The following is a 258854-nucleotide window of genomic DNA, read 5'->3' as shown; positions in this document are numbered from 1 at the left end:
CTAGTTTTGTCGGACTGTGCATGAATCCATGAACTTAATAAAACACAAAATACTGGCACTGGTTGACTCTTGTCATAACACATGACACACACATTCTTCTCGGATGCTAATGAACAGTTGAGTGACTCAGTGTTATGGTTATGGCTCCACTAAAGCCAGTAGCTATGAGAAGATTAAGGAGGACTTCAGATGCACCCAAAACAAGCTCAAGGAATCTTATTTGGCCTTTTAGCAGAGGGAGATTAAGTCTGACCACGAGTCCTTCTGCATGCTTAATATTTCAATTATTATGATTGCAGATACCAAAGTGAAGGACAACTGTGTGTGTGTGTGTGTGTGTGTGTGTGTGTGTGTGTGTGTGTGTGTGTGTGTGTGTGTGTGTGTGTGTGTGTGTGTGTGTGTGTGTGTGTGTGTGTGTGTGTGTGTGTGTGTGTGTGTGTGTGTGTGTGTGTGTGTGTGTGTGTGCAAGTTTCTGTATTTATGTGCACACGCCAAGTATTGACCAAGTGCATGTAATGTGTGGATGTGGTTTTATTTTTGACAAGTAAAGCACATCTGTCTCTTGCTTTACGATAACAGTGCCTCTTAATCTTTGTCGTGACTCCCTGATTCATGGTAAGGATGTTTGTCTTCTTAATGGTGGAGGTGGGAAACGCAGAGCAGAGCTGGAGAACAGGAGCTGATGTTGGACGAAGAACCGTCACATTTCCCCTATGAATTGCCAGTAAGCCTCGGTCTCGTGTGATAGGTGATTCATCAATTAACTATTTTATGGCCTCAACCTGGCTTTTCTTCCATTTTTCTTATCTCTAATTCCATCCAAATGTTATCTCTTTCCCTTCATCTTGCACTACTCAAAGTCCCTGGCTTAGCATTAGTCTAAAAAGGTCACAAGACAGAGATTCATAGTGTTTCATTAAAGTCCTCTATCACCTAAGAAGCCAAGACTGAGCATGAGGGGAGGAGTAGGCAGACAGAGATGGATGAACAGGGGTTGTTCGTGTCAAGAGCAGGTGTGGATGTTGTGTCTATGCATATGTGTTTGGGTGTGTGTATCCAACAGACAGCCATGTGAGGTAATATGCATGTGAGGGGCCAGGCCACAGGCCAGGGGAAATAACTTTTGGAGATCAGTTATGCTTTAAACTGGCCTGTTTTATAACCAAAGGTGTGCTGTCGTCCGCTTGAGCAAAACAAATTGCTTAACCTGCATGTGTTTCTGTTTACCTGTGACATCTGTTGTAAGGAATTAGTCATGCAAAGCCCTTGAAACATTTACTGGGCTGCCATTATGCTTAGTAACAAAGCACAAATAATCATAACAGTTTACATTTTTGGACAAAATGTTAAAACAATTATTAAATGAAAGCAAGTGAACCATGCAATTAATGGTTTTTTAATGTTTCCAGGAAAATGTGGATCATTTATTAAATGGATGATATAATAAATTGAAACAACTTTTCATTACTCAAGGCTAAAATCTGTAGCTTTCTTTTTTGATTGTGAAAGGTAATTGTAATGACTTTTAAAGCCAATTGGGTAGAGGTGTTGTTCCAGGTTGGGTGGAAATCTGCTGTCAGCCATTGCAACAACTGAAATGCACCAATTTAATTCCAGTGTGCTGGCTCTGTTTTGACCCACGTTTATTGGCGTTATTATCAACCACGACAGGTGTAATTAGTAGCAGAGTGTGCATCATTTTAACCTTTAGAAGAGTCTGAACTGCTGTCTTTTTGCCATGCTTTTTCCATTAGCAGGATATTGTGCCAGTTTGTGAGTAGATAACATGCTGAAGGGATGAACACATTGAATAAACAGCCCCGGCCGAATGAAGGGATAGCATGAGTTTACAGATTAGTCCTCCCCACAGGGTGGAGGGGTCTGTTTCACAATGTGCTTCCACTCAGCCCATATCTTGAGTTGCGTGAGAGATTTCCATATCTCACACACTCTTGTAAATCACAATTGAACAGTAGTAACTCAAAGAATGAACTCCAAACACATCTGTTTTCAATTTGGGCCCAGGGGTTCTGCCAATCGGGCAGACTCAGAGACCACCCCTCAGCGCAGATTTACTGGCCTCATCACCTCACAGGACTGCAGGAACGCCTCCCGTCACACTGAAACACAGCTCACACTTACCCAGCTGCAGGTGGGTGAGGTACAGGAAGGTGTGTGCAGTTGGAGGGCTTCACATTGGGGGAATATTTAGACCCCAACACACATTGATGTAAACAGAAACAGAAACTGCTCACCTAAAATAAATAAGAATGTAAAACAAATAATGTGTTACTTTACAATACACATTTAGTAGACTAGAAGTTGTATTAAATGGAATTTAAAACATATTATTAAGCTATATATCACTTGTCAGTCGCTCTGTGCGTGCTCAAAAATGCTGGCCAAATGATCTTTAACATTTTCATAATTCGTGCAAAACCGAGAGTTTCTCTGGCCAGAGCGCTGCTGGCCTTACTCAGCGATTGGACACACCAGTTCACATTCTGGAGATGAAATACTCCCCAGTTTCTATCCAGATCCTGCAACATGGAATGCGTGCTTGAATCAGTTTCAGAGTTCATCAATATAGTTTCTGCTGTGTGACATCTCTGTGGACACACCACTCACCAGCTCCACAGTGCTCGAGGGTCAGAAGATTACAGTGACGTCTCAAACCTGCAGAGGTTAATTCCAGCTCACGGGGGTGCTTTGCATGTTCTTGAAACAGACAGTGTGGGTTGCAATATCCCCTGAGGGTGGTGTTGCAGTGTTGGGCACAGAGCTCTTTAAGGGCCTCTTTAAAATAGACTGAGGAAAGTGTGGGTGAGAAGTGCATGCAGTTGAGAGTGTGGCAAAAGGGTTTCTGGATGTCAGCAAGACATTTTGAAGAAAACAACCGAAGAGCCATTTATTGTGTTACTGCCGTCAAATCCAATCAATCACAGTACTGTCAAAGATCATACAAACTTTTGGACATTTCTAGGAGAGTCGCAATAATATTCTGACCAATCTCCTTTGATGTGAAAGTGTGAAATATGTCAACAATGCATCTTTATCACAACATCCTTAATATATTAAATTAACCCTATTTAAGTCATCATTATGGCCTGAGATCTCAGCCATCGCCCAGACATCCACAATTTGGCACAAAGGAAGTAGCTGTTTGGCGATTCCCCTTCAGGACCTCCCAGTCGTAATGTGTCATTGATCAAAGTGAGTCATTGGCTGTTACCATAGCAAATTCCAAGTCATTAAAATATTTAATTTCACTTTTTCGGTTGTTCAGTAGCAACGCCAAGGAGGAATCATGGCTTGCTAAACGAGATCTTGGGCAGAAACCACAACGTTTGTAAAACTAGGGGAAACAAGAAGCTGGTAGGGTAAACACAGTTCTGTGGTTTGGATGAACCACACACCGAGGCCATGTGGGATGTGAGGAGGGTTTGTTAAAGCACCCGGGATAATGCATGTGAGATTATGGACACCGCTGTGTTTACTCGTCCAGAGGTAACCTGTAAAAGCTAACTTCATCCTACAGACCTGGCTCACACATGCAGAGGTTTCACAAGGGTGTATGTTAACACATTTCTTGGAGCATTTCCCTCTCATAACTAATCACCGATTCCTCCATAGTTGACTATATTACATAAAGACAGGCAGTAATAAAACAAACTCAAGGCCTGTGTGGCCACTGAGGGATGGGAGTCTCAGATGAAAAAGCATGACAGAATTTTCAAAAAACCTGAATAATCAGCTTACATTGGAGCTAAGTAGGAACAGAGGGTGGTGGACTCGTGTTTGCTTTCCATTTTCAGCTCTGGCACAGATTCAGGCCACCTTGAAGAATCTGAAAACCATTATCCAGTTGGTCAAAAGTGCAGACTGTATAGGATATCACAGCGCTGTGCCTCACAGAGAGACAGAGTGATGAGGATGAAGATGGAGGGGAGCGAGAGGAGTATGGGGAAGGGAGGTATCATGGATGAGATATCGTGCGAGAAGGGGAGAAATTGAGAACAGAAGTTCAGGACGCCTTCCTGCGTAGACATCTCAATTACAGCCAGCTCTCCATGCCATTCATGTGAATGTGTTTGGTTTCACAGACACAAAGGCATCCTCACAAAGTGATGTAATTCAGAGCGGTCGTTTGTCCATCTGAAGTTACCTTCATGGTTGAGTGACACACCACCTTTTGCGTGCAACAAGAGATTAGGTATAGACAGGTCTGAAGACAGGCCTTCCCCCCCTATTGTCTCTTCCACACGCACCCACTTGACAAGCATAAAGAGGGGTCACGCACATGAAGACAACATCAATCCCCCTCTCGTGTAGCTCTGAAGTGAGCTGCTGACTGATGGCTCTTAAAGGGCGCTAGTAATAAAGATGTTTGTAAAAGGCGGCCTGTGAGTGTGACCTGATGTGTGTTGTAGTTGGTTTGGCTTCATGAATGTGTTTTTCTAGATGTGCGTGTGACTGTATCTGGGAAAAGAGGTCAAAGGATGACATTATGACCATGTCCTTCAGCTGATCTGTTTGCTGTGGAGTTATTTTTTATTTGTTGGATGTTACAGCGTGATAATAGTGGTAATTAGAAATACAAGTGGGTGTGAAATGGATGAACTTTATGATAATATTACTGCTTTAGAAACGTTTTTATGTGTTTGATTGAAAGGTTGTTTTTTACGGTACCTGTTTTTTTAAGGGCTCAGTCAGAAAAAGAAGGCCTAATGGTGAGTAAAAAGCAAATTAGATTAGTCTGAGAGAATGACTCACAACGAAGCACTCAACTTTCATGAGTCTTTCTTTTATTTGGATCCCCATTAGCCTCCGCCAAGTGGTTGCTATTGTTCTTTAGACCAACACAAAACAAACTCTAATTTAAACAAATTTAAACAAGTAAAAACATATGTCAGAACATAAGTAGTCTGATGCAATGATAATGAAATAGATTGCATATTAAAAGCAAAACATACTGTGGATATGATCACTAAAACCATGTTATCTACATTAATTTCACCTTTTGTGTTTCAGTCTCTATTTTTGATCTGTTGTTTTTTTAGACGGACAAACCTTTTTAAACTTTTGATCACATTATTCGTTTGTGCACATTAACAAACAACCCTTGACAAGTACTATGTCTTTAACCAAGTCAAAGTTCAGTAATTGTATTTTAAAAGAGCAACAAGTATAATTATGGAATAATGATAACGTAAATATCTACACATTTACAGCAGAGATATATATATATTTTTAAATAAATACTTTACATCACAAGAGAGGTATGCCATTTAAAGAGTAAATCTTACAGTTCAATACTGGTCGGTATATTCTTGTCTCCTAACTTTAACAATTAATTATATCTAAATGTTTCCTATTCTCGGAAAATCATTGATAGGCAAGGATATTGTCCAAGTGTTCTCTTAGGAGGAGGAAAGGAGCCCAAGTTGATTTTAAGAAGCAAATTATCCCCCTTTAATGACAGGAGAGTGGGGCGATATCTTGTAAAATATTAGATCATTAAATGAGATCATCTTAAAGTAATCATCGCATGACAGCAATCATGACAGATCCTCAGCAGTCTACCTCCGACTCTCACGCTAACATGCTGATGTCATTTAAAGCCTCCTCTTCTGAAAGGATGGGTGTTGTTGTGAAGACTTTGAAAAATATAGACTTTCATCATGTAATGTGGTATAAGAAAAACCTACAGGTATACAAATAAAAATATGGTGTTACTTCATCAAGCGATGCAATGCCGTAGATAAGAAACTTCACATCACATTTAATAAGTGATGATTCCCGCCCTCCCAAATGAAGCAAGTGCGAAGCCGTATCCAATATATTTTCGTTTTTTCATCATCTTACCACCTGCAACTCGCATGTTAGTGCCAGTTAAGGCATAAAGTAAATGAAAGCCAGGCCTGTGCTTTGGGGTCTAGCAAGTTGTAAGGGGGAAGTGAAATGGTAAAACAGCACACTCGCTCTGCACTACACAACAGTCATTAGACATACCATCTGCTCAATGCTTGCATGCTAAGCTGTAATTTTCAGGCTCTGGTGTGTGTGTGTGTGTGTGTGTGTGTGTGTGTGTGTGTGTGTGTGTGTGTGTGTGTGTGTGTGTGTGTGTGTGTGTGTGTGTGTGTGTGTGTGTGTGTGTGTGTGTGTGTGTGTGTGTGTGTGTGTGTGTGTGTGTGTGTGTGTGTGTGTGTGTGTGTGTGTGTGTGTGTGTGTGTGTGTGTGTGTATCTGCAATTATCTGGATGTCATCATAACCACAGAAATCAGGGCCAGATAGTATCTTCCCACCCCCCCTGCTCCTATTCCCAGCCAGAGTCACGAGAGCCGAGGGTCTCCTTTGACCACACACACAGATGCACGCACACACTGACACTTACACGTAGACACTGCATCATGCTCCCAAATTGTGTAGGTAAACATCTCCAGATTGGTAAAGCAGGATGGAATTCCCGCCTTTGAGGGAAATGTGCCCAGAACCATTTCTAAACCCTGTTCTCCGCTGCCTCCTAACTCTTTACAGATTGTAAAACACACAATTTGTATCATAGGTTACTCTGTTGAGGTTCTCGACCCTTCTTTCTGTGGGTCATAACAGATCCAAAACAAATCCAGTCACACAAAACCCCCCAATTTATATTTGTATGTATTAATTTGCATGGTATTTTGAGAACACGCACACTTCCCAAAGCCTGTTGCTTCTGTGTAAATATGCGGTTAGCAGATTTCAACATAACATAGACAGTTTACATGTAGACAACACTGTGAATGATATCGTTTTACTATATTGGGTTGTATGTTACACATTACGCCCCAGACTTTACTTAGGGGGGGTAATGGGTTCCCCTTTACAAGCAAAATAGTCTACGATCACTTTGATGTGCTGACAGTCAGCCAACCTTCACTGTGGACACGGATAAACCTGAGCCATATGCTTCAACCAAAAATGCGAAATGTTGTAGCAACGAAGTTTGAGTTCATAACAAGCGTGTGCACGCAAAGTGTCCTCCTACTCTGTGCTGGCTCCAATAACTTCAACTTGAGCAATAGGTCTTTATCAGTTCTTTAGCCTTATCTCAGGGTAAGCCAGACCTCACTTCCTGGGAAAACAGAAGAAGAAACACTGAATGATGAACTTCTCTCTCATTGCCCTCCTAATTTGAGTGCGCAAATGTGTTTTTGTTGTTGATGTAATCTGCACTCTTTTTAAATGTCTTTGTTTACGGGGAGCAGTGACAGTTGGATTTATTTCTGAGTTAATATTTCCCAGAGTTTTGACAGCTATGTTTGTCAGCTCCTTATCGTGTATCAGCAGCGATTTCATCAAGTGAGGGAAATGGAAGATCCCAGTGGCTCTTGCATCTCTGGGGACGTTGTGCTACAGGGCCCGACTCAAAATCCAAGCACTGATACATCAACTAACAGTTGGGAAGACATGGACAGTTGCTGTCTAAAATGTAAACAAGGCTAAAGCCAATGGTTGGCCATTCATCATATGATCAAAACGTTTTCCTCCCACTTAAATGCCCTCTGCCTTTCCTAGAACTGTAATTTGTTGGCAATTAACATTGAGGGCACTCAGAGACAGATAAGGTACTTCGAAGTCCCAGCAAGGACCCCGCTTATATGCAATGGAAAGTTACTATTTGTGACGGTCTGGAAAATCTCACATGAATCCCTTGCGGTAGACAACCAGTCTCAGGTCACAATATGAGCGACTCACCAGAAGAGGAATAAACAAAGTAGACCCTAATGGATGAATGTGAGGGCCTTTATTTGATCCCGGGATGCTCATATACTTGAGCCTTAGACATAACAAGGTCAGACACAAAGGGCTGCAACAGACTCTGCCTTATATACAATGTACATTCTGTCACTATAATGACTGTATTATTGCAAGTTGACTGCATGCAACTGTGGGCTTTGGCTCTTATTCTTGCCAACAACATTTTGGGACTTTCTATAGCGTTTTCCTTTTTAAGATCCTTTCCTCTTTCAGCCTAGAAAATCCAAAAAAAGTTTGCAATGTGCAGCTTTGTTTACAGTTATGTTCAAGAAAGAAAAGCTTGCCTAATCTCTTGCAAAACTAACTGAGGTTAAGATGTTATGTCTGATGATTTCTGAAATAGCTGATCTATGTTTTATTGATATTTAGTGGTTTACATGTTTTGGTATTGTATCATCTTGTCACTGTTGAGAATACAAATATTGAAAATGTAAAATATGTAAGGGCATATAAATATAGCGGTCTATTGATTTGATTTCCTAAAGCAAAAATGTGCAAAATGTATTGCACAGGGAAGAAGCTCCTGAAAAAATGTCCAACAACAGAACAGTACAGGAAAGTCTGATTATTTTGTAAAAGCGAACTCTAAGTCGTAATTGCACCTATAGTATATGCGACAATCTTTCTAATCCGGTTGACACTTTCCAGTAACAATTTGGGCAGGTGGCATAATAAAGATGATGGCTGCAAACCAGAAGGAAATTTGCATGAAGGGAAAGAGACCCCGAGGAAGACAATAATCCACTGATACTAGGCATGGTGAGAGCTTCCAGAAATAGATATGGCAATTGATCCATATTTATGGTATGTAGACGCTGAAGAGTATGACTCATGCAAACCTTTCAATAGGACCAGAGTTATGTGCAAGTAGAGGTTTTATTACTCCACTTCTGACAAGCACTTTCACAGCTGTGGCTCCTCGGAGCTTGGCTGTCAGCTAAGGACATAAATCACTGTTTTATTTGCCTGGTCAAAACTGTGACAACATAAGGCAGGGGTGGCTAACCATTCAGAGGTTAAGAGCCACATTTGTTCTATGTTACTGCAAAGAGCCACATCAAACACACAGTCACTGATACCGCTTGTTTCAGTTTTTTGTTTTCTGGAGACAAGCCAATGGAACGGAGGAATCGTAACGTTTTTAACGGCAGGGTATCGCGGTATACCTTTCAAGTATTGGTACACCGTGCAACACTAGTCAGGAGTCAGTGTCTCTCCCCCAAACTTACACATATACAATTCGATATGAACTGCAGAGCCGCATGAAACTAGGCAAAGAGTCGCATGCGGCTCGAGAGCCGCGGGTTGGCCACCCCTGACATAAGGTAATTGCACAGTCTCATTCTGTATGAACTAGCTTCCTGTTTATCAAGAGATTTGACAGGGTCTCATGTTAATGAATGCACTGAAGCGTCAGACACCTTCTGTCATACTGATACTGGTTTTCAATGTAGTCCTTTTGCTTTGCATAAACACATGAAGTTGGTAACCACCCAATTGCCTTAGTCCTGACATTTAAAATATGTTTTGTTGTTGTATTAAATGTTTTGGTATTGTATCATCTTGTCACTGTTGAGAATACAAATATTGAAAATGTAAAATATGTAAGGGGATCTAAATATAGCGATCTATTGGTTTGATTTCCTAAAGCAAACTCACAGGGATAAGTGCAACAGGATAGTAGAGTTCACAAGGAGAAGCAAAGAAGGAGCAAGGGGAAGACAGGGAGGATGATGGGTATTTCAGAGTCCCATCCTGCACTCTGCATCACGGACCTGGGGCCTCATTTATAAAGGGATATACGCTCAAAAAATGATTGACGCAATGTTTGCGATTTCTAAAATTTGACGGGAAAACGTGCGGTCCTCCACGCAAACTCTAACCCATGCGTATACTATGCACTAAGCACAAAAACGGGAGAGACGAGAAACTGCGACACCGTTGGCAGAAGGAAGAATGGAGAGAAATATGTGGAAATAATACCATAAATAAAATGTTACCTCTCCTTTATCATGTATGAAGAATTCATTTTCAAACATTGATTAAAGCCAATCTTAAAATGATTTAACAAACGCCTGTTTGAGACTCCTCAGTGCACACAAAAACATAACTGGGAGAAATAAATAAATACGGATGTTATTTAAAACCACCTCGAATATGTTGTGTTAATGTTATGAAATGTTTTCTCATAAATTATGCGTTAAGCAGGAGGACATAATTACGTCTAAACTGACGCCGTTTTGCATTTCTATAGGTTATAGATACGAGCATGGTTTTATATATGTTTAATACATGTTTAATCGTGTTTTATGCCGTTTGCCAAGACTTGATAAGTCGATCGTAAAACACAGGAGGTATGGAAACAAAGAGCACCATATGTGGTAAATTGTATAGCTAATATAACACAACACATTAGTTGTATTTCCTAAAGTTTAACTGACAGATATAGAGTTGCTGCGGAGGGGGGGTTGAGATGCACAGGCTGCAGTGGAGACGCTGCGCACATCTGATCGACAGCTGGGACACAAACCACCAAATACAAAAACATAATTCCGATCCAGTCGTCATGACTCCACTCCGGAGGGATTCCCCGATCATTTATTACAGTTTCTCATCAAGAGGGGGTCTGCTGTCCCCGGTACAAACACACTGCCTGAGGAAGGCTGTGTATTTTTTTGTCATTAACCTTTTTCGGACCACTTATTTATTTATTTTGGTGACGATCCGACCTCCATGCTGCTACTCTGGTTCAAACTGCATCCACCAAACAATATGATTTATCTCGACCTCCCCAAAATAATCAAAATCTGACACGGTGCGTGTGAGATGTTTTTTTTAGCTGTTCTGTCGTCATTTCCTGCGATCTTCTCCATGCACTCAGTCAAAATGAATGAATGAAAGGGCGTTTCTTTGACTATGTATAGGCAAATATGGGCGTTACGTGAAGCCCGCAAAAGCTGCACCGCATTTCGAGCCGGTTGTGATTTATAAAGGGAAACCGGCGTAGGAAGTGCCATACGCACTTTCCTCGCTGGTACGCAATGTTTGGTGAATCGGAAAGTGGCGGAAAATGTATGGACCTATTTTTCGGATTTCTACTACAAAGCACCTTCCCACGTGAATCCTACGCACGGCGTTATAAATGAGGCCCCTGGACTTGCTTTTTGTCAAATCTGTTTTTAATTGTATCTGCTGTAAGAATAATGAAAACAGGGCAACCTAGAGCCTGCCATCCAAAAGTCGTGTGTGTGTAGGGAGGGGGGGCTCTGCAAGCGTGGGTGGCTCTGGTGCGCTGCAGGGAGCTTTGGCCTCGCTGGACTTCGTAACATATTGTCATGAAATAACAAAAAACTCTTTCCAGCTTCCCCTGTAAGTAGGGTTGCCAACCATCCCGGACTCCCGTGTAAAGGGAAAAATAAAAAATATTTTTCTGTTTGCGCGCAATGCAGTGTGTCTGGCTGCGTGCCTGTGTCTTTGTGTGCTGTATCCGAAGGGCTCTAGGACCGCTCAGTTGACAGGGCAGGCACAATGCTCGCACGTGTGTGCGTGTGTGCGTGTGTGCGTGTGTGCGTGTGTGTGTGTGTTTGTGTGTTTGTGAAAATTTCTCCGGTGGGCCGCGGGCGCGGCATCATTTATTGTGTGGCATGTCAGCCTGTTCCCCCTGACATATATTATAATGTATATTATCCCTCTCCTAGTTCAACACAATGGTTTTATATTTAATAATTCCATAATGAATAAACCTATAATACTATAATAATACCCTAAAATACTATAATAACAATAACTATAGTACTAACTATTATCAACTTCAAAAATGCAGAGTCTGAGAAGAGTTTCAAATCCGGGTCTCCCGTACCGAAGAGCAACGCTTATTTATTTATTTTAATCTTTTATTATGAAAATCACATATTTACACTTTATCACATTTTCTTTTTACAACAAGGGTCCCCTTTTACAGGGATCCAGCAGGCCACTTGGAGCATTATGAGAATAAGTCTAATTTATAGACTCCTCAATAGAGTGACGGGAGATTTGCGCGGGGGACGTGTCCCGTTTCTCCATTTCTGGAAGTTGGCAACCCTACCTGTAAGGCAAGGCAAGGCAAGTTTATTTATATAGCACCTTTCAACACAAGCCAATGCAAGGTGCTTTACAAAAATGAAAGACATTCAGACAAAGGCATTTAAAAACAGTCATTAAAAAGAAAAGATAATAAAAGAAACATTAAAAGAAAAAATACATGAATAAAAAGTTACAGTGCAGTTTAAGATATGAATAGTTCACACAGAAGTTCCACTTTATGATGAACACAACGGCTCAGTTTCAATTAAAAGCAGCGGCAAAAAGGACAATTTATATCATTAACTCTGTAAATATGTAGAGATATGCTCTAGGCTACTATTCCAAAAGTTTAAGGAACGTCTTCACTGACAGAAACTAGTCATATGTCTCATAATTCACACAAATTCAAAACCTCCTAGACATTCATTTGAGGCTAATATCTTATAGAGGGATGTCGTTACAAAAAATATGTATACTTCCTTTGGAGTGTTTCATAATCTGAAGATGAGTTGGTATCGACTTATAATAAACAACCATGCAGTGACTCAGATGAACTCAGACCAGATCAACCATGTCAAACTTATAGTTATGTCAGAAATTATGTTCACCGGATAGTATTTTTCTAACCTCCCTAAGTACGATTTATCCAAACTCTTCCCCAACATCCTCAATCTCCAGCCAATATACCCCACTCAAAGCATACCACAATATGCTAGCGTGTGATGCAGAGGGGGTGCGTGTGGACTTGGCTGCAGTTGATGTTTCAGCCCTTGGAAGTTGGATTTCATCTGTAATAACAACCCCACTTGATGGAAGTTGTTGCATAAAATTGAGACACGCTTCTACATACCTTGTAAAAATGAAAACAGCAACAAAAAAAGAGAAAAACAAACACGCTAGTCACGCATCTTGCACAAGTTGAGAAGTGAAAGCAGCTATGATGACCTAAGGGTAGGTTGTACAAGGTTGGCAACTGCAGATTCTCAGGGCATTTAACAGTCTGTGCATGCAGAGGTTCACATGATTAAGCAGGTGTGTGTATTAGACCACATACATATATATATACACTATGTGTGTGCCTATGCGTGCATTGGTGTGCAAATATGAGTAATGATCTACAAGGGAGTTGGCAGCACTACAACAAGAGTAAGCACCCTTGTGTTAGCACTTTGTGGTGAGAGCCTGTGTGTAGAGTATACAAGCAGGCAGCCTGCTGAGAGAGGTACTCTGGACTTTGCTGCCAGATGCCATGCTGGAGATATATTAAAGAAAGGTATTGTGTTTAAGGCACTGTCAAGAATGAGATTATATAAACTGTATTAAGGGTATTAGGTTAAAACAGTTTTTGGCAAGCACAAATTAAACGGCTTATAAAACCCAGTCTACACATAAACGCTAATATCAGTGTACTAATTTGATCAAGTGTATCATCAAAGATAGTCTGAAAGGAAAAGGGCTGCTCAGAAGTGTTTATAAGGCTTACATGGTAAGGTTAAACATGATGAACTTGTGTTTATCACGACACCCCTCTGACTCAGTCAGATAAAAAAAGTATTTGGTGCTAAATTGGTGCCTAAGCTTGGGCAGGAAGGGTTCTCTATACTGTAGTATTTTCCCAACACTGCGGGGGAATGCCTTTTTAGAGATTGTAAACATGGTGATTGATCAGTCAGTCTGTGGTGATAACAGTGTATTTCAGGTATGTGAAGAAGCCTCATGCCATATCATTTCAGAACGTTGTGTAGGCGTTGTCATGACAAATCAGGGTTTATCAACACCCACTTGTCGATGGTGTCAGACCCACAGAAGGACTACTGATTTGTTCGTCTTTGTATCGAGGCAACCCCAGAGCAATTAATGAAATGCTGGCAGACACTACACACGCAACATTGCTGCATCTCATGCAAGCAACAAATACCATCATGTCAGTAAATCAGGGCTGCCCAAAGTTGGTCTGCAATGAGGTTTGACTTGGCCAACAAGTTATTCCAGCAAAGCTAAAAATGCTCTAAACTATATTGGTTCTCTTTTGTTTTGTTAGAAAACCAATTCAGTTAAGATACGCGGAAACTCTGGCAGATGATAGATAACATGGCTTAGGAACATTCACTGATAAATATGAATACTTGCACAAGTAATATTAGACTGGAAATTCATAATGCTTTTAAAGTTATAATCATAGACTGGTTATAACCCAGTATGTGAATACATTTTCCGTCTTGTATTATTGTTAGTGTTTCATGACTGGATTTTCTAAATATTATGGCCAAATTGACTGCTCAGAATGTTGGACTTGAGCTTTCCAACCACACTCATCCATTTTTTTTTTTTAAATAAACGTATGACGCATAAGTTGATGACACACAAGCTGATAGCATGAATTTTCGGAAGAGGAACGTCAGCTCAGTTCTAAAAAATATTTTACAGGGTTCAATGTGGATGACTTCATGAGTGAGGCAGAAAAGCTGGAGAGGGATTTGACGATGCCAATGGTCTCTGTGTGGCAGCCAACTCTGTTGAAAGAACAGTCACAAAATCCTCTTGCCATGAACCTGATTCATGGATCTAACTGAAAACCCTGACACGCACAACTGGAGTTCATGTGAAATGGATGATGGAAATGTACAAAATACATTTACTCACGTATTGAATACTAAGTACAATTTATGTTACTAAAAATTGAATTTTCCGTATATTTAACATGTTTAGCAAGTACTTTTCCGATAAAAGGTTTCTCATGCAAAACATGCTGGTATGCTGGTTTGGTATGCTTGGTATTAAAATGCCCTACAGAAGGCTACAGTATATGATGTAATTAAAAATAAGCTCCACTCAATCAATTAATCATAATGACACTTTTATTTTCAATTACACTTAGCTGATAACATATTGTATGTTTACTTAAGTAAGAGATCTGAGTGCTTCCTTCACATTTTCTCTTGAACCTTAGAACCTGCAACACTTTGATACATTTCTTGTGGTGGTTGTTATCTGTGTTTGTGTGTGAGCAATTACTTCTGTTGACTACACGATGTAAGGCTACTAAGACAAAACAAAGTAATAAAATATATGCCTTTAGTGATCTTTAGAGTTGAAATTAAATTGTTTCAGTAGCACAAAGACTAGCTAATAGAGAACTAATCTAGTACTAGTATAAGAGTAGAAACTATTTAAGAATGAACTATTTAAGGGCAATAAGAGACCTTACAAGGTAAGTCTTGTGTATGTAAACACTGTACTCCAGAATAATATATACAAAAGAAAAAGATATTGGGAATAGTACGTGTTAAAACTGTACATATTAACAAAGTCAGAAACACATAAACAAATAGCTGTAGCTATCCATGGTTCCGATTGAGCGGGGGGGGGGGGGGGGGGGGGAAACACAGACACTCCTCACCGAGGTCACAATATCAATCGATCGAGCAGAGCAATAGCCTATAGGCAAAACACAGAAGATCAACAAAAGATATGACATAAAATGAACTTGCCAAAGCTGACGTAGTTGGTCAACTTCATTCATTGTCTTTCCGTTTTACTGATTTTAATCGCTATACGCTGCTCTCTCTTGTCTCCTCTTCACCACAGGGTGAAAACTACACTTTTCGCGGCACACGTACTTACAGCCAATCAGCTCTGAATTATGAGATGACGTTTGGTGGGTATGCCAGCACACTGCTCCTAGGTGATTATTTTTTTGCCGCACACATTGAATAGAAAAAGACTCTGAGCATGCGCAGGGTAGTTTTTACAGCACCCATTCACTTAGACAGAGAGAGGGGCTAGATCGGGGCTAGATCGGGGCTTGACCCACGTCGCTCAACACGGCACACTGTAGACACTAATTAGAAGTACACAGACTAAAACAGCAATGTATAGACGAATCAGATGATCAAACATGATCTTAAAATATATTTTAACATGTTTTTTTTTTGCACTTATTTGCATTTTTTTGGAATCCTTATTGAATTACTTTCTGCTGACACTGGGTGGGGCTGTGCTCCTAATGACCAGTCGCCACTGGATAAAGTCCAGGAATATAGGCCTTATACAGTATAGTATACGGTGCAATGCATTTAAAGTAATAGTAGGCCTACATACATTTAACAATAATAAAAATATAAAGTAGGTAGGCATGCAGCAGTATAACTAAATATCAAATGTTATGTTGTGCATTGTAAGTTAGACTAGAATAGGCCCATAGTGAAGTACAATATAATAAAACATGGTAGGCCTACAGTTTAATACAATACATGATACAAGTAACAATAATATTGCAGTAATGTTTAAATGTCAATATGTTACTACAGCCATGTCATGCTACAACATGCTGAGCTGCAGCTGGTGAAACATAATCCCAGTGTCGTTGTTTCTGAGGCGATCCAGCAGCACCATCTATGGACGGAGCCCGGACCTGCTGCTCCCTGCCACCCCGAAACACACCACATCACCATCGCTGCAAAACACAGCACAGGCCGGGCTACTCTCTGTCCCCTGAACAAGAGCGAGGAAGACCATCAAGATGTCTGACATGGAAGACGATTTCATGTGCGACGATGAAGAAGATTACGACCTGGTATCTGTAACTGAAATTATTGACTTTGCGCTTTAATTTAAACTGTTTGTCCGTTGAGCGCTAAGAGTGCAGGGCCGGTAGTTGTGTGCTAGCTACGTGTTAGCTGTTTAGTTAGCTGTTTAGTTAGCTTGTTGGCTAATACCAAGCTGACAGCGGATGACTAATGTTAGCGTCCTGGCTTGCTAACTACAGTTGGGCTAAGCTTATATTCACGTGTCTTAATAAACATTAACCATGCTAGATTACCAATTTAGCGTACGTGCGTTGAAGATGTTAGTTAATTTAAATTGCAGACAGGAAAGGCAAACCAACCGCCTAGTTGGCAAGCCGTGGCGTTGGCTAACTTTACGTTAGCTCAAGGCTCATACTTGCAGCATTGTATTTAGGGACAATTTTCTATCCCTAGCTTCGTGTTAGCTAGCTACGAGTTTCTGGTGTGTAATGTTAGCAACCGTGCAACTTAAATGTTTACACTGGATATTCTGATTTGAACTTTGACATGATAATGTGCTTACATTTAGGAATACTCAGAGGACAGTAATTCAGAGCCAAATGTGGACCTGGAGAACCAGTACTACAACTCCAAAGCCTTGAAGGAGGATGATCCCAAAGCAGCACTCAGCAGTTTCCAGAAGGTGGAGTGGTTCTCTGTGAAAAAAACAACCTGTTCTTATCTCAGTTTTTTTAAAGCACACCATTTACACACACCTCTTGGTTTAATTGTGTTCAGGTATTGGAACTTGAAGGAGAGAAAGGAGAATGGGGATTCAAAGCACTGAAACAGATGATCAAAATCAACTTCAAGTTGGTAGGCTAAGCAAAACATGTGATGAGTTGTTTAAACCTATCTAATCATAAATTATTAAGTAGATGTTTAATTTGTGTCTCATCCCTGTAGACAAACTTTCCAGAGATGATGAACAGGTACAAACAGCTCCTCACATACATCAGAAGTGCTGTCACCAGGAACTACTCTGAGAAGTCCATCAACTCCATCCTGGACTATATCTCTACCTCCAAACAGGTAGGGATAGACAAAGTGAGACAGAACTATCCAGCTGGCCATTACATGTTTTTTCATTGAACCTTGCCATTTTGGATGTTTTAAATCTGTCCTCCTAAAAGTTTTTTATTTATTGCTAGATGGACTTACTACAGGAGTTCTACGAAACCACTTTGGATGCTTTGAAAGATGCAAAAAATGACAGACTGTGGTTTAAAACTAACACAAAGGTATACACAGCTTCTCCACTGATTTGTCTGATGTCCAACCATTATTTCCTAGTAAAACCGGTGCAAATAAATGCTCTTTCTCTGTCCTTCCCCTGTAGTTGGGGAAACTGTACTTGGAGAGAGAAGAGTATGGAAAACTGCAAAAGATCCTAAGGCAACTGCACCAGTCATGTCAGGTATAAGATGCATTTTGTATTCTTGTTTGTCAGTATAATGCAATAATACTTTTCCTAGGTTCAAATAAAATTAGGTTTAACCTGGCAGATGTCATAAAATATGTTGTGGCTACTGTTTTAATTGCTTGCTTATTTATTCCTGTATTATCAGTAAATAATATATATTTTCCAGGCAAGTGTAAAGCATGTGGAGATTTGACTCGGATTATGAGCTTTATAAGACATTAATTCATATGTTTGTCTTCTACAGACCGATGATGGGGAGGACGACCTGAAGAAAGGCACACAGCTATTGGAGATTTACGCACTGGAGATCCAGATGTACACAGCACAAAAAAACAACAAGAAATTGAAAGCCCTGTATGAGCAGTCACTTCACATTAAATCTGCCATTCCTCACCCGCTCATAATGGGAGTCATCAGAGGTATCTTCCTTATTCATAGCACAGTTGTTTAACTTTGTTCAGTGCTATCTTTACTGTCTGCTGATTGACTTGTCCTTGTTTGCTCCTGACCAGAATGTGGTGGTAAGATGCATTTGAGAGAGGGTGAGTTTGAGAAAGCTCACACAGACTTCTTTGAGGCCTTTAAAAACTACGATGAGTCCGGCAGCCCAAGAAGGACGACATGCCTGAAGTACCTGGTCCTCGCCAACATGCTGATGAAATCAGGAATAAACCCTTTTGACTCACAGGAGGTATACAATTATTTCTTAATGATCAACAACTATGCATATACTGTAAAATTATGAAATATAAGAGACAAACTACTCTAGAAAGACTCTGTGCCACATACGTTTTTGAGTTTGCAGTTGAAGTAAAAGAAAAACAGCACATCTAAAAAGCATCTAATCAGAAGAAATGCTGAAATTATTTTTGGTGTTTTCTGCCTAATTAGTTATCTCTCAAGTGAAATTGCCATACCTAACTTTTTGTATTTTTGTCCAAAGGCCAAACCATACAAAAATGACCCGGAGATCCTAGCAATGACGAACTTAGTAAGGTAAGCATACATTAATGCATTCAAGGATCAGCTCTTCGTCCTGTTATTTACAATAAAAGCCTTGCAATTGTATTATAGGCTTTTATTTCTACCAGTTGTAACATTATAGTCACCAATTTTATTTTGAAATCTGTTTGGTGCGGCTACAGCTTCACCAAGCTGCAAAATATGGCTAAAAATGAATAGTGAAACTGTGTTGGAATTGACGTTTGTTTAACCCAGTGTTTCTCAAACTTTTTCATACCAAGGACCACTTAACCAATAAAAAAACACTCGCGGACCACCTAACTCCACAAATATCCCAAATCACATCGTTTTTCTAGAACAAATGACAAATCGCCTGAAAATGGTACAAACAAGTGCCAACATATGTGATGAAGGTGTTGCACTGGGCTATATCATGCAATTGAGAGTGAAACTTAAGCTCGCTCCATTGCGGAGATATTTCTGCAAAACTCAAATTTATTTATTTATTTCAAATGTGAAATGTTACCAATATACTCACGGACCACGAGGGGGTGCTCACGGACCAACAGGGGTCCGCAGACCACTATTTGAGAAGCACTGGTTTAACCTGACAGTCTTATATATGTGTAAGCGAGAATTAAAGTGAATGCATCTAAACATGTCATTAACAGATCTTCTCTGTAAAGACTTAAGTAATAATTATGTGCGAACCACTTTGTTCGCATTCAGTTGTAAATGATGCATGTTCCTGTATGAATGCCTCTTCATACAACATGCTTGTTGAAAATGTTACTGTTGGTGGCCAAAACTATGAAAATAGACCCAAAATGCCAGTAAAGTTTTCCACATTGTTGTGAATGTATTCTTATCTACTGGAGGCAGACGTTTTTACTGTTTGACCTTTGGTCATATTTCAGTTTGTCATTCCTTATGGCCCAGTTTCATACTAGCTGTTACAGTTTGGTGCAGATGCAATTAACATGTTTCAATGGATCACTTATTTCATTTACTCTTAGTCACGAATATAAAATTGACAGCATTAATGGTACTAATATAGTTTATAACTTGCCAAACAGTGCTTGGTCGGTGCTAACAATGGTGTGTATTTCACAGTGTTTGTATAAAGAAATTAACATTGCTATTGTCTTTCCAAGCCCTTGGTTGTCTTCTGCTTCCTTGTTTGCTCTCCTTTGTTCTCATGTTTCATACATAACGGTCTGTTATTATAACTAACTGGTCTGAGATTGCTCCCTTTCCAAGTATATATCTAAGATTTTTAATACATAAACAAGAAACCAATAAAGCACACCCAAAACTGTTGTAAGAATAGTGTTTGCAAAAATGATAATATTTAGAAATGTTTGACAGCTATCAGGATGAGAGTTTTTGCGTGGGTCACAGAGACACAATGTACATAGTTTAACAACACTCACTGTTTTTTCATTCCAGCTCCTACCAGAACAATGACATCACTGAATTTGAGAAAATCTTGAAAACAAATCACAGTAACATAATGGACGACCCCTTCATTAGAGAGCACATAGAGGGTGAGTGGTGAATGTGACTTCAGTCCACATGCGGGATAAATCTGTTGAATATTTTGTTTTCAAGCGTAGCTAATCACTCATGTTGTGTTGCAGAGCTCCTGAGAAACATTAGAACTCAAGTACTTATCAAACTCATCAAACCGTACACGAGAATACACATCCCTTTCATTTCTAAGGTAAGTCCATGTGTTTAAAACATGTCCTGTACAGTGAATGTATCTGATATATTTAGAATATTATTAGAAAATAATTTGCACTGATTGCCATGTGACTTTGTCTTGATATGTTTAGCATGTATTGAAGCCAATCAGTCATAGGATTGAAGAGAAAGGTTTACTTGGAGAAAGCACACGTTTTAAAGCAGAAGCTAATGTCGCATCATTTGCTGTGGCTTTGCAGCTAGCAACCTTTTAGTTGCGGCAGTGCTATTCACATTCCTGAAATGGCAGAAAATGTAAATTGGTTTCCGAAATTATCATAAAAAATACATAATGAAATCCACACATGAAAAAGCAACACTTGTATACTTAAAATAAATATACCTACATTATACAAGTCTGTACTTTGTCATTTAAATGGCTCCTTGTTTTGTGACTTTAGTTTTCTTCTAAAGTTATTGTTAAATAACTTTATAGTTTCATAAAACATAGTTCAAGGTGTTCATTCATCCTTGTAAGAAGATTACACCATATGTCAAACCCTTTTTTACGAATGAGTTCACATACTTACATATACCTTTGAAACACATCTGACACAATATTTACAACAATAGCTGTGTGTTTAATCCTCTATTGTGAAATGGTGACTTGTTTTACGTTTGTGCTGATAAGTCTTGTCCTCTTCTCTTGATTTCCAGGAGCTGAACATTGATGTGTGCGATGTGGAGAGTTTGCTGGTGCAGTGCATCTTGGATAAGTACGTTTCTGTATCACGTGGATGCTGAGAAGTCGAATAGAAAATAACTCTCTTCCTGTAAATAGTTCCTCATAGTTTGCCTCCTTTGGCCCTTAAGAGTGTCAGGAGGTAGGAATTGACAGATTCAGTTACATCGTATTGTTATTGTGATCTGCTATTTACAGCCTCACATCCCCGCTGAACTGGTTCTCTGACGTAAATCAAAAAAAGAGATTGATCTGATAAACTCCACACTGTTGAGTACTTTTTCATTGTTGCCATCATCATCTTGAATGTTAAATGAATGGCACTCATGTTAAAACAATAAATAAATCGCGAAAAGAAAAGTATTTTCTTTAAATATAGGGTTACACAGTACCATGCGTTCTCAATAAATCATGCAAAATGGTATTGTTTTTATTTGCTGTCTTTATCTGAAAAATGAAAAGCCAGAACAAATATACAATTGTAAATATGAGTAGGCTAAAAACTGTGGCTTAGTATTTCAAGACTCAATTATCAGAGCTCAACTAAAATGTGTGGAAAATTAGTTCTAGAGATATTACAACATGTGTAGTTATGCTTACTTCGGTTTTTCCCCTTTTTCTTTTTCACAGCACAATCCACGGCCGAATTGACCAAGTCAACCAGCTACTAGAACTGGACTACCAGAAGAGAGGAGGGGCTCGCTACACAGCTTTAGATAAATGGACAAATCAGCTGAACTCTCTCAACCAAGCCATTGTCAGCAAGCTCACATGATGGCATGTAAAATTAAGAGACAAGAAAAATGGCATGTTTGAATACATCCATAAAGTATGCTACTGTGCTTCTTCAAGTAAATACTCTTGAGACGAGATACACAGCACAGGTTTTGAGAATGCCACCAATTTCAAGGAGACTCCAGGAACCACAAGAACGTGTTCAAAGTGTGTTGTTTTGTGGCGATGCGCCAAAATCACCAACACTTATTTGTGTTTTTCATGTTCCTGATTGGCAGATTCTTCCATGTGCAACACACAAATGCTTCAGTTGTTTAAAAAAAGTCCAAATGTGTATGAAAACGTGTACACAGTATTTTAATGTATACTGTTGCCTGTTGGTAATAAACAGATTTCTCTCAGCACTAAAAGGATTCAGCTGCCTTTGACTAGCTAACGTTTTAACTCTGTGACCGGCGAGTTGGAGTCAAATAAAATGTTTTTAACTGTCACTAATGAGACATATTTTTTTTCCACACATTTTGAATCACTCTTCGAAAGTATTTTTCTATGCATACTCCTGACATGTTGATCTGCCAGTAAAAGCTTTTTGAGCCTCGACGGCTTCCACTCCAGATGACTCCCATTTCCACAGTGACACCAGCCGTTAGCTCGCTCGCACCAGAGCTAGCAGCTAGTCGGTGGAGAGACAGCCAGCTGACGCAGCAGCAGCAGCTAGCGGTCCTTAGGAACTGGGTGTGAGCCTTCAGTGATACTTATTATTATTCACAATGAAGAAATTAAAAGAGCCCACATCCTGACGTCTACATTTTGGCCAATGACCGTATGTCGCGGTGTCGTTGACTGACATGGACGCTAGTGACAACAAGGTACAGTTTATTCTGAAATGATCAGTGTTTTTGTATGGAGCTGTAGCCTGTGGAAGAAGAAGGAGCATAACGCTAGTTTACGCTGTCGAGGCCCAGCATCGCACTGTTAACGTCATCATTAAAAACATAAGCCGCTATTACCTTATTGTAATTATTACCAGTTGAGAGGTTTAAATCGGATATTTGTGTCTGTAACCATACAAACGGCACACTATGTTTCGGTGCTTTTCACGAGGCAGCATTGCAAACAGTTATCCAGTTTGGCTAGCAAGCTAAGACAGCTAACGGTGACCGCAGTTTATTACAAAGCGGATAAAGCATTCCTGTCTTTTGTCACAGTTCATGTATTTTTGGGCCATTTTACAAAATGACATATCTATTTGCATGACAATAATCCCGTATGATAAAACCCGAAAGACAGTTTGTGTTTAGCATTTAGCCTGGAGAGCTAGCTAGTCTTTAAGCTAAACATATCAGCTGTCATTTGACGGAGCTGGTCATGTTAATCGACACATACAGCTAGCAGTGTTTTTTGTCAAATGTGTGGTTTGGTCCGAATTTGGAGAGGTGACCAAAAGGTTTCACCTGAGTGAATGTCAGGAATGTGTGCACGATGAGAGCTTTGTTATTGTCAGAAGAGGCGGAGAGGTTTCGTGCATCGTGAGTAGAGGAATATCTGGTTCTGCTGCATGCATAGCATTCTTCTGACGATGTTTGCAATGGAGAGAGTTCGGTTTTGTCGCTGTTTGGTTGTTTATTGTCCCAACGAGTATTGACAATACCTGAGATTACACTCCTTTAGCTGGTACATCTCATGATGCAGTTTTCTGACACTATAGGGGATCCTAAACTCATGTGAGATTGAATGCATCTGAAAATGTGTATTCAAGTTGCTAATCATCACTTCTGGTCTCACAAACAGACACCTTTTAAAACAATTCTGGAAACTCCTCTCAGCCACAGGAATGAAGTTTATATCTGTATTTACTTGCACATCTCACAACATTCTCTTGCACTATTTTATTTCTATTTTTTATTTTTATTGGTTTAATTTGTTTTATGTCATATATATATATATATATATGACACCCCTTTAAAAGTTGTATGCATATGCAATGCTTTAGTTTCTAAACACAACCATCCGGCTCTCAGTACAGAAACAGAAACTGTCTGTTGGTGTTTGAAAGCAACTGGTGTGAGAATAAGTGCTTACACAAACAGAGGCTTGTGAGATTAGAAGCTCCCACTCTAATCACTCTGAAATCTCTCATCCCCAATGAATGCACATCTGGGTCTGACCTCATAGCCTGTTCCACAATCACATCTATTCTCACTAACACAGAGATACTACAAAGACACACTTGGGTCTCAAGAGATGGATCTGCTGGCCAGCTCTGTTTTACCTCAAAACGTACACAGATTCTTTCTGTATACGGTAATTAGCTTATCCTACCTTATCCTCTCAAACTTAATCCTATAATAACACCCGATCAGCTATACTGTACCATCGCACAAGTTCAGACAAACTACTGCAGTACTAAACCCCTCCAGACATATTTGTCTGGGCATGGAAGCTGTAACTACCTGGAGGTTTGTAAATATCTTTCCTCAAGACTATAGGTTGATTTTCTTCACCACGCACCATTTACAATGATTTTATTTAGTTCGGATGTTATCTATAGATTATTTAAGTCAAGTGAGGGCACCACCCACGGACAGTAGCATGGGAGACAATAGCTGTCTGTGTGACATCCACTGGCTACACTGATGACTATTCATGCATCCCGACCACTGTTTCAGAGAAGTGTGGATGCCTTTGTCCTCTGAACCCTGTCACCTCTCCTCATCCTTTGCAAAAAATAGTAGATTATTTTAATGAGACCTCTTCGGCAGAGCTGCCACCTCGGGTCAAGCCGATGCCTCCATGATGTTAAGTTAGGAGCAGTCCGAGGTGTGAAAGATGCTCCCAGACAGCAGTGAATAACACAGCTGCCCTTCCTGTACTTAAATAAGTGGGAAAATGTTGTTTTTAGTTGGCAATTTTAAAGGCATTTTAACAATAATTAAATAACATAATAATCCAGTTTATTCATGGAGTTTATCAAAAGCAACGTTAAAAAGTGCTTCACCACAAACACTTTAATCAAAACAATAGGTTACACTAAAGTATTTGCCCTACTGGGAGAGCAAAAGCATTAGATAAATAAACATAAAACATTTAATGATGACACTTTTCTTTATTCTATATGTCAAGAACAATTCGCAGTGTAAATCAACTTTTACGATTAAACATTGACTTCAAAATGGAACAAAGAAGGCATTTGATATCTCTTCAAAGTGATTTTAAAAGAAGCAAAATGGAGTTCCTCAGGCACACGCTCAGTTCCCTTTTACCGTTCACAGTGTTTGTGTTTTTAAGGAGGACTCCTTGATAAGTTACTTGGTTTGACAAGCGTCAAAGGAAATGGAAGCTATTACATTTATTCTGACATTAAAAAACATAATATTATATTTATTTATATTTAAGTTCAAAGTTATTTATTTTTCATAAAGAGGAACGTTCAATATATAAAAATCATTTTAAAATTCACAATAATTAACACTATGACTTTAAAATAAGGATCTGTTTAAAGGTGTATAATAAAATCTAGGATACTCTGTTGAATAGCACATCTAATATTCAGTTTTATACATGAAAACAATGGCATGCTTTCGGATAGATTATCTATTTATGACTAAGCATTATTTTTCGCAGCTGTGTTTCTCTCTTTTTAGAAAAAATGTCTTTGGTGGCTAATTAAGATTTGAAGTACTTTAGTGTTTCCGTCCCAAGCCTGCCTTGGAGTGCCCGGCCCTCTAATCTTCAGCCTTTCTGGAGCCCGCTGTACCACTTCTACTGCACGGCTGCTGTTGGGCCATAAATCCAGAGAGCCATAAAACCAGAAGAAGTGACTTGGAGAGGACATTCTTGTGGCTTTGCCTGTCACAAATGTCCCACTTTTAAAACAAATGTGCCTTATTGATTTATTCCTAAAGCTTTTAGTTTTATGTTTGTTTCCAGAACTTGGATGTTGTTGTTTTTTTTTTTAATTGTTCTCATACGTTTAGAACTGTTTAGTTATTTGTATGTTACTCATAATCTGGCAGCTGTCCCTGGGACGTCTCAATGCATACTATTAACTTGGGTGTGTTTTGAATATATTTAGCCATACATGGCAGCCTTTAAAAAAAAAGAAGTTATTTTTGGCTTTGAGCTAAAGAGACTAACCTAATTTGACCATATTAACAAGAAGCTGCTCATTGTTTATATCCTTCACCAGTGTTTATCTAGCTGCAGATGTCTTAGTCACTTGAGAAATTGACTGTCAAAAATAGCTGGAGCCCTTTTTGATATGTTGTGTACATTGCAGTTGTATCACGTCACGTCTTTAACCTTTTAAAGGTTTTATCTCTGATACGTTTTTATTGATGATGGTACACACTTAAGACTGTAAACCAACTGGAACCGTATGAGGAGTCAGTGTTTAGCTGGGATGAACACTAACCAAATGAAAGATTGTTTAGTAAACCATCTACAGCCCTCTCTGTCAAACTTTATCAAGTTAATAACCTTTAAATGCCTTGGTATAGATCTTTCTCTTTTTGTTTGCAGGATTGGTCCTATTCTTGTAAATGTAATGTCTTAGCAAGATGACTTAACAAACTACACAAACCTACCCTTACAATAAAGCAAATAGTTGGATAAATGTTGGTGAATTTCCATTACTATGTTGATTCCACTCTAAAACAATCACTTTCCATCCAATGGAATTAGAAATAATGAAATAAATAGATCCCCAGTACCGTGTCAATACAGAGAATGTGCTGCTAACTGACTTGGGCAATCTTGTTTGACAGATATCTCTGCTTTTTGGAGTAAACCTAACTTCTCAGTCAATGAACCATGTAGTCATTAATGAGTAACAACTGTTTTTTTGTGTCATGGGTGCAGGATGTGAAGCTTTCAGCCGAAGTGGAACCGTTCATCCCACAGAAGAAAGATCTTGAAGGATCCCTTGCCAGAATGAGTCTTTCTGGAGAGGCAGGTGGAGGAGGAGGAGGAGGAGGAGGAGGGGGCGGCGGAGGTTTAGGAGGAAATGGAGGAGGCGTGGAAACCACTCCCATACCCAGCTACCTCATCACCTGCTACCCTTTCGTCCAGGAAAATCAACCCAACAGGTACTGTCTCACTTTCATAAGGGCGTTTTAGCAATGGGAGATATTTTGAAGCATTCATTTGAACCCATTAAACTCAGATTTAAATGGCTCCAGTGGTTCTCGTCTATGATAGTTATGTATTTTGCAGATGCTTTGGCTAAAGTGTAGCCATTCCATGTGGTATTGTGGGACGCCTGGTGTCCCCATTTCAAACTGGAACTTTCTATTTTAAGAAAAACCCATTCCCTGCGCTGCCTTCTACAATAATATTGAAAAGAAGATTTAAACACAGCACGCCTAGTGAGATCACAATCACATCCTTTAAAAAGTGCATTGGTTTAGATCTGTTAGATTGCTCACTATTTTAGGGCAGCTTGATTATGAATGGAAACCTCCAAAGAGTTTACATGGAACCACAATCTATGTTTCCAGTGGCTCTTTCTTTGTCTGGAGTGATCTGCTGTATCCTTGCACACATCCGTTCCTTTGTTTCCTTTCCCCCTATTTGAATGCGAGGAAATGGCCGGTATAGTAGGCTGGCTGTGGAAATGTCATTTGGATCCTTATCAACATTTCTGCATACCGTGAACACACCCCCTAACAATTTGACCATCATGCAAATCACTGCAGCATCAAAAATGTGAACCAGTGGAATGTCAGTCTTACAAAAAGCAACTTTACATTTATATTTAAATCCTTTTTTTAAAATTTGTAAGTATGACCATTTATGTTTTAATTAGGGATACTTCTTTAAAGGCCATTTTGGATTAAAACCCCTCCTGCACAATGTGCAAACATTTCCTTATTTTACAAAACACATGGATGTGGTGGATGTCCTAGAGACAATACAAACTGAGAATGTTTAAAATACAGGACACAAAGATGAGTGTGTGAGATTCTTAACAATGAATTACAGCTAATCAAGCTAAAATCTCTTCCTTACCAACATAATAGTGCATACTTAAAATTGACGAACAACAAACATTTGACAGCTAAAAACCTTAGTATTCATATTTTGTAAAGTGTCCTGCAGTATTACTATGGGAGTGTCCATGCTAATATAATATGATTCCTCTCTTCCCCTTCACAGGCAACATCCTATGTATAATGGAGGGGAGCTGCGCTGGCAGCAGCCTAACCCCAGCCCCGGAGGGTCATACCTGGCTTACCCCATCATGTCTTCACCCCAGCCTCCTGTCTCCAATGACTACGCTTACTACCAGATTATGCCTACTCCCTGCCCTCCTGTGATGGGCTTCTACCAGCCCTTCCATGGAACCTATGGTGGTCCTGTGCAAGCTGGAGTGGTCAACCCTGTCTCTGCAGATGTTGCTGAAAGACCACTCTCTCTGGGGCCTGCATACGGGATGGGCAGGGGGAGAGGCATGGCCCGACCGAATGTTATCCCAAAGGTAAAGAAGGTCACCATCCATGTTTTATTGCTGTGACAATGACGCCATTGTATTTGTAATACTAACAAGTGTACCTCTTTATGCACCACCTCTTAATCTTTCTCATACAGCAACAGTTAGGTATGTGCCTGCCTCCAAGAGGTCGCCGGCCTCCGACCAGGAGTGTGGCCGTGCAGAAGGAGGTGTGCACTTTGGGGCCTGATGGGAGGACCAAGACAGTCATGTTGGTGGATGCAGCACAGCAAACCGGTAAGAATACCAAGGCAATAAATAAAGGTGCAGAACATTCCGTTTTATTTTAATAATAAAAAACGCTGCCAACTTTAGATAAAGATCTGTTTATTGTTTGTAGCAGTGGGAATATTCTGAGCGTGAGTTTCCAGCTAAGTGAACAGCCAACGTCAGTGATGTTCTCAGTCATTCAATTAATTCAATGCGAGGCTTTATTGTCATGTGCACAGTAGCTACAGTGTAGATATGGCAATGCAAAGCTTAAGTCCTAGGCTCCTCCAACAATGCAACATGAATATATATATATATATATATATATATATATATATATATATAGGACAGAAAACAAATTAAACAAATACAAATAGCAATAGAAATAAAATAGTGCAAGAGAATGTTGTGAGAGTAAATACAGATCTAAACTTCATTCCTGTGGCTGAGAGGAGTTAGAGGCTTAAAACATTCCAGACTTTTTTAAAGGTGTCTGTTTGTTTGTGAACAAAGAATTGTTCCAGTCAGAGAGGAAGCATGACACAGTGCCAGTAAGAGAGGTGTCTTATCCTACACTGATGATGCTCATGCTTCACTTCTGAAAGAGAGGGAATGCAGAGTTTCCAGTTGGAGAGCTTAAAATGTTTGCAGCTCATGATGTCAACAGTGATGTCTCTGTTCTAATGAACATGTGTCACAAATATGACTTGGCTTGTTTTTAGGTAACACATAAATCATCTCCAATCGTCACCTGTTTACAGCTTGGTCTATATATCCCTATACAAATCTACATCTGATTCGTCCCTTTTTAAATTTGGCTTTATGAATGAATTGATTCATTTCTATTTCTATTCAAATATATATTTGTTCATTTTCTAAGAAAAAAAGTATTAGTATGTATTTTATACCTATTTCACTATTTATATCTAGGATCCATTTCTTACGTTAGTTATTTCCTTCTGTACATATCTAATGAGCTTTGTTGCAGCGAGACGAATGCCAACAACTGCATCTCTGTGATTGTTGTGCACAAGGCAATAGGGAACTTGAAACCTGATCTACTATATTTAAAGTCCTTTTGTTATCTAGTATATTGACGATTATAGCAGTTGTATTCTTTTGTATCAGTTCTAATCTTCTCTGACTGTGTCCTCAGATTTCCAAGTTGAGTTGTCTGGGCGTTGTGCTGCTGAGCAAGCCAGTCCCCTGCTCTGGAAAAACCGAACCAAGAGAAGAAGGGCGTCCCATCCCTCTGAGAGCTACGAGCAGGGAGCCAGCGAGGCAGATATAGACAGCGACAGCGGCTACTGCAGCCCCAAACACAACCAGGCTGCCGGGGTAACACAGCGAACAGCAGAGAGCTCAGCAGCTCCAGCAGTAAGTTGGCTACTTACCATCGGTAACAGGGTAACAGACACACTCTAGAAACGGTTTAAACTCATAATCCCATAATTATTTAGCTTGTGGATATCATACAAAAGCATTGACCTGAAACACGTCTAGAGCAGCGGTTCCCAACCTGGGGGGCGCCAGGCCTCAGATGATTTGAGGCCAAATATCATATTTAGATTTTTTTTTTTTTTGTACATATACCGGTAATTGTAACGCAATACATGATTGTCACTAAAAGCCTTGTCAATACATTACAATAAAAAATAATTGATTAATTAATTTGAATACAAATTCAAGTTAGTAGCTATTATAGGCATAAAAAGACAGAAATGTATAATTTCTTTCTTTAATATAAATGTTTCTTCTGCCCGTTAAGTGTCCAAACCAGGCTTGTCTGGATAAGCGCATTTTTAAAACATTGCCATTGTCCATGCCGGTTTCAGTTGGATTATTTGTCACAGTTGCTCCAATCAGATCGGTCTCCTCCATTTTGTAGATTATTTACGACTTTTGAATCCACATAAATACATCGGCAAAATCCGGTCTACTTTGAGCATGTGTTTTAAACAGTTTAATGCCTTTGTGAATTGGGGGGGGGGGGCGCCGCCGCCGCAACAACTTCCAACTGGAGTCATTTGGGGGGGCTTTTGGGGAAAAAAGGTTGGAAACCACTGGTCTAGAGTGTATCTTTAAAGGGCTACTTACTATTAGAGTCATGGCAGTTTTTAAAGGTGATTCTGTCTGGGAGCCCTGTAAACAAACAGCATATAGCTTCAATAAAAATGGTATCTTCAAAAGAAACAAAGGTCAGAGATTTGAGAGATAACATGTCACCACATAAATACTCCTCTTGTGTCACAGCACTGTACAGGGCAAATACCAATCAGGGAAATGTAATATAATAATGTAATGACTTCTCTCTGTGTTATTACAACATTTCACATACTCATGATTTCTCAATTTGTCTTCTTTTCCTCTACCTTCTCCACATGTCTGTGTTGTATAGGGAGTGGAGGCTGGTGTAATGAAAGGCAAGTTTGACAACACAAAGTGTATTTCCCTTCCTTCCCCCGCCATGTTCACACAAGGCTTTGACATAATATATTACAAATGAATGGAGATAATAATTCCTAATCATTGTTTTCATTAGCAGGTACATGGGTTAATGCAGCCTCTCAGGCTACCCAGAAGTCCTGGGGAGACAGGAACGGACACTTTCACAGAGCAGACCAGAGGAAACATCCTGAACAGAGAAACTTCTCACAGGTACATGTGTATATGTACTGTATGTCAGAAGAACAACTGTGGTATTTTGAGAAGGGTTGAAATGCAATCATTTTGGTCCTAAGTGGCAGTGAAACTTACTGAGCAGCAGATTAGAAATGAATGTACAGTGACTCTCTATTCCAATTGTCTGTTGCCCACGTGTTCATAATGGTCTTAGTTTTTATGATTGCAATTGAAGATATCATTTATAAGAATTTGTGCTACTGGATATCCAATTACATAACTTTTAGATGTGAGTAGAGGGCTGAATCTAAACACATCTCGCACATAATTATATCTGTACTGTCCATCACACATACTAGTGTAAAAAGTATTATTATTAGTATTAAAAGTCTCTCCAGAGTCTGTCGTGATGCAGAGCCACTCACACTGTCTGTAGGAATTGGCCTGCAAACTGTGCTCTCTCTTTTACCAACACGTTTTCTTCACTTGACACAGGATAATAAACACATGAAACACCAGTGATACCCTTTTTAACTCCCGTGTTATCTCCTCTCTGACTTTTTCAGGATTTCCACAGTGGTTATCAAGGGCGTTTGCCGCTGAACCAATCAGAACACAGGATGCAGCCAGCAGCTGTTACAGAGCTCACACCAGAGCCCCTCTACTTTGAGGTGAGCACTTTCATTAACACAGTTTAATATAGATTTATTTTAGGCTTTTTTGATTGTTTTGCTCAAATGTAATCTACATGTTTGTCAGGATGAAGATGAGTTCCCAGATCTGGCTACTGCAGGGGCGGCCCAACGCAGCAGCAAACCAGAGTCTGCTGCAGCGCAGACACACATGCATCCTAAGCTGCACAAAAACCTGGTGAGGGAAAGCTTTCTGTAGGCCTCTGTCAATCTCTGCCTCTCAGATGATAGATTGCTATAATAGAGAGTATTGTAATTTATTGTATATATTTGATAGTGTGTGGATACTCTAAATATATGTATTTTCTACTGAGAATATGTATATTTAGTTTTCTTATTGTTTATTTTTTATTGTGTTTATATTATATTCTATTTTTAAGACATTTTGTGATTCTTATACATGCTGCTATAACCAAACTATTCCCCAACTTGGGATAAATAATAATTGTATACATAATAAGATACACATTTATACGGTATAAATATATAATGTTTTAAAGTTATTCAATGAAGAAGAAGATAACAATACAAATAGATTTAGCTGCGCATAGGATTTGATGTTTTACTTTTTTTATTGCCTGACATAAATCAATTGTTATTAACTCTCAGTTTATAGGAAACTCTCATTTGGAAATACCCAGAAAGTAGTAAACATGACCAGTGATATAGAAAGTCTGCTGGGTATTGTTCATCTCTGCTCTGGGTCTGTTTCATCCCTCTCAATTTGGTATTAGTAATAATTCAGTTTGGGAGCATGTCCCTGTAAACAAACAACACATAGCTTCAATAAAAATGTTATCTTTAAAAGTAAAATGGTATCTTCAAACGTAACTTTAGCTGCATTACCAAAAGACATTGGGAATCCGGCCAAATGTCTCGACTGTTATCTGTTCATCTTTACCAACATATTAAAAACGGTTTGTGTTTTTACATGCATCACAGCTGGATAACCTGCCAGAAAACTCCCCTATCAGCATTGTGCAGACCCCCATCCCGATCACCACCTCTGTTCCTAAGAGGGCCAAAAGCCAGAGGAAGAAGGCTCTGGCTGCTGCCTTGGCCACTGCACAGGAGTACTCTGAAATCAGCATGGAACAGAAGAAACTGCAGGTATCAACACACACTTTGTCCTCTGGGCATGTAGGCCGTGTTTAGACTGAAAAGCTTTAATGTTCTGGCTTATCGCTGGGTTTCTATTTCTTCTCTCTATTTCTGGCTTGTGATTACCATTCTGATCTTTAGTTGTAGTTGACTGGTTCAATGGAGTGACCTTGTTGTGCCTTTTATTTTCTTGCCCTGCAGGAGAAATTCACTAAAGCAGCAGGGAAGAAGAGTAAAACCTCTGTGGAGCTGGACCTGGGAGACATGCTGGCAGCTTTGGAGAAACACCAGCAGGCTATGAAGGCCAGACAGCTCAACAACACCAAGCCACTGTCTTTTACAGGTACTCATGAACTCAATCAAGTGGTATAAGGGAATAAACAAACATATGACAATATAACAGCCCTGCCATACATTACAATATTGGGATAAAAGCTTAATGAGTTGGTTCATTTCCATAGAGTACAATTTTGTATATCTAACATTTGTTGATGGTGAATTGTTCTTTATGGGGTTTTTTTAAATCCTCTTGTCCCACTGCGTAATGTTTGTGTATTTAGCTAATACTGCATATATTCTGACATTTTTGTACCTTTTTGCAAATGTTCTTTCACTCCAATGAAAACATGTTTTAAAAAAAAATATGTGCACATATTACAATACAAAATGAGTTTTGTCACATTTAGCATGTAAACTAATGTTGTGCTCCTTCTCTCCAGTTGGAACAACCACTCCATTCCACAGTTCAGGCTCCACCAACATGCCGTCCATGTTGAAGGTCCATCAGCAGACGTACACAGCCCCACACAACTCCCTGGACTCCACCGCGCCCCGTATGAAGAGGGGAAAGGAGAGGGAGGTCCCCAAAGTTAAACGACCAACAGCCCTGAAAAAGGTTAATAATATAAGAGGAATTTATCATTGAGTAGTGGAATACATCTTTTTTGTCTTCATGAACATTTGTAAAATGAATAGAGATTTCTGAACCTGCAAATCTTTTGTGTGCCCTTCTTTTTGACATTTGTGTTGTGCCTTCTGATAGATTATCTTAAAGGAACGTGAAGGGAAAAAAGGGAAACAGAGTGTAGAGCAAGAGACTTCAGGCCACGAGGAGCAGGGGGATGAGTCTCTACATTTTACTGATGACATTGCACGAGAGCCCGCCTCCCAAGAAGGTGAGTGTTATTTATCATCAAGACGTGAAAGCTATTCAATTTCATATTTTTTCATCCCTGATACAATTGTCTAATTCTTATTTCTGGTGTGCTTTTCTGTTTAACCCACAGAAAATGGTCTCAGTATGCCCAGCGATGCCTCCCTCTCCCCGGCCAGTCAGAACTCTCCTTACAGCATCACCCCGGTGTCCCAGGGGTCTCCAGCCAGCTCCGGCATCGGGAGTCCCATGGCCTCGAACGCCATCACCAAGATCCACAGCCGACGTTTCAGAGAGTAAGAACACACTTTCACCCCATGTTAAGTAAAACAAAGAACATTGAACAGGGCAGGACTTTTGTAGGAATCCCTGGCATCAAATCGTCTCAGAAATGCTCCATGTGGAAGTAAAAAAATGTGAGCAAAGCAAATACTTCTCCCACTCAAAAGCCAGAGCCTTGGCTGTGAAACGATCTGAAAGTTGAAGGCTGTTTTAAGGATGGAGCTGTACAATAAAGACTTGTATAGCACAGACGCCAAGCACATTGTTCTTTCTCAGCGAAAAACCGATGCCAGTGGTCACAAACACATCTTTGTCCTCCGTGTCCTCTGCTGTAGGCCTATTGTACGAGCCCACCCTTTCCTAACAGATTTTTACAGACCTCTGTAGCCAAGCTCCTCCTCTCAGCGCTGACCCGCAGGACGCTGGACCCTCAGGCCACACGACGTCGATCTTTCGATAAATATCTCCACAATGCCTCTGAGAGAATGCATAACACCTAATGGATCTGCTTTACTTGGAGAGGCTCATCCAGATTCAGAAAATGGCTCTGATAACAGAAAAAGCCAACAGGAAGAAGTTAAAGACAATTTGAATGAGCAGCAGTCAACATTTTTGAATCATTTTAAGAAGAACACATGTTGAACAATTAATATTATTCTAAACTAGAGGTAATAGAGGATGCTTGTTTTTGACACCTTCTAATAGCTTGTATTGTTGGACCAACACCCCATGACCAAAAGCTTTTCAGTTAACCTTTGCATCAGATAAAGAAAGGTTGTGTATTACTGCAATTAAGAGGCTAAGACCAAATAAAGTTCATGATCCACATTGTGCAGATATTTATTTTTATATTGATGAACTTATCTAATTATAAGCTAATAGTTAAAGTTCCAAAGTTGGACAATCGTTTGCTATTTAGCCTAGTTGCCACTTATTCATTAACCTCAATTATTTTTCCTCCGCAGGTACTGTAACCAGGTGCTGAGTAAGGAGATCGACGAGGGTGTGACGATGCTTCTACAGGAGCTAGTTCGCTTCCAGGAGCGCGTCTACCAGAAGGATCCCACCAAAGCCAAATCCAAACGCCGCCTGGTCATGGGTCTCAGAGAGGTCACCAAGCACATGAAGTTAAATAAGATTAAGTGCGTCATCATCTCTCCCAACTGTGAGAAGATCCAGGCCAAAGGTGAATCATTTTGTTTGACTGTTTCCAGCCTGAGATCTGACCACCACCAGAGCTGTGTTACATTTTTAAAACAGGATTTAAATTATTTTGTATCAATGTATTAAAAGACAATGTGAAAGGGGTCACATGTGGAGAATTATCACTTTTACAGAGTTTTACATATAGTTTCAGCTAATTGTTTAACTGTCCAGCCCTTTCAGAGTGCTGATAGTGAACCAAACAAGTTGACTGATAAATAAGGTTGCTCCATAAGGGCTAAATGTTAAATAAGTGACTATTTGCTGAATAGTTTGCTGTACCAACCTAAAAGTGATGCTGCTTGTTTACGCTGCCCCCAAGTGGGCAAAAACTCAGTTATTGCACCTTTTTAAAAGTTCATGATTTATTGTCAGCTGAGGGTTTACACTGTACAAACCCAGCTTGGTAGTGTAGATCCCTCATGCTGACTTTAATATTCTCATCATAAAAAACAGCATGTTTCTTGATCAAGTTGTTAGTGTTTATTTTCTGTAGATTTTGCCAATCATTTTCTCAAATTGTGTACATTTTATTGAGTGTCTTTTTGTTGCAGGTGGTTTGGATGAAGCTCTATACAACGTAATTGCCATGGCTCGGGACCAGGAGATCCCGTTTGTGTTTGCCTTGGGCAGAAAAGCTCTCGGACGCTGCGTCAACAAACTAGTGCCTGTCAGTGTGGTTGGGATTTTCAACTATTCAGGAGCTGAGGTAAGTTACTCCCATCCTACCTTTAAGTTATTATAAATTGCTGAAGACCTCTTACTAACTTGGTTAAACTTCCTTCAGGGTCTCTTTAACAGTTTAGTGTCTCTGACCGAAGAGGCAAGGAAAGCCTACAAGGAGATGGTGTCCGCTCTGGAGCAGGAGCAGGCCGAGGAGGCTCTGAAAAATGACAAGAAGGTCCCTCACCACATGGGGCATTCCCGCAACCACTCTGCTGCTTCTGCCATCTCCTTCTGCTCCATTTTCTCTGAGCCCATCTCAGAGGTCAATGAAAAGGAGTATGGTAAGCCCCCTAATTTATTGTGATACATTTGTGTGTAGTATATGTAATCAGTGGTGAAAGAATTATTCAGATATTTGCTTGATTAAAAAATAGTAATGGAGCATAACAGTAGACTGTATATATATAAAGAGCATAACACATACACAAAATAAAATAAAAAGTCAGGCAGTGGGACTTGGACTCTGAGTGGTAGGGTCGCTGGTTCAAGTCCCCGTACAGACTTAACATATGGAGTGTGGACTGGTACTTTGAGAGGTCCCAGTTCACCTCTCCACGCCTTGCCGTGATGCCCTTGAGCAAGGTACCAGACACCACCACCCCCCCCACTCCCATTGCTCCCCGGGCGCTGTACAATAGCTGCCCACTGCTCCTAGTACTAGGATGGGTTAAAAGCAGAGAACACATGTCACTGTGTGTGCTGTGTGCATGAACATGTGTGACCAATAAAGAGGGTTTCATCCTCCAATTCTATCTTTCTATACATTCCTTCAGAGACCAACTGGAGGAGTATAGTGGAGACTTCCGACGCCCTGGAGCCTATTGAGGCTGCGCCCAGTCGTCCTGTGCCCCCAACAGCCGCACCCAAAGTCATTGTGAACTCCACAGCCTCCACCAGCACTGCCCACCCACCCACCACCGCCCCCCAGTCCAGGACCGCACCTTCATCACTGACACAGGGTCCGAGTGAGAGGGACGAGGTGCGGGTGGACGACCGCTTGGAGCTGGCCTCTCAGCAGAGCACAGAGACGGGCTCATTGGACGGGAGCTGCAGGGGCCCCTTGAACTCCTCCATCACCTCCACCACCTCCACCCTGGTCCCCGGAATGTTGGAGGAGGCGGACGAGGAGGAAGAGGAGGAGGACGACTACACCCCCGAACCTATTTCTGTAGAAGTGCCCACCCTCAGCAGCCGCATCGAATCCTGGGTGTCAAAGACGCTGGAAAACCTGCAGCTGGGGAAGAGCCAGGAAAGTACGGAGGAGGATGAGGAGGAGGAGGAAGATGAAGAAGAGGAGAAAGCGCAGAGTGAAGAAGAGGACATCGATTCGGCGGACATCGCAGACGAGAGGACGGAGGACAAAGAGGCAGTGGAGGTTAAGAAAGTCAGCGGTTGATCTCCCCCCTCTGTTCATACTCTCATTTCCTCTGTCCCTCTCTCGTCCCTCTTCACAACAACCAGCAGCTTTTCCTCTCTCTCTCTCTCTCTCTCTCTCTCTCTCTCTCTCTCTCTCTCTCTCTCTCTCTCTCTCTCTCTAACCCCTGACACCAGACATAATCTCAGGTATCCAACCAACTGACCCACACTCACAAGCATTACACAGACACTGATCGACTCACCGCATCGCAGACCAAACAACAGCTAACACAGTCTGAGGGATAGTAGTTCACCAACACTCCTCTCGTAGTTTAAAAGGATGCCCTCACTTCTTCGGCCCATAACCTGCTACACTTGAATCCAGAGGGAAGTTTTTCACTTTCCCCCTCCAAAGCTGAACTCTTTTTAGAGTCGGGGACGTTTCTAGGAGCAAGTGATGAGTGCTATCTGTGAGTGCTGTCTGAAGCTCACAGAGGAGGAAGGTTGGAACCTCTCAGCTCCCATCTTCATACAGAGCTCACACGGTTTACACCTCTTCAAGTATTTGTGTGCGCGTGTGTGTGTGTGTGTGTTTACAGGCACATAGTTAGCATTTATTTTCGCTATGTTGTTGAGCTTTATCTTTGTAAATAATGTGTGTGTTTTCCACCTGCTCCATGTGGGAAGGAGAGACATGCTTTTCTTTATTAATTTTTTGTGGGTGTTTTGCGTTGCTTACAGAATATGGAAGTGTCGGGGGGGTTTATGTCTTTCTACCTAAAACCACTCCCACCCATTAGTCTTCAGAGTGTTTTTTAATGTTCAAATAATAAGTGTACCATTCTGTATTCAGACAATTCAGATGATTAACTTCTAAGAAGCAAAACAAGCTTTGTGTATATAACTTTGTCTATGTGGTTCTACTACATTATATAATGGTTTGTCATATTGATCTTGCCGAGTGTGAAACTATTTGGGTTGTTTGCCTCTGACTGGAATCGTCTTGAGTTCCCAGATGCTGTCTGTGCTTCATAAAACAAAATGCCCCTGATGGGGTTTCTTCTCTGATGGGTGGGCGCTCTCAAGCTGTCTTTTAAAGACTGAACCACATCTTAGAAGCCCAAACTCCCAAAAGTCCTTTCATCCAGAGAGACATGTTGCAATTTAGACACTGAATTAAAAAAGTAAAGGTTTGGACCTGACTGTGTAGTTTATGACATTATGAAAGAATCAGGGCACAGGACATTTGCTCAAATACATTTTCCAAGTATATTTTCTTTAGTAAATTCCACTTAAATCAAATTAACCTAGAGGAAAAGCAGGGGTTTACTGGTATTCATCAAGGTTTAGAATCCCAAAATTGAACATTTGGATAGGGTTGCTTGCAAATGAATCTTTTTTTTAGGGTTCTTCTAGATTTCAGAGACAGATTTGTCTTTATTTAAAGTCAGTTCCCCGAAGCTGAGAAAGCTCTGGCATCAGGCAGGCACCACCAGAAGTCAAACAAGTCCTCACAAAGTCATACAAATACTAATGATAAACCCTTGTAAATACAAGTGTACAAAAGATATTTTGATTTTTCCATTGTATTGAAAAATACAATCATCCTGTTCTTAAAGCCATTTGATAGTTTTAACTTTTAAACAGTTGGAATCCAGTTTGATAATGGCATTTGATAGTGAATCATGGTGAGATTTCAGCAAGCCAATGACGATGCGGTGTGTGTAAACGCAGTATGCCCCGCTGTATGCAATGTGAAGCCCTGAGATGGGATGTGACGTGACAGTATACTGAATATCATACTTGGGACTATGAAAGTATTTCTAGTTTGATTGCAGGTACCCTCTGTGTAGGCCTTTTGTTGCTATGACTTCCATCAAAGTGTTTGAAGTATGTTTGATTGACAGCAAGTGTGTTTCTTTGCACCATGTAAATACAGTACTGGTAAAGGTCTTGTAACTAATGTGAACAAAAAACAAAAAAACGGTTCAATGAAGTAATTTTTTCAGCGTGTTCCTCGTCTTTATATGGATATTTAAGACCGTCTCCTGCAGACTCATCACTAGCAACATTGTTATAGGCTGTTTCTCATAATCCTGTTATCACTCTTAACCTATAACTGATGATTAACATCATTAAAATGTTGTTTAAGTAAACCATTTAAATAATGCCTTGTGTTTTGTCCACTGTTGACTATTTAATGAGCATGACAGTTATATTAGTTCAGAGCTGTAAACAACTCGTGTTTCTTAATAGTTATTAGAAGCAGCATATAGTTTGAGTTTGGCGTCGAGGCTCGTGCCTCATCACTCCACAGTTTTACAAAGAACATTGAGTGATGATTAGATAACTATCCCCCGAGCCTACGGGTGGAAGCTGGGGTGGTGGTGGGGTAGGCAAGCAGCAGCAACATGAAACACAGCAGGAACATGAACGCAGCAATAGCAAGTGAACCCAGCAGTGGCAGCAGCAGCATAGCGAGGCAGAGGCAGGAAGACCTGGCAGCTTAAATAGAGCGGCATGTTTAGGAGAATGTGCTTGGTTGGTTGTAAGAGGGACGAGGTGCGTCACGTGTTAATGTATGATTGGTGCTCGAGTTGACTGCCTGAACTAGCTCGCAGGCTTCGCCCCATTTGAGCTAATACAGAAAGAGACTCTGCAACTAGCTTGAAAACCGATACATCTTTTCAGTTTCTTTTCAAGCAAAAGTGCCAAATGTTCTGTGTTTCCAGGTGCTCAAATGGGAGAGGTAAGGCTTTTTCTTTGTTGTATGACGGTAAATAGTTTGCCACACATTCATGCCCACTCCTCCATACTTTTCCAATATTTTTTCGATTCAAATATAAAATCTCTTTTAAAATAATAATAATTCACGTAAACCTGGATTGCAATTTGCTAAACAACCACTAGGAAGGGACAAAACGCTGTTATACACTATTTTATGCACTCAGACATGAAACCTTGTCATTTTCATGTATCACATCCAGTTTATTCACAACAAGTATGCCGTTTTCAAGTTATCAAGAAAAATCTGCAAGTCATTAATACTTATTACGCTTATATTTAGTTAAATGAAATCTCTGATCTAAATAAGGAAGCGTTTTTCCACACTCACACTGTTGTTGTTGTTGTTGTTGTTGTTGTTAGATATTCACCTTCTCTGCCGGCACCTGTCTTGCATATTGCTCTGAATAGAAACTGAAAATGCAAATAATTCTGTTAAATCTCCTTCCTCTTGTGATTCATGCCGGCCATTTGAATAATACTTGCACTAATCTTAATATATGGCATACTATAAATCAAATCAATGTGATCTATTTCTACAAAAACTATTAATCCCTATGCTATTCTATTAAGAAAAACATTTCTATGGAGATAGTGTTTTAATATCACACATTAACAGCATCACTGAAGTGCAAAGGATGCTAGAAAAGAGGAATAGAGCACTTGTGTGTGTGTGTGTGTGTGTGTGTGTGTGTGTGTGGGGCATGAGTCACCCTACCCGCCTGTGATTGGATGGTAGTTTATGGGTGAGGGAGGGGCAAAGAGCCTTAGGGGCCGTCTGTCAATCTGTTCACCGCTCCATTCACATATTCATCTGCATGCACCGTCATAGAGAGAGACAGAGGAAGTGAGCGAGAGCCTCTCATTCATAAAAAAAAGAGAAAAGTTCATTCATAAAAGCTGCACAATTCTGCTGCTCCTCGGGAAGAAAAATACAGAGGGGAGGAAAGTTGATGTACAGGTGAAGCAGGGCTGGAAGTGTGGGTCATGATGATGGGACGGTACTCAGCATGACTATAGCAGAGCAGACTGGACTCTAGACTACACAGGACATCCCTAGTCTGGTGAGTTGAATCTTCCGTAACGTACAGTATTTATCCGAGGACAGAGAACGCCAGTGGCTAAAAACCTTTTTCAACCAAGAAAATCAACCTTTTACTTTTTGCTGCTTGTCAAATCTAAGTTATCAGGTCAATCCTATGTGTGTTATTCTACTGTATTGATTTTGTATCTAATTCTTGGCAGGATTTCTATTTGTCCTAGTGCTCTCCTTTTTCCAGTTTCCTGAGTATGAGAGAGCAAAGCTTACCCAGGTTCAAATCACAGAAAGAACTTTTACCAGGTAGCTCCTCACTTTTATCACTAAATGTATACAATGAGAATCACTGTGCTTCATACCTTATTGTCACAATTTCTTTTTCATCTTTTACAGGCATGCTGAAGCGCACCAAATACACTCGTCTGCGCAACGATTCACTGACGTCTCTCGAGGACCGGCCCCAAAGAATGATCCCCCAAAAGAGGGACATTTGCTTAGACTCTGACTTTGCCCAGCTGGATCCTGGGACGCCTATACACCACGGCCCGTCCACACTGAGGGACTTCATCCCCCGTGTGGCTAACATCCGATTGCAGAGTCCTATTTCCCTGCAAGGCCTGAGGGGACAGACAAACAGAGCCCGGGGCAGAACCACTGATGACACACCCTTGTCCAGAGCAGAGTGGGGCTCAGGGCCTAACCAGAGATTTTGTTTTCAACATTCAGTCAATGTGCCCCTGTCGGATGGCCAGACTCGCTCTGCCCTCAGCTGCACAAAAAGACCAATCACGCTGCATCAGATGGACAGTCTCTCCTGGACCCCTGGCTGTCCTCCTTGCTCACATCACAGAGACGGTCTGTCCCATATGAAGACATCCTCTGCAGGAGAGGACTGTACAGCGGTGGGGACGGCAAACAGAGTGGTTCACCATCACATCAAGGTACTTATCACATAATAACTATTAACAGTGCATGAATACACTCTGCTCTGGACTAACACAAATCTTATTGTGTAGAAGACTGCAGGAGTGTGTGGGATGTTACTCACCAGACTAATATGCATGTGACTTTAAAATGTGTTATATCTAAAATACAATATAATTTGTGTCAAACTTATCTTTACTGTGCATAAAGTGAAGCTAACCTCTTATCCAGGGTCTCACTGGATGGTTAAGCAGGTACGCAGTTTAATTCCATATAGTGCTAACACAAACACATTCATGTAAGCACAGGACACACACACACACACACAAATAGACGCACTCTGTCTCCCTGTGCTCCATCCACACCATCACACTCACTTTCGTGCGTTCATCCCCTCCCTCTCAGAAAGAGCTTCCTGTGTTGGCAGTAGTGACTCATCCTGGCTCTCTGCTCCTCTCTGGATCTGCTTTGCTACTCTGTGTGTGTGTGTGTGTGTGTGTGTGTGTGTGTGTGTGTGTGTGTGTGTGTGTGTGTGTGTGTGTGTGTGTGTGTGTGTGTGTGTGTGTGTGTGTGTGTGTGTGTGTGTGTGTGTGTGTGTGTGTGTGTGTGTGTGTGTGTGTGTGTGTGTGTGTGTGTGTGTGTGTGTGTGTGTGTGTGTGTGTGTGTGTGTGTGTATCCGTGTGTGTATCCGTGTGTGTATCCGGTATCAGCTGAGCCCAAGCTGTCCTAGAACCGGAGGTGTGTCCGCATGGGTGATTTGGAGCTGACCACTGATGGAAATGAGAATGGACGGTTTGATTGTCCTTTATAAACAAGCACACACACACATTACACACTCCCACTCACCCCAGCCACACATACACACACACGCACGCACACACACACACACACACACACACACACACACACGTATTGATTTAAGTATGGTCTTCATCAGTGGATTTACTCATCCTGCCTCCAGCCTATGGCGTCTGCTCTTCTAGAGCTCATGGCCAATAGAAGTGGGCCTGGCTAAAGTGTATCCAAGCATGTGGCCTAAATGTTGTCTGGTTGTATAAACTAAATGTCAAGATGTCCCAAATGTACAACTTGTGAATTATTTTAGAAATCCCAGGGAAAAGGCCACTCTCATATCTACACACAGAATATACGCAGAATACATCTCTGTAGTCATGCTAGTGACGTCACATGATGGTAGTCTGTCCACCACTTTGGCCCAGAATGAAATATCTCAGAAATATATAAGAAAGATATACAAACAGTAGTGGTCCTCCGAGGATGAGGTCACTGATCCCTCTATTTATTTAGCACCACAAAGGTAACTGTTATGTATTGAAAGATGTTGGATGTATTTGCTGCAGATTAATTGTTCTGAGTCCGGATTCTAAACATTTGTCCTCTATAACAACTAGCATCTCAAAGGTTTCCTTATCCTGTCTTTGGTTGATTTCTGATATATCATAATACCTTGTCATTTTGTGCCATCATAAAGTTTTATGTTAAAGTTCTCCTCAACTATTGGACGGTTTAGCATGAAATGGTTTGACATTTATGTCTCCCTCAGGGGGGATGGTAACTACTTTGGTGACCCCCTTATTTTGTATTGAGCAGCTTTATTAATTTGTCCAATACTTTGATTTATGACCAAATCACAAAAAAACGAATGAAATTCAGTCTCTGCTGTAGTTGTATTTTATTATTGTATTTGTTCTCATGGACAAATGTTAGAATGCTAACGTGATAAATTAGACAGTGAACGTTAAATCATCTAAACATCACTATGTTACCATCGCTCCTGCGAGCGTATGAGCATGCTGATCTTAACACTAAAGTCCTGTACGCTTGTTTTTAGTTTTTTTGATTAATTTATTCTGCATTAAAAAAAAAGAAAACAAATGCATGACATGCCGTACTTTTGCTTACTTTAGTGAGATTGTTTCTATTCCTTAGTTGAAAGTGCAGCCAAAGTGATCCTTAAACCTTTGATCAAAGACTGAAAGTGTATCAGTTAATCAGTTAATCAATTTGGATTGTTGAGGTTATCAGGAAGTTCATAAAAAACAAACATGTGCACTGCTTGAGTTATAGTTATAGCCCAGAATCAAGTGCAGCACCCTATCCATCACAGCAGCTCTAGGATCATAAAGTAGGACCGGAGAGTAGAGTTTGAATGGCAGACAACAGCCTGTCCCACTTCTTCATCTTTACATGTTTTAATGATACTTAAATTGAGGTGAAACAGGACGGAAGCATTGCCCAAATGAGATGTATTTATTGCTGTTACTACGTGTTTTATTTTACATTGTAATCACTGAGTAACTTTGTGTGTTCGGTTATGTTTTCCAGTACATGGGCAGTGTGGAGGTGACCCAGTCCATGAGAACCCTCGACTTTGATACGAGAATGAAAGTCACACGGTAGGAGGTTCTTCCACACACACACACACACACACACACACACACACACACACACACACACACACACACACACACACACACACACACACACACACACACACACACACACACACACACACACACACACACACACACACACACACACACACACACACACACACACACACACACACACACACATTAATGACAATGCACAGTTGCACACGCACATTAATTGCTGACATGATTGATTATGGAGTAAAACTATGCAATAATACAATTTTTTTTTTAAAAGAAGAAGAGGAAACTCTTTTTAGAAATATATTGTGTGGTTAATTTGAAAACATGTTTCAGAGCGGGAAATCTAATTTAATTTTTAATAAACCGGGGCTTTCTCTTCATCATTTAATATTGACATACTTGTGCAAGATGCCAAAACGCCGAAGGACACATCTAGGTCTGTTCACAACAACGCTGCTGAATGATGTGGAAGAAAATCCAATTAGATGAATTTCCTCCTAATGATCTCTCATAGTCTTATTAAGAGAGAGAGGGACGGGGGTAAATACCGTAATCCATTATATACAATTAGCTTTCAAGGCGAAGAAAGGCAATTCCTGGAATGAAAAGTATACTTCCTAGATAACGGGGTGTTACTTCAGAGTGAATGTGGTGTTTGTAATGTATGGTTTGGCCTCGCTGACCCAAGTGTCAGTTCTCTGATAGCTATAGCTTTATTTAAACAGCCAATCTTGCTGATAATACTTGTGTATTTTCAATGCAGGATTAATGGAGTATGCTTATATTAATGTATGTGTTCTCTGATATACTGTAGCTGAGCTTCTTGTGATGCAGTTTTCTTTATCTCATGTTCTCACATGCTAGTCACATGTCAGCCGGTCGCACCGGATAACATATTTACAAAGGTGTGTGTGTGTGTGTGTGTGTGTGTGTGTGTGTGTGTGTGTGTGTGTGTGTGTGTGTGTGTGTGTGTGTGTGTGTGTGTGTGTGTGTGTGTGTGTGTGTGTGTGTGTGTGTGTGTGTGTGTGTGTGTGTGTGTGTGTGTGTGTGTGTGTGCACATGTTTGTTTGTGTGTGTGTGGGTGCAGGGAGGCAATCAGCAGACTGTGTGAGCGGACATCTGCCAAGACAGCAGTGAAAACCAAAAGAGTAAGACACACACACACACACACACACACACACACACACACACACACACACTGCAATCAACACAGGCAGAACTAGAATAACAGATTTCTTTCATCATCAGCCTGTCTGCAAGGGACTGTCTGCTCTTCTGGGTCAGATCAACCTGCAGTTTTCAGGTAGCAGGATCATCCTCACTGTGTCCACAGACAGTGTGACCCTAATTGATGCCTCCTCCTTACAGGTGACTGCTTCAACAAACAAAATGTAAACTTTCACATTCTCTTTTTATTAAGACATAGATTATTAAAATAATAATAATTTTGCCCTGTTTTTTCTCTCTCTTCTCTTTCTTCGAAGATTGCCCACCACCCCATGCAGGCCATTTCATTCGCCTCAGGAGGAGATCCGGTACGGTCCATTTTTCTAATCTTGCACATGTACAAACTTGTTTATGAGCAAAAAAGGAAACAAACACCCATACTGTACAAACACAGTAAATAATTAGATTTGGCTTGATTACCGCTTGGTTTGCTGCCATTTGTATGTGGATTGAATTATTTCCCATCCCCAAGTCTTGAATCTTTTAATCAACTTTTAATTGGTGGTACAAAGCAAGTATTTATCAAGACCCTGGAACTGAAATGTTTGACACAAACTTCAGAATAAAAGTTTTTTATCAAATCCTTACGACTTTAGGATAACCTTAAAGTTTAGAGAGCCTTAAAGGTGTATTAGGAGTACATACTATATGACTGCAATATAAAAACAGGTGTGAGTACATAGTTTTTAAGGCTGGTATTGAAATTATTTTTGCACAAATATAATTGGTCATGATGAATGTGAAACAGCTTAAGCCTTTCATTTGAATTTGATTCAAACAATTGATACACAAATAAATGTAAAAGCTTGTATTGATTTGTTTGCAATCTTTCCATACAACTTCATTGTTTGAACTTGTCAATGTAGCACTAAACTTCCCTTATAATACATTTTCTGTGATGTGGCTCCTCTATAGTGTAGAAGTTTCCCCCATGTTTCATTATGGTTTCATTGTGCTTTGCCTTACAGACATTTTATTGTATATTATAAATAGATTACATTCAATTGACAGCATATCACAGGATGAAATGTAATATTGTTAGGGTGCATATCCATTTCTGATGGATAATAATAATGCTTAGGATTTGGCCTAACTACGCTAACATACTAACATATCAAGAAAGCTCTTCTTAATGCATTTATCAAAACTGGTATGCACTTTCACCATCTTTAAACCTCACCATATCTTTTTTCAAACTAATTTCTCTATCTATTTTCCTTCTCTTTCCCTCCATGCCCAAATGATTTCCATAATACAGAATTAAGGTTATTCCTCCTGAGTGAAAAAAAAATCAATGCAGCAGTGTTGATGTCTGAACAGCCAGCAGTACATGTCAGTTGTTAATGCAGTCTGGGTCAAACCCTGCTTGATAAACTGCTTGACTGACAAAAAACTGTTATTTGTGATTTGGTTCGTGTCCATAAACGAAGCTTTTCATTTTTAAACAAACAGTGAATTAAAAAGTTGGGTACACACTGTAATATTTCATTGCAATTTGCATACTGCGACGTTGCGCTGGGCAATGTTTTTCAGGGAATAGGAAATGCAGTTTCTCTCTCGGAAACACAAGACCAGCAAGGCTACGGAAAGGATTATAGTTCGTAGTTTAATTAATTAGCTAAAATAATCTTGTAGTGTGCTCTAAGCCTCGGCTCCATTGGCTAGGACACATAGAAGATATGAGGGTGAATTAAAATCAATCTGCCACAGAGGCTTTATGGTGAAACATATTCAGCTGACTCTGCTCTTGTATTAGTATCAGAGAACCACTGATGGGGAGTGATTTAATTAAACAGGGAAAACATAGACATGACCATTAACTGAATACGTCTGCTGTTTTCCAATGATTATATAAAGAAGGAATTATGAATCCAAGGGCTGATTACTGATCCAGGCGTAAAGGTTAAACCGTACCACATAATAAGACTGTACGGAGGTTTATGAGTGACCTTGTGCAAATACTGAAAAATACAGCAAATACCTTTAAAGTGAGTTATGTAATTTATGAACCACATTCTTAATGTTACAAATGGAAAGTTCAATTTATGTGCAATCAAAGGAATCCTTACTTAATTCAATGCACTCAGGGGCTGCTGCAGCTTAATTTGTTCTGAACCGTATAGTGACTATAATGTTAGCTAATGTTAGCAAACTTTAAACAGACACTGCTGTGGAATTATTTCATTAGAGTTTGACTTTATTATTATTTGATCTACTTGTGCTATGTTAAAATGTATGTATTCGTTATGTTGATTTTATCATCTCATGGTTGTCATTTGCGGCCACTGTTTGGCAAACGTCACATAGCCTTGCTTTATGTCTCACTTATATTTTTCTCTCTTTTTTTTATGATAGGACATGGCAGATTACATTGCTTATGTGGCCAAAGACCTTGTCAATAAGAGAGGTAAGAGATGGTTTATTTTTCTATAATGATGAGCTTAGCTTCCATTTGACTCTCTGGCTTCTCTGAACTTCTAACATCTCTCCCCCCCCCCCCCCCCACCGTCAGCATGTCACATCCTGGAGTGTCCGCGGGGTCGTGCCGGCGAGGTAATCAACAGCATCGGTCAGGCCTTTGAGGCTCGATTCCGCCAACTTCTCAGCAACGGGCCATCGCTCCTTTGCAACAATCCCAGGTTATCCATTTGTCTATTGTAGCTGTATTATTGGTATGTTAATGTACTTGTTTTATGGAATTACTTTTTTTTTTTTTACCTTGAGGGCCACCTTAGGACCGGACCTCAAAACCCTTCTCTTTCAAACATGCCTTCCTTTTATAGAGGCTGTGATTTTTTTGTGTCTTTTTTTAGATGTATACACACAGAGGAGAAAAATACATAAACTAAGGTGGCCCTCAATGTCAAAACACAAGATCTCACAAAACACCAGAAGATATTCAGAAAGAAGAAACACATACAATTACAAATAAACCACAGTCTGTGTACAGTGAATGCAAGTCGGTATCGATGGATAGAAGGTCGCCTGTGGTGGTTTTGAAGGGTTTTTTGATGCTGTTTATAGACTCAGCACGTCTTCCTGATGTGACATTCTGTGTGCAGGTCAGCAGTGAGGATCTTTTCAAACTGTGCTCCAGAGGACACGATAACAGACCAGAAGGCCAAGCAGGAAAGTGAAGTCAGGGAGCACTCTGACTACTACAATGTGATCCCAGGAAAGACGCCACCCACTGGCGGGATAGAGGACCTGCGCATCACAAGGGAGGAGAATAAACAAGATCCATCCGAAATACAGAGGGTAAGAGTTCAACACGAGGATGGTCTACCCAGTTCTCAGCAGTTCGATCTGATCAAGTCCAACCATATCATATACTGTATTTATTTTAGTATCATTATATTTCACAAGTGGACAGCATAATTCATTTTTTATAGCAAATTAATTAAACCAAGACAATTTCACATTTAAAAATAAATTGCTGAAGCATCTGATTTTAAAAGGCCCTGTTCAAGATCACCTCGGTTGTTGGGAATAACTTCCCAGAATTACTGTGCTATTCTGGCAATTAAGTCAGCGACATTCAGGACATGATCACACGTCTCTAATACGCACGCACGCACGCACGCACGCACGCACGCGTGCACACACACACACACACACACACACACACACACACACACACACACACACACATCTGTCTTGTGTGTGTGACTCATGTATTGCTGTTGCAGGTTTGTTCTGCTAAGCCTGTTTCGCTGTATGAGAACTGCTCCATCACAGGAGGAACTCCAGCTCCACCTGCAGGTAAAACTCTGCCATTCCAAGTTAAATCATATGATGTATGTGAATGTGTGAAAAGACATACATTGGAACTTTGTGCATGCAAAAGTTTATTTTATAATATTTTAAGAAATGTTTATTAATTAATTAAATGTTTGAATGTAATGTTTGTTATGTATCTGATCAAATTCACATCAGCCCATTTCTTTCCCTCATATTTTCATTGTGTTATTGTTAAAAGGTCATAACTGTTTTGTTTATGCACCATTCAAAAAAATGATACATAAAATAAAATTAGGAAACCAGTTATATTAGATTAAACCACAATGTAAAAAGTACAGACCAGAATAAAGGAAGGGGCCAGCAAGCTTTCTTTACTCCCAAGATAGCAGCTCTAACATTGAGACTGCAGTGGTTCAAACATGAAACTCAACTACGTTTCAACCTTTTTTTCCTGAAAGTACTCACTCAGATTAATATCTAAAGGCATCCATTAAAACACATCAACTTCCATTTTGAAGTTGACAAGAAATCAGACTTTAAATTGTTTTAAAAATCTGGAGTTGGGTACTTAATAGTGGTAACACTTATACCAGCAGTATTGAGTCAAATTAGATATAAAGAAAGATCTATTTTCATAACGCTAAATATTTGGTGCAAAATAATTATAAACCAAGATTTAATCCTTGTTCATGCTTTGTAAAACCAACTGATTCTTGTTTGTGTTTTTCCTTGTTATACTCCATCAGACTCACTGGTACATGAGGTCATTGCTGAACAGTGTGCCGCTCTCTCTGGGACACGGATCCAGGACCTGATCCAGGAAGAAGGCTGGTTCCACGGCAGGTGGGTCATCAACTTGCTCCTCCACCAGTGAATTACAACTGAATGTGTCTGTCTGCTAGCGTATACATCTCCCTATTCCTTTCTCAGTAACTCTTCTGTCCTTCATCCCAGGTTAGGCAGAGAGCAGGCGGAGGGGCTTCTCACCTGCAGTGGGGACTTCCTGGTCAGAGAGAGCAGCTCTGCCTCTGGTCAGTATGTCCTCAGCGGGATGGAGGGAGCCACCGTGCGGCACCTGCTGCTGGTCGATCCACACGGACAGGTCAGAGTTGTGATGTTCAAACACACACAGCATGAGGAGAGGCGAGTAGCAGCTGGCCCTAATGTTTGGCCTTGTTGTCTTTGTGTGAGCAGGTGCGGACCCGTGATCAGGTGTTTCTGGGTGTTGGTCACCTGGTGCGTTTCCACATGGAGAACCAGATGCCAATCATCTCTGGAAACAGTGAGCTGTGCCTGAAAGAGCCAATCCTGCAAAGACACTCACATGCACTTTCATAGACAGTCACATGCATACATTAGTAGAAGTTAACGGTTTTGAAGTGGAGGAACATTGGGCCAAAGCCAAAAAAAGAGCTTTCATCACTTTTAGCAACTAAAAAAAGAATCAACATGTGACATCACTTCCCAAAATATTGTATTATTTTGTCATTAAAGTATTGTTTGATTTCCTGAACATTTGAGTAAATTCTTCACTTGTGCACACTGTGCCTCGCCCTGTGTTGTGAACAGCCGCTGGTCTGCAGAACATCCTGTCTCTCTCTCTCTCTCTCTCTCTCAGGCTGAATCTGTTTGTGTTTACTCAAAGTCTAAGCACAATCACTGGTGTCGGGAGGGAATTACCAGAATGTTGGCAGACTTTCTGAATCTTTTTCTGACATGCTGAACTTGTCTTGTCTTAGTTTGTTTTGTATGTGTTATTGCTTTGTGTTCCCATTTCCCATGCTTGACTTTTGATTTAACGTGTTTTTTTTTACATTCTAAATAAAATAGAAATCACTTTGTAACCAGAATGTAAAGAAACCGATTTGCACTTTAGTTGGAGAAGATAAGGCAAATATACAATAAGTAATGCAATGCAAAAATCTGCATGTTTCACGACAGTGTGGTGCTAGCAGTAAAGACATCATACAAAAACTACACAGCAACTTCAGGGTAAGAATCTTAAACTGCCTCAGCAGACTGGTTTTTATACATTTCCTTTCTGATTTAAAACAATTCACATGGTTGTCATCAATACCTGAAAAGACTCGTTCACCAGAGCCCACACCTGGTAACATAATCACTTAGGAAATCAAGTTATAAACCATGTTAGCTTGGATACATTTAGCCACAAGATGGTGCTCTCAGTCTTTACAAGAGTTTATTGCTCTTCAGCCAACAACAAAATATGCTTTTTGGATTAAGCAATTACACTCTAGGCTAGTTTCTTTCATTTCTAAAAAAAATTAATCGTTTTTTTGGTTTTTGAATTCCTCCATAATGATGTGTGTTTATGGTGTAATATAGTAAATACATCTTATCTCAAACCACTGATACAATGACATACTGCTTTTTGTTATGTTTCGGTGTTCTAGAAACATATATGTCAGAAAGAGCGGTGAAAATGACTGGGAGTAAACAGCTTATAATAATTGCTGCAACCCTTCTCCCTCAGTTTTCAGCTGCCTGTCACTTGCAGATTTTGGTGCAGTGAAAGATGACTGTGTGCTGAAAGTATGCAGCTGACTGTTTTCGGGCTGTGGCCCTCAGCGTCCTCTGAGAGGCTTGGAGGGTCTCGCCCACATTAATCACCCTCGGCGCTGCTTGTTGTGATCGGGGAACCTCTGGCAGCTTATGGGGAAATAAGCAGCCCTGCAGAACACTGATAGAGTATCTTAAGAAAAACAACACTTAAAGCCTTTCTGTTCAGATAAGTCAAATGTAATCACAGATCTCACATACATTCCCACAATCCCTAGCTTTTCGGGTGTCAAAAATAGGGCTTATCTCACTTGTTACAAAGAGCAGGAAATGAATTGTCTGACATGTTATCTCTGCTCTTTCCAACACACTTTATGCACAGGTTAATATGATAGTGATATATCCATCATATCTGATTGAGTCAGTAAACAAACACAAACTAAAAGTGTCTCTCCTCTAAACCAAAAGTCAGATAACTTTTATGAAAGCTGTCATAAGTGTTAAATTAAGTGATTTCAACCAAGTGAAGGGATTTTTCTGCTTCCATTACGTCCCCCTAGATTTTCTCTGAGTCACACAGACCTCGCCCAAAAATAACTCACCAAGGACAACAATGACATAGTGTGTGATGCCTGTGAGGCCTGCTGATGGTCAAATGTGACACACCTGTGAGGTCACTGTTTGACCTCTGACCCCTCATTCATGTCAAAGCAGCACCTGTGTGGTGTGACACATGTGTGGAGCAGATACATGTCCATTTTTGAGCAATTATGCTTGAATGGTAATAAAAAAAAACAATAACAACAATGTCTTTAAAGATAGATACAAGATAGATTAACTCTTAGAGCTGAAGAGGATCTTCAATTATTGAGTAGCTGACCAAAAATAGTGTATATTCTTTTAAAGTAATTTCTAAGAGAACTGAAAAAAATATTGTTGTATGTATGGATGTTAGTGTGTTTTCTGTCCTCTTTCAAACACTGCACATGTTTGGTTCTTGGACTGATGATTAGATCAAATCTAAATAAGATAAGTTTAGCCTTACCAACAACATCTATAACAACTCCATTAGGTCTGTCATCAGATTAAGACTTTAATTAATCCCTGAGGGGATAATTTTTACAATTACACACACACATGCACAAACATCTATAGACATGCACTATTAAAGAGGTGGCCGAGCAAAAGGGATACAGGCGTTCCAGCGCTGTGAAGCAGTTGGGGGTTCAGGGCCGTGTTCAAGGAGGTTTAAAGGAGTTGAAATGGCACCTCTAGCTACCAGTCCACAATCAGTATTAGGACTTGAACCGTCAACCCCTTCGTCCCTAGACTCCCTACTACTTCTACCCTCATCACTCTAAAACTAATCCCACTGTATAATGTCCAGTAGCTACCACTGAATGGCCCCTGTGACCCCCTGTAACATCCTTTTCTGATTACCTAATTGAACATATTACCGTTAAAGTAATCAACTCCAGTAATAGATGTAGAAAGTATTAAACAGTACTCACTTTCATTTTCAAGATTAGACATTGAGAGGTTTTAAGCTTCAAGGATTTACATCACTTTGCCGGCAGGATAATTTTTTCGAGGCCCTGATGGTTCAAAGTCTGCATCTGAAACTACAGTAGACACATTATCTTAATCTGTGCAACCACATGCTGTTTGCATTTGTTAGTACATGTGTGTGCATTCCTTGAACCCAGCCACTGACATGACATGACTCTGAAACAGGACATGATAAACATTCAGCATAATCTCCAGGTTCTGTGGCTTTGGTTCAGATCCAGCGCATTAAAAAGCCTGAACTCTTTGAATTCCATTATAAAATAAACTTTAGTGCTGATGAGCTTGAGGGCATTAACTTTACACACACACACACACACACACACACACACACACACACACACACACACACACACACACACACACACACACACACACACACACACACACACACACACACACACACACACACACACACAGATAGATTGCGCATGTGACAAAGCATTCCCAGACCCAAAGCGCCTTAATGGAACAATTAAAGTCATAAAAAGCGCCCAGAGTACGAGAGCATGAAATTGTTCCTCGTTTCAATGTTATCAGAGTCACACAGAGTTCAAATCTGGGAGGAAACAAAACAAGACTTGGCAACTGACTGGGTCGTGTTGCAGCAGTTTCTGGCATGCCAACATCCACACGTATGTTCCTCCGGAGACGACGCATAGGAGGAGACGAGTGAGTCATGTGAGCTTTGCAAACAAATGCTCAGAAACAAAGAGACAGGCTAGTTTTTGCGCCTGGTTCTGTTTCCTGTCGCCACAATTCGGGAACTAGTGAGGGCATGTTGTGCAGAGGAGCGAGCCTGAAGTGTCTCATAAATGGTTACACTGTAAGTTTCTGTTGACCAGAGTCAGTGCAGAATAGATGAGTATGTGTGTAACCCCCACAGTGATCGTCTCACTCCTCAGCACTGCTTTTACCTTCCTTTACTCTCAGGCCTCAGCCCTCTACCCCGGCTTAGGATGACGGCTGGTCTCTGAAGCTCGGATGGGTGTGTGGACTGTTGGCTGCTGGCAGGCCTCTCTGAGCAGGAAAACACACACACGCACATGCACGTCCTCAAGCACAAAATGTTTTTGTGCATGTGTGCATTGGTGTTTGCATGTTCATGTTCAGCAAGCACTAATGCTTATCTGCCATTTGGCTTAAGAACTGCCTCCGAACTGTTTGTTTTCATGCTCTGTGCCGGTGGATTGAAATCGAGTCTGCGTGCGTGCTTGCGTGTGTGTGTGTGTGTGTGTGTGTGTGTGTGTGTGTGTGTGTGTGTGTGTGTGTGTGTGTGTGTGTGTGTGTGTGTGTGTGTGTGTGTGTGTGTGTGTGTGTGTGTGTGTGTGTGTGTGTGTGTGTGTGTGTGTGTGTGTGTGTGTGACGCGATGATGATTAGGGGGTGGGGGATTCCAGGATTCTTGCACGAGGCAGCAGGCAGATGTGGGAGAGTTGAATCAAAACTTTTCTGTTGGCCAACTTCAAAAGGCAACTTTCCCTCCAGTGTAGGTCTCTCTTCGCTCTCCATTCCTCTGCCGTTTCCTCATGCTTTGGCATCGCACACTTCTCATTTGGATTCTAACAAACACCAGGAGGGATAATTCAGTGAATATTTGTCATGCTGAGACTTTCTGTTTGTGGTCTTCCAAGAGAATCTGCGGCCTTTTTAACAGCTCAGAAAAATACTCTATATTGATCATCTTGAATTGTTTTTCAATTTTATGAGAATTTCTTCATAAATTTGTTTTCGAACCAATTACATGTTTCAAAGGCTCCTTAAAATAAGACATTATTATTTAGTGTGGGTCTCTTAGAACCAGTTTTTTTATATGCACAACTCCTCTCTAAAGTGTTTGGATTTCTGGTATTCTATTGTTTATAAAACAGTGTTCGACCCTAAACATTAACATCACTTTGTATGATAACGTACCGTACATTTATTTGACTCTGAATGATTTTTTTTCAAATAAATGGAAAACATAAATATTCATGTAGCCAACAGTGACATATAAAGCCAGACAAATGTTCCTTGTTAGATGTAATAACATTGCTTTATGGCCATTTCCGTCATCGTCATTGAATGTGATAGCTTAGTTTGTGTCAAAGGGAAGGGATGGCATTTTAAAAGTATTGTTAGCCTTCCACTCGATGGCAATGTAGCTCAGTGGACATTTGCTCCAACACTTTGTCCTACACTGATATATCTAGATTATATGATGGATTTGAATTTTGTTGAGACATTCATTTTTTACAGAGGATCGTAATATTACGTACTTAATGATGCCTTTACTTTTCTTATTGCCTCAGCAGGTCAACCTTTTCACTGTTAAAAGTATCTAAAGCATCTTATATATTCACAGCACATTTTGTAGAGACATTCAAGCCACCTTGAAGATCAACTTCAATGATGTTGGTAAACCTCTGACCTGTACCTTTGCACGATCTTCGGGACAACTTTTCAGTTTGTCCAATGCTTAAACAAACACCTGCAAAAACGAATTTCTTTGCCATGAGGTGCACTTTGTGTTTGTTCAGCGAAAGATGGTGACCACGCTAAATATGAAAATATTACCTGTTTAACATCAGTATTGTCCTTGCGAACATGTTATTATGCTGATGTTAATATTTAGCTTGTATCAGTGAATTGAGTTTCTCTCATCCTCCTCCCCACCCCTTCTGTTCTCCACTTTGTTAAACAGAGTGAAAAAGCAAATGTGTGTATTTACATCAGTATTGTTGACCTAAATCAATGACATTGAACCTTAAGTAGGCTGTGTATTAGTATATATTTATATATGTCTATTTGCATGGAGTGTGTTTATAGTTCTCTTTACATGTGCTGAGTCTCTTACAGATGGTGGCGGCGAACCCTCTGCGAGAAAACTCAACAGGGAATGTTTTCCATCCCTAAGATGGTCAGATTTGTGTGGGGGGACACTGACTCTGCATAAATCACATGTGGAGGGGAGATAAGTGGGCGGTAGACCAGTCTGGATGGCTCAAGCCAAAAATACAATCCACTGTGCCCCACAGGGGACAGACCCTGAATACATCTGTGTCGCCTAAATTAAAACAGTGTGTGGACAAAATGACACATAACATTACAATTCAATATAACACATTACAGCCTCAAAAAAGACAAAGGGTTGGATCAACAATTATGTGTAAGAACAAACATTTTGTTCACTAAAATAGTTAGTATTTATTGCAGAGCAAGTGTATTTAAACAAGGAATGACCTCAAGTAGGCTTCATTAAAGAAATAATTAAACATTTTGGGAAATATAGCAGGCTAGGCTTTATATATTCTATATTGCTAAGATTGGGAAAATATTGATACCATTGACAAGATAGCTACCTGTTAAATGTGAAGCTACTGCAGAGAGAGATTAGCTTAGTTCATCTTATTTTAGCATAGCGTGGCATAGCATAGCATAGCATATCATAGCATAATAAGCATAGCATAGCATATCATAGCATAATAAGTATACTCTGATTTGAATCCCTCTGGAAACGCCCCTTTACTATTCTACTATTTGTATGACTCAAGAAGAAGGATACATTTTGAGTGGGAAAATCATCTTCAAGAAGCAGAGTGAATGCCTTCTTCCTTCAACGTTTTTTTTAAACTTAACTGTTGCGGTAAAGCATAACATGTCCACCCTGTTATGCTCATTTTTAGTGGAAACTGATCATTTGTTTTACATTTAGAAAATATGGTGAATATCTCTATCAAATATATGTTTCTGTTGTCACCAAGTGCTAGCTTGATTATCATCACACATGTAGCAACAGCCAAGTTTAGCATTAAATGTCCACCCTGTTACTATTTTTCACAGTAACAGGGTGGACACACAGTAACTTGGGAAGTTACAAAACAATTTTCTAAACATAATATCCTGAGCTTGACCAAAATATTTTTCTTATACTTTAAAAAGCCATCATTCAGATTAAATACAAAAAAACATGGACAATTATGTTTTTTTATTTTTGATTAACCTAGCTGAAATGGCACCAAATGCTAGAAATGACTATTACATTTTGGCCTAAGAAAGTATCACCTTAACCTTCAGCATGGCAGCCTGATGTTGATGCTGAACACAAAGTGAAAAAAGTTATCTCTCTAAACCTTTTGCTCATCACTATTACGGCTCTAGATTGAATGGAGGAGCACAAACACGGCGATAACACCAGCTTCTTACTGTAAGTCACAGCTATGCTATATATTCCAAAGTTAATAGAAGAATGTGAGCACAATTATTGCAAGGAATATAATTAAAGCCCAAACTAGAGATTTTGTCAAGGGGAAATTGTCACAGTGAACTAAAAATCAAGAGTTTGTCACCAATCAATCAATCAATCAACCAATCAATCAATCAATCAATCAATCAATCAATCAATCAATCAATGTTTATTTATATATCCCAATATCACAAATCTTAGATTTGTCTCAGTGGACTTCACAGTTTGTACAGAATATCAGTATGACAATACGACACCCTCTGTCCTTAGACCCTCACATCGTACAAGGAAAAACTTCCAGAGAAAACCCAGAGTTTAAAGGGAAAAATGGGAGAAACCTCAGGGAGAGCAACAGAGGAGGGATCCCTCTCCCAGGACGGACAGATGTGCAATAGATGCCGTGTGTAAACCAATTTTTTGCCTTTCTTTTTTGCTTTGTACAGGGGTTAGCTATGCCCCTGTTTCCATTCGTTATGCTATACTAAGCTGCTGCTGGTGGTAGCTTAGACTGACGTACTTATGAGAGATACACTTAAACATGTGTGCAAACTCCCCTGGGTGTGCACCCAAGCTAATTTAAGAGTGTTTATTGGTGACATTGAGTTTCTGGGATATGATGGGCTTTCTCAATAGTTTTCTCCATTCATGGGGGGTGTTCCAATTCAACATCCTGTTTTCTAGAACAGGAGTGATGCCAGAGAAGTAAGGCCAAAGAACGTTATGGGTGAGTATACCAGCTATTAAACTCTGCTCCCAGGACACTTAGAGATGACTCATACTGTCGGCCCTGCGTGCCTCCTGTCCTCCTCCTCAAAGCTATGGCTTAAAAGAGGCATCCTCACCATGAAAAGGACCTCTTACAAGATTATGTGAACCGGAAAATTCTGTTCTGTTCTTCTGAGGAAACACATTTTGAGGAAAATAAGTTCATGCAGAGCCGAGGTACACCCTAGGAAAATGATCCATTTGGAAGAGAAAAGGGATTCCTGCAAGTTATTTTGTGGTTATATTATTTTGTACTGCAGCAGTGCACTGTATATGTGTAGCGTTTGTTTAAGAGAAGGAGACCATATGGGATAATAGAGGGCCAAGCCCAAACAGTTGATGGAATTATATCACTACATTATCCTCATGACGAAAAAGCAACAGGCCAAACTCCAGTTTCAGAACCCATTACAGAGAGAATGAGAGAGTGAGCAGGGGGAGATGGGGGAACTCATTTCTGCTGCAGCTCATTTTCTTGAAATATTTCACATGAATATTGGCAGCCGTTGTGCTGCAGAAGACAAAAGGAAATGAACCGTGGCCGCTGGAGCCAAAGACAACACACAGTGTGAGAAAGTCTCGCTACAGTTACTGCTCACAGCACAGCGAGAGACAATCTCAATCTAAACTTTAAAAACTGCCTTGGGTATATGAAACACATGAAGACAGAAAACGAGTTGGTGAAAGATGTGACGTAGCCAGAGAAGAATTACCTTCTGTCACGGGGAAGGTTAGAAACAAGGCACACGAGTTGTGTTGTTATTAGAAGATAATAAATTAGTTGCCTCATGTTTGGTATTGAAATACTCCACGGAAAAAAAATCTTACTACACTCTTTGAAAGGTTTATCCAAACTCTGTTTCAGTCTAACTATTTCAGGCTTTTAGTTCAGCCATTTCAGGCAAGAGGAGTAAACATTCCCCAAAATGAAACCCATGCTCAGTTACTAACAGTAAGGGGATTAACCGAGAAAACGATGGAATGAGACGCAGAGGTGGCTGGGGGGAAGAAGAAGGAGGGTGGGTTGGGAGAGGTGGTTTCTTACTGTAAATGACACCTCTTCTGTGTTGAGGAAGAGCAGAGGGTGACCCTGCTCTGCTGGGCATCAGTTTTCTCCCACACTACATCATGTTGACGAGAACCATGACTTAAAGCTTCGCGAGAAACAAACCTGCAGTACACTCATCTCTGACGTCCCTTTCTGTGTGTGTGTGTGTGTGTGTGTGTGTGTGTGTGTGTGTGTGTGTGTGTGTGTGTGTGTGTGTGTGTGTGTGTGTGTGTGTGTGTGTGTGTGTGTGTGTGTGTGTGTGTGTGTGTGTGTGTGTGTGTGTGTGTGTGTGTGTGTGTGTGTGTGAGAGAGAGAGTGAGAGAGTGAGAGTGAGAGAGAGAGTTTTATGTTGAGTACACATGTGTTTGTATTTAGTGGTGTTATCTTTGCCTTGTCATCCAAAGTATTAGGCCTTAAATGATTTGCTTCTTATTACCAATGTGTTGAAGGGATTCCATCCATTTCACAAACACTTACTAGTATGACTCTTATTTGACTCATCAAATGATGCTAGAGACTTCACTGCAGTAATCTCAATTTGAATTTGGAGGCAACACAAATAAGTCTAAGTTCAATGTCGGGGTAAAAAGTCTGACATTTTAGACTGATTAATACAAGGCTGACTATAGCTGTCAGGTAAATGTAAAGGAGCCATATTTCACTCACAAATGTAATGCTAAGGAGAATAAGTAGCATTAAATAATAAGTAATTGTACCTACTGCAAGGAAACAGTTCAACATGAAGACCATCAGTTTAACCAAAAGGCTAGAAAGAGATGGTCTGGATCACTTCAAAGGTTAAAAAAAATCTGACTTCCAGCATGTCTCAAACTCACGGATTAACTTGTTGTATCAAAAACTTGTAAAACTGAAAAATAACATTTTTGGCTGCAGCTTCTTATTAAAGGGACACATCTTCTCATTTATGTATCGGCAAGTAAGCAAATAAATGTCATGTCAATCTTTAACTTCGATAAATCCTACTGATGAGCTAATGGCTTGTTGTTATACTGTATAATTACCATGCAACAAATAAGACCTTTTTTATATTATGAAATTAAACTTTCAATACACATAATGTTGATTCAACCTCATTGCAATTCTTAAGGCTATACTTCGTGTCACTAAATAGCATGACACTAGGTGCATTTCTGCATACATAAAGATGAATTGGCTGCTTTCCTTAGCTTAATATTAAGCATAAAGTCATGATTTTTAACTCAAAGCAAGGCACATACGCATATTTACTAACATGTGAAACTCTTTCTTTAAGTATATTACTTGGATGAATACACTTACTGTATCTGCAAGGCTGCAATAGAAGCAAGTTAATGCCAAACCTCAAGGGTCTGAAATCCAGTGAGCTGTGACTCACTGGACACACCACAAACCACTTTGCACTCTCACCTCAGCCCCTCACGCCCAGGACTCGCTGTGTTTCAGAGGCTGATCCTTTAGAGAGAGAAAAGATGCAGCTCCAACACGACCAGGGAGCGGCTGTTTTACTATCAAAATATCCACTCAACAGTGACCACTTCCCTCCCCCAGACTCTCTCATTCCTCACCTCAAGGCATTTTATAGTTACTGATGTTCTTATCTGACGAGTCCAGTATTAAGATAAGTTCCTGGTCTCATTTACAATCTTCTGACACCAAACTTACTTACCAGTTATTTTATTAATATATTCCTTTAATTATTAAGAGAACAATAATGTGAATCTGAATAATAGCAAGCTGAAACAATATGTGTCATTTGGGGACTTTTTAGAAACTTGTCTGTGACAGAGCATTACCCAAACAAATAAGTCAATATGAGGAGGTTTGACATGAATCATGAATGTTTCTTGTTGACTTATACAAGTCGTTTCTGGTCGAGCCTCTTAAATCACGTAGGTATGAATAGATGTTGGCATTGATGGAAAGTCAAGTCAAATTAGTTGTATAAAGCAAAATATCACAAATCATACATTTTCCTCAAGGGTCATTACAATTGGAAACCAATACAGATAACAGTAACAAGTACTGTGCTTAAGTTAAAGATCATGATTAATAATACAAAGTATGGTTAACATGTTAATTTGGCTTAATAATGTTTTATCTACAGCAAAAATAAAGAAGATAAGAGTTTGTCAGAGGGAAATCTACAACCCTTCATATGTATATACAGTCAATGAAACTAATCCCAAATTAACAATCTGCAACAATAAAATGAGATACACATTGATTTGGCAATAATTATTATAACATTATATAATATACACTATTCTAGAATTGGCCTATCTGCATAATGAGATATTTGTTTTGTTCTACAAAATAGGAAATGATGCATGATATATATAATAAAAGAAAAGTTAAAATACATGCATTGATTGTTTTCAACAATAATAATAAAGTGATTAAGTGATAACTTAGTGATAAAGTTCTGATTAATTTATGTGAGTATTTGGATCTTATAAGTGAAGTTCTTTGTCATCAGCAATTAAATATTTAAATGTAGAAGTGAGGTTGAGGTTGAAATGCAGACAAAGAAATCTACAGTAGTCAGATGAAAATGTGGATTTATTTCCTCCATTATACAGCTAGCAAAAAGATGAATTGCGAACTTGGTAACGCCATAACCGGGAGAGCTGCAGAAATGTTGGACCATGACATGAAGATATGGAAGCAGCAAGCCTCATCATTTCAAATCACTTAAAGAAGGTCATGAGAAAGGAGGGGGACAGGGAGTTTACAGAGGGAGTAAATTGAGAAACCAATGAAACTGAAGATAGGGCGTCCTCCAATATTTTGCTGGTCGTGCTTTGGGAGGGTGTGTAATAAAAAGCTGCAGTAAACAGGACATAACTTTATGAAAATGAGGATACTTTTTAAGGTGACTGTAGAAAATGTAGAATTGGATGGGGGTTATCGAAAGTAAATCTGCAGGATTCAAATGTAGTTGCACTCTGGGTGCTGCCTGACAGTTGGTTGTCTCGAGGCAGACAAAGCCTCTTGGCAGTGGGATCAGGAGTAAACGTGGTCTTGTCAGCAGTGATGGAGAGGCCTTGCAGAGGGCAGGACTTTCCAGGGGAAAAAAAGCAGAGCAGTATTGTTGAGACTAAGTTTGAGGTGGTGGGCAGACATCCAACTGGAGATGTCAGCGAGGCTAGTGGAGATGCCTGCCTCAACCTGAGTGTCAGTGGATGGAAAAGAGAAGTTGTGGCATATAATGATATATATATACTACCCTGTGCACCAGATGAAGTACTACATAAAGTTAGACGCCTGTTAAAGCAGCTCAGGCAGGTCACCGCCATTTTCTTTACAGAAGAGGTGCAGAAAGGGACTGAGTGTTGCGTCTGAAAAGCACAGCGGTGTGGTTCAACGACATGAGAAAATCAATTGTCTCAACTTTGCCAATGCAACATCCTGTGATCATGTTTTGTGTAACGTTTGTCTTGATCAAAACTTGAGAATCTAATGAGCAACATCAACACATATGGTGTGTATAAGTGCAGGTTGAGGCCGTGTTCGGACATGTGTGAGAGGAGAATGTGTATAATAATAAGGGGGGGGGGGGGGGGGAAGGAATGAATCTGATAGTGGAAACGAATGCTGTTGAATATACAGTGTCAAGAGTTTTTGGAGTGATAGCATACTGGAGAGCGCAGCCAGGCTGACTCTATGTTTGCTGGGTGTGGCTGTAGAGATGAAGCAGTGTGTGTGTGAAATCTATCACTGCACTGGACAAAATTCCTCATAATACAGTATACAGTGGACACATGTACATATGTACAGTATGGGACATTATTCAATACTAAATTAACAGGAATCAAACTGTTTAAAACTAATGTATTTATTCAGACAAGACTGAGCTTTTGTGTATCTATTTAAATGTCCCTGACTTCTGGGTTTGACAAGTGTAATGTACATTAGCTATAATCTCCATTTTGGAACCCTCTCTCTACAGTAAACAAGCATTTTATCAAAAACCTTTAGAGATAATGAAGACTCCCATTTGCAGTCTTGCACTCTTCTCCTGCAGCTATATTCTTTTGTAGTTCTCTTATATGATCAGGAAGAACTGATATTTGAGAAATCTATAGAAAGTGATAAACTCACAACCAATTTTTAACTGATATACCAACATTCATAACTAATAAATAGCAAAACCGAAGAATAAAAACCAGCCTAAGCATCAAAACTCGGTATCAGTTATTATTAGTGGCTCATAACTGATATATTGAGTTTGTAAATCATTCATCAATGCTTAAAGGTTATTAGTTACAACCGGTTACAACGTATTCCCTTTCCTTGTTAGCATGTAGGCTACAAGCCACAATATACAGTAAATAGTGAACAGGTGCATTTAAAAAGAAAAAGAAAATGCAACCACTAAAAATATCTCATAGTATTATTTATGACCAAATTTAGACACAGATTCTAGAGGGTTTTATAAACTCTGTCTTATTCTTTCAAACTTCTCTGGGTCTATTCAAATGTTACCGTTAAGATATCAAGCGAAAGATCTACAGCTTTTCTTGTGCAATTTTGTTCTCCAGGTTTTGTATCGCGAGAGCAGGGGAAGAAAGGAGAAAAAAAGTTTTGGGGAAAGTTGATCAGAGCAGGGATGAGGAAAGCGCTGCGAGAGAGCCACAGTGAGTTCTGCCATTCTCATCCTCAGGAATGCATCAGCTCCTCTAACTTATCTGTGCAGAGGCAACACACAACTGGATGCGCAAGAGCAGACACCAAACCTTACGATGCGCATCTATTTATAGCAGTTTAGCGAAAGTTTTGAGTAACTCTTCTTCTTCTCCACAGTTTTCTTCTAAACGTTTATTCAGCAATATCAGCAGGAAAGAGTTAAGAAGTCCTCTGTCGGGTCTGAGGCGAATCTCCTGTTCGGGAGACAAGGTAAAGTAACGACTCTCTCGTGCGCAATTTTGCACGTTTTTCATTTTTTGTTACACTGCATGCTTTTGCGACTATCAGCTTCTTACCTAATAACGGTATAAGTCATAGAATGCGTCATTTTTCTTTTGTGCGCAGCATCTCCTGCACTCCCCTTTGCGTCTTTTCAAGAACTTTTATTGTTTTGCAGCTTTGACTCCAGACTGCAGAGGTCGACGAGACTAGGAAACGAGTTTAGGATACTTTTATTCTACCGAGGGCTGGAGTTGTATACACTTGAGAGTGGATATGCCGGACAGTAAGTGTGGAGGACGTCTGCTGCAGTTGGCCGTGGCTCTGGTGACTTTGCTGTCTCTCGCTGAGCTTGGACACTTTGCAGAGGTGGTGGACACCGAGGACAGCGAGCCGAAGGCCAAGCAGACCGACTCCAGAGCCAGCAGGGCCAAGAGGAGGGGAGGGTCGGACGTCCTCAGAGGGTAATCTGACTATGTTAATCCCACTAAATCCAATTTTTTATTTTTTTTTATTTTTTCCAATGTCCTGCATGCCAGTTTCCCTTCAAGCTTTTTGAATATAAATGAGCGTCTAACAGTTTGTGTACAGTAAGAGCAGGTGTCCATTCTCAAGTAGGACTTGCTGTTCCTTCAAAAATATGTAATAAAGCTTACTAAGACCCATGGGCGACATTGTCGGTGATGGGAAGTTTGGAGCAACGTTTAGTAATTAAATACTGGCAAGAATATCACATTCCTGCTGACTGCAATAATAAATTAAATCCAAACAAAGGAGGCCATTGGTCGTGTGTGGCTGTGGCAGAGAGAGGGAGAGAGAGAGACTAACAGCCTAATCCTCTTTCTGGCCAAAAACACCACACCCCAGTTATGGATAAATCACATCTGCAGCTGTACACAGTGGGTCACTGCTGGAGAGGTTGTGTGTGTGTGTGTGTGTGTGTGTGTGTGTGTGTGTGTGTGTGTGTGTGTGTGTGTGTGTGTGTGTGTGTGTGTGTGTGTGTGTGTGTGTGTGTGTGTGTGTGTGTGTGTGTGTGTGTGTGTGTGTGTGTGTGTGTGTGTGTGTGTGTGTGTGTGTGTGTGTGTGTGTGTGTGTGTGTGTGTGTGTGTGTGTTTGTGTGCGTGTGCAGAAAGCGAGAGAGACAGAGAGAAAGAAGAAGAGAAAGCACGTCTGTGTCCAGTGATGACAGCAAACAGCTGATGAAGGTCACACAGTAGACAGCTCAATGAGCATTCTCCACAGGCATTTTTATTTGACATGCTTTAAGTTAATTTATCAGAACATCTGGGTTTAGAGGCAGGAAGTGCATACAGGCTACATACTGTGTCATGCTGACTTACCAGTAATAAGAATGTTTCAGAGATCCAACAGGCTTCATTATTCTCCACCTAGCTCTGTGTAGAGTTACACTGTACAGTATATACTCTGACCCCCAGGTCAACACATGCTCAGTGGGTGGTTACACATTCACATATGTAGGCCTGTCACAGACCTGTAGGTGGCAGGATGGCCCAGGCGTTCATTTCCATGTCAGATGGAAAGCTTTTTTTCACAGGTGCATCAGGTTTCTTCCAACACCTTGTGCAGCCTAATATTCTCATCCATCAACAAAAAATGTTTTATTGGGAAGTGCCAAGTGCTGCATGCTAGGCCACGTCTGACAGTAGCAGTAGCACTAGCACAACATACTGTAACATGCTTTAATCCACTGGTATCCAACCTAAGGGTCAAGATTCCACAGTGGGATCACAGGAGGAATCTAAGTGGTCACTAGATATTTGAACACTCTTTAGTTTATCTTTCAACTGCTTTATTGTGAAATGCTAGTTAAGATGGAGCAATACCAGTTTCTCATATCCGATGCTAATACTGACTTATGACCTCTTTTGAACAACTAAGATGTTAATAATATGTTTGAATGCTTACATTTTGCCTAGTCTAGACTTATTCTTCTCTGGAATACGATCCAGGAATTTTTGGCAAATTTGTGCCAATAATGATATTGAGTTTCTGTCTGATGCCTCCTAACTAAAAAGGAAGCGAAAAAAATGTTGATGAAGTTTTTCATGACGCCCATGATGAGGGGTCATATGTAGGTTTGGCTTCATACTATGTACCGGTAGTCAAAAGCAAAACACGTTTACTGTAGGATGTTTTCAGAAATGTAATGGGCATTTGTATGCTTTTTTAGAGGGCTGTGAAATCTTAATTTCAGTAACTTGGGGGAAGCTGTGTGTTTGCTTATTATAGAAATTGGACAGAATATTGTCATCTTTCAGTTGGTATATCAGTTATCGAGGTTCTAAGGACAGAGAGTGTTGCATGTTGAACAGAATGTAAAGCCCTCGAAGACAAATATGTGATTATGCTCTGTATGAATAAAATTAACTTGATTTAAATGTGATTTGAACTGTGTGACATTGATTAATTACCCTGCATTTTCCACAGACCTAATGTGTGTGGATCAAGGAACAACGCTTACTGCTGCCCAGGCTGGAAGACTCTGACTGGAGGAAACCAGTGCATTGTTCGTAAGTATCACACATTTCTCTGTTTTAAATTCACTTCAGGTGGAACTTGGAGCTCTTCATCTTTGACACTGGTGGTAGTTTCCAGAGTCCAGCTGTGTTTATTGGTGCAATCCAGTCACAGAGTATTATATAATTGGGATGGAAAGTGAGTGCATGTGTCATTATCTGAAACTATCTTCTTTGTTGCAGAACACATCCAACAGGAATTTGACTTGTGCAAACAAGTCTTGAATATGTATTGATTGACAGCATAAGAAATTAATTTGTCCTTATTCTTGAACAGTATCAAATGACTATATCAGGAAAACAATGCTCTATTATTCCTAGTATTTAATGTTGCCTTTTACTGCACTTATTCAGTGATTTCAAAAACGGACTGCCAACACTTCATAGATTTCTATTCAAATATTGCTATTTAATCACCCAATAAATGTACAGTATGAGTTAAAGTTGCTAACAGAGCTCTTAACATGACATAAAATAATTAGGAATTTGGTTATTAATTTTGGTCCATTTCCCGTAGTATTCTGGCAGTGGTTGTTTCTTTTCTCTCCCTCTCCCCCTCTCTCCCCCTGGTAGACAGGAAAGTCTGAGAGGCTGTAGATTTGTGTGATTGCAGTCTGGCTGGTCGGCTGGACAAATGCCTGTTGCGGCTCTAATGACATTGTTTAGCAGTGGGGTTCAGGGAACAGGGGTCAGTCGCTGGACTCTACCTGATGGGAGAGAGGGGCGGGGGACCATGCCAACATTAGTCAGTGGGAAAGAGAACAACTGAGCGAAAAACCTCTAGCCAACTCAAAACACACACTGGAACATATTAATAGCAACCAAGTGGGCTTCTTTAGCATGGCAATGATGGAGTTTAAAAGGAAGTTTGGGTCATATTTGGACTGTATGAGTTTTAAAATATTATACATTAGAGTTCAGTAAGCAACAGATACACAACATAGAATGTCTCAAGACACACCGTGGCACTATAAAGTGAGCATTGGACTGCTGATTAATATTGTACCTGACAAAAGATGTTTTTTAATGTTTTTTGACCAAGTGACATGTTCCTCTTTGCAGCGATCTGCCGAAGTTCATGTGGAGACGGTTTCTGCTCCAGACCCAACATGTGCACCTGCCCCACCGGCCAGATCTCCCCAGCCTGTGGATCCAAGTCAGGTCATTAATCTGCACGTCCATTTTCCCAAGGAGTGAACTCTTTTGAAGCTTGCTTGATGGGTTTATAATATAGTGTGCATAGACGAGGGAGTTAACTGGTATTTGACTTGGTTGATGATTTATGTAAATAGGAGTGTATGTCAGAAGTAAGCGTTTCTTGGAAAGTACGGCGTTTACTACCTCCCTGGCTTTTTCGCTTTTTTTAAAAAGAGTTTTAATCTGAAGAAAAACATATATTGCAGGAACAATAATGACAAGCACTGACGGATGATGAAAACCATGTAGATGTAGCTTTCCTCTGTAGGATATGAAAAATATTGTTAATTGGCTCAGATTCCTGTAGTTCAAACCGCAGTATGGCTTTTGCATTTTTTTCCTACATTTCCATCTCCTCATCAGGAGTAATGAGCACTATAATGGTATATAAATATGAGATACTAAGCCAAAAACTTCCTGAAAACATAATCTTGAAACTGCTCTAAGCAATCGATATACTTTATGTTGCAATCACATTCTTGAAAATACCGGTCAATTTCGTAGGTTGTTTGTGTGTGAGTCGTTTGGGTGTGTGTGTGCTTTGGAAGAGGTCCATAGTCAACATCTCCTCATTGTTGCTCTTCTTGCAGCTCACACCGCTTCAACCCAATGTGCTCATCTGTTTGCACATTATACATTTCTATGAAATGATATCCCAGTATGACTTTAAGAGTTCAGAGTGGATTGTGTTAATGTTGTAAATCCAATATGCAGCGTATGTTTGTGTACTCTGAATTTAACTCTTAACATAACCCTGTGTGTGTCTGTTTGTGTGTAATTCTGTTGTTGTGCCCACAGTCCAGAACTGTAACATTCGGTGTATGAACGGGGGAACGTGTGCTGAGGACAACTGCCAGTGTCAGAAAGGCTACGTGGGGAACCACTGCGGGCAACGTAAGGATACTTTTTTAGCTTGTTTTTATTGCTAATTAGCAAATGTTAGCATGCTATCAAGCTGAACCCTGAGCCTTTACATGTTCCTGTGAAAGCGCTAGAATTAAACATAGTAAACATTCAGCTCAAGCTGGCCGGCCAAAGATCAGCCCCTCAGAGCTGCTAGCTTGTTGTAGTTTTGGCCATCCTTCCTATAAATTATAATAACTTTGTACTTACCAAGATAATTGATGATGAAAAATACATTGTCTCCAAAATGTCATCACGTCATCATTTTGTACTCATTTCATTTGAGTGAAATTATCATAAATACCATATGAATACTTGAGGAATGGTCTACAATGTGTTTTGTGAGGTCACAGAGATTGTTTTTCTCTCTTTTCTTCTCCAGCGGTTTGTGAGAATGGCTGCCTTAATGGAGGAAGGTGTGTGGCCCCCAACAAATGCGTGTGTACCTATGGCTTCACTGGGGCTCAGTGTGAGAGAGGTAAGGAGCGCCACACTAACATCTTACATCACACATGCAGTCTCTTTACTCTACGTTCACTACTTACAACTATGGAAGTGGTTTTCAAAGTGTATTATGTGCTGCTTCTGTGAAAATATGACTCTGTACTGAATGGCTGTGGTTTTTTGTGACGAAAGACAATTCCTGCTTAGTCATGCCACCGGCTCCATGGATGTGGTTTGTTGTGGAACATTTGCATGTCAAGCTTGGTCTACCAAATGACCAATTTTTCCACATCTGCTCTGAAGCACAGCCCAGGGGAACGTGATGTCTTTGTTAGCTGAAGACCTCCCAACCTCCTGTGGTTGGACTCTGGCACATGTGAACAAAATATTCAAGGTATACAAGCACATGCAAACCGAGAGCAGCCTGCTCTTTGCACTTTCTGAGTGAAACTTGTGCATGTGCAGGCAAATGTGTGTGCAGTTTATGTATGTGCTGGGGGTCTGTGGTGGTGATGACCTGAAAAGGTCAAAGGGGTGACCTTGTAAAGCTAATATTTGGATTAGCAGCAGAGCTCCTAATTAGTAACATCCCTTTTAACAAGGCCATTCTTGAGAGGCCTGTTAGTTTGGTGTGGATTGGTCCTTTTTTTACTTTAGTGCTTTCTTCAATCTTGCAACTAATAGGCCACTATCTGGTTGTCTTGTGGGTTAGCGCCAGCGCTTATCTGCTGAAGCACACTTGTATGCTGTGACTTTGCTTTTCACCCTTTCCTGTGGAAGCTTGGCCTAAGGGTTTGTGTGACTCCTGAGTAATTCAAATCAAGCACACAGTATCTTGTAGATGTTTTCAAGGAACCTATTAAACAAAGCTGTTGGTGTCTTTTGTTTTGGTTTCTGATTAATAAATGTTGAATGGAAAGAAGATTTAACCCCATCTAGTTTTAAAATGTTGATTTACCACTGGTATTTTACTTTTACGTTTGCTGATAAAACAGGCATACCTTTTGTCGTGGCCATAATAATTCACTATAACTCTAGTATCGCAATATCTATAGAATATTGGAACCAAAATGTTTTCAAAAACAATATGTTGGTACTTGGTTAACTCTTATTTAGAAACAATGCCTCATATTGTAATCTTACTAATCGTACAAGTTGGATCAATAATGAGCATTATAATATGTTCTGCCCTGTCAATTGATCAGTTATTTGGTCCTTCATCTTGCATTTGGTTGTACTAATAGAGGTAAGGAAAGTAGGCCAACGTTTACAGTCATGTTTTGGGTTAAGTTACTTTCACTGGAATTTCCTTGGCTAGTATCCATCACCACCTCCCAAGGGAAAGCCATTGTGCTCTCACACAAACATGAGCACATGCACAACCCCGCACTGTTGTTAATGCAATTTACAGAACAGTGCCTCAATTATGGCTTGATCTTATCACTTTAGCAAGAACACAAGGTTTTCGACAAACACATGCTCTGACCAGGGGAGAGGTAGCTGCACTCAGGGCTCAGGTGGTTCTTTGGATGTGGAAAGATCCTGGAGCAATCAGGGCTCGACATTAACACACCACCACTGCAGAGCTGTGTGCTGCCAAGTGGCTGGTGATCTGCTGGCCAGCGGCCCCTCCACCAGGCACAGCTGACTGCAGTGAAAATGCAGCCTGGTATATCAACGCGCTCTTTGTTGGTTGCAAATGTGATTTAGGTTGGAATGTGGGATTGCTGAGATCCAGCCACGCTGCTGCTGATTGCACGCAGGAATTTTTGCTCCTGCTGAACAAATATGTAGCTATGAAGTTGTAAGGTCGAGCCTTCGTTGTGACTCCATTGAAATCACTTGGGATGATGATGAAAGATTTGCACTAAACATGGCAATACGTGATTTACATAGTCAGTAGGCTCTCTTGCCTCTTAATGTATCGGCTAGAAGAGAGTGACTCATCATCACTCTCTTCTAGCCGAGTGCAAACCTCAGAAGATAACTATCCCACAACTTAACTGAGTGTGTGTATGCAAGTGTGTGCATATGTGTGCATGCTCGACTTGTAAGTTCTAAGAGGATGGAGAAATCTGCTGACGGGCCAAGTAGGAACGCCCCACCCAGATATTAGACCCTTTAACCCATGCATGGAACCATGCACAAACGTAAGGGTGCATTTGCACAAATTACGCACATGCTAAGGCATGTAAGCACCATCTGCCAGAAGAAGTGTCCAAACAGTGAATCCAGGAAACCCTTTTGACCCTCTTCCCGACGGCTTCCGTCCTTTTCACATCAAGGCTGTTGTCGTGCACAAACTCACTGGTTATTGAGGAGTCCAGCATTTCACAATTGTGTTTCCAAAAGGGACTGAAGCTCTGCACAGACAAGCCTGCTAATGAGAGTCAAAACAAACTATCCGCCCTCCGTCAGATGCATGTTTTTTGAAGCAGCTACCAGAAAGCAGCAAAAACAAGTGAAGCAAGTTTTGGTCTGTTTTGAGATCATCTCTGGCTAGACTGCTGGTGAGGGGCTGGGACATTGGCTTAAATTCTGTGTGTGTGTGTTAGAGTGCATTTGTGTGTGAACACATGTGATTGCTCCCAGATGTACAGGACATGGGTGGATCCCCCAGCTGTATGCAGTTCACAGAGAGAAAGTAAGATGACAGATGAAATGACACCACTTTCTTCCTACAGCTGTCCGCCTCTCCCTGTTTACGTCAGCTGACTGTTTAAGTGCTGCGCTTGTCTTTGCTCTATTTCATGCTCAGATCTTTTAGTTTTTTAGTGTTTGCGCTCCTCCGTAATGAGCAGGTATTATGTCATATGGATTATGTGTGGCAGCTTGAAAGTAATGACATAATTCAGTGTGCGAAAAAGTACACGTCCCACCGTCCGGGACGTGTTATTTACAATATCGGACAAGTAGATCTTTCAATTGACTTGTCCGGCGGACAAGTGACGTTTTTCGCCCTGATTTATTGAAAAATTATTGATAAATTCAGTTTACAAAAGGCAGAACTCATTCGCAAATTGTACGTGTCCACCATTGTTCGTTTAGAAATGTTAGTTTCGGTTCTGCTTGTCGATTCCTAAGGAAATGCATCTCGCCGCTTTCTGTACAGTAGACGGGGGCGGGGCGGGAAGTGTAGCACAGTGGCAGAGTTGGGAAGCAAAACTCGGTTCCGAGTAGGAACAAGAAATAACAATTGTCCGGTCCCGGGATTGATAAGAGTTGTGAGGACAGGAGGCCGAGCCCCGCGGACCGCAGCTCTCTCTCTCTATGCTCCGTATCAGCTGATCGCTGCACGGTGCGGCTCAGCGTCTCTCTCTCTCTCTCTTTCTACACACAGCGGATCTGATGCCCGTTTAACAGCCTCATCTTTGTCAAACTTTCTTATGTTCTTTCTTTAACGCGTAATGAAGGTTATTAAGCGTTTTAGCTCCTGTGTTGTTAATATTGACTGCCATTTCATTTATGAAGTGTAGCAGCCTCCCTGTGTCCTAGCGCTTTCCTCACATCCCCGGACCCCCAGACTCGGAGGAGCACAGGGATGTCAGTATTGTTTATGAAGCAGGGTATAGAAAGTACATTATTGAAATGAAAATACTATTTATTTACTTTTACAAACAGTGAGCAGCTGGGCAGCTGCAGCATAGTATTGCAGGACATGTGTAAGCGTGCAAGCGTCTTTGAGTTGTAGAAAAGCGCTAGGCCTATAGGCTATAAATATAATATATTATTATTATTATTATTATTATTATAAGGCCTATGCGTTGAACATGTGTGGTTGGACTCTGTCTCACAGGCAGGTTGCAGTGTAACATCAGAGGAGACTGGGCCAATTGTACATTCTCAAACTGCACCACTTAAAACTAAATAAACAATGCAGAGATTATTTTCATATAATTCTATTCAATAACCGTAATAGATTAAACAGTATGAAGTGATTTGTAAATAGGAATACAGATTTGACTTAATGTTTTCATAAATATATTTTTCTCCCAGTTTTTCATGGGACTTATTTTTACCCTCTCAAAGAACCGGAATCGAGAACCGAAAATGACTGGAATCGAAAAGCAGAACCGGAATCGTTCAAATCCAAACGATACCCAACCCTATGTGTGATGCAGTAAAATCTCACCGCTCACTTACGTTAGCGGTGTCGTAAAACCGTGGGAAAATGTAAAATACGATGGAGAAGAAGAAGATTCCAGTCGCCCCAATTTGTGTCCATTCTGGACAAGTGAAAAATGTATTCGGACAAGTAAATTGCCAAACTCACTTGTCCATGGACAAGTACTCTCTAAAAACTTTTTCTCACACTGCATATACACTTTATTCTGATGAAAAGATAAACCTGAGTTATTTACTCTGTCTGCTGTACTCAGCTTATACGGGCGCCATGTAAAAACTTTCCATAGCTCCTGTCATTGCTTTTTCCTATATAAGGTGTACAGCTTTGTTGTTGTCGGTAAGGTACGTAATGTAGGCTTTAATTAGTTACCTGGCAACTGGTTGGGTTTATTTGTCTTAAAGCTGAATGTCGTTTAAAGCAACAGTTGAATAAGTACTTAGGTCCCTTACTTCAGTTAAAATATTCCACTACAGGTCCTGTGTCCAAAAAACGTCCAAGTCCAAGTGAAGTCTAGAGTTATTTGTGTAAAGGGCAGAGTCAAGTTCCAAGTCTTTTTGGATTTTGTCTGGTCTAAAAAATCTAAGAAAAACATGTGGTGTTGTTTTGAGCTCAAGTCGTGTGAGTTCTTTATATATATATGTTACAATGCACCATATTATCAGATTTGATCTTGTGTTTAGCATGTAACTAAATCTTCAAAATAACTCACTTCTAGCTAGCTCTCTAACTAATATAGGTGATTCAGAAGTACAAAGTTTCCATCTGAAATGTTGTAGCGAAGAGGTTTCCCAAAATGGAAACACTTAAATAAATACAAAAAAAACTGTACTTGAATAAATGTCCTTAATTAATTTCTCCCGCTGGGTGGATGGAGACAAAGAATCAACAGCATTTGGTATCCTGTAGAGGCTGAGCAGGAGGGAGTGAGAGAGAGGGAGAGATGACCCAGTTCTGTTTCACACAGCGCTGGAGCCAGAGGCGGAGAGACCGTGGAGGCACGTGACGGGTCTGGGCTGGGCCCCGGTCCGCACGGGAAACGCACAATGTCTCGTTTGTTTTAAACGACTGCGCTGTTGGAACCGGTCTCCCTCTTTCCTCTCGCTGTCTGTTGTCTGCCGTGAAATGTGGAAATGATTTTTGCTTTTGGATCGGGGCCAGATTATTTTGGGAGGGATGAGTTTTTCACCCTTTCTTTCTCTCCGTCCCTATCTCTGTTTCGCCAGCTTACAATTTTTCCCCTGATTAGTTTCAGTGACCTTTTTATATCAGTGGGGAGTATGCAACTAAAGAGTGGTGTTTGGAGAGAGTGGAGTGGAAGGTGGATGCATGCAAGCAGTAAGATCAAGGGAATGAATATGAAACCATTTTGAAGGGGAGGAGAGGTGAAGAAATCTCGAAGGAGGGACTTTCTTCACACTTTTGAGCTCATATTTATTTAAGCTGTTTAGTTTTAACTCTAGGCTGCTGTAGCTGTGGGGAAATCACCTACTGTGTTTCACAGACACGCCCAGCCTCTGCCGGCCTTAGGGGAGATGACCTATTCCATCGATTGTGAATAATAATAAAATATAGAAAACAGCACACAACAAGGTTAATGAGTCATATTACTTTAAAACACAATACATGTTACTGAAGAACCGATGATCATACAATATGTGCACCAGACAGATTTTTTATTGTCTGTGTCTCTTTGCTTATTCTAGCTCGTTTCGATTACTTTCCACAGCCGCCCCCACACAACTTTAAAAGGTTTTCCAGACCCTTTCCCTATCTCTACTTTTCTCTATCACACACACACACACACACACACACACACACACACACACACACACACACACACACACACACACACACACACACACACACACACACACACACACACACACACACACACACACACACACACACACACACACACACACACACACACACACACACACACACACACACACACACACACACACACATAAATGACAATGCACCTGAGAGCCAGACCGATTAAAATGCCAGGAAAAGACAATGCTTTCTTTATGGTGTGTGTTACTGTCCATTCTGGCATCACTCATAACGTGAGTGAGTCGTAGACAAGCTGCATTTCTGTTTGTTTAAGCCTTAAAGTGTTTAACTCACAGAATCAAGTGAATGTTTGAGGTTTTATCAACTTTGGCTTTAGCTTTCTTTTCACAGTTTTGGATACAATGTTTCACAAATGCTTTGTTTAAAACTAGTTTTAAATCTAAAGGACTTCCACCAATACAAGTGATTGATAGGTGCTGGAGCGGCTATCATATTTGCAATTTAGCATTGTGTTTGTACTCAAAATGGAGAAACAAAGTAAAGTTTCCAACACAAACTCCTGCTTTGGCTTTGTAGATTACCGCACCGGGCCGTGCTTCGCCTCGGTGCACAACCAGATGTGCCAGGGCCAGCTCACAGGCATTGTGTGCACAAAGAATTTGTGCTGCGCCACAGTGGGACGGGCGTGGGGTCACCCCTGCGAGATGTGCCCTGCCCAGCCTCACCCCTGTCGAAGAGGGTTCATACCAAATCACCGCACCGGGGCGTGCCAAGGTAAAGTCTGTTCCACAGATTCTCTGTCTTTTTTTCAGTTTTCTGTCTGTGTTTTTCTCTGTCACCCTCCCTCCTCTCTCCTTCAGCGAGAAAAGTGCTGCTTCTATCCTTATATTTGCTCGCTTTAACTCCTTCCCCCTCCTTGTCTGCCTTCACCTCTCTTCCTCTGTCGTTCCCTCATCTCTACCCATCATCCCCTCTCCAGAGGATTAGTTCTAATTGGGTTAAATTGGGGTTGGTGGCAGTGCCTCCCACATGTGTATGGAATGCCCGCAGACACACACTGTGGCGGGACTGTCAGAGTCAGTAACACGGGTCAGTGGCGGTGCCACGTGGGAGAGCTCATTCCTGGTAAGACGGCCCTCTGCCTGTCTGCCTCAGACCCAACAACAGCAGAACCTCTGCAGGGGAGACGGATCGGAGCCAGAACCCAGAGGAACATGCAGCGCTCTGACTGCATCAGGTCACAGCCTCCTGGGGCTTTCTAGCCTGAGACCCACATTTTTAGCTGTCAAATACATTAATTTCATTTAATTTGATCATCAAATCTGTCACAAGTTTTTCCCAAAAGTTCCCAAAACCTAGTCCACAATTCTCTGATGACTACATATCGACCCTCATGAAACAAATCTCCATACACAAACGTCATTGTGTATGATCACGACTGTAACCTTCTGTTTGACGTTAGACCTTTCCTTTCTGTATTTCCATCTCTTCCTTGGTCGACTTGGCTTTCATTTCTGTTCCTCCTGCAGGAGACATTCTTCTCTCTCCCTTTTCTTTTCCCTTGTCACTCTGTTGATCGCAGGAAAGTCCGAGCCAGACTGTTAAAACAGACCCAATTGAAATCCATGCTTATCCAGTCGTGTGCAGATTTCTATGTTAAAGTTGCTCTCTTGCCCCTGCACTGAATTGCATTACCATCTCTGTGTCATTTTCCTTTTTTTGTACATTACAGGAGTCTGTGATCCCATGTGTGTGTGTGTTAGAGTGTGAAATAATTGTATGCTTTGTATGTACAGATGTGGATGAGTGCCAGGCCATCCCTGGCCTCTGTCAAGGAGGAAACTGTATCAACACAGTGGGATCCTTTGAATGTAAATGCCCCGCTGGCCACAAGTTCAACGAGGTCTCACAGAAATGTGATGGTAAGAATTAACCTAACAGCCATCACATTAAACTGTGAAATGTATGACTTTCAGTGTAAACTCGAATTACAGAGTAGGGTGGAATCAATGATTTTAAAAGTTTTTAATTAGAAATATCCATCTATTTAAGGTTAACTTTACCTCAGTTGTGGTATTCTGATTATTACTTTGTGGGGAAAGACCACACATATGCCACTTTGCCCTTCCCTTGAAACAGGTTTAATTAAACCAAAGCAGCACTCAGCTTTCTCCCAGTAATCCTGTTTAATACTTAAATGTGATGCGTATAAGAGGCTTTTCCCTCATGTACATGTGTAAAGAGAGACTATGTTAACTCTGAAAGACACACAAATAGCTGAATTAAGGAGCAGAAAAATGCACAATTACTAAATTCAATGCACTCAGGGGATTTGCTGCTACAACCTTAATTGGTCTGTTATGCCCAGTGGCTTATGGAGGCTAATGTTAGCTAATGCTAGTTCATATAAGTATTGCCGTGTAATACTGAGTTACTTTGTGGTCAGGTATGTACAGAGACAGTAACAAGTTGTTTTGACTCAGTTGTGGATCCTGATTATCAACCTTAGACTGACTTACATAGTTATACAATCATAATTTTATCAATACACTTGGAGGCAAAACTATGCTTTTTAATGTGTCAGGCTCCAAAGAATCTGAAATAACATCTTCCTCTCTGCATCACCTTTGTTCCTTCCCACATAGAGACCCACAGTTAGTGTGTAAAAAATATTGGCTATGAAAACATGAAAATGACAATTTCCAGACGAAGCTTAACTCTTGTGAAACAGACTGAACAGGCTATTGTAGCACTCATTTGCAGACTCGAATGTGCTACTTTATGGCCAGAAATAATTGGTGGAAAACTTCTTGACTTTGTATAAGACATTTTAAACAGGTCTACGTTACAGTTCCTTAACATACTTTGTGCAATGGTGCTAACAGAAGAGCCGCTACAGAGGCCCCTGGATTTAATATCCTGTTACAATGCCTTATTTCCATTGTCATTGCCAACATGTGTTTTAGTCACTCTTGAAGACATTCATATTTCAGTTTAATCGCTTTCCCCAACAGTTATGATTTCTGTGCAGTTTTTAACAAACAGGAAGCAATCTCAAATGTTTGGAAAAAATACTTGATCGTTTTTTGTCTTCTCCTCCGCTCTCTGCAGATCTGGACGAGTGTTCAAACATCCAAGGTCTTTGTGGTGTAGGTGAATGCTCTAACACTGTTGGCAGCTACATCTGCAAGTGTCCCCAGGGATATTACACATCTTTGGATGGATCCAAGTGTATAGGTGAGCCATCTGTCACGCTAGCTGTCACGCCTCTGTAAACTATAATCAACTGCATTGTATTTGCTTTGGTTCATTGTTACTAGGGTAGATGAAATTTGAGACAAAGAAGTTGAGTGAAAAAGGGGCCGCCTCTTTCTTTTTTCCTTTTTCCACCCCATTTTGGTTCTTCTCCCTTCATGCCTGTGACTAAGAGCAGAAAGAGCTGAAAACAATCCAACGTTCCAGCTGGTAGGATTTAGGTCAGTAGTCACTTGTTTCTAGCTTCACAACAATGAGCTATATTATATATTATATATTATATATATACTCTTTAAACTGAGGAGGACACGTGACGAGTGAGGTAAACTCGTCTGACTTTGAATTTTGACAACACAGTTGGAAGAAGTAGAATATGCTTGTGTCTGTCAGACTGTGTGAACAGTGAAGAGTGTGTATCACACACACATGCACACATAATCACCAAAAAAGGCTGCAAAGCTCTCAAGTTCAGCTCAGTTTGACCAAAAACAGACCTACTTTACGGAGGAATTTGAGTCAGAATAGTCCATTAGATATACACGCACAGACTCACATGCGCATGCATACACACTTGGATTCACACACAAACATATTATGCAAACACGCGCTCACATTACCCCCCGAGGAGAGGATGTTTGTGAGGAAGGAATGTCTGAGTCTATTGCTCCAGAAAAGGGTTGTACCAAACATTTTAGTCTGTTTCCCATGCAGCACAGTCCACTCCAACCCTGACAAGGCCCAACTGTTTTTATTCCAGCCACTTTGCTTGCCTGTCATCTTGTCGAAGTTAACCAAGCAATCAGTGGTATAGGCAGTCAGTTTCTCCATGTGAATGCGCTGGATGGGTTGGGTGTTAAACACGACATGATATATTTATGTTAATGGGGAACCTGAGTGTTAGTCATGCAACTGCACAGTGCCAGAAACTGCAAGATGTAGGAAAGGTTCTCATAAATATGAATTGATGACTATTGGAAATGGCTTCCATCGTCCAAATTATGGAAAATCTGAAGCAACCACAACTGCTTTTGATTGTTCTCCTGCCAATTTGCTCAACATGCAGACAACACATGCCATATTCCATACATCATGGTTGGTTTAACTTCATGCTGTGCTGTTTCCCACAGATTCTCGTGGAGGGTACTGCTACGCTAGCGTGCTGAATGGGCGCTGCGCCAACCAAAACTCGCAGCTGTTGACCAAAATGCAGTGCTGCTGTGATAGTGGACGCTGTTGGTCTGACGGATCCTCCCCGGAAATGTGTCCCATTCGTGGATCAGGTGGGGCCATTTACCATCACAATGCTTTAAATATCTTGTTCTCAGCTATCTGTCTCCATGTCTCAACACGGAGCCTACCTCCTATTGGTTTTCGTCATTTTAGAAGAGTACCAGAAACTGTGCATCCAGATACCTGATGGGAACAATGGAGTGATTCCTGGTCGTGTCCCAGGGAGTCCCGACCTCCCTGCCATCTACCCACTTCCATATCCTGGTCAAAATCCTGGCCAGTTACCCCAGTATCCTGGTCAAAATCCTGGCCAGATCCCAAGACAATTCCCATTTCCAGGACAACTACCATTACAACCTCGACCAGGTATGTTCCTGCTGTCTTTTGTTTTATTCACATTCACAGCATGTCTTAAAAGTGTATGTGTGCATAGATAGTTTATTATTCTGGTCCTAATCAATGGATGTGCAATACTCAACCTCAAACTGCTCTTTTGTTATTGTGTGTTCCAGTTTTGAGCATGCACAACACTCTAGCTAACAAGTCTATTTCAATGATGGAAAACATTCACTGCTATTTATAACCTCTTGGTATTGCAGCAAATATATGGATTTAATATGTGCAGAAAAGGATCATTTAAACGTATTGAGTTTATTTTGGTTAATCTTCCACTTTTAATATTTCCTTCAAAACCATTTTGCAAGGCATTTTGGCACAGTTTGGGCGTTTCTTAAGAAGATCAAACAACTCAGAGCTTTCTTGCCCCAATCAGATTGATATTGATTTGCTTATGGGTACCATTAATTTTGATTTGTTATATCATTCTTTAATACTTTTATAATTACCTAAGCCCCTTCAAAATGAATATATGACGAAAAAAAAGCTAAACCAACTAACGCAAACACCTTTTTGTTTGGTAACATTTTTGTGTGAATTATTCTTTCAGGATCCGGGATTATCCTCACGCAGAACATCACCAACATGTGTCAGGCCTTCCGCAACCTCTGCCTGAATGGCAGGTGCATCCCCATGCCGGGCATTGGATATCGTTGTGAGTGCAACATGGGCTTCAGGTTGGATGGAAGAGGAGAGTGCTTGGGTAAGTTCCAGATAGAATAGGGAACACGTTTCTAAACTGGAGGAACATGAAGGTGAAGAAGGTTTATGAGCTTTATGTTTTTTCTCCAGATGATGACGAATGTGAGAGAAGCCCATGTGCACACGGAGAGTGTGTGAACACCCCAGGGTCTTACATCTGTCAGTGTCCTGCTGGATTCCAGACTACTGCAACCAGGACAGAGTGCAGAGGTAACACACACACACACACACACACACACACACACACACACACACACACACACACACACACACACACACACACACACACACACACACACACACACACACACACACACACACACACACACACACACACACACACACACACACACACACACACACATGTGCATGCCAAATCGCGAAGATGTATGTGTTAACTGTACACTCTGTTTGTTTCTGCCAGATCTGGATGAGTGTGTCGCTAACGGTCGCATCTGCAATAACGGCCGCTGTGTGAATACCGTGGGCAGCTTCCATTGTGTCTGCAATGCTGGATTTGAGATTACATCTGACGGCAAAAACTGTCAAGGTCTGTCAAGTACTGACATCACATTTATGGATTTTAGACACGGCTACTTTTCTGTAATTAATACAGTATATGTAATGGTTACATTTAATGGACCGTGGATTTGTTATGGGCAGTTTTAATACCAATGCCTGTTGGAGGCATGGACGTAATAGACAGCATCTTAAATTATCACGGTATTGCTTTTATGTGTTTATGCGAATTAACTACAAAATATGATCATTTTATATTACTATCAACCTTTTTCCATATTATTCATATGTTAGTTTTATTTATTTTTGCTTACCATGCAGGCATCTATTCGTTTCCATTCATTTGAGTTTGCTGTTAATTCTTGCAAACTTGCTTTAGCCATGGATGATCAAATAGCTTAGGAACTTAATTTATAAATTGCTTCCAAAAGCTGAAAATGTATCCCAGATTTCACCAGCTTTCCACTGTGGCTTTAGGAACAGCTATAAACACTAGTCAAATCTCTAGTCAGATTATATTATTTACACTTAGAGATAGGTTATAGGAATAGAGTTTATTCAAAATCATGACTGTTGTTTTTGTCAAGCGTGCTCCAAAATCCATAATTATAGAGCTTGGTGCAAATGTGTTGTGAATAGACCCCACCCCAATTGGGTCTTTAACCACTGCATTTTCATTTGTTTCTATTTATCCACAGACCAGGACGAGTGTCTGATCAGGAACATGTGCCTCAATGGACTGTGTATCAATGATGATGGTAGCTTCAAATGCATCTGCAAACCTGGATTCTTGCTTGACGGCAATGGACGCATGTGTGTAGGTAGGTTGTCAGAAGGAGCCACAGATTATTACCAACACATCTCTAAATTCTAACATACCAGGCTACAACACTAGAAGTTACTTTAAGTTTCTCAACTTTTGACAAGGCTTGCAGATGGCTACCTCTCTTGCATGTTAGTGGCTCTTAGCAAACAAGCCAAAAATCCCCCTACAAGCTTTGGAAAAGTCCCCCAGTGTCCCGGCAGGCCAGTTGGACATGCATTGTTGGGCCCGCCTATTTTTAGATCCGAACAGACAGATCTCCTTAAACTTGTTCAATTCACTTACTGTAACAATTGTTTTGGATTGACCATTTTGTCAAATATTATAATGATGAGTGGAACCTTATGCGACAAAGTTTAAATTAATGAAATGTACAGTAAAACTGCGAAACCATTTCCATTGAAAACAAGTATTTTGCAGCCATTGTGCTCCACATGGCTTCAGATACAGACGTTAGATCTCTGAGACACTGACCTTGTTAAGTCATTGCAGAATAAATAAATAGGAGAGTAGGGAGTGGGTGAAGTGTCCTGATGTATGCAGTCATTAATGAAATGTGTAGTCTAAAGGGGCCCCGGGGCCTCATCATTTATATCTACAGTCTGCAGTCTGTTCCACAACACACCCAGACAGAACACACACTCTTATTCGTGCATGCAATATCATTGTTTACGCTCATTATGATAATGATTGTAATACGCAGATGGGATCAAGGGGAAAGAAAATAATGTTTTCTTAGTTGAGGTCATATAACTGAAACTGTGCAGACGTTCAGGCTCAATCTTTGTTTAAATGAATCAAGCACCTGAGGACTTTAATAATGCTTAAGCAGGAAATTGTGAATTTCCTCTTACCATTTATTTTGTAAAGAGAAGTCATTTTTTCTGCATCTGTTTCTAGACATTGATGAGTGTGAGACTCCAGGCATGTGTATGAACGGCCACTGCATCAACACGGAGGGCTCCTTCCGCTGTGAGTGTATGGCTGGGATGGCAGTGGGCCTGGATGGACGGGTCTGTGTTGGTGAGTAAAGGTTTTGTTTTCAGGAATGTGTTCATTTTTAAGACCATGGCAAACAGTAAACTTACAGGCAAGACAAACAAACTCCCTCTTTCAGTATCCGGCATGTCTGGCAGAAACTTTGGGGAAAGTTCTCTTGTGCTGCACAGAAAATATACAAACTTACTTTTCTGTTTTTTAAAACTATTTCTCTGTTTATAAAACTAATTTCTACTACTGGTCATTAGAACAAGCTTTTGTCAAAATGATCCCTCTTTTTTAAGAAACTGATAGCTCATAGTAGCTCAAAGTTTCCTAATTACAGTATAATCGCGCTATAATTTACTTTACCAACAGCTTATACAACACACACTCACTATCATTAATGAGCGTTGATGTGGTGATAAATATTTTCCTGTTTCCTTGTGCTCCCATTCCCTGGACTGGCACTAGTAGAGTAGACCTGATTATGTTTCTTTCTAAACATTCCTATTTCCCCTCAAATGACACTGTGTATTGTGTTAAATGTTGAAATGCTGTGGTCTGGCCTGGGTGAGTTTTCTTCGTCAGAAAGATTTCAGCAAAGGAGGGTGCGTCAAATCACTGAAGGAGAACAACAGTTTGTTTTGCCAGTGTTGTTGTTTATTAGGGCTGTGGAATCCCGCCTCAATTTCTCTCTGCTTTGCTTTGTTTTAAGCCTCTTTTCAGATCTCTTGCATCATCCTTGTTTGTCACACGCACTTGTCTTTTTCTGTCCGAAACAGATACACATATGCGCAGTTCTTGTTATGGTGGCTACACGCGAGGGCAGTGTGTTAGACCGTTATTTGGAGCTGTTACCAAGTCGGAGTGCTGCTGTGCCAGCATCGAGTACGCCTACGGAGAGCCCTGCCAACCCTGCCCACCACAAAGCTCTGGTACGGATCTTCAAATCACTCCACCCTTTACACATATGGAGCCACCTCCTGGCACCTAACACCCACCTAACACACACATGCACGCACGCACGCACACACACACACACACACACACACACACACACACACACACACACACACACACACACACACACACACACACACACACACACACACACACACACACACACACACACACACACACACACACCCACACACACACACACACACACACACACACACACACACACACACACACACACACACACACCATCCAGTGACTTCTTATTAGTCCTGCCAATTAAAGTTTCTATATCAAAAGACGCCAGAGCTGCACCACATTAAAGAGAAGGCTTTTATATACATCCAGGCTAAATGAGAAAGCGTAGAAATGGATAATGACATGGTATTAGATGTTCTGTTTTGAGAATTCTTGGATTTTGGCAAATTTGACATTTTCTCAAACACTTTTAATTCTTCTTTTTGTCAACCTAACTGTGCTGTTTGTCCGTTTTGTTGCAGCTGATTTCCTGGCTCTGTGCCCCAGTGGCCCTGGCATCAGCGGTGATGGAAGAGGTAACCAACGCAATGGTTACATATATACTTACATTTGGTTATTATTACTCATCTTTGCTTTGATGTTGAACAGTTTATTCTTTGCCTTCTCAGATATTAACGAGTGTGCCCTCGACCCTGATATCTGCCAGAATGGAGTGTGTGAGAATATGTTGAGGACATACAAATGCACCTGCAATGAAGGCTTTGAAATAGACCTGACGGGCAAAAACTGTGTCGGTAGGTTGACTGCTCTGTAATGTCCTTGCCTTCTATAAAATAATACAGCCCTGATATGAAGAGCCAGTGTGATATGTGTCATGATGTCTCTCTGTTTCCTCAGATATTGATGAGTGTCTGATGAACCGTCAGCTGTGTGATAACGGTCAGTGCAGGAACACACCGGGCAGTTTCACCTGCCACTGTCCCAAAGGATTCGTCTTTGATCCCGAAACAGACGTCTGCGAGGGTTAGAGACTCAGTCATTCTGTTGGAACTACATCACTGAAAGTGCTGTGTGTTGTATCAGATTTACAATAATCTGCTGTTGTTGTGTTTCCGACAGATGTGGATGAGTGTCTGTCCAACCCCTGTATTAACGGAGACTGTAAGAACAGCCTGGGGTCCTTTGTGTGTTTGTGTTCAACCAGCAGTTCACTGGACAGCACTGGGATGGAGTGTATAGGTAAGGGTTCAAATTGTATATAATTAGAGGAAAAATGTACTAAAATCTTTATTTATTCAACATTAAAAAAAAATTATGAATGAAACCCCCAGTTTGGTTAATTCAAAGTCAACATTATTTAACAGTATCAAGTATTACAAATAGTTTGATTTGGTTTTAAAATGAAGTATTTCTCTCCCTTTTTTTGCTCAGTGATCAACTGCATACACAATGTGAGTAACTAGAAAGGTTTGTTTCATATAAACAGAGACTACTAAGGGCACCTGCTGGCTTAAAATAGTCAATAATCGCTGTGAGGTCAACATCAACGGGGCCACACTAAAGTCCCACTGCTGCGCCACACTGGGAGAAGCCTGGAACAGCCCGTGTGCCAAATGTGAAAAAGGTGAGGTGACCTTTTTGCACCATTTTGCACATTTTAGTGTACCGCATTGACTGACAATGTGTTGTGCGTCCTTCTTTTTCAGATCCATTCTGTGGTAAAGGCCTTGCTAGGGTCAAAGGAAATATCTGTGAAGGTAAAACTGCTTTGATTGCTACGTAGACCCATCAATTCACTTGAGTAATGAGAAACAGTGAACCTGTTGTTGATGTGGCTCTGTTTTCACTGTCAGATGTGGATGAGTGTCGAGTGTTTCCCGGAGTGTGTATCAATGGAAAGTGCATCAATACACCGGGCTCCTTCTTCTGCCAGTGCCCTCCAGGAATGACTGTGGATATCAGCGGCAGGACATGCATTGGTAGGTTGTGTGTGTGTGTATTTCAGCATAGCCGTGATATGTCATATGAGCAGTAGACACATTGCAGGATGTTCAATGTCAGGCAAGACAAATTAAAATTGCCATGCTACAAATTCCTTGTACTTTATGCAAACAAAAAACGTGTAATGCTCTCATTTTCCATGACAAGGGCGTCTGTTTACTAGAACATTTACTCAGATTTAGGAGATCTTGGTTGCACTTGGTTTGTTGAGTAATATATTGTGAAAGAAAAAACAATATTGGAAAGTCAGGATATTTCAGATTTTGTGCAGACCTTGTCTGCATGTAGGTGTATTGAAATAATTGTACTGTTTCTATGTCATGTGTTTTATTTGATTTGTATTAGTCACTTTATTGAACATGTTAGAAACAAAACAAACAATAATAATTATAATAATGATTATAACAAAGACAAGCAAAATAAAAAAATAAAAAAACCTTCACAATATAAAAAAAACAAGTTTAATAGTTTCCGTCATGTTCAAAAGGGGCAAGAAGAACCTTAAAAACGTTTCTAGTGTACATTGTTCATGAAAATAAAAGTTTAGGTCATCATCATCAGCATCCGTGATATTTGATTCATTGTTTTAAACAAATCATTTATTTCATCATGTGTTAGATGTTTAATGAATACCACTTCGTATTCTTATATGAAATGCATCGAACATGATTTCAGACCTGCGTATGGAGCACTGTTATCTCGCCCATGAGGACGAGCGCTGTGCGGCTCCCATCTCTGGTAAGCAGCGAGTAGACGCCTGCTGCTGCTCCGTGGGTGTAGCCTGGGGCCCTGAGTGTGACGAGTGTCCTGAGAAAGGGACTCCAGAATACAACCAGCTCTGTCCTCGTGGACCAGGCTTCTCGCACAGGGGCGACTTCATCAACGGCAGACCCTTCCTCAAAGGTACTGTACCCTCCACACACTGCACAACTGCCTGTGGTGTCTCATGAATACTCTATAACTTGCCTTTATCTCTCTGCTCTATACTTTAGATTTAAATGAATGCAGAATGATAAACACGCTGTGCTCAAATGGAAGGTGTAGAAACACCATCGGCAGTTTCCGTTGTCGCTGTGATAACGGCTATGCTCTGGACTCTGATGAGAGGAACTGCACTGGTAAGTTGTACTATAGCAATCAGCTGAATACCTATACAGTCAACAACAACAGTTTAATAGTTGATCCAAATGAAAAGGTAAAAAACTGCTGGTTCCAGCATCTAAAACAACTCTGTTCAATACCATTGTAAATGGAATGTAGGACTATTTTACCTACTGTGGTTCTTGAAAATTGTGACGGACCTACTGCGCTATTTTCGGACATTTTAGAAACTAAACATCCTATTGATAGTTTGAAAAAGTATTGATTTATCTTCCTAAAACATCTTAAAATACCGAAAACATCTCTGAATGAATTAGCTCTTCACCTAGAGTCTTGATAATATTTTAAGAGCTGACATTCATGTTCCTGATTTTTTGGCCTAGAATATTTGCTCCACTGTATGCTTGATTCTTCACCAGTCACTCTTTCTGAATCCCTCTGCTAACACTAATTACAGTGAAGTGTTGTAAAGCCATGGCCTACTTTGAGCTCTTTCAGTCTAATGGGAGCCTGGCTTCCTTTGACTTGTTGGAGCGGGTCCTTGTAGTCTGGTTAGCTGCATATGTGCTCTGCTTAAATGTGAACACATCATGTTAGATTTAAACGCCAGTTCATTGGCTTTATTCTTAAATAATTTATAGGCTGTTAGTAAGTAAATTATATCTGGGACCTTTTAACCCCATATGAATGAGATCCCAGTCTTTGTGTTAAGTGTTTCAAAATGTGGATTACATTGGGGGATCATGGTTTTAGTTCTAGAAGAATCTGCTTGAAGAGCTAAGTCTGTCTAAATCATCTTCCCCTTTAATGTCCTTTTATAGCCTTTGTTTCATGTAGTAAATGATGTCCAAATATTTAATGCTTTGTCTGCCTTACATTATAATATGTATTTTAGCCTCAATGATTTTGCTAGGGATCTCATTAGTCCCTCTCTTCTGTGTTAAATTAATTTGTTACTGAGAGTGAAATCTCATGTTTCACGGCAACAATAAGGTTTCTTTAATTGTATCCTTCTATTTAAAAAAATACAGGCGCTCACTGCATGCGTGAATGTTTGTGCTGTTTTAAACAGATGTTTTTTGATCCTTCCTTTCCTTTAGACATCGACGAGTGCCGCATCTCTGTGGACTTGTGTGGGCAGGGCAGGTGTATAAACACAGCCGGAGATTTTGAATGCGAGTGCTTCGAAGGATACGAAAGTGGCTTTATGATGATGAAAAACTGCATGGGTGAGTGTTGAATCCTCACACAACAACACACTTAAATCACATGCATTGAACCTTCAGCATTAGATTATTTGGTACAGTTACATCCAGAGACAGCTCTCTTTAATGAAATAATTTAGTCTTTGAGAGCGTGATTGAAAAAACTTGGTCAACAATTCTTTCACACACTCAGTGGCAGCATCTTAGACCAGAGGTTTGCCGAACTTTAAAGTTCTTAAATTATAGAGCCTCCACACTAACGCTGCTCTACTCACAACCCAGCCCTGTCCTCACTCTCCCTCCTGGGCCGTAAACTCTGGATGAGGTGCTTAGGCTAACATGCCGAACGTGGAACTCACTGTTTAGACGGCTGATGTCATCTGAAATATAATATGAGTGTGTGTGTGTGTGTGTGTGTGTGTGTGTGTGTGTGTGTGTGTGTGTGTGTGTGTGTGTGTGTGTGTGTGTGTGTGTGTGTGTGTGTGTGTGTGTGTGTGTGTGTGTGTGTGTGTGTGTGTTTAAGTTGACCTCAAGTGAGAGAGAATGAGAATAGAAAAACTGCTCCATAAAGTCCTAAAAGATAATTGTTCCTTATGACATGTGAGAGACACCATCAGCTGCCCAGCAATTAGTTTTTTTTATATGCAACTCTAAGTCGTAATGTTCTGCCATCTGTGAAAATCCTTAATGCTCTATTTCTGTTCTTCCTTTGAGACCATTTGATTAATTCTTGGGAAAAATACTACACACAAAATGGAGAGTCTCAATACTTTTGTTGGCCTAAAGCTGCAATTAGACGAAAAATTGGCTGAGAAATTACTTTTAGGCTGTGGCAAAAACTGCAGAGCTGCAGTCAGTGGGTTAGCAAAGCTTTTTGTTTGTAAGTGGCAGTTCTTAACATCACTTCCAGCTTTGAAGCTGCTGCTCGTATTTTTTCACTGTGCAATTTTAGTAAACAGCGATAAAATACTTTCTATGTTCTCCCACAGTCTCTCCTAAATTGGAGTCTCACTATTTTGGAAAATATATCTCCTGGTTGTCATCAGACATTGATGACAATTATTTTTTAACAAAAAATAGCAACTCTTCCAATCTTTTTATGCTGTTCTTCCACAGACATCGATGAGTGTGAGAGGAACCCTCTGCTGTGCCGCGGTGGTGAGTGTCTGAACACGGAGGGCAGCTTCCAGTGTTTGTGCCCCGATGGACATGAGATTGCCCCCGACGGGTCAGCCTGTCTAGGTGAGTGATGATGTCATCAGAGAGGAGATCCGAGCAAACTCTCCAAACTTTTTCCAAATGGTTCTATTTATATCTTAAATAGTCATCTTATTTCCTTAATTGTATTTTGGTACCAGTACCTACAATAATGTAACATTGTGCTTTATTCTGATTTATTTGTTGTGTTTAGCTTGGATGCATTATCCTTCTTTCTTTCATAGGCAGCTTTTTGCACTTTCTATAAAGTTACATTACAATGACTCAGCACTGAATGTGCAGAATAACAAGCAGGCTCCTCCAGTTTCAGTTCAGTTTGGTCAATTAAGCACCTACAGTTGCAAGAAAAAGTATGTGAACCCTTTGGAATTACCTGGATTTCTGCATAAGTTGGTCATAAAATGGAGGAAGCCACTGCTGTCCAGAAAAAACATTGCTGCACGTTTGAAGTTTGCAAAAGAGCACCTGGATGTTCCACTACTGGCAAAAATATTCTGTGGACAGATGAAACCAAAGTTGAGTTGTTTGGAAGGAACACACAACGCTATGTGTGGAGAAAAAAAGGCACAGCACACCAACATCAAAACCTCATCCCAACTGTGAAGTATGGTGGAGGGAGCACCATGGTTTGGGGCTGCTTTGCTGCCTCAGGGCCTCGACAGATTGCCATCATCGACGGAAAAATGAATTCTCAAGTTTATCAAGACATTTTGCTGGAGAACTTAAGGCCATCTGTCCACCAATTGAAGCTCAACAGAAGATGGGTGATGCAACAGGACAACGACCCAAAGCACAGAAGTAAATCAACAACAGAATGGCTTCAACAGAAGAAAATAGGCCTTCTGGAGTGGCCCAGTCAGAGTCCTGACCTCAACCCAATTGAGATGCTGTGGCATGACCTCAAGAGAGCGATTCACACCAGACATCCCAAGAATATTGATGAACTGAAAAAGTTTTGTAAAGAGGAATGGTCCAAAATTCCTCCTGACCGTTGTGCAGGTCTGATATGCAACTATAGGAAACGTTTGGTTGAGGTTATTGCTGCCAAAGGAGGGTCAACCAGTTATTAAATCCAAGGGTTCACATACTTTTTCCACCCTGCATTGTGAATGTTTACATGGTGTGTTCAATAAAAACATAAAAACATAATTGTTTGTGTGGTTTTAGCTTAAGCAGACTGTGTTTGTCTATTGTTGTGACTTAGATGAAGATCAGAACACATTTTATGACCAATTTATGCAGAAATCCAGGTAGTTCCAAAGGGTTCACATACTTTTTCTTGCAACTGTATTTGACTCCAAGTGTGTTTACAGAACTTTCTTCCTACAAGAACAAGACTCTTCCCATGCTTTTTAGTTTCACAGCCCCCATGTTTGGTTTATAGAGTTGAGCTGATCATGCATTATTCACTGTGTGTCATTCTCATGACCTAATGCAGCGTGTGAAGCTTTCAGTCCATGACTTAATACTTAACCACTGCCCTTCACACTCATTTATTTTCTTTATTACCTCCCAAAGTAATAAAAACAATGAAAGCATTACTGAAAACTGCCCTTCTCCCTTCTGAGACAATGGTCTTCATTATCTCTGATGAAGTAACAAGTGCTCAAATGGTGATAATGATAGGGTGGGGCATAGTGTGCTTAATTATGTCAGATTTCTTGTTGGAAATGTCCAATTTATCCCCATAAATCACTGAATCCTCTGAACAAATTCAATTATGAAAATAATTTCTGATAGCAATGGATAGGTGCCTGGCTCAATGGCACTTTAAATGGCACTGGATTGAGATGTAGGAGTATGTGACTTATCTAATTTACTCCAGCTACATCCCTCAGCTTTAAATGTCGGTTATCCTTATTGATTTTAAACGATATGTAAGAAAATTGCAATGTTTTTTCACAGATATCAATGAATGTGACTTGAGCGACAGGCTGTGCAGGAACGGACAATGTGTCAATATGATCGGCCGCTACCAGTGCACCTGTGACACTGGATACAAATCTACCGAGAACAGAGTGGAGTGTGTTGGTGGGTATCGAACATTTCACTGATTATTTCTTTCTGTTGTCATTGTGGTTATCTGACAAATAAATGTTAGCGGTATGTTACAGCCTGTGTTTTTCTGCCTGTCAGACATCGACGAGTGTACGATTGAGAATGGTGGCTGTGAGACGTTCTGCACCAACTCAGAGGGGAGCTATGAGTGCAGCTGCCACAGTGGATACGCCCTGATGCCCGATCTGAGAAGCTGCACTGGTGAGCAGCTTCATATCCGTCTGTCACACTTAAACTTAGTTGACTTTGACATTCAGTTTTACCACATTTTACTAAAGAAAACTGCCTTACAATGATAGGTTTGACTCGTCAGAACATTTTCCAAAGATTGCACATGTGGTAGAAGAGAAGTTATTCAAAGGCTGGGTTCAGAGAGCCCTGATTTAAGAGCAGGAACAATCACTGCTGTGATTTGACTGGCACATGTTCAAAGAAAACAAACGTTGGATGGCAGAGAAAAAAGGTTAGGTTAAATCTGATGATTGATTTGTTTGTTAGGTCCAAAATGCTGTCAAATAATGGTAGATAGTGCTTATTAATCAATTCATGATATTTCCTCCTCGTAGGGTAGTCAAGTTTTATATTTACATTACGCTTTCCTGTATGTATCCTGTGATGCATACTCCTTTAATTACCAGAGATCAATTCAGATATAGATCAAAGCAGCACAAGGGTATTTTCAGTGCAAAAGAAGAGCCTAAAAATACTTTACCATTGTTCTGCATAATGCTCACTTTATCTCTCAAGCTGTGTCCTGAATTCACCCGACTCATTTATGAGTGACAAAGTAAACTTATATTGTATTGTATTGTTCGGTATTCTGCTAAACACTCTCTGCTATATAACATGTGCAATATTAACAATAATGTTCAATAATAACGTGCAATTACGTATCTGCCCCTACTGTTTTGCACTATTCAATACTGCTCGTCAATGTACAGTTCTTTACAATTTTTTATATGATTTTTTTTACCGTTATGTTTCTTGGAGCTATTCAATTAGCTTTTTTTTTGTGCACTGTTAGTGTACGGTTTTATTATTATGCTGCTGTGTTTATTTTATCTTTGTTACTCTGGCACAATCATTTCCTAAATAAAGTCCTAGCATTGTTTTATATAATCGTAATGTGTTCTTTTTGAAATAATTGTATGGTAAATAATACATCAACTTTCAATCCTGGATAAATACTACTAAGAGCTTTTTACTTTTGTCCTCTGCACTTTGTCTGCTCTCATTTCTCTTTACTTTTTTTGCGTCTCCCTTTTCAACCTCCAGATATTGATGAGTGTGAGGAGAGCCCAGACATCTGTGATGGAGGCCAGTGTACCAACACCCCAGGGACGTACCAGTGTCTGTGCTATGACGGGTTCATGTCATCTGAGGATATGAAGACCTGCCTGGGTAATGGATGCACCTTTTTGTTCAAAAGAATGCAGCAGTATACCTGTCTGCAGCTCAGCCCTTATAAGATCCAGAGGGTTTTCTGAGATATACTAAAAAAAAACTCATTCGAAAGGTAGACATGAGTCATGAGAAAAAAGGTAACTAAACAAATTGTAAACAAAATGAACATTGCTTTTTATTTAAATAAAATAAATAATATTTCACATCAAAAGAAACAACATTGTATTAAAAATCGTATTTTACAAATCATATTAAATAATCTGATGACAGAACTGTAAACAGAATAGCTGAAACTTAAACAAAAATAATTAACTCAGTTACATCTAATCATTAACCCATGTTTGTATAATTGAGTTAACTCTGTGTGTTGCTGCTAGCATACATAACACCTGACGTGGAAACGTTACTTGTGGATGGGGCTACAGAGCTACTAGAAAGACAGTCGAACCCGGTGCATTCATGTAGCAGCTGCGTGTGTGTAAAACGCCCCACCCCCTCGCACACAGGCGGCAGAGAGAGATCTCTCGTCTGGATTGGAAAGATCGAAAATACATCATAGACTAATTTTTTTGTCCTTTTGCATGTTAGAAACAGAGTTGGCGACACTAAGAATACAATATAATGTTTATTTAGCAATAATACATATATTTTTTAAATGTCTCCAGTAACGATAAAAAGACCGATAACGTCGGAGCTTAACGGTACCACGGTCTTTAATAATTCAGCCCCGGGGCCCGTTTAATACCGGGGCTCGGTAGCCATCCCTAGTTAGTAGGGTTGAGCAGGGAGGAATTCGTGACATTTAGGCGTCTGTTTCCACTGAGTGAGAAAACAAAAACCTGCCATCTATGATGTAAGGACTTCTAAACGGGTCTGCACAAACACATCCTCTCTTATTGGTGTATTTATTGAAAGTAAATGCATTTTAAAGCCTTAATATATTTCATGATGTACTTCTTTTGTGACTCATGTGCATACATCACAGCTTAACCAAAACCTGTTTGGCAAGCCCGAACCAACAAAAGATAATTCATTGCCATGAACTTTTCCCTTTTTGTTTTTATATTCAGCAATTTAAAATTCTTGCTCTGTCTCTGAACCACTCTTATTTTCCCTCCCCTGTCTAGATGTGGATGAGTGTGAGCTGAATCCAGACATCTGCCTGAGTGGGAACTGTGAGAACGCGAAGGGATCCTTCATCTGCCACTGTGACCCGGGATACTCGGTCCGCAAGGGAACCACAGGCTGCACAGGTTAACGAAACAAACGCACATTTAAGTATTCCTACCCGTGTGTGTGAATTGAAAGCAAGCCAAATAGAAGGGTGAGAAATTAGAGGATGTAAGGTGATTGTCTGGCTAACCACAGCTCTTAAATTAATCATCTTCATTCGAGAGCTCCTGTGTGACTTGACGACAAACATGTTCACGCACACTCACATGCATCAGCTTCAGGAGCAGGAGCAGTGAGATCACTCTCTTGTGTCAGAAGCATCACATTGCATCTTTGTTTATTCTTAAATTGCCCCTTCATTAAGTTCAGTTAAACATTACGTGATTGTTGGAAGAGTTTTGCAGCACGTAATCCCTGGAAAGGGCTCCAGAACACATAAATACAAAGTCCTTACGGCTGGTAGAGTCTTTACTAGTTTGGACTTACTCCTCGTTCAGTTCAGAGTTAAGTCTGATGTACATGCTCAGTTAAAAGTTTGGAGAGCTTGGTCAGTGACCTTATCTAGCCTCGTCTCCGTGATGGAAATGAGTCAGCAGAAGCACGTCTTCCTTCAGACACAAATAAACAGATCTATCTGAAGTATGATTAAAACTTACTCCCTCACTCACACACACTCTTGCTCGTTCTAATCCCATTAAAATCACCATACAGGGTTTTCCTTGTTTTGAGAAAGCTTGTGCTGCAGCTACTTCTGATTCACAGGTTTGGAATTTCAGCCCCAAAATACCAAAGAATCAAGACACTAATTCCTCACAGACAGGCAGGATGTCTTGCTTTAGACAAGGGAACAAACATGCTTCACTCTTTGGGAGAGAATCCCCCTCCGGTATATTCTAACAAAAATGCAAAATGAATTGGTTGACATTGTCAGTATGCCCAATGGCTGGCATGCATCTTCCTGTGTCAGTTTTAATGAGGCCAGTCCTGATCCAGCTGATGATGAGTCTCCCAAAAGAATGGTTTCCCTTTTTGAATCCAAAACACTGAGTGGGCAGGGTGTGGGTATTTGTTTGTACATTTGAGCACTTTAGTGCCTTGCGTGTGTACTGAAATGTTAGCACTGGGTGGAGATGTTCTGGGGGAGTTTACAGGGCTGGAGAGGATCAGGGTTAAGGCTTTAAGCATGTTGACTTTATCATCTTCCTGCTGAATGACAAAACTGTGCAAAAATGTTATCAACTAAAGGAAGGCTATGCAACAAAAAAAAAGGCAATAAAATACAACTTTATTAAACTCAACACAGTCGGGGGTTTTTATTCTACAGTCTTAATTAGTCTGGTATGATCAGTAGCTTATGGTGGCTAATGTTAGCCATCTATATTGTTGTTTAAATGACATTTCTGAGTTAGCTTGCTAACTAAATGAACCTTCTCTACTCGTAATATAGTTACACTGCTTATAAGTTGTACAATTATCTCTTAATTGTGTTGTGGCTACAGATGTATTCAAAAGTGACACAATCTCAGATGATGCTTGTTTATAAAAAGAGAAAAGGAGAAGATGAAAAGTGTCTATTCAGAAAACGTTGGATATTCAAGATGCTTAATATTACTTGGATCAGCAGATATTTAGGTTTGTAGCTATGTCTTGGGGGGCCAAGTTGTCAAGAAGGCACCAATCCTAGCAGGCATATGACATATCCTTGCAAAGAAACTCAATGTGCTTTACATTTGAAAGAAACATGACCACACATGATCTGATATAAAACCTGCCTATCCCATTGCTACTAGCGAGACAGGCAGGCAGACAAAGATACAAACAGACAGGCAATCAGGCAGGTATGCAAACTAGGAGACAGTTGGACAGCCAGGTAGGCAGATGTGTAATTCTCTGCTATCCCTTTTTATCCCTTTTTAATGTGTTGCTCTTCATCTGTCAAACATTAGTCCTAGTTAAATCAAGCCTCCTCTTTGACACCAGCTGTAACAGCTGACATGCTTCTCGCATGCAACAACCTCTGTGCATTTTACATTTCCACAAGAGAACGTGTGTGTGTGTGTTTGGTGCTCTCTCTGTCATCAAAGGCTTGAAGGAAATGGTGTTTAATTCCATCTGTAATTCAGGTAGATTTGTTTGCTCCAAACCCTTACATTAAGGCCTGTCATCATCTATAGAGTAAATATACCGTACCCTCTCCTCAGGAAGACTGTAAACCAGCAGCATTAATCTCTAATTGACAGTGTTTTGAATTACTACCCTCACAAAGACAGACATCCTCACATCTTGATCGAGTTCATAGCATAGATTCCCTTGATGTACAGGAACACACAAACACATGCATACACACACAGTAGTGATAAGCAGACCCACTCTTTCACAGTATGTGAGTTTTTTAGTTGATACATGGAAAACTATAAAAAACGTCATATTTTTTATTATATCACGTCAGTTTCTCTGTGACACTCGATATGATACCTGCTAGCTCTGCCTACTCCATAAAGCGTATCTTAAATGCATTACCGGTCATAATGTACAACTTCAGACATGAGCGACTTCACTAATAGCAGGCATTATAGCAAGTGGGAAAAATTGAGAATGCATAACCCCTCAAACAGGTTCACCTTGTACAGACACTAAAAAGATTTGTTTGAAAATATTTGTTTTTACATTTTTGTACATCACCATACAGTATCAAAGCTGTAACACTCAGTCAGGCTCAGGGCCAGGTATTGTTTGTGTCGGTGTTTCTCAGGATTGTTTTGGCTCTTATGAGCAGTTCTCATTGTTGTAGCAACATACAGGCTTTTTCCATTGGGCCATGTAGCCAATCGAGTCAGAACTGCCTGAGGAACATGAGCCTCATTCACAGCATCTTATCAGTGCCAGCTGCTTCATGGAGATGCTTATTGCTTATACTCTACAGGATGTCAACAGCTTTTTTGGCAGGACATAATTTAATAGTAGCCAATTTAATTGTTCTCATTATTTGTTGTTCATTTATTAGAATCCAAATCCACATACAATGGGTTATCAAATTTGGGGAGGTATTTTTATAATCACATTATCGACTAAGTACCCCGATATTTCCTCCATTGGCAGAGTTTTGATGTCATTATAATGACTTTATCTTGTAAAGTTGGCACATTACTTCATCGCATTTTTATAGAAATTATATTTGGGTAAGATTATATTTCCAAACTTGGGATGGTGAGCAAACCAAACATGAGCATTTAAAGAGGGCTGTTGAAAAAGCCTCATGTGAGAGGTGTGGTGTCTGTGTGCAAAAATGGAAAATGTTGCCTACAAAAACCTCAGAAATGATAGTTTTGACAGAACAAGACCTTGGCGTTGGTATATTGTTCTCCCTCCTGGTCTTTCTCTCTGGACACACTTTCACAATGAAAATCCAGGGACTGGGTGTGCTCATTAAACCTCTGCAGGAAGGCTATTAGTATCAGAGATCATGAGAATGTGCCCAGTGCCTTCTGCTCTGAAATACATGGATGAAGACAGTGACCCGGAAAGACTTAGTCCTGTCGTCTCCTGCTGCTGTCTCTATGTGATTCAAACCAAGCAACTCGCTACACAATGCCAAGAACCCCACTGGAATGAGAATGCAGACCCAAATCATCAGACCATCAGAGCAGTGTCTACAAGAATTTCTCTTTACATGACTTCTCCTTTGTTTCCCCTCAGACGTCAATGAGTGTGAGATCGGAGCCCATAACTGTGACAGACAAGCTACCTGCACCAACACAGCTGGCGGCTTCAAATGCCACTGTGCTCCAGGATGGATTGGTGATGGCGTCAAATGTACAGGTATGGCCGACACTCAATGGGTACATTGAAATCGTTTTTTTATATGTAGTGGTTTCCCTCATGATGCATAATAGATGACAACTCAACAACCCTTTTGAACTATTGTGTAGAAAATTCCACAGTTTCCAAGATGCACGTCTTCTTTATAATCTTTAGTATATCAAGGTGAGGAAAAACTTGTTTGTAAATACATTCATTCAACAAACAAACAAAAGGGGGAAAAATATTGTTTCAGATTTGCTTAAAATTGGTCTGACATAATCAAAACCATAAATGAAGTGATCATATTCACAAGTTGCCAAAGTCTAATTATGAAGTGTGCTACATTTGAATATACATGTGTATTTGTTGTTCCCCCTACAAATGCGCTATTTACCCCTGTCAGGGTTTGTTAAAAACTACAGTGCCCAGCTGTTTTATGAAATATCAAGCTGACAAAAATCTTTATTTCTGAGCTATCTTCTAAGATGTATGTCGTCAGTGGCAATTAATTAGCAATTAATTTATGAGTGCCACACAATGGTTGAGAAGTAATAATGTTCTATAGATGCATTTGTTTTGGGTAATTGAATGGTTTTTGTAAAAAGTAAGAAAATATCCCAATGCTTATCCTTTCCTCAACAATTTGAGTTGTATCTATGTTGATCATGTGATGGGACGTTGTTGTGTTTCAGACCTGGACGAGTGCTCCAACGGGACACACATGTGCAACAACAACGCTGAATGTCTCAACACCATGGGCTCATATCGCTGTGCATGCAAGGAGGGATTCTCTGGAGATGGATTCTACTGCTCAGGTCACACTCAAAACCACATTTTTTGTTTTTTAAAAGATGTGCATTGTGTGTTTACGGACTGTGTGTTTGATCACCACTACAGACAGTGATGAGTGTGCAGAGAACGGCAACCTGTGTGAGAGCGGCCACTGTCTGAACCTCCCCGGAGGATATCGCTGTGAATGTGACATGGGCTTCATACCCACTCCTGACCAGAAGTCCTGCGAGGGTAAGACAAAATGACACTGCTAGACTATCTGAGTTCCAGACATCGCAATTGGTGCTTACATCCTAAATTATGATTTCATCTGGTCTGGTTCAATCAAAGAGATTCTGAAAGTTTCAGGAAAAAAGATTCTCTCACTTTTTGTCCTGATCCATTTATATAAAAACCTGTCTGAAAATGAGATGTTCAGATTTTTTGACACTTTATGATGTCATAATGATGTTTTGGCTTGTGTAACCATTAGCCAATAACAAACCAAGGTAACATCAAACATTTACTATAATTTAAGAAAGTATAGACTTTGTAAAGACTTACATTATTACCATCACTCATAATGGAGTGGAACCAGGTCATGTAGTCTGAATTGTATGAAAATGCCTGTCATTTTCTCAGTTGAAATGATATGTGTTGTGTAGACTGGTCTGTAAACCCATTTTTTTTCTCCAAGTTTTTGTTTGAGACAAAGCTCCAGGCACTTTTCAGGCATTTCTCTTGGTTCATGACCTTGATAATTTGCTTACATTAGATCCAGGTTTGCCTATTTAGGTACATCTTTTCAGGGATATTATAACTGAATAGAATAAAAATATCGAGGTGATTACATGTTCACCAAAATAGCTGAGGAGGGATCTTTTCCAAAATCCTGAGCTGAGCTTCTGTAGAGTCTTTCATGCCAAGTAGCGAGTGTGAGTCATGCTTCCACTGATAAGACATTGCTGGATTCAATTGAACGAGCAGACTGACCTCCTTGTGCTGATGTGTCAAACATCCTGAAATAACCTGTTCTGTCCTCCCTGCCTCAACTCAGGCAGGTCCGGACAGTAATGACTTATGCAGAGTCTAATGATGTGGAAGAGCAGAATTGCATAACCTTGGCTGCTGCTCTGATAGTGTATGTGTGCGTCTGTCTGGATATGTCCGGGCATTTTTCTTGCCCCAGATTTGTCATTCTTTAGCAGAGGTGAGCAGCCTTCACTTCCTATTGCTGGCTGCCAATTTTCCACCATGATCCCATGATCCTCTAATCCCTCACAGCTGGGTCTCTCTCTCTCTCTCTCTCTCTCTCTCTCTCTCTCTCTATCACTTTTTCTTTCTCTGTTTTTTTTTACAGACATAGATGAATGTACCTTTGCTGACATCTGTGTCAATGGACGCTGCCAGAATATTCCAGGACTGTTCAGATGTGATTGTGGTCTTGGTTATGAACTGGACAGGAGTGGAGGCAACTGCACAGGTAGGACACCACTCCCACCGCCTGCACAATGAAGCTCAGTTTATGCCCCAACAAGCTATGGAGATTTGAATGGTTGTAAAATAAGTGGTGCAACACAAGTGAACAGCTCTCATCTCCCATGGTATACAGACTCCTGCTCCTCTTCGTGTTACTGACAGCGATTGAAGGCTCTCAGATATAATTGTTGAAACTGTTTCTTTGTCTTTCTATCTCAGACATCAATGAATGTGCAGACCCGACCATCTGCATTAATGGAGTCTGTGTCAACATCCCTGGAAGTTACCACTGTAACTGTCCTGCAGACTTTGAGCTCAACCCCACCCGGGTGGGTTGTGTAGGTGAGACTCAACAAGTTCTCTCTACACACATTGTTGGTGTTGGATTTCAACGTATCATTCAACTAATTCTAAAGCAGGGCAATACACAATGTCTATTCCTCTGTGTTTGTGTGTGTGTGTGTGTGTGTGTGTGTGTGTGTGTGTGTGTGTGTGTGTGTGTGTGTGTGTGTGTGTGTGTGTGTGTGTGTGTGTGTGTGTGTGTGTGTGTGTGTGTGTGTGTGTGTGTGTGTGTGTGTGTGTGTGTGTGTGTGTGTGTGTGTGTGTGTGTGTGTGTGTGTGTGTGTGTGTGTGTGTCACAGACACTCGTTCTGGAAGCTGCTACCTGGATGTGCGTTCCCGTGGAGATGCTTCAGAGAGCTTGGACTGCTCCAATGAGATTGGAGTTGGTGTTTCCAAAGCGTCCTGCTGCTGCTCTCTGGGTCAGGGCTGGGGGAACCCGTGTGAATCCTGCCCCGCTCTCAACTCAAGTGAGTCATCCCATCATTATTTAGAATTTGCCTGCTTTATGTATGTTCATTTTTATGTTTCAGTTCAAGCCAAGATATACAGAGGTGCCACTGCAAAGATATATATACACTGATCCCTCCCTCCCTGTGGGAACATGATTATCTTATTTGACAGTTTACAAATGAGCCTAAACACCCTAATATAAGGTTTATTGTAATTTCAGACTACATTGATAACTTCAAAAAAGGTCTCTCTTACGGCATGTATTCGTTAATGACTCTCAAAACTACAGTATCTTTGGAATATCTCTTTTATTGTTTGATAACTTGTGCAATATAGACGTGGTTATATTTCAACCAATCCAACTCAACCACGGAACTCTTAATACACTGACTTATATTTAAACAAATGTAATGGTTCTATTGAATGACCAAATTGTTGTTGTTCGATTTTGTTTTTTTTCCCTTGAGACCAACATGTTTTACTCTATGTTGCTAATTTGTCTTTAAATGTTTATTCTCCCAACTTTGTCCTCCATCAATTGATATGTAGAGTTGAGATTAGACCTCCCTAAGTGAGAAGGGATGTAAACGCTAAATGGATTTTAAATGTCAGTATCGGGAAAAGTCATTTAAGGGTTTACTGGATTTAACAATCCTGTCAACTCCTTCTACAAGTTGTTTTGTACCATCGTTCGAGTTAGCTGCGAATATTTGGCTACATGCTGCCTGCTCCTAACATGCAAAGAGTGTGTGTTTGCTGTAATTGTTGTTACTGGTAAAGATGAGACAGCTTTATACAACTTACTAGAAATTACCAACAGATGTTTTAAAACATTACAAGGAATGACTCATCCCTTGCAGCTTGAGGAAATGCTTGCTTCTATGACAAGAACACAACTTTGTCTTTGTGCTTTGTAATTCTAATAAGCTGCAGTCATGTCAGGTCCACTGTGATCTGAGATCGTTGATCAGAAAAAGCACAACAGAGAGAGACTTAACTCAACAACTCACCATCAGCAAAACGTTACTGTCAAGTCCTGAAATGAAACCACCTTGACTGTGGGTTGTCTGTTGTGTTATTGTTGCTTGTTAATGTGTTGTGTTGCTGTGTTACAGCTGAGTACAAGACGCTGTGTCCTGGAGGAGAAGGCTTCAGACCAAACCCCATAACTGTCATCTTGGAAGGTCAGACAGCACACATGCTATCATGGCTGCAGTTGATTAGTCAAAGGAATGACTTCCCATGTCTTTTCTTCATCACTTTTCCTTGGATACGTAATGAGGTCCAGGATTTGTGTTAAATTAAAAAGAAGGAAAACAACAGTGAAAAGAGAATCTGACTCCACATGCCAACTTACCCTAACCCTCTAAACTTGGATGTTTAAGCAACTTGATTTCACAAATAGAAAATGAGCACACTGAAAACGTAATGCTCCACAATTCAAGTAGCAGAAACAGAATCAAGCCTCCCAAGAAGGACGTTTTCTAGTCAACTTAAATGCTACTGTTGTGAGGAGTTGTGAATTTTCTCCTATGTTAAAGGAGATGAGAAAGGAGACATTGTGCACACCTACAGACACTCACACTGATAACACACATCCTCCTACCCACAATGCCCACTGACTTGTACCTTTTTCTCCTCTGGCAGACATCAATGAGTGCCAGGAGCTGCCAGGCTTGTGCCAGGGAGGACAGTGCATCAACACCTTTGGCAGCTTCCAGTGCGAGTGTCAGAGAGGATACAGTCTCAACGCTGACACCAGAGTCTGTGAAGGTATGACACACTAATGTGTTTTTCACTGCAACCCCACCAATACATGAACACACAGGTGACCCACTCATCTCTAGCTCTTGCCTTGGGAGGTTTCATTTGGAAGGAAATTGAGTTCAGCCGTCAAGGCCTTCGTTCAGCGAGGACACATGGAGAGGGAGGAAAAAGCACTGAGAGCAGAAAGACGAGGAAGCGTTGGACCCTCTTGTCCTGCATACGACACAGCAGCTCATTTTGGCTCAATATGTCTCTGCTCTAGTTCCCCGTCTGCTGCTAACCCGGCAAAGCTCAGTGAGGCAGCTGAACGCCTAACTATGTCCAGAGGAGCGAGGCTCTGATGTGGTCAGCCTTCTCCTCAGGGAAGAACACTGAGTCCCCCGAAGTCAGGCCAGAGATGACGGAGGGAGGGAGAGATGAAGCAATAGAAGATAGGGGGAGAAAAAAGATAAATGGGAAGGGTGTTTAGAAAAGGGAAACAGGAACAAAGAGAGGAGAGGAGGGGGCTAAGGGTTAGACAATGACATGTGGCTGGCGGCATTTTAATTAGCGTGTGTTTGTTGGCCATGAGAACAAAAGCGGGCGTCTGCGCTATAAAATCCCAGACTGCACATCCACATGTCCTCAGCTGCTAGCTGGCCAGGGAGGAACAAGAAATGTGTTTTCTGTCTGGCAGAAATGTTATCGGAGAACACATTTAGGATAGAGAAAGTATATTTAGTATTTTGTTTTTAGCTGTAGTGGCTGCGATGTTGGATGTACAGTATTTTCACAAAAGATGATGATTATATTGGGTTTTTGTACAGACAATAAAAACACAAAACATATGATCAGAATATTTTTGCAGGTAAATAGATCATCTATGTATTAAATCAGTATCTTGGAATACTCCTTTTTGCACCTTTCCACCTTAATTTAGATTACATGTCATCTATCAAGCGTATTTATTTTATTTATGCATTTAACATGATTGTATATATGCCACATTTAGGCAGGAGGCTAGTTTACATCTGTCGGCCTGAGCCAGGTGTGACGTTGGCAGCCTAAAATCAAGGAACAAGTTCAAAACAATAAATATGACATAAGGTAAATCCATTACGCTATAAGGGAATCACAGACACACGGTAAGAAGAACATAGACATGGGCAGCAGTAAAAGCAGAGTAAGTGACGGTTCAACAAATCAACAATTACAAAGGAGTCATACATTTTTAATAAGTAACATAGGCACCTCAACTAAACACATTTTCTTCAGACTATGTTCTCCTCAAAACAATTAAATAATTTCTGCTTCTTTCTCTTTTTCTCTGTGTGCAGATGTTGATGAGTGTGAACAACCAGGCATCTGCGGCCCAGGCCTGTGCTACAACACCATCGGGAACTACACCTGTATCTGCCCTGTGGACTACATGCAGGTCAATGGAGGGAACAACTGCATGGGTAGGTCTGCACATGCACTATCATGACGTTATCAATCAGCAAAATGGTGGGGACATGCAATCATGCAGTGACTTTTTCTTTCTTATTGACACACAGACATGAGGAAGAGCTACTGCTACAGGAACTTTTACTCCTACAACGAAACTTGTGATGGAGAGCTGACCTATAACATGACTAAAAAGATGTGCTGCTGCTCCTACAACATTGGCCGCGCATGGAATAAACCCTGTGAACAGTGTCCCGTGCCCAGTACCGGTGAGGTCTCAAATACGTATGTGCAGAAAGTTTAAGCAGGGTTCCCGTGCTAAAAACTTAAAACGTATTTAATTTATTGTTTTAAAATAAGACCTTAATTACTTGACTCCAATCCAATTAAATTGAGTCGCCAAGAGGCTAAACTTGGCTTTAGGCTATGACACGTTTTCTAGAAGAAAGCCCATACTTAAGTCGAAATGTTGACGATGTTTAATAAACAAAATAAAAACAACAATAACTTAGGAAAAAGTATCAGCGCACCCTCACCAACCCCAGCCTGCAACAGGTGACCTAAACAACACACAAACCACACCCATGGGACAATTGCCGGAAGTGCTCAACAAATACAAATACAAGTTATGTAAAGAAATAATAATAATACAAATAATAAAGGACGTTTTGGCTCATAAATTAATATTAAATGTATTTTATTAATGCCACAAAAAATAAAAATAAATAAATAATTTACCGAATGCCTCTCCCCCTTAATGTTACAAAGGTCTGGAAAGTGAAACACATTATTTTTGTTTTCAATAGATCATCTTACTTTTCATTGGATCAAAAAGTCTTGAATTTTATTCTGAATAGTATAAAAATAATTTAGAAAATGTGGCTGTAGGAGCCCTGATAAGATACTTGAAGTGAGCGTTAATAACCTAATTTCTTTTGTCCAATCAGACGCATTTGCGATCCTGTGCGGCAGTGAGAGACCAGGATATTACATCGACATCACCACTGGACGGGTCATTGGTAAGATCTGCCCATCAAAGGTTTTTGTGATGAAAAGGAAGGTTGGTTTTGTTCTCCCCTCATCCCTTGTTTCTCCCTCATTTGCTAGATATTGATGAATGCAGGGAGATCCCAGGAGTGTGTGAGAACGGCGTGTGCATCAACATGATCGGCAGCTTCAGGTGTGAGTGCCCCATCGGCTTCATCTACAACGACAAGCTGTTGATTTGTGAAGGTAAGGCCTTCTTTACATTTAGGTTTGACTGAAAATGATGACAAATGTAAAATCTAGTGAATTCTTCTAAGGTTTTTAATAAAATACAGTGTCTTTATAATTACAGTGATGACAAAGTTCTCAGATCCTTAACCTTAGAAAATGTACTAATACCACAATGGAACTTTTCATTGTTTGGTAAAATATGAAAGTATTATCAGCATAATCTACATACAGTATAGTAAGTAAGCACTTATATAAAGCCGTATGCAGTGAACTGTATCTTGTCATCGTTTTTCTTTTATATATGCTGCATTAATGTGTAGATTGCTTTTTATTGTGGTTGATGACTAAGGTTGTGCTCATTTTACCTTCTTTGTATGCTTTTATGTAGTTTAATCTACAGCAATGCAACATCTAAGATCATTAAATGTTTGTAGCGTTGCTGTCCTGTGAAAACCATATATTTAAAAAAAAAAAACACTCTTCACCAAGAAAACAGCCCTGCTTTTAGCTTTGTGCTGATGCATTTCCCAGCGGATCCAAGAGGCATTTAAAATTGTTTATCTAGCTTATAAAGTGAAGAATTAAGAATAAAGGATAAAGGATTTTCTCAGCACATAAAGAAACACTTCATCCTCCTGTTCATCACAAATATTCAAAATCTGTTAGGGTGTGTGGAAAAATAGGACCCAAATGCAGAATTGAGGAGGAAGCAGGTTTCAAAAGGAAACAAAAAGGCGAGCTTTATTTCCCAAAAGCCGAACAAAACAAGAATACAGGTACGAGGTAGCGTCCAAACAAAGGTGACAGTGACCCATATGAAGGGGAACAGGAATGACAAATAATGAACCAACACTGAACACAGGAAGAGACAAGACTAAATACAGAGAGGGGTAATCACAAGACGAGAAACAGCCGGGCAGGGGAGGAGAAACACAAGGGCGACAGGTGAACACATTCAGACACTCCAGGGAAACTAACGACAGGGGAAAAACACAGGAAGAAGGACCAGACAATATACACGGTAGAAAACACCCATAACCAGACATACAAAACTACAAACGTGACAAAACATGAGAATCCTGACAAAATCATCTGGAGATACATGGTTTTCACTTGACAGGAAGGGGGGGAAAAAAATTGCATCTGATTGGTATCTCGTCAGCTAGCTGTCAGATACATGTGGTGGAATTAAAAAGTAAGATTTAAAATTCTGAGCTGCAGTTCAGTAGAAATGTTACATGAAGTTGAAATACTCCAGTAAAATACAAATTCTTGAATTTTTGAACATCTTGAGTAAATGTATGTATATAGTAACATGAATCTGCCCTCTCCTGCTGTTGTGGTTAGATATCGATGAGTGTCAGAACGGGCCGGTGTGCCAGCAGAACGCGGCCTGCCTGAACCTCCCCGGAAGTTTCCGCTGCGAGTGTAAACCCGGATATCGCTTCACCCCCACTGGGCAATGTCAAGGTAAGGCTGTGGTGGTGATCAACCAAATAAAGGTGAAAGATGTCATCAGATTATACAGTAAATTACTGGTGAAATGCATTGTTGTCACTGTTCACGCAACCCGCAGCCAAACTCCTGAAGGCCTCAGTAGAGATTAAACAGAATAGGTGGAAACATGGAGCAGGATTAGAGAAAAGATTAGAAAAGTCTTCCATGAGGATGAGTCTGACTTCTCTGGATCCTCCTGTGGCCTTACACTCTCTTTTGCCTTTTCAAGCTATTGTATCAAAGTCAGTCACACAAAAGTCTTTAAGCTGCACATTATTGCCAGCCAAAGATAAAGCACCAGAGGCAGTGACAGTCGGGCTGAGGAGGAACTCTTCATGGTGGGCTTGTTATTAGGGAAGTGAGCATGTGAAGCATGTGTTGAGCTGTTGAACATGTGCTGCTGTATATCTGAAACATGTCACTCTCAGACTGGAGAGTATCCTCCCCGATAAGCAAATGTTAAATCCGCATCCTGTTTTTCTTCCTGAAGTCCGAACAACAAACCCCGGTTGGACCCCAGTGAGGGCAAACTGAAGCTGTGGCTGGAAACAATGATGACCACAATCTATTAAAGGCAGTGATTTATAATACAGTCGTTTGAAAAAAAGGAAATAACACAATTAACAAATAAATAATTAAGCATGCTGCAAGGCATACTTTGAAATGGTATTGGTATTAAAAATGAGTTAATGACTGTTTAAAACCATTAATAATTATGATGTTGCTCTTGGATAATGCAACAGAGTTAAGTTTCATGACCTACAGTATATTTATCTAAAAACCTTATCTCTGTAATGTTATCATAACAAATTACTCACAGGATTGAAGTAATGTATACAGTGTGATGCTAGGGTTTGTTTGGATCTCATCAAATGTTATCTGTTTGTAGCCAGACTCTTAAATGAAAAAACTTTCAGTGAATTATTCCATGTCTTTCAACACATTATGTAAACTGCCTTTTAAGTTATAACAGTGTGAAAAGTTAGAAAACATCCAACCTAGACAAATTCACCTGTTGTGTCTCCCCTTTAGTAATTTGACTTATAAATCTTGCTACTTTATAAGGACTCTAAAGATGAACACTGTGATGGTTGTGGTTTGGCTTTGAATTTCACACTGTGTGACACTTGTTTTTCTTCTTTTTTCAGACCGTAATGAATGCAATGAGAACCCTGGTATATGCAATCCTGGTAGTTGCATTGACATGCTGGGGAGTTACCGCTGCCACTGCCCCAACGGCTTCAAAACAACACAGGACCAGTCCATGTGTGTTGGTAAGCTATGATCTCCCTTGTGTTGGACATGTAATGTGAGTGCTGTTCCAGGTCAAACTGTGACGACGCCCTCTGGTTTCAGACGTGGACGAATGTGAGAGGCAGCCCTGTGGCAACGGGACCTGCAAGAACACGGTGGGCTCTTACAACTGCCTGTGCTACCCCGGCTTCCAGAACTCACACAACGGGGACTGCATAGGTACGTGCGGCAAATTTTGAAGTGAGTTAGGCAAAGAGGATAAAGCAAATGACTAATTGTTATGTTTGTGTGTTGATCAGATGTGGATGAGTGTTCCACGCAGAGGGGCATGTGTAGAAACGGGCAGTGTCTGAACTCCTTGGGCTCGTTCCTCTGTGTGTGCAACGACGGCTATGAGCTCACTCAAGACGGCAGACTCTGTACAGGTAAGGAGCCACCATTTTTCATTCTTAATCTAAATGAAATAAGTATACTTTACAGTGTAACCCTTATGTATTCCTTTTTCTCTCAGATATCAATGAATGTGCAGTGAATCCAGGCACATGCGGTGCTGGAACTTGTGTGAATCTGGATGGCTCTTACAGGTGTATCTGCCCATTGGGCTACTATCTCCATGAGGAGACCTGTGAAGGTACAGCAGCCTGAAGTCCTTTCTGCATCACGATCAACAAATATAAGCTTGGACATAAAAAATCCAATATACATTTTTCATGTAATAAAATATCTACATTTGTGGTTGAATCTCACCTCAGGCTATTCAATAACACCAGCTTACATGCACAAACTCTGCTGAGGTGAACAAGAATACAATACTCTTCTTCTCTTCATTTGCCTCGCTGCTAGAAAACACCCATCTTCTCCTTTCACACATGGGAGTGGGCTCAAGCCAGAACACTTTGATTGTTTATACAGTGGGGCTGATGAAGAGATATTCAACACATTCCTGCTTTGTGCCCTGTTCCTGGAAGCAGGGAGGAGCAGCACTAAATTGTCAGCATCAGTAACAGCAGCAGCTAGTTATTAAGATGAGCGAACATCTAACATAAAAGCTCGAATACGACTTTGTCCAACTATCCATTAGTGAGATTACATTCTGTTTCATCACATTTGGTTAGACTATGACCCTCTCGTATAACTTTATGCTTGCAGTATGATGGTAAATTTAACCTACAACATACTGTATTTAATAAAGCGCTGCAGGGTGAGGCTCTTAAATACATTTTAAATGTTCATGAGTTGTTTGATTGCGTCCTTCTTTCTGTACCAGATATTGATGAGTGTTCCATGTCGCCTGAGATCTGTACATTTGGAACCTGCGCCAACAATGAAGGAAGCTTCACCTGCTTGTGTCCCGACGGCTTCCAAGTCTCTGCCTCCGGACGCAGATGTTTAGGTAATTTTGAGTGTGTGTGTGAGAAAGACGGGGAAAAGAGGCTATGAAACTATCTTATGCATCAAGTTCAAAGTGTAAATACTAGTGTATCTGTTTAGTCTGTCTCTAAGTGCTAGTGGAGACAAAGCAGCAGTCAGAGGTTTTTAGACTGCTCCTGCTTTTTCATGATAGCACACTGTGTTCCAGCTGGTTCTGCTGCTGCTGCCTCACCCCGGCCAAGGGTGGCTCTGAACAGTGTGTGTGTGTGTGTGTGTGTGTGTGTGTGTGTGTGTGTGTGTGTGTGTGTGTGTGTGTGTGTGTGTGTGTGTGTGTGTGTGTGTGTGTGTGTGTGTGTGTGTGTGTGTGTGTGTGTGTGTGTGTGTGTGTGTGTGTGTGTGTGTGTGTGTGTGTGTGTGTGTGTGTGTTGCATTGCATCCTCTGTTAGGGAGTTCCCCCTCCAAACACTGAAGTGATGACATCATCAGTTACAGTTTGAATTTCACTTTTCTCTCCAGTGTCAGACGTGCTGGACTGAGGGTGGGGGATAAACAGGAGGGGCTGGGTGGAGAGTGAGCTACATGGGCAGTAAAAGAGACAAACCCTGTCCCACTGAGAAAACCTTTGCTATTTTATTAAAACTGATGATTGACATGAACAAAATGAACAAAAATCCCGATGACATCAACAAATTATTTTATATTAAAAAACATGATGGGAGACAGATACACTTGGAATTAAATTGATGGCCAATTATTGCTTGGTCATAAGTCATAAGAAAAATGAGAATCTTTCACCTCCCTCGTTGCAGTTAAACTAAACCCGTGACTATTAATTACTTTAACATTGGATCTCACATTAACTTGCATATTTTTCTTTTACTACATATTGTAGTAGAGCCTTTAACAAGAACATCAGTGCCAACAACTGATGAACTGTAAATGTTATGCAAAAAACTCGAAGCTCCATTTTAGTGACAGATTAAAAGCCCAAATACATTTAGTCAATATTATTGCTTTCTTTGCCTTCATTGATAGCATATAGTGAAAGAATACAGGGCGAGACAGAGTAACGTTACTCACTGGCTGGAGTCCTGCTTGAGATATTGCATAACAGTATACAGTCAATCAATCAATCAATGTTTATTTATATAGCCCAATATCCCAAATGTTACATTTGTCTCAGTGGACTTCACAGTTTGTACAGAATATCAGTATGACAATACGACACCCTCTGTCCTTAGACCCTCACATCGTACAAGGAAAAACTTCCAGAGAAAACCCCACAGTTTAAAGGGGAAAATGGGAGAAACCTCAGGGAGAGCAACAGAGGAGGGATCCCTCTCCCAGGACGGACAGACGTGCAATAGATGCCGTGTGTAAATCGAAAAGATGATACATTTACAACATAGGTAGACCAAATGTTTGGAAATGCATGTGATTACAGTATAATAAGAAGATGAATCCACGAGGATGTGAAGTATACAGTATGTGTCTAACCACTAGGCCTCCAGTCCCTAATTATATGCTTTAAATTATAATGCTGTATTGGTTGTGCAAATTTCCAAAATCATGACCTCCAAATATCTGTCACCATCCCACCACCAATAGATTTGTGTCATCAATGTCAAACCTTGTTAAGTGTGATTTATTTTAGAGCTTAATTTTCTAATTGTTTATTTGCAATTTTTTATGAAATTCGATTTTTTAAATGTATTGCATAGCACTGACAATTTAGGGGAATCTATCGAGTGATCCCAATTTTTTTGACATCTGTATCATCCAGTGAACAAACTACAAAGTCTGAATGACATGTCCACACATCCAGATGCACATGTGCGTGCACTCACACACACTTGCTCGGCAGCCGTGCACAGAGCACCATAAATCTCTTCCACGGAAAGGCTGACTAATCAGTTTCATGGAGGAAAGTAACATGACACTCTTTGACATTCTCCTCACAGCACCAGGTGCTCATGTATGTGATCTTTGCCTCTTAGCCAGGTGTGTGTGCATGTGTGTGTGATCTATGGTGGTCAGAAAGCTTATTTGTGTTGAGTTCAGTGAAGGCCAGTGCTAGCAGGAGAGCGCAACCATATGCTTCTCATTATGAGTAAGTGCCTCCTCGTTCAGGAGGAATCCGCTGCAGTTCTCTACAGCGTCTCCAGCGCTTTCGAGCGGTCTCATGTGAATGGACACATTTTTGGTGCCTATTGCGTGTGGACGGAAGACGTTTTTGATATCGAATTTGGTTCGTTTGCGTTACCGTTCTCGTGTGGCTCCACACAGATCATTCAGGATTATAGCCAACCTCTGCCCTCACTGTCTATAATTCACCCAAAAAATTAGAAAATTTGGTTCAACAGTAAAATACTTTGTTATTGTCTTGTCTTGTAAAAATGACATGTATTGTAAAATGATGTATGGTGTATTCATTTGTAAATATTTGAAGATGTTTTATTGAGTGTTTATAATTATAACCTAATTATTTGGTAACCTCTAAGAGACCTTCAAGATGTTTGTAAATGATTTGCTTTATAAATATCTATAAAAGATTACATAAATGACGAGAAACCAGCTATTAACCATTGAAAAAGTATTGATTATCCTAATGTCGTTGATACTTAATAAATTATTATTTCCCATTTAGCAATATATTATATTCATATGTTGAAGTTTAATATCCATCCTGATAATGTTTATGGACGTTTATAAACCAACTTTTGTAAGTGTTACTAATATCTGGTGCATATCGAATGTTTTTTTTAAGCTGTTTTATAAATCATTTGGTAATCATTACCTTGTACTTAATGTGGGATATAAAATGTTAAAATGTGTCAAACAACATACAGTTAAAATATTATTATGATATCTTTGCTAATAATAAGTAACCATAATAACCCATACACTTTAAATGTAGCTCTTATTAATCACAGTTATTTAAAAGTTTGACCGGTAAGCATAACACTGTGCACTGTACGACTCAGTAATCTTTCAGTCCCTCTAATTATTCGCTCTTCTTGTCCTCTGTCTTTGAACCCTCAGATATCCGTGTGAACTACTGCTACACCAGGTTTGAAAATGGCCGCTGCCAGGCTCCAAAGCCTCAGAACACTTCCAAGGCGGAGTGCTGCTGCACTATGATGCCAGGTCAAGGCTGGGGAGACCCCTGTGAAATCTGCCCCACCAATGGAGAGGGTGTGTACACTTCTTATCACATATACCCACATATGCAGGGAAACACAAGACCTTGCACAAAATAATGTTTAATGTTATTCATCATGACTCTTATGCTTCCAGAGGGTTATCCTCTTCTCTGTCCCAATGTGGGATACGAACGGGGGAAAGATGACCACCCAAAAGGTTTGTGTGTCTTTGACATTGTCCTACATTTATGGTATAGTGCTGGATGTAATTAAGTTGGTGTTAATGTTTTTGTTATTGTAGATATTGATGAATGCCTCAATGATCCCTGCATCAATGGCGAGTGCATCAACATAGACGGCGCTTTCCGCTGCGAGTGCCCCATGGGATACAATCTGGACATCACTAAAGTCAAGTGTGAAGGCAGGTTCACTGTTTCACTGCTATCATACTTTACTGAGGTACTAAGTAGATGTTCTATGACTCTTATACTTACGCGCTTAATGGAGTTTTTTGTGACTTTCTTGAATACAGACACTAATGAGTGTGCCATCGGCAATCCATGTGGAAACGGCACATGCACTAATGTCATTGGTGGCTTTGAGTGTGCGTGTGATGACGGCTTTGAGCCTGGGTCAATGATGACCTGTGAAGGTATGTACAATTATGTCTGCACTTCCATCATGCAGTCGTTGTGGTCTCTATACTATACTGTAAGATGTTGCCTTCTATCCCTTGACCAGACATCAACGAGTGCTCCCAGAATCCTCTGCTGTGTGCCTTCCGCTGCGTTAACGTTGTGGGCTCGTACGAGTGTAAATGTCCCACAGGCTACGTGCTGCGCGATGACAAGAGGATGTGTAAAGGTAATACACTCATGCACTCCATTTACTGAATAGTGTTGTTAGAAAAGCACCTCATAGAGACATGCTGGCCCCGTCTATAAATTTATTGTACACAATATCTCTGTGAGACCCTCAAGAGTTCTCTGTCTCAGGCAACCTTAAACTCTCTGGAAACTGTAGCCGGCCAAGTCACTGTTTACACCTCCGCTCTCTCAGATAGGCTGGGCACCATAGCAACGGTTGTATTTGGAGGGGAGAGCTGAGACAGGAGGAACTTGTCAGTGTCTGTAGCGTCACTGTTTACATTAAAGCTCCAAACAGACCACCAACCCTCCCAGTGCACGCCTGTTAGCACTTCAGAGAGCCATGTTGGATTGGGCGGTAACAGTAAACTCCTGAGTGCCGCAGTTTGTTTGACCGTCTGTGTTACTTAGATCACTGTTTTGCATTATCTTATTCTGAGTTTACTCTTTGCTCTCTAGATCAGAATGAGTGTGAGGACGGTATAGATGACTGTGCCAGCAGAGGCATGACCTGCAAGAACCTGATTGGTACATACATGTGCATCTGTCCCCCTGGATACATGCGGCAGCCCGGCGGAGATGGTTGCATTGGTAAGAATATCATACTGTCCACCTGTAGGAAATAATTAAACATAATTCATGTTTAATTGGCCTTTAATCCTGGCTTGATGTGCATACAATAAAAACGATGTTGATACACTGTAAGCATGTAAAAAGCCAGTTGTGTATTCTGGATTTAATTCAATTTGAAGTGCTGTTAACCCTGTTTCTCCCTGATTTGTTTGTTCTGCTAGATCTGAATGAGTGTACAGCCAAACCAGGTACCTGTAAGAATGGCCGTTGTGAGAACACAGTGGGAAGCTTCCGCTGCAGATGTGACCCAGGATACGTCGCTAACCCCACACAGACTGAATGTATCGGTACGTATATTATTAGAAATGTATACATCTGCTCATACTGTATGTTTGTTTTCACTTTGCCCCTATACATACGTAACCTACTGTCCTCTAACACAAAGTTTATTTATAAAAGATCCATAAAACTGAAAAGAAAACACTTCTTAGTGGCATGTTGTTTCTGTATTTCAAACACCTCCGAGTGAATAAGATGAAGAAATGGGATATAATTATAGGATGGACAGTTCAGGAGTCTAACCACTGGAATGTGTATGGGTTTAAAGAGAAAACAATAGCTCTCAGATTGACAACACTCAAATAATATTTAAATTTTAAAGACTTAACGTATGTCCTTGTATATTTGGATAAAAAATGATATGCTATTGAATCTTGGCTAACTAGGCATACAAGTAATTGTTTCATGTCAAGTAAATGTAGCTATTCCATGACACTGTCTTGTTAAAAAACATGTGTCTGTTACTGTCAAGATAGTGGAGAGGAAATCCTTTCACAGCCTTACTCCCTAATCCAAATATATACTTCTGGATAGACGTGATGTGTCGAATATGGTGAGAAAACCACCAGGGAGATTTTGTGAGCGCTGTGGTTCTATTGCTATCTTCCTCATTACAGACAGTAGTGATAGAGCAGTGTCTGTTATCGTCTGGTTCTCCGAGGCCAGGTCGTGTCTGGGTGGTTTGGTCTGCTTTCCTCTGGCCCACCTCTTTATTAGTCTTCTGTCTGTTTGTCTCACATTACTTTTTCTGCCTCTTCCACATTCCAGATAACCGAGAAGGCTTCTGCTTCACTGAGGTTTTGACCACCCTGTGTCAGATGACTTCTAGCAACAGGAACTTGGTGACCAAGTCCGAGTGTTGCTGTGACGGAGGCAGAGGCTGGGGCACAAGCTGTGAGCTCTGCCCCCTGCCCGGGACCACTCAGTACAAGAAGATGTGTCCTCTGGGACCCGGGTACACCACCGATGGCAGAGGTATCTTACAGCTGAGGAGACTGGAGTTCAAATTAGATCACTGTTAAAAAACTGAGAATCGATTAACAACTGACTGCACATTTTCCACAGTTGATGAGTGTGGATATTTCCATGACAACATTCTAGTTAAGAAAGTGTGTTATTTAAGATGATTGACCATGCTGGTAGTTTTGCATGATGTAAACCAAAACTACGAGCCACTAGAAGTTTACATGTTTAGTTATTATACAGATTCTGGTTTATATTCAGTTCTGTAACTTGCAGCAGACAGCTGTATTCATTTTGAAAACCTTTCTTTGTTTCAATGGAGTCTACAGCATTCAAGTCTAAAACTCATTTCTAGAAAAATCATTGCATTTATTAGCTATGATATCAGCAAAATAAACCTTGAAGACAATAAACGAAGAATCATAAAAAATCTACCTGTGTCAGCAGGCAGTGTTGCTAAACTCATCAATGATCATAAAGTCTTAAATCTTAACGTAAAATAAAGCAGTGGCATGATCAAGATGATGGATTATCTTAACAAGGTTAGAGTTATGTTCTGCATTCTGGGTTGTAAACCACCAAGGTACATTTGTCAGCTGAATACATTTAGCATGAAACCACTGATATGGTGGGTGTTAAGTTAAAGGTCCCATGGCATGGCCATTTCTACTGATCATAATTCCATTGTTGAGGTCTACTAAAATAGATTTACATTGTTCAATGTTCCAAACTCACATTGGTTTCTCATACAGCATCTCTGTATAGTATGTGTATTCACTCTCTGTCCTAAACGGCTTGTTGGAGCTCCTGCCCCCCCCCCCCTCCCTGTGAGCCCACTGTGCTCTGATTGGTCAGCTCGCCCACTCTGTTCTGATGAGTCAACCACCGTTACACCGGAACATCAGTGATTATGTGTTACAATGGCGTTTTGATAGCAACCAGAACATGACACCAGTAATGACAAACAGATGAGAATGCTGTGTGGGGTCTGGGTGCCGTGTAGGCGGGACGTTGCGGGGCTCGCTGCTCCGCCCTCTGAAGCTCGAGGAGCGGACAGTGTGAGCTGGATCACTGGTGTCGTTTCCTGGTTGCTGCGTGGGGTCTGTGAGACAGCGAGACACCGCGGAACTCAGCCTGAGCACACACACTCACAGCCAGGCTGTTCGCCACACAGTTCGCCACACACTCACAGCCTGAGAAAAGATAAGGCTGAGTGTCTGTGTGCCGGCAAAACTCTGCGGAGTAGCGCGGCTGAGAAAAGGTGTGTGTGTGTGTGTGTGTGTGTGTGTGTGTGTGTGTGTGTGTGTGTGTGTGTGTGTGTGTGTGTGTGTGTGTGTGTGTGTGTGTGTGTGTGTGTGTGTGTGTGTGTGTGTGTGTGTGTGTGTGTGTGTGTGTGTGTGTGTGTGTGTGTGGGGAGCTCCACGGATTGGTCCATTTGGACCTGGGTATGGTCACTGTACTCAGGAAGAGTAGCATAGACAGGACTTTTCTGTGTTAGAGTTTTACTCGCTACAGGGTGTACTTTGAGGGTTTGTGACTTTGCAGACTGTTTACATGAAGAAAAGGCTTCATAACACACAAGGGGACGGGTAATAACCGGAAAAGCATGACATGGGACCTTTAAGATGCCTGTTGTTTGCTGTCTACTGATTTAATCACCTGTAAAGCATTGTTTTTTCTTTGTTGGTAAAAATCTACTTTTATACTTGACACAACACTGATGCACAACTAAATGCGTTTAACAATTAGGTTTGTGTTTTATTTTGGCAAAGAATATTGTCTTAAAGAAACAAAGACATGGACCAAGAATACACTGTTGTTCCTACTCAGGAATATTCCTTGTAATTCAGTTGTGATGAGTTTATCTGGAGCTAACTTTCCTTGTTACCTTACAGATATTGATGAGTGTCGTGTAATGGGCAACTTGTGCAAGAACGGTCAGTGTCTCAACACTCTGGGCTCCTATAGCTGCACCTGCAAAACCGGCTACACTACTGACATCAGCAGCACACAGTGTGTGGGTAAGGCTTAATTTAACCTCCAGCACTTACACTTTATGGACTCTTTTCCTCCCATTCCTACCTCCCATCCTCATTCCTGCTGTCTAGTAAAGAGCCGAAAATACGTGGGTGGACTGCCCACACACTCCTCTAAAAAATGCAGTCTGCGTCTGTCTGTCTCATCATCTCCGCTTATGGAATTTCTGGCTTCAGGATCAAACTCTCACCGTCTCACTATCACCCTCTCTCTCTAGATGTGGATGAATGCATACAAGCACCAAAGCCTTGTAATTTCATCTGTAAGAACACAGAGGGAGCATACCTCTGTTCCTGCCCCCGTGGATACATCCTACAGGAAGATGGAAAGAGCTGCAGAGGTAAGTGACACAAAGCAAAACATATCTAAATATTCAAAAGTAGCCCACATTACTTGAGTTCAGCAGGGTGCTCTTGGAAGGAGGCAGTGAGCAGAACAGTGAATCACTGTGTGAAGACGCTCCTTCACTGACTTGCTAGTGTCAATGTGTTTGTTAGTGAATCTGTACTCTGCATCAAAGCCTGTGACACCGTGCATCTGGCAGGGTCTCTGTTTATCAGGCTTGTTTGTGAGTCTAAATCAAATCAAAGTTTATTTATAGAGCACATTTATAAAGCACATTTATAAAGCACATTTATAAAGCGATTTTTGGTCGGGCCAAAGTGCTGTAAATGTAATAAATACTACAATCATATAAAAATACATTACTACAATCACAATAAATTACAACAGATATATAAAAAACACAGGGAAAAGTCAGGAGTCGTGCTCCGCTCTGACTAAAAGGCCAGGGAGAAGAAGTGTGTTTTAAGAGTAACAAGTAAACAAGTGCATGCTCGTGGTTTTTTTCAGGTCCTCTTTCAACTTTATTTACCATAGCTGTAGTTTCCCCCCCTTCAGTCCCCCTCTTTGTTTCCGGTGTCTGGTTCATTTGCAGGTCATTTGTAGGTCACTGACTGTAGAAGGACAGGAATTTGTACTCACAGCAAATAGCAGCATACAGTATCTTACACTGCTCAAACCACTGTATGTTGATGCAGAAGAGGAAGTAAAAGGACTTTACTAGAAGTACAAGTCCTGCATTTAAAATCTTACCTAATAGTACAAAAGTGTTGTCATCTAAATATACCAAAAGTTACAGTACCTATTATACAGAAAGGCCCTTTTCAGGACACATTATATTATTTAATTTTAATTATTGATGCATTTGATTTGTTCACTGCTTTAATTTGCAGTGAGCAAATGTGGATCTCATTACAATGTCTGCTAGGTAGTTTAACACTAACCTTTCCATTTTATTAAACCATCATTATTAATTGATTTATATTTTGTTTTATTAATCCACAAATTAAAAAGTAACATTAGTTATTAAACGAATATAAAAGTAAGATATTTCTCATTTGTATGAAATAAAGGAAAAGTACCTGAACATTTTACTTATGTACAGTACTTACGTAAATTCCATCACAACTAAAATGTATTATGTGTAAAATGACTTTATTTCAATGTATGGCAGGTTTGATATTGTACAACTCTCTTTTTTACAGATCTGGATGAGTGTTCGACAAAGCAGCATAACTGTCAGTTCTTGTGTGTTAACACTATCGGAGGGTATACCTGCAAATGTCCTCCTGGCTTCACCCAGCATCAAACAGACTGCATAGGTAAATAAACATATGCATATTAGAGATGCACTGCACATCCAAAAAATGTTGTAATAGTCGTTATGCAAATGTCTGTGTATTCCCAGAAGCATCGTGTCAAATACATACAGTATGTTCCCTCACAGTAATTTCTAAAAGTAGTCTAAATCTTCTTGCCAAGCTCATAAAGGAGCCCTGAACCAGCCTTTTGTCCAACCTTTGCTAACTCCCGTTAATGGACTCCGGCTGATATCACACTGATCTTATTAGGCTGCACCAGTTTGGAGTCATGGCAGCTTAGCAATGCTTTGTTATGGAACGTTGCAGCAGATCGCCATGACTACCACAAGCTTTTTTTTTCCAGACCATAAAGCAGCTCCCATGACCTCACATGAAATCAGGGACAGGGAAACCTCAGTTTTGACTAAAGGAGCAACAGCAGACTAATGACATACAGCAGACGTGTTATTCATTTCAGAGTAAGGAGGTTGGAGAAACATGGGTGTGACATTAGGAAAACTTCAGTAAATACTGCTGATGGGCTTTAGTGTAGGAAACCAAACCCAAACTCCTCCCGGACAGGTGCTCAAGGGCCAAGACTTATTATAAAGACATTTTATTCTTTCTAATACACCTTTTCCTTATCACTGCCACTGTAAATAAGTGTAAATCCTTCTTTAATATAATGTTATTTAAGGTAGCTGTATTCATTAAAACTGACTGACAATAATGCCTTCTTAAAATTGAGGCGTAAATCCATGTGAACAATAAGTCCATATTATCTATCAAACACACCGTCCCAAAATGGCTATCTAAAAAGTTACAACAAATTCCCATCTCTCTCATTGTCGCTTGCACTTCAGACTCAACTCGATGTTAATTGGCAGTTAGTAACCAACAGTGGTCAAGCTGTAAAACAAAAGGTATTTTGATACTACACTCACTATGTTCTGCATTTGAAAGAAACATTTCCAGATTGTGTTGACGGACTGATCTAATCTTGGGTCTGTGTTAGTAAATAGTTTGAATTTCCTAATTAGGTTCAGATTTTCCGTCACTTCAGCCAAACATGTTTGTGATTAAATGTCTCTTTCCCGGGGAGAAACCTGTAAATGGACATTGTGCTAGATTATTTTGTCAAACAATTATTCCCAAAGTAAACAATTCACAATTTCACTGAAATGTTTGTTATTAATTCCTTTGGTCTGAAATTGAATCAGTAGGTGAGAGATTGTATTCCTAAACCCTTGCAGACTATGAGATCATTTGTATGAACAGTCCATAATGGGCCGACCCTTAAAAAGAATGGAACCAATGTCGACTCAAATTTGACTATCCACTTTCAAATCAGCATATAATAAGATGTTTTACCCCTGTGTGAACCTTCCTTCTGTGTAGACAACAATGAATGTGCATCCGACCCCAACATGTGTGGCTCCAACGGGGCCTGCCAGAACACTCCAGGGAGCTTCAACTGCGATTGCCAGCGGGGATTCTCATTAGATCCCAATGGACAAAGCTGTAAAGGTCTGACAACAGTTTTTAACAACTTGAGTATCTGCTGTTTCATTACAAAAAGTAGGCTCTTACTGTAGTTTTGTTGTTTCTGTCCCTCACAGATATGGATGAGTGTGATGGAAACCACAGGTGTCAGCATGGCTGTCAGAACCTGGTTGGTGGATACAGGTGCAGCTGTCCTCAAGGCTACCTACAGCACTACCAGTGGAACCAGTGTGTAGGTGCGTAATACTGCCGTTATTTTTTATTTGCAAATATACAAACAATTTCCTTTTGGGACATCCTGATGCCTTGTTGCCAAAATACGTACCATGCAGCCTTCATGTTCTGGACTGGAGCCCAGCCTCGAGCCTTTTTTAAAACAAGTCATCCATTCTTCATGTCTTTCCTGTCACTCTTAAGATATAAATATGTCAAAAATGTTTTTTCTTTGCTCTGGAAGTTCAACCCTTCCCTTGCTGGGGTAAGGTCATGAGAAAGGAAATGTTTTTAAAAATAAATGCTCAAACGACAAGTTATTATATATATACACACACACTTAAAATACAACCTATAACGAACATAATTAGAAATAATTCAGGCTTAGATAAAGTAATTGTATGGTGCAGTGTGTGTGTATGCCCCCAAATGAAGAGCTTTTGTTAGTTAAAGCTTTATTTTTTGTTTGAATCCCTCCACATATATACACATTCATGGCCAGCTTTCCCAGCATTGTGTGTCCTTTAACTGGAAGGACCTCTTGTTTGTTTACTTCCTGTGACCCAGATGAGAACGAGTGTCAGAACAGCCAGATCTGCGGCGGAGCGTCATGCCACAACACCCTGGGGAGCTTCCGCTGCCTCTGCCCCACCGGCTTTAACTACGAGCAGACAGACTCTGGCTGCTCAGACGTCAACGAGTGCTCCACCAGCCAAAACCCCTGCAAGTTCGGCTGCTCCAACACGGACGGGGGCTACCTCTGTGGATGTCCCAATGGTTACTTCCGTGCAGGACAAGGGTACGTTAATGGATGGCTGTGAGCAGAGATGGGAAGTAGTGGAGTACAAATGCTTTTTTACTGTACTTAATTAAGTACATTTTTCTGGTACCAGTAATTTTCTCCACCACTTGTTTTTCTGACGACTTTTTTAACTTTGACTTCTTACATTTTTAACACAAATACCTGTACTTTCTACTTCTTACATTTTCAAAACAGGCTTGTTACTTTAGTTTTGATCTGTGTTTGGTGGCGTAATCATTATTATTTAGAGTCATTGCGTGCCTATTGATTTGAACATGAACCGTGTATCGATCATTTCCTGTCAAATGTTCCAATGAAAACTTTGTCATTTTGCTGTTGTTCAGCATCGAAACATTCATTATTAGAGGAGGTCAGTTACTCTTTAAAACAGTTGGTAGTTATGGGCACTTTTTACTTAAGTACATTTCAAAGCCAATACTTCTTTACTTTTAGTACTTTGAGTAAAGGAGTTTAGTCAGTACTTCTACTTTTACCAGAGTATTTTTAAACACGAGTATCTGTACTTCTACTTGAGTAAAGGATGTGTGTACTTTTGCCATCTCTGGCTGTGAGAAATCTCTCTGTAGATGGTTCTAAGTTACTGACAGCTTTGTCTTGTTTTCAGGCACTGTGTCACAGGTCTGGGCTTCACTAGTGGCGGCTCCAGTGCTGGATCGGAAGGTGAGGCAGATGATAACTCTCTGTCTCACGAGGCCTGCTATGAATGTAAGATCAACGGATATCCCAAGAAGGGACGCAAACGCCGCAGCACCAACTCGACACAGGAGGATCCTCAGGACGACTCGCAGGTGACCTGTCTGCCTGAATGCAATATGCACCACTGTAGCTACCAATAAGGACACAGAAATACATCAACAATTCAGACTTAAAGAGTTGTTTGGAAAACGTATTCCAGGCTATTTTCCAAATTTCAGGCCAACAAAAATAATAAGCGTAGTAAAGGCTTCAGTATTTATCACTGGAAAAGTGTTGGTCCATCTTTTAACATGTTAGGGATTGAATCTGAAAAATAAGGATCTCACTATTGCTCTTTTGAATAAGAAAACAGAAAACATACTGTGTAGGACACGTGTTATTATCCACTTCATTCACTTGGACCACGTTTCTTTCTGCAGCTGACTGAGGAGATGGTGAGCCTGGCCAGTGTGGACATCGAGGACACGCTGCACATCCACCTGAACATCAGCGACCTGAGCAACCGCGACCACATCCTGGAGTTCACCCCAGCCTTATCCGCACTCAGTGACCATGTGCGCTACAGCATCGACTACGGAAATGAAGAAGGCTACTTCAAGATAAATCAGAGAGAGGGCGTTAGCTACTTGCATCTGAGCAAGAAGAAGGCCCTGCTCTCAGGGGCATACTCCCTTCAGATCAGCAGCCTGCCCACGTACAGGAAGAAGGAGCTGGCTGAGCTGGAGGATCGACACGATAAAGACTACCTCACAGGACAGCTGGGAGACATACTGAAGATGAGGGTGCAGATCGTCCTTCATTAGCCATCACAAGACTGAGACAGGCAGATGTTGCAGGCAGCTGCTAATTCAGTGTCAGGCTCACACTTCCAAAAAAAGCGAAAACATCTCTGACTCTGGATCAGCAGTCAGGGGCAACTTCTACTTGCTCCCACAGGGAGATCGGCTCGCCACCAAAGAGACAAGAAGGAGGGTTGGCAAAAGATGCCAAAGATGATTCTACATATCATAGATACAAAGATGCAAAATATTGCCAAAGATGATTCTACATATCATTGATACAATTTTGGTGGAAAAAGCCAGCTGATTAAGGCGATATGATAGATTTCAGTCAAATGAAGAACTCATTGCCCTAACACACAACATCAGCAGTGTGTGAAGCACTAGAAAGATTGTGAATGGTTTTTCAGGGTAGGGTTTAACGTTGTAAGATGATATGTGGAATCAAGTGCCTCTTTGAAAGGGCATGAGGACTGCAGAAAGAACTTTTTAGAACCAAGCTTAGGTGAGAGGAAAGAGTGAGTCCCAATAGTCTGCGATGAATTCATTTCCTCCCCTCAGGTAAATAACCGAACAAACCTGCATACATGAAAGTAAACACATTTCTTCTTTCCATAGTTATTAATTTCATGGAGTGAAGATGAATGTTATGGGAATGTTTAGGAGAGGAAAGGAACCAACCATGAACTATTGAGATGAGAGAGCTTGAATGACTCCTACTGCATATTTAAACTATGCTTTTCCATCTTCCCTACTGACTAGAATAATTCATATTTACTGGTGCTAGCTACACAACTACATAGACATCTGAATGCACTGTATTACTATACACAACTCAGTAGTCAACAATTATACAATTCCATTGGTCGTTCTGAAAATGTCATGTCTTTGCAACAGTAACAGCTAGCTTCATAGCCTGTCTGCTCTCTATACTACATGTAAATTGTGTTTATACTGTAATAATCGATGCCACTTTTAATCTATGAAGCATTTGTAAACTAGAGGAAGCCCCTGGAATAGAGGGGTTTGTAATGGTGCTTATAATGACCAACTACTTCCTTTGTAAACTGTGTATACATACACACATTGATAATGCCTAACCTGGGCCTTCATGATTATGCACTGAGGTCTTAGTGACCACACATTCTCTCACAAACACAATCAGTGCTGCATTGCCACGGACCAGCCTGACACGAGTCTGTGTTCTCTGTTCACATCAGTGAGGTTTAGTTGTAAATTCACAATAAAAACATATTTTTGGTGTACAAGTATTCACTGCTGTGATTCCCCTTAATCCAGATTTACTTTGTAATCACATTCAGCTACAGGCAGTTGCTTCATGTCAGAAATCTCTGGAACACACCTATGAATGGAGCTTTCATTTGTTAATGTGTGAGCAGTGTGAAGCTTATAAGACCAACATGCAATTATTGTCCTGTGCTGCCCCCTTGTGGTGATTTTGAAGATTTGTTTAACTTTGAAGAGGATCAGACAATACGTTTGAGACAGAACTCAATGTGACAGTCCCAGTAAATAAAGACTCCAGAATACAAAAACAAAACTTTATTTAATATATTCAGCATTAGACCTCCACCTTTAGTTGGAGCTCTCAATTGCGTCCAGTTGATCCAAAACCTCCAGCACCACGCTCTGTCTCATCAAGCGTCTGAAAGAACACAGGCAGAAAGTAGATTTAATGATTCAAAACTAAATCGGAGGACATCGGAAAAAACCTGCTTCAATAAATACCAAACTTCTAATAAAGCTGAACATTGTAACTTTCATGAAGCTCAGATATATTGCAGGGTATTAAAACTGCATTCGTCTTAGCAAAGTGTTCTTAATCAAACTGAGTGCATGTACGCATTTATATTGTTCTTGCAGTTTACCTCTTGTTCCTCCAGATCGGGGTAGCAGATCCTCTCACAGACCAGCTGAGCAACTCTGTCACCCTTTTTTACTGTAAAGATGAATAGCAAGAGATGAGACAATGGTTTTTACATTGCATATCTTAAATTGCATGACATCAATGCATGCTGTAATAAAGGTCCAACCTACATTTAAAATATTTGAATGATCATTTTAGATGTACAATTTATTTTCAAATCACTTTTAGCCAGTTGAAATGTGACAAACTGTAAAATTGCAAAAAAATAAATAAAAAATAGGCAGCTTTGGTAAGTAAATCAGAGAAACAATTACATTTTATTAACAGTGCATATAAAAAAATACTCTGGGAAAATGTGTCATTTCACACAGATGAACTAATTTAAAAGAAGGGAAGATTGAAACTCAACAAGTTATGTTTACTGTTGGCATGGTGAATTCTCAAAAATACAAATGGGTTAAGGGAAAACTCAGTTACGTCACTAATTTCACGACTCACCATCAAATGTGTCCTTGCTGAAGTTGAAGAGCACAACTCCCACATTTCCTCTATAGTCTTCATCTACAACCCCAGCTGAGGAGATCAGAGACATCAGAGAAATTAAATGACTTGCATTACAAAAGGTTAAAACTACACTTACTCAGTCAGTACAAGTAGACGAAACAGGTGAAGACTCACCACCAACATCAATGAAGTGTTTGGCTGCCAGTCCAGACCTCGGTGCTGAGTAAAACAAATGATAAGATATAATTAAGACGTGTTGTTCTGCAACTGGTTTCATATCTAAGCTTGAATATACATACACTGAGCAAAACTTAAAAACAGTCTGTAGTCACCCAGCAGGAAAAACACTTAATGCTGGAGTGCATCAGCATGACAAACACTCACCAACTCTCCCATAGCAGCCATGAGGAACTGCTATCTGTATGTCTGTCTTCACAATGGCCTTATCCATAGAACCAAGGGTGTAATCATAGGCACTGTTTAAATTCAGAGAAATATGGTTTGTTGTTTACATGACAATATATAAAATACTTTTTGTTTTACACAGGATTACATTCAGCAAGTAAATTCAACCTCTGTAGATGCATGAGCTTATTGTTCTCAAACATTTTAAGTGACAGCAACAGTTGGATTTTAACATATGTATACCAAGTCATTAAACATACATTTTAAGGACTATACGGTCACAATATTCATACTAAACCTAATTTACGCAAACGTTAAATTGTCATTAGCTAGCTCAATTCAGAACACAAGCATTTTATTCAAAGTGCAAAACCAACCTGTAGAGATCATATCCCGCTGCTTTGTTTGAGCCTCTGGTCGGTGTGGTAGCATGCTCTGAGAGTTTTGCAAACCTGAGGACAGATCTTCCCTCTGCAGGCTTTGTCTCGGTCCTTGCCCTCTTCGAAGGAGAAATTGTAGATGCATCTTTAACTTCTAGAGCGGGCATGATGGCAAAGTTTTACAGTTAAAACGGATAGTACACTAAATTGTTTATACGGACTTAAGACGTACTACTTACTAACCAAGAGACACAACTACAGCCGACTACTACAAGGTATACAATCTCTCAAGCTTCTACTCCGATTTCTTCGCGGTATTACTATTTAAAACGAATTTCCCGCGCTGGAAGTACCGCCAAATTAGCCCCTCCCCTAGAAAACCCAAACTTCGAACAGATACTTTATTATACAACGCAAGTGTAATGAAAGTAACTCCAACATCGTATTAATAAAAGCTACACAACTGTCATGAATGCCTTTGGTCGAAAACCTATTCAATAAACATAAAGGAAAGTAAGTATTTTCTCTAAGGTAACTATGCCAACCCATGATGCCAACCCGTTTGTCACAAAGTTCTCGCGAGAGCTGCTAATGTAAACAACCACGTCCTCCCGTCACAATGATATAACTAAAGAACAGGAAGATGTTAGGTCAATATAAAGCCTCACTTTACTTACGCATTGCACCAGAATATAGCTGACGTAGTGTTGCGGGTGTTACTAGCTCAGTACAGATGAATAACTTAACATAGTAAAACCATCCCGGTTTCATGTACTAAATGCTAGGCATGATAGCAAAGCTAACGTCATTAAGCACTTGACATGCTAATAGATACGTTATCCATCCTAAGGTCCAGCTTGCCTTTGTTAAGAGCGACTGTTTGAATATGAAATGTCTTTCCTACGAAACGTGGAACAGCATCAAAAATCGCAGAGCATTGTAGATGAAGGTTCCTTAGCTTTAGCAACGTTCGTGCCATATTGTTTGCTAAGGTTGTCTGCAGGCTAACATCCGCTCAGCTGTTTGCTCTGCAGTTCCTGCTCCTCCCCCTGTCATGCAGCTGCTCGCTCACACTTGCAACAGTGCAATGTTGAAACAAAAGATAAATAAAGGATATTGTTTTTATATATTTTAAATATATAACAAATATTTAATTATTGAAATACGAAAGAAAAAAATTCTCGGTTCAAAGTGTCTATGGATTGTCTCGTTGTCTTGTAATTAAATAGATTCAGTAAACAGAAGCCACTAAAAGCAATGCATGTGGCAATATTCATGTATGTTATTAGCTTATGCTTATGGAAAGATCTATCCGAGTGTGCAGCAAATACATTTGTATGAATCTATCTCTATTATCTAGTATCATTACTGATCATTACTTGAGAATATACAGTCAGAGCCATATCTCAAGTGCATTGCTGCCCCTATTGGGAATATATCAGCATTGCCATACAGGATATGGAGGATTAATATGTTGTCCTTATATTCAACATTTGTATGTCGTCTTACTATTTTATATAACCTTTGCAGTGTCCAAATGTCTCTATTAGCCGTACCAGATGTCCCCAGATTGTTCTGTCTTTGAAACAGAGAGATCATGCAGTTATAGGCTATTTGTAGCTGGTCTGGCATAAACTTGCAGTTTGCTAATGCTTACACTTTATACTTGTGTAACAGTGTTCTCAAAACAATCGTCATGCAGTAATGTTCAACTTTGAAATAAATAATTCACTTCAGAGTAACATAAAACGATCTAGAGTATACTTAAAAACAAAACGGCTTGTGTGCCTCGAAACACAGGTTTCCCTTCTATTGACACATTTCTCTGGACAAGGTATGTGACATTATCTCATCTAATCACCCATTAAATGACAGACACGAAAATATGATCAGCTCAAAATTGTATTAATCCTTTATTTCAGGTTATCACACAATTACATATTTAAATAGGAAGATAGAGAAAAGGTTAAAATATACAGAAGTCTTCCTTTAAAATCATTCACTATATTTTCCGTAGACAAAAAGTGTGCTGTGGTAGTAACATTAAACATAATGTGGAACAGGTAAACAGCTTTATGAGAACAGTGTATTTTACACCCAGTGAATATCAAGGAATGTTAAAAAAGAATCAAACCATTGCTACTAGGTTTCAAAAGAATGGATGTTAATGATTGTTTATGAAAGGAAGGGTTTTTGCCCAGAAACTTCTGAATCCAGACATCTACTATGTACATACATTTTTACGATGACTGCAGCAGGTTACACAGTCACTCACGATGAAAGTGACATGTGTCACTGCCTTTGTTCATTTCAATGGGGTGACTAAGTTAGGAAGCCCAATAATGTTTTTTGATCTATATTATATCTGAAGATTAAACCACAACATCTGTATTTGTCCAATGCTGCAGTGTGTTTAAAACTTTGACTTGGAATTCACATTCAGGCTGACATTTTTAAATTCAAAATCAGAAATAAATGTCCCTTTATTGAGACTATAGTCTTGCTCTTCACTGAAAGCATATACAAAATCACCAGGCAGCACTGGTAGCCATACAATGTAAGGCTCCTTTGTAGGAAAGCTGGCAGAAACTTCACAAAGTGCAACCCATCTTTAGTGTTTTGACTGAAAATGACTTAATAATACGTTTGCTAAATCCTCCGGCTAACAACTTGTTTTTTAAAGGTATTTCTTAAATGTGTGTGTCTTAGCACAGCATGAATCAGGACTTAAATGCCTAAAAACATGCATGTGATACATTGTGGTTTTGGTCAAGAGGACTGAATAACATCATCTGAGGTTACGGTTAGCTTTATGAACATGGTCCATCATTAAGATATTACAATTTTTTTCCTTTGTAGCTACCTATATCCTACTAGGTGCTCAGGAGTAGAAAGTAAGCACACTCTTGTGGTTGCCTCTGATGAGCAGAGTTGGTGGAAGGTCTTTTGTCAGGATGTCCAGCCAGGCCATGTAGAGGTAGTCAGACACAGATTCCTTACGAGCAATAGGCATGCTCCTGCAGGGCGAGAGTACAGAGAGTATGTAAGACACTGTTTCTTCCAAACGTGGCACTATAAATGTTATTCAGTGACAGTTTGTTCTACTCACACAATGATCAGATTGGCTGACTTGGAGTTTTCCTGAAGCAGCTCATTTAGTCGTATCTGGAGGTTGGTCTGAAATACAACAGCAGAAACTTTTTTAACAATGCTTTTCAACCTTACTGTGCACCGACATAACCAAACTAATACACATTTCTCTTTCTTTATACAGTATAAGTCTTAACTTGGTGTTAGTGGTTTTACCTTCTCTTCAAAGGAGCTCAGCTCTTCATCAGTGATTTTCCATGGATGCTCTTTTCGCATGGCTTCAGCCTGAGCAGCGTCCTTAGACCCCTCGTGCAGACAGAAAGGCTCAATCATTTCCTCTAAATTCTTCAAGCTGGAGGAAAGCAGATAAGAACATGAGTTGACTGTGAAAAATATCATATTTTAAAAAAATGGTATAATATGCAAATAGGGTGAGGTGATTACATTTGACTATTACTGTAGCCTATTACAGACCTATTATCTGGTCTGCTGTCAGTATTATAACTGCAAAAACGCAATTACCTGTTAGGGCTGGGCTGGACATGAATGTCATCAATGACATTGATGTCAGTGCATTTAATTCTGAATTTTTGCAACAGAGACTTCATCCTGAAAGACAAAATATAATACACAGATTAATTTACCAACGATTGTTGGTAATTACTTTCAGGTAATGTTACATACTATCTCCATTGTTATCATTTTTTAAATTTTTGACTCACTCTTGTTTATCTTGCTCAGTGCGTCCCGGCTGCCCTGCGATGAAGATCCTTAATGAACAGTCCTTCCACTTCTTCCTGGTGGTGAGGATGTATGGGAGCAGCAGGGCAAGACCTGAGGGAGGGAGATGCAGTTTTCAAATTGTGAAACCATTTAATCCAGTTAAAAAATATGTATTTGATGTGTCCCATTTGCCAATGTAATGTGTTTGCGTTTATCAGAATCTGTTTGCTACCTCTCAAACACTTAACAAAGCAACTGCACATTTGGAGGAGGGATCAAGTTTAGGCAGGACACAAATGATTAGATTTTGGTTGTTAAACAGATCTTGAGTTGAAGACTTCTTGTTTACCTTTTCTTTCCTTTTTTATTATTTTGTATTATTCAGGTTTTATTTTTATTTTATGGCAGTGTCTCTGTGCACATATTGGTTTTAATCTTAATCTAATCTTTATGGCAAGAGGCATAAAGGCAGGCTGCCTAGGGGAACCACTACCTACCTCCATCATCAAACAGCCACCATACATCAATGGTTCCTTTAGGCTGTTTCTTCCGGAACTGAGAACTGGCCTCCGACAGCCTCTCATTCATCTTGGCCACCTGCGGGGGTGGAGGGCCGCACACTGACACTGAGAGAAAAAAATACAAGAAACGAGAAGTGGATGAGGGATAAGAACCGCAGGAGGGAATTTAATATATTGGCAAAGTGCGGAGAGTTAAGTTGGATAGGAAAACTAGCTCAAATCAACATTAATAGCTGACTCTACAACTCTCTCAGGTTTAATGTTACAATGAATGAAGCCTTGTGTGTGTGTGTGTGTGTGTGTGTGTGTGTGTGTGTGTGTGTGTGTGTGTGTGTGTGTGTGTGTGTGTGTGTGTGTGTGTGTGTGTGTGTGTGTGTGTGTGTGTGTGTGTCCGCGTGTGTTTGTGTGATGTAGAGACAAAGACAGATCGACGGAGAGGCGCTGCTGTCTGGGTTAAAGGGCCGCTCTTAAGGGATGCTCTTCAAACTGGAACAAAAGGGACCATATTATTGGATTGCACCCTCAGACATCTTTAGTGGGAGTGCTTGATTCAATTACATCTCGATGGGAGTGAGGGAACGTTTCTAAAAAAAGATGTGCGCCATTTGTTTCATTTGTTAAATGCAGGGTATCTCAGTGCAACGAGAAGCAGAGTGAGGTAGACACCTGCTTTCCCTCCATAATAAAAGACCATACACATCTACTAACTTTTCTTCAGATAGCTTTGATCGAAGCCTTTCTGAAATGTCAGCTAGGATTTGAACGCAGAGGCGCGACATCTAGAGAGATATACCTCTTGTTGCGAGCACTTGCTGAGAGGATTTCCTTGACTTCCTGAACAGTCCTCTTGATTTCCCTCCGTTCGGCATCATCTCATTGTCCTGTTGTTCCTTTGCTGCCTTCAGCATGTCCTCTGAAAGACAGAATCACATTTCCTGTTTTTGATAAAGACATCATAATTGTGTCACATTATTAGGGCTTATCTTTGCTGTTGTAAACATTTCTACAGAGGCAGATAACTGGTAGTTATTCTACCTTCATATCTGTTAACTACTTGACCTTTATAAATGATTAGTAATCTACAGAACAAAGTGCCCTGGCTTATCAGTGTTATTTTTTCCGTTGTGGGTTGTAACAGGTCCAACAGCCGTGCACACTCTACTCGTTTATTTATTGTTTAATTTCTGTCAAGAAGCCACCTCCTTATTCCTAGTTGTTGTGTTTCACCCTAACCTATATTTCTGCAATTTGCTTAAATTGTGCTTTATATACATAGTTGTCATACTAATACAGACATTCCTGTAGATACTGACCTTCAGCTTCCACAATGTGTGATACATCAAGGCCCTCATTCATCCTCAGCAATACTGTCCCGTACTCAAAGTCAAAAGCATCGCTGTCAAAAAAGAAAAAAGACAATGAGGACACCAGTGCGGCACATATCTCCTATATTTTTTGAACTTTTGGTAACGTTATTGTGTTATGTGCTTGTATTCCTTTATTTGTGACTTACTGCAGTATTCCCACATAACTCTGCACTGACTCTGCGCCGGCAATCCTCCAGTTTCTCTGGAAGCCTACCATCAATGTGTTTGGCTTCATACGGCCGAGACCAGAAGCCTGGAAGGAAAAGCAAAACACTCAAAACATAAAGATAAAACCTTGAATCAGTTAAGTGAAGCAACACAGGCACAATGTTTCCCTGCGGTTGTAAAACCTGGATTTTTCATTAACTGGTGAAGGAAAGTAAACAACTCAAGACAACATGTCCGACACAAGCAGGACGTGGAGCTGTTTTACTGCCAGAAATTATGACCAGATCACTGAGCAGATCTCACTTTGTCTGCAGGGACTCGTCCAATGCGGTGTTAATCAATTACAGTTTTTAATCTGCTGTGCTGTTTGAAGTAAATCATCCTGACAAGGAACCGGGGCCTTATCTCCAAAGCACAATGGCCAGAGCCATAAGACTGTTTTTCTGCTTCTTATTAACTCTTTCCTCTTCTACCTGCTACGAATGTTCTGCCAGATCCCTAACACAGTCCCAGAGTCATAACACAGCAATAGATACTCGCTGTGGTGAGGATGAAATGGGTCAATACATGTTATTTCTCCAAAGTTTGAATTCCCAGTCTCCCTCTGATCAAAACTCACAGGTTACACATTAGGCGGATGGATTTGTTATGGGTATCAGCTCTGGCTTTTTCCATTTTCAGTTGAGGAAACGTGTTGTTATCATGACCATACTGACCTGCAGCAGACTCTCAGTCCCTTCCCTGAAGCTGTCACAAGCCACAGCAGCGTAAAATGCCTTTCGCTTGGTCTTCCTAAGCCACAGCTGGTTCTTCTCCATGCCAGCGTTCAGCTCCTCGAGGGCCTCTGATCTCGGGCCCTGAAAGGATCACACCATACATACTTATGTGAGTGGAAGTGTTTGTGTGAGTGTGTTCGAGAGAGTAAGATGATGAAAAACAACTTTTTCATATTCAGTAGACACAACTGACCCTAAACTGTATTTTCAGGAAACCAGACTTTTTTCCTCCTCCCTGTCTATTATTTCCTTGAATATCCATTTCATGTGAATTTTGCACTCAATGCAATTTAAATTTGCTCAGTGTGTAAATATTGATTTAAATAAAAGGTTAATATATAAATGAAGATTTGAGAAAAGATAATATGTGTGTCCTTTTTAAGATCCATTGCATTTGCCACTAATGAGATAACAATGTAATCTTACCACAAACACTTCACAGGTAAGACAGAGTCCATAGTTCTTGGAGAAGGAGTGAGCCAGGTCCAGGAGAGCCGGTCTGGCCCGCGCTGAACCTGTGAGGGCTAAGATCTGAGGCCTGAGAGAGACATAAAGATGTTACTATGATTGTTTGGGATTCAGTGAATTTCATTTGATTTAAATACTACTAAACAATATGTCGCATTGATAAGGAAACATTTCAACAAGTACAATATAATCCCATAGAACAGTTCTGCATATGATTTACCTTTATGGTGCTTAAAGTTTAAATTGTTGTCAACAAGAACTAATCATTATAAACTTCATCAAGGTAGAATTTATTGCAGAGCTATTGCATTGAATTGTATTAGATTGTGCAAGTGTACAAAATAAAGTACAAAGTTGTGCAATGTAAACCTTTACCTGAAGTTCTTGACATGATCCTCCACACTAGAGAGAGACAGAGCGTTGCTGACAGCACTCACAAATGTCACCGCCTGCGTGGACGAACCCCAGTTCACATCTGGGGAGACAATGATAGTCCAGCAGGTTAGATCGAGCATGCAGGCACCATTAATGTACGCTCAAACATGCGAACACGCACATGCAGCTCACCTGGCTTCTTGACTAATACATAAATGTAGAGTAGGATTTCAATGGCGTATGTGAGAAGAGCAGCCCACCAGTTAATAACGAACATCACAACACAGCAGAGCAATGCGCCCACCAGAGATAGCCACATGTTGTAGTATTTATAAGCCGGTCTCCAACCTGGAAAAAGCATGACAAAAGAAAAAACACATTGAGTAACTTCCGGCTCATGGACAAGTGATTGAAAAGACTGTACAGTCAATTTCTCTTAAACGTGATAGGTAATGTTAATCTTACTTCGAATTTCAAACATTAAAAGTCCTATTATATCATTCTGTCCTATGGCTGGAACCAGGTTTTGATGGTGTTTTGATTTGCTATATTCACAATCACTTTTACTTAAATAAACGGAGGTATAGATGGATGGAAACATGTAGAATAAATTCAGCCTACTGACAGCATGTTTAATAAGTTTCTTTGTCAGTAGAGACCCACCTGGAGACTTGGCGTAGGAGGCATGGAAGCAGGAGAAATTGATCAGAGCATAAGATGCCAGGAAGAAGTTTGAGATGATAGGAGCGATGGTGTTGAGATTACCTGCAAAGACATTAAAAAGGCAAACATTCAGTCTAATTGTAATTCAGCTGAGATTATTTTTACAATGCATAACAATAGTTTGGTGGTTATGGGTAACATTGTTGCATTAATTTATCATTATAAAGTCAATGTTGATTGCACATTGCGTTAAGTTTGGTTCGCTAAAAGTGTTGGTTTCTAGATGCCTTTCTGTCTGTCTGGGTTGCGTTTACCTTTCATTAAAAAAAACCTAGACCTTTATCGAATCACTGCCCTGTCTAGTATCACCTTTTGCTAACTGGGAAACTCATACAAAACGCTTACAGTAGCTATCTGTTGGTTGCAGAACAACCTGTAACATTAACAGTGGAAACTCTGCCTGTTGACAGACAGGGCAAAGAAGACAAGATGGACAGTCATAAAAAAAGTCTTTTTAAAACCTGCCTTCTTTAAAATGCTACCAGGTGTTCAACACTGCGTTAATCATAACACTGAGATCAGGATTTTTTGTTATTTGGGATTTTTACATTTAATTCTCGCTTTGCTTTGTATAGCAACGTTAGCCATGTTGCTAGCATTAACAACCCTGCTAATGAAATATGAACAAGCAGATAGATCTTCTTGTTCATATTTGAACTGTTTTTGTTTTAACCTTTAAGGAAATAGTATAATACTTTAGTTGACAGAAATGAAAGACAATTTAACTGACCAACGAGAATGAAGGCCACAGAAATAAAGAATGTGAGCACATAGCCCCGGATTGGCTCGTTGTTCTTGCCATATCCTTTGGCGAAGAAGTGCAGGATGGTGTAGATGTTGTCTTTGCACAGTGCCTGACAAGAGACAGAAGTTGAAATCAATGCTCTAGTTGTAAATCATTGCAGAGTTCCTCTAAAACTTTGCATTGCAGTTGCAGTCATTTTTACAAAAATGTGGTGAGTAACTGACCTGGAAAACTTTAGGAGCACTGACAAGAGAAGCCAGAGCAGAGGAAAGGGTGGCTGAGAACGTTCCAGCAATGATGAGGGGGCCGAACCCAGACACGAAGGTCATCATCTGAACCAGGGAAAGTATTACAAAATGCAAGAAGAGCTCCTTGTGATGTGCAGATAGAATGTAAAAGAGTGTGTACCTGATTGTTGTTCAACAAGCCATAAGGGCATTTAGTCTCTGCACAAGAAGAGAAATCGTATCCAAGCTCACAAGCAACGATTGAGGTCCCATTGCATGGTATTGAACTGGTGATGATGTCAGTTAAGTTTCCTGTGGCATCCCGAACTACACAGGCAGCTGACCAATTAGAGAGAAGAACAGATGCACTGCTTAGGTTTTTGTTCATGACCTCACTTAAATACCTTATTTCCAATGGTTGTATTTTTTATTACAAAACAAAGAAAATATGACCCTACTTACAGACAGCGAGGGCTACACCCAGGTAGGTGATAGCAGTTATCAGGATGGCCAGCAGGGTACCTTTAGGAATGGCTGCCTGGGGATCCTGTAAAACAAAGTCATGACTTGCATAATGGTGACTATGAAGAGATATTAATAAAAAAAAAATCAAAATCAAAATAGAGCAGCTTCTGATTCTAGCCAATGAGTCAGACAATACAAAACAACGTTATTTTATCTGCTGAGGCCTTCTGCTTAGAAATCACATGCATAGCACCTACTGATTTGAATGCATGGACTGTATGTAATAACCTCTCTATAAAAAAGTTACCCGCAAGTCTCCAGAGATGTTGGCTCCAGCCAGGATCCCGGTTGCAGCAGGGAAAAAGATGGCAAACACTGAAAAAAAGCTCTCACCTTCCTTAAAGTCTGGAGTAAAATTCTCTAAGAAGATTTTCGCTGTGAGAATGGGAAGAGAGAAGGAGATAAAGGTAAAGAGTGCTCTGTGAATAAGTCAAACCTTTTCCTATGAATGTGTATTGTTTTGTAAAACTCACAGTTATAATCGAAGATGCCTTGGGATTTCTTTTCCGGGGTTGCAGGAATGAAGGTTCCTACAAATACGTTCACTATAGCCACCAGCAAGATAATGAGTAGAACAATCTGGGCCTATGTGGACAGAAGATTAAAACAGATTAGTTATGGTTGGACGTTTCACCGAAACAAACTCAGAGATTATCCCACAACCAGAATTATCTTCCACCTTGGCCTCCCACTCCATTCCAGCAATTGATATGGCCAGTAGCAACACCACCGTAATACATCCAATGATCCTGATGTCATTTATCTCATCCACCATGATGGCAGCATGTTCCTAAGTGGGGAGAAGGAGCAAGGATAAGTGTACAGTCAAATATGTGTGAGAGACATTTCTACAAGACATTCACCGAACATCACCCACCTTGAGCAACTCGACCACGGTCTCAGAAAATCCCACCACATACATGGATACAGCAACTGCATTGGCGAAGGCGAAAATTAAACCAATCGACCCGCCAAACTCTGGTCCCAAACTGCGAGATATCAAGTAGTAGGCCCCTCCTAATATGACAAAATGAAGCATGCACATTATAGATAACACTGGATGATTAATCGCCTCATCACTTCTTTATTGATTTAATGTCAGTGCAAGTTTAGAGGGCTTTAAAACAGAGAAAGGGCTTTAAGAGGTGACATTCAGGTACGTTTTGAGCCATGTGTCTTTATCTATAAACTGTCCTCCTTGCTCTCGGTCAAAGACGTTATGTCAGGATGAGTGTGTGTTTTATCTTGGGCTACATACATTTATAAACAATCTTTTAACAGCCCTTCACAGTGGCTCTGTTGTATAAGCATCCATTAAGAATCAAGTATTTTGGAAAATGTTGCATTATGTTACCTCCTCTGACCACACCATTAGTACAAATGGCAGACATGGAAAGGCCAGTGATGGTGGTGACCACACAGCTGAGAAGAATGACCACAATTCCCAGACCTGAAATGCACACAGATAAAAGCTCAAAATCATTGTAATAACTACTTACTAAAGCACTATATTAAATACGTAGGCACAACACATTTTCATGGCAAAATGAAACCTTTCTCCCCACATTCACCTCTAAAGACAGAGAAAGTCAAAGTCCCAGCCTGGAGGCTATAAGTTAAGGCTGCCTGCTGTACCTGCTCAGCCAACTGCCTGCAGCGTTTTCTGCTTCTCACAACCTTTAGTTACACGGCATGAATAAAAGCTGCTGTTCGATCGATACTTTCTTAAGCTATGAACCAAATCATAAAGCCATTCAATATACACACACACACACACACACACACACACACACACACACACACACACACACACACACACACACACACACACACACACACACACACACACACACACACACACACACACACACACACACACACACACACACACACACTCACACACATTTGTCTGGCCCTTTAAGTGGAGTTTCAGGGAGTTTAGATCATTATGGACCTAAATAATGTTTGTTTACTTCTAACTGTCCTTATTCAATCACGTCTTGCCAACGACTGGAGGACTATTTATTATCCTTAATATTTGTCTAAACTTAGAATTAGGTTACATCTGAGTACCTGTCAGGAATGATATATCTGTATGTCTATGGGTTGCATTTGCGAGAAAGGCAATTCAAAACATCAAATGATTACGTTTTTTTGTAATATAAATCTTGGGCACGTATAAATAACTGTATAAGTAACTTGTCTTTTCTGACAAACACATATCCTTATCTCACTCACCCCAGCCTGCCTGACCAAAGATCCAGGACAGACGGATGAACAACATGACACCCCAGATGTTCAGCATGCATCTTATCTGTAAAACAGAAGGGCAAATGGAAACAAGTTCATGTTAATTAGTTGCATACTTCAACATAGAAGCATCTTTACAAGAACTTAGCTAAGTACAAGAACTAAGCAGCATAAAAAACTGTTTGGGTTTATCTTCGTGCCAGTAGCACAAATCATCAACCAGCAACTGGAGTAAATGCAAACATCTCCCAGACTCAGTTTCCAGAGCCCCACTCGACCCTGCTGTGTTATAGACACACATAGCCTCCTCTTGCCAGGTCACAGTTATGTAAAGAGCTTGCTTCCATAAAGCGCGGGGAGTCCATCGTGACCCTACATAACTCACCAGGACGCCCCTTATCCAGCCAAACTTTAATGGTCCTTTGTCAGTGGGAACGGCAGACTCCGGATCCTCTTTGTCGTCCTCCACAGTGTCCGGCACAGGGATCGCTCCATTCTGTTGGGAAAATGTAAGGGAAAGGAAACATGTAAACTTGTCTAAATAGACCTAACTGGGATGGGTTTATGATAATTGTGCTTTTAGCATTATTGCTGTTAATATACATTTTTCAATGTATGAGAAAGTTAGAAAGAGGGAGCTGGACGGTTTGTTTTCCTTTTTGGAGAGGAACTATGCTGGTTTGTAGTGAATGAATATTGATAAAGCATTTGCAGAAACTTTATGAAGATTAGTTAGTGAGACCTCTGATATGTGTTTCATATACTGAAAGACAGAGATTATGGCAACAAGTTGACAACATTTTAGTTGCAGTAGTAGTAGAGTAAAATCTGAGACTAGACTACTTGGAACATGTAACTTCATTTGTATATAGTTTAAGAATCAAACACATCATATTTTTAGTAACACAACTATGAATCACCTTTGTTTATTCTTCTCAGATGAATAAAACATGTTGTCAAGATAATGATGATGGGTGATGTATGGCATTTTTGCCTTGCACAGTTTTAAACTGGAATGACACATAGTTTCATTATGTGCAGAGAAAGTATGCTCAATCATCTGTCTGTTTTTTCACCGTTTAGAAATGCTAATGTAGTTCAACTTTTAAAACCCAAATGACCTATAACCCCAACTATTTTGCAACACAAGGCAGTATAATGGCCTAATAAAAAAGCACTAAAAGCTCTTTAAGTGTGTCAGGTGCTGTTGATCTCCAGAATGTAACTTTCGGTGTCCTTTGTAGTTGTACAAGTCTTTCGGTCATAATTTAATGATTGAACAGTCAACACTGAAAGTGATGATGTTTAAATGAAAAATCAACTGTAAAAGATCGGATTTACTCTGGAGTTTTTGACCTGAGTAGGTGAGACGAAGAACAAAGGCTGCAGTAACATAGTCAGTGAATTGAAATTAGGAATCAGGGAGAAAAACTGCTGTAAAAACATTTCTGCAGAAGGTCAGGCTGAGTGCAAACCTTGTATTTCAGGAAAACATAACAAAATAACATACGAAGAGGACCTGAATCATTCACATTTACCAACTTCACAGAAATACAAGCACTCACCTTCTGAAAGACATCGTGGAGCTCCTGCAGAGATGGTCTCACGGCCCGGTGGCCGCTCACACTGCCTGCATTGCGGTAGAAGTCAATGTTGGGCAGCCGGTCCAAAGTGTCATGACCAAAGGCACTGACCACCGAGGGCCGCACCGTCCGGTGCTCCTCATACACAGGAGGTTCATCCAGATTAGAATCATAAGCGGAGTTAACGTGCTCTCCCCTGTTGAGCCTCTCCATCAGGAATACTGAAGGAGGTTCTCAGATTTAAAACAGAAGTGTGAGTCTTAAAGTCTTCAGTCATCCAACAGTTTTTCAAAAAGAAGAGCACTGCATCAACTGGTGTGGTTGAAATTGTGAAATGAAATATATGCTGGTAGGGTTATAGAAATATCTTCTGCTGCTCCCAAGTTGTGGTGCATAAACTGGGTTTGTCTCAGATGGCCTACCTTTATACCCTGCATCCCAGGGTCAAACACTGGCTGCCAGCTATTGGCTGACTCTCTGGATCAACCCTCAGAAAACTCAACAAGGGGTGTCAAAAATGTCCTTGCTCCATCCCAGGGGACACAAAGGCATTGCTTAACGATTAACCAAGTCATAAACACCAAACGAGAGATGAAGGCGCTCATTGACTGAGTTCTGGAGAATTGATTACTAATATTATCGTCGGATTGCAGGCAACAGCACATGTAGTCCTGTTGTTGCAATATATATGGGGCTGTGGATAGTATTTCCTCAGACCCGTTGGCCCTTTAAATGAATCATCAGGACATATCCACATGGAAGTTCCCACTAGAGGAATATAAAACTATTTAGGAAAAGTTTCAAGGTTACAGATTCTTCAAAGGGTGTGTTACTGGGGAAGAAAAGGTTCAAGCTAATATGGGATGATAGGGAATTTGGTATTAATAACAAATATGCCAGTTTGTTTTGGACAAAGCTAAAACTAATTCTATGAAGATTATTATGTTTTCCATAAAACCCAATATAGTTCAATAGCAATACAAGAAACAACAACCTCCAAAATGTGCATTAAGGTAAATCATCCCCTCTCTAAACGTACTCAATAACAACATTACAACTTTCATGGAGGGAGGATTGGTTAAAGGGATTGTTGTATTAGAGTGAATCAGTTCTTCTGAGCTGCACCCAATAAATTGGCTGAGCACATAAGCAATAGGGTATAATCAATACATGTGTGTGATAACAAGAGGGAAATTAATCTTAGATATTGTGCCCATAACAGTTATGTAACTGATTGAATAACCATTTCCTCTAATCATTCTCTTTGCCACAACGTGTTCACAGGTAAAGTTGTTGGGTCGGCTAACACAGAAGAAATGGCTGTATCCATGAGGAAAATGGGAGTTAATATTAGACCATAAATTGCAGGAATATGCCAGAGGCACCTTTTCATTGCCACATGACTTCTAAAGTGCCTTTAAATGTTCTCTTAACAGGTAAACTTCCTTATTACTGATACACCACAATGATTTATGCACAAATTGAAAGGCAGAGTTATGACTTGAAATCTGACCTTGGATGTATTGCAGGCTGAGAAAAATACTCCAGCACTTGTTTTTATGTGCAAATTGAAAGGAGGCAATCAATTTCACAATGCTTATCAGATTCAGAACACATTAGTTCAACGTTGTTGCGATTTTCTACAAGAACGATGCTGACTGAGTCATGCTCACAAATAACATTTTCCACATGGAATGTAATATACAGCTGGGTTTTTTAACCCTCTGCTTTTCTTTTACTTCTCTGTCTTAATCAGACTGCAGCAGGTCATTATGGTGACATTGATCCTGAGATTTCTGATGCATGGTCGAAGGGTTTGAAGAAGTTCTTAGATTGTAAAGTAACAGGCTATTACATAATAATTTGTATGTCGATTAGATTAAGTGTTATTGATCCGAATCTGCAAAGTTACTAGTAACTAAAAGATAATTATTGTGGAGTCAAATAATAAAGTAGAAAATACAAATGCTTAGCAGTAAAATAATAAGTCAAGTATGTCAAAGTGTACATTATTACAGTGCTTAAGTGAATCCACAATTAGGAGCACAGATTGATATGGAGTTATTTTGAGTTCTTGAGTCTTTTTTCGTGCTACACTGCAGTTGTCTTACTGCAGATAGAGATCCTCAGGCCATGCTGACACTCCCACAGTCTGAATTTGAGAATAAGGTGATTCCTTTTTTTATGTTGGAGGGATGGTAGACTTTTGTATGCTGTGCTTGAATAAATTCAGAGTGCAGTACTCCTCTGAGATCTGTTAAGCCTACATGTTGAATCTTTGGCAGCAGCTGCATATTATGTTCCAATTTCTACAGAACAAGTTAATTTGCACAACGTCCAAAGGGCTCAAAATATGCAGATAAAATCCCAATACAGAATTCCTCAACCCTGCTGTTCACTGCAACATGAAAAAGTGATTAAAAGCAAAAGACTGCAGGTACCAGCAGTCCGGATACCGAACTACATCCCAGAGAGCTGAATAGTTGATGCACATCTCAGGCATACTCCGGTCAGCATACACCTATCTGTCAATCACAAATACAATGAAATATTTCCAGTCACTTATTATTATGTGCTTCGTTATAGAAAAACCTATTAAACATATCACAATTGTTAAACTAAAATCTTTATAGTGACAGATAAATAGATCTCATTCAGTTTTAAATGATAAAGGTAAAGGCCATTCAATAACTCTAGGTGTAGGGTTAAAGGCTGGCAAGTCAAGTGATCAAATATAAGATTAACTGTCCCAAAGCCTGGACTCAGCACTAAATGATACCCCTGACTGTGGCCTGCTGTGTAAAAGGCACGTTTACTCTTTTTTGAATGGTTCAATTTGATAATTATCCATAATATTTACATATATTTTTTTATTGAAAAATGTAAGACATTTTTTTGAATCTTTTTTTAAAGAAATCTGCAAAAAAGTGTGTTATTAAAGAAACTAGAATATATTTTGGGTCATTTCAAATCAATTAAAAGTAAATTATTAAGCATAATAGTTACTAGTCTCACTAATAACTGATATGAAGCAGTAAGGGACATCTAGGTTAATCATTGATTTATCCACCCATATGGGTTTTAAAAGGTGTTCAACAGGGTCTAAAATCCAACCCAGCCTAGCTCTGGCTTCAGATTTGACCTGAGGGCTTTGAATTAAGATTTCAAGCCTTTGTCCATCTTAACACCAGGAAACGGTATTTGACGAGGGACAGTTCCTTTCCGCTTTCTCTACATCTGCAGGAGGGGCAGAATCTATTTTATCAGGAGTAGTGTGTTATTTGTATAGTTATATTAAACTGAAGTACAACAATATAGCCTTATTATTAATACTAACAGTAATTAAAAAACATATTGGCTAAAATATTCACCATTTCATTGACGTGATCACCTCAAGCTATTTTCGGTATATTACGGTACTAAAAGTTGCATTAATAGTAAATTACAGAGCTGTTTGGATAACTTGGGTAATGAAAGGCCATTATGTCTCCTCATCTTATCACAGCAAATCAAGGACATAGCTTGTGAGGTCCGAAGACCACAGGCAATAAAGCCGATGATTGATAACCAGCAAAGCTAAGGTTCACTATTCAGTTGACTCATTGGTCATGTAAGAAAGATTCTGCTTTGCATTTATATCCTAATAATTCTGTGTCTCTATACGAAGGAAGTTAACAAAAGATACATATTTGTTATCATTTATATTGTTCCTGATATATATTCGATGCTGGCAGAGGAATATTACTCTAAATAAGCATAATATTACTGTAGGCCCTTTTTAAAATGTGACTCACAATTATGATGGGATGAGGTTCTATATCTTTACATAAATCAAGTTCTGCAAACATACACACTGAGAAAAATACAAAGCAAAGCAGACACATCTGTTAATGTTTGATAGATTTATAACCCCTTTTTACAAGTTGGTTTGTTCTTCGTCTAAGATTAGTGAGATTCCAGGCACAGAAGGAAAATGGCAGCGTTTTTTTCCACTGAAATAGATTTCAGATAAGTATGTCATATAGGTGACAAAGACAATGGTGCAATAATGATTGCATTCCTGACAAATGACATGTCAAGAAAGGAGTGCATGATATCCTGGCTTCTGGGTGTGAACTGGCCACATCGATGATGGACAACAAATGGCAGAGTTTAAAAGCAGAGAAGATAAAAAAGTTTCACATTTCCATCAAGAGGAATTGTGAGCCTCTACTCTGCCTCTGACCTACATTTTAATGCTTTTTGTATGATACAAACATTACTTCCTTGTTAAATGTGATCCACAGATTTGAAAAAGCAAACATTTGACAAAAAACATTTCAAAGTGAAGAAATTCTATTTATTTTACAACATTTAATCAAATCTATATCATGGAGAATTATCTACCACCTTCTGTGCAAGCACCAGGTCAGGAGATGAACTATCTGTCGTCATGATATGCCATACACACGCTCGGACACACACACATATACACACACAGTTGCTCTTATGTTTCTAGATGAAGGCACATAAACCCATTGAAGGTCACAGTAAGGCAGATTCACAGCACTAAGGAGAAACCGTATACCGTAGAAATTAGCAAAGGAACATTCTAGACTTTGACAAGTCTGCCGTATTACAGGATCTCTGTTTAGGACTGTCCTGTCTTCCTCTGTCTGGCAGCAAGAGCGCAGGTGAGAAAGGGTGAAGGTGGCTGGGAAAAGGGTGTTCACGTCCAGGGCTGACAGACATCCCAGCCCATTTTTCCATGTGACATTTTCTTCTGCAGACACGTAGTGAGAGTTTATCCTTGTCATTATAAAACTAGCAGCGAAGAGCTAGAGAGTCCATTAAGTTCACAATCCTCTTTCCCCTTTAACAGTTCTTTGGCTTGATCACATCAGCCAACAATTCGCTTAACAATCTGAATAATTGAGAGTCCATTAATCAACATAATACAGACTTACTGTCAAAGGTAAACAGTTTATTTCACTCAGACATGTAATCGTGGCAACATATGGTATACCATCACTCAAATACAACAGCAGTCCAAACTCTGAGAGTTGGTTTTGCATCATTTAGAAACAGTAACACCATAATGTAAATCACAGTTTGTTCAGTTGCATTTCATTGCATGTGTCCGCGGAACGGACCATCCCGTACACACACACTAAGCAGCAGCAGCAGCAGCAGCAGCAGCAGCAGCAGCAGCAGCAGCAGCATTCCTTTGGATCACCAAAAGATTGGATTTAATTAGTCCACAAAACACAAGCTTGACACAATACCCTGCATCCAACCATTGACATTCCTGTGCAGAACAGCTGTACATGCAGAGGTGCAACCACTCTGTTTCCCACTGAGTTCAAATAAGGATTCTTGTCCCTGAGTTTTCAAAATGCATCTGAATAATCCCACCCTAATTCCCCACACTGTTCTAAAGCATCCACCTCCTTTCCTCTACAGACATTCAACTTGTAAGTATGGGTTAAATGGAAATTCAGCCGTTTCTGTGTAAATCGATGAGCTGAAATGCAGACCCCTGGCAGAAGGGCGATGAAAATGACACAGCATCTGCATCACACTCGCTCAGACACGCACACCAGACGTGTAATCACATACAGTAGAGAGGATCCACACTGGCCCTGAACCAAAAGTGCACACACATACAAAAAATACACAGCTTCAGTCTCTTAGTTTGGTCCATCACAGAGAGAGGTGTGTCAGGTGCAGTGGTTGTGCAGGGCTGTGGCTTGTGTTTGAATATGTACAAGCATTTTAGTTTAGTAATATGTACAATGCATTTTAGTTTTTTTTAATACATCTATGGATGTGTGTTTCCCTGTGTTAAGTGAGAGCGTACTCAAATGTCCCTTTCTCCAGCCCCTCAATGCCATCAGCCCAGTTGGAAGAGGGCATACTGCTGTAAGGGTCTAGCAGGATTCTGAAGCACCTTACTATGAGCAGCCCCAGGAACACCAGCAGCATCCCCACGAAGGCAAACGCTGTCTTCTGCTCCAGAGTCAGGGAGTGCGCCATCATGTCGTTTCCGCTCATGGCAGCAAGGGAGTGGTTGTAGTGGACGCTACACATGGTAAACCAACATCTAGTTGCATCATCTCGCCTCTGATGGTGTCAGGCGTTTAGAAGCCTGCATGTTACCTGGACAGGGATTACATGATGGCTTCAGATTAGTGCTGTATATTGGGCAGAGAGAATCCATTGAAGAACCTATTTGAATATTATACCGCTTAATGCATAATGTGTGTAAGCTTTGGGGGAATAACAGATATCGGAAAGAAAAAATACAGAAAATACACAATTCAATGAGCTGACCATGAAACGTGAAGGGTTACAGGTATCTAAAAATAGCTTATTTTTAATGTGCCATCAAACTGCTGCCTGCCTGCAGACTTCGATCTCTCTCTCACTCTGCGCCTCTGGGAAATTTGCAGAAAATGACAAAAAGCAAACATGAACAGAAGAGTCAAAGACACTGCAGGAAAATGGGTTCAATAACAAGAGCCAATACCAGGGATTCTTTCCATTAAGTCAGGATAGAATTACAGTTTGTCGCAGTGCATATCCAGCTGTTTAACATAGGCAAGCGCTGAAGTATCAATGAAAATGTAAAATCTCATGATGATGTGATGTATGTTTGGTTTAGAAGAGAGGGCTACCTGTTGCGTGCGAGCAGATGCCTGCCAGACTGCATGATTCCATTCAACAAGAAAGCGACAGTGACAAAACTAATTCACAATATTGGTGTAGCCACTCAAGTGGAAGTCTGCTTCTGTCATCATTTTTCATCCCTAATCTTTACCGTGAACACAAGCAGCAGGTGGCTTTAGTTTAGAGCAAGGGAGGGGGCTTGGATGAGAGAGTGAGGGTACATACAGACAGAACTGGGATAGACAGGCAAGGGAGGAGGAAGTAGAACGAGGGGAACACTGCACAAGTATGCCTGTGAGGGAGTCAGGGAGGAGAGAGGAAGGGAGGGAGGTAGGGTGAAAGATAGAGACTGCATTGACAGATAGTTAGGATGCCTGAGGAAGAAAAAGCAGCCATCTCACCGTCATTATCGTTCCATCCTCACAGACCTGTTGCTGCCGTTTCTTGCGAACAACTCCTCTTTCGTGCAGCCCTGAGATGCATATCCATTAAACTATCCATTGCTGACATACTGGATGTTTTAGGGTAACCTCTCATCCAAACAAAAAGCTAGAAAGAAACGGAGACGCAAGGGGAGAGGCTGGATCAAGCTATGATATGTGTCTCTTCTCAGAGATAGAGCTCCTCTCTTCATGCTCCTTTTCTTGCTGCCTCCTACTCATCATTCTGTTTCTCTATATCTCCCTACTGAAGCACGCACGCTTGCTCCTGCTGCATGGCAACCACTTGTTAGTCTCACTTCTGTCATTCACAACATACCCCTCCTCAGCAACACCAGGACGGATGCAGCAGCATAAACAAGTAATCCGCCTCTTTTTTTTCTCTCTTCATTCTCCCCTCCCCTGGCTTATTTGGCATTTCTAAAAATGACTCCACCAAAATGTGATAGGAATATCAGGGCTTTGCCAACACAATGCTGCCTCTCACTGATCCTGGTCAGTAAATGCTGCTGCAAAGGTATTTTAGGTGCAACATTATTCTTTAAGCCCGGTTTGATGTTGTGTTTTTAATTGATGCAGCGTGCTGTGGTCAAATTGAATTACCCCCTTTGCTTAAAGGCTTACGAAGGCAAGCTCCCTGGACAGGATGAGAGACTTACTTTAGCAAACAAAAGGCAGTATTTTAAAACAGACAGCAGGTCATCTGATTGCCCACTGTAACACAATGCAGCAGTGAAGGGTCTGGCCATCTGTTTCGATGTAGTGAAAATTCATATCAGCCATGTCGGTTTAATCACAGTGGTGCAGTGACTCTGATTCAAGGATAAGGCATGCCATGAGGGAGAGGGTCATCACTGGTGTGTGATGTGAAGCAATTTCTAATGGATGAAAATAAGCTTATTTCACTTATTGTTTAGTTTACGTCAATAGCAGAAACATTCCCTGGGAGTTTGAAAGAGAGGAGAAAGGTCTTATTCACATTTATATTCGCTTCAAAGTTGTATTTTCCTTGTTTCTTGTAGCCCTGCTGTGCTGTTAATATTTGAATGTATTTGGGTATAAAAAGTTAGTTTGGCTGTACTGTAACTTGTCGACGAAGCCAGCTACTACATTTATATCTCCCATTTACTTCAAGAACAGTTTTTGCTAAATAGATGAAGAGATGTCACACTGCAAAGACCATGACATTGTAAGACATTATACGTCATTGCCCTCATCAATTGTAAAGACATGATCACAGCCCAATAGTGTTTGGCTATCAGTAATGAGTATGTTATTATTAGAAATCCAAAACAGTGAATTTGCTGTCAGAGATGATTGAATATGTCCATTCATTTGAAATTATACAGAAGTTCAACGACTTACAATAGTATATCCTTCTTAATTGTCTTTAAAATGACTGTAAGCACTCTTTTATATGTGTGCCAAGAGCAGATGTGCTTTGGACTCTCTTGGCATTGGAAGATGAATGTAGGCCATTTAAACCTGTTGCATAAAGCATGACACTTCAGTGTCCATAGGACAAACGGATAACGTTTGTTACTCTTTTACCTAAGCCAGACAACAGGTCAGGAGCAAACTGATATTGAGAACTGTAAAACGAGGATTGAACTGCTCTAGCGGTATCCTCTCAAATGTAATTGAGCTCTATTCCCCACCCCTGAGTGATATACACTCTGTACAAGAGAGTACTAAGTTAGCTTTGAAAGATTTTCCTATTTATAATACTTTATTGGGCCTCCCCATTAGCCTTACTGCTGCAATTTGTATCATCCTGTAGCCGATAACTTAACTAAATGCACGTGGAGGTCTTTCTTTTTAGAGTAAATATAAATATTTGTAATAATTGTAATTAAAGACAGATTTCCAAAGTGATTAGAAATATGTCAGGAGTCGACAGTAAAGCCATTAAATATGACGATAAAAATGTTCTGAGCAAAATCTCAGAAAGCACCAATGTGTATTAGTAGCATCTAGTGGTGAGGTTGCAGATAGCAACTAGCTGAATACCACTCCACTTCGCCAACCTTTGGAAGCCTGTTGAAGAATCACAAAGGACCTCAGCAGGTAATATAATAATGCGAAAGGGCCCTTTCAAGAGCAATTATTTAGTTTCACTGTTCTGGGTTACTTTCAAAAGAGCAACATTGTGGACTCTGGTAAACACTTCTCTCTTCCTGTATTAATATGAAGGGCCCCTTCATAGCTATAGAAAACAAAAGAATGTTTATGTTCATTTGAAATCATAGTGAATATTATATTCCATTACTGCCAAAAGTCAATGTAGGTGCAAAGAAGGACATGTTGCAAACTGTCAATTACAACCATGGATCATGCTGACCCGTAACAAAGCAGGGAAGTTAATCTTTAACATACAGTTCAGTACATGTATTACTCGATACATTTATGAGGTCAATAAACTGATAATACATTTACTTGATTGTTAATTTTTTCTCAGATATATCTTGAGACTTTCCTGCTACATTAAGAGCTATAGGTACCTATTGAAACAAATAAAGAAATAAGGTCAACAAGTTCTCTAAAAAATAAACCGCGGTGAATTTAGTTTTAGGTTGGATATTCGACGGACATTCGCGGACCCGCCAGCAGCGTCAGTTTCCCGGACACGCCGGCAGCGTCAGTTTAACGGGGAGATCTTCTCCGCGAAACGAGGCTTTCACTTAGGGACCATCAACAAATGACATTTACAATTACACAAGAAAAATGTTCTTTTTAATAAATCGACAGCTTCTCGATCGTGTGAATGTGAAGCAAATTCACCCTAGTGCATACATTTATTGAACAAACCTCTTTTTATTGCATTTTAATACTTTAAATAGGTTTTATTAATATTTTTGATGGAAACATTTGCTTATTTCTTCAATAACTTCCAGGTCATGTGACCGATTCACTCAAAATCAGTGCTGGGGCAAAGAACTACACTGGCTGCATAGGACACACCTCTTTTTATTGCATTTTAATAGTCTAAATATTTTTATATTAATATTTTTATGGAAAAATTAGCTTATTTCTTCAATACCTTCCAGGTCATGTGAACTAATCACTCAAAATATATGCTAGGTCAAAGAACTACACTGGCCGCATAGGACACACCTCTTTTTATTGCATTTTAACACTCTAAATATTTTTTATTAATATTTTGATGGAAAAATGAGCTTATTTCTTCAATACCTTCCAGGTCATGTGACCGATGCACTCAAAATCAGTGCTGGGTCAAAGAACTACACTGGCTGCATAGGACACACCTCTTTTTATTGCATTTTAATAGTCTAAATATTTTTATATTAGTATTTTGATGGAAAAATGAGCTTATTTCTTCAATACCTTCCAGGTCATGTGACCTAATCACTGAAAATCAATGTTGGGTCAAAGAACTACACTGGCTGCATAGGACACACCTCTTTTTATTGCATTTTAACACTAAATATTTTATATTAATATTTTAATGGAAAAATTACCTTATTTCTTCAATACCTTCCAGGTCATGTGACCTAATCACTCAAAATCAATGTTGGGTCAAAGAACTACACTGGCTGCATAGGACACACCTCTTTTTATTGCATTTTAACACTCTAAATATTTTTATATTAGTATTTTGATGGAAAAATTAGCTTATTTCTTCAATACCTTCCAGGTCATGTGACCTAATCACTCAAAATCAATGTTGGGTCAAAGAACTACACTGGCTGCATAGGACACACCTCTTTTTATTGCATTTTAACACTCTAAATATTTTATATTAATATTTTGATGGAAAAATTAGCTTATTTCTTCAATACCTTCCTGGTCATGTGACCGATCCACTCAAAATCAATGTAGTGTCAAAGAACTACACTGGCTAAATAGGACACACCTCTTTTTATTGCATTTTAATACTTAAAATATTTTTATATTAATATTTTAATGCGAAATTGAGCTTATTTCTTCAATACCTTCCAGGTCATGTGACCTAATCACTCAAAATCAATGCTGGGCCAAAGAACTACACTGGCTGAATAGGACACACCTCTTTTTATTGCATTTTAATACTTAAATAATTTGTATATTAATATTTTGATGCAAAAATGAGCTTATTTCTTCAATACCTTCCAGGTCATGTGACCGATTCACTCAAAATCAATGTTGGGTCAAAGAACTACACTGGCTGAATAGGACACACCTCTTTTTATTCCATTTTAATACTTAAAATATTTTTATATTAATATTTGAATGCAAAATTGAGCTTATTTCTTCAATACCTTCCAGGTCATGTGACCTAATCACTCAAAATCAATGCTGGGCCAAAGAACTACACTGGTTGAATAGGACACACCTCTTTTTATTGCATTTTAATACTTAAATAATTTGTATATTAATACTTTGATGCAAAAATTAGCTTATTTCTTCAATAACTTCCAGGTCATGTGACCGATTCACTGAAAATCAGTGCTGGGTCAAAGAACTACACTGGCTGCATAGGACACACCTCTTTTTATTGCATTTTAATAGTCTAAATATTTTTATATTAGTATTTTGATGGGAAAATGAGCTTATTTCTTCAATACCTTCCAGGTCATGTGACCTAATCACTGAAAATCAATGTTGGGTCAAAGAACTACACTGGCTGCATAGGACACACCTCTTTTTATTGCATTTTAACACTCTAAATATTTTATATTAATATTTTAATGGAAAAATTACCTTATTTCTTCAATACCTTCCAGGTCATGTGACCTAATCACTCAAAATCAATGTTGGGTCAAAGAACTACACTGGCTGCATAGGACACACCTCTTTTTATTGCATTTTAATACTTAAATAATTTGTATATTAATACTTTGATGCAAAAATTAGCTTATTTCTTCAATAACTTCCAGGTCATGTGACCGATTCACTGAAAATCAGTGCTGGGTCAAAGAACTACACTGGCTGCATAGGACACACCTCTTTTTATTGCATTTTAATAGTCTAAATATTTTTATATTAGTATTTTGATGGGAAAATGAGCTTATTTCTTCAATACCTTCCAGGTCATGTGACCTAATCACTGAAAATCAATGTTGGGTCAAAGAACTACACTGGCTGCATAGGACACACCTCTTTTTATTGCATTTTAACACTCTAAATATTTTATATTAATATTTTAATGGAAAAATTACCTTATTTCTTCAATACCTTCCAGGTCATGTGACCTAATCACTCAAAATCAATGTTGGGTCAAAGAACTACACTGGCTGCATAGGACACACCTCTTTTTATTGCATTTTAACACTCTAAATATTTTATATTAATATTTTGATGGAAAAATGAGCTTATTTCTTCAATACCTTCCAGGTCATGTGACCGATTCACTCAAAATCAGTGCTGGGTCAAAGAACTACACTGGCTGCATAGGACACACCTCTTTTTATTGCATTTTAATACTTAAATAATTTGTATATTAATATTTTGATGCAAAAATGAGCTTATTTCTTCAATACCTTCCAGGTCATGTGACCGATTCACTCAAAATCAATGTTGGGTCAAAGAACTACACCGGCTGAATAGGACACACCTCTTTTTATTCCATTTTAATACTTAAAATATTTTTATATTAATATTTGAATGCAAAATTGAGCTTATTTCTTCAATACCTTCCAGGTCATGTGACCTAATCACTCAAAATCAATGCTGGGCCAAAGAACTACACTGGTTGAATAGGACACACCTCTTTTTATTGCATTTTAATACTTAAATAATTTGTATATTAATACTTTGATGCAAAAATGAGCTTATTTCTTCAATAACTTCCAGGTCATGTGACCGATTCACTGAAAATCAGTGCTGGGTCAAAGAACTACACTGGCTGCATAGGACACACCTCTTTTTATTGCATTTTAATAGTCTAAATATTTTTATATTAGTATTTTGATGGGAAAATGAGCTTATTTCTTCAATACCTTCCAGGTCATGTGACCTAATCACTGAAAATCAATGTTGGGTCAAAGAACTACACTGGCTGCATAGGACACACCTCTTTTTATTGCATTTTAACACTCTAAATATTTTATATTAATATTTTAATGGAAAAATTACCTTATTTCTTCAATACCTTCCAGGTCATGTGACCTAATCACTCAAAATCAATGTTGGGTCAAAGAACTACACTGGCTGCATAGGACACACCTCTTTTTATTGCATTTTAATACTTAAATAATTTGTATATTAATACTTTGATGCAAAAATTAGCTTATTTCTTCAATAACTTCCAGGTCATGTGACCGATTCACTGAAAATCAGTGCTGGGTCAAAGAACTACACTGGCTGCATAGGACACACCTCTTTTTATTGCATTTTAATAGTCTAAATATTTTTATATTAGTATTTTGATGGGAAAATGAGCTTATTTCTTCAATACCTTCCAGGTCATGTGACCTAATCACTGAAAATCAATGTTGGGTCAAAGAACTACACTGGCTGCATAGGACACACCTCTTTTTATTGCATTTTAACACTCTAAATATTTTATATTAATATTTTAATGGAAAAATTACCTTATTTCTTCAATACCTTCCAGGTCATGTGACCTAATCACTCAAAATCAATGTTGGGTCAAAGAACTACACTGGCTGCATAGGACACACCTCTTTTTATTGCATTTTAACACTCTAAATATTTTATATTAATATTTTGATGGAAAAATGAGCTTATTTCTTCAATACCTTCCAGGTCATGTGACCGATTCACTCAAAATCAGTGCTGGGTCAAAGAACTACACTGGCTGCATAGGACACACCTCTTTTTATTGCATTTTAATACTTAAATAATTTGTATATTAATATTTTGATGCAAAAATGAGCTTATTTCTTCAATACCTTCCAGGTCATGTGACCGATTCACTCAAAATCAATGTTGGGTCAAAGAACTACACTGGCTGAATAGGACACACCTCTTTTTATTCCATTTTAATACTTAAAATATTTTTATATTAATATTTGAATGCAAAATTGAGCTTATTTCTTCAATACCTTCCAGGTCATGTGACCTAATCACTCAAAATCAATGCTGGGCCAAAGAACTACACTGGTTGAATAGGACACACCTCTTTTTATTGCATTTTAATACTTAAATAATTTGTATATTAATACTTTGATGCAAAAATGAGCTTATTTCTTCAATAACTTCCAGGTCATGTGACCGATTCACTGAAAATCAGTGCTGGGTCAAAGAACTACACTGGCTGCATAGGACACACCTCTTTTTATTGCATTTTAATAGTCTAAATATTTTTATATTAGTATTTTGATGGGAAAATGAGCTTATTTCTTCAATACCTTCCAGGTCATGTGACCTAATCACTGAAAATCAATGTTGGGTCAAAGAACTACACTGGCTGCATAGGACACACCTCTTTTTATTGCATTTTAACACTCTAAATATTTTTATATTAATATTTTAATGGAAAAATTACCTTATTTCTTCAATACCTTCCAGGTCATGTGACCTAATCACTCAAAATCAATGTTGGGTCAAAGAACTACACTGGCTGCATAGGACACACCTCTTTTTATTGCATTTTAATACTTAAATAATTTGTATATTAATACTTTGATGCAAAAATTAGCTTATTTCTTCAATAACTTCCAGGTCATGTGACCGATTCACTGAAAATCAGTGCTGGGTCAAAGAACTACACTGGCTGCATAGGACACACCTCTTTTTATTGCATTTTAATAGTCTAAATATTTTTATATTAGTATTTTGATGGGAAAATGAGCTTATTTCTTCAATACCTTCCAGGTCATGTGACCTAATCACTGAAAATCAATGTTGGGTCAAAGAACTACACTGGCTGCATAGGACACACCTCTTTTTATTGCATTTTAACACTCTAAATATTTTATATTAATATTTTAATGGAAAAATTACCTTATTTCTTCAATACCTTCCAGGTCATGTGACCTAATCACTCAAAATCAATGTTGGGTCAAAGAACTACACTGGCTGCATAGGACACACCTCTTTTTATTGCATTTTAACACTCTAAATATTTTATATTAATATTTTGATGGAAAAATGAGCTTATTTCTTCAATACCTTCCAGGTCATGTGACCGATTCACTCAAAATCAGTGCTGGGTCAAAGAACTACACTGGCTGCATAGGACACACCTCTTTTTATTGCATTTTAATAGTCTAAATATTTTTATATTAGTATTTTGATGGGAAAATGAGCTTATTTCTTCAATACCTTCCAGGTCATGTGACCTAATCACTCAAAATCAATGCTGGGCCAAAGAACTACACTGGCTGCATAGGACACACCTCTTTTTATTGCATTTTAATACTTAAATAATTTGTATATTAATACTTTGATGCAAAAATTAGCTTATTTCTTCAATACCTTCCAGGTCATGTGACCTAATCACTCAAAATCAATGTTGGGTCAAAGAACTACACTGGCTGCATCGGGCACACCTCTTTTTATTGCATTTTAATACTTTAAATATTTTTATATTAATATTTTGATGGAAAAATTAGCTTATTGCTTCAATGGAGGATCCTGTGACCTAAGATGTTCATCGTCATAACCACACTGTAGCTATGTTCGTATGACAAATAAAAACCTTGAACCTTGATTCATGAATTAAAGTGCTACTTGTTGTTTTGCCCGCTGACCGGCTGGTCCTGTTGCTCGTCTTTTTTTTGTAACTAGCTGATGCTCAATCTAATCCTGTTCTTCAAAGTCACTGTCGGACACATTCTGATACACCTTCCTCTTCCTCTACATCATCGTCAAATGGTTCTCTCTCTTCCAAAATCATTTGCAAGGCCCTCTGAGCAGAGCATAATTTGGCCATCTTGATCAGTTGTGATAAGACACACACACACACACACACACACACACACACACACACACACACAATTTCCACATTCGTGTTAGCCCCGAACCTCCTGTTTGTAATATAAATGTGTAGTACAGTGGGTGGTCATTTTAAATGTGTTTTGATATAAGTTCTTCACAGAAAATTAGCCAACGCCATTGAGTGTGAGGTTGAACAAATAATGTATCATATCATTTTTGTTGATTTATTTATATAGATTTTTTGATTAGATCATAGATACGTCCATGAGTTAAGACCATGGTTAAGACATGATATGATGATTCACACTCATGTACAGGTGGCGGTATGCACCTTTAAAGTTGTTTGCAATACGCCAAACATCGAGAGAAGAAGAAGAAGAAGAAGAAGAACACGAAGAAGATATTTTGGAAACCAGATCACATTGTTTGATCTAAAAATGGTGCGCTTCAAAAAAGGCAAGACAAAGAAAGCTTTAGACCTGTGGCAACAAGCAGGAGGTAGAGATTTCATCACCAGGTCTTTAATTTCTCATGGTTTTAGTGAAGTTAATGTTACAACTGAGCAGTGGTCCTCAGTTACACTTAGAGTGTTTAAAGGTAATAAGAAAGAGCATCTTAAGTGGTTGAGGGTCATCTGGGGTGAAGACCGACGTGGAGTCCGGACTGAGGTGCTTCAAGCAGGTACTGTTAAAAAATAATTTTGATGAGCCCCACCCAGAGCAGAGTCCCGCCTCGGATACCCGGCGGATAACCCGCAAAATAGTTGTGTAACGGGCAGACCCGGCGGCAGACATACGTCTCTGGGCGGGCATTTGATTTGCCAGGGCGGGCCCACCCCGAAACTTACATTTCCCGGGAAATCTGAATTGTCAACGGGGGTGGGGACTTAAGCAAGCACGCAGGCAAACTTGAGGAGCGTACACAGTGTGGAGTGAGGTTGAGCGATAAAGAGAAGGGGGAGAGAGAGAGAGAGAGATTGAGCGAGGGGCAGATAGCGTGTGCAGCGGTCTGTTTGCGCACAGAACCGGAGTTTGTGAGAGAGCCGGCTTGAGAGTCAATTTCTCTGAGTTGCCATATTCCTTTCATGAACCACTTCCTGATATCCATTGTTGCAGATAAATATAAATGATAATAGACAAACTAACCTAGCAAGAGTATACTGTCAGGCTGCTGTGCCGCATCTCACTCAAACACCCACATGACTCAACCCAGCGAAAAACCAGTCTCGCGCGCAGCCTTTCATTCAGAATTTCATTCAGAATTTCATAGCAAAATAAAAAAAATGATATTAAACTAATCTTTCAACATAGTTTAAAACAAAAATAAATATTAGGACAGAGCCCTACAAATAACAACCATAAACATAATAATAAAACAATTACAATGTTGTATTCAGCCCTGATTAAAACTGCGGGCCCAAATCCTGGATGGGCGGGCCCAAATCCTCGATGGGCGGGCCCGGCCCCATGGGGCTCGCCCATGACGCCGGGTCTGGTAACGGGCAAAACATACACGTAGGCCCATTTCCAGGGGTGCACATAACTGGTACGCAGGTACGCATGCGCGGAAACAATCTGAATTGCGTACCGTCACTTGTGTCACAAAGCGCATTTGCGTACCGTGGTACTTGTGAAGCTTTTCCAGAAGGCGGTTCGATCACCGGACGACAGAGTCGGTCTCCGTGTGCACAGACGGGGCTAATGTTAACGTCGGTCTGTACAACGGAATTGTGCCAAAAACTACGCCAACCGGCTGCGGAGGGAGACTCACTGGAGAACTGCGCTAAAACAGCTGATCACAACGTTCACGCTCTGTGGTCACGAAGTACTCCACTAGCCCCCCCAAAAATTCACAACGGGTCGGGTCGTGGGTCTTATATCATCAGGTCGGGTCCAGATTTGACTTGAAGATAATTGCGTGTAACGGGTCGGTTCGCAGTTGCTACTGAGCTGAGAGGGTTCGGGTGGTTGCAGATTTGCAAAACTGGACCCATGCAGGACTCTGCCCCAGAGGCTTTTAAGTTGAAGCTTAACCCTTGTGAATCCCTTTTTAAAAACATTACTCTGAAAACACTAACGACAAAAATGTCTGCATCTAAAAATACTGTAATAAAGATATTATAGGCTATGTTAATAATGTTGTTCCACTTTCAATTACTTACATTTTTTAACCCAATTCAGTGCTGATCATAATTATCAAATGTTCATTCACTTTTATTTTTTTCGCTAGGGATTTGAAAGTCACTATTTTGATTACACATTATTAAGAACATGTTTCCAAAACACTAACATCTTTACCAAATGCCGTGTCATATTCTTAACACAATCAGAATGCTCGCAAAATTAAACAGTAGCCTGGATAATACATTTCATTAGGGAGGCATAAGGGTTAATGTTCTTATTTAATTAAATACTACAGCCATCACAGTAGGATGTTAACATAATTTACTGTAATTGACCCAAGGATGGCAGATTGCTTAAAGTTGCATTGTAGTCATGCAATAAGAGATACAGTAGTTAAATGAGATTTTTTACTTTTGTAATGTTTGTATTTAGGAAAATATGTCAGTGAAAGAGGGAGAGATGGACAGCACAGTATCAAGAAACAGTCTTACAGCGCACCTACGGGTGAGGAAGACGAGGACACAAGTCAGGATGAAAAGGAAATAAGTAACGCACAGCCACAGTCTGAGATAGACACAGAAGAGTCAGACCAACAAAGTACAGAGACAGACACCAAAACGACAACAACAATGAACAGAAAGGGACAAAGAGGCAAGGACAAGAAAGGGCCAGAAAAGGATAAAAAAAGAAAAAGAAACAAACGAAAAACAGGGACAGAGCCTGTGGGGAAAGATGAAGATAAGAACGATGAAGAAAAACAGTCTTACAGCGCACCTACAGGTGAGAAAGACGAGGACACAAGTCAGGATGACAGGGAAATAAGTAACGCACAGCCACAGTCTGAGATAGACACAGAAGAGTCAGACCAACAAAGTACAGAGACAGCCGCCAAAATGACAACAAAAATGAACAGAAAGTGCAAAGCAGGGCCAAAAAAGTTCAAAATTGCCATGACAAGAAAACAATGGAACAAAATTAAACCTAAACATTGCAAAAAAAAACTCCGTCCCCCCTGGACTGATACATTTTATCAGGAATTTTTGAAAAATAATCCATGCTGCACACTTGCTTTCAAATACCAGCATGTTAAGACAAATGATAGCCGTAAAAAGAATTCGCCATTTTTCTGTGCCTCTGCAAAATGCACATTTAATGGATGCAACGCTGTCTACAGTTTCTCAAAAAAGAACAGGCCAAAATCAACGGATAAAAAAATATTTTTTAAAGTCATGCGCATTGGTGAAGTTATACACCATAAAAATCAAAGGCGATTTAGACCAGCAAAATACACGAGAAGAGGAACAATTTCCAAAGCCTTAACCAGTGGTGTCAGCAATTATTATTACACTATGTTGAGACAGACACCAGTAGAGGAAATAATGGCTGGTAACATAAGCAGAAGCCTCACCAAAGACGTATTAAAGAAAATATCCTCTGAAGTGAAGAAAAGTGCAAGGCTCCACGATGACATGATGCTTGAACTCATGTTGACTCAAAAAATAATCAAAGAGAGCAGCAGTCATGCATCATCAAAAGGCTATCTTCAGCACCTACAAATTGATCCGTTTGCTGTGCATTTATACACAGATGCTGGAATAAAGATATTGACTGAGCACTTGAAAAAGCCAACACCTACGGCCCTCTACCTTGATGCCACAGGCAGCGTGATACAGAAAATTCCTGATCAAAATAAGCGGGTCTTGTATTATGCTTTGGTTTTGCCCGGAATGGGTAAGGATAAGCCTCCCTTGCCTGTCACAGAACTGATCACCAATAGCCATTCCATTCCATCTATTTCCCATTGGCTCATGGAATTTAAGAGAAAGTTGTCTTACACAACAAAAAGAAAGATAGCACAGGTTGAGACAGATTATAGTTGGGCTCTGATAAACAGTGTGCTTCTGTCTTTTAACAGGGAAAATATGTCAGTGTACCTTGACAGAGCATTTGAGATAGTGTCTGGACAAACTGAACTGATTCCTAACTTCACTGTGCTGCATCTGTGCTCTGCTCATATCATGAAGGCTGTGTCACAAGCATTTGGAAAAAAAACTGTAGACAGAGGCACACAGGAATATGCAACATTCTGTTTCGCGTACATCCTGAACTGCACAAGTATGCAGGAAGCCTTTGATGTTTTTTATCATATGTGTGTGCTTTTTGATGCAGAGGAGTACACTAATTTGGTGAAACAGAGCAAAATGTACCTCGACAAGTGCATTTTGCAAACTCGGGACGTGAAACTGGAGGAAAGTGGACATGTAATGGGAGAGGAGGAAAGCAAAATGGAAAAAAATGCTCATAACATTATTGGAAAGTCCCCTTTTACACAAGCTTTTCAAGTCAGACGGGACCAAGCAGAGTGTGACATTCTCTCTGACGATGCTGTTCATGTAAAAAACCACTACCTCTGTCCTGGTGCCATTGATGCACTGTTAAAAAACTACATGGGGATCTTCCCATTGTGGAGTGGTTTGTTGCTTGGGGATCTGTCGCGACATAGAAAAGGTACCTCTAAAAAAGATGGAAGTCATAAAACCAGGGATACCAACTGCCATGTTGAGCTCTGGTTTGGGTTGGTCAAACACTCCATCCTTTTAAAAAAAAAGTACCTGAGACCAGCTGAGTTTGTCTCCAAAATGTATGCCTCAATACAAGGAAGATATATAGAGCACATTCAGCAACACAATCTGCCAATGCATATTCTGGACAAAAACTTTGGACATCCTAGCAGGCCAGATGATGACCACGAGGAACAGTGGAACAAGCGGGAAAGTTCTGCTGGTCACACCAAGCCCAAGTCCAAGTACTTCAATCCACCAAAAACACTACCCAACCCCAAGAGCCCACCTGCCACAAAGGTGAAGAAAAGAAAAGTGGACCAACAGGAAAAATATGCACAGGGAAATGTGAGTTTCTCTAAGACTTACTATGTTCAGAGTGTGTAAATTGTTCTCCAGCATTTTCATTGTAACAATGGAATAAGTAAATATTGTCAGAAAGTAAAGCATGGACTAAATTGGTGAGTGAGGTGAAGGACAAAGGACATGAAGTATTATAACCCAATATGATTAGGTGCATGTTGTAGGGGGAGAATATGAAGATGAAAAATGTAAATACAGCATACAAACTTATAACAGAAACTAGATTTCTAAATCAGACTTTAAACTGCAATTACAGTTTCTGTTCCTGAGCAGCCTGTTTAATGTCATTTAGTGAAAACTCTAAAAGGGACTGAGGTTAAATGCATACACATGGACAGTTTAATTATATTTTGTGTATGTAGCTTTGATGGTGCATACAAAAACAGACCCTCTGGTATCATTCAAATGCGCTACCCTAATTAGTCATTCGGGACAAAAATGTCCAGAGTGATACCGGAGGGTTAAAAGATTCCTCAAGTGTCCATATTAAACAGAATGCATCTATTTCCCCTCAATCTTGACTTAGTTGACCTGGCTGTGGAAAAAAAAGGACACCGAGGTGGTCGTGGCAGTGCTCCCCTCACAGATGAAAGGACGCATCTTACTTATCCGCCACTGTGAGCTATGCTCACTTCGACCCCACCAGTGGTTGACAGGGGAGGTATGTTACTACATGTTTCAAGTGTCTGAAGTTTCACTCTACACTGTGTCATTTTCTTTATCTAGCATTTAACGATTTCTGCCCAAAAAGTATCTGAGGAATATGCATTAATTGGCAAATTGTTATGATTTTTTTTGCCAGGTAATTGAAGGCGTGTTTCATGTTGCTGCCGACAAATTCGGCGTTGTGAACAAAATGTACTTGCTAAATCACTACACAGCAGGTGTCATTTTGTTCGGGGACAGAACTCAGCTAACATCTCACAGTTTACCAAAGGTAATGTGTGTGGTCTGTGTATGTTTATGTGTGTGGTGTGTTGTGTTTGTGCATGGTGATACTTTAGGGGGAAGTAGGTGTGGATTTGATATGTGGGCTCACACTCACCCATTAGGTACATGGAGTGAAGCATTGGCTGAGATCTTAAATAGGAAATTAACTGAGATTATTTTACTGTATCCTCTCTGAAACTATAGTCATTAGTTAAATCACCTGATAAATCTACTTACTTTTGAATTTCCATACCAACACTTGTTTTAAGCACGACAAATGAATGGCACAAGAACATAATTGTCAGACTAATGTTGTTGTTATTTTTACCTTAGCCTTCAAGTTTGTTTTAATCCTTTATTTGATGGCATTATAGGTAAAATTTGACAACTATGAAGCTGTCCTGTCCTTTGTACTTGTCAACAACAACCACTGGAAGTTGCTGGTTTGTAATTATTTTTGTTATTGTATTATTTCTGTTAAAGCACAAGACTTACATGGTGAAACCAAAAATATTTTTTGATGAAAAGTGCTTTTACTTTTTCACAGTACATTCATGCCAAAACCAGCACCGTATTCCTGGTGGATCCAGCTCAAAGCATCGAAGAGCTTGATGACTCCGAACATGCTGCCAAAAGAATACAGTAAATCAAAATTCAATAGATATTTGAAAATTCAAGGAAAAACTATATTTAAACGTAAAAAATGTGTCACATTTAGTTACATTCATACTCACAGACAGCATTGAAAGCATTTTCAACAGTCTGATACAGTCTGTGTTCAGACAGTGATATCTATAGCTGACCTGTGGCTGCCCCTTATACAAATAAATGGTCATATGGTGAATACAAACAGTATGAATTTCTGTTACATTATCTTTAGGAGCCACATAATTAGAAATGTAAAGTGTGTTGACATTATCCTTTCTCAGGGAGTACTTCAGGATGAGGAGGACACGCCACAGCATAACAGACTGGGTGGATGTTAAGTGGAAGGGAGGCGTTATGGGTCACCCACTTCAAAAGGATGGATGTAGCTGTGGTGTCGTTGTTGTGAAGGTGAGCTGAAGAGATTCTGTTTTCATCCAGTTAACAAGCAGAGTTTTTAATGTGAAAGACAGTTTAATGCAAGGACGGATTTAAAAAAGCTGTCAAAAGTAGTGGTTGACCGATAAAGGTTTTTTAAAGGCCGATGCTGATCCCCATAATATTTAGCAGGCAGGTTGGCCAATGGACAATATATAGTATAATGCCGATATCATGTTGTTGTTTATTGTATTTTTCACAACTGACAACAATTGGATTATGACACAACATTGTTGAACTTAAATGAGTATTCACTTGAACACAGAAAGTTTAATTGACAAAACTTTGCTTCTGAATATCTCAAAATTCCAATAATAGGACCGGTCTATATCAATAATCAAAGGTTTTGGGAGGCATTCTAGTCAAGGGTGGATGTTTTCTATAATGTGTCTCATGTTTTTGTCTGTATCTGTATTACTATACAATAAAGAAGAAAAACCCTCCATAACATAAGTGTTGTTTGTTTAGATGGCAAAGGCAGTCATGGAATCCTTCCCTCTGATCCCGAATGTGAATTTCGAGTGTTCAAAGAAATACATGACACAGGAGAGGAGAGAACTGGCTCTCGTTATCCTTGAGGCATCAGGTAAATAAATATGAATATATGTATATGTATATATGGGTGTCTGTATGTATATATATATATATATATATGTATTTATATAGAAGCTGACATACATGTATTGTTATCTTGTTTCAGTCTTTGATGAGCACACTTATTGTGCTATGTGTGCTGCCTTAAGGCCTCCAGGATCTGGATCTCCCATCACAGACTGGGTGAGCTGTTGTGAAGAAAATGTGTAATTGTGATGTCTACATTTATTTATTTATTTAACAGGGACAGTGCACATTAATGAACATTTCTGTAAATATGCCAGAGTTAGCCAAGAGGCTATTTTTCATCTGTAGTCCCTGGACAGATTTTAAAAGTCAACCTAAAACACATTTAATTTTAAACAACTAAATACAATACATTTAAAAAATGCAACACTCACTACTGGAATACTTAAATCAAAAAATGTAAAAGACAGAACAATAAAACAAAAAAAATAAAACAAAACAATAGAGCATGTTAAAACACAGGGAGTGGGTTTTAAGGAGTAGATGATTGTGTCAGCTGATTCCTCACTAACACTTGAGTATTAAGACAACTGAATGGTAATCTAAGGTACAAATATATTATAAATACATTATTTCTTTCACTTCAACAGGTTCAGTGTGATGACTGCGAACGATGGTACCATGCCCAGTGTCTGGCAATGGACAGCAGAGACCTTAAAAAGGCAGAGACAGGATATTGGAAATGTCCTTTGTGCAAGTAATACTTGAAATGTGCTCAATGATGACGATTAGTAAAACATGTGTCCTGTGTAGCCTTGTTTGTATTACTTTCTGATCATTAATCACTGGGTCACATGACAGGGAAGCTATAGAAAAAACCCTGAATTTGTAATAGAAATATGAATATTAAATAGAGGATGTAATATTATCCGATATAAAGAGCTGTTTCTATTGTGTACAGACTAGTATTCAATTAATAAAGTGATTTTGAGTCATTAGTTATTGAAGAAATAAGCTAATTTTCACATAAAATTATTAATATAAAAGTATTTAGTGGGTTAAAATGGAATAAAAAGAGGTGTGTCCTATTCAGCCAGTGTAGTTATTTGACCCAACATTGATTTTGAGTGATTATGTCACATGACCTGGAAGGTATTGAAGAAATAAGCTAATTTTTCCATCAAAATACTAATATAAAAATATTTAGACTATTAAAATGCAATAAAAAGAGGTGTGTCCTATGCAGCCAGTGTAGTTCTTTGACCCAGCACTGATTTTGAGTGAATCGGTCACATGACCTGGAAGGTATTGAAGAAATAAGCTCATTTTTGCATCAAAGTATTAATATACAAAATATTTAAGTATTAAAATGCAATAAAAAGAGGTGTGTCCTATTCAGCCAGTGTAGTTCTTTGGCCCAGCACTGATTTTGAGTGAATCGGTCACATGACCTGGAAGGTATTGAAGAAATAAGCTCATTTTTGCATCAAAGTATTAATATACAAATTATTTAAGTATTAAAATTGAATAAAAAGAGGTGTGTCCTATTCAGCCAGTGTAGTTCTTTGGCCCAGCATTGATTTTGAGTGATTAGGTCACATGACCTGGAAGGTATTGAAGAAATAAGCTCAATTTCGCATTAAAATATTAATATAAAAATATTTTAAGTATTAAAATGCAATAAAAAGAGGTGTGTCCTATTTAGCCAGTGTAGTTCTTTGACCCAACATTGATTTTGAGTGATTAGGTCACATGACCTGGAAGGTATTGAAGAAATAAGCTCAATTTCACATTAAAATATTAATATAAAAATATTTTAAGTATTAAAATGCAATAAAAAGAGGTGTGTCCTATTCAGCCGGTTTAGTTCTTTGACCCAACATTGATTTTGAGTGAATCGGTCACATGACCTGGAAGGTATTGAAGAAATAAGCTCATTTTCGCATTAAAATATTAATAAAAAATATTTTAAGTATTAAAATGCAATAAAAAGAGGTGTGTCCTATTTAGCCAATGTAGTTCTTTGACCCAACATTGATTTTGAGTGAATCGGTCCCATGACCAGGAAGGTATTGAAGAAATAAGCGAATTTTTCCATCAAAATATTAATATAAAATATTTAGAAGGTTAAAATGGAATAAAAAGAGGTGTGTCCTATTCAGCCAGTGTAGTTCTTTGACCCAACATTGATTTTGAGTGAATCGGTCACATGACCTGGAAGGTATTGAAGAAATAAGCTCATTTTTGCATCAAAGTATTAATATACAAATTATTTAAGTATTAAAATGCAATAAAAAGAGGTGTGTCCTATTCAGCCAGTGTAGTTCTTTGACACAACATTGATTTTGAGTGGATCGGTCACATGACCAGGAAGGTATTGAAGAAATAAGCTCATTTTTCCATCAAAATATTAATATAAAAATATTTAGAGGGTTAAAATGGAATAAAAAGAGGTGTGTCCTATTCAGCCGGTGTAGTTCTTTGACCCAACATTGATTTTGAGTGGATCGGTCACATGACCAGGAAGGTATTGAAGAAATAAGCTCATTTTTCCATCAAAATATTAATATAAAAATATTTAGAGGGTTAAAATGGAATAAAAAGAGGTGTGTCCTATTCAGCCGGTTTAGTTCTTTGACCCAACATTGATTTTGAGTGGATCGGTCACATGACCAGGAAGGTATTGAAGAAATAAGCTAATTTTTCCATCAAAATATTAATATAAAATTTTTAGAGGGTTAAAATTGAATAAAAAGAGGTGTGTCCTATTCAGCCGGTGTAGTTCTTTGACCCAACATTGATTTTGAGTGAATCGGTCACATGACCTGGAAGGTATTGAAGAAATAAGCTCATTTTCGCATTAAAATATTAATAAAAAATATTTTAAGTATTAAAATGCAATAAAAAGAGGTGTGTCCTATTCAGCCGGTTTAGTTCTTTGACCCAACATTGATTTTGAGTGAATCGGTCACATGACCTGGAAGGTATTGAAGAAATAAGCTCATTTTCGCATTAAAATATTAATAAAAAATATTTTAAGTATTAAAATGCAATAAAAAGAGGTGTGTCCTATTTAGCCAATGTAGTTCTTTGACCCAACATTGATTTTGAGTGAATCGGTCCCATGACCAGGAAGGTATTGAAGAAATAAGCTAATTTTTCCATCAAAATATTAATATAAAATATTTAGAAGGTTAAAATGGAATAAAAAGAGGTGTGTCCTATTCAGCCAGTGTAGTTCTTTGACCCAACATTGATTTTGAGTGAATCGGTCACATGACCTGGAAGGTATTGAAGAAATAAGCTCATTTTTGCATCAAAGTATTAATATACAAATTATTTAAGTATTAAAATGCAATAAAAAGAGGTGTGTCCTATTCAGCCAGTGTAGTTCTTTGACACAACATTGATTTTGAGTGGATCGGTCACATGACCAGGAAGGTATTGAAGAAATAAGCTAATTTTTCCATCAAAATATTAATATAAAAATATTTAGAGGGTTAAAATGGAATAAAAAGAGGTGTGTCCTATTCAGCCGGTATAGTTCTTTGACCCAACATTGATTTTGAGTGGATCGGTCACATGACCAGGAAGGCATTGAAGAAATAAGCTCATTTTTCCATCAAAATATTAATATAAAAATATTTAGAGGGTTAAAATGGAATAAAAAGAGGTGTGTCCTATTTAGCCAATGTAGTTCTTTGACCCAACATTGATTTTGAGTGAATCGGTCCCATGACCAGGAAGGTATTGAAGAAATAAGCTAATTTTTCCATCAAAATATTAATATAAAATATTTAGAAGGTTAAAATGGAATAAAAAGAGGTGTGTCCTATTCAGCCAGTGTAGTTCTTTGACCCAACATTGATTTTGAGTGAATCGGTCACATGACCTGGAAGGTATTGAAGAAATAAGCTCATTTTTGCATCAAAGTATTAATATACAAATTATTTAAGTATTAAAATGCAATAAAAAGAGGTGTGTCCTATTCAGCCAGTGTAGTTCTTTGACACAACATTGATTTTGAGTGGATTGGTCACATGACCAGGAAGGTATTGAAGAAATAAGCTAATTTTTCCATCAAAATATTAATATAAAAATATTTAGAGGGTTAAAATGGAATAAAAAGAGGTGTGTCCTATTCAGCCGGTGTAGTTCTTTGACCCAACATTGATTTTGAGTGGATCGGTCACATGACCAGGAAGGCATTGAAGAAATAAGCTCATTTTTCCATCAAAATATTAATATAAAAATATTTAGAGGGTTAAAATGGAATAAAAAGAGGTGTGTCCTATTCAGCCGGTTTAGTTCTTTGACCCAACATTGATTTTGAGTGGATCGGTCACATGACCAGGAAGGTATTGAAGAAATAAGCTAATTTTTCCATCAAAATATTAATATAAAATATTTAGAAGGTTAAAATGGAATAAAAAGAGGTGTGTCCTATTTAGCCAGTGTAGTTCTTTGACCCAACATTGATTTTGAGTGAATCGGTCCCATGACCAGGAAGGTATTGAAGAAATAAGCTAATTTTTCCATCAAAATATTAATATAAAATATTTAGAAGGTTAAAATGGAATAAAAAGAGGTGTGTCCTATTCAGCCAGTGTAGTTCTTTGACCCAACATTGATTTTGAGTGAATCGGTCACATGACCTGGAAGGTATTGAAGAAATAAGCTCATTTTTGCATCAAAGTATTAATATACAAATTATTTAAGTATTAAAATGCAATAAAAAGAGGTGTGTCCTATTCAGCCAGTGTAGTTCTTTGACACAACATTGATTTTGAGTGAATCAGTCACATGACCAGGAAGGTATTGAAGAAATAAGCTCATTTTTCCATCAAAATATTAATATAAAAATATTTAGAGGGTTAAAATGGAATAAAAAGAGGTGTGTCCTATTCAGCCGGTGTAGTTCTTTGACCCAACATTGATTTTGAGTGAATCGGTCACATGACCTGGAAGGTATTGAAGAAATAAGCTAATTTTCGCATCAAAGTATTAATATACAAATTATTTAAGTATTAAAATGCAATAAAAAGAGGTGTGTCCTATTCAGCCAGTGTAGTTCTTTGACACAACATTGATTTTGAGTGAATCGGTCCCATGACCAGGAAGGTATTGAAGAAATAAGCTAATTTTTCCATAAAAATATTAATATAAAAATATTTAGAAGGTTAAAATGGAATAAAAAGAGGTGTGTCCTATTCAGCCGGTGTAGTTCTTTGACCCAACATTGATTTTGAGTGAATCGGTCACATGACCTGGAAGGTATTGAAGAAATAAGGTCATTTTCGCATTAAAATATTAATAAAAGATATTTTAAGTATTAAAATGCAATAAAAAGAGGTGTGTCCTATTTAGCCAGTGTAGTTCTTTGACACAACATTGATTTTGAGTGGATCGGTCACATGACCTGGAAGGTATTGAAGAAATAAGCAAATCTTTGCATCAAAGTATTAATATACAAATTATTTAAGTATTAAAATGCAATAAAAAGAGGTGTGTCCTATTCAGCCAGTGTAGTTCTTTGACACAACATTGATTTTGAGTGGATCGGTCACATGACCAGGAAGGTATTGAAGAAATAAGCTCATTTTTCCATCAAAATATTAATATAAAAATATTTAGAGGGTTAAAATGGAATAAAAAGAGGTGTGTCCTATTCAGCCGGTGTAGTTCTTTGACCCAACATTGATTTTGAGTGAATCTGTCCCATGACCTGGAAGGTATTGAAGAAATAAGCTCATTTTTGCATCAAAACATGAATATACAAATTATTTAAGTATTAAAATGCAATAAAAAGAGGTGTGTCCTATTCAGCCAGTGTAGTTCTTTGACCCAACATTGATTTTGAGTGAATCGGTCCCTTGACCAGGAAGGTATTGAAGAAATAAGCTAATTTTTCCATCAAAATATTAATATAAAATATTTAGAAGGTTAAAATTGAATAAAAAGAGGTGTGTCCTATTCAGCCAGTGTCGTTCTTTGACCCAACATTGATTTTGAGTGAATCGGTCACATGACCTGGAAGGTATTGAAGAAATAAGCTAATTCTTGCATCAAAATATTAATATACAAATTATTTAAGTATTAAAATGCAATAAAAAGAGGTGTGTCCTATTCAACCAGTGTAGTTCTTTGGCCCAGCATTGATTTTGAGTGATTAGGTCACATGACCTGGAAGGTATTGAAGAAATAAGCTCATTTTAACATCAAAATATTAATATAAAATATTTAGAGGGTTAAAATTGAATAAAAAGAGGTGTGTCCTATTCAGCCGGTGTAGTTCTTTGACCCAACATTGATTTTGAGTGAATCGGTCACATGACCTGGAAGGTATTGGAGAAATAAGGTCATTTTCGCATTAAAATATTAATATAAACATATTTTAAGTATTAAAATGCAATAAAAAGAGGTGTGTCTTATTTAGCCAATGTAGTTCTTTGACCCAACATTGATTTTGAGTGATTAGGTCACATGACCTGGAAGTTATTGAAGAAATAAGCACATTTTTCCATCAAAACTATTAATAAAACGTATTTAAAGTATTAAAATGTGTGTTCAATAACTGTATGCTCTGGAGTGAATTTGCTTCATATTCGCATCATGATCGAGAAGCTGTCGATTTATTAAAAAGAACATTTTTCTTGTGTAATTGTAAAAGTCATTTGTTGATGGTCCCTAAATAAAAGCCTCGTTTTGCGGAGAAGATCTCCCCGTTAAACTGACGCTGCTGGCGGGTCCGGGAAACTGACGCTGCTGGCGGTTCCGCGAATGTCCGTCGAATATCCAACCTAAAACCAAATTCACCGCGGTAAAAAATAAAATGTTTTCTATACAACAGTAGCCTACATCAGATTTATTAAAAGATCAGGTGTTTCATTGAAATGGTTGGTTTTGGTATTGGAATCTGCACACATTGGTGAGCAGATTCTCTACAAATGTTGAAGCATATTGTATAAAGAAAATTATGTTATTCCTCTTGGATAATGTTTCATTATATCATAAGCATAACAACATTTGCAGAGTAATCAGGAACTTACTTACTTTCAGTTGAAACTTAAAATGTCTACTCTTTAAATGTGCATGGATCTGGCTGCTTTGATGGTTGCATATGTCTAGGGCTTTGTGATGGCTGCGTAGTGTTTAGTAAACAAATATATATTTGAGAACACAAGATATTTTAAAATGTTTCCTTAATATCTCATAATAAGAGGATGTTCAGCTGTGGTACATTGTATCCCTCATATGCTGCTTTGCAATCACGTGAAAAATCTTTTCAATCAAATATTCCCTTTTTATTTTTGCCAAATTACACGGACTCCAGTGTTTTTTCCCCCATTCAGCCTTTATACATCCATGCATTCACCTAGGCTGCTGGGCAACAGCTCCCAATTCTCGCGTTGCAGGCACGAATCTCACTCCACATTTTAAACTGCGTAGCGACAGCGGGGCATCTTGCGTTGTCTGGGGGAAACCTCAACATGGAAGATGTTGTAATTATTGACGAGGAGCCAAAGCAAGAGGATTCTTCTGTATCCGTCAAATCCGAATCTGAAGAGGCATCTGAAGAAACACCCAATGGTGTGAAAACGTGAGTGAACATGATGTATTGTTCTGTCCGCCCTGCTAGTGCAACCGTTAGCTGGATTAGCTAAAATGGAGTCCTGTTTGCTAACTTGCTATTGTTAGCCAACGAGCCTCTTTGAACATATGTTGTCAATTTTTATCTATTTGTATCTGTGTGATATATGTGCCTCATATGACGCGATATATCATTTCTAACTCATGAATCAAAATGGCATGCTGTTGCTATAACGTTAACCATGGTGCAATGGGCCAACCTTTAACGTTGCTGGATGCTAATCTGATTCTGCAGGAATATATGGAGGTCAGGTGACTCTTGTCAATTTAGTTTACACCTCCAACCAGATGGATATCAAATACCCTATAGCTTTCCCCCCCAAATGACATTAACAGCGCAAAAAGCATTTCTGTTCATGTCTATTTAAACACGTTTCATTATGTAAAACTAACTGGGGTTAAGTTAGCTAAACCCTAAGCTAGTGCAAATCAATGTACAGTCTATGGTGCAAACGAACAACGCTAGCAAGCTAAACGTTGTGTTGTTTTTCTATTCACACCTTATCTGATGGTTATTTTTCCATTAGATACAATGTGTTAATTTTAAGAAATAGGAGGCAATATAAAGTGCACCATTTCACCATAAGTACTATGTTTACTTTTGTAACAATACATGTTTTTTCCCCATCAGTATAATCATTTATATCATACAAATTAGTGTTGAAATTCATGTAACATTACTCAGCTCAGTGACTACACTTTTTTTTTTTTTTTTTAAGGCAAATTCTAAGCGAAATAATCTCCCCTTTTTATTCAAAGTGAAGGTGTCTGAGCACTTTTCCATTCATGGTTCTGTATACAAATTGTATTTAGATTATTTTATGCTACCTAATTACCTTTTTATGAACATGTGTCCTCAAGGTAAGTAGTGTCACATTGAAATGTTAAGTATGTTTGTATGACAGGTCTTTCAAAGTATAGACTACACTGTGTGATCTCTGAATGTGGTTTTGAGAAAGACTGTTTTCTGACTTTTAACATTATGCATTTTTTAGGAATGCTGAAGAAACTAAGTCTCCCAAAGAAAAGCATGATGGTAAAGAGAAGTCCTCTGGGAGCAGAAGAGGAAACCGCTTCCATCCCTACAAAGACAAACATGGTGGAGAAAAGAAGGGGGCTCATAGGAATCGGGTGTTCATCAGCAATATCCCTTATGATATGAAGTGGCAGGCAATTAAAGATCTAATGCGTGAGAAAGGTAATGTCTCCAGTTATGGGGATGATGTCTCATCTTCTTTCCACTTTTCAGGTTTTCAGAAGCTTTTGACCTCTTTCCCTCCATTACTAGATGTTGCATCCTGCTTCTAGCAGTAGTCAGTTAGTGTGTAGCTTTTTTTGGATGTATTTATCGCATATATAAGGGAACCAACATAGTTTGACACAAGGTATTGGAGTTTTAATAAATGTATTTGGATGGACACCAATTTAGTTTGGATTGATATGTCTTTGAGAAATGGAAGATGAAATTAGTTACATTGTCACTTGTTCTATGGCATTGTCAGCTCCAAAATGTAACCTCAAACCACTAGTAGTAGAATTGAGTGTTGAATGATTTTGTTGCATCTGTTGCAAGGTGAATCTTGATTATAAATGAAAATATTGTAATGTTTTACATTTTTGAATTATGGGGCCTCAATAAGCCTTTTGAAAGGTCAAAGGATAGTTTAAAACTCTTAATGCCATGAATGGAATCTGTTGATAAAACTGATCATGTTGAAGCTCTTTGAATTTCCCAGGTTTAATGTAGCTGTGTTTCTCTCTGGCCTTGGCCTTATGGTGTCTCAGTCACTGCCCAGAAAGGCATGGTGTTGTCTGGTGGGATGTTGGTCTGGGCTGACTGTTGATCATTAATTGGACATTTCCATCTTTGGCGGCATTGCCAAGGCCAACGGCGACTTGAAGACTTGGTGACTTAAATTCCTTTGTTCTTTTGGTATTTTTCCTTTGTATGTCTCATGTAGTTGGTGAGGTTACATACGTGGAGCTCTTTAAGGATGCAGAAGGAAAGTCAAGGGTAAGTGATGTGGCCAATTTGCTGCACGAGGTTTTAAATGCCCTCAGCAGGCTCTCATTAATCAAGTGTTCTTTTAGGTTTTGATCCTTTGGGTCTTACTAAGTTATTGAACTGGAGATACTGTGGGTTGTGTTTAGAGCCTGATAGATGGCTAATGATTGATATTCATTAAAGAGGGAGATGTCCTGTTGATTTTGGTAAAGTAGCATAATGAACTATTTTAAGAGTGCACCTTTTGCTTTTTGTTGTTGTTATTTCAATTGGTGTAAAAGTTTGTTCGTTTGGCCATTTTCCAAAGGGAAATGTGGGTTGTGTGATTTGTCTTATTTATTGACCCTCATGTCTCAAAATCTTATTTTACAATTATGTTATATGGCACTGATCTCTCTTCAAAGGAACAAAACATTCTTGAAAGATCCTGTAGTGTTTTTTCTATTGTTATGTTTTTCTATTAAATTGCATACTATAGAAGTAAAGGTGGATAGCGCTAGTGGTAAAACTTCAATCCTAAACAATGCAATAAATAAACATGTTAAAGTATTTTTTTTTGTGTTTGTGTCCAGTTCAAAAATATCGAAAGTGTTAAGGTAAATTACACTGCATTAGTGCTAAATGTTTTTACCAAAACGTAATAATTTAAACCGTTATTGTTTTATTATCCAAAAAGTATTAACTGTCAACATTGGAAAATGATCTTATTAACCTTTGAATTTTTGTAATATACTTTAACACAACCAAACCCCTGCTGGCTCAAGCTCGTGGGCAAAATATGTCTGACGTGCGCTTTAGAAAAATATTAGAAGCATGTTGATACTTCAGATTTATAATGTTCCACTGCTTTGTTTGGATTTTAACTGTATTTTGTTCACTCCTTCAACTTTGGATACGTGTGCTCCCTGAACTCCTACGCTGCCACCTGGTTAGGGTTGTGGGTAAGACAGCAACTTGCTTTTTAAAAGATGGTGTTTTTCATTGTTACACTTGCATGGAGTTAACTGAGTCCTCTGTTTCCCTGATTCAACAGTGTGGTGGAGTTCAAAGATGAGGAGTTTGTGAAGAAGGCGATAGAAACTATGAATAAGCATGACCTGAGTGGAAGGCCACTCAACATCAAGGAGGTGAGAGCAGATTCTGCGAAACAGAAAACGCGGATTATTTTATTGTATTTAAAAACTACTTGTTTTGGCCACAAGAAGTAACTATCCTTTTGTTTTGTAATAATAAATGCATTTTTAGTGTCGTGGCACATATATAGTGTTATTTATCATTTTTACTCTCTTACTTGATTTGAGGTTCTCATTTTATAAAAGTAAATAGTCCTATCACAAACACTTGACTACATTATACTGTAAACTCTACAGATTTTCTGTAGCGTGTATCCCTACATGTTTAAAAAAAATGTATAAGTGGTAATAGTTGTTATATATATATATATATATATATATATATATATATAGTTTTATATTTGTACATTTTAAACCGGATAAAATGTTTAGTGAAGATCTAACGACGCTGAAATTGCACCAAATAATGCAGTGAACCATGGAGTTGCACTTAACAATTGTCTTATGGCGCATTTCCATTGCAGGGCCTCGCTCGGCTTAGTACGGTATAGTTAGGCCTCGTTAGGCCTTGTTAGGCCAGGTTCACTTTATGCTGCGTTTCCATTACAGTTTAGTAGCTGGGGCAGTAACTATAGTAACGCAGTGTAGGCGGAGCCGTAACGTAATCTTCAATGCGAACCACAGAAAAACAACATCAGCCGTTAGCTGTTAGCACTCAGAGCTCACAGCTCCTCATATCAGTTCAGAAACTAGACAAAAGTTAAACAAGTACAAACCACAGACTGTCTGTGTCATGGCGAATACAGTCGCTGGTTTATTTATGTCTGTATAGGCCGTTGTTGTGAGTGTGGACGGTCGGAGCATATACTGCGTTAGCTAGCCGATCTCCATTCAGAAAACAAGCATTTTAAAAGGTTTTTCGCCTGCCGTCTGTCTGCAGACTTGTCAAAGCATTAATTCATGGTTTTTACTATCCGGTATCAGTATGTTGTTAATTCAGCATAATTTTGAAACGTGTATTACAATTAAATCACGGTAAAATATGTTCATTTAGTTGTAGTTGTAGCCCCCTTGCCAGCGATTCTCTCTCTAGTTTAGCATACTCAGCCCGACTCAGCCTTGTTGTTGGCCCGCTAAGAACCTCAATTTTATGGGGCCAGAAAAACTGTGAAATAGTACCTGCTAGCCGGTACTACGCCTAGTGGAAACGCAACCAAAAACCCTTATTGATTCTTGATTGATTTGGGATTTGTCAGAATAGCCAGGAACGGAAATAAATTGTTATGTATTTTCTTTTAAGGACCCTGATGGTGAACACGCTCGGCGTGTGCTGCAGCGCATAGGTGGAGTTCAACAGGGAGGGCATGGGCAGGAGATGGGGCCCGGGGGGGTCAACATCCCTCACTCCATTGCCAACAACCCTAACATCCCACCTGAGATCATCCATGCACTGCAGGCTGGACGACTGGGCACCACTGTGTTTGTTGCCAATGTGAGAACATAGAAATAGACAACCACCAAATCCAGATAGTGATGATTAAGCATGATGAGTACTAATATCCGTATCTGATGTTTTGCAGCTGGATTTCAAAGTGGGCTGGAAGAAGTTGAAGGAGGTGTTTGGCATGGCTGGTGTGGTGAAACGAGCCGATGTAAAGGAAGATAAAGACGGCAAGAGCCGCGGGATGGGAACCGTTACTTTTGAGCAGTCTCTGGAGGCTGTGCAGGCCATATGTATCCTTCACAAGGGCACACTAGTAAATCGAAGTAATGTTCTACATTTTTTAGCGCTATCCCTCCTTGACTCTGGCCTCAGCCATGTTCAATGGACAGATGCTGTTTGACAGACAGATGCATGTGAAAATGGTATGATTCTTTCAATTGTTGTGAAAATGAATTCTCACATCCTCTGTACAAATGAAGTTACACCTGTGTTGTGTGGTTTTACAGGATGAGAAATCTGTCCCCCCAGATGATTTCCGCCCGGTTGAAAAAACTCCTCAGTTACCACGTAAGTACTTCATTGTCTCCCTTTCGGTTGTTGATATTAAACACATTCATAGTAATATGCTCAGTGAATTGTGTATAGTTGAAACATTGTCAGTGTAAGAGGTATAATATCCTCTGGGAACAAATACGATGCAAGTAAAATTGCATATATATTGCACAGTAATGTGAGAAAGAAGTATGGCTTTTAGCCCCCCTTATTTTTTCCTCATCTGCTCTCGTGCTTCATCCTCTTTTCCCTTATTTAAGGAGTTTTTCATATATTTTTTTACTAACCGAAGTGAAGGTCAAAATGCATAAAGGATTTAGAATGCTGTACAGATTGTTATGCCCCCAGAGGCTGATTTGGGATATTGTAATATATAAATAAAATTAACTTGACACAGGTGAATAAATAACATCTATTCTACCTGACAGCAATGCCCTGTGCAGTACATCATCCATTCTTTAGAGTTGGTTCATTGCTGATGCAGTAACAGATCGTGTAAAGATACATCTGTGCACAATTAACTTAACAAATGTTGTATTAAGAACACCACATTCTCAATGTGTTTTGTCCCTAGCATCATTGATTAATTATTTCGTTTTTTTATTCATTCTTATACTAAGTAAGGTACCATTGTTACTAGTGATATACTTAGTTCAAACTTTCCTCTTTTTCTTGTATATTTTGTCTGTAGGGGGCCTAGGTGGAATTGGCATGGGACTGGGACCAGGAGGCCATCCTATTAATGCCAACCGTCCGAGTGGTGGAGGAGGAATGGGCTCCATGGGGCCAGGAGGTCAGTCATCTCTCAGATGTTCTACTTATATTTTGGCATGCACATGACATAGTGTGTTGCAAACTGGTCTGTTTATTAAGACGATGCTTATCATTGACAATCAGACGCATCTCCACTACCTGTCCAACACATAAACGCCATAAGGCAGCATTCTGAACACCACTCTGTAAAATAAATCCCGGCAATCCGACATACACCTTTTCACCGTTCAAGTCTTGGTTGACATTTTCATGGCTCGTCTTTTGACCCTGCAGCAACCTCAATGTGGGTTAAAGCGATAAGACGAGCAAAGCTCCTACCAGCTGACTTTAACACTACTACAGGGTACACACAGTACCTTTTTACGTGGATATATACCCTTTGGATATAAATGGATACAGTATGTGCTTTGGCATTGCCTGACTGATATCATCTTTTTCCATAGGCATGGATGCTCAAGGTTATGGTGGAATGAACAGACTTGGAGGAGGTACGGTTCTGCTGAAAGACTAATGTCATCTTTTTGTAGAGGAAAGGAGAGACCAATGCTGAAACTTGGTTTTACCTTCAACAGGAATGGGTGGTGGTGGTGGCGGCTTTGGGGGCATGGAGAGCATGGGCAACACAGGGGGCTTTGGAGGGAGAGACATGGCGCCAGGTGGCAGGATGGGAGGTAAGTGAGCATCTTCACTCCTACTGAGCAGAGATGAGACCTGCCAGGATGTTGTTCTACAAACATTGCTTTGTACATTTGTGTTATTGGTAATTATGTCTAATGTTACACTTCTCTCTGTGTTGAGATATGCACCGGTCAGGAATGGGTGGCATGGATCGAGACTTTGGCCACAGTGACATGCCAATGAGTCGAGGATTTGGTGATTCGTTTGGAGCAATGGGTAGGCCATACAAAGTTATTCTGTTAAGTTTGGTTTTGAGTGGATGTGGTTTAGTTTGCTTTTGTGTTTTTTTTCTTCATATAGGGTGATTGTTTCTGTGTTTACTTTGAAAATGTTGTGTCATGATCTAAACTAATCAGCACTCACTTGCATTCTCTTCTTTAGGTGGAGGTTTTGGAGGAGGCATGGGCAGTGGTGGCATGGGGCACATGGGGACTGGATTAGGTACATGAGATATTCCATCCACATCTTTTTCTAAATCTGTTAGATATTAATTCCTCCCCTAAAACTATACATACACACTGGCCTAGAGCTACTTGTAAGCTACAGTTATGACCTGGAGAAACTGATGAACTCAGTACAGGGATTGACTCTCCTCATGTGTTGTTCTTAAACTGAACCTAAAGTTCCTGAACACTGGTGTACGGCGCATAGCGAAGTAAGATCAATGGTCCTCTGCATCACACACTGTATACCTTCACACTGAAAGCCTTAACATTCATGCTTGTGGGCAGCCAGCCAGACAGGCAGATTGATGCATGCATACAACAGACTTTAAATAAGACAACATATTTTTACATCATCATTGTACAAATAAAAAAAAGAAATCCTGATTTCTATCACAACAGGCATGAGGGATAATTCAATGTGCATGTTGTGTGAGTACAGAGTGAAGACATACTTTTGGCACTGCATTTCTACAAGCATGAGACAGATCTAATTTAGCCGTGTATGCAGATGATGGCAACACATCAATCAAACTGTCTTTTGTGTAAGAACTCTCATGGTTTGTTCTTGAATAATGCTGTTTCACATTATGATATAATGTCACCATTTATGGTGTGAATGCAATTGGATTCAAACGGAATAGTATTAAATTGATGCATGCAAACAACAAGATTTAAATAAGAAACATTTATTTTTATGTCATCATAAATAAATTTTAAAATCCAGATTTCTGTTATCATTCAGCCAGCCCTTTGGCCCTTTGCACTGCTTCACGAGCATAATCCAAAGCAGCAACTGTGCCTGGGGAGGCTTGAAAGGGTTGTGAACCCCAAACAAGCAGCTTTGCATTTGTTGATTAAAATCGGCCCCTGGATACAGAATAACCGGTGTTAGAGAAACTTCTTATGATGCATTCACAAGATCATTTAAATAATTTCTCATCGGACCCTTTTTTAAGGCGTTGTCTGATGAGTATTAATAGGTATGGGTCCAAAGTCAGATTTTCTTGTGCAAGCAATGACATTGGACTCTGTGACAACTAATGTTTTCAAGTGATCATTATGCACACTTCAGAAATGAAATGTCTTTGGGCTTTTCATTCCTTTAATCCAATGTGAGGTGGATGAAAGGCATCATGATGAGTGTATGTCAGTTACAATATACAGGTATGAAAGTATACAACTACATGAATGTAAATTGCTCCCTTCATTTCTCACAACGTGTGTCCCTGTGTGTGTTTGATAACTTCAGGTGGTGGAATGGGAAACATGTCGATGGACCGGATGGGTTCTGGCTTTGACCGCATGGGCATGTCAGGGATGGACATGAATCGTGCCTTTGGTGGCTATGGAGGTGGGGGGCCGGGCCACATGGGGGGAGGAATGTCTGACAGGGGCTCTGGGTCTAAAGGAGGCTGTCAGATCTTTGCTAGAAATGTAAGTGTGTGTCAGATTATTGAGAACTTTGCTAGATGAGAATTAGACTTCTGTTAAATAGGATTGGATCTCCAAACCTCACCCCTTATTTAATGAAACTTTCATTGATGTACATAATACATTTCCTTTATGCAGTGATGCTGCAGTAATGACTAATGCTCTAATGGCAAACCGCCCATGCTTGCCGGGCATTAATATAAATGGTAATTATGCTGTAAGAGTTGTTCATGATTGGTGTGTTGATGAATTGACCGGTGCTGCCCTTCAAAGGAAGGTTTTGAAGGATTCTCCAAGGCTGAAATATGTTATTTAGTAACTTAAGTGTTTTTTTTTATTTGTGTGTTGCAGCTTTCCTATGATCTGACATGGCAAAAGCTGAAGGAGAAGTTTAGTCACTGCGGTACGTATTTTGTTTAGAAGGAATTGAATCTCTTTTGCATTATTTACATGATACTCAAAGAATCAAGAGATTTCATTATGAATGCGAAAATCACAGGATAAATATCATCAACACTTTGTCAAACATGGATTTCATAATAACTTGTATTTTTACTGCAGGCCATGTAATGTTCGCAGAGATCAAGATGGAGAATGGAAAGTCAAAGGGCTGTGGGACGGTGAGGTTCGACTCTCCAGAGAGCGCCGAGAAGGCCTGCAGGTTGATGAACGGAACCAAGATCAACGGCCGAGAGGTGGACGTCCGTATCGACCGCAATGCATAAAGCTTTTGTAGAAGTCCACTAACACACTTCCACATTCAGCCCCCTTGCCAATGATCTTTTTGTTTTGTTTTAAAAACACAATTACTTCATATCTCCATGTGGCCACTTTTGTTTCGTTTATATATACTACATAGCTTTAGTATTTGTTTTGTAAACCCTTTTTAATTTCAGGCAGTAACTTGAACAAATAAACTTTTTAATTTTTAAACCTGGTGGTTGTAAAATCTCCTGAGATCAAAGTCTCTAAATTCTTTACAGCTGTAAAATGAACCTGAATCTGCTCAGCATAATTGCTCAACACTGCCATGCAGTGGGGAAATTCCACAGTAATCACAAAGGCAGCTACTGGAATAAAGTGAGAACAGAATGGGCATGGATTATATCAGGCGTGAATACCAACACTAATCAGAGGAAGCTATTCAAATTCTCAGATATCCATGATAGGGGCTCCAGTAGAATAGAAGTCACTTTTGATTATATTGCAATTGTTACACAGTTTTAATCAGTGTCTAAAGTCCATGTGGGCTTTGTAGGTTGGCTGGAAACACAACTGATAAAAACGTACAATGGTAGTTTTACTTTTTAGATAATCTAAGGCAAGTGGAAGGTTTGTTGATAATAAAGGCTTGCTCATAAAAGCTTATCAGAGTTGTGTAGATGTTGCCTCTTTGTTTAGCTCGCCCACTTAAAAAAGAAGGACAGGGCTAAAGGAGTTTAGTTAATACTTTATTGACTGGTCAGTTGTGGATTCTTTTGAACTCAGCTGTCACTCCTGTGCAGCCTCTTAACTGTTTATGGGCCTTGAGTAAGAGAAGACTTCTCAGAACGTGACAACAGTTCCTTGTATGATAAGGCAGGTCTGGATCGGACAGGCTCACACAACAGAATGATCTTTGGCACACATCCACCGTTAGCTAAAAATACATTAAATTATTACTGGAGATCATCCTCTTCTTGAGATGTGACCAGCACACGTCTTCCATGGCACAATATCTTTGAAAGTATGTGACCATGCTTCATTTGCTTTAAATTAGTTTTGTTTCTGGAATGTTTGAGTCTAATCAAATATGGCTTCAGTTTTGGGGAGATCAGATCTCAGTCCCCACACAGTTTGATGGGATTATTCCCAATAATCCCCAGCTCGTACAGGATGGCCAGAGTGGCAAACAGGATATAGCAGAAAAGACAAACGATTCCCAACTTCCAGTCCAGCTTCCATCCGTTAATGTGAACAGCTACAAAGAGGAAGATGATGGAAAGTAGCAGCGTGAAGGAAATGAAGAGCAGTCCGCTGCTGTTGACCTCTACAGGGTTGTTGGTATCCACAAAGGCAGTCTTGATGAACCAGGGCAGGCCCAGGCACAACATGTCAAAAACATTAGAGCCCACAATGTTGGACATGGCCATGTCAGCTTTCCCTAAAACACAGAAAACAAGTTCAAGTCTCTTTTCATACAGAAAGTATTTACATGTTCTTCTTCAGTTCTAAAATGCCTGATGGGAAAGGTCAAAGTTAATGCCTAAACCATACTTTCCATTTACATGTGTAGAATTGTTTAAGAAATGAAATGTTTACCTTCTCTGGCTACCATTACACTGGCTATGGTGTCAGGTATACTGGTCCCAGCAGCAAGCAGAGTGAGTCCCATAACTGTATCAGGAATGCCAAGGGTCTCCCCTGTTAAAAAGAAAAGAACACAATAAGAATGAGCCCCCTCCAACAACATAAAGTTAAAGAGAGAACATCAGCTGATCTTAACTGTTGCTATAGGGTTATTCAATAATCTAGAGCCAGGGTCATAGCAGGATTTTAGAAATACTGAGGTCACAAAACCAAATTCCCCAAGCATAACCTGAGAACGAGTGCATCCCCTCCAAATTTAGACAATTAAAATTAGCCACTAACTTAACTTGTTTTGAGCTTTTAAAAACATATAATTGTATCTCCAATGGCAGCTTTAAGTCATTCGAAGCCATTGTGGGTAATGTTATTATTAATTACTCCTATGCTCCAGTAATACCCAAATATTAACCACATTTTGACATCTAACTGCAGACATGGAAGTGTTCCCAATTATCAATAACGTACTGTATGGTCAAGTTGTACTTTGGCCTCATGCCTGCATTCATAAAACTGAATTCTCCTTGGAGGAGCCTATCTGACAACTACAGGATAATAATCTCTTTATACTTAAGTAGACCGACCACCATCACATGATGGAGCTGTCCTTTCAGCCTGACTCTAGGTCAGTTACATGTTGTTAGACTTGTGCCTGTGGGTTGTTCTATGTATATCCATGGCTCACATGACTGTTTCCTTAGGGGTGAAGCAGGCAGTAATCCCGGTTTACGCACATGCCTCACTGGAGCTACAATAACCCCCCTCTTAACTTTCTAGGACAATGGCATCTCAGGAATTAGCCAGCAGACCAACATGTGATTCTACTCTGCGAATCAGACAGTTTTTTCTCACAAGTTTCAAACACTTGTGATCCACAAAGGCCTGGTGCGTGACCGGATGATTTATACCTACAACTAAAGGGAAAACACTGGGGGAAGGTACAGATGTTTGAAACGCTCATCATAGAATAGAAAAGTGAAAACAATGTTCTTACCGACAATAGTGACCATCCAGACCAGAATGTATGTGAAACCTGAGATCCAGACAGCTGACATGAGGAAGGTTATCATAAACCATCCCTTCCAGAACCTCCTCCTGCAGTCAGGGATGGTCAGGAAGAGCAGAGTGATGAGGGGCAAAGACAAAACCCAGAAAATCCTCTTCAGGTCGCTCTCCGGCACAGCAAACACGCTTTTATGCTCAGCTGGAACCCAAGCAGACAAGCAATGTTATGAGTCGTATTATGTCAGATCATCAGGGGTCATAAAGGTCAAACCGACAGGTGGATGACTCCAGGTAGACATGCTAAAAACATTGAAAAACATTGCACTAATAAGTGTTTTTTACCTTCTGGAATCTCATTGAGGCCATGCAGACTGAGGGACAAGTTGGAGTATCCTGAGTCGTCATGGAAGATCCCGCTGTCAGTTCTGGAGCGATTGTGGACATGCAGAGTGGTGTCTTTACTCCAGCCCAGCAGAGTCTGTGTCTCAGTCTTCTCAGCTGATCCGTGGCCCAGACAGGTGCAGCAGGGGCTCAGCTTCCTCAGGACAAACTCGCTGATGCGCAGGTCAAAGCACAGAACCACGATGTAGACACCATAGACCAGCAGCAGGCAGGCAGCGTCGTACCTGTAAACAGAATGTACACTCAGCTTTGACCTTCAATCTTGACCTTGGGGACTGCTATAGGAGGTAAACAAAAACCCGTGACCTTCTTCAGAGAGTGTAACTTGGTCATGTGACTTAAACATCTGAGCAAGTCCCACCAGCTGAAGAGGGCTGTGGAATGTGGTTTAAAGCTCAGGCAATAACCAATAAAGCAGGTGATTAAAAAATATACATCTTAAATAACAAGAATTACATAATTAAAGGGATCAAATTCTAAGTTGTTACAGAATGTCTCTATTTTAAAAGTTGTTAGCTTATCGTTTACTGGGTCTACTACTTGTTTGATCTACTTTTGTGGTTATGCCTATTGCAGTTTAGTATTGATATATATTTTATTTTATTTTACAGCTATTATGAAACTCCATATCATGAGCTGTGTGTTTTTTGTAAGCTAACACTGTCTTTGTGTGCTACACCAATTAAGTAATTCCAGTACTTGTGGAAATGTTTCATTATCACTCGAGATGCTGCGTTTTCTTTTTATAATGTGATAATGTCCTATTTAAGGGTCCTTTATTGCTTTGTACTGTCAATAAAAGGCACTGAGTCATAGTACTTCGCTCTACTTGTTTTGTGATCTGTTTTGATCTGGGTTTTTTTAGTGACGCAAGAAGCAATAAACAGCTGTCTTGTACAACCACCTGATATGTAGGGTTAAGGTCTGAAGATCATGTAACCAGATCATAGAGCACACTCACCAGTACACCTTGTTATCAGAAATGATGGCAATAACAGCAGAAACACTGATGGCATATGCCAGGCAGTCCCTGAACAGTGGCCAACAGGTGAGGCGTCCGGCCTGATAACGGAAACAAAAATAAATGGTTAACAGCTTATACAATACACATTTTCACATTGACTCTTCCGCTTTGACCCAGTAAAGGTGCCGCTGTTATGTACAAGTGGTAATAGCTGAGCTAATCTCTGTCTGAATATTGCGAGTGTGTGATTGTGTCAGAATGTACCATAGAGGCCAATAGTCCACATGCCGCACAAATTCCTAGCAGGTTGTAGACCGCTGATCCCACGATGGTGCTGACCCCGATGTCTCCCTTTGTCACAAACACACCTAACACACATAAAGAGCACAACTTAGGTCTGAGGACAGGAACAATGTGGAGCATTGATTAAAAGAAGAAGAAGTGTCAAATAAGCTGCTGAAAGTAAAACAAATAATGAAAAGGTCACTGCCTTTTTGTGTTCACATATGGTGGTGGAGTCACAGTTCATTGGATGAGGAAATGACATTGTGACAGTGAAGATGATGCTGGTTGTAATGATTGTTATATTACTGCACGATTACCCAGAAAGGCTGTGACCAGTTCAGGTGCAGAACTCCCAGCTGCCATAAAGGTGGCTCCTGCTACATCCTGAGACAGTCCCAGACCTGAGGGACGCAGGAAACACCAAGAATACATGGCAATTTACATGTGTGTGCAAGCTTAAAGAAATACCTGATTATAATACATTTAATTCAACAAATTCACAAACTACAACCTAGAAAATGACCAGGCAATGATAAAGGAAGCTTAATGCTTGCATATGTATTGTGTCAAGTATATATTTCAATATATCGTACAGGATTGTTATCTGCAACTCCTGTGAGTTTCATTTGTCAGACAGAAAATGAACCTTGGGCCCTCTTGTTTTGGGCCTTTTTTACTTTTTGTTCAATCTTTTTATAGGCTAAACATTTTCTTCTGATTGATTGAAAATAATCGACATATTAATTAATGATGAAAACATACATGAACATCTAAAACACTGTGCAAACATTTAAACATATGCATGAATGGACTTTTACAAACTCTCTCCACGTATTTAGAGTAATAGAATATCTGAGCAGCCTAATCCTGTGAAGTTTGTCTAGTAATCATTTATAATCTTCATTACTCCCATAATTACAGTTCATATTAGGATGAAATTATTTTAATGTCACTTACGTTCACTGATCACTTCTAAGGAAGGCAAGAAGTAATCGTCGCAGATTATTGCTACAGCCAGAAACATGTAGAAAATAATCATGAAATATATGACTAGCCCTCCATCCTTCCTCTCCTGCAACGTAAAAAAGCCCTCAGGAAACTCAGAGGACTGTGGTGAGATACATTCTGTCTCGTTCTCTAAAAAAAAAGAGAGCAGGAAACACACATATAACTGACAACATCTGTTACCCAAAACAACTAGCTTGTTGCTGGAGTACAGCACCCAGATTGTTTGAACTCTTAATGGCAGTTACATGGTACTTAGTGCCAACAACACAAAAGGACTAGAGAGAAAAGCACTCACATTTGCCTGGCACAAATTGATTACTCACACTTTTTAAATGTGAAAATGAGCCGTGACATTTGTAAGTAAACACAGATTAGAAAAATAAAACAAAGATATACCGGAGTATGAGGGTCATTCAAAATACAAAAAAGTATGCCAAACAAATATATATATAAATACATATTAGATTTTCTTACCAAGAGCCCGACGAACCCTGGTAGAGTGGGTTTCCTGAGCAGTTTGAGCTGTAAATGATACAAGATGGACGGTGCAATATAAAAATATTACAAATCCTAGAAAGTAAGGTATAAAATCTTTTCTTTTCTTTTTTTGCAGAGCTGAAACCTTATTCATTTTCAATTTTTGTAAAAAAAAAAAAGTTAAATTAGCAATTATTCCAAGGACTCATATGTTTCTTTACTCTAAAACTCTATGCCTGCAAAATAGTGAATATGGGCTGAAGCTGCAGCTAACACTACACTACACTAGAAGCTGCGGAGAGAGAGGGATTATTGGGGGGAAAGCATCTTTTAAGGCCTCGCGCTGCTGAGAATGGGGGATCACGAGTTGCGATTCATTCCAGTCGACTGGAACACGCTCCAGCCTGAGGCGCGTCAGGGGTTTAGCCTAATTCTACACCACCTTAACACACATTATACTGTTAACATTTTCTTTTCTTTCTGGTAACAGACATTTTACACCAATTTACATCCCTCTGAATAATTACAAAAACGTAAAGGCCTGAAGGCTGAAGCTCTACATGTTCAAAAGCTTACAATACTACATTGATGTTTGATCTTATCACTCTCACTAGAGAATAGAGATAACTCAAAATGTATTTTCTAGGGTTTGTGGCTACAAATTAACTGTCAGGATTCGTAAACAAACGAAACGTGTTACTGTTTTATTACTACCTCTTAAAATATTTTCCTATCATTTTTTTTTTACTCTGCTATGTAACGATCGAAAACATTATAAAAAAAGTTTGTATTGTTTGTGTGTGTCCAAAACCGGCATTTGTTTTCAAATGACCATGAACAGTAATTTACACATCTGGCCAACTCCATAGGTATATGTGTCTGTTCCCAAATCTGAAATAAATGAGTTTAATCTTAATCTCGATGTAGTGCTCATGCTGTCGGAGTGCACGGGAACACTGCAGTCAAGTCAGCCGTCTATACAAATATGTTTTACCATAAATTCTTAATAAAACTGACACTGTTGGACTCAGTTCTAGTTTGACTGCTACCAACAATAAAATAAAGTAGGCCTACTTCTACTCTGTACTTTTTCAGTTATTCTCTGTCAAACTCCCCTCCTGCGAACAAATTCAAGCCACTTCTGCTGTATTTGTTGAGGGATAAAATGATTTTTTTGCATGTCCAGATTATAATGTGGATCGTTATTGGTAACAATCAACTGATTCTCATGCATTACACTTTCAAATATCATTTATGCCCACTGACCTGGTTTGAAATCAATATATTATCCAATTTAGGTACGGGCCTGGGGCCTCATTTATAAAGCCTTGCGTAGGATTCACATGGGAAGGTTGCTTACGTTGGACAAAGCAAATAAATAAGCAAAGAAATTTTCCGATTTATAAAACACTGCGTACCGGCGTAGGACTTGCGTGCGGCACGTCCTACGCCGGTTTCCCTTTCTAAGGCCCATTCCCAAACCGCCCCCTACACCCTACCCCTACCCCAGGGCTCACAATGGGGCCCTTCTCACTTCGGTTAAATGGATTCCTTGCGTCCCTCACTTGCGTCGTTTCCCTGTGACTATAGTCCCTCCCACCAGGGAAGCATGGAGAGACGCAAGGAAACCACGAGAAGCAGGGAAATGAGTTTTAAGAGCAATGGGACGTCCTTTCATCCGGAGCGTCACGTGAAGCGACGTCCGTTTATGATGACGCTGCACAGCTGATCGTCTGACAGCAGCCAGCTCTGTCCCAGTTACTTCCACACACACCCCCGCCTCTGTTAGTACACATTTACTGACACAAACATTTGTATCATCTGTTGTAGACCCAAATAAATAAAAATAAAATAAGAACTAATTCTCAAAAAAGATAAACGCCAATCTTAAAATGTATAAACGAACAATAGTTTGATTAATATTGATTAGAGTCCACAAAATAAATAAAAATAATTCAGAGAAGAAAAAGATATATGTTATCTATCAAAACCCAGTTAGATTAACATTCATTGGATTGCACACTTTGTTTGTTTGTGTGGATATGTAGCACATTAACATTTTAATAGCACTTAATGACTGACAGAATGGAAATGACAATAAATGAAAATGTAAATCGAAAAAAGCGATCATGAAAATGTTTCCAAAAAATGAATACAATTATTTTTGACAACTTTGTTGTTCAGATATATCACATATTTTAAACTAAATTATACATTAATTGAAAAACATTAATTGGAAAAAAAACACGGTATAAACTGAGGAGTGAGGTTAATGTATTTTCTTCACTCCGCTGGGAAACTGCTCTCATGTCAAGAAGCATCACATCAGTGCATGCACTGCATCGTCCAATCAGTGACCGATACACAGTAAGGGGGCGTGGCGAGTGTCTGAGGATTTCATCGGAGGATGGTCTGGTGGTTCCTCAATTATAGCTCCTCTATTATCGCTCCTCCTACAAAAATAAGGACGCTACTCAAGATAGCGCAGACAAATCAACTTCCGGTGAGACCGAGACCGCGGAGCGAGGAAATGAAAAATAAGAGAAGTAAGAAGGACCCAATATATATAGACCACACATAACATGTCCGTGTGGGAACAATACCCCCAACTGTAGTTCCATGTATGAATTATGTAACCCAGTGTATTAATAGGTGGTCACCACACAAGCCCCCCCAGAATTCAAACATGAAAAAAAAAAAAAATCCTCGCGTCCGGGAGGAAGCACCACAGGGGCCGAGGACGGTGGGGTCGCAGGTGAGGACCGGGCCATGGAACGGGCCGACGAAAGGGGGCCGCAGGAGTGGTAGGGGCCCCAACGAGGGCGAGGGCATCCCCACCGGGGATGGGGGCGGGCCGGAACGGGCCGTCGTAAAGGGGGGCCGCAGAAGGCGTCGTGGTGAACGAAGAACACCTCCGCCAGACGTAGAAAGCTGGGTCGTTGTGCTGCAACGTGGGGATGGGCGTGAACATCCCGGTGGTCCCCAGCAGGAAAGAGCGCTGCCCGGCCGCAGGTGAAGGCACAGCGGCGGCGGACATGAAGTCTCCGAAAGGACCGAACCGTATGCAGGGAGGCAGGAGCAGTCACCCCGGGAGGAAGGAGCGCAGCCGCACGTCCCGAAGAAACAAACCCACAAGGTAGCAATCGGGTCCATCCCTACCCAGCAGGTCGTGCATCGTCTCCCTGTTGGTTGGAAGGCCGATGTGGGAATGGCGAGCAACGTCCCCAGCCATTCCGCGGGGCGCGCACCGAGCCTCAGTCCGCGTGCCGGTGAAAGCCACGGACAATTCCAAAAATTCCCTGGCATTTCGAGAAAAAAACTTGAGTTTATTTTGCCGTGTTCGGGTCCTTCCCGGAAACTTCTCGAGTCGTTTTCAGGGTCACCAGTGTAGTGCCGAGAGATAGAGAGTCAGAGGCGGTGCAAGGAAGGTGCAAAAGGGTACTTTATTTGGGAGCAGCAAAGGTCATGTTGTCCGGTTGCAGTCCGGGAAGAAGAGAACATTTCCTGTTTCTGCCGGAGAGAGGGCAGGCGTTCCCGAAGCTTGCTGCTTTATTTACTCCCTCCATCTGACAGGAGGGATCCTCGTTGAGCTGCATAGGTGGCTAGAGACGGAGTTCACTCCGTCACGGAGGGGTAGGGTCGAGGGAGTGGTTTGGGATTGGGCCTAAATCACAATCAACTCGAAATGCGGCGCAGCTTTTGCGGGCTTCAGGTAACGCCCAAAGAAACGCCCCGTATTCTATTCATGCTCGTGTCTATACAACCTATAGAAATGCAAAACGGCGTCAGTTTAAAGCAGTGGTTCTCAACCTTTTTCTGTCAGGCCCCCCCTTTGGAGAAAGAAAAAAGTCGGGCCCCCCCAACACAAATAGTGAGGCTCAGTGGCGGCGCCAGAGATTTATTTTGGGGGTGCTGTGGGGTAACTTGACGTTTCATAGAGGGTGCTCAAATATTTAGGGTTTCCCATTAATGTACCGGTCGCTACAGTGGAATTTTCTACTGCAACAATCCCCACGCAAATACACAACGTACCTGCAACTGTTACAATGAATGCTCGATAATCAGCTCACGGCATATAGATGTAAGCAGGGGTAAAGTGCTATTTTTATAGGTGGTGTGTGGACCTCACATAGGGAGGTCCGGGGGTGAGTTCCCCCGAGAAATTTTTTGAATATTGAAGTTAAAAGCATCAATCTGGTGCACTTAGAGAGCAAAATGAAGAGATCTATGGATACATCTCTTAACACCCATTTGAACAAGGAACTGATTTACTATTTCTTTATGGATATTTTACAAATCACTCCCTTTTAAACTTTATTCTTTTTTTAATGTCATATTATTTTATACCTGTTTTTAATTTATTCTCTTATTTTTTTATAACTATAATGATCATATAAACGTGTGCCTCGGAAATAATTGTTTACATTAATGGTGACCAAAACGTTTGAGACCCACTGAGATAACACTGAGAGAGTCCTTTAGCTCACTGAGGCTCTCAGTCTGACACGAGAGGACTCTCCTCCACCTTGTTGTTGAAAAAACTCCTTATATCCGTTAGCGTAGGTCGCTAGCACCAGAAGCTAACAACAACGATCTCCGGTACCGGTGCTCTCTCTCTCGCGCACGCACACAAAATGGCTCGTTCCACACACACACAGAGCCGAGATTTAATGAAACACAGAGACCCAGACGTAATAGTACTATACTGTATCATATTATTTTCAAATCAATAATTTTCGCGCCCCCCACTTTGAGAACCATGGTTTAGATAAAAGTCATGCATGGCTTATAAAGCAGTAGAAATGCAAATGGAAAAAGCTCAAATAAAATCTTAGAAACAAAAAATGCTTAATTTAACTTTAATACATACAGTTTAGCTCACTCCCACCGATGTATATGGCTGGATAAACAAAAGAAGAAATCAATTAAAAACATAAATTCAATTCAGAAAGGCGTATAGATTAAAACCTAATGTATGAACCTAAAGAACAGTATCGCAAATAAAGAAATAGCAGAAATAAAATCAATGTTTTATTTAAAAATGTATTGTAACATTGTAATCTGCTAGTAAACCACATAAAAAAATGTACCAGTAATCTTATTACGCCTTCTTTATGTACAGTAAAGGTAGGGGAATATAGTTACTTTTTTGTAATCTAAATAGGCAATTAGGTTACATGTATGGACGGGGTGGTGCCGGAATTAGTCCAATGAGTCAGCATTTTTCTACTTTCGGTTCCCTCGTCTCCGAGATGCTTCTGCTGTGTTTATTCGTGTATCTGTGGATGTTACAAACATGTATGAATATTCATATTTTTAACTTCATTTGAATAATTCTTACTTTTTCCATCGTATGTTATTAATTTATCTTATTTGTTATCTTATTTTACCATAATATTCAAGTGTGTTTGACCTCTTATTTTCTATTCATTATGGCATTCTTTATCCCCTTTATTATAGTCTCATTCTATCTATTACTACTTAAAGCACGTAGGGCACTTGGTGCAGCATTTCTTATATGGATGTTGCTTCACAAACGTTTTTTTACATTTATTTTATTCCTTATAATGGCAGCTTCTTGCTCCATAGGGTATATTGTTGCCTAAACGCATTGACAGTATGATTTAAAAAGCCCTCTGCGTCTTCATACTTTTCTTGACAGTTCAAATTCAGAGTTTGAGCACAAAAGTGTATTACCTTATGTTGCTCTCACAGTGATAAATTCATTCCAAACTAAATACAAATGTTTTTTCCACACTTGCGATATAATATCTGTTAATAATCAATAGCATTGTGTTGGGAGTATTTATGTCCTTTTTTTTTTTTTTAAAGTAACAGTACCAATACAAAAAGTAAAATTCCTGTTTAAAATAATATTTAAGTAGCCTACTTATTCTGGAGAAAAATGCCTACTATAACTGATAAATGAATATAGTTGACATTATATGCATTATAACTTAAATAGGATAATTCATCTATTGTACTTTATTAACAGTTAAGTAGTTCAGTGTTTCCCATCATAAGGATCCTAAAATAGAATAGAATATGGTTATTAATTGAAGAAGAAAGAAGAAGAAAAAAATATCAAATGGACAATACCTTTTTAATTTTGTAGGATTCCTTTGTGAATACTGGTCTGTTTACTTCTTTGGTCCTCAGGCAGTTATTCAAATGAAACTACCTGAGAAGTTTAAAGGGGAATCTCTATTGGTGAAACTAACTAAGCTAACAACTTGCCGACGAGATACTAATTGTCTGTCAAGAGTCATTGAACAATGTATTTTCTCTGGAAGCTTATCCCATTTTTCACCTTAATTGACTTGCAATTAACTTTATTCGTCAGATAAATGCAGTGGACAACTAGCATTAAAAAGTAGTTAAGTACACGTGCCTAAACATGTTGTCTGCAGTGCATAACTGATGCTGACTGTTTTGGTTCTGCAGACTTGACTTGAGCAGATTATTTATGTAAATAAACATTTTCTGATTCGGTCCAGAAGTACGGCATCAGGGAGCATCAATATTTAGAATATTTACAACTCAAATCATCCATTCAAACCAAAGTTAACAGCAAAACGTTGAACTCTTATCCCCCCCTCAGAAATATTCAAAATCAAATCAAGAAAAAAACAGTGTTTTCAAAAATATATAAATTAATTCATACTGCAGACTTAACAATGTCCATCCCTTCAAATACATCGGAAAAAGATCTACTGACCACCCCCAACGTCGACTTGACTTCTGGTCCCAAATCTGCAGAAACATCTTCTCCATATCAACCAACACCAACATGCACCTCATACAATATAAGATTATTCACAGAGTGCACTACAAGGGGGAGAGGATGTTTGAAATGGGTTTTGCAGATTCTGACATATCCTCATTGCTCACTTAACACCACAGACACCTACATGCATGCCACAAATGCATATTAACTGACTACCTCTCTCTTTTGCTGGACTGCCACATCCCCCTTCTTCCATCCCTTTGTTTAGACATTTCCAATGTGAACATCAACATTACATTAAGTAGAATTCTGTCCATAGCCCTAATCATTGCAATAAAAACTAACCTCGTGAATTGGAAATCACGACACAAAAGCAATATCACAATTTGGAAAAACCTGCTTATGGAATACATTTGAATGGAAAAATTATCTGCCGGCATAAAAAAACAAACCATTGAAATTGATGCAATCTGGAACTCATTTATTGTTAAATTTAATTCATAATCCTCAATCCGATTTCAGCCACCACCCCTTTCTACTTCTTGAAGGTCATGCTACTATTTACATGCCGACCCCTTGGATAGTCTTTAAAGACTGACCTGGACAGCTGGTAAAAACTATGCTTCAGCAAAGTGACACACCCTATAGACTATTCTGCACTGTTTTATTATATACTGTTCTATTTTATTTACTTGTACTATTTTATCTGTGTTATTGTGTTGCACTGTTGGAGGAGCCTGTGACCTAAGATTTTCATTGTCATAACTACACTGCTATGCACACTTGACAATAAAAAAGCCTTGAAGCCTTGCCTTGTCACTCTTGTTGGCCTCTTATGATGCTGCTGTCTTTTAATACAGTATATGATTATTGCCTCAGCCGCTAGTTCGTACCTTGCAGATTCTTCAGTCTCATCAGCCTCATCCTTCCATCAGTCCCAGTCAACGCCTCCAGCACGCTTCCAGTGTCTGACTCCATATGATATTGTCCTGATGAACGCAGCGTCCACACGGCCGTAAGGGTCCACAAGGCCGTAAGGGGCGGCCGTAAGGGTGATGCCCCATGATCACAAAATGATCCCTCTCTAGAGTCGGATTGCCAAGGACCTCATATTATGTGTGTCATTAATGTTACATCACCCATTATAACAATGTTCTTTCCTTTTTTCTCTTCTCTTAACTGAATAGTCCTGTCTTTAAGTATAATACAATGTAAAGTCCTTTTCCTGCACCATTTGAAGGCTTCAAAACAAGGCATTTTTTATGTGTTTGGAGAAATAACAATCAATGGCCAAGAATTGTACTTTATAAACTCTGAATCTTGTAGTGCTTGAAAAAATACACAATGGCTAAGCCGGCCAGATTATATATGCCTTTTTTGGAGCCCTTTTTTGCAATATTTATTAAAATATCAGCTTACGTTCCATTTCAACTATTCTAGACAGGAAATCTTTATTGACTAACCATTTTTAAATAATTTACTATGGCAGTATACTATTACTAGGTTTTAGTGACAAATAATTTCCAAAGTAAACTTTTTTCTCATTTTATATTTAAATTTGAAATATTACACACATTAATTTATACATTTGTATCTAATTTTCATTTTTTTTAAATTATGAATCAATTTATTTTATTGTATTTCCTTAAGGCTTGGAAAGATATCCAGCATATATTTTAACATGCAAATGTTGTAATACAAGTAAGTATATTATTATTATTATAACAGGGAAAAGTAAAATCCTTTAGTAGGAGGATGTGGATTTATTTTCTCTAACCTTGTAATTACACAATCAAACAATTTATAATTTAGCTCTGGCCTTCACTCACAAAAAAACATTTAGTTGAATTGGACACATTTTTCGAAGCCCAATTGACAGACATGCAATGACTGGGACTGATGGAAGAATCTGCGAGGAATGAACTGTGCGTGAATTTTCCAAGTCGCGGTTACATTCCGACACCACATGCACCACTCATGTATCCGCCTCTTGATTCGCATCAGCACCAACATTGTATTACCCCGTGCTCCACCCTTTCACCAAGTTTCCTACCAGTAGTTGACCGTAAACCTGCTGCTAGTCAACCAAAGACACAGAGACAAAAACAATGACCATCATCGGTGTAATAAACATCGTGTTCCGCGCAACCGAACCGTGACTAGCAGTTTGGCGAAATGTGTGCTCAACTTAATCAAGCCGTGACTTAATTCAAACCGCTGTCAAAAGCTTAAGGCCCAAATGGATCACACCTCAGGGAATCGACAGGTAGCCTGGCAAACATGCTAAATGACAACATGAGGGGATATCCACGTTAACTCAAGCGGCCTAACTTCTGCCTTCAGTGAGATTTGTGAGGAGGACTTTCTGCTGTGTTGGGACGAGAGATGCCGAGAGGCCTGGTTATACTTCGCACTTTGAATGAATGAAAGAGCAAAGAAGTTGGACCGGAGACAAATTGAGGAGGATTTAGCAAGGCACAACACGACACGAGACTTGCAGTCACACACGCACACAAACACAGGTGAGTAGGCTACAACAACACACACACATTCATGGGAGGGGAACGTCAGAATCGATAGGCAACGTAGCGCTGTGTCTGTGCGCGTGTGTGTGCAAAACATGTGCCACATTGTTTATTACTTATGTCTGACAATGGTTTATTTTGCTGTTGATTCTAAGAGTTGACAATTCGTGTAATGTAGGCCTATGTGGTTTAATATTGCTTGTTGCATCCGGAAGTGTGCTGTTGTTATTATGTCTAATTGTACAATGATGTGCATGTAGACCTTTCAGTTGTATTTGTTTGCTTTCTTTTGCCTTATAGAGGGTTCCATTCCCCTTTGCAATTGTGTTTTTGTTTTGCCTACTTTCATTGTTAATTGTGATTCATCACAACTACATTGCACATGCATGGAAGCGGCTGTTTTCGATATGATTGGAGGGTTTGAGCTCCATTTAAAGATTTACATTAAAACATACTGGTTCTCCTTGGCATTACTAATCCAATGTTCCCAGTGTACATTTCTCCTTAAAACTGCTAGAATGAATATTTCTACAACATTTCAGAATCAATTGACTGGATGTATCTCATGTAAAATAATAATAATAACTCACCTCCCTTTTACTCACAGTACATTTTAACCGACCTATTTTTTTACTTTAATAAATAAAAGTAAAAAAATATTGTATTTTAGTTCATCTTTTTAATATGCTAGTACTCTTCCAACCCTGCTTAGTTTATATTGATATGACAATATAGGCTTACAGTAGATTTCAAGGTGACTTTACAGCGACATTTTTTTGAAAGCCTATTCCAAATAAATTACTTATATTAAGGCTCTTATTATAATCTTTAAAAGAGGCATTTTGTGAGTGAAATGGGGATAGGGGTGTGTGTGGAATGACGAGGTCGGGCTTGTTTGGACATGCCCCAAGTTTCCCCTAAATCTACAGACCAGGGGACATGTGTGTGCTCAGGGGAGACTCAGCAGATATACTCTGTGTTCACTGCAGAAATGGACCTGCGAAACAGTGGTATGTTGTTTGCTTACTTTATTTTTTTCAATGACCTGGCACTGAATTGTGAATATTACATTTGCTGAAATCGGCAAGTTGTAGCAAATGAATGCCCTTAAGTGTATTTTGCATTTTGACTGCATTACACCAGTACCTCAACACATAAGGTTGAACATGCTTCTCTTGTTCTCATTGGTGGCTTTGGCAATAGCAAATATTGAGTCAAAACATTGTTGTATACTTTAAAATAATATATAATAGTGAGTAAATGGCGCCCCTATGTGGTATAACAAGATTTGTTTTGTGGCTTTGTAAAACATTTGTCTTCTTTACTACGTTTTGGCATTAAAGGTCCCATGTCATGCTTTTCCGGTTATTACCCGTTCCCTTGTGTGTTATGTAGCTTTTCCTGCATGTAAACGGTCTGCAAAGTCACAAACCCTCAAAGTACACCCTGTAGCGAGTAAAACTCTTACACAGAAAATACCTGTCTATGCTGCCCATGGAAGTATAATAAGAACTTGATACAGGGTCTCATTCTTTCCTATGAGAGCTGCTCATTGGTGCATGAGGACAAAATGGCCCAACTTTTGAGTGAGCGAAACGTCACAGATTACCCATCATGCCTGGCTGTCAGAGCAGAAGAACCCTTATGTGCAGTCATAGAGCATGCACCCCTAAAGCACCGCCCCCTGAGCTCCCACTCTCGGCTCACTAGATGGAGAGACAAAATGAATCTAGATTCGGCTTTTAGTGCATTTTACAAGTTTAAGGACCTAATGATTCTAATGGCACATTCACACTGCAGCGCGGAGCTCGCTTTAAGCGTGCCGAGCCGTGCGGGGCCTGTTTTAGGTTGCGCTTCCACTTGGCCTAGTTCCGGCCCGGGTACTTTTTCACCTTTTTTCTGGCCCGACTAAATCGTGGTTCTATCGAGGCCAACAAACAGGGCTGAGTCAGGCTGAGTTTGCTAAACTAGAGAGAGAATCGCTGTCAAGGGGGCTACAACTACAACAAGATGAACATATTTTACCGTGATTTAATTGTAATACACGTTTCAAATGATCCAGAAGTAACAACATACTGATACCGGTTAGTAAAAACCATGAATTAATGCTTTGACAAGTCTGCAGACAGACGGCAGGCGAAAAACCTTTTAAAATGCGTGTTTTCTAAATGGAGCTTGGCTAAGCTAACGTTATATATGCTCCGACCGTCCACACTCACAACAACGGCCTATACAGACATAAATAAACCAGCGACTGTATTTGCCATGACACAGGCAGTCTGTGGTTTGTACTCGTTTAACTTTTGTCTAGTTTCTGAACAGATATGAAGAGCTGTGAGCTCTGAGTGCTAAGAGCTAACGGCTGTGTTGTTTTTCTGGGGCGCTCATTGAAGATGACGTCACGGCTCCGCCTACACTGCGTTACTATAGATACTACCCCAGTTCCTAAACTGTAATGTGAGCGCAGCATTAAAGTGAGCCGGGCCTAATAAAGCCTAACCAAACCGAGCGAGGCCGAGCGAGGCCTGCAGTGTAAATGCGCCATAATAAGGGCTATAACATAGTTCACACTGGGTAGTTTATTTAGTTGAAAAAAAATGATCCGCTGATTTACATAAGTCTCTTTCCCCATGTTAAGGCACGGACACACCTGGCCGATTATCGGCCTCGGTGGGTGTCAGGCCGACGATGAGCATTGATACGCCCTACTAAGACTGGTGTGTCCCGCAATGTCTGTTCTTTTCAGCCGTGCCGACGCCTTTTCGGCATCGGCAGTCGGCAAAATAAATCACTCTGATTGGCTGTTCAGCTAGCGAATCAGTGCATGAGAAGCGAAACGGAAGTGATGGACCCAAACAAACTATTAAGAAGGCAAATCTGAGGTTTCATTGAACTCCAGCTCTCGACACAGGTTCGGGAAAGTCCCATGAGCTTCTCGTTGTAGAGTGAAAATGGAACGCACACACTATTTCTTGTTTGTTTATATCATGCAGTCTGTTCTTCTTGTCTCGGTTATCACGCAGTCTGTCTTCCGGTTGTTGCCTCTTTTGAATGACGAATACACACTACCGCCGCCTGCTGGTAAGGAGAGTTATTGCCACTCACGCATGCGCAGTTCGTACGTGCTTCTTGGCCGTCGGCTGAAGTCTTTGCGGTGTGTTCCAGTGCAACACATGGCCAAAATGCAGAGACGCGAGGCGACGCAACAGTCGGGGTCCGTCTGTGTCAGTTCTTTGTTGTCAGATTGGTGTGTCCGGGCCTTTAGTCAATGGGAAAAAGTATTTCTGGGCCCAGTGACATCTCGGACTGATACGGAAATTGTTTGACCACTACGAATATTTTCCTCAGAGTCCGGCGCACTTCTTGGGGGCTTGATGCTGCCCCAGAACGCCTCGTTGGAGATTTTTATTTTTCTAGTTTTTTCTTCCTGAGTATGGTGACGTAACCATGCCCAGGTCCAAATGGACCAATCCGTGGAGCTCCTCACACACACACACACACACTCACTCAGCCTTATCTTTTCTCAGCCGCGTCAGTACTCCGCGGAGTTTCGCAGGCAAACACACTCAAGCCCAATTCCAAACCACACCCTACCCCACTCCCACTGAGGCTCCCTCCTGTCAGATGGAGGGGGTAAATACAGCGGCAAGCTTTGGAACAAACTCCCCTCTCTCCAGTAGAAACAGGAATTGCCGTAACTGTATGTAATCAAGCATCTCTTGGACAAAAAATGTAAATGTAATAACTCAAATAAAACTCCAGACATCTTTAATTGTGTTACTTTTTTCTAAACCTCTTTTAGTTTTAAACCTGATGTTTATAAACTTCTTAGTTTTTTTTTATTCAACAGTCTGTAAATATACACAACTTTATAATAAAATACACACATTTACCTTTTTCTAGACTAAACACAGGTATGATCCTAAGTAAAAAAAAAACGAGTTTATCATGAGGTTGTTTGTACTTTTTTTACATCGCAATTTATCAGTGGATGTTTTCTGGAACTACTTGTAATTAAACAGCGTGTTTCCTGACGGACTCAGACAGCGTTGAGTCCGGTCAGGTAGTGACCGGACTCAAGTCAGCACCGATGCAGACTCGCTGTTTGAGGGCTGGATAACCCACTCCCCCTCCACACTCGTTGGTTTGACTTTGGAACAGCACTTAATGTGGCGGATCCTCCGTGCGAACGGAGGGGTAGAGTGTAGTGTGTAGTGTGTAGTGTGTAGTGTGTAGTGTGTAGTGTGTAGTGTGTAGTGTGTAGGGGTAGGGTGTAGGGGGTGGTTTGGAATTGAGCCAAACTCAGCCTTATCTTTTCTGAGCCGCGGCTCTGTGGCTCTCCACTCACAGTTCGCCGCGGGGTCTCGCTGTCTTGCAGACTCCACACAGCAACCAGGAAACGACACCAGTAATCCAGCTCACACTGTCCGCTCCTCGAGCCTCAAAGGGTGGGGCAGCGAGCCCCGCAAAGTCCCGCCGACACGGCACCCAGACCCTATGCAGAATTCTCATCTGTTTGTCATTACTGGTGTCCTTTTCTGGTTGCTAACAAACGCCGTTGTAACACATAAACACACATCAGAGCAGAGTGGGATCATAGGGAAGGGGGGGCAGGAGCTCCAACGAGGTGTGTAGGACAGAGAGTGAATACACATACTATAGAGATGCTGTATGAGAAAACCAATGTGATTTTGGAACATTGAACAATGTAAATCTATTCTAGCAGACCTCAACAATGGAATTATGATCAGTAGAAATGGCCATGACATGAGACCTTTAAAGAAATGTGTAATTGTTTGTGACCATCCTGAATGTCATGCTGAAGTTTTTTCAAATCGATAACAATATTTAAGTATAAAATAAATGATCACTATATACATTCAGACAACATATGTAACATATCTATGAAATTGTTAAATGTCCCCTATATATATATATATTTCAAAAACTCCTTTTTGAAAGGAGTTTTTCTCCTGCTTCTTTTCCCAATATCAGTTAATTATAGATCTTTTTTTTTTCACAGTATAGTTTTTCTAAAGTTTATTTTATTCAACAACACCATTTCCCCCCCAATTACTGTTAGATTTTCAATTACAAAATATTTGGAGATACCATCTGCATTCATTGCATGCACATATTATATCAGCTCTCATGATTGTGAGTTTTCTGGCCTTTATTTCTGAGCGAGAGTAGCAGTTTGCTATTGTCATTGACCAGACTCTTATCCAACCAGTAGATGCTAGTATTGAAGAAAAAAGTCTTAGAGAATATATTTTAGAGGATATCTTATAGTGTGATTCCTAAATTCACACCAACTTGGTACACAAATAAAACGCTTTTCTCTGCAGTTAATACGGTATTAAGGGGTTAACAGTGTGCTCAACTTACTGCTCTGTGTACTTTGTGTGTGTGTATGTTTTGGAGAACAAAGGTGAAAAACAAGCTTGGCAAAAAAACACCTCCATGTCATTTGTCATTGGAAGCCTCTGTGTGTGTGTGTGCTTTCACTTGTGTGTAAGAAGATACAATGGAAACTCAACAATGCACTGTTCCATCTCAGTTGTCACTAGTATGTAGCTGTGTGGAATAAAACTGAAGTGCCTCTACGTTTCTAAAAACATGGGACAACTTTATTATACTGTATGATGTGCACAAATGTAAACTGACTCACACTTTCATGTGACTTTTCATGTGCCTTTGTTAAAATAAATTGTCGCAGCAGACATATTTATAAATAAATAACCATGAGGTACTGTAGTTATTCTTGTCAGTTTGCTTTTCACAACGGTGATCTCAGCCACAGAAGGGGAAGGAAACGAGTCAAGCTTGAAAAACTGGTCGCTTTGCTTTGCTCATCATTACACAAGGGAAAGTCGGAGCTTTTATGAGTCTCACAAGATTGCTTTGTTTATTGACCTATGTCCATGGAATTATCCTTATCGTTATGCTTATCGCACCTTGACTTCTCTGATTTTGTTCCTTGGCTCTCGAAAAACAGCACAGGTCTGTGTGTTTTGTGTAACCTAACTTGTTGAATACCAGCACCCTGCCCTCTGCAGGGAGTGCTCAGTGTTCAAGGTTCAGGAAGATAACGATAGGTGAGTGGCTGACGCATAGCTGGTGTTGTGTTACTAAAGGCTATCGGATTACAGTAGACCGCAGCCTAGGTGAAACTGTAGCTGTATTCAGACCGCTGTTGCTCGGACAAACCAGGAACTGGGACTAACAAAGGAGTTTTAAAGAAGCTAAAGAAGCTAACGGAGGCTTCCTGTTGTTTTAAGAAGAGCGTTACCATGGGTAAGAAGACACAACACTGCTTGCTGCTTTTGCTGTGTTTGTCAGGACTTTTTCACTACTCCGCTGCCTTCTCGTTTTGGACAGCCAAAGTGGAAATAAGCTATGTTAACAGCAACAATGTGACTGTGGATAAAATCTGCGAGTGTGGGGTGTTTGGTCGTAACTCTCCCCTGGAGCAAGCCTCAGGCATTGTTACGCTTCCCAAGGGAGACCCCAAAGGCTGTGGCTCAGATCCTGTCTACAATCCAAACAACAGCTCCCTGCCTTGGATAGCCCTGGTAAAAAGAGGCAACTGCACCTTCAGTGAAAAGATCAATGCTGCCTATCGTCAAGGAGCCTCTGGTGTGGTGGTGTATAATGTGGATGGCACTGGCAACAACACCATGCACATGTCACACCCAGAAGGAGATGGCATAGTGGCTATTATGATTGGCAATTCTCAGGGAATGACAGTTGTTAATTTGGTGAAGAATGGGACAGTTGTGCAGATGATAATTGATATGGGCAGAGATCACGGACCCTGGATGGACACATACTGGCTTTACTTCCTGTCCATCTCCTTCTTCATCGTGACAGCAGCCTCCATCGCCTACTTTGTATTCATCTCTGCAAATCGTCTCTACAATTTGAATATGCACCGGCGCTCTGAAAGGAAGCTAAAGTCTGAAGCTAAAAAGGCAATCAGGCGTCTACAAGTACGCAAACTCAAGTCAGGGGATGAGGAAACTAACTCTGAGTCCAACATGTGTGCCGTGTGTCTTGAATCCTACAAGGCAGGGGAAGTGGTGACAGTGCTTACGTGTGACCACATCTTCCACAAACCCTGCATCGAGCCCTGGCTGCTGGAGAGGAGGACCTGTCCCATGTGTAAGTGCGACATCCTGAAGGCCCTGGGAGTTGAGGAGGAAACAAAAGAGAGCCTTACTCCCAATGCAACACCAGAGGTCACTGTGATCACAGTGATGGGAGGAGAGCCCATGTACGAAGTCCCACTGACTGACCAAACGAGCTCTGACCCAGAGAGACTTCAGCATCGCTATGACAACAGTGCCTTCGAGGGAGACTCGGAGGCTGGAAGAAGATGAACAACAACAACGGAAACAGAGCAGCAACCTACCGGGACACAGTCAAATTCCCTGCTTGAAATGTCTTCTGGGATAAACTGAACCATCACTATGGAATCAAACACAAATGTTCCTACAGCAGAAACAATGTTCATCTTCTAATGCAGGTTTAATATATTTTCAAAAGAAATTCCCAAGGATTTAAAATGGTAATGGGCCTCGTGTAATTAGTTTGGCGCTGCATTCTCTTGGGGTCTGTCTTGGTGTTTCACAAAGTGACCTTGAGATGGTTAGAATTGATTCTCGAAAACTAAGCAGTTGTGGAGTGATACCGGTGTCAAATTACAGCTTTGCATAGTAAACAAACCAGCTCCTCACTGACCAGGGAGGGAGTGCAGTTGAGGATTTGAATATCTTATTTACATCAGAGCCAAATAACAAAACACTTGTTGGCTCACATTACTTACACTCCCTCACAATTGACCAGTGTCTTTTAAATTCCCAGCATGATTTATTTCCTTTTATTCAAATAATTTGAATTATTTTCTATTCTATTTTAAATGCAGTATGTTTTTTTTTTTTCATTTTCAATGTTGGAATGTCAGGCTGGATTTAAAACACACTCATGAATACACCCATTACAGGAAATACAGTATGACACACATTACACTGCGATGAGTCAAAAACATCACCTGATGACTGTCCTTTAGTTTATTGGCCTCTAGCTACTTTTTTGTTAATGTTGCAATGCAGGAAATGTCTAACAACTTAAGATGATATTACTACAAAAAATGACTGTCGGATAGGGGCAATTGTGTTATGGGTTTTGAAATTATGCAGGTTGAAATATATATATCTATCATGTCAACTTCTATCTGTTAGTATACATGTAGGTTTATACATAATTTATGTAGAGGCATATTTTGTTCTGAAAACAGCTGATTCGAATGTGCAAGCACACATGGTTGTTCTTGAAGAGGTCTTCCATGTTTTTCCTTTGAAATATCTGGAATGTTGTTTATTCATGTCCTCTGGTCTACCTCTGAAATACCACATGTGTACATTATGGAACACGTCTTTAGATTCTTGCAATTCCATGATTAAGTGTGTCCCTCTGTCAATTATAAAGCAAAAGGATTGTTTCATTTTTTTGTTTACTCATGGGGATATGCTGGTTGCTGGCACGTGATATATTTTTCTATATTGAATCATTATTACTACTGTTTGAGAGATTCCAGGAGTCTTAAATTGTTCTGTAAAAATGAATAGTTCTTGCTGTATTAAATCACATTGATGCTTATAAGAATACAATAAATCCCTCAAAATGAGGCCCACTTCATGAGCATATGTGCTTGTTAGAATGGTGTTTCTTCTGCCTGTGTGAAAGCTGAATATGTTGAGTGTGGAAGAATGTGAATGTGCTGGTTTGTTTCACTACACACTAGTACACAGGTCTATGTGTAGTTAAGTAGTGTCTCACTTTAGGAGTTATGCTCTTGTTCCCCATGACTCAGGGAGACGAGTAATTACTTCTGCACAGGTGGGAGCTGGTCTACACACACCTTGAGCTCGAGCTGGATAATCATCATATCACATAAGTAGAAGGGCACGACCGAGCAAGCAGAGATATGCAGCTGGATGGCAATCGAATGGAAATATTATTTTTCATTATCCTTCCATTGTGTCTTAGAAGTACACCCACAGTAACGACTGTAATGAAATTGAAAGACTTCTTTCGAATTTGTGTGAGGCTGTTAGTCACTAAGTACTTTGGGCAGTGTTTCCCCTAGGATGGAGTCATAGCAGCAGAAACGTATTGACATAGGTAATATACGTAAAAATTGCTTCAAATGTATTCAGTATTGTATGAACATGTTTGAATTGGGGGGTGGACGTCACATCCTCTAGGGGGGTCCGGGGGTATCCCCTCCTGGGAAGATTTGTTTGACCATTTTGAGGTAAAATGCTTCAATCTGGTGCACTTTGAGCACACAATTACTAGAGACCTGATCTAGGGGGTACAACTCTAAAACACCCATATGAAAAAGATCGGTTTACATTTTAATAATCAAATAAGTATATGAACATAACCAATAACCTACCATAGCCAATAACAAATAAATGTAACTTATTTTATTTTTGTTGTTCTTTCATATCTTATTTGACTTAGTCAACATTTATTTATTAAATGCATATTTTTGTATCTCTCCAACTTTAAACAATAGTTTTGGTTTACTGTCCTATTGTATACATTGGAATGATTTCAAACCTGTTTTTATCCTAAAAATGATAAAGGAGCGCCTTGGAAATATGTGTTTACATAATTTGTGGTCAAAACGTTTGAGACCCACTGAGATAACTTAGATTAAAATTAACTATCTAAACACTCAGTCCTTTACCTCACTGAGCCTCTCAGTCTGACAGGAGAGCTCTCCTCCACCCTGGTTGTAGAAACATCTACTTCTTATATCCGTTAGCGCAGCTAGCACCAGATTCTAATAACAACAGCGCCGGTACCGGTGCACCCTCGCTCGCTCTCTCGCTCCCACGCTCGCATTTTGGCTGTGAGCTGCGGGCGCCTGATAAGCCAACATCCCCCAATTTCATCACTTACAGCTCCCATCGTACAGGGCAAATGAAAAGTGTAACCGGGGTGAAAAGGGTGTTATATTTACTTAATTATGAATGTTGTTACATCAAGGCCGAAAATTAGGATGAGCACCAACGGTCAAAAATGTTTTTTCCCTCCCAGAGCTACCAGCGCAGCGCCCCCCAGATCTGGCGCCCTAGGCGACCGCCTATGTCGCCTATGCCAAAAATCGGCCCTGCCTAGTACATACAGTGGCAATGTCTCAAGATTTAGCAAAAATACACCTTTATTGAACATACAGTAACACAAATACTACAAATCCACATAACAAACAATCAAGAATGAAAAAGGGTCGCCACTTATTATTATTTTAATAAAAAATAAAAAAATAGTATTTTTGTCTTTTTGGGTACCTGGCTGGCGCCCCCTAGCAGCGGCGCGCATATTTCAGCAGCGGCGCTGCGCCGCCACTATTTGTATATAGGGGAAACACTGCTTTGGGCATGTGTGTATAATGACCTTCCTGTTATGTCTGTCATGTGTGATTCTTTAGCATAGATAATGTCTAAACTGTGGACATGAGTAAACCATTTCAACAAAATAGTCATTTTTAGGACTGATTCATTTGAAAAAGGGCTGAAGAGTTCGTAGTATCCAATATTGTCAAGACCAAGGTCCATTTGTGTAACTTTCTGGTGGATTCTTAGGCCTGACCTGCACTAGATATTCCTGTCACACTACTAACTTATTTCACACAAACTATTTACTTATTCAGAATTAAGTGTTATATTTTAGATTTTCAATATGAACTCAAAAGGTGCCTTACCTTCAGTTTTTGTTAGATCATAGGACTCTATGGCCTGATAATAATTTTCCTTTTTACATCCTGTCAAGTCTCAACATATCTGCAAGGCACTCCAGGACTGAAGAATGTAGCACTGCTTTGTGAGAGAACGTTTTAAAACAGGTACAGAAACAGGGCATGCAGTGAAGGCAGAATATTTTATTCACAGCACTAGGGATGCCAATTGAAATGTAGCAAAGTAGGCTCCTTGAGTTATTATTCAAATATTTTACCTAGCCCAAGTAAAATAACACATTTTTAAATGACTAGTAGTTTTCATAAAATGTGCTTTTTTGTTAAAGTCACAAGATGAAATGTAACAATAATTTCACCCCAGAAATCATGATATATTCTGCAGATAAAGACGCCAGTGAACCGTTACTTTGAGATATTGCATACATTTATTCATAGTTTATTTTAATTTGTATTGTTTTAGTCTATTTATTTTTCATTTTATATGTCTGTGACAATCGTGGCTTTGCAAAAACATTTCAATAGACTATAAACCTAACAAAATAGATTAGTTAAGACAGTGGCTCTGAATGTATTTTGTGTTAAGTAACAAAGAACCCCTTGATCAACAATAGTTTTGGCTTCCATCTAAAGAGACTTTGGTTGTTTAATATGATTTAAATCAGACTTACACAGTTTTCAACTCCAATTCAGTGGATAACCACTGAGGAAGTGAACCCTATGATCAGAGAAGTCGCTCTTGTGACTCTTATTCACATTTGACTCACTTCTATGATGACTTATTTTTATTTTTATATTATAATAAACAATTCCACATTTTTAAGAGGACCTCCTTAAACACACTCCCTGCTTTATAACCACTGATGTAGATTTCCAGAGCGTGAGCTGGGTCTGGGTGTTCCCTCTCCCCTCTGAGTGCAATATGCACTGGATTTCAGGCCAGTGCTGTGAGCTCAGCATTCATAGGTCAGATGGTTATAGTGGTATCACTTCGAGACAGAGAATCAATACCGAACTAACTGGCCAGGCTGGAACAACTGGAGAGCTCTAGGTTAGAGGCACGCTCTGCTCAGCGGTGGTGCTCCTCTTGATTTATTGCAGTTGTTAAGGAGAGAATTGAGTCAGAAGGTTTTCATTTAATGGCATACAAGTCTGTGGACGTACTCTAATGCTGCACTTGACCTTCAGTTCCTGATAGGAATCAAAGAGTGGAATTAACTACTGTAGTGGCCTAGGAGCTTATCTGCTCCTGTACCCTCTAATCACAGTAAATATCTTGTGTTTTCTGAGGTGACGTATAATCATGGAGGCTTGGGACTGAATAAAGAATATAAGAAGTGGGGCTATGTTTTTGGCTAAATAAATATGAGGAGGTGTGTCAGTGTGTGTCAGTCTGTCCCGGCAAATGTTTTATCATAGCTCTGCATCTCCACCTGGTGGAGGAAGTCCCTATTCGCATGGATTTAAATTCAGTCCCAGCAAGCAAATGTAAAAGTTGTCACAAGCGAGTCCCATGATCATTTCATGGTTTCAGGTGCTGAGCAATTTCTTGCTTGAGTGGACAGTACAGAGTAATAAACCCAACCATAGTGAAACAGAGTACTTCACTGATTGTATACTTAAATGGCTAAGTTATATAAGCTACCTGGTCACAGGTTCAAACCCCACTGCAGTCAGCACCTGGGCAAGACACTTCACCCCAAATTGCTCCTGTGGGGATTGCCCACAGTATTGCGTATGTAAGTCGCTTTGGATAAAAGCATCTAACAAGTAACATGTAATGTAATGTAATCTATAGTAAGTAAGTGTATATATGTGCATTATGTACATGTGTGTCTGTCCTTCAGCAGAGCAGTCACAACTCCTTTTCCTCCCAGCATGCATTATCTAATCAGATAAGTCTACTTCACATTTTCTGCATAATAATACCACAGCAGCAGTATTTCAGGTCTGTCCACGGTAGAGTCTTAGCTTCTGCATGATGTTGTCAACTCTTCCTTCCTCTTGTTGTCCTGGTGGCAGATCAGATAGTGCTGAGTGCACCGGACAAAACAACTCTCATCCTGTGTCGCTGTCGATACTGCCCTGCACTGTCCTGTCCTTTTAACATGTCTGCCGCCAGCAAAGGGGTCAGGCAAGCCGGCATGTTAGGTTAAAGGAAAAGAGAGGATGTCCTTAGAAGAAGCACCTCTTCCTCTCTGAATCAATGGCGGGGGAAGGAAGCGATGTAACAGGGCTATGCGTCACACAAAAAGGTTCAAAAGACCATTCAATTGGTGAAAAATATGGGCCTTACATCTATTTGTACATTTTATAATTCATTTTAAGGGCTGGAACTGGTTTGGTGTAGCTGCCAAATGGGTTGAAGTGATTACATTCTGCCATCTACTGGATGAATGTTAATACAGCATTATGTTGACGAGGTGAGAAATCAGCACAACTTGTTTATTGATTTCTTGGTCTCTGTTCTGTATCTTTTTGTGTTTTGGGGTGGTCATAAATGGCTTATAATTTTTCTTAGATTTGGATTATGGAGCTTTGTTTTCAAGCAACAATCTCAAACATTCAACTGGTTCAGCTTTTTAAATGTTTGGAAGATAATTGCTTTACTTTATCTTACGTGACAGCAAACTTAATATTTCAGTTTTTGGAATTGTTGTTGATTCAAAAAAGGCAAATATAAATAATATTGTTTTGGATCTGGGAAATAACTAAGGACATTTTTCACTAAATCCACTGCATAATCCATTCATTTCATAAATAATTTAGCAGAAAATAGATAATAAAACTAATTGGCATTTGCAGGCCTATTTATCTTTTAATTAATGATAATAATAGATCTAACCTCTATTTTCTTCCCTTCCTGCTGTGCGATGGGGGGCACATTTGGTATTCTCTCCTGGCAGCACAGATTTAAATCATTCCCAACATTTGTGCATGCAATTACTTCAGTCCTAACCCAATCTATCCATCATCTAATACTCAAACACACATACACACACTTCAGAAGACAGAGAAAGCCAGAGAAAGATAAAACGAGCTGCTCTATGTGCCTCAAGAGAACCCCACCTTTGAAGCAGAAAAGGTCTGAGAAACATGTCTGCATCACAATCAGCCTCTTTCTCAGCAGCCACAGTGATGTCTCAGCACTGAGGCGCACCTGTCTGGGACCGGCCGATGCTTATGAAACCTATCTGTTCACTCTAAATCCGACCAACACTAACCCTGGGTGGTTTCCCCCTGTCAATAGCCCTATTTGTATTTCATAAACTTCATGAAAATGAATTGTCAGCAGTCTGAAAGATTGAGCTGTGTATCATCACACGCTAGAAAAATATCCTCTTGTCTTACTCTGACTGTTGACAGCCCGAGGCAAGGCTTCAACCAAAGTTTCCTCTCTAAAAGAAACTGCCACTCAGCAGTTTGACAAAATGAATGAATGATCAAGCTGCTTTTCATCAACTCCAGTCTCCTGCCATTTTCTCTCATTTTATTCATGCACATCTTTACCAGAGGCTCACTTTTCAGAAATGTCAATAGTTTGTGAAAGTCGTCATGTATGTGTGTATATGTGTGTGTGTGTGTGTCGTGCTCTTTCCCAGCAGTCCATCCATCCAGTCTGATTAACTCCTCATGTGTCCCGTTGCCTGCGGCGATTAATTAATGATCCATTTGCTTAATTGCGAAGAGCCAGCAGGACAAAGAAAAAGGCAACAGAGTGAACACTGGGATTGATGTTTGTGAGAGGATTTTGTCGTAAGGGAGAGAGCAGGTATGAGTGCAACATGTCTTTAGTGAGCACAAATCCTACAGTGCGAGCAGCAAATAGGCTTCATGATGCTGTGTCCCGCTTGTCTTTTCCTGCTGGCCTTGTCTTTTTTTTCGATGAAGTTTTGCACTTGAGTGTCTCTCTCCATCCATTGTGCGTGTGGTTTATGTTTGTCTAAAGTGACACAACAGAAGCTTCAGGTTTTTCTCTTTCTGTGTCATTCTGCTGAATTTGCGTTCCTGGACGCAGCACACATTGTCCACAGTCACCCGTTCACTCGGACCATCTGTCACAGCCTGCTTAGGCTTCCCTACACAGTTTGTCCACAAGCTGTGGCTGCCATTTGGTTAGGCAACAAAAGTCCCTCGAAGGTTTGTCCTAATTTCTGTACACCAAGGGTCAGTGCTAGGACATGGCACTACTTCAGCAGCATTTTTTAAAGAGATACATTCCAAAAAATTGATTGGATTTGATGCAGATAGAAAGTATCTAGATATTTTACCCGGGTATGACCATTAAGAGATGTTTGTTCTTTTTATCCTGTTCCTCTTTGTATTTATGTAGGCCTCATATTGTTATTGTTATTTGTAAATTATGTAATTCATCACAAAATAAGGAAATAATAAATAGAAAGGGTATTTATAACTTTCTTTATTTAACACTTTGATGAGTAGAAACTAGGCAGATATCATTTTTTTAAAGACTCATTAATTGTAATTCTTGATCCGTGTAAAAATACTTATTACAAGTAGACTATGGTAATGGTAAGGATTTGTGATGAAATAATGAGCACGATCTTCAGAGTAAAACTGAACTGTAAACTCAGGTAAATCATGTTGTTATTTTGAGTCGTATAAATGATATAGACTAGTGTGTAGCAGTCTGAAATCTTAAAATAATCGGACTCAATGAGCAGTCCCCTAGTTTAGCAGGTGCCGGTGTGAGACATCTCCCCAGTCTGTTTCCTTGTTCGTCTCTTCGTGTATTCTGTTTCGGCCATGTGTTTCCTTTAGCAATACCAGCTTATACTGCATTCATATTCATGCCAAGTCCCCCTGCCTGGGTGGGTTGTGTCCTCAGACTTAAGTTGGTATACACAGCAGATGCTTTCACGTTATCTGGAAACTGAATGGAAAAGAGAAGGGGGAGGGGGATACGATGATGGGGGAGGAATGGAAGGAGTCTGTAGGTGTTGAATCTAGAAGTCGGGTCCACACAGAAGGGCAATTTAGATGTTAATGAGACTGATATACCAAATATGAACCAATTTCTGAAGAGCGCTGGCTCCACTGTAGAGGATATTAGGGTTAATCACATGTATAGGATCATTATACAAATAGCCTCATTTACAAACCACCTAATATGTGCTGCAGTGTTGAGTGAGTGTATGTCACTGGGGTTATGTGTGGGCATTAGGTTTCATAGTGCAGATATTCACTGTTGCATTTGTACATTGTGCATATTGTCTGCATCTCAGTCTGGTACGAGAACTGCACGGTCAAGGACCAGAAATCACTGCAGAGGCTGGTGAAGATCGCACATCGCATCATCAAGATGCCACTCACCTCCATAGACGGTCCCTACACACGGCGGTGTGCGCGTTGAAGCTTCAACGCTTCTGCCCATTCACTTTGAATGGGATGACGTCGCTTTGCTCCCGTTGCTCGCTTCAAAAGTAGAGCAATGTTCTACTTTTGAAGCTTCGACGGAAGCGTCAGCCAATCGAATCATATGCCAGTACAAGCTCTAGCCAATCAAACCGCGTGCTTGTGTGTCCGGGGTGAGAGATTCATGTGATTGGTTGTTGGTCGAGCTTCAGACACGCCCGCCGGCAAGTTTCAACGTTTCTGCCCATTCACTTTGAATGGGGTGATGTCACGCTTTGCCGAATTGCATTGTGGGAAAGCTTTGCTTCAAAAGTAGAGCAATGTTCTACTTTTGAAGCTTTGACGGAAGCGTCAGCTAATCAAATCCCGTTTATGCAAATCAGCAAATGGAGGACAAAATCATTGTAGCGGTAGGGAATCACCCGGTGTTGTATGACCAGTCCCTGTTCACCTACCGGGATACAAACCGGAGGAGCCAGGCATGGAGGGAGGTGGCAGAGACAGTGGGTGAAACTGGTAGGTTTTCGCCTGTTTGGGGAGTTTATATCCAGTGTACTTCGTTTGAATGGACAGCTAGCAGGCATAGACAGTATATTTAGCCAGCATGGAATGTTGCATAAAATAGCACCATAGACATTAATGTCATAAATGTTCATCATATAAAGTGGACATGTAAAACCTTTTATGCAATTTTGATTGGTTGTTGGTCGTGTTGGTCGTGTTAACTCCCCAAGCTTCACACACGCCCACCGCCAAGCTTCAACGCACGCCGCCGTTTGTAGGGGCCGTCACGCAGCGTCCACACGGCGGCGTGCGTTGAAGCTTGCCGGCGGGCATGTCTGAAGCTCAACCAACAACCAATCACATGAATCTCCCGCCCCGGACACACAAGCACGCGGTTGATTGGCTAGAGCTTGTACTGGCATAGGATTTGATTGGCTGACGCTTCTGCCGAAGCTTCAAAAGTTGAACATTGCTCAACTCGACACCAACGCACAACCCACTGTACCACACGCCACCATTCTTCAAATTTCCACACACTGCCAGGGAATGTTACCTTAGGTGCATTCACACTGCAGTACTTTTCCCACAAAGGTTAATGAGAACATAGTTCATGATGTTTAGTCTCTCTTTAGTTCTCATGTACAGATCGCGTTCACACCGGAATAAGTTCCTGGGGGTGGATTAGGCAAATCAAGCCGCCGACGTCACTTGTTCTTCTTCTGCTTTGGGTTTACTGGCAGGCCGCAAAAACAACTTCACGGCGTATACTGCCACCCGAAGTCCCCGGCCGGACGTCCCCGGAGTTGGGGACTGGCTTCGGTAGAAGCTGAAGCCTTCCGAGTAAATCGCCAGAACGCCAACACCTCCTCATCTCCACCGCTCCCATGTTTCCTTTTGTGTTGCCATAAGTTAGTCTCTCTCAGTTTCTGCGCTGGGCTAATGCTAATAATGCTAATGCGAGGATAATAAAATGGCGGCTTCACAAAACTTTTTGGGAGTTTAACGGGGCGAGGTTTGCAATCCGCCCAGCCAATCAGACATAGGAACCTTTTTCTCCCACGAAAGTACCTGCTCTCTAGCAGGGATGGAAAAGGGGGTACAAAAGGTTCTAATGGACAAATTTGAGTTCCGGCTCTTTTTGGTGTGAACGCGACATTTCAGAACTGTATCAGAACTAAAGTGGGAAAAGTACTGCGGTGTGAACGCGCCTCTTGTTATGAACAAGGTGGTGTGCTTAAAATTCTATTAATTGGAAAACGGTAAGCCCTGCAGATCTACTATTATAGAAATGTGCATATTCATAACCCAAATCTCAGTTTTTGTTATATACAGTAAGACAGATGTGGCCCTTTCTGGAATCTGTGCATTTTTAATGCTAGCTAAGATTTTCTGTTCACTTGCTAATAATGTCTCTCTTTATTTTTGCTCCACTTCTATATCTTCAGATGGAAACATTATCTACGCATTGCTTCCTTGTGACCTTAACTTTTATGCAGTGCAGCACCGTTTTACACGCACTGGCAATCAGATAAGCCTCAGGCAGGAAACCCAGATCTGAGATAAGATTCTGATTGTATAATTCTAGGAGAGATTTATTTGTTCTTAACTTGAACGTTAAGACACTGCTAACGGTGCCAATAAGATGACCTAACAGGAGGATATCTACCGACTGCTGAGTTAAATCACTGTCAACATAAATAATTAAAAAAAGTTTTTAAGGGCTACTAATTATAGCTTGTGAGTTTGCAAATTAAGGGAAATCTGATTCTGACTACAAAAACAAACAACCCTTACAAATGGAACGTACAAGAATGTAACTAATATGTTATTGTTCCATGGCTTCTATTTATTGTTTTTTCTTTGGGTCTCATTTAACTTAATGTCTAGGCGGTTTGATGCTCTTTAAGTTCTAGCTGCCAAATGCACGCAATGCATTTTCCTTTGTAAGAGAAGACAAAAGGTGTTGTTGTTGCTGGATGAGAATAGAAAGCTTTGTCCCGACCTTCTATATGCGCAGGAATGAGTTACATCTCAGTGAAGCTTCCTTTGTCAGAGCAATGGGAAAGCTGGTCTGTGTCTGAGCTGAGGCCTGAGAAGGGGGAGGGAAATAGATACGAGGTCCTGGCTCCAGGTAGGGTCATCTCGAACACCATGTGACGTTGCGTAAACAAAGAGGATCTAGGCCTCAGGCTAGAAGAGGATTGTTACACCGATGAGGGGGGGAGAGAGAGACATAGAGAATCACTTAACAAAGTTTGTTTGTGTTCACCCTCTCCAAACTGCAGCCCAGCTCTTTGTGAAAGTTTGTGTGGTCTAGACTGAGCTGGGATTTGTGGTTGAGGTGAGGTTAGGATGCCACCAGGGGAATGTAATACTTGCTCACTGTCGGAAGAAGTGACATCATTTTCTTATAAGGGAACTTTTATAGATGGTTTATTAGTTAATGATAGATGTTCCTATATTTGTTCTTAAAATACATTAAATGATAACAACTCTAGGGTTGCCAGGTTGTTAAGAAGAACAAAAATTGTGGTTTAATCATTAAGAATGATCACCTCTTTTGCTAAATACTGCAGAGCATGTGGTCCACACTCCATTTATTAACAACAAATTAACATTTACTACTGCAGACGTGATGAATTGTAGGTAGGCCAAAGACATGATGGCTTTTTAGAAAATGAGAAACCATCATATCTTCAGTTTTAAATGTCAACAGATTGTTCATAAAGGGATTTTTGTCTGGATGCTGTACAGCCCTTTTCGAGAAGGTAAAATCAGAGGATTCTGAATGAAAAAAGACCCTTCATTTGGGGAAATTGATTGAGTTAATAAGAGGATCGATACCCTTCTGATATCCGCTCGTTACACAGAAAGCTACAGCCTGCCTCTTTCCAATTGTACATTCTGAACAGGAAGTTTCAGCTTGATTTACATTCCCCCTTGTCAAATAGCAAATTGTTTTTTTATTACACTGCAGTTTTTGCTCCTTATATTAAACAAAGACAATTGAGTATATTTTGTTGGATAGTTAGATTTAGATGTGCTAGCAGACTGTTAAAGCCAACCAGGCATGGCTCCGTTTCCTGTCTCTATGCTAAGCTAAGCTAACTGGCTGCTGGATCAAGCGTCATATTCATACTAAATACTTAAGAATGGTGTCAATCTTCTCATGTAAGTGTCTGTCAAAGATTAAATAATGTACTAAAATGTCAAATCACACATTTTAAGGGGATGTCAATGCAAGTCTCATACTGAAGGTGAATAAAAAAGTATTTATTAACCATTATCAATGCCATAACTTTTATACCTAGAAAGTAACACTGGCTTGTATTGGACAGGAGCAACATTTAAACACACAAAACAACCACACTCAAACATTCACATTCCTCTCTTGAAGCTCCTTGTAAATACATTTAATTTACAGCCACTGAGGACGGTTCCTTGGAGTCGGGCACTGCAAGCTCAACTAAATCACCTTGGACTCCAACAACAGCTCTAACAGCAGGATGGTCGTCGAGTAACTGCTTGGAATACAAGTTCAATGACAGGGGAGCAAGACAAAAAAGGGAGAAAGAGAGATGGATAACCAGATGGGGGTGGGATACACTTACTTCACCTTCATGCATGAATACACACACTCGCATACACACTCAGTGCTGAATCTTATATGCAGCCTGAGGGACTCAGTCAGAATCAGCGAGGTCCCCCGCACAGAAATAGTCACCATGGCTCTCCAAGCCTCTTGATTACTTCTTTAGATCCCAGCAGGTGAAGGACAATATTTTTCTGGCATTGTATGAGGAACCGAGTTTCTACCCATAGGCATACCTCACATTTGCATTTGTTTCTTTGGTTTCACTTAAACCCCTAAGAGACTATAGTATATGGATTCATTATGCATATTTTGATTTGGAAACCTTTTCCTTCAGGATATATCTACGTTGATCTGCTTTAATTATGTGTGTGTGTGTGTGTGTGTGTGTGTGTACCTGTAAATGTGTGAACCAGTGTTCCCGACTGGCCATGTGAAGTGATGTGTGATGCTGGAAACTGCAGGCTATGACGGGATATTTTCCTTAGGAGTGACTGGGCCAACGCGTCATTCTCTTCAGGCTTTTATTTCCTTGCCCTACAAGTCTGATTGTCCGTGTGTGTGATGTATCATGTGTGTTTGTTCAAGTGTGCAGGACTTCCTTGTTGTATCATGTGTGTGTGTTTGTGTGGAGCGACAAGAAATGGGCCTGTCAGAAGTGAATGATCAGACTAATCAGTTGGAACACAGCAGAGAGTGGAATTAAGACGTACTGGAGAGAGAAAGCCCAAATATAGCCAGGGTCAACACGGTGTGTGTGTGTGTGTGTGTGTGTGTGTGTGTGTGTGTGTGTGTGTGTGTGTGTGTGTGTGTGTGTGTGTGTGTGTGTGTGTGTGTGTGTGTGTGTGTGTGTGTACTGTACACCTAGTCTTGTGATGTCCCATGATAGACCTTTTTTCACACTGTAATTACTTTAAAGTGTTATGACGTGGTAGGAGTGTCAGAAAAGTCCATCGTCCACATCACTAAACCTTCTTTTCTTTGTCTTGTCAGGTGGGAGTCTGAAGGTACAACTGCACAAACACATGTACACACATACACATCAACAACATTTACACTGACATCCATTATTATCTCCCTTTTCAATTGGACAGCCCCTTTGATCCCCTTGCCATTTAACAAGCAAGACAAACCCTTTTACCGGCAGGGCCTAATTGCATTAACTGTTAAGGAGAAAGAGTTGTTTTGGAATAAAGCATGACACGTTGTTTACCTCCCATAACAATCAACCCATTTAACGTAAATGAACCTTACAAGCCCCTAATGGATAGATCATCAGCAGAGGAGACAACAGCCTGTGTTTATCTCCGCAATCTATCCATTTAGGTAACCAATCACTCAGAGATGTACAATCTCTCACTCTTTTGCCTTGACAAATATTGATGTGGCTTTGGTTTGTAATGTGCCAGGATCAAAACAATCATCAATATTAATGGCCACTCTATTTGGAGATATTGCTCACATTCATTATCATCCATTAATGTTTGTTTACATAATTTGATTGGACCTCCACAAAGGCATATCATGCCCTCCTCGACATTGCATATGAATCCTGAACATTTGGAGGCTTATCGCATTGAAAGTCAAACATACCCCCTGAAATTTAGCCTTATTAGCTGCTATTTCCAATCAGTGGCATGCTACAGAGATCCTCATGGCACCACCAGGGCTAACCTTTATCATATTTCACATCATGTTGTTATCATTCACCTCATTAAACTTCCAATCAGACTTGCACAGCATTGCCAAACGGTGGGAATGCATTTTTTCTTTTCTCCTCTTTCCTCTAAAGATTGTTAGTTTTCCTCTTTGTTATCCTCATCGCTCGTGTTCCTCCCTCCCTTCTTCTATCGCGGCTGTCTCTCTTGAGCTGCTCTAATTAAACACGGGGTCGTGGTGGTACAGAGTCTTACAGCCGAGCAGAGCAGAAAGGCTTTAATTCCAGCTCTCAGGATGGAACTCTGACACACAATGGCCCTGCCATCCTCTCTGCCCCCCCATAGATTCCCAACTGAAAGCCCTCTCCTCAGGCAGCTTTTTAATAGGCCTCCCCTCACCCAGCACACACACACACACACGTAATACACATATAAACACACATGCATAAGACACGCAAACACACATGTACCCACGCAGCAATAGCACAGACACACACTTGAGCCATTGGCCCCCCGTGTGTGTCTGTCACTTGTTCTCTGGCTCACACTGCTTTGGGCTTTTTTAAGTGCTCCTAAGGCCAGTAGACAGCCTTTTTACTTTCCACATCATGCAGAGGCACCACTGCTAAGCTAGGCCTAGTGCTCTGACCAGCCAGTCCTGTAAGAGCAGCACTCAAAGGCAGACTTTCGAGTACTCGTGGTTTTGGCCATTTTCTCCACATGATGTAGATTTTAAAAGCACTTCATGCATTTGGATTTAGCGTGAAAATGTATTGTGAAAGCAGGGTGTCTTTGACTGGATACAGTTTGGCAAATGTGTTTTTTGTTTTTGACAGAAAAGGAAATCTCGAAGTAGATTTGACATTTGCCAACAACCACCAACATTTTAATAATTCCAATTTGGCTTAAATTTGCTATATATATTTAAACAATTTCTCAAATTGGGATCAATAAAGTACCATCTTATCTTAGCTTGGATTGAGTTGATCGGCTTTTAGTCCAAAAACATTAGCTATAGAGTATTTTTGAATTTTTCATAAAAAATAAATAAATCTGGCGATAATTTTTATGTAATTGTCTACAAATCCCTCCAACAAAATCAACAATGAATTGATCTTAATAAGTGTGCGAAGTAGACCTCCTTTGTTAAATTATAAAACACATAATCGAGCTACACAATGGCAGCGTGTTTCTTTGTTAACATGAACATAAGCTCTTTCATTTGTTTTTTGTATATCCTGCTGTAATTGTAAAGACTAGTACACCAAAACGTATTTTAATCTGCATCTGAAAATAGTCCCCAACATATGCACTACACCACCAAATCCTTCAAGGAATACTTTACCTTCTATACGTATAATAAAAGCTTTTTCTTTGGCTATATTTAGAGAGGTGAACCTGGCAGAAAGCTGCTTTTAGGTTATGTGTGGGTATGTGCTGTTGAGGATGGGGGTGGCGTTAAGCCGTCTCCTGTAAGTCCAGGATATTGGATCGTTGTGGATGTGTTTTTGCCCTGAATGATAATTCTGCCTGTTGGAAAGACTAGAGGTTGTTGTGCAACATCTTGGCACTCGTCTCTTCCCTCCTTTCCGTGCCATCTTATCCCCTACATCACTCTCTGTCCTCGCTCCTCTCTTTCCTTCCAGCTATCCTCCTGCAGTCCTTCGCTCTTCTTGAGACTGGAGAATGCCCGTAGCAACACAAAGAGACGGTGTTCAATAAGGATGGGAAGAGTCAGAGGGAGCTCATCTGCTCAGTGTGACGCCCATTACGTATTGATCTGGACTCTGTGTGGAGCAGCGAGGGCACGTTTGTGTTTTCTATCTATATAGATGAAAAAGCAACAGGAGGACGTTTCTGGCTTTGTATTGGCCTCGGTGTGTTGATCTGATTCCTTCTCACTGATAAACAAGGGTGGTTGGAGGATGGCTTTGGAGTAGAGGCAGAAAATCAGTCCGCTGATACAGCAGACCTCTCGTAGAATCTGTCTCTGCTGATGGGTATAGACTATAAGCCCATTGATCTGAAGGGAGAATTAATTTGCTCTGGCACTAATGCGGGAGGGAGCTAACTTCATGTTGTTAGCCAACGTCAGATCCAAGCTATGTTCAATTAAGCCCGGTAACAAAAGCAGAGTGCTGCACTTACAACTGCCCCACAACATCTGATCCATGGGACAGAGCCATATTGTTTTTTGTTTTGTTGTGTTCATGTGAAGTGGCCTGTCTTTGCACAGGTGTGCTCTGATCAGTGATTCATGTCTGATTTGATCTAAAAGATCTCTTTGTGAAGAAATATTGCTGCACATGGCGCAAGCTTTTGTTTGAATTATTACTTCATTGTGCCTGAGGGTAGGTCTACAACTCCAAAGGCTGTTTCTGTGTGTCTGTATGTATTTGTGCATCAGGGGCTTTCCCAGGCTCAGGGTTTGAGCAGGTGGTGAGGGCCCCCTCGGCTGTGATGCGTATGTTCGCGTCAACCTTCGGGGAAAGGGTGTGTGTCGGGGTGTGTCTTAGGGTGAGTGTCTGGGAACATGTGATTTCCTTATGACAAAGCACTGTAATAGCAGGCTAGGCGTTAGTCATAAAGCAATTGGGATAATCCACTGGTTTACCAACAAAGCTCCCAGAACACCCACACTGTAAACGGCCTGAGTCAGGCTTCACAAGGGCATTGTTAAAGAGAGTGGAAAGAAACAAATAAGTGGAGAGAAATACAGTTGCTCACTTCGACCTAGACAATGCTGGTTGGTGTTATGGAACTAGCAGATGGACACTTTTCTGAGATAATCTTTAACCTAAATACGTATGTGATGCCCTCGCTACAAGAGTTTACAGTCAGGTGTTTACAGTCTCAGTAAGTGAATATGCGCTTAATGGGTTTGCTGCAACTTGCCCCACTCTCCCACCCCTTCTCCAAAACACTTTTTTTGAACACACACACACACAAACACACAGTCTGGTAACCAGATGAAACCTGACAGATAAGCATCTTTACTTGCAGGTGCTGGAGCAAGGCCTGTGCATCTTAAAGAAGCACATTGGACAGATACAAAAATTAGCATCACTTTTGGGATGGATGGAATGAATACTCTTATTTTATGTAACAGCAAGCTCCTATTTACTTTAGTGCTTGTACTTACCTTAGCTTACTTGCTAACATGTTACATTCCACCACTGGCTATCTGAACAACCTGCTAATGGCCAGATTTTACCCTTTGATGTTTTGTCACCAGGATATCTTTATTAACGTTGATTGCTTTTGTCTTTTTAATATTTACTGTTGTGAAACAGCCTACAAACCCACTATGTTAATGATTTATGTTCATTAAAGTTAATGATTGAAAGGCTAGACAAGCTAAATGTACACTGCCTTCTATTTTGTATATTTATATTGTGTATTCAATATATATATTCTATAATAGGTATACAGGACTGTCTCAGAAAATTAGAATATTGTGATAAAGTTCTTTATTTTCTGTAATGCAATTAAAAAAACAAAAATGTCATACATTCTGGATTCATTACAAATCAACTGAAATATTGCAAGCCTTTTATTATTTTAATATTGCTGATTATGGCATACAGCTTAAGAAAACTCAAATATCCTATCTCTAAATATTAGAATATCATGAAAAAGTATACTAGTAGGGTGTTCAACGAATCACTTGAATCGTCTAATTAACTCGAAACACCTGCAAGGGTTTCCTGAGCCTTGAAAAACACTCAGCTTGGTTCAGTAAACTAAATCACAAGTATGGGGAAGACTGCTGATCTGACTGCTGTCCAGAGGACCGTCATTGACACCCTCCATCAGGAGGGTAAGACACAAAAAGAAATTTCTCAAAGAGCAAGCTGTTCACAGAGTGCAGTTTCAAAGCACATCCACAAAAAGTCTGTTGGAAGGGGGAAATGTGGCAGGAAACGCTGCACAACCAAGAGAGATGACCGCAGCCTTAACAGCATTGTGAAGAAGAGTCGCTTCCAGAATTTGGGGGAGCTTCAAAGACAGTGGACTGAAGCTGGAGTCCAGGTATCAAAAGTCACTGTTCACAGACGTGTCCGGGAAATGGGCTACAATAGCCGTATTCCCATGGTCAAGCCACTTCTGAACTCAAGACAACGGAAGAGGCGTCTGACTTGGGCTAAGGAAAAGAAGCACTGGACAGTTGCACAGTGGTCCAAAGTCCTCTTTTCAGACGAAAGCAAGTTTTGTATTTCATTTGGAAGTCAAGGCGCCAGAGTCTGGAGAAAGGCTGGAGAGGAGCAAAATCCAAGTTGCTTGAAATCCAGTGTGAAGTTCCCACAGTCAGCGATGGTTTGGGGAGCCATGTCAGCTGCTGGTGTTGGTCCACTGTGTTTCATCAAGCCCAGAGTAAATGCAGCTGTGTACCAAGAGATTTTAGAGCACTACATGCTTCCGTCTGCTGAAAAGCTCTATGGAGATGAGGAATTCATTTTCCAGCATGATCTGGCACCTGCCCACAGTGCCAAAACCACCAGTAACTGGTGTACTGACCATGGCATTACTGTCCTCGATTGGCCTGCAAATTCCCCTGACCTGAACCCCATAGAGAATATGTGGGGTATTGTGAAGAAGAAGCTGAAAGACACCAGACCCAACAATGCTAATGAGCTAAAGGCCGCTATTGAAGCATCCTGGGCATCCATAACACCTCAGCAATGCCACAGGCTGATTGCCTCCATGCAACGCCGCATTGATGCAGTAATCCGTGCAAAAGGATTCCCAACCAAGTACTGAGTGCATTAATGGACATTTTCAAATGTTTGATTGTGTTTTGCTGTTATAAATCTTTTTTTTTTACTTGGTCTGAGGAACTATTCTAATTTTTTGAGATAGGATTTTTGAGTTTTCTTAAGCTGTATGCCATAATCAGCAATATTAAAATAATAAAAGGCTTGCAATATTTCAGTTGATTTGTAATGAATCCAGAATGTATGACATTTTTGTTTTTTTAATTGCATTACAGAAAATAAAGAACTTTATCACAATATTCTAATTTTCTGAGACAGTCCTGGATATCCTTCATTATTGATTATGTATATTACCACAATTTTTGTATTTTTTGTTTATCTTCTACTGCATATATGTATATCTTTATTCTTTTAATTTTAATTTTAATATAATTCATGTGCAATGTCTCATCTATGCTGCTGTGACCAAAACATTTCCCAAATTGGGATCAATATCTCAACATCTAATTATTAATAATAACTAGCTGGCAGAAGGAAGATTTTATATTGATGAAAGTGGTGAGTTCAAGTGCTGGTGAGAAACAGAACATAAAACATTCATCATTCTAATAGTGCACAACATGGCAACTGAATTACCGTAATGAAGAGAAAACATCAGGAAAGACAAAAAGCAACACCATTAATGCTATATTTGTATTAGACTTTTTTCTGGACCCTATTGCTTTTTAGAAATCTTTGCCTTTGTGGACTTATTATGAAATGATATCAATGTCTTCCATATTCCCCATTACAATAATGTCTCATGATAAAACACAGGTGGCGGTGCTAATTAAAGCATAGAAAGAGGTTATTATGTCATTTTCCAGAGGTTATCTTGGAGCACAGCAGCAATTTACCTCAGGGAAATCTAAGGAGCCATTATATAATATACCAATGAATTAAAATCTCTGCGGCCCAGTTCTCTCCCTCCTGCCATCTCGCTCACTGTCTCTCTATGTTGTGTCAGAGCCGTTGATTTGTAGAGCTTGGCTGAAGAGAGAGCTGGGAAAAGTCCCTTAACTGAACTCTGTGCTTTTTGTCTCTCCATTAATCTGTTTTGTTTAGAGTTTATCCACATCCAAATGTCTTTTTCTACTCAAAGGCTACAAGTCCCTTCCTGCCGGCACTTCTATTCCTCATATTTCAACGATCCCTTTCTCTTCCTTGCTTTTGCTTGCCTGCCTTTTAAGTCATTTTTCAAAGCAATTTTGCCATTAATTAACTGTCAATGTAAGGGTGAGTGTGCAACTGTAAAAGTATCCTACAAAACGTATTTTCAATCCAACTCAGAAGTGTTGGCTCCTTCCCTGTCATTTAATTCTGCTTTCAAATGAAGCATTACCCAGACACAAATTCGAATGCATCATAGAGGGCATATGAACTTACTAAAGCACTCCCAAAAAACTCTCAAGTACCTTTGCATGACCGAGGCTTGTAGATGTAATTGTTGGTTTCACCGCTGGGCTTTTAAGAAATAAGGTCAGGAAAGAGTAGAGAAGAATGATTTTCAGTCTAAACGCCATTCATGCATTTCCCAATAGGTCTTGCAGAGAAAGCCAGTAAGCAGATAAATAGACCAAATTACTTTGTACATGTGTTGTTATGAACTATCTGAAGTGTTTATGTGGGCTTTTCTCTATTCTCTGCTTGAGAGTTTCTGTTTCAGAGCAGATTTGAATTTGTTCTTTGAAGCTATTTACTTTCATCTTCCTGCATCTAAATGTGTGACCTTGCTGTGTCCCACTAAGCCTAACTAAGAGACGTTGTGTTTTTTAAGCATCTGTTTTCTCTTTCCCTCGTGAACTGAAATTAAAGCACACATGTGCATTGTGCACGGACATACGGAAACATAGACACACACAGAACTGGAAGACAACAAACGCATGCTTTTTGTCCGGTAACAGTTGGTGGTGGTAATGAGAGTTAAGTGTGTCCAGGCGGATGCACAAGTGAATGAAACGGCTACAGAATCACTGGCTGTGTTTGATTTTGCCTCCACTAATTCAAAGAGACTATCTGATAAATTGAGAGGATGGGATGTACATCAGAATAGCAAGAGGCGCCTCTTTGTTCTTCCCAATTCCCAACCAAATCACACCCCAACCCCCGTTAGAACACCCAGAGGGGAGAATGTTTCGTGTGTGTGTGTGTGTGTGTGTGTGTGTGTGTGTGTGTGTGTGTGAGCTGGGTTGCTAGGAGGTGCAAGTTTTCAGGAGGTCCTGCTGAAAGCAAATGAAGGAGCACTTGTGTCAACATTCTGACGGCAGCGACGAGCCACAAAGCCTCCTGGCCAAACAGCCAAAGGGCTGCATAACCTCCTGCAGAAGAGCCACGCTCTCAGAGCCCTCCTGCACTTCTGCTTTATGTGTAGCTTCAGTGAGATGAAAACCCTTTTGCTTTTCATCTTATTATTGGACTGCATATGGGTTGTTGACTGGACCTTTTGCGGGAAGTTAGTATTTAGATGCTGAAAAAAAACGATAAGTCAAAAATTGTCTGAAGTATTTATTTTTAAGTCAAGGTTTTTTGTGTTATTTGATAGCAAATATTGAATAAGTGTACAGGAAATGTGAGGAGAAGAGAGACGGGGGATAGCATGCAACATATGTCACCGGGTGGATTCCAAACGAGGATGTTTGTTGGTATGTGGAATGTGTTTGTCGACCACTAAGCGATTGGGACATCCCTTGTTTGTGATGCAAAACAATTTGGACAGATTCATCTGCATTCCTGCTGTCATGTTTTGACAATAAATACTATTTCTATGATCTATTTTCTGCATGATTCTGTTTTTGTTTTAACTTAACACGAAGGCTTATCAGAAGTATAGTACTACAGGATGTCCTAGTCAGTCTTTTTGATAGGGGAATAAGTGGTCGTTCCTCTGATCGAAAACACGTGAAAAAGGGACTCCTTTATCCAACCATCTGTCCTTGATTCCTTGTTGTTGACAGCTAATCTTATCACAAGCCTATCTGTGCGTAACATCACTCAATGGATGTTTATGCTGCTTGCATGGAAATGTATGCAAGTGATAATGTGTGCGTTTTTTCACAGCTCATTGGTGGCTTGGATCTTACCCTGAGCAGTAGTTAGTCCAGATGTTTGTTCTCTAAATGGACATACTGCTTTGGAAACTTTCCCACATGCTATCTGGCGCGGTTGACTCTGTGCTGGCCCCAAACTTCAAAACAACCCAGCTCTAAAAATAACCTGAAGCTCTTAATCATTCTGCAGACTCTTCATGTCTCTGATAGTCAGATCACAGAGATCAGCAAGGACACATTATTACCCGCCCAAGTCATGCATCTCATGGCTTTTAGGCTGAGTTCACAAGGCACTAAACGTCTGATTGTTATCTCTCTGTGACGGCACATCATGATCTCTCACAACAGAAACACATGACAGACTGTAAAATAAGAAGCCGACCTATGAAACCCAACTACGCCATATTCCCTGACTTGAAAACAACCCGGAGACCACTTTTTCTGTGCCATAATGTTTTATTTCAACTATACATGCCGTGTTAAAAAAATCAACAAAAAATATCATGAAACAAAGACCATCATTATTATTTACACATTCACAGTACAACTTTACAACATATCTACAAGCTGAAATACTCTGGAGATCACATGTACAGCTGGCCTTTCATTGCCATGTTGCACAGTATTTAAATCAAAGTTACATGACAACATCCGGTTGATCTGCACATACAGAGCTCAGACTGAAATATAAAGGCTTCAATTTAGATTGCAACAGAAAGACCCATTGCGATGTAAAAGGCAGTTGAGCATGTTTATGTTGAGAGTATGTTTGTGATGTCAGTGGGCACGTGTCAAGTACAAAAAGAGGGCCCAAACACTGGTTAGATGACGGGCAGAGAGTCTTTACATACAATCATCACTTGTAAACAAAATGTGGCTTTGGGCTAAACAGGCAACTGACGCTCGGATAGGATTGCAGAAGTCTCCTAAATAATGTCCCTTAGTCGTGACTACTGGCCAATAGAAATAATTCCTGTCTCTGCAATCCTAGGGAATTACGGATTCTGCGTGACTACCACCCATGCCAACTGTAGGCTTTCATGTGAACACTGTTAATACATTGGCTGTGGGCAGGATGTGCTGCGGTCTAACCAACCTACATCCCACTGTCAAGAAAATACATTCACTGCATGGCACCTCTATGTGCTGGATTAACACCATTCTCTTCAACACCGGTAGTACAGGAGAAAAATCAATTCATACCCTTAATAAATGTTTTTTTGAATGTCCTTTTGTACGACGAGCATTCAAAAGTAGAATGTCGGTCAGTCAATTTATTTTCCACATCACTTCAGTATGGATTTTGTTGTGGTTCTCAAACACATCTATATGATTTTCAAATTGTTTGTATAAAAGTTGATTACAGAGTATATGACAGTAACATACAGAGGACCAATTGACATTGCCAGAATTATTTACTGTAGTAGTTTTGTGAATAAGGCACACAATGCACAGATTCAGGTTCACTTGCCTAAAAATATTTATACTCCTTATTTATAGTATTTCATTATATACAGGATCTTGTCATTCCCAGCATGACTCATTTGGACACATTGGTAATTTTGAGTTGATTGTACACTGACCACTCGCAGGGAAGCTGCACAGGGAACACGGGCTGTAGAACCAGCATGCCGGAGGTGTTACATCCACTTATTGTTCTAGGATCAGTTGAATATACCTTTTAATAGGATTAATGTAGAAGGACATTTTTATTGTTTTTCTATAAGGGGAGACACTTTTACAGAACAGAAGTTCCTTGAAATGCTGAATTCACACTCCATTGTTGTTGGTTTAGTTGTATATGGTAAATTCTTTAAATAACACAGTCAACACATTATAAAGGCAAACCATTTTGTTCAAAGTTCATTTATAGAATGAGATGAGAAATGTATGTTTTTTCTTAATACCATTGCTACATAAAGAAAGGAGTCTCTTGAACCACCAGTATAATTACCAGGGGGCAGTGGAGGTTATGGGAGGATTCAGTCCTGGGGACCAGCATTATTCCCCATGTATCAGATTTAACAGTGCATTTAGTTACTGATAATTGTTGTTCTTTGTCTTTATCTGCAAAATAACCCAAACATACAATGTACTCACGCACAAGCAGATATGCACACCAATAACAAGTGCGATCCCAGTCTTTTTGAGAAGGAAACAAATGCATCAAAGACAAACACCTATGTTTAAAACCAATAGCAGCAAAAATACTTTCCCAAGTTTCCCAGTGACATACAGTGTACTTGTCCCAAGATACACCCAGCATGACCAACTTCGCAATAGAGAGACAAGAAAATGTGTTTTGCCTCTGTTCAGATGGGTTTGAACAAGTCTAAGAGATCATATTATTTGAATCAGGGACTTAGGTCTTAGACTTATGGTCCGTCCTCTGGCATGTGGCACTACTCTTGATAAACAAATGTAGGCCACATTTGTATACTGCCTGTACACCAATCTGCTTTCCAATCAAACAAAACACACACACATTTGTATTTGCACTTCTTTTCTCTGCTTGTTTCAGCTATTAGCGGTCTTACGCAGACTTATGATTTTTGAGTTTCCTCTCCACTGCCCCCAGCCATCTTACTACGAAGGCGTGGCCTACCTCTCCTCTTTGTTTAGTTCACATTAGTGGGAAGACAGTGCTCAAGGGCAGTGACAAATGAGACCAATTCTTCAAGTATTCCACTGTTAACATGGCACCACACGCGTAGGCACCATAGCGGCCCCAGCTGGTGTCCTAAACCTTGTACCAAATATGGAAACAGGCTACACCCAAACCTAGATACAATGGGTAGCAGCAGATTTACTACCATCCACTCTTTGTATCCTGTGGCTATCGTCACAAGGAAGGGAGATGGAGATGTAGGGAGCGAAAATGCCCCATGGAGTATCTTTGGCCACATGTGTGAATTTTCCCTTTTTAGTGTGAGTGAATGTGCATATCTTTTAAAGGGGGAAAACACCTCAAGTCAATACACAAACACTGATAGGGCCTATCCCATCCGTCGCCCCTCAAAGCCCTCGGGGCTCAAAGTCAAGTCCAAGAGCTCACTCAGAAGTGTCTTACTCTTTTAATAACTGTACTTGTTGACCACTCGCATCTGTGGAGTCTGTGGTGGAAACCCATTGGGTTTAGGGGGCACATCTGGCTTTAGCGATGGGGTCCGTTTAAGCCCTGTGCGAGGGAGTGAACCATACCCACTGTAGCTGCCCTGTCGGGGTACAGAGGATTGGTGGGGTGAGTGCATTCCTGCCCCCATCAATCCACCTTGAGAGTCAAGTCTGGAGGGGGGTGTTGGGGGCATGTAACCACCTCTGTTCATACTGTGTTGGCGAGACACAGACACCCCCATGGTTACCCCACTCGGTGAGGTGGATAAGGATTGCCTGTGAGAGGCACTCCGGTGGAGTTGATACCCCCCTCTTTGCCTCTCCAGGGTGCCACCCATGCTCAGGCTGCCCGTTGGTGTTGTTGGTGTGGAGAGCAGGGGCACATCAACCCTCTTGGTGGGGCTGTTCCTAGGGAGGGAGGAGGAGGGAGAGTACAGGGAAGCCTCACGGCTGGGCACCTTGGGGGGTAATTCAGTCAGTTCCTCCATGGGCTCCAGAGTAAGATGTTGCCGTGGACGAGGCCCTGATGCCTCTTGAAGAATGGCCTTGGGGTTGGCCACTGAGTCGTTTAGGTGTTTTAAAAGGTCATTTAGGGTATTTCTGGCATCCACTGACTTTTTCTGTTCCTTCCTACATCCTTTAGAATCTGGGTTTTTCAGCCTCCTTTCAGATGAATGTGGCAAAGTATCATCTCCACTGTCATGGTTGGAATTGTCATGTGTGGCATTGGGCAAGACAACCGCACTAGGGATCTGTGAGTGTCCCAACGCGAGGTGAGGGAGGTTGGAGTTGGAGATGGGAGGAGCAGGAGCAGAAAGAAGGAACTGAGGACTCTTGGCTGATGAGTTGGACTCCTGACGCGGTCCACTTGCCTTTCCAGGAGCCCTCTCCCACTGGTTTGTAATAGGCTGCAGGCTTTTCTGCTGAAGCACAGGGGTGGACTCCGGTGTAGGCAGGGCTGCCAGCTCGGGAGGCTGACATCCGTCCCGCAGGATCATGGTCTTGGTGTCTCCATTAGGTGAATTCAGGTCTTTGCCGTTGCTCAGCAGATTGGTGTACATCTTGGGAGAATCAATGTTGGTCTGGTACTCCTAGGATTGGGAAAATTAAAAACATTACAGTTTTACATCTGGTCCATTATCTCACCTCCACAAAATACTTTAATGTAGCATTGGAGCTGTTTTTATGGCATTACCTTTACAGGGCTGTCAAAGAGGCCATTGAGCTTGATAAAGCTTCCATTAGAGTCGGAGCAGGATGGTGCAGACTCTGCGTCCTTGTGGACATGTCTTGGCTTACGGAGGAATGAGTCTCGGTAGCAGAAAACAAACAGACCAGCAAGGAGAGCACCCATGAGAAAGGCAGCAAACACGCAGGTGATGAGGATGTTCATGTGGACCATCTGGTTGGTCTCACCTGCTTGGATATCCCACACACCTACAAAACATTGACACTTTGTTTAACTCCAGGTGAAAATAATTAAAATGTTTAGTGGAGAATCCCTCCCCATTCAACAGCAGGAATGTGTATGGTTGTGTTCTCAAAACAACATGCACATTTCTGAGTTTCTAATTTTATAGCAAAGTTATTTACACATTCCTATTCATCTAAACCAAAATGAAGAAGAAATATGTTGAGGATTTGAAGAAGCTGTTAGGTACCCACATCCATTTCGGTATCTACAAGAAGCAGTGCTATGTTAGTTCAGAAGGAAAGGCTTAAAGTGTTGTGCCTTTAACCACAGTCCATTATAGGCTTTTTGTCATGCGTTCAACCAACACCAAGGGGATAGAAAGCACTGTCATCTGAGATGGAGATCCAAATCAACCTTTTCGCAAAAGAGATCAACCGACAGGAAGTTGTTCAGTGGAAAGAGATGCAGTGATCATCTCCCAGGATTTGAGATAGCTGCTGCTTTACTGGAAGTTTGTTAGTAACCACAGACATTGAAAAAGTTAGTCATCCACCGTGCGGCCACAAAAGTGATGTGGCAGAGCAGGCCCAGTCAATGATCTACCAGCCAGGGTAAACTGTTACTAGAGCTATAGTTAAACAAATCTATACTAGCAGAGACAGAAGCTAAATCCAAACAAAAGATTGGTGAGTGCGAGGTTTAATGATTAGGAAACTGGGAAAATTATTAATAAGAAAGAAAGAACAAAAGAAAAAATTACAATTTTAAGAAATGAAAACAATATATCATTAAAATATAATGTTGATATCAACATAGAATATGTATGTAAATGTCTATTTAAAAAAGAAATAGGCCTAATTAAACCCTGCCCTATTATCTAATGGCAATACTAATTAGCTGCATGTGTGCTTTTGCGTATGTGAGACTATGTGTAGCTTAGTGAGAGTTGTTGGCAGCTATCAGATCAGACTTATTGCAGTATGTTGGCTGCCTCCCTGCGGGCCTTACCCTCTTGGCCCCCTGGGATAGAGTCTAAAGAATGGGAGGTGGCTGGGTCATCCTGCAGCACAAAGCCTGAGCCGTAGAGCTCTGGATCAGGCCCAGAGCTGGGGCTCTGAGTGGGTATGAGTACTGGGGGGAGTATGGGCCCACTGGGGTGGGCAGTGACTGGCGTTGATGAAAACTCCATGTCTGTGGTGACAAACAAATTGTTAACAAACTTTGCAGACGTGGGTAAAGCATACTGGTATCATCCCAGTAGGCCTGGGCAATGGTTCCTTTTTAAAGTTAATGTTTGACAAAAAAAGGGAAATAACCTTATCACAGTTCACATTTACAATGAAAGTATATTTTTGTTTAGAAAATTTGAAAAGGGAAAAGGAGAGGATACTGAGATTCACTGAGGAGTTGGTACACAACAGTAAGGATGCCAAAGGAGGGTTGAAGGGCATGCAAGTGGAAGGAGTGATTGGGAACAGGAAGTGATGAGTGAAAAAGAGGAAGTGAATCTGTGCTAGAGCACCAATGAATCTGTTGTTTGTGATGATGAACATCAAGCTGGTGACATTATCATTCAGGAGGTAATTGGTAAGAAAAGATGAATGGTGGCAGTTGAGGAAAGACAGGGTTGGAGATGCTGAACTCAAGGAAAGAAACCATTTGAGTAAAAGATCAAACTAACCAGAGGTAGGGTCGCCAAATGATTTGTAATCTGGCGCTGATGTACTGCCCAAAAACGCTAAAAGAATTCAAAAGGACAAGAAATCAGTATAAAGGAATTCAGAAATAAAAACCAAAATCCCTAAAAGACACCAAAAGTGCAGTATATTTGGTTTAATAATAAAGATATAAAGCACCCCACAGTGTCCTTTTCTCACTAGAGTGGAGTCACTGGGGGCCCTCTGGTTCTGATCAATACTGAGGTTCAGCTGGGGTCATGTTCAGTTGGTACAAATAAAGGGACAAGCATTTTACAGTAAAATTGGCAAAGGCATATTTTCTGGCCGTTGGATATTTTAAGAACTCTACCATTTGCACCGGCTGAACATGACCTTTTATTGTACATGTCCATGTTTCTGCCTCACTGGTGGCATAAGTTACAGGTGGCCATGTACTGTATGCAGATGTGTCTGTTAATACTTCACATAGACTTATGTAGGGGCAAGTTACTGGAGTGGTTACTGGTGTGAGTGTGCAAGCTCATGGTGTGTGTGGAGATGAATTTGTGTTTGATCTGCTTGTTTGTGTGTTTGTTTGTGTGTGTTTTTGTTAGAATGTGTCTCAGGATAGAAGCATGGCATGAAGATGAGAATCGTACCATGACAGTCTCCCAGGTGGGTAGTGTTTCCAAATTCAACATCCTGCTCATATCCAGTCCTAAAAGACAGCAAAGAGGAGATTAATTGAAGAGTTGCAAAAGGAATCTTTATAACTAATTGTCCCCTATACATGTGCATTTTATATCACAAGGGCTTGACTCACAGAAAACCAGGCAGTATCCTCTCACAGGCTCCATATGGCTTCCAGCCACAGTAGGGATCCCTTGATGCAATGCAAGACCTGAAGCCATACAAACAAACAACAATCAGTAAGGGGTTTAATCATTCTGGGAAGTGCACTCTAATCATTGGTGACCGACTGAACATTAACCAAAGGCGTAATAAAAAGCTGTAATCATTGCCTTTATGGCAATAACTAAAACACAAAACAAAGTCACAAACCTATGACCATTTGTACAAAGTGCGTTTTGCCTCCCCTACGTGTGTATTCGAACGTCACTTACTTGTGGCACGTAGTATGCCTTTCACAGCGACTCAGGGGAATTCGGATGACACAGCTTGAAAAGGCGACATACAGACTGTGTGCTTCTTTGTCCACGTGCAGCGAGAGGACACGCTTGTCGTCCTCATGGTTAGACAGGCACCTGGGAAGGGAAGAGAGAAACCTGATCAGAGGTTTATCTGATAAGTCCGTGTACTGTTTCAGTCTCAGTAGATTTAATCACTTGTTAGGTGGAAAAGTCAAATAAAGCTTTCTCTCACAGCTTAACAGGATTTTAACCTCTAACACACTGCAGGGTGCATGTTAACATCCAAAAATAAGCAAAAGAAGATATTCAGACTCATGCTGTTCAGGCACAGAAAGCAGACGGACACTGCTATCAGTGCCAGGATGCTTCACTTTAAGAGTTGCTGACTCCTCGGCCAGAAGGGGAAGAGAAAAAGAGAAGAGGGGCAGAAAGAGAGAGGGTGAAAAGTGCAAGTATCCCTACTTGGCCCTGTTGAAGACGTCTATCTCCTCCAGAAGCAGGCTGTCATTCAAAGACATAGAGGAGGTCTTGGCCAAAACCTTGAGAACAACCCCTGACTCGGCCCCGATGAACACCACTGTGTAGTTCTTGTGAGGTCCTGCTTCATTGTCCACAGCCAGTGCTGTCAGTCTGTACCTATACACACAGCAGAGAGGCATGTGTTACTCACAGCAGGGGTTAACACAAACAAGATAGAAGAAGATATGTTGAAGACATTGCTAAAGATCTTATGCAACTCAGTAAATAAAAATACTTCAATATTATAATAAAGAAGAATGGCTAAATTCCCGATTTTATTTTTTATTTTTTTTACCAATCTTTACTTTTTTAGGCAATATATTTAGACAAAGTTCTCAGACGACATTGTGTGAAGGGTTGGCATTAAACAGAAATCCAGTGCCAGAAATGTTGCATATTATGTGAGACATTATATTGGGTTGATTTTAAAAACGAGGTTTCAGAAACATAGTTATAGCTTAATGTATTTCTGTGTTTACCTGACGCGAGTCTTGGTGAACCAAGGCTCATCCCCAAGAGAAGGCACAGCTGTGTCCATGAGGGGGTGGGACTTGATGAACTGCAGGGTATCGTCCGGAAACTCGATGGAGCTCTTTAAGGACGCAGCTGGACCATGACCTGCACAGCACCCGGGTCTAGGATGGAGGGTGCACAAGAAAAGAGGGCAAAAGGTCAAAGATCAGCCTATACGATCACACACCAGGGAGTAATAATAGCGTCTATTGAAATGGATGAAAAGTGCAACGAGAGCTCGGGGGGAGAGGAGCAGGTGCTTATTAGGATCACTAAAAGGCATCAGCTGGAAATATAAAATATGCATATGCATGGTTATCCTCCATTAATGATTTACCAGGGTAATGAGGTGCTTTGTGGACTTTGTGTTTTGGACACAGGGCAGGGCTACACATATATGTGCTGACTGTAAACAGGTTAAATATGCAACGCGTCTAATTATGCCATATTAATTATTCAATCATCAGCAGATGGTGAATGTGTGTACTGGGTCAAAGCTAATAACTAGCTCCCTTACTATAGGAAAATAATTGATTTCATTGGGTTTAACCTGGATAAAGAAGGGTTGAGAAAATGTGAAACAATGTCAGGTGGTAAACAGATGCTGACAACCTGTTTTTCTTTAGTTTAGTTTTGCTTGTTTCTTTTTCTTTTTTTTTTTAAAAGTCTAATTCTTACCGGGGTTTGGGAAGCTTATCCTCTGGAATTGGAGTCCACACAGAATCAGCAGTCTTCTGCTCTTTGAAGCGGCCCGAGAATACTTTCTCTATGTCGTCCATAGAGAAGGCACACACTGCTGACCCAGGGATGCTGTGAATATATAAATACATCAATGTTTATCCACAAATGATTGACATTTTTCTTATTTCTATACATGTTCTGTCTCCAGTTTCTGTCTATTACCAGCCGCTGCTCACCTGTTCATCTGCGTAGTGAACACGCCCACCACCGAGGGAACTCCATTTATGTTGATTATGTCAGTGATGGACTGAAGCACATCGAAATAGAAGAAGGACTCCCCTGGCACCGAGCAATTAAGCCTCGCCTTCACAAAAGATGTCCAGTGCTTCTCAAGCACCCGCTGCGACCCCCCGACATCATTTTTGCAGATTCGAGCCACACGAGAATACACAACCTGCGAAGAGCATGGGTTTAAGAGATTCAGCGGAAGAGGAAGGCAGCTGAGTGAACGTCACTAAAAAACACTTCAACATGCTGAATAATGCATCTCTCCATCCTGGAGCAACTCGGGGTAACGACTTTACAAACACACACACTCGTCTTTAACTTTGTGTGCTGAGATTATTCACCCTGACTGGAGCTAACCAGTCATGCCCCTTCTGGCCCGATGCGGCGCCATGTGAATGTGCGTTGGATTGCACTTATTACCAAGGCTTCAAGTTTAAATGAAGTGTATGAAGCAGTTGGCTTTGGCAGTTTTAATTATTTACCAGCACAAACCTCCATCAAAGGCCAGGTGTCACCCAAGCATTAGTAGGGTTGAAATATTTATTGGCTGGTGGCTTATGTAGGATGCTGGCTTCCTGTTGCCCGGCCAGACCCGCTCAGGATGAGACATGGTCAAATCTAAAGTTGGCCTCTAACACAGAACATCCTAATGCCCTCTGCATGTGTCATCGGTAGAGGCAGACACAGGGCTCACATCTCCGGGAGACAAATCTCCGCACTGTGTAATGGTTTTACATTAGTAGAACATTTCCAGCAAACACTGGCTGCTGACATTTCTCGTGTTTTCTAATGCAATGTACTGTCTTCGCCTGAATGGGCCACATTACAGCTGGGACCATTTGTGGCAAGAACACATGCACGGAGGGAGGTGTAAGCCTTTTTTTGGATAAAGGCCTGCATATGGTCTCTGTATGAAATATATGTAAAGCATTTTAAACGGCAGGTGCACAGTCTTACCTTTCCCAGGTTGCTGTGCTCCACTGCAATCTCTCGGTAGAAAAAGTACACGTAATTCCCATACTCTGCTGCGTGCAGGAAATGAGGTTCTAAGAGGGAGACAGAAGCAGAGAGTTGAAGCGTATTTTTGCACTGTCACCACCACTGAGCAATGTTTGAATATTTCAGGGATTTGTACATGGCTGTATATGACTGGGGGTGACCTAGATTTCCTGGGAGAGAACAGGCCATATCCCCGTGGAGCTTGGCAAGGCAGGAGAGCTCTCTATCATTTCAAAAACTGCTCTGACAGCCCCGTACATACATACACCATGCAAGGGCACCATTGGGCATTTAGCAAGCTGGCAGGTAGACACGTGTATCTCCAAGGGGAAAGAGAGATAGAGATAGAGAGTGAGGAAGAGGCAATCGCTTACCTTTCAGCCATTTGGAGTCATATTTGATGGTCCTCAGGGCCGATCCATCACCCATACTGCGATAGATGACAGCATCACTGGCCTGGAAGTCAGCTACAGTTGCTGAATACAGTTTCCCCTCTTAGGAGACAAAAAAAGCAAGAGGTACAGCCACAAAAAATTAGGACACACTGCTCTACAATGATCTGTTGTTTCTGTTTTCTCTTAAAGAGGCTTGATTAGGTGCGTTGTTATCGCTGCAGGCACAGTTTTATCGTGGTAAAGACAGAGGTGATAATGAGAACGTAAGTAGAAACCCATTAGTTCTTCAGCAAGAGTAAATGTGTGTGTGGGCGAGTGTGTTTTCAACCCTTACCAGCGAAAAGGGCAACGTTAGTTTGCTTGGAGTCAAATGGGCATCGTGCCAATCCATTGATTTCCTCCCCATCAAACTCGAGGTTATCCAGCTGAAGATAACACAACAATCACCCACACATTAAAACCTTTCGTCATGGGACACAGTAAATACCAACATACATGGTAACACTAGCACACACATAAATCAGTCAGTCTAGTCACATGCATTTCAATAAATTGAAACATTATTTTCTTTACCCAAAGTACTTTAAAAGCAATTACACAATACAAGTCCATATTTTTGTGCATGTATGCACCATTGTTCCCTGGATTCTTACCCTGTAGTATCTGCACATGGGGTTGAAGCCGTTGGTACCACAGATGAACACCAAGTCATCGTTTCTGGGAACCAGCACTTTGATGAAGTTGTGGCATTCGTCCTAAAATCAGACACATAACATGGGACAGCATTATTAGAGGAAGCCTTCTTTTCTGCTTACATGTTTATAACACAAAAGGTAAATGTCTTTTTATACGTACTCTGTGTTTTCCCTTGACGGCACACATGTCTCTGTCAGCTTGTCCTGATCGCCATGTTAGCTTCTGTGAAAATCCAACATGGAGCATTAGACACACGCACGGCACACTAAATACACACATACACTCACTCATGCACAAGCTCACACAGTCGTCCCTTTTCCACTCTCTCAATTTTACAACCTGTCCAGTTTGTGATGAATGGCTCTGTATTTTCTATGGAACCCTTTTAGTGTTGGTAGATTGAGAAAACAGCGAGAATCTTACCCTGTAAGGAATGATCTCATTCCTGTAGGATTCTCTCAGACTGACCAGGTACACCTGATCTCTGTGGACAGACAGAAACACAATATTCAGCTCAGCAACACAGCACAATCAATGTTTCTGTTTAAAAACAAATCTAGAGCTTCATAAATACTTATTAACAATATAATAGAGGATAACTCTGATATAATAATATAATTGTTTCTATTTAGTCTCCACTATGAGAAAAACAATTCTGAATGGTTCTTTGTCATTAGAGGTTCTCATTTCCTGTGAACTATGTTTTCCCTCATCTTGTGCCAGGAAACAACATTATGCTTTGCAGTAATATACAATCTGAAGGAAATGGGTTTAAACCAATTTCTGAAAAATAATGACACAAAAATATAGCTAATTCAGATGTCGGTACTATTTGAAGAACAACGAGGTTGTTGCATAGTTGATTCATGGTGAATTATGTTGTTTTATGCAACCGGCTTTTATATTAAAAACACCCTGAATGACCTCTTGGCTAGAACATTTTACATGACAACCACATTTAAAACCGTAGAGAACATCTTGTTTAATTTTTTTGCCAAAACATGTGAATAGCCCAAAGTGGCCAAAAGAGGATCCACCTGACGACACACACTGATACATGTGGAATTGATTACAGGGGCTGCAGAGGTGGGAGTTTTATACGGTAGATGTCGAGCAGATTTCCTGCTACATTATTGGTGCTGGCGGTCAGACTAATCCCAGTGCCCATAAATACCAAAAAGACATGTAAAGATGCCAAGAAACCCTGACAGAGCGTTAGGTCGGCATGATAGACGCCTTTCTCGGATCAATGCGGGCCATATACATCAAATACCAGCCTAGAAGCTGCAGATCCAATAACACTAAGAGCTTTTCCCCCTCCTTATGCCACTGTTTACCTGCCATGGACTAACTGAGTATATTGGTGTGGGGGATGTGTGGAAGAGAAGGAGAGAGAGTGTGTATGTGTGTTGAGTTTACCTGCCAGCGATGAACAGAGTGTCCTGAATCTTGGTCATCAGCTGAAAGTCAAGGCGATGCTGTGACTCGTTGCCAGAGGGCCGGCCTCTGAACACAGGGTATCTCCGTGCAACTGTGAAAACATCAAACATTCACACAAAGTGTTAATGGGAAACTTAAGGTATAAGAACAGGCACTCTTGCAGGGATATACAACACTCATCTCTTGCTACATTTAACAATACAGTGTAGAAAGAAATATGCTGTGTGTTTGCTTTAAGTCTTACAGCAGTTAAGGTTATGGGATGGTACAGTTTATTCCGTGTGTCGTGTTTTGTTTGTGCGAGAGAGCATGGCTGCCTATGTCAGCACATTTCTCTGTTCTTCCAGTACATCACAGAGATGTAAATGGAATCCACTTGATGCGACTGACCATAGAGCAGATTGATTTTATAACTGAGAAAATGGCATGCCTGTGTCTGAACTGCTGACACATGTAGAAGGAGGAGGCTGTCTGCATTTGTCTTTTATACATGTGCGGCTAGAGTGAGAAAAGTGTACATCACAATAGTTGTTGACTTCTTCAGTGATGTAATTTGTACCCTCATCTCTGCTGAGCTCATTTGTGGGCTTGTACTCACAGTGTGCGTCAACGACATCAAGGGGTACGTTGTCCTCGGGGAAGCTGACGGCGAGGATAGCGCGTGAGGCTGTCAGTAGCAGCAGCAGCAGCTCACTGAGCAGAAGCACAGCTCTCTGGCCCATGGCTGCTCACAGACGACACTTCCTGTTTCACTGTGGTGGAGATGTTACCTGGAAACACACAGAATGCTTTGGTTGAATGACTTTTAAAACCTCCTGTTATATTTATCGTTCTGATGCAATCTGTAGTCTTATGAGCCAAATTCTAAACCTTCTTTTAAATCATGAATGGTAAGAATTTCCGCTGTGATGTTTTAGTTTTCTAGTCCATACCGACTAGGTCAGTGAAATTGAAACATAAGGCGCACATCATGCCCTCTTGTGCTTATTGATGACTGAGCTCTCAGTGGCAGTGCTTGGCGTTTCCCCTATACCTCTCTCTGCATCTGCTGTCTAAGGGAAGGTCAGCCAAGTGACCGGTGGGGTGTCTCCGTGTGTGTTGGAGGCAGCGGAAGTCCACTCTGTTAGAACCGTGGTGGGCATGCTGTCTCAGTACATCTGTGCTCAGATTGGTTTTTCCAGAGCCAGGCTCCAAACTAATCAGCACAACTTCATCACCATTACTAGTGTACCCTCTGCACTGACCTTAGCTGCCTTCTATTAGCGCTCTGTTGGATGTTATTTCTCCAGCCTTTCTTCAGGACAGGTGCGCTTTATTGCAGTGCAGTGATTAACTCATCTTTGTCTCAGGAGGATCAAGTCATGTACAGTTTTTTTGACAAAGTCGTTTTTGTGGATAATAGTTTGTACCACATCTAATTGTAGACATGATACACCATCAACTACATTGGTCATATTTCATTGTGGGAGTGGCAGGAGTTTAGTGTGTATGTTGGTGCGTGGAGTAGTGCTTTGGAGACAGACTGTGTCTGTGCATATTAATGATCGGTGTGCATTCAAATATTTATAAGGCAAACAAATTATTCATGCAGGCAAAGCCTGAACGGATATAAACAATTTACCAGGAGACGTCATACAGGCAGAGGGATGGATTAGCTGGGAGCACACTGGGACACACACACACACACACACACACACGGCTGCACATACATAATCACGCTTTCAAATGGTGTAATGCAAAGACTGATGCATGTGCATGCACACACACAAGCACACAGAGTATTGACTCATTTTTCAATTAGCCCCAAAGCACACCTGCTCCGGGGCTGTCTTTGGGCCTGGCCTGCCAAGCCATTAGTGCTCTGATTGATCCACACAGGAAGCATGGCAGATCAGCAGCCTGCAGAGGCAATCTATGGACTCTACCACATCACTGTAGCTTTGTGGGAACTTTGTTATCTGCAATCTGGCCACTTTCATCTTGTAATTGCCTAGAAATCTTGGAAAGACATTTTAAAAAGCAAAAACGCTAAATTAACCGTTATAGACATGGTTGCTAAGTAGAAAAGTGGGCACAATGAGGTGTTAACCTGTAAGCAACAATACACATACCCGTACATCAGCACGTCAGCTTTCTGTAAGTATATATTATATATAAGTGGATTGCATAATACACAAATAGGTTGGACAGCCCTAAAGCATTCATGTATATATACAAAGCTCACAGACGGTTTTTAAGGCACTAATAATTCAATTACAGTTCCTGTACGTTGTCACATAAAAGGATGGAAGCGGTGGGGATAGAAACAAAGTATTTCCGGCATCTTTTTTTTCATCAACGATGTTTAATCATAGCCATTCAGCGCTCTGTGGGATACTGGGGCCTTTAACGGTTCAATGTCATTATTATTAGGTAATGCAAGGCCTGGACAACTGAGGGCCCTCTTACTAGAAAAGTCCCCAATGACTCTGGGGCATTCATTATACTCTAATCTACATGCAAATGCATCTCTGGACACAAACGATCCTGAGATCTATGCACACAGGCTCCCAGATCTATACAGAGAACAAGTGTCAGCAACTTAATCTAAACGAAAAATGATGACACTGCTCTTCAAAGAGAGACAGTGGTGTTCCTCGAAAGTGTTTCAGATACTCTCACTCCACGAAATGAGTGTATCTATTTGCCCAACAAATACATTGCTGACTTTCTAGGTCATGGCAATGAAAGGAATAGATACCAATTTCACAACAATAAAAAAGGGGAGGTATGAATGGTAAATAAACCAGGCTCCACATTGAAATTCTATGGTGCTATCATACAGCATAAGCACACCACTTTTTTCCGCCATTCTCTCTAACTAAACAATTCAAGAGAAACACACTCCTACGAGAGGCAGAAGCCCAGCTTAGATCCCCCATGATTCCTTGCATGGTAACAGCCACACTGCGGAGGCTTCCCTCAGAAACTTTAATGTAAAACAGAAACGGGAGACATCCAGAGGTCAGCGATCTAAAATTACTTCTCAATCTCTAGTGAGCCCAGCGTGTTTTCTATTGACTATTTATTTGCGCTCTCCGGTTCCTGCCCTCTAGTGTGTGTGTGTGTGTGTGTGTGTGTGTGTGTGTGTGTGTGTGTGTGTGTGTGTGTGTGTGTGTGTGTGTGTGTGTGTGTGTGTGTGTGTGTGTGTGTGTGTGTGTGTGTGTGTGTGTGTGTGTGCGCATGCATATAGGCCTCAACAAGCCTAGAGATGCTGGGCTTGTCACGCAACTCAGTGCCATTCAGCCTGGCCTCACTCTACCTCTGTTATTACAGGCTTTTCAATGTCCTCCAACCACGCACTTTCCCTGCTGATGTTGTTGGCTCAGACCCATGGTGTTAAACACAGAAGGGGGATGGTGGATTGCTATTTGTACTGATGTAGGGTGCAGGGGTCTGTAGCCCAAATCAAGTAGTTACAGCTACAGATTTAGGGTTCCAAGCTTAAAATGACAGATTAACACATGTTCTCCTTTTTAGCTCTTCTTTCACTGGCCAATGTCAGCCCTAACCTCTCCCCCACTGCAACACTGAATGGGTGTATTTTTGAAGGGAAGTCCTATTGAGAGGAATTGGGGCTAATAAAAAGAAGACAAACAACAGTGGTGCGTGAGCTTGCGTAAATTGCGTGTGAGTGTGATGGGTGGATGTAATCCCAACACAACAATGGCGACTGCCGCTTGAGGCTGCTTGGCTTGTCATCTCGCACCAAACTGATCTGTAAACCTAACAGCCCAGGATATCAAATGGCCCAGGAGTTTAGTTTCAGGCATTTCACTCCTCACACTTGGTGTGTATGCCCTTAATGCGTGTGTAAGCATGCAAGACTGTTCAAAACTGGATATATTCCATAACACTGTTACCTCTACTCTAAACTATGGGGAAACAAATAAAGATTGATTTCATTTTTTTATCCGCAGGTCATTTTCTCAATTAATTAATCATTTCAATCAAAACCTCAAAGATATTCACTTGATATCAAATGAGAACAGCATGACAAAACGAAATAAAAATGATTACTACTCCGTTTCCCACTTCAGTAATAATTACCCCTAATCGCGTGCTATTTACCTAAGGATCACTTGTGAGGGGCTTGGTTGGACTTGTTGCTTCAAATAATTGGCAGAAGGAGAAGGCTGTGCCATCCTAAACTGTGCTTCCCTCCCTTTATTCTCTACCTTGACGAGAGGAGGAGTGAAACAGGAGAACGGTTGTTCTCAGCAGTAGTTCTGCTATAGTAGATCACAAAAGGGGCTGAGCTGCAGGTGTGACCAGGAAACAAAGGGGGCTTTGGGCAAGTCAACACAATAGGGCCCCACCCCCGGTCAGTGGACCTACATTCAGGAGAGCTGTTGTGGGGCTCCTAAAAGGGGGTTCTGAAGGGAACAAACTATATAAACACATTGACTCCAAATGCTGCAAACAGGGTCAAACTTTTATCACTCGGCTAATTCAGCATTGGACAATCTGGTTTACAAGCAGCAGTTTGGGGCAATTTAGGCATATGGTGTAAAGGGTTAACACTGATCACTGTATGGTTGAATGACGGTTGTTCCGGGGTTACAGGCGGCTGTAGTGGAGGTTAACGGTGATCGTTCTGGTCGCTGAGTTCCGACCCCGTGGCCAGTGAGGTGGAGTGAGACACAGCAGCCAGCTGTGTTGATGACTGAACCCACCACTGGTTCTGATGTTTGGCCCAACCAAAGTGTGTGGTTCCTGCCAATATCAAGTAGTTTCAATAACTCAGCTGGGGCTCTTTTTTCTCTCTTTGTGACTGAGCTCTGACACTCACGGAGAGTTTCAGGGAAATGAACACATCTGGTGTAAGTTTAAACCGATCTGCTCTGTGTTTAATTCTGTAAAGGGACTGCACTGGCTTGAGAGAAAAGCATCCAATATTTTTGACAACAGACATACTAAACATTGAATATGAATGTGCTGTTTTTGTGATAAATGTAGCACACCAGATTAGTATAGTGACAACTTCAGTAAAAGCCCTTTAGTTGGTCTTCTTTTGCTCATCACTGCATTTGGCCATTTTTACCTATACAATGAGACAAAGCAGAACAATTCCTACATTTACCCGTACCTACTCACAGTTACATGTTTTCTCCTGAACCAAGCTAACCGTCCCAATTATCTCCCTCTTTCTATTATTTTTCTTCTGTTTCTCTTCTTTTATTCGCTGGTAATTTTTCAAGTTTTGCGTGGGGATCTTCCGCTCCTCTTTTACGCACACAATCCACGCATCAGCCCGGACTCTAATTCAAGCATTGTCCACACTGGGTGAAGGCATTCAAGTTTTACCCGTGGTAAATCTATTCAGATCCCTTTAGCCCACATGTAGGACTAATACAAAAGACAACAAAGACGCGGGGGACAGCGGTGGACTGACAACTGTGATGGGGCTGCGTTTAACTGCCTCCATGGCACTTAATGCATGCACAGGGCTGGGCTCCCGTGCTGTTCTGCCTCCAAAAAAGGTTACCATCGCTTCTCCAATGTTTAATCCACTATAAGGACACTACAATACAATTGGGGATACATTTAATAGATGTATGGTGGGTGTACGGCCAACAACATTCAACTCCGATTGCCCGTACTACTCGCCTTTATTGTTTAATATCGTGTTGCCATCATGCAACGTCCAATCATGTGCAGGCTACCTTTATTCTAAGTTGATTTTAGTGATTTAAAACCTTCCGGAAACACTTTAATTAATCTATTTTACCTTTTAATACAATTGGGGGAAATTCACATAAGAAGAGACGAGCTATTGTGGTTGAAATTAAAGCAGAAATACGGACACTTATCTACGCGATTGGTCTGTTAAAGACCAACATTGGCGTGGCTCTGATTTTACTCTCGGTAAATCGTTATCTATGTTTGCATCTCTATTTTAATCTTGGGTGTGTTGTACTTTGAAATCCAAGCACTTGACTCTCTTATATAATTTCTTTTTTCACAAAGTAGCTCTCTGGGTATCATAGGCGTCTGTAGTGATGTGTCCTTAATTAAATCCAAGGTCCACCTTAATAATAAACACAAAGTGTTCTGTAGATAAAATACACTATATCAATAATTAAAAATATTCGAGGACCTACCTTGTGTGTATTAATGCACTCATGCATGGGGCAATCCGACTGAATGTCATATTCCTTTGGTAATCCATTTAAGAGAAAACACCCAGTGTGCAATATTCCTGTAATTTTAAGCTCCAACCGGACCCCACTTTCCTCTCTTTATTTTTATCCAGTTGCGCACCGATTTTGGCTCCGCTGGCCACATATAAGCATTTCGCCTGCCTGCTCTGTCCCCCTGCGCTCTGATGACTGATCTTCAAAGCTCTGCCACGACCACACAGCCCCCTCCCTCATACAGCGATACACCAGCCCCCTTGCACTACTATTAACTTTGGAAACCAGAGGGAAAAGACATAAACATTAACGACGCGCGATCCTTACACCGCGCACTGACTTCATGTACGATCATTGATTTAATGTTGATTCAAGATAATAGAGGGCGTGTGGACTGACTGCGAGCGTGATATCGCCCAAATCCACGGGAATAAAAAAAACCTATGTTGTGCTTGTTTATTGTTTTAGCATTAACACATTTCATTTAGTTTTAGATTAACCAGTTAGATGTATGGGTTAATAACTATGCGCGTATATAACTCTTATTACCAATCGGACCGCCTTAAGTGGAAGAGTAAACTGTACCAACAATAAAGAGGTGACTTTAGGTATGGTCAGCCCTCTGTTCCACCGCTTTATGGAGTTGGAAAGACGCTTCCGAGCAGGACACATAAACGTGTCGCGGAAGGAATTCATTAATAATAAATTGGATTGAAGCGTGAGTAAAAACAGTCTGGACCCGAACTATTTCTGTCCAGCAAGCATCAGTTTTGCACAGCGGCATAGCGACGTGGTCAGGAGAAATATTTTGTATCCCAGCAAATACTCCTCTCTAGTTTTCCTCTTGACTTTCTCTTTGTAATGCTTCGCAACAAAGTAGGCCATATCCAAGTATAGCGGCAATAAACTCACCTCATCTGCATTGCTTATTTTGTATCCTTTTATCTTGCTGTAATCCAGAAAATAATGATTATGCGCGTCGTAGTGAATCAACTTCTCCTGGTTGAGAGAAAAACAAACTAATGCACGGCAAATGGTGTAATTCGACCCGTGTTAAGTCAATCCATCCAGAGAGAGATCTGCAGCCTACCAATGAGCGGCGCTCCTGCTCCGGTCCCTCCCCTCACCACATCCATCTCTCCTCAGTTGGTTTGGGCTTCTCTGCTCTGGCTTCCTTCCTTTCTTTCCTAGAGCTCGGAGAGAAAGAAAAAGCGACCCCCTCCCTCCCAGTTCTCCTCCTGTGTGACCCCGTATTGCCCCCCCACTTCTCTTAAACCCCATCCCCCAACTCAAAGTCAGCAAGAGCGCCTAGTAAAAATCATTTCAGCTGAGTTGTGGCTGCTTAGTAAAACACAGCTTTAGAAATGTTTGGATTTAAGAGGGAGATGGCTAAAGCACAAATCTCCCTCTACTACCACAACACATCATGCAATTTATTATTCGAGCCCGTTAAAAGTGGAGATATACAGCTATAAAATCAACAGTTGAAGTCAGAGTTTAACATTCATGTCTCATAAATGCAAACATTATATATTCTAGAGAAATGTTTGGCCACAATATTATTTCTAATATTCACATTTTAACTAAATGCATACCAGAGTGTTGTTTTTAGGTAAAACAAATAATGTTACTTTATTGAAAACACTATTGTATACTATAAAAACAATGCATCTAGGAATATAAAATGAAGCTTTTCTTCCTAGTTTGGGCTTCGCCTATACATAAACATTAGGTAGTAGTCTACATGTGTATGTAAACATTAGGGTGAGTGCATGTTACCGTATGCATGTGAAGCTGAAACGTGTCAGGTCATTCCAACAGGTCTGCAGGGAGGAACAATGGAGGCCCATTTGCACCCCATTAGAAAAGCAGGTTAGCAGATGTATGAGAATATGTCCCAAGAAAACACACACACACACACACACACACACACACACACACACACACACACACACATACACACACACACACACACACACACACACACACAAACACACACACACACACACACACACACACACACACACACACACACACACACACACACACACACACACACACACACACACACACACACACACACACACACACACACACACTCCCGACAGCCCCCATTATGAGCTGAGAAAGTGGGATCTGCATCTCAATACTTGCACAGGAAACACTAGTTTGCACTGCTGATCTTCCTGATCCCGGTTTGGCACTTCTTGCATGTCTTTGTCCCCGCTTGTCCCCACTGGTCCCACCCTCTTCCTCTTTTTTTTTTGGAGGGGGTTAGGCTAATAGTACTCAGTATCCAATCTCTTCATTTGACAGCACTTTGCTTTTCTACAGGTCCTCTGTAGTCTCCAGTTTTACTCCAGTCACACCATCAGCTATCTGATCTGATTTTGAGCCGGTCTATAGTTTATCAGTCATTTATGAGACTTTTGGTCTTTTCTTCAGGTCTCATGCTTCAATCTCACCAGTCAATGTTTCTGTCAATTCTAGGTTAATCCCATGTGATGTCCCTGTATCCCCTGAGTACTGAATCAGCACGAGCATCTGTTATGGTGGGAAATGGGAAAGGGGGAAGATGGATAGATCAATGTGTCAAAGGTTTGCGCCAACGCAGGCACTGAGTTTCAGGACGGGTGAACACGTATATGGATCTATGGGCGTGTGGTGATTGGTGGGCGTATCGATTGGTCATTTTGTCCAGTGAATTGACAGTTTTATCATGGGCATAACTGTAAGGTGACATCGTTGCAGTAAGTTTTAATGGGTTTTGTTGCACTGTTGTTGGCTTTGACAATTCTTAATTTGCTTGGTTTAATTATATTTCTACTAACATAAATTGTCATTGACCCAAGGTTAAAAGGTAAAAGGATAATCATCCTTCTACTGTAGTTTTTCTTACTCAGGACATTCGAAAATATTACATTTTATTTTGTAATGATGACTAATTAGGAAGAAAAAAAAATGGAACACTGATCGGCTGAGGCAGTATTTGGATTACTGCAAAAAAAACATAGTTTTTAAATCCTTTTACAAAATAATTCTGTATAAAACATGATTTTTCACGTATTGAAGTCATGGGAGAATGAATTAAGACATTACATTGGGACAGATTTACGAACTTAGTAGTAGTAGTAGTAGTAGTAGTAGTAGTAGTAGTAGTAGTAGTAGTAGTAGTAGTAGTAGTGAAGCAGATGGGTGAATGACAAAGACCTTATAGACAGATTGAATGTTTTGATTAATAGTAAGGATGGACAGATGAATGTATTGATGTTGGGAGATGGAGAGATGGATGGGGATGGTGGGAGAGTAGAGTGATATGTGTGGAGGGTGGTGGGAAGACAGAGGACAGAAGGCCTGTGCTATTCCTAAAGCCTGATACGCTCCCTTGGGGTCCGGTCAGTGTGTAGGTCGACCCCAGGGGGTGTGTGAGGGTGATCCTCCGGGGGCAGAGGAGAATGTGAGGGCTTGGCCTTAGGTGGGGCCTACCAAAGAGTGCACTAACCTCCACTCCCTTATTTACTGCCTGAAATGCCGGTACAGATGGTCCGATGTCAAGGATAGGCGCTAGAGCGATGCACAGGGTCGGATGGTTGACTACAACATCACTGTCTCCCGCCAGCTAATTAAAACATTTTAGAACGAAAGAGCTTCAAGACATAGTTGATTAATCAAGTAATGGATTGGCAGAAAAAATATTCGCCAACTATGTTGATAATTCAACAATTCTTAAAGAATTTTTGATACAAAATGTCTCAAATAGAGAGACTGTTATTCTCTGTGTTATATACTTAACTGCATATGATTGGGTTTTTGACCCAAAAAATACATCACATTGTTCTTTGAGAAGCTGCATGGGACATTGTTCACTATTTTCCAACATTTAACAACACAAAAAACGTTTTAAAAATGAAAATGATCGTTGGTTGCAGCTCTATTTCCGAATATAAAATCACAATAGGGCAAGTTAAGCGGTTAATCGAAGTTAATCGAAGACAGCTCAATGGACTTACTGTTACTGTAATAATGAACGAGCTAAAGAAAGACTATCTGCTCTGGCTTTTCAGAACTGATGAGATGCCATTAAGAGCAGCAGTGATGTGCTAACTAGGAGAAAAGGTTGTGTGCTCTGCGGCTTGGCATTGAGTGTTATATCAGATGGCTGCCTCTCCGGGTGAAGGCAGTCTGGACTGAGCCTCCATGGTGACCTCTGATTGATTAAGAGGTCATTTCTGGCACTTGGCTGGCCTGGGGCACCATTTGTCACCTGACTGTGCAGTCCTGTCGAGGAGCTTCGTGTCCTCGATTCTACACTCAGACCTTATTCTAAATCCACAACTCAGGCGGCCCCACTGAGGCCACCCATGTCAGAAATCTGTTCCCTCATTCTGGTGCTCAGCCTTTTAGATTAGAGTGAACACCAAAAGGCAAGGGAACACTTTCTCTGAAATACATTTGTCTCAGGCTTAGGTTATTTTAATGGGGTATAGCAAGTAATCATATACATGTTTTGATTTAAATTACAGGTACAAATGTAGTGGGTTTTGCCATCACACCAACCAGCAAGGCAAATGAATGCAAGCTTAGCTGAATTTGAGTATTTTTTGTGTATCTACATTAGGGCTGCTCGATTATGGCAAAAATCATAATCTCGATAATTTGGGTCAATAATTGTAATTGCGATTATTAAATGCGATTATTCATTTACTTTGAAAACATCCATTTATTGGAGAATGTTTTTTGAACAGTATGTTTTTAACAGTTGATTACCCTGAAGTTTAAGAATAATTCAACTGAAAAACAAAAAAATAAAATAAATAAAAAGATAATCCTTTTATTTCGATTACGTTGTTTTCGTAATCGTTGCAAGCCATAATCGTAATCGCGATTAAAATATGATTATTTGAGCAGCCCTAATCTACATACACAAAAAAGGATCCAAATTCAAATGTATGTTTTACTTTAAAGAACATTTTTTAACCTTATTCAAATGTTAAAGTTACAATATCTCTGCTCCTTAGGTGAACTGCATGTCACAGATTATAGGTTTGACTAGTATGCCTTCCATTTTACTTTATCAGCTGCTTTTATAGAAAATTCATTTTAACCAAAGGTCAGAGAAAGGTGACAAGTTGTATAGCCAGCAGTGTAATGTGCCCGCTGGAGGTGGGACAGAAACATATATCTGCAATTTGCGGTGAAATGACCTGTGCCCTGTTTGCACATATTGCTCCTTCAGCTCCCTTTTTTTTTATGAGATTATTTTGTAAATGAGGTAAGGATGAGCAAATCTATTTTGTCACAACTTGTTATTTTCTCTATATTTCCGGAAATAACAGATTCTAGTGTACTTAGATGCCACATTTACTTAAGGAAATGCATGGAAAGGTATGAAATACATTCCAATGTAATGTAATTGTGTTTGTTATAGTTTTTCTTGGGGAAAATGAGAATGCTAATCATATTCATAGCTAGTGCTGTGGGTAATTTTCATCCTGCAACAAGCTGCCGTATCTATGTGAACGGCCAATGATTGAGTGACACACGTGACATTTTCAACTCATTATTTATTGATTCCATTTCAGTTCCAATCTAAATGTTTTAATCTAGCTGGCTATCGAGGCGCTCACGTAGGAGAGCATCATGAAATGCTCCTGGATTTGAGCTGATGGGGATACAGTTTCCCGCCGTCTTGTGTATACAATGAATGCTGATGTGGCTTTAATGCAATGCCACCTTGACACCATTAGGACAAAGCTTCAACTAATTAAGCATAGTACCCCTAGCCCAAGTATATCACTGACATTAACTCGATGTGTAAGGGAGGCCATTGTTAGGGGCCAAAAGTTTTATTGCTTCTGGTAATGATAATAAATGCTCCCTCCCACACAGTATGCCCTTCATTACTGCATTGATCCCATAACATCTCTGCGAAAATCCATCACTGTAGCTTGTTTAATGAATGGTCCAAACACAGCAGCCAACTACGCCGATGGTCCAAGACCTTGTCACGTTCTCTGCAGGGAAGTTAATGAACAAACGAAGGAGTTCATATTTTCGGGAAGGAAGGATGTGACTTTATTTAGGGTGGAAGAGGATAGAAACAGGATTTAGCCGGCTGAAACGTTAGTGGGAGCAGGAAAGAAGGAAACACAGAGGTTGCCCCGTTCACACGCTCTGAAGTACGGGTTATTCCTGTGTGTGATCTGCATGGCACACATACATAGACAGACATGCACAGAGACTCACAGATACAGACAGGTGCTGTGTGTGGTACAGACTGTATGGCCGACAGCTGTGAGTAGCTTGTGCTGGGCGTGCTGGGGGGTAGCTGTTGCGTTCTCCAAACTTACCACCGGATGCAGCATTTGACATAGACGGACTGACACACACACACACACACACACACACACACACACACACACACACACACACACACACACACACACACACACACACACACACACACACACACACACACACACACACACACACACACACACACACACACACACACACACACACACACACACACACACACACACACACACACACACTCACACACACACACACACACACACACACACACACACACACACACACACAGGGGGCAGCTGCAAGGTGCCACTCACAAGCCGGAAAGCCAACTGCACCCGTCAACACAGAGCTCACTGTCTCCAGCATAATATTCTGACCTTACAGAAAGATAACCCTGCCTCTGCTGCACACCCCAAAACTGAAGGAATACCCCCCAGATGTATTTCTTCAACAGCTCTGCCTCAGCTCTGACTCGAACCAGACCCCCAAAGGAGCACTTAAACCACAACTGTTGGCCCAAATATTTACCTAGCCCCTAGCCCAACCTGCAAGCCCCTTATAAGCTCCCCGTCCCACCTCCCATCAGTCGCCAGCTAAGTCCTCCTTGGAGCTGGGAGGCTATCAGGGATTTAAGGGAAAAGCCCTTTATCCAGGGACTTTCTCTACAGGCTGGGACGAGCAAATGTCTCATGTCAGCAAAACACCATAAATGCTGAAAATGGCATCTTTCTGCCTCTTAGAGGTGGCTAACACAGTTTTCTGAGAAAGCAAAAACATGGTATATATATATTTTGACCTAAATGAATCACTGTAAGGGCTGTCAAGCTCAGAGCTCCTGAGCGCTGGGCCTTCACAACTTCATACCATTCCTCTGTTTGCATCACACATTTATCTGTTATTACAAAAAAAGTGTTTTATTTCATTCCTTTGGCATTTCGTTTTACATTCCTTTTTTTTAGCTTTATTCTATTCTAGTTAACGTCTCCTGCATTACTTGTACATTAGTCTTGCAACAATCTCTTGCACTATTTTATTTGTAATCTGTTTCTTCTTGCACTAATTTTATAGTTTTTTTAGTTTGTTTTATTGTTTTCTGTCTTAGACATATTTATGTTGCATTGTTGGAGGATTTAGGATTTTCATTTCCATAACTACACTGTAGCTGTGCATTATGACAATAAAGCCTTTGAACTTTGAAACTAGTGTCTGTGTTAGTAAACATCTTCCTATTTTAAGCTGGCAGTTTTACTGGAGTTGATACCCAAAAAGGGTGTGCGGGTTGGATGTAGTGATACTACATGCTAGTTAACCCTTAGCTGATTGTATCGGTTAATCTGGGGAATTAAGTTCCCTGCCCTGGGTGCCCTCAGGAATGCCTTCGGCTCCTACATCCAGACCAGGTGTCCCCACACAGTCAGCTGCGTGTGTGTGTAAGAGGGGAAATCATGCTACCATTCCTATTTGGTTGTGACACACCTTATTACCAAAGGGCCCAATTGTAATGAGGGAGAAAATAGAGCCAGTCTCACCTGTCCCTTTAATAAAGGCGGCATTAGGAAAGGCAGCGGGGAGGAGAGCAGCTGTAGGTAATCCCGTCTCTCCAGGTTAGCCACCAGACAAGCTGTAGCAGGCCCCACTTACTCCAGCCCAATTAGCACACACCAGCAGGGAAATCTTTCCTACTCAGACTAACGTTGCAGCACACCCAGACGTTGCAGGGTTAATTATTTCCAGCCTCAACACTTGGGGCTTCAGACCGGCTCCAACATGCTTCAGCTCCAGGATCCCGGCTTCGATGTCAAAACCTCCTCGGGGGATCAAAGATAGATGAGTCGATGGGATTAGATAAGATGCAGAAGCAGTTATGACATAGTTTTTCCATGACGTTTCTTTGGATATATTACAGCGTCACACGTCAGTACTGTTTCGTCAGAGCTATTGCACATTTTTTCATTATGGTGGCAGTGCAATAATGGTAAATAAAACCATAATTCTCGGTACCAATAGCTACACTAAGTATGAAACATTTGAAAATATGACTTTAGATATAATTTAGGTGAAAATGTCATGTAAACATTGTAAAAAGAAAGGTAAAGATTACGTTTTCCATCACTTTGGTCCTGTTTTACATTATACCCATCAAACAGAGAACATACGCAGCAAAGTTCAATGAGGCAAGAATCCAGGCTGTAAACAAGCCAACAGTTCAGTTAAAAACATGTTAAAGCAGAGATATAGTGATGGATGTTTACAGTTTGGGTAATGCCTTCACCATTTTTCTTCATTAAGTCTTCTAAATAACAATGTCTAAACTGGGATTCAGTTTAAAATATACAGTCTTACTTCTCGGTTTTCTTGCTGAGGCAGACTACTTTTTAGCATTTCAGCTTTGTTCCCATATCTCCGCATTAAACTTTGTGTATGCGGTGTTATTATTATTAATAGGAATGATGGCTACAACTACAAAAAAAGGACTGAGGTTGTAATTAAATGCATGAAGGCCTGTCTGTAGGGTGCGTGAAAACAAAGTTCTGAAATCTATCACAGACGCAGAGCTTACACACAGCCCCATATCGCCACTCAGCACTTGAGTGAAGCTACAGCGTGAAGAATTGGGAAATATGTGTCAGACTTTCACTGCGACTGTCACCGACCAGGTGGAATGTGACACAAACGCTGCCACACACACTTGGAGACAGTCGTGCGTGGTGGCGGGACAGAGATGTACAATCCTCGCGTCTGACCCCTCACACACTCTTCCACAACACCACTCGTCCATTCCTCATCCCCCTTCCACACATACCCCTCTTCAAGTGTGTCTCCAGCTGAACGGTGCAAGGGGGGCAGTTGCGGGGGGCCTGAGGGTATCAGGTGTCATTTAAAAAAGCAGTTGTCAGGACTGGCTGAAAATGGAGGATGACTTTATTCAGTCTAAATTGTAGCCTGTTGAAAACAGCGTGGCCTCTCAGTGCCCTCCTGCAGTGGAGTGGCCATTTCTATTCGCCTCTAAGAGTCGGCTTAATGGAACTCTATTAAGTGCTCTGTTTTTATGGGATTGATTTTCTCCTTCCTGTTGTGCCAAATGAATATTTTTGATAGATTTCTCTGCTCCTGCTGGATGCCAGCTGTCATTGAATAAAAATTACATCTTATGAGTCCCATAGGTAAATTATGTTTAAATTAGATAAACCTAACTAATTTCTCCGGTAAGTCATCTGGCTTTAGCAGCATCACACACACACACACACACACACACACACACACACACACACACACACACACACACACACACACACACACACACACACACACACACGCGCGCGCACACACACACACACACACACACACACACACACACACACACACACACACACACACACACACACACACACACACACACACACACACACACACACACACACACACACACACACACACACACACACCTACACACACACACACACACACACACACACACACACACACACACACACACACACACACACACACACACACACACACACACACACAAACTTCTTTATTAGCCTCTCACACATAAGTGCATGTCCGCACACACACAGCTGGTGGGGATTAAGGGAGAGGAAGCAGAGTGAACACACGGGGTTTCAGAGTCAAAACAACGGAGCTGGACTTGACCTTTGACCTGCATGGCCATTCATCTGTTGATAACATCAGTCAGTTCCATACGACAAGTCCAGAGTGTGTACAGGCCATTAAGTGTTCTCGGGACAGACAGACAGCCTCTTAACTGAGAATAAAACCCCAGCACTGACAATACACACTCTCTACCAAAGGATTCGACTTAAGATAGTGATGACTGCATGTAAGGGTATATGATAATTAATGGCTTCCATTAGGGGGAAAACCCTTTCTCTGCACTTTTCCTGGTGGATGGAGTGCTGAAGTAGCTTAGCTCTGTTTTTCTCTCCTACCTGGGGCTATGGACAAGTGGTATCCTGCATGCTAAATAAAGTCTTCCCTCCTCTGTGCCCCTCCTCTCTGGAAACCATTCCTCAGCTTAATTCAAGTCTTCCCATCTCTGACTCCCCCTCTTTTTCTCCATCCAGGCATTGATAATGGGATCATTTCTTATAATATAATATTCCAGTAATCTACATTTTATTACACTTCCTTCCAGTTGTGGAGTACGATGATGGAAATGGATTAATGGATATTTCCTTCAATGAACACTGAATAATGAATATGTGTCTCTATATGTTATGGGTGTGTGTCTTTATCTCTGCAGAGACACTTAAATGTGCATGTGTGTGTGTCGGTGTACTTTTGTTGTGGGGCGTTAATTTGATCTCCCATCGGGCTGCCGGCCGTGTCGTAGACTAAGAAGAGTAATTTACCAAAGGTTACAGCTGCAGTCATGGAGACCAGCAGATAATAAGTCATACCAATGAGCCTTATCCTCAAGTAATCACATTTTATATTCAGTGCTCCATTTCTGACGTCCTTCTTTTTGTCCGTCCGCATTTTTTCTACTCTTATTTCTCAGTCTCTTCCCCTTTCTTTTATCTGTCTGAACTCCTGCTAAGTCCCACATCCTTTTCTTGATATAGAAGAGCTAACCAGCATGTAGCTGTCAGAAGCAGGTTATTACACAGTCTGTCATTTTCAGTGGATCATGGTATCCAAACTACTATATAATATCCATTGCTATGGAGATATGAAAATGAGGAAGCGGCTCTCAACAGGGGCTCTCAAAACAATTATCTATCCTTCATAGGCAGGAACGCTTCTGGGCCAGTGGCCAGAGTGCTGGGCTTTCTCATTTCTCTAAGAGGTAAATGTTGCTGACTTGCCACTTTTTCACAGCATCAGCCTTGCCCTTGTTACAAATAGAGCTGAATGGAAGCCTTTTTTTGCTGTAGCTTGTCCTTGTGTTTGCAGCCAAATGGCAGAGACAACAGGTATTGTGTGACAGCGGGGTTAGTGGGGTTTTGGAGTTGGTGTAGCAGAGCGGCACAGTGTAGAGCTCGGATAGAAGCAGAACAGGGAATGAGAAAATAAATTATGTAGCTTTAAAAACCCACAACTATTCGTGCCAGGTTTTCACATTTAATTACAACTCATGAACATCGGACAGACTGACTTCTCTGAGTCTCAATGCATGTATACACTTGCTTTTGACACTGATGGATATTCATTCCAAAACATAAATCCTATTTGATCCCAAATCGTATCTTTGGCTTCTAGATCAAGTCATTAAAAAAAAAAAAACAATTGTGTCCACAAGTGGAATTTGAACTTATATGCTTAACTAAAGAAGTGTCTTACATTTCCAGCAAATACACCTTTGAAGGACATGTGTCATTATATTTAAATACTTAAACATTATTTCATCTCAATCTACTGCACCATTTATCTACATAATCAACTCCACGCTAACATAGTCTAAATTTAAAAAGCCATATCTTAAGAATATACATGAGCCCTTGCCAGTTTTATTAAGAAAGGCTCTTTGATTTCACCCCTAGAGTTTCTAAAAGCAGCAACACTTTAAAATACTTATTTTGTTTTGAGTGTTATGTATGTGTATCTGTATGGGGGAGCATGACTAAACCTAGCCTCCTGGAAGCTTTCCTAAGATCTTGGGTTTATCCCAAAAAGACCTGTGGGGTCTTGATACATTAATGCATCACAAAGATATTGCTCAGCCCATGTGAACACACACACAGTCAGCTGTAATTCCGTAATAAGCAGTTTTCCTGCGTCTGTTTTCGTGTTTGTTTCTCTGTTTGCCCGCCGGTCTGAGCCTGTGTGTACACGCAGGGCTATGACTGATGCATGGCCAATCCCTAGACTTTGTGATATGTATGTGGGTGAAAAGTAAACTCAGTAATGAGCACTCTGAGCATGTCTATGATAAAGGTTCTGACTGTATTGTAGTGAATCGGTCTCTTGCCTAAGGGGGTCTGGGCTGTGGTTTCAAGCTTTTGAACCAAAGGAGTGATTAGGCAGAAGAGGCAGACTGGGATGTGTGTCGGTAGCATGACTAGCCCTGTGTGAGCATGGGATGCATTTTCTGTGGTGGCTGGAGTTCCCCCTACATCAAGCATGTGTTTTCAGATTACTGTTTTTCAGCTACAGCTGTGGACTTGAAAGAATAAAGGCAAGAAGGGCAAGATCAAAAGACCAGGGATCCTAACACAAAAAGAGTACAAAGAAGTAATTCTAGCCACTCTGTTCAGCATTGATTGACACTGTTGATTATGTGGGTAGAGCCCATATTGCTGCCTGAGCATGCCAATGCTTTGGGCTGTAACACACTGACACACCTGCCTTACTCAGCTGAGTCAGGACACGCATGGCTCGAGACATGGGAGTCTTTATTTACAGGAGTTTGGGTTGAACTTTAGCTCAAAAGATTGCTATCCTCTTTGCTCTCACTCTGTTTTTATCTCTCCTCCCCTTTGTTGTTATCGTGCATCCCCTCCTCCTCAGGTTGTAGTGTGCTTGTTAGGCCCTGTGGGAGGAGATCAGCCCTCCTGTCTTCTGTGTGTCCTCACAGCCCCGTCCTGCTCTACACAACGTGCTGGCCACAGGCGGCCGAGGGAGTGCAGCACTAATTGTGCAACCTCTCTGAGTCTTTCTGCTCGCTCTGCCTCCGCCTCCTTCTCTTAGATGTGGCTTAGTCTCCGCTTTCCACTCAGTTTCTGTATAATAATGCATGACATCACAGTTTACATTGCCAGGACAAATAAATAATGCTCTCTGATGTTTCAAAGTGGAAACTTATAATGCATCACTGCTGTAGAAGTTAACTTATTGTTCGAGATTAATCATGTCGGGAATCCTTGGAAAGCTTCCTTTTTTAACAGCGCACCCTCTGCTCATTTAAAAATCATTTAGAGCTTGTTTTGTTTCCTCTTTCCTCCCCGCTGTGTGTGATTTAGGAAATGTAGGAGATGTCTGTCTTTTGAGGCGGGTTCCGTTGTCTTTTGTGTGTCTTGTCTGAAACAGCATGTCAGCCAGGCGGGGCGGCTCTGGGAGGATGTGTGTGCAAGAAAAAGAGTGTGTGTGCTGAATGAAATGTAAAAAGCAGCACGCCTGCCTGCACACACACACAACAGCCTGTGGCCTAATGGGAGCTGACACTCTGACAGGCTCTCTGAGCTCTTTATCTGGGCCTCTCGCCTCAGAACGTGCGTGTGAGCGTACATGTTTGTGCCTGTGAATTGGTGGCGTTTCTGCTTGCTTGTGTGTGTGTATGCATGTGCATGTGTGACCCCAGCGGTGCTAGTCGCTAGGCCCAGGAGAGTTCTTTAACCCCCTAACAGAGTCAGACTCATTTACATTGAAATGGAAGAGTGGCAGGGCCTCTTTATGGACTGTTTGCTTTCGCCCCATAGAAAAGCCTCGACTCGACTCTCTCTGTCTCACACACACACACACACACACACACACACACACACACACACACACACACACACACACACACACACACACACACACACACTAACACACACACACACACACACACACACACACACACACACACACACACACACACACACACACACACACACACACACACACACACACACACACACACACACACACACACACACACATACACATACACATACACCCACACACGCAGAGTCACACAATAGATACATGGGAATTTCTTCTGCTGCAGGTCACACAGTTGGTTTTCCAAAGTGTTGGCCTGTTATGCTCTGTTTGAGGATCTGGAGTGTGTGTGTGTGTGTGTGTGTGTGAGGCCATGTGGTTGTTAGCTGATTGTTTTCCACCTCATACTACA

General features: G+C 40.3%; 11 protein-coding genes and 1 long non-coding RNA gene across 28 annotated transcripts; 7 read left to right on the top strand and 5 right to left on the bottom strand.

The window, feature by feature from the left end:
• The first annotated feature begins 16219 nt into the window (after nucleotides 1-16219).
• Nucleotides 16220-22473, top strand: cops2 (COP9 signalosome subunit 2). Of its 4 annotated transcripts, none has more exons than XM_079665041.1 (13): nucleotides 16220-16441; nucleotides 16963-17076; nucleotides 17172-17249; nucleotides 17340-17480; nucleotides 17585-17674; nucleotides 17773-17850; nucleotides 18101-18275; nucleotides 18369-18547; nucleotides 18800-18852; nucleotides 20269-20366; nucleotides 20460-20542; nucleotides 21223-21281; nucleotides 21878-22473. In XM_079665041.1, exons 1-13 carry the CDS (start codon nucleotides 16388-16390, stop codon nucleotides 22020-22022), a joined length of 1347 nt encoding a protein of 448 aa, XP_079521167.1. In that variant the 5' UTR covers nucleotides 16220-16387; the 3' UTR covers nucleotides 22023-22473. The 4 variants fall into 4 exon arrangements, with proteins under 4 accessions (XP_079521167.1, XP_079521169.1, XP_079521166.1 ...); XM_079665043.1 differs by having other exon boundaries at nucleotides 16221-16441; nucleotides 17340-17465; XM_079665040.1 differs by having other exon boundaries at nucleotides 16221-16447.
• A 134-nt stretch (nucleotides 22474-22607) lies between these two features.
• secisbp2l (SECIS binding protein 2-like) lies at nucleotides 22608-39987 on the top strand. 2 transcript variants are annotated; one of them, XM_079665033.1, is made up of 18 exons: nucleotides 22608-22851; nucleotides 26843-27069; nucleotides 28139-28460; nucleotides 28571-28709; nucleotides 29839-30059; nucleotides 31081-31105; nucleotides 31228-31340; nucleotides 31871-31975; nucleotides 32064-32174; nucleotides 32939-33106; nucleotides 33299-33440; nucleotides 33817-33992; nucleotides 34140-34272; nucleotides 34384-34546; nucleotides 35498-35718; nucleotides 36290-36444; nucleotides 36523-36742; nucleotides 37235-39987. In XM_079665033.1, the coding sequence occupies exons 1-18, from the start codon at nucleotides 22831-22833 to the stop codon at nucleotides 37855-37857; spliced, it is 3285 nt and encodes a 1094-aa protein (XP_079521159.1). In that variant the 5' UTR covers nucleotides 22608-22830; the 3' UTR covers nucleotides 37858-39987. The 2 variants fall into 2 exon arrangements, with proteins under 2 accessions (XP_079521159.1, XP_079521158.1); XM_079665032.1 differs by having other exon boundaries at nucleotides 31225-31340.
• A 1342-nt stretch (nucleotides 39988-41329) lies between these two features.
• On the top strand, nucleotides 41330-51462 carry LOC307029257 (SHC-transforming protein 1-like). 5 transcript variants are annotated; one of them, XM_079665037.1, is made up of 14 exons: nucleotides 41341-41665; nucleotides 41865-41943; nucleotides 42034-42581; nucleotides 44911-44981; nucleotides 46069-46129; nucleotides 46230-46349; nucleotides 46466-46516; nucleotides 48564-48615; nucleotides 48721-48847; nucleotides 49271-49466; nucleotides 49898-49970; nucleotides 50696-50792; nucleotides 50904-51051; nucleotides 51144-51462. In XM_079665037.1, exons 2-14 carry the CDS (start codon nucleotides 41892-41894, stop codon nucleotides 51285-51287), a joined length of 1740 nt encoding a protein of 579 aa, XP_079521163.1. In that variant the 5' UTR covers nucleotides 41341-41665; nucleotides 41865-41891; the 3' UTR covers nucleotides 51288-51462. The 5 variants fall into 5 exon arrangements, with proteins under 5 accessions (XP_079521164.1, XP_079521161.1, XP_079521160.1 ...); XM_079665036.1 differs by having other exon boundaries at nucleotides 41847-41943; XM_079665038.1 differs by having other exon boundaries at nucleotides 41330-41665; nucleotides 41847-42581; nucleotides 50909-51051; nucleotides 51144-51306.
• Nucleotides 51463-64638: 13176 nt separating this feature from the next.
• On the top strand, nucleotides 64639-125206 carry fbn1 (fibrillin 1). 2 transcript variants are annotated; one of them, XM_079665031.1, is made up of 67 exons: nucleotides 64682-64708; nucleotides 64875-64967; nucleotides 65155-65440; nucleotides 67425-67507; nucleotides 68576-68674; nucleotides 69509-69604; nucleotides 69996-70091; nucleotides 76557-76754; nucleotides 77777-77902; nucleotides 79092-79217; nucleotides 80363-80515; nucleotides 80619-80831; nucleotides 81412-81564; nucleotides 81654-81773; nucleotides 81988-82113; nucleotides 82781-82903; nucleotides 83806-83928; nucleotides 84669-84821; nucleotides 85344-85397; nucleotides 85491-85616; nucleotides 85720-85845; nucleotides 85942-86061; nucleotides 86309-86446; nucleotides 86529-86579; nucleotides 86676-86801; nucleotides 87499-87726; nucleotides 87816-87941; nucleotides 89025-89153; nucleotides 90246-90371; nucleotides 92253-92378; nucleotides 92484-92606; nucleotides 93681-93806; nucleotides 94937-95062; nucleotides 98679-98801; nucleotides 99476-99598; nucleotides 99681-99806; nucleotides 100915-101037; nucleotides 101253-101375; nucleotides 101675-101842; nucleotides 102941-103009; nucleotides 103473-103598; nucleotides 104909-105031; nucleotides 105128-105286; nucleotides 105965-106036; nucleotides 106125-106250; nucleotides 107583-107705; nucleotides 108881-109006; nucleotides 109089-109205; nucleotides 109286-109411; nucleotides 109498-109617; nucleotides 110254-110379; nucleotides 113400-113552; nucleotides 113655-113717; nucleotides 113802-113921; nucleotides 114033-114152; nucleotides 114242-114364; nucleotides 114826-114957; nucleotides 115161-115286; nucleotides 116047-116253; nucleotides 118137-118262; nucleotides 118496-118618; nucleotides 119826-119942; nucleotides 121320-121448; nucleotides 121541-121660; nucleotides 122205-122436; nucleotides 123065-123248; nucleotides 123576-125206. In XM_079665031.1, exons 3-67 carry the CDS (start codon nucleotides 65253-65255, stop codon nucleotides 123957-123959), a joined length of 8685 nt encoding a protein of 2894 aa, XP_079521157.1. In that variant the 5' UTR covers nucleotides 64682-64708; nucleotides 64875-64967; nucleotides 65155-65252; the 3' UTR covers nucleotides 123960-125206. The 2 variants fall into 2 exon arrangements, with proteins under 2 accessions (XP_079521156.1, XP_079521157.1); XM_079665030.1 differs by having other exon boundaries at nucleotides 64639-64967.
• Nucleotides 125207-125483: 277 nt separating this feature from the next.
• On the bottom strand, nucleotides 125484-128138 carry dut (deoxyuridine triphosphatase). Of its 3 annotated transcripts, none has more exons than XM_079665044.1 (7): nucleotides 127974-128138; nucleotides 127110-127266; nucleotides 126712-126803; nucleotides 126502-126546; nucleotides 126322-126396; nucleotides 125825-125895; nucleotides 125484-125601 (listed from the first exon to the last, which is right to left on the bottom strand). In XM_079665044.1, exons 1-7 carry the CDS (start codon nucleotides 128089-128091, stop codon nucleotides 125545-125547), a joined length of 615 nt encoding a protein of 204 aa, XP_079521170.1. In that variant the 5' UTR covers nucleotides 128092-128138; the 3' UTR covers nucleotides 125484-125544. The 3 variants fall into 3 exon arrangements, with proteins under 3 accessions (XP_079521170.1, XP_079521171.1, XP_079521172.1); XM_079665045.1 differs by lacking the exon at nucleotides 127974-128138 and adding an exon at nucleotides 127790-127966; XM_079665046.1 differs by lacking the exon at nucleotides 127974-128138 and having other exon boundaries at nucleotides 127110-127729.
• An 863-nt stretch (nucleotides 128139-129001) lies between these two features.
• slc12a1 (solute carrier family 12 member 1) lies at nucleotides 129002-141058 on the bottom strand. The gene is made up of 26 exons (XM_079664619.1): nucleotides 140636-141058; nucleotides 139456-139566; nucleotides 139059-139134; nucleotides 138175-138270; nucleotides 137698-137837; nucleotides 137500-137610; nucleotides 137294-137405; nucleotides 137068-137195; nucleotides 136758-136842; nucleotides 136477-136634; nucleotides 136293-136400; nucleotides 136054-136177; nucleotides 135264-135365; nucleotides 134793-134948; nucleotides 134601-134700; nucleotides 134184-134295; nucleotides 133698-133838; nucleotides 132960-133066; nucleotides 132760-132842; nucleotides 132240-132359; nucleotides 131423-131551; nucleotides 130925-131036; nucleotides 130725-130811; nucleotides 130419-130554; nucleotides 130222-130289; nucleotides 129002-130129 (listed from the first exon to the last, which is right to left on the bottom strand). The coding sequence occupies exons 1-26, from the start codon at nucleotides 140864-140866 to the stop codon at nucleotides 129994-129996; spliced, it is 3069 nt and encodes a 1022-aa protein (XP_079520745.1). The 5' UTR covers nucleotides 140867-141058; the 3' UTR covers nucleotides 129002-129993.
• Nucleotides 141059-146456: 5398 nt separating this feature from the next.
• ctxn2 (cortexin 2) lies at nucleotides 146457-148024 on the bottom strand. Its single transcript, XM_079663951.1, has 2 exons — nucleotides 147703-148024; nucleotides 146457-146791 (listed from the first exon to the last, which is right to left on the bottom strand). Exon 2 carries the CDS (start codon nucleotides 146720-146722, stop codon nucleotides 146477-146479), a length of 246 nt encoding a protein of 81 aa, XP_079520077.1. The 5' UTR covers nucleotides 146723-146791; nucleotides 147703-148024; the 3' UTR covers nucleotides 146457-146476.
• A 16193-nt stretch (nucleotides 148025-164217) lies between these two features.
• LOC307028334 lies at nucleotides 164218-165016 on the top strand. Its single transcript, XR_013804932.1, has 3 exons — nucleotides 164218-164231; nucleotides 164346-164422; nucleotides 164857-165016. It is a non-coding gene; the product is annotated as an uncharacterized lncRNA (long non-coding RNA).
• A 6505-nt stretch (nucleotides 165017-171521) lies between these two features.
• On the top strand, nucleotides 171522-181192 carry myef2 (myelin expression factor 2). Its single transcript, XM_079663954.1, has 17 exons — nucleotides 171522-171806; nucleotides 172852-173054; nucleotides 173818-173870; nucleotides 174795-174802; nucleotides 174895-174988; nucleotides 176235-176426; nucleotides 176515-176668; nucleotides 176751-176800; nucleotides 176885-176945; nucleotides 177622-177723; nucleotides 178148-178192; nucleotides 178277-178375; nucleotides 178503-178598; nucleotides 178764-178823; nucleotides 180078-180262; nucleotides 180611-180662; nucleotides 180821-181192. Exons 1-17 carry the CDS (start codon nucleotides 171697-171699, stop codon nucleotides 180982-180984), a joined length of 1728 nt encoding a protein of 575 aa, XP_079520080.1. The 5' UTR covers nucleotides 171522-171696; the 3' UTR covers nucleotides 180985-181192.
• A 505-nt stretch (nucleotides 181193-181697) lies between these two features.
• On the bottom strand, nucleotides 181698-190318 carry slc24a5 (solute carrier family 24 member 5). Of its 3 annotated transcripts, XM_079663950.1 has the most exons (10): nucleotides 188013-190317; nucleotides 186744-186791; nucleotides 186219-186398; nucleotides 185579-185662; nucleotides 185241-185344; nucleotides 184974-185074; nucleotides 183953-184236; nucleotides 183600-183809; nucleotides 182561-182662; nucleotides 181698-182402 (listed from the first exon to the last, which is right to left on the bottom strand). In XM_079663950.1, exons 3-10 carry the CDS (start codon nucleotides 186298-186300, stop codon nucleotides 182080-182082), a joined length of 1290 nt encoding a protein of 429 aa, XP_079520076.1. In that variant the 5' UTR covers nucleotides 186301-186398; nucleotides 186744-186791; nucleotides 188013-190317; the 3' UTR covers nucleotides 181698-182079. The 3 variants fall into 3 exon arrangements, with proteins under 3 accessions (XP_079520076.1, XP_079520074.1, XP_079520075.1); XM_079663948.1 differs by having other exon boundaries at nucleotides 186744-190318; XM_079663949.1 differs by having other exon boundaries at nucleotides 186219-186269; nucleotides 186744-190318.
• Nucleotides 190319-201924: 11606 nt separating this feature from the next.
• Nucleotides 201925-204706, top strand: LOC307030564 (RING finger protein 148-like). The gene has a single exon (XM_079667066.1). The coding sequence runs from the start codon at nucleotides 202292-202294 to the stop codon at nucleotides 203378-203380; it is 1089 nt and encodes a 362-aa protein (XP_079523192.1). The 5' UTR covers nucleotides 201925-202291; the 3' UTR covers nucleotides 203381-204706.
• A 21427-nt stretch (nucleotides 204707-226133) lies between these two features.
• Nucleotides 226134-245819, bottom strand: sema6d (semaphorin 6D). 4 transcript variants are annotated; one of them, XM_079664212.1, is made up of 20 exons: nucleotides 245654-245819; nucleotides 239164-239335; nucleotides 238545-238656; nucleotides 237549-237609; nucleotides 237285-237347; nucleotides 237083-237184; nucleotides 236764-236854; nucleotides 236409-236528; nucleotides 235993-236081; nucleotides 234984-235201; nucleotides 234745-234876; nucleotides 234033-234188; nucleotides 233497-233670; nucleotides 233008-233148; nucleotides 232707-232784; nucleotides 232543-232601; nucleotides 231907-231963; nucleotides 231234-231416; nucleotides 230007-230248; nucleotides 226134-229902 (listed from the first exon to the last, which is right to left on the bottom strand). In XM_079664212.1, the coding sequence occupies exons 2-20, from the start codon at nucleotides 239285-239287 to the stop codon at nucleotides 228772-228774; spliced, it is 3333 nt and encodes a 1110-aa protein (XP_079520338.1). In that variant the 5' UTR covers nucleotides 239288-239335; nucleotides 245654-245819; the 3' UTR covers nucleotides 226134-228771. The 4 variants fall into 4 exon arrangements, with proteins under 4 accessions (XP_079520338.1, XP_079520339.1, XP_079520340.1 ...); XM_079664213.1 differs by lacking the exon at nucleotides 231907-231963; XM_079664214.1 differs by lacking the exon at nucleotides 231234-231416 and having other exon boundaries at nucleotides 245654-245815.
• Between the last annotated feature and the right edge of the window lie 13035 nt (nucleotides 245820-258854).

Source organism: Notothenia rossii (assembly GCF_949606895.1).
Source record: "Notothenia rossii genome assembly, chromosome: 2".
Lineage (NCBI taxonomy): Eukaryota > Metazoa > Chordata > Actinopteri > Perciformes > Nototheniidae > Notothenia > Notothenia rossii.
This window is presented reverse-complemented; position numbering and strand designations above follow the sequence as displayed.

What these genes read in the sequence shown, in the direction of transcription:
- cops2 (XM_079665040.1), top strand. Translation starts at nt 16,388, where the DNA reads ATGTCTGACATGGAAGACGATTTCATGTGCGACGATGAAGAAGATTAC. An exon ending in TCAAAATCAACTTCAAGTTG is followed by an intron (nt 17,250 to 17,339) that starts GTAGGCTAAGCA and finishes TCATCCCTGTAG; the next exon opens with ACAAACTTTCCAGAGATGAT. An exon ending in GGTTTAAAACTAACACAAAG is followed by an intron (nt 17,675 to 17,772) that starts GTATACACAGCT and finishes CTTCCCCTGTAG; the next exon opens with TTGGGGAAACTGTACTTGGA.
- secisbp2l (XM_079665032.1), top strand. Translation starts at nt 22,831, where the DNA reads ATGGACGCTAGTGACAACAAG. An exon ending in GGATGCAGCACAGCAAACCG is followed by an intron (nt 28,710 to 29,838) that starts GTAAGAATACCA and finishes CTGTGTCCTCAG; the next exon opens with ATTTCCAAGTTGAGTTGTCT. An exon ending in AGAGCCCGCCTCCCAAGAAG is followed by an intron (nt 34,273 to 34,383) that starts GTGAGTGTTATT and finishes TTTAACCCACAG; the next exon opens with AAAATGGTCTCAGTATGCCC.
- LOC307029257 (XM_079665035.1), top strand. Translation starts at nt 41,892, where the DNA reads ATGAGAGAGCAAAGCTTACCCAGGTTCAAATCACAGAAAGAACTTTTA. An exon ending in ACGAGAATGAAAGTCACACG is followed by an intron (nt 44,982 to 46,068) that starts GTAGGAGGTTCT and finishes GTGTGGGTGCAG; the next exon opens with GGAGGCAATCAGCAGACTGT. An exon ending in TGGTCGATCCACACGGACAG is followed by an intron (nt 51,052 to 51,143) that starts GTCAGAGTTGTG and finishes TTGTGTGAGCAG; the next exon opens with GTGCGGACCCGTGATCAGGT.
- fbn1 (XM_079665030.1), top strand. Translation starts at nt 65,253, where the DNA reads ATGCCGGACAGTAAGTGTGGAGGACGTCTGCTGCAGTTGGCCGTGGCT. An exon ending in TGGGGCTCAGTGTGAGAGAG is followed by an intron (nt 70,092 to 76,556) that starts GTAAGGAGCGCC and finishes TTGGCTTTGTAG; the next exon opens with ATTACCGCACCGGGCCGTGC. An exon ending in CAATGGACAAAGCTGTAAAG is followed by an intron (nt 121,449 to 121,540) that starts GTCTGACAACAG and finishes TGTCCCTCACAG; the next exon opens with ATATGGATGAGTGTGATGGA.
- dut (XM_079665044.1), bottom strand. Translation starts at nt 128,091, where the DNA reads ATGGCACGAACGTTGCTAAAGCTAAGGAACCTTCATCTACAATGCTCT. An exon ending in AACAGTCGCTCTTAACAAAG is followed by an intron (nt 127,267 to 127,973) that starts GCAAGCTGGACC and finishes TGCCCGCTCTAG; the next exon opens with AAGTTAAAGATGCATCTACA. An exon ending in TGGCTGCTATGGGAGAGTTG is followed by an intron (nt 126,547 to 126,711) that starts GTGAGTGTTTGT and finishes TGTTTTACTCAG; the next exon opens with CACCGAGGTCTGGACTGGCA.
- slc12a1 (XM_079664619.1), bottom strand. Translation starts at nt 140,866, where the DNA reads ATGGAGAGGCTCAACAGGGGAGAGCACGTTAACTCCGCTTATGATTCT. An exon ending in GCAAGTGCTCGCAACAAGAG is followed by an intron (nt 131,552 to 132,239) that starts GTATATCTCTCT and finishes TTTTTCTCTCAG; the next exon opens with TGTCAGTGTGCGGCCCTCCA. An exon ending in GTCCAGCCCAGCCCTAACAG is followed by an intron (nt 130,555 to 130,724) that starts GTAATTGCGTTT and finishes GCTTTCCTCCAG; the next exon opens with CTTGAAGAATTTAGAGGAAA.
- ctxn2 (XM_079663951.1), bottom strand. Translation starts at nt 146,722, where the DNA reads ATGTGTAGCGTCCACTACAACCACTCCCTTGCTGCCATGAGCGGAAAC.
- myef2 (XM_079663954.1), top strand. Translation starts at nt 171,697, where the DNA reads ATGGAAGATGTTGTAATTATTGACGAGGAGCCAAAGCAAGAGGATTCT. An exon ending in GCACATGGGGACTGGATTAG is followed by an intron (nt 178,824 to 180,077) that starts GTACATGAGATA and finishes TGATAACTTCAG; the next exon opens with GTGGTGGAATGGGAAACATG. An exon ending in GTCAGATCTTTGCTAGAAAT is followed by an intron (nt 180,263 to 180,610) that starts GTAAGTGTGTGT and finishes TGTGTGTTGCAG; the next exon opens with CTTTCCTATGATCTGACATG.
- slc24a5 (XM_079663948.1), bottom strand. Translation starts at nt 186,900, where the DNA reads ATGAATAAGGTTTCAGCTCTGCAAAAAAAGAAAAGAAAAGATTTTATA. An exon ending in GTGGACTATTGGCCTCTATG is followed by an intron (nt 185,075 to 185,240) that starts GTACATTCTGAC and finishes TTCCGTTATCAG; the next exon opens with GCCGGACGCCTCACCTGTTG. An exon ending in TGTAATGGTAGCCAGAGAAG is followed by an intron (nt 182,403 to 182,560) that starts GTAAACATTTCA and finishes TCTGTGTTTTAG; the next exon opens with GGAAAGCTGACATGGCCATG.
- LOC307030564 (XM_079667066.1), top strand. Translation starts at nt 202,292, where the DNA reads ATGGGTAAGAAGACACAACACTGCTTGCTGCTTTTGCTGTGTTTGTCA.
- sema6d (XM_079664212.1), bottom strand. Translation starts at nt 239,287, where the DNA reads ATGGGCCAGAGAGCTGTGCTTCTGCTCAGTGAGCTGCTGCTGCTGCTA. An exon ending in AGGCATACTACGTGCCACAA is followed by an intron (nt 232,785 to 233,007) that starts GTAAGTGACGTT and finishes GTATGGCTTCAG; the next exon opens with GTCTTGCATTGCATCAAGGG. An exon ending in AGGATACTGCCTGGTTTTCT is followed by an intron (nt 232,602 to 232,706) that starts GTGAGTCAAGCC and finishes GCTGTCTTTTAG; the next exon opens with GACTGGATATGAGCAGGATG.